Source organism: Mustelus asterias, chromosome 5 (genome assembly GCF_964213995.1).
Source record: "Mustelus asterias chromosome 5, sMusAst1.hap1.1, whole genome shotgun sequence".
In the NCBI taxonomy this organism is placed as follows: Eukaryota; Metazoa; Chordata; class Chondrichthyes; order Carcharhiniformes; family Triakidae; genus Mustelus; species Mustelus asterias.
Genome location: NC_135805.1, coordinates 140143896 through 140372902, shown reverse-complemented (window position 1 = coordinate 140372902; position 229007 = coordinate 140143896). Strand labels below are relative to the sequence as shown.

At 43.8% G+C, this 229007-nt stretch overlaps 3 protein-coding genes across 4 annotated transcripts; 2 read left to right on the top strand and 1 right to left on the bottom strand.

Annotated features, from left to right (window-relative positions):
- Positions 1-4216: 4216 nt before the first annotated feature.
- Positions 4217-64520, top strand: egln1a (egl-9 family hypoxia-inducible factor 1a). 2 transcript variants are annotated; one of them, XM_078213416.1, is made up of 4 exons: positions 4217-4514; positions 15752-15888; positions 52033-52100; positions 62158-64520. In XM_078213416.1, exons 1-4 carry the CDS (start codon positions 4494-4496, stop codon positions 62217-62219), a joined length of 288 nt encoding a protein of 95 aa, XP_078069542.1. In that variant the 5' UTR covers positions 4217-4493; the 3' UTR covers positions 62220-64520. The 2 variants fall into 2 exon arrangements, 1 of the variants encoding a protein (XP_078069542.1); XR_013497799.1 differs by lacking the exon at positions 4217-4514 and adding an exon at positions 14551-14577 and having other exon boundaries at positions 62158-64519.
- Positions 64521-77904: 13384 nt separating this feature from the next.
- Positions 77905-162769, top strand: ero1b (endoplasmic reticulum oxidoreductase 1 beta). Its single transcript, XM_078213414.1, has 16 exons — positions 77905-78217; positions 114915-115034; positions 117662-117745; positions 118436-118477; positions 118905-118987; positions 121249-121322; positions 128238-128358; positions 129490-129536; positions 131694-131705; positions 134339-134365; positions 135706-135798; positions 139701-139947; positions 146265-146334; positions 148617-148703; positions 154579-154712; positions 159954-162769. Exons 1-16 carry the CDS (start codon positions 78062-78064, stop codon positions 160012-160014), a joined length of 1458 nt encoding a protein of 485 aa, XP_078069540.1. The 5' UTR covers positions 77905-78061; the 3' UTR covers positions 160015-162769.
- Positions 162770-166442: 3673 nt separating this feature from the next.
- On the bottom strand, positions 166443-200895 carry gpr137ba (G protein-coupled receptor 137Ba). Its single transcript, XM_078213775.1, has 7 exons — positions 200458-200895; positions 184342-184391; positions 181997-182219; positions 177671-177820; positions 172464-172592; positions 171911-172035; positions 166443-166649 (listed from the first exon to the last, which is right to left on the bottom strand). Exons 1-7 carry the CDS (start codon positions 200803-200805, stop codon positions 166502-166504), a joined length of 1173 nt encoding a protein of 390 aa, XP_078069901.1. The 5' UTR covers positions 200806-200895; the 3' UTR covers positions 166443-166501.
- Between the last annotated feature and the right edge of the window lie 28112 nt (positions 200896-229007).

The window sequence follows — 229007 nt, the reverse complement described above, 5'->3', positions numbered from 1 at the left end:
CTCTCTCCCTCTCGCGCTCTCTCCCTCTCGCGCTCTCTCCCTCTCGCGCTCTCTCCCTCTCGCGCTCTCTCCCTCTCGCGCTCTCTCCCTCTCGCGCTCTCTCCCTCTCGCGCTCTCTCCCTCTCGCGCTCTCTCCCTCTCGCGCTCTCTCCCTCTCGCGCTCTCTCCCTCTCGCGCTCTCTCCCTCTCGCGCTCTCTCCCTCTCGCGCTCTCTCCCTCTCGCGCTCTCTCCCTCTCGCGCTCTCTCCCTCTCGCGCTCTCTCCCTCTCGCGCTCTCTCCCTCTCGCGCTCTCTCCCTCTCGCGCTCTCTCCCTCTCGCGCTCTCTCCCTCTCGCGCTCTCTCCCTCTCGCGCTCTCTCCCTCTCGCGCTCTCTCCCTCTCGCGCTCTCTCCCTCTCGCGCTCTCTCCCTCTCGCGCTCTCTCCCTCTCGCGCTCTCTCCCTCTCGCGCTCTCTCCCTCTCGCGCTCTCTCCCACTCGCGCTCTCTCCCACTCGCGCTCTCTCCCTCTCGCGCTCTCTCCCTCTCGCGCTCTCTCCCTCTCGCGCTCTCTCCCTCTCGCGCTCTCTCCCTCTCGCGCTCTCTCCGCCTCGCTCGCGCTCTCTCCGCCTCGCTCGCGCTCTCTCCGCCTCGCTCGCGCTCTCTCCGCCTCGCTCGCTCGCTCTCCGCCTCGCTCGCTCGCTCTCCGCCTCGCTCGCTCGCTCTCCGCCTCGCTCGCTCGCTCTCCGCCTCGCTCGCTCGCTCTCCGCCTCGCTCGCTCGCTCTCCGCCTCGCTCGCTCGCTCTCCGCCTCGCTCGCTCGCTCTCCGTCTCGCTCGCTCGCTCGCTCTCCGCCTCGCTCGCTCGCTCTCCGTCTCGCTCGCTCGCTCTCCGCCTCGCTCGCTCGCTCTCCGCCTCGCTCGCTCGCTCTCCGCCTCGCTCGCTCGCTCTCCGCCTCGCTCGCTCGCTCTCCGCCTCGCTCGCTCGCTCTCCGCCTCGCTCGCTCGCTCTCCGCCTCGCTCGCTCGCTCTCCGCCTCGCTCGCTCGCTCTCCGCCTCGCTCGCTCGCGCTCCGCCTCGCTCGCTCGCGCTCCGCCTCGCTCGCTCGCGCTCCGCCTCGCTCGCTCGCTCTCCGCCTCGCCCGCTCGCTCTCCGCCTCGCCCGCTCGCGCTCCGCCTCGCCCGCTCGCTCTCCGCCTCGCCCGCTCGCTCTCCGTCTCGCTCGCTCTCCGTCTCGCTCGCTCGCTCTCCGTCTCGCTCGCTCGCTCTCCGTCTCGCTCGCTCGCTCTCCGTCTCGCTCGCTCGCTCTCCGTCTCGCTCGCTCGCTCTCCGTCTCGCTCGCTCGCTCTCCGTCTCGCTCGCTCGCTCTCCGTCTCGCTCGCTCGCTCTCCGTCTCGCTCGCTCGCTCTCCGTCTCGCTCGCTCGCTCTCCGTCTCGCTCGCTCTCCGTCTCGCTCGCTCGCTCTCCCGTCTCGCTCGCTCGCTCTCCGTCTCGCTCGCTCGCTCTCCGTCTCGCTCGCTCGCTCTCCGTCTCGCTCGCTCGCTCTCCGTCTCGCTCGCTCGCTCTCCGTCTCGCTCGCTCGCTCGCTCTCCGTCTCGCTCGCTCGCTCTCCGTCTCGCTCGCTCGCTCTCCGTCTCGCTCGCTCGCTCTCTGTCTCGCTCGCTCGCTCTCTGTCTCGCTCGTTCGCTCTCTGTCTCGCTCGCTCGCTCTCTGTCTCGCTCGCTCGCTCTCTGTCTCGCTCGCTCGCTTTCTGTCTCGCTCGCTCGCTCTCTGTCTCGCTCGCTCGCTCGCTCTCTGTCTCGCTCGCTCGCTCGCTCTCTGTCTCGCTCGCTCTCTGTCTCGCTCGCTCGCTCGCTCTCTGTCTCGCTCGCTCGCTCTCTGCCTCGCTCGCTCGCTCTCTGCCTCGCTCGCTCGCTCTCTGCCTCGCTCGCTCGCTCTCTGCCTCGCTCGCTCTCTGTCTCGCTCGCTCGCTCTCTGTCTCGCTCGCTCGCTCGCTCTCTGTCTCGCTCGCTCGCTCGCTCTCTGTCTCGCTCGCTCGCTCTCTGTCTCGCTCGCTCGCTCGCTCTCTGTCTCGCTCGCTCGCTCTCTGTCTCGCTCGCTCGCTCTCTGTCTCGCTCGCTCGCTCTCTGTCTCGCTCGCTCGCTCTCTGTCTCGCTCGCTCGCTCTCTGTCTCGCTCGCTCGCTCTCTGTCTCGCTCGCTCGCTCTCTGTCTCGCTCGCTCGCTCTCTGTCTCGCTCGCTCGCTCTCTGTCTCGCTCGCTCGCTCTCTGTCTCGCTCGCTCGCTCTCTGTCTCGCTCGCTCGCTCTCTGTCTCGCTCGCTCGCTCTCTGTCTCGCTCGCTCGCTCTCTGTCTCGCTCGCTCGCTCTCTGTCTCGCTCGCTCGCTCTCTGTCTCGCTCGCTCGTTCTCTGTCTCGCTCGCTCGCTCTCTGTCTCGCTCGCTCGCTCTCTGTCTCGCTCGCTCGCTCTCTGTCTCGCTCGCTCGCTCTCTGTCTCGCTCGCTCGCTCTCTGTCTCGCTCGCTCGCTCTCTGTCTCGCTCGCTCGCTCTCTGTCTCGCTCGCTCGCTCTCTGTCTCGCTCGCTCGCTCTCTGTCTCGCTCGCTCGCTCTCTGTCTCGCTCGCTCGCTCTCTGTCTCGCTCGCCCGCTCTCTGTCTCGCTCGCTCGCTCTCTGTCTCGCTCGCTCGCTCTCTGTCTCGCTCGCTCGCTCTCTGTCTCGCTCGCTCGCTCTCTGTCTCGCTCGCTCGCTCTCTGTCTCGCTCGCTCGCTCTCTGTCTCGCTCGCTCTCTGTCTCGCTCGCTCGCTCTCTGTCTCGCTCGCTCGCTCGCTCTCTGTCTCGCTCGCTCGCTCGCTCGCTCTCTGTCTCGCTCGCTCTCTGTCTCGCTCGCTCTCTGTCTCGCTCGCTCTCTGTCTCGCTCGCTCTCTGTCTCGCTCGCTCTCTGTCTCGCTCGCTCTCTGTCTCGCTCGCTCTCTGTCTCGCTCGCTCGCTCACTCTCTTAACAATTAATGTTAAGTCTGTACCCACTGGTTTCTTCCCCTATTTACCCTTTCAAAATCCTTTATAAATTTCTACATCTGTTCATCTCTCCTCAATCTTCTCTGCTCGAAGGAGAACTGTTCCCACTTCTCTTGTTACTCTACAGAACCAAAATTATTTTAATCACCTGCGGGGCAATCTCCAATTGTATACCTATCGTAAGGTTTAATTACTTCAAGAAAGACAATGCTTTCAAATTTATGGCAACAGCTCTGAGAATCGGATAGCAACAAAAATGTACTCAAATAAATTGGAGATGTACTTGGGTGACTGTATGAAATTTATACATTCTTCCCATGTCGGACTGGGTTTCTATCTGGTGCTCTGATCTCCTCCCACAGTAGCATTTGTCGTTCCTTAATTGTCCTTGAGATGGTAGGGGTGAGCCAGTTAGGGGCTTGCTAGGTGATTTCAGGGTGCCTTATGTCTTGCTGGGAATCTGGAGTCACCGCAGATAAGGATTGCGGATTTCCTTCCTTAAAGGCCTTCTTTTCCAAAGCAGTGGGAAGTGTAGACAGTGTCAATGGGTGGGAGGCTGGTTTGAGTGATGGACTGGGCTTCGTTCACGACCCTTTGTAGTTTCTTGCGGTCTTGGATAGAGCAGGAACAATACCAAGCTGTGACATAACCAGAAAGAATGCTTTCTATGGTGCATCTGTAAAGTTGGTGCGGGTCATAGTGGACATGAAGTTAGTGACTATCTCCTTTGTTTTGTTGACATTGAGGGAGAGATTATTATCGTCACACCAGTTTACCAGATTCTCTATCTCTTTCCTGTACACTGTCTCGTCATTGTTTGAAATCCGACTCATGACGGTGATGTCATCTTCAAACTTGAAAATCAAGTTGATGGGGAATTTGGCCACAGTCATAGGTGTATAAGGTGTATAGTCAGGGGCTGAGGACGCAGCCTGTGGGGCACCAGTGTTGAGGATGATCGTGGAGGAGGTGTTGTTACCTATCCTGACTGATTGCGGCCTGTGGGTTAGCAAGTTCAGGATCCAGTCGCAGAGGGAGGAGCCGTGCCCTGGGCCACGGAGTTTGGAGATGGGTTTTGTAGGAATAATGGTGTTGAAGGCTGAGTGATAGTCGATACATAGGTGTCTTTGTTATCTAGGTGTTCCAGGGTTGAGTGCAGGGCCAGGGAGATGGTGTCCGCTGTGGACATATTGTGGCAGTAGGCGAACTGTCGTGGATCCAGGCAATCTGGGAGGCCAGAATTGATTCGTGCCATGACTAACCTTTCAAAGCACTTCATATTGATGGATGTTAGAGCCACTGGACGATAGTCTTTTAGGCACGCTGCTTGGATTTTCTTTGGTACCGGGATGATGGTCATCTTCTTGAAGCAGATAGGGACCTCAGATTGTTGTGAAGAAAGGTTGAAGATGTCTGCGAATACCCCTGCCAGCTGATCCACACTGGCTCTGAGTGCTCGTCCGGGTACTCCATCCAGGCCAGTCGCTTTCCATGGATTGACCTTCAAGGATGCTGCTCCTGGGAGCCTTAGTAAGTGTGTAGAAGACTGTGTGACTTCTGTAATGGTGACCTCGGATACAGGTTCGTCCGAAGCTTCCGAGTTGGAGGGTGTGCTCTTGCTGTGCTCTTGCTGACCTCTTGCTCAAAATGGGCATAGAGTGCATTGAGCTCGTCAGGGAAGGGTGCGTTGGTGCTGCTGATTTTACATGCTTTCATCTTGTAGCCTTTATGTCCTGCAGAGCTTGCCATAGTCGGCTGCGGTCTGTGTGACTAGCCTGGGACTCTAGCTTGGTCCGATACTGTCTTTTGGCATCTTTGATGGATCTCCTTAAAGTATATCTGACTTTCTTGTATCGGGTCACCTGACTTGAATGCCTCAGACCTCGACTTCAGCCTGTTCACCAATGGTTTCCAGTTGGGAAATACACGGATTTAATTCTTTGGTACACAGTCTTCTACATACGTACTAATGAAGTCAGTTACTGTCATGGCATACTCATTCAGACTGGTTGCATAGATTTTAAATACTGACCAGTCTACTGACTAAACAGTCCAGTAAGAGATCATCCAATTCCTCAGATTAACATTGGCCGACTTTCTTTGATGGATTCTCCCGTTTCAGTTTTCGCTTGTAAGCTGAGAGTAGGAGCACAGCCTTGTGGTCTGATTTTGCCAAAGTGTGAGCGAGCGATAGAGCAGTAGGCATGTTTGATATTTGTGTAGCAGTGGTCTAGGATGTTTGGGCGTCTGGTGGAACAGGAGACGTGTTGGTGGTATCTTGGTAGGATGCTCGAGTTTGGCCTGATTGAAGTCCCCGGTCACGATGAACAAGGCCTCGGGATCTTTTGTCTCAAGGCTAATTGTAGTGGTGTATATTTTGTCCAGTGCAGTCTTCACGTCTGCATGGGGTGGAATGTAAACAGCTGTCAGGATAACAGAGGTGAATTTCCATGGAAGGTAGTAGTAGGAGCAGCATTTTCGCGTCAGATATTCTGGATCTGGCGAGCAGAAACTTACCAGTGTTGCTACGTCTAGGAACCATGAGGTGTCGCTTAGGAGGCAGGCCGCACCTCCCCTAGCCTTGCCTGAGACCACTGTGTGGTTCATTCGTGGATTGAGAAGTCTTCTGGTTGTAGGGCACAGTCCGGTGAAGCAAGAGTGAGCTATGTCTCTGTGAAACAGAGCACACAGCAGTCCCTCAGTTCTCTTGGACAAGTGAGTCTGGCTTTAAGTTCATCTAGCTTGTTTTCCAGAGTTTGGAGATTTGCAAGAAGTAAGCTGGCGAGGGACGTCTTGGGACCACGTTATTTCACTCTCTCCTGCTGTCCTGCACGTTTACCACACTTCCTGGAGCGACTGCTTCTTTTCGTACCTGGGAGACAGTGAGAGTAGTATGCGGTGTTAAGTGTATAGGTGCGTCCAATGATGTTCTTCGTTCTGGTCGGTGTGTGGATGGAGAACTTGTTGCCTTGTTTGAGGTTCCTGCGTAGGTGGATGGGCCTGCGTGGTTGTGCGTTCCGGGTCGCTGTCGGGCTGCGGTTTGGCTTCAGAGATCGTTGGATGTCCAGACCACGCTCCGGCATGTACAGGTGCCTGCAAGTGTCGCGGAAGCAGACTTTCAAAAGAGAATTGGATGTGTGTATATGAAGTGGAAAAAAGATTGTAGAGTTGTGGGGAAATAGACAGAGGAGTAGTGCAACGAGTTGGCCTGAAATTGTGAAGTAGTAAATTTGCTTAAAATGGACCTTGAGCTACCCAACTGTCTTTGCATTACAGCATTTCTTAAATTAATCTGATCGAGCAAGGGAAAAAGACTAAGTCAAAAACTTGCAATTTAATTAGTGTTACTTGAGTAATGATCAAACTTCTTGAGTTTTAATTTGAAATTAGTCATCAATCAGTCATAGGCTGGACAGAAATAGTAGGCACGAATCTGTAATGAGCAGAAAGCATTTGATAAGGTTCCACATCAAAGGCGATTGTGGAAAATGAAAGCTTGTGTAGAGGTGACACTTGAGCATGGATAGAAGATTGGCCAGGAGCAGGAAACAGCATGCATAGAAGAGTTATTTTCTGGTTAGCAAATCATAGGGATCACTGCTGGGTCCTCAACTTTTTACAATTTAATAACTGATTTGAATGAATGAATTGATTGGATGGTTGCTAAATGACACAATAGGAAAGTAAGTCACAAAAAAAAGATTACAAAGGGATGTAGAGAGATTAGGTGAGTGGCAAAGATCTGGCAAATGGGCAAGCATGAAATTGTCTATTTTCAGGAAGAATATAAAAGAAATACGTTAACTAAATGGTGAGAGATTGCAGAGCTCTGAGATACGGAGGGATTTGGGTACATGAATCACAAGAGGTTAGTATGCAGGTACAACAAGTAATTCAGAAAGATAATACAATGTTAGCATTTATTGCAAGGGAATTAAAGTAGGAAGGTTCAGTTTTACAGAGCATTGATGAGACTACACTGGAGTATTGTATACAGTATTGGTCTCCTTATTTAAGGAAGGTTGTAAATGCATTAGAAGCAGTTCAGAGAAGGTTTACTGAACTAATAACTGGAATGATGGGTTGTCTTATGAGGAAAGATTGGCTTATATCTGCTGTAGTTTAGAAGAGTAAAACACTTAAAACATGTAAAGTCCTGAGGGGACTTGACAGGGTCAATGTAGAAAGGATGGTTCCCCTTGTGGGAGAATCTAGAACTGGGGAGGTCACTAAGAGATTGCCCACTTGAAACAGATGAGAAGAAATATTTTCTCTGAAGGTCATGAGTCTTTTGAACTCCCTTCCTTAATGGTGGAAGAGGCTCCAAAGGGCTGAATGGCATACTCCTGCTCCTAGTTCATATGTTGTTTGTGTGCAAGTCTGGAAAGCTCTAACCCATTAGAGAGAGAAAGTATTCACGTGGGTCACAGAATCAAAGGGTTGCTTGAAGTTTAAAGGATGGTTGATTTACACATCAATTGTAAATATTCCAAGTATGCTATGTTGCAATGGCGATGAGCTGTGGGGGTTAAGATGTTCCTTTGCTCACAGGAAACAAGCAGTTCTGCTTATATTCAGGCATTGAGAGAGAATGAGTCTGCCAGGAGCTGTAAAACAGCTGTAGGACCAATGGTCTGCCAAGAGCTGTGAAGCAGTGCAAACAACAGCAAAGGACCATCAGAACAAAAGGAGTGTTTCTGTTTAAAAGTCTATAAGTGTAAATACAGTCCAAGCTTGAGCTGAGAGGTCTGTAGTCATGAGGTTTTTGAAGAAAAGTTGTAAGGTTGTTTAGCCAAAAGCTAAGTGGAGGATCCCTGTGAAATTTCGAACCTCAGAAAATAGCTGGAGCATTGAGGAGAAATCAAACTGAATGTCAGAGAGATGTGAAATGCATGGTTTGATTCTAGAAAGAGAAGTGAGTGAACCAGCAAAATCTTGAATGGTGTAAGGCAGGGGTCTCCAAACTATGGCCCGCGGGCCACATCCGGCCCGCAGCGGGCTACATCCGGCCCGCAGCCAGTGCGGTGGGACAGGATTCCCGCTGCCGAAAATACTCCCGCGTCCGGAACCCCTCTGCTGATCAGGATCCGGACGCGGGGACGGAAGCCACAGGCCAGACATTTACTGCCGCTCTGCATGGTGTCTGATGGACCCATTAGAATCCCCACCCTCTTTACCGGCCTATTGTCCAATCAGAGCTGCCGTCCTGTGACTGACAGTTCATTAAACGAATCAGCAATTGAGACATCTGTTATCCAATTGCCACTCTGCATTGACTGAGTGACAGCTGCTTTATCCAATCCGTAAGCTCCATCTGTCTGAAATGAGCGAGAATAATGACAATGATGGCGGCAATTCAGTTATGGAAGGAAAAAAGAAAAGTGGACAGTGAGTGCCGCCTGTTTAATGAAGAATGGGGTGTAAAGTACTTCTTTGTACAAGCAGGTGATAAAGCCTTGTGTGTCATATGCAATGAAACTGTTGCAGTTTTGAAGGAGTACAATGTACGTCGGCCTCTGAGACCAAACATGAACCAAGTTATTCCCAATTCACAGGAACACAGCGTTTGGAAAAATTTGAATCAATGCAACGCAGGTTGCTTTCCCAACAAGCTTTATTTACGCAGAAGATAACTGAAAATGAAGCTTTAACCAGGGCCAGTTACAATCTAGCTTATGTGTTTGCTAAAAGAGGAAAGCCATTCACTGATGGAGATCTCATCAAAGAATGTATAATGGAAGCAGTGGAAGAGTTATGCCCAGAAAAAGCAAATCTGTTCAAAATCATCAGTGTTGCGCCAAATACTGTTGCTCGTAGAATTGAGGATATAGGAAGCAATATATTTCATCAAATTGCAGACAAAGCAAGAAATTTTCAGTTGTATTCTCTCTCACTTGATGAATCGACTGATGTGTGTGATACATCACAACTCCTAGTATTCATCCGTGGTGTCGACAGTGAATTTAATGTGACACAAGAATTAGCATCAGTCCATAGCATGCACAGCACAGTAACTGGAGAAGACATCTTCAAAGAATTGCAAAAAACTGTGTTAGAATATAACCTGGAGTGGAATAAACTGCAATGCGTGACAATTGACGGAGGAAAGAACATGTCTGGGGTGAAGAAAGGTTTGGTTGGACAAATCACAAAAGCTTGTATAATGTATACAATGTATATAATGTATAGCTTGTATAATGCCGCTTGGGCGGCATGGTAGCACAGTGGTTAGCACTGCTGCTTCACAGCTCCAGGGACCTGGGTTCGATTCCCGGCTTGGGTCACTGTCTGTGTGGAGTTTGCACATTCGCTTCGTGTCTGCTTGGGTTTCCTCCGGGTGCTCCGGTTTCCTCCCACAGTCCAAAGATGTGCGGGTTAGGTTGATTGGTCATGCTAAAAATTGCCCCTTAGAGTCCTGAGATGTGTAGGTTTGAGGGATTAGCGGGTAAATATGTAGGAATATGGGGGTAGGGTCTGGGTGGGATTGTGGTTGGTGCAGACTCGATGGGCTGAATGGCCGCCTCCTGCACTGTAGGGTTTCTATGATTCTTGTGAGGTTGGTGGATTCTCAAAGCCCATGTTTCTGCATTGCATTATCCATCAACAAGCATTGTGCGGAAAATATGTGGATATGTCTTGCGTTCTGAAACCTGTTGTTTCAACAGTGAATTTCATTCGATCTCACGGGCTTAATCATCGCCAGTTTCGTGATTTTCTGAAAGAAACTGATTCTGAGTTCGGTGACTTGCCTTATTATACAGCAGTTCGATGGCTTAGTTGTGGAAAAGTTCTATCACGGTTCTTTCAGCTCAGAGAGGAAATTGATTCCTTTCTCACAGAGAAGAATCAACCTGAACCACTTTTATCAAACACTGACTGGCTTTGGAAATTGGCATTTTTTGCAGACGTGACAGGCCATATGAATCAATTGAATCTGAAGTTGCAAGGTGAAACAAATTTGATTTGTGATCTATTCGCACATGTCAAGGCACGGCACGGTAGCACAGTGGTTGGGCGGCACGGTAGCACAGTGGTTAGCACTGCTGCTTCACAGCTCCAGGGACCTGGGTTCGATTCCCGACTTGGGTCACTGTCTGTGGAGTTTGCACATTCTCCTCGTGTCTGCGTGGGTTTCCTCCGGGCGCTCCGGTTTCCTCCCATAGTCCAAAGATGTGCGGGTTAGGTTGATTGGCCATGCTAAAAATTGTGTCCTGAGATGCGTAGGTTAGAGGGATTAGTGGGTAAATATGTAGGGATATGGGCGTAGGGCCTGTGTGGGATTGTGGTCGGTGCAGACTCGATGGGTCGAATGGCCTCTTTCTGTACTGTACGGTTTCTATGATTCTATGATTCAGGGCAAAACTGATGCTATTTCAAGGACAGCTGAAAGTTCATAACTTGGTTCATTTTCCATGTTGTGAAAAATTTCATGAAGAAAGTGAAGCAGAATTTCCTTCTTCATTTGCAACAGAAATCATTAAGGATTTGCAAAAACAATTTCAGGAACGATTTTCTGATCTTGATGGAAACACAGATGAAATAAAGCTGTTTCAAAATCCATTTGGCTGCAATGTTGAAACACTCCCTAGTCAGTTTTAAATGGAAATTATTGATCTCCAATCAGATGACATGCTGAAAGAGAAGTATAAAGAAGAAAATCTGATCCAATTTTATAAATCTTTGCAGCCTGAGCAGTTTCCAAATTTGAAGCGATTTGCTTGTGGATTTGTATCAGTTTTTGGTACAACGTATGTCTGTGAACAAACATTTTCAAAAATGAAGTATGTCAAGTCCAAGTATCGAGCAAATGTATCTGATGAGCATTTGAAATCCATTCTAATAATTGGCTCCTCAAGCTTGAAACCTCAGTTCAGCAATATTTTGAAATTAAAAAAGCAGTTCCATCATTCCCATTAATCTTGTGCAAAACTTCATGATTTGTTGGTTACGATTGAAAACTCCAATTGCCAGAATTGTGTAGAAAGGTGCAGACTGAATTTATTTTTGTTTGACCTTCATTAATGGTTCAAGTTTATTCTGAATTTCTTTGCTTTGTTTTACTGAAGTTCTTTCTTGGGGCGTGTTTATTTTTCTTATTGTGTGCCACAAAATTGGGCAAATTCTCATTTCAAGGAAACATTTGTAAAATTTCAGTAAATAAAATTAATTAAAAAATAAATACTCTGCTTTTCTCATCTGCAGTTAAGTAATTGATTATTTTGTCAGAGCATTTGCTAATGTTTGACATTTTTACTCATTATATATCATTTCTCAGTGTAAGCATGGCATTGTTTTTTTGTAATTGTCACATTTCTCTTTTGTTCTGAATCATATCATGCTGATTACAAAGATGATCCAAATAAAACTTATTCATTCATTTAAATTTTATTCATTCATTTGTAAAACTAATTTTTTTTTCTTTGGCCCCCGAAAATGTAAAATATACGATGTGGCCCTCGTACTGAAAAGTTTGGAGACCCGCGGTATAAGAGAACTCTTTGGTGAAATTAGGAAATAAAAGGGGAACTAGATTTATATCCAAGTCTTAGTATGCTATAGTGTTAAGTTGGTAGTGCTTGTTTGGTTTAATTTTGCTGTACACAGTAAAGTATGTTTTTATTTAAAAGTGTGAAATCTTGTGATATGATTCTTTCAGTTAAGCACTGCATTTGAATTTCCATTTAAATTTTAATGCTCTCTACAGGGATCATAATCTATTTTACTTTACACTGGATTATCATTCTAACTTGCACTTCCTTGCTCACCGTGTCATGTTAATTTCACGTGCCTTCCATCTGGTCAACAATGTACATAGTTGCTTGGCCCTGTTCACTCAGGTTCCATAGAGGTTGGCACAGTTTCCATCTTGGATTTCTGCCAATTTGTTGGGCAAATATCATTGGGATTGATGATCAAAGGCTGATCTAATCAATTGTATATGCTGTTTGTCAGCCTACCGTAGTAATGTGTGGACATTAGACTGAGTGTCAACTCATATTTCACTTAAACAAAACCTTTCTCTTAATTTAACACTTTAGGTACCAATATTCAATATAAGTCTACATTCGTTGAAACACTTACTTTAACTTTCTCAATTTAATTCATTTAACTTCAGCCTTGACTTTAACTTATTTAACTTTAAATTTTTTAACTCTAGTTTAACTTTATCTCATTTAACTTTAAGTTTTGACCAAAAAGAAAACTACTCCAGGTGAACTGGCCAGGTTTGCCCCATCGATATGAATCTTCCTCTTGATCCTTCGTCCTTCTCTGAAGCTGTCTTCAGGGCACATGATGCAGATCTGATTCTCAACTTCCACTGAGGCCAAAGATGCAAAAGTACCTCTCTTATCCTAAACTTTGCACAATCTTCCAGAAAGTTTTCTGGCACTCAGCTAATGATACCACTGGAAACTGATCACAAGTATTTGATTATGGCCAGTGGACTGACTCGTAAAGAACTCCCAAATGTTTATCCCAATTTTCATGTAAGTTACGGAGCTTCACCATTGTATGGAATCAATGGCTCCTAGATATCTGGCACCAGTCCAAACAACCATCCTTATTTGGTCAACACAGGAAGTGTCAGGTCACATCTCCCAGGACAGGTCATGACTTGCTGAAGTCTTCTGTGACATGCATCTATATTTAATACAACTTGGCTAAAACTCCCAGCATGCATGATTGTAGCTCTTAACTATTCTCATTGTCACAGTTGCCGTCGCCTTTGGCCATCCGGCCACAAGTTTATAAAAACACATACTTGACTTGAGACGCATTTTGCAAAGCCACCATAAGTCTTAAATTATTTTTTTTTGTAAAGCTATGGAAATATGATTCCTGATGTAATATGAACAGTGAATGTGTGGCTGTGCTTGGAGATGCCTGGCTTTCAGATATTGGTGCCAAATTCATTTCCAAGTGCACATACTGCATTCAAAACTCAAGATCTGTAGGATACATTGAAATCTTTTCTCAAATGTTGCTGCCTTTAAATTCAGAGTAGGTGCAGCTGCTTGGTCTTTAATGATTATAATTCCTTAAATAAATTGATGTTCTGAAATACCACCTGAAACTGTAAAAAGGAACCAGAAAGTGAAAGGGTACAAACTTTAAATGGCTATCAAAATTTTGATTCTATTTCACAAAAAGCAAGCCAGCTGGTGTGTATAAAAGCCAATTATTTTACATTATCTAAATAAATTGACAAAGTTCAGTAGAAGTTATCTATGCTTAAGGAAAAGCAATCTTTGAGCAATGAATCATGCTGCAGATTTACTTCTGCACTTGCACTTCTGCTTCAGCCTAAATGGCAGCGACGATCAGAGCAGCATTGTGCCACAGATTGATTTTATAAGTGGGATGGAGTGATGAAAATTGAATGATCAGTTATTTGGCCAGTGATTGCAAAGTGTCCCAGGAAACTTTGGCACAGACCAGTTAGGGCAGCACAGTGCCAGGGACCGATGTTCGATTCCCGGCTTGGATCACTGTCTGTGTGGAGTTTGCACATTCTCCCCGTGTCTGCGTAGGTTTCCTCTGGGTGCTCTGGTTTCCTCCCACATTCTGGAAGATGTGCCGGTTAGGTGCATTGACCTGAACTGGCGCCGGACTGTGGCAACTAGGGGAATTTCACAGTAATTTCATTGCAGTGTTCATGTAAGCCTTACCTGTGGCTAATAAATAAACTTTAACTTTAATGGCCTGCATCACTTCCACAATAATTTGCTGGAAAATTTATGCCACTGTAATGGCATACACTGTAGATGCAGCATTACTGCAGCATAAATTCTCAGCAAATTCTTTGCCGTGAAGAATGGCAATCAGTTGGGGCACACTCTCTAAGTAAAGTGAATTTTTAAAGAATGTTAACAGTTTTTTTGGATTGATCGAATGACTTTTCTCTCTTCCTTATATGTAGTCCATGGTCTTGAAATGTATCTTTCAGAATAAGATACATTTACAATATATGAATTTTCCAATGCCCACAGAAACTGATGCTTTCTTGCTCAGAACTGGCCACTAACAGCAAGGAACTAAGTATTTGTTTTGTTATAATGTATTTTTCTTTGAAACAGTTAAGCAAACAAAAAGTTTAAGTACCCATAGTGACATTATTACCAGCTAAAATAGCTGATTAATTTAAGAACTGACAATTCTATTTTAATTCAATGGAATACTGCATTATTAACTGTTACAATCAGGGAAGGAGATGTGGAATGACTCCCCACTTTCCCTCTTCAGCCTTTTCAGTGATTGTTTAACCTTTACATGCTGTGACTGTAAAAGGCACAAATAGCTTTCCTTGAGTTTATTTGAAAAGGAAGAGTATCATGATTATTATACTTAAGAAAAATAATAAAGCTCCAACCTTCATTCACTTAAACACACACATACAGGTTCTCGCATACAAAAATAGATTACCAAGTGGGAGGATAGATTAAGTGATATTTTAAAGTCTAATAAAGATTAAAGTGAAATGCTTCTTATAGTTTGATAGCTTGGGTGGGTCCAAGCTGACCTTGATGGTCCTTCTAGTTTCGGCATGAATAAAGATATAGATGGATGTTCTTCTGGAGACAGCAGCTGCCAAGTTGAGTCCTTAAAAAACATATCTCCCTGCAGCATGTGAATCGTCAAAAAAAAAGCAGACGTGTAAAAATAGATGGAGAGAAACCTACACGGGTCTTCTGTGATATATGTTTCCAGATTGGCCTGTTTCTCTCTGGTTCTTGGAATAATTAAGATTTGATACCTGAAGTCATGTTTCGGTTATATGACACCAATACTTCCATTGTTCACATAAATGATTCACAGTTAGAAGCCTTTGGGGGAATGGATGGTGGCAGTTCACTCTTAATGATGAACAGGTTCCTCTTTTAGTCTCTAAGAGTCACTCAGACATGGAGTAGGATTTTCTGTCACTTCCCCCACCACCATGCTAGGATCTACCAGGCTTACCAAAAGTCAGTGGACTTTTGACTGGCCCGCCACATCCCAAAATGACAGGGCCAGAAAATCCTGGCCACGGAGTCTGAATTTTTGAGTTTCAGCTAAGTGCAGCACAGACATTCAGGGGAGGGCACCCCTCCCGGGGTAATTCAGTTAAGAACTTTCTGGAGACGTGAGGTCATTCTGAGTCTGTGCAAAGGTTACCAAAGTCATCTGACTCCTGGAGGCCATCTTAAGAGCTTGTTGTTTTAGTACTTTTAAAACGTAATGATTTCCAACCAATGATAACAATCATTTTTATATAGCATGACTTTGTAACATTAGCAGTCTAAATATATTGCACCACCATAAAAACAATTTATCTCTACTAATTCCTGATCGAAAGAGATTTCCACTTCTCCCTTGTATTTTGTATGGAGTAAAAAGAATAGACTCCATAGCTACGTAAAATTGCAAAGTTTAAATATGGAAATTTTGATTTTTGTTGGACTGCAAGTGGAGGCAAAAGCTTGAATTAATCCAAGAAACAATTAATGGATGAGGGATTTTCGGTTCTTTGTGAATGCGTAAGTTTAGACTTTTCCCATTCTTATTGTTAAGATCTCATGATGAATGGACATAAACAATTGTAATTTTGAAGTAACCAACTGAAATTTGCGACACTGGAAAAGTCATCTGTCCTTAGTAAATGCAATGCACCAAAATTATACAAACTTCAAATATTAAGAAATGTTTAGTGATGATTTGCTTTGCATCCAGGAGTTCATAGTGCACTAATGAGTTCTAGTACCTAAAGTTTTCTTTTGCTTTGATAGGTGAATGGAGGTCTTCTTCGAATTTTTCCAGAAGGCAAATTGCAGTTTGCTGATATTGAACCAAAGTTTGACAGACTGCTATTTTTTTGGTCTGATCGACGCAATCCTCATGAAGTACAACCTGCTTATGCCACAAGGTCAGTTCCATGAAGTCCATTTATTGGGAAGAAGGCAGAAGTTGATAATCACATTCACAGTTGTCATTTTATTCCAGGAGTAAGCACAGCAGGGTATGTTTGTCAGAAGAAGATGGTGCCTATCTAAGATGTTACTTTTCATTCTTCCCATGGCAGCCTCAGTGTAGTTAGTATTAGCTCACTTGATGATGAAATTGCCATCGCCAGCTGGGGCATATTGGAATAGTCAGCAACCAAAATTATGAAGAAAAATCTGTATATGACAACAATCATCCTGGGTCAACTTGATATGCTACTTAACACCACTTGCCGCACTGTGTTTATCAACTGTCTGCAGATTAGCAAGTCATTCTGTAATGAAATCAGAACACAAAGCTTCCTGCCTTGAGCATCTACAGACAAGGAATGTCCCTGATACAGATGCCGTCAAATCAAACCTGCAGAGCTAATTGGGAATGAATGTGCTTAGAAATAGTTTTTGTTCAAATTTTTTTTTCTCTCCACTTACTGCCATCAGATTTGTTAGCTAACTGAGAGCTACCATTTCTGCTCAAATGTAGGGTTGGGCCATGTTCCAAAAATGATTGCAAACATTCATTGGGGCTAGAACTTTGAAGCCACTGAACTCGTAACATAAAGTTTTTGAGACCAGTTCCAGATTCCAAATACTCTAATTTCCAGAATGCTCAGAATTAAAATCTTAACACAAATCTTTATTTATTTCACACACACACACACACACACACAGACATAGATGTAAAAAAAATACAGATTATGGGTGTCTCAATTTAAAGTTTAATAAACCAATTACTTCAATGACAAGAGGATTTAAGGATAGGTAAGCTGTAATAACTCCACAGATGCGAAAGTCCCGTCACCAAGTTACTTTATTTACACCATACATCTGTACACAACCAACTCTCCAGTTGCTCGCTGCTGAATGCAGGCTGGGAGTCTGACACACCTGCTTTAAATAGGGAGCACGAGGCTCCCTGATTTAATCATCAATTAGGACTCATCGGTATTTCAGATACCAACCAAATAAACTAAATCAAATTAACTGAGGGACAAAATAAAAGGGACAGCTCCCTAAAAGGAGGGGGGCCCATTCGAACAAAAAACAAAGTCAAAAGGAAACTTAAAACATCAAATTATGCACCCCAGTCCCCTCTCCAGGGATACCTGGCCGCGAATGTAGCCGCGGTAGAGGGGCAGACAGTCAGGATGGATGACCCCGTCGATCGCGTGCTGCCTGGACCTATTGATGGCGTGTCTTGCAAGGCCCAGGAGCAGGTTCACGAGGAGGTCGCCCTCCCGACCCGCCCCTCTCCGCACCAGGTGCCCGTAGATCAGGAGCATGGGACTGAAGTACAATCAAAACATTTTGAGGACTCATTAGGTATCTCTTTTAGGTACCAACATAATAAACTAACTCAAATTAACTAAGGGACAAATTAAAAGGGGCAGCTCCCCAAAAGAAGGGGGAACAACCCGAACAAAAAACAAAGTCGAAAGGGCACTTAAAACATTTAATCAAAAGGTGATTATCAGAGTCGATAATACACCCCAGTCCCTGCGGTGCCCAGCGGGCGCGGAAGATGTCAACTGCACCCGTGGACACTGCATGCTACCTCTCCAGGGACACCTGGCCGCGAATGTAGCCGCGGTAGAGGGGCGGACAGTCAGGATGGACGACCCCGTCAATCGCCTGCTGTCTGGACCTGTTGATGGCGCGCCTCGCCAGGCCCAGGAGCAGGTTCATGATGTGGTCGTCCTCTTGACCCGCCCCTCTCCGCACCAGGTGCCCGTAGATCAGGAGCGTGGGACTGAAGTTCAAACAAAACATTTCGAGGACTCATCAGATTGTTCGTACTCTAGCAAGCCAACCTCATTAGCCTGGCTGAAGTCATCACATAAGCAGACAGTGGGGGCTTAAAGGGTAGAATTAAGGAATAGAAAAGGATTTAAGATTGCAGTAGGTGTTGTGTATAGGCCATCTAGTGGAAGCTATGGATTGTGGAATATATAAATGCTGAGATTAGACAAGCGTACGTATCAAAGTCAGTGTGTTTTAATCAATTTTAGCTTTATATAGATTAGAATAACTATACTAGCACATGTCAGAAGGTTAATCAACTTCTGCGTGTTCAGAATAGTTTTCTACAACAACATGTCCTCAACCCATCAGCTGGACATGGCATATTATATTGAGTAATAATCCACTGTTACTTAACAGCCTAACAGTGAATATTTACCTATCAGCAATCATAATGTGATCAAGTTCAATATGATATTTGTAAGGGAGAAATAGATTCTAGACTTGAGCAAGGCTTCAATGCAGTTTGACTAAAACTGTGTACAGAAAACTGAGCAGATCAAAAATAGGTGAAAGGACTGAAGATCCGTGCGAGATGTTAAAAAAAGCAATCACACGTAATAAACAGCGCAGAAATGGATCATTCAGCCCAACCAGACCATTCCGGCAAATGTGATATTCAATCAACTTAGGGGCTGGAGCTCTACATGTTAAAAAGGAAACAACCATGGATCACTGAAGAGGTAAACATAGAACATTACAGCGCAGTACAGGCCCTTCGGCCCTCGATGCTGCGCCGACCAGTGGAACCAATCTAAAGCCCCTCTAATCTACACTATTCCAATATCATCCATATGTTTATCCAATAACCATTTGAATGCTCTTAATGTTGACGAGTCCACGACTGCTGCAGGCAGCGCATTCCACGCCCTTACTACTCTCTGAGTAAAGAACCTACCTCTAACATCTGTCCTATATCTCTCACCCCTCAATTTAAAGCTATGTGCCCTCGTGTTAGCCATCACCATCCGAGGCAAAAGGCTCTCACTATCCACCCTATCTAATCCTCTGATCATCTTGTATGCCTCTATTAAGTCACCTCTTAACCTTCTTCTCTCTAACGAAAACAACCTCAAGCCCCTCGGCCTTTCCTCATACGATCTTCCCACCATACCAGGCAACATCCTGGTAAATCTCCTCTGCACCCTTTCCAGCGCTTCCACATCTTTCCTATAATACGGCGACCAGAACTGTACACAATACTCCAAATGCGGCCGCACCAGAGTTTTGTACAGTTGCAGCATGACCTCCTGGCTCCAAAACTCAATCCCTCTACCAATAAAAGCTAACGCACTGTACGCCTTCTTAACAACCCTATCAACCTGGGTGCCAACTTTCAGGGATCTATGCACATGGACACCCAGATCTCTCTGTTCATCCACACTACCAAGTATCTTACCATTAGCCCAGTACTCTGTATTCCTGTTACTCCTTCCAAAGTGAATCACCTCACACTTTTCAGCATTAAACTCCATTTGCCACTTCTCAGCCCAGCTCTTCAGCCTATCTATGCCCCTCTGTAACCTGCCACTTCCCTCCGCACTGTCTACAACTCCACCGAGTTTAGTGTCATCTGCAAATTTACTAATCCATCCTTCCACGCCCTCATCCAGGTCATTAATAAAAATGACAAACAGCAGTGGCCCTAAAACAGATCCTTGTGGTACACCACTAGTAACTGGACTCTAGGATGAATATTTCCCATCAACCACCACCCTCTGTTTTCTTACAGCTAGCCAATTCCTGATCCAAACCACTAAATCACCCTCAATCCCATGTGTCCGCATTTTCTGCAAAAGCTTACCATGGGGAACCTTATCAAACGCTTTGCTGAAATCCATATACACCACATCAACCGCTTTACCCTCATCCACCTCTTTGGTCACCTTCTCAAAGAACTCAATAAGGTTTGTGAGGCACGACCTGCCCTTCACAAAACCGTGCTGACTATCCCTAATCAAATTATTCCTTTCTAGGTGATTATAAATCCTATCTCTTATAATCCTTTCCAATACTTTGTCCACAACAGAAGTAAGGCTCACCGGTCTATAATTACCAGGGTTGTCCCTACCCCCCTTCTTGAACCAGGGGACAACATTTGCTATCCTCCAGTCTTCTGGCACTGTTCCTGTAGACAATGACGACCCAAAGATCAAAGCCAAAGGCTCTGCAATCTCCTCTCAAGCCTCCCAGAGAATCCTAGGATAAATCCCATCCGGCCCAGGGGACTTATCTATTTTCACACTTTCCAGAATTGCTAACACCTGCTCCTTATGCACATCAATCCCATCCAGTCCAACAGCCTGCATCTCAGTACTCTCCTCGACAACACTGTCCCTCAAGAACATAAAGACAACATAAAACTGAAACAAAAAATAAAATGACAAAAAGTAGATTCTTGGATGAAAGGGACGTAAAGAAAAACAAAGGGAAGCTACAAAGAGGGGATATAAAAATAATCTTGTACGGGATATCCAAATAAACACAAAATGCTCTGAGGAAGTCATACGGACTCAAAATGTTCACGCTTGTTTGTCTCTCCACAAATGCTGCCAGACCTTCTGAGCTTTTCCAGCATTTTCTGTCTTTATTTCAGATTTCCAACATCTGTAGTATTTTGCTTTTAGTGGGAGGAGCAGGAAAGTCTATAGACAAGTCTAAAAATTGGCTGATGTCCAAGATGAGGAACAAGAGGTGAGGGCTATGGATTGGCTGCAGGGAGTACAAGAGAGGAGAGTAAGAAATTGTGGCTCGAGTTCATGTACTGATTCAGGAGATAAGTTTAGGAGAAGGAAAAGATCATGTACAGTAAAAAGGTTCTCTTGTAAGCATTCCGATTCCCAGGAAAGTCTGAACAAGAGAAAAGTTGCTGCAGTCTGACACAGTAGAGAGTAGCATGGGAAACTGGAAAGCCTTCATGGATAAACGTCAGAAATCCCTGTGATCGAGAGGTGCTTGTTAGTACTAACAGATTAGAAGATGGAATGATAAAAGAGGCTAAACTAAGAGAGTTGCAAAGCTGGAAAGAGATCTGGGTATATTCAGAGAGGTGCAGTGCGATAAATAGACCATGCACAGCAAATGAAATTAGCAGGAAAATTGATGATTAGTTTACACCACTTCACTTAATTGGGTATCTCTTTCTGAACAATCGATGTTTAGCAATTTTCTATAGTAACTTACAGCTTTGTCCTTTATTAATCACTTCTGCTGAGCAAAGCAGCTTATGGAGTTGTTTGTTAACCTCCACCTGTGCCATGAGAGTAAACTGGAAAAATGCTTTGAAGGTACCCCAATGTGTTAGAATATGGTTGTCCAAACTTCTTGTGTAAGGAGCCACGTTTCAATTTTTTTCTCGCTCAAGGAACCAGTGAGCAAATTTTGGAAGATAAGGTTTGGAGTGTGTCGCATGCGAGAGTATTTTGTGTTGTAAACATGAAATTCAAAAAAAAGGTGCGAAGAAAAGAAACAACTTGCTGAGAAAAAAACAATGTCAAAGTAATAACTTGATCATTTTAAATAGGATTAATTAAGCAGGCACAAGTTATCACAAAGAAATATGATCTAGTGCCAATGGCAGAGACCTGTTTCTAAGAAGGGAGAATTGGGAACTTAATATTCCAGGCTTCAAGGTATTCAGGCAAGTTAGGATTGAAAAAATGGAGGAGGGTTGAATGGAATGGAGTGACACAAGAATAAAACAAACTATTAAAGCATGGAGAGGAGTCAAAGGCATGATCTATGTGGATTGAATTGGGAATTATAGAGAGCTATTACACTATTAGGTGAATACTTATTAGCCACAAAGGAGTGGGAAGGAGACAGGAAAGCAAATTTGTAGGAAAATTACCGAAATTTACAACAATTATAGCGTAGTGATAATTGGAAGAATTCAATTATCCAAGTTTAGACTGCGACACTAACAATATAAAGGGGGAAGAATTCCTGAGGTGTATTCAAGAGAACTTTCTTGATCAGTGTCGAGCCCAAGGAGTAAGTCAAGCTGTGTCAGATTTGTTTTGGGAAACAAAGTGAGCCAATGGGGTATGTTTCAGCAGGATAGAATTTGGGAACTGATCTGGAAAAGGGAAGGTGCAGTCAAGTGCACCTTGTAAAACACTCACTAGCAGTGAGTTGAAAATTGGACTGAGGAAGTTGGCAGTCAAAGCAATAGATGAAAAATGGGAAGCCTTTAAAGAATGGTGATTGCCATTTTTCCATCAAGAGGAAAGGGCATCTACAGCTCAAGCTTCATGAATGACTAAAGATGCAGAGGTTAATATGAGGCAAAAAAAATAAGGCTTGTGACAATTGTAAATTCATAGCACAGCGGAGAATCAAAACTGTGAGTATAGAAAGTATGGAAAAATCTTGAATTGGAGGTGAAGTGGGGATTTTTCGAATGGTCGGATTCCTTAAAAAAAATCTGAGTATTTTGAAAATTAAATCTCGCAAAGGCAAAATCCTTTACTTTAAAAGCTTACCAAGATTTATTAAAAACATATTTTTAAAAACTTACATAGACATAAAACAACAGCTGATGGGAGATCCTCAGTTTGCCAAGCAGTACAGAGTACCACAAGCTTCTAAAGATCTCAACTTTGTGCCAAAATTCATTACTATTATACCCTTTTTTAATCTAAGTTTTCGTAATTAGCTTAAATCAATTCTATTGCATATTAAATTGTCAGTCTTCATCATGTCAAATGTCTCAATCAATTGCAATACACTACCCGATATAATGACATCTTTATTGGTTTGTTCTAATTCCAAATTAAACCTCTTTTGGCATTCTTATTTCTTAAATTTCATGTTTGCTTTATCATCAGCAAGTTGTTAAAATTTAGATCGTATCAGATTTCTGGGTCTGGAAATCTGATACTTTTCCACGCTTCTGTCAGCATTTTCTTTATTTGATATAATTTGTTTCTTCTATGTTTTTGATTTGAAACCTTGTATTTTGTTGAGCTTTTGAATCCATTGGGGGCGATTTTACTGTTGCGTTGCACCCGTTTTCGGTGGTAAAATGGGCCATAATGCACTGAGCACAATCGGTGCCTGTTTACGAGCGCTGGATATCCGGCACGGTCAGCCCCTAGCCGGAAATGGGCAAGACGCAGGTTAATATATTTGAATCTATTAAAATGAGCATTTGCATCTGCTTACTGAGCCCGGCGCTCAGTTGTACAAGCTCAGCCCTCCCTTTGAGCTCTCCAGGAAAGGTTTGCGCTGACGAGGAATAGACATGCTCCCCATGAACAAGGAGCAGTCGACTTGACCTCACTGGTGGAATTTGAGGCCCCCCCCCGGGGAGGCCGAAGGCAAGTGGCAGTGCCAGCCAGACTGGCAGTGTCACCCTGGCACCTGGGCAGTGCCCACCTGGCAGTGCCAGGCAGGGCTAATGGGGGGGAAGGGGCACGCTGCCACTCTGCGGTCTGCGATTGGTGGGGGGGAGGAAGGAAGAGGGCCCACTGCCACTCTGTAGCCATCGGTGGGGGGAGGCGGTGGGTCCACAATCGGTAAGGGTGGGGTAGTCTGCGATCGATCTGGGCAGCGGGGGCTGTATCCAGGGCCGCGGGCCCCCGTGACTGTAGGGGGAGGAGCTGCAGTAGCAGGGGCCTGACAATCCCCTCTTTTCTGTCAGACCTCTGTTACTGCTAATGCACATGTGCAGCATCAGAGGCCTGTACATGTGCAGTACCTCCCTCTGTAGGCTTTCGGGCGTGTTAAGCCCAGCCCACCAGCTTCTGCAGTGTGAATCTGACGTGCTCAAAATTTTACAGGCAGAGTGCTTATGGGGAGAACTAAAAACGGGCCTAAAAGTCACATCTGAAACTCTCCCAGTTTCAAGTCTGCCCAGCACTTAGAATGCAAATGGTAAAATCGCCCCCATTATTACTAACATCTTGCCACATTCACATTTTGACTGAAATACAAACTTTAGGGAAGTTGCTGGAGAGGATTCTTAGAGATAGGATGTATGCGCATTTAGTAAGGAATAAACTCATTAACGATAGTCAGCATGGTTTTGTGAGAGGGAGGTCATGCCTCACTAACCTGGTGGAGTTTTTTGAAGAAGTGACTAGAATGGTTGACGAGGGAAGGGCCATGGATGTCGTCTATATGGACTTTAGTAAGGCGTTTGATAAAGTCCCTCATGGTAGGTTGGTGCAAAAGGTTGGATCTCATGGGATAAAGGGGGAGGTGGCTAGATGGGTGGAGAACTGGATTGGTCACAGAAGACAGAGAGTGGTAGTGGAAGGGTCTTTTTCCGGCTGGATGCCTGTGACTAGTGGTGTTCCGCAGGGCTCTGTATTGGGACCTCTGCTGTTTGTGATTTATATAAATGATCTGGAAGAAGGTGTAACTGGGGTGATCAGTAAGTTTGCGGATGACACGAAAATGGCTGGACTTGCAGATAGTGAGGAACATTGTCAGAGGCTACAGAAGGATATAGATAGGCTGGAAATTTGGGCAAAGAAATGGCAGATGGAGTTCAATCTGGATAAATGCGAAGTGATGCATTTTGGTAGAACTAACTACGGAGGAGCTATATGATAAATGGCAGAACCATAAAGGGTGTAGATACGCAGAGGAACCTGGGTGTGCAAGTCCACAGATCCTTGAAGGTGATGTCACAGGTGGAGACGGTAGTGAATAAGGCATATGGCATGCTTGCCTTTATAGGACGGGGCATAGAGTATAAAAGTTGGGGTCTGATGTTGCGGTTGTATAGAACGTTGGTTCGGCCGCATTTGGAATACTGCGCCCAGTTCTGGTCGCCACACTACCGGAAGGACGTGGAGGCTTTAGAGAGAGTGCAGAGGAGGTTTACCAGGATGTTGCCTGGTATGGAAGGGCTTAGTTATGAGGAGAGATTGGGTAAACTGGGGTTGTTCTCACTGGAAAGACGGAGAATGAGGGGTGACCTAATAGAGGCGTATAAAATTATGAAAGGCATAGATAGGGTGAACGGTGGGAAGCTTTTTCCCAGGTCGGTGGTGACGAGGGGGTCATAGGTTCAAGGTGAGGTGGGGGAGGTTTAACACGGATATCAGAAAGACGTATTTTACGCAGAGCGTGGTGGGGGCCTGGAATGCGCTGCCGGGCAAGGTGGTGGAGGCGGACACACTGGGAACGTTTAAGACTTATCTAGATAGCCACATGAACGGAGTGGGAATTGAGGGATACAAAAGAATGGTCTAGTTTGGACCAGGGAGCGGCGCGGGCTTGGAGGGCCGAAGGGCCTGTTCCTGTGCTGTATTGTTCTTTGTTCTTCTTTGTTCTTAAGATATATATCATTATTAAGTTCCTTTTTACTTAAATGTAAAATCTTCCACATTTAAAAGCATGATTCATTTAAAAATATTTAGGTATGTTATTATATTTCATGAAACTTTTCATTATCAGTTAATAGTATCCACATATGATGTTGAGTAAAAATCATTTTAACTCTTTCCCCCCCCTCCCCCATATGTTATTGAAACTAACCCTATGTTATCCTCTTTGCTAACTTAGAATTCCCCTTCTACAGGGGGCAAAGAAGAATATGAAAATAGATCAGCAGCTAAAAGGAAAATAAAATTTTATATATACCTAACTAGTAAAAAGGCAGTTAAAGAAAGATAGGGCCTGCAAAAAGGAGATATTGCAGAGGCAATGAGTATCGCTGAGCTACTGAACCAGCAATTTTGTACCTGTCTTCACTAGAGAATGCAATTCTGCCAATGTAACATTAAAGGAAGGGGCAATATTAGTATTGGGTCGGATAAAAATAAAGAACAAGTATTTAAAAGGTCATTGGTCTACAAATTAGGAAAGTCACTAAGTCCAAATGGATACATCATAGATGACTGGAGGAAATAAAGTTGAAATTGTGGAGGTTGTGCCATTGTTATGAACCACATGGATGTTATCTGTGAAGGCGTATCAACTTGAAATACAGGTTCATGGTTGTGTTTAGTTTTTTTTGGAATGGTGTGAGGAGTCACATGAAATCACAGTGAGAATAACCAGCCCAGTTAACATGTAACAGCTAATAAAAACTATTTATTAAATGAAAGGAAAAACAAATACAAATAGGACTAATATATGAATTAGTAAACACACGCAGTTTATATGGAAATTATCCCTTTCCAAAAATATATATATATATATATATCTGTGATCCCTTGAATTCTGGATTGCGAAGCGATGCGATCCCAGGCTCATGAGCTAAGACAAAAGAGGGAGGAGTTGTGAGCCAAGGATGAGGCCAGTGAGATCAGGTTAGTTGATACCATATTCAGCAAGCTAAATGAGACTGAGACAGACAGACACAGAGAATGAGACCGATGTGTTCAATTCAAAGAGATTGATTGAACTAAAAATTAAAACAACTCTACCAAACAACGTACTCAGTACTGGAAGCGCAATGTATTCCCGAGTGTTACTTTGTACAGGAGAACATATTAATGAGAAAATGGCAACCACCATGTTAGCGCAGAGAACAAATGGGCAGAAGTACACCAAATTGTATTACTTTCCAAGTATAGGAAAGAGATTTTGAGGATAGCTCGGAAGATTGCGTTAGGGGGACATCTTGGAATAAAGAAAACCGAAGCCAAATCCAAAGACAGTTTTATTGGCCGAAACTGCACAAGGATGTAGTCACCTTATGGCGAAGCAGTCAGGTAATAGGGAAACCGCAAGTGGTAGTCAAGCCCTGAAGCTTTGCGGGCTTTTGAGCATTTGAAGAACATTTTAGCAAGGTACTAATCGACTGCATAGGTTGATGAGGTGCAGGACAGGCGTGTCCTTGCAAAAATGAAGGATAGAAATGGCAGGATTCAGGAACCATGGATTCGGGAACCAAGGGAAATTGTAAGCTTAGTCAAAAGGAAAAGGAAGCATATGATAGGTCTAGGCATCTAAAAACTGATGAAGCCCTTGAGGGTTACAATGAAAGTAGGAAGGAACTTACACGTGGAATTAGGAGGGCGAAAAGGGGCATGTAATGTCTTTAGCAAACAGGGTCAAAGAGAATCCCAAGGCCTTTTATGCATATATTAGGAGCAAGAGAAAGAGTAGGCCCACTCAAGGATAATTGAGAGAAGTCATGCGTGGAACCACAGGAAGTGGGTGAAATTCTTAATGAGTACTTTGTATCGGTATTCACCAAGGCAAAGGACATGACAGATGTTGAGGTCAGGGATAGGTGCGTGAACGCTCTCGAGAACGTCATTATATCAAAGGAGGAAGTGTTGAGTATCCTGGCGGGAAGGTTTGCTAAGGCTACTGGGGAGAGTTTAAACTAGAATGGTTGGGGGGTGGGAATCAAATTGAAGTGACTGGGAGAGAAGAGGTTAGCTCACAAATAGAGAAAGCTTGTCGACAGTGTGAGAGGGAGGATAGGCAGTTGATAGAGAAGGGGAGCGCTCAGATCGAAGGTTTGAGATGTGTCTATTTTAACGCAACGAGTGTTGTGAACAAAGTGGATGAGTTTAGAGCGTGGATCACTACTTGGAAATATGATGTGGTGGCCATTACAGAGACTTGGATGACTCAGGGACAGGACTGGATACTTCAAGTGCCGGGTTTCAGATGTTTCCGAAGGGACAGGGAGGGAGACAAAAGAGGTGGGGGAGTGGCACTGTTGATCAGAGATGGTGTCATGGCTGCAGAAAAGATGGACACTATGGAGGGATTGTCTACAGAGTCTCTGTGGGTGGAGGTTCGGAACAGGAAGGGATCAATAACTTTACTGGGTGTTTTCTATAGGCCGCCCATAGTAACAGGGATGTTGAGGAGCAGATAGGGAAACAGATCCTGGAAAGGTGTACTAATAACAGAGTTGTCGTGATGGGAGGCATGGGTTGGTAAGTTTGCTGATGACACAAATATTGATTGGAATCTCCCTAGAGTAAGGGGTGTAGATGGGGAGGAGTTTGTTAGGTGTGTTCAGGAGGGTTTCTTGACACAGTATGTAGATAAGCCTACAAGAGGAGAGGCTGTACTTGATTTGTTATTGGGAAATGAACCTGGGCAGGTGTCAGATCTCTCAGTGGGAGAGCATTTTGGAGATAGTGATCATAATTCTATCTCCTTTACAATAGCATTGGAGAGAGATAGGATCAGACAAGTTAGAAAAGTGTTTAATTGGAGTAAGGGGAATTATGAGGCTATCAGGCAGGAAATTGGAGGCTTAAATTGGAAAGAGGTTTTCTCAGGGAAATGTACGGAAGAAATGTGGCAAATTTTCAGGGAATATTTGTCTGGAGTTCTGCATAGCAATGTTCCAATGAAACAGGGAAGTTATGGTAGGTTACAGGAACCGTGGTGTACAAAGGCTGTAATGAATCTAGTCAAGAAGAAAAGAAAAGCTTACAAGAGGTTCAGAGAGCTAGGTAATGTTAGAGACCTAGAAGAGTATGTGGCTAATAGGAAGGATCTTGAGAAGGAAATTAGGAGAGCCAGAAGGGGTCATGAGAAGGCCTTGGCAGGCAGGATAAAGGAAAATCCCAAGGCATTCTACAAGTATGTGAAGAGCAAGAGGATAAGACATGGAAGAATAGGACCTATCAAGTGCAATGGTGGGAAAGTTTGTATGGAACCAGAAGAAATAGCAGAGGTACTTAATGAATACTTCACTTCAGTATTCACTATGGAAAAGGATCTTGGTGGTTGTAGTGTAGACTTGCAGTGGACTGAAAAGCTTGAGCATGTAGATATTAAGAAAGAGGATGTGTTGGAGCTTTTGAAAAGCATCAAGTTCGACAAGTCGCTGAGACCGGATGAGATGTACCCCAGGCTACTGTGGGAGGCGAGGGAGGAGATTGCTGAGCCTCTGGCGATGATCTTTGCATCATCAATGGAGACGGGAGAGGTTCCGGAGGATTGGAGGATTGTGGATGTTGTTCCTTTATTCAAGAAAGGGAGTAGAGATAGCCCTGGAAATTATAGACCAGTGAGTCTAACCTCAGTGGTTGGTAAGTTGATGGAGGAGATCCTGAGAGGCAGGATTTATCAACATTTGGAGAGGTATAATATGATTAAGTATAGTCAGCATGGCTTTGTCAAAGGCAGATCATGCCTTACAAGCCTGATTGAATTTTTTGAGGATGTGACTGTTAGCGCGAGTGAACAGATACCACACCACTCGCACCCAGAGCCAAGATCGATAGCAGCACAGTTTATTATAGTGTTTTACGTCGACGGAGGTACAATCAGGACACAGACAAGACAGTCCCGTAAAGTACTCTGCTTGCCTGCCAAAACGGAGTACAGTTATAGTAACGATCTGTTTTGATATGTAAATGGTTTGTGAGTGGTTTCCTGATATAATCATCCTGTTTCAATAGGTTTGTGGGTGTGGAGTTTGATGTGTAAATGGTTTTCTTTTATAGTTATCCCGTTAATGGGTTTTCTGGTCTAGAGTTTTAATATGTAAAGTTTGGTTTAAGAGTGTGATAATTGCTTTATGTCTCTGAATTCCTTTGGACAATGGGTGTTTGATGGGATGTCAGGAAGTTTTCCAGGTCTCAAGATATTTTCTGAATAGCATATTGATGCGAGTTCCTGAGTCTTTGTCAACCTGGTTTCTGTGTTTAAAAGATGTCTGCTTGCCTTACTCACACCTTTCTGGCTGAGTGCTGTCCTGTTTTGCTTCATTTATCGAGTTATAGTTTAAGAAATATTCTAATCCTAATACCCACAAAATTTATGCCCGCCTACAGTCCCCCCTGTCGGTCAAAAGTGAATTTTTGTTGTTTATTTCCTTTTCACTTTTCTAACCGATCTTTCTCCCCTTTATTATATTTTGTGTCCGGTGCTTCCTGCCTCCGTACGCTGCAGTCGTACAGTTTAGGGGAGTCCCGGAGTTTGTCAAATCATGTGTAGGCGGGAGTAATCATCCCGCTTGGCTACCTGCCCCATCATACCAATTGTTCTAACTAAGTTCTTATGTGCTTTCATTCTCTTCCGCTGGCGGTAGGTATAACATGTAGCCAATCCCCAGGAAAGGGCTAAGATGAGTTGGATGACCACCAGTGTGTGCGATGTAATTCGGACCCAGGGGTGGATGTTTACATTTAGACCCCAGTCCCACACCTTCTGTACCCATGTTTGACTTCGTAACGCCGTCTCGGTATCTTGTTCCAAGGTTTTGATGTGTGACTGTAACCGGTGGTATAATCGGACGGAGTGTCCTACTTTAAGTCGGAGCTCCCTTAGGACTTCGGTCAGGTGTGGGATGGGGGCTTGCTCGGGTTCTTGGTAGTCTCTTAGGTTGTCTTTTAGGGGGTCTGTGGCATTAAAGGCTATGGTCTGCCTATTTCGGATATTGGTGATGTGAGCTTGACCTATAGTGACTGGCTTGCGAGGGGTAAAACAGAAGTTAGGGTCGGGGATTGGGCATGTTAATCCGTTATATGTGAATGATGTACGTGTGGTGGCTACACAGTATCTACCCCGCCCCCCGTATCCTGCCCGGGCGAAATGTGGGTCTACGGGTATAATCTCTAAGGTGCAGTCCTGTGTTCGGTTAAACCCACATTCTGCTGCCTCTCCTTGTCTCAGTGGGTGAGGACAGATGGTGACCTCTCCCCTCTGCTTGCACCCTGCGAGAGAAACACTGGACATTATGTCATGTTTGGAGATGGCCATGTTTTCGGTTATGTGGTAGCGGAGGGAAGCATTGCCCCTAACAACACCAATATTTTCAATTCGGAAGATGGGGAATGGTCCAGCGTCCTGTGTGACCGTTGGAATTAGCAGAACCATTCCTATCCCGGTGCCCTCACTAACCTCGCAGTCGGGGATTACTGGATATACTCGTGTCATCCCCTTCAGGGTCCGGTCATCCAGCACCCCCTTCTGATCTGCGAGTTGCGCTAGTTGGGCGCTGTCGATCCAATCGGGCACTTCCCCCCTGTGTACCTGGTCCAAATTGTGTCGTATTTGTGCCACCATCCACTGACCATATGCATGGCATAACTGTCCCTGTTGTACCCGGGCAGTGTCTTCCCTTTCCCTGTCTATGAGGCGATTGATAGTTCGGGCATGTGCTTCTAACACTGCAATCCCACCTAGTTGGATATGGGCGCCCGCTTCCCCTAAGAATGCTTGTTCCGCCTGCTGGTCTAATGACCGCTGTAATATGTTTTTCATTACCCCTTTCAGCTGTTCAATTTTACTGTTGAGGCCCTGGATGTCAATGGAGTTAATCATTGTGTCTCCTGTATTCAGCCCTGTGAGCATATCATTGATAATACCCCGTTTGCTTCGGTATGTGTTGGTGTTTATGTTTCCCCTGTAGTGTGTGGCCCCCATTGCGTCAATGGCCCGTTTTATGGTCTCTCTCTCTAACATCTGATACAAGTTCTGTACCTGTTCTGAGCAATGCCTGGGTACCTGGATTCCTGAAATGTCGATCAGGACAGGTACCACCTCATGTTTTACGTTGTCGTACACAATTTCCCCCTCGTTCCACAACACCAGTCCTCCCTCCGGTCCCCTGCTTTGCAAGGGACAGGGTAAGATTTCGGGCCTTGTGGTCGTGGGGGCCCGCGTTGGAAGCGGTGCAAAACATACATACAATGAGACTGCGGGAGCCTCAACAAGTCCGTAATAGCCGCAAATGTCCATGTTTGAATTCAAAGTGTCCTGTGGTCGGGCCTCTTGTGGGTTGTCGGGGAGGGCGCAGAGAGTCCCAAAAACACACTGGTCTCTGTTCTGGAGGTCCCGCTGTTGAATGCATGTTCGGAGTCCTTCTAAAGTGCAAGTGAAGCAGATCTCGTTGATACCCGGGTAAACTTGTAGCCATGCGTTAAGATAAGTTCTACTGTTCATAGGGTCCGGTCCAGCTGGCACACATAGTGCCTCGGATGTGTTGAAGGCTACCCCGTGGAATCGCGGGTAGATGGGGTGTTCTTCGGGTGCCACACTCGTCAGGAAGGTCGCCGCGAGGATCATCCTCCAAGTGGTCCACATGGTTCTGGAGAGGGGTTGGGGGAGGATATATAAAACCTGGTGGCCGCCAGTCGTTAGGTTCATATTAGGTGATGAACTTGTCTTACTTATCTTATTCTTATTTCTATCTACATATATACATTCATGCCTCGGTTGGCATATAGTTCCTTTAGTGTTGGAAAATAAAGGTTGTTATTTCGATTTCCGCTGTAAGGACAAAGATGGTTAAGGGCCAATACGTGGAGTGGACGGAGCATCCTCTGTCCTTTCAGTCAGTCTGCTCTGTCCTCTTTCCCCGTGGTGATAGGATTTTAATTGCGACCAATGTTTCCATCGGCCTTTTCCTTTCACATCGACACACGCACATGTATCGCTGGTAAGGATAACCTCGTGGGGTCCCATCCATTTCGGTGCAAACCCGGGTCGGTCTGGGGCAATCCGAATCAAAACCCTATCCCCTACTCGAGGGAGGGTGGGGGTATGACTGACATTTTCCTTTTTAGCCTGGTCTCTAATGGCTTGCTGGTCCCTGGCTGTGTGGTGCAGGTCTCGGAGTTGTGAATCTAAGTGTTGCACATATCGTTTGAGCTTGTCCCGGAGGGGTGTCATTTCTTCCCCTCCCACGGCGATGTTTTCGGGGAGTCGCATTGCTCTCCCGGTCATTAGTTCGAACGGGGTGAGCCCTATGGTTCGACCTGGGGTGGCCCGTAGGCGCATCAGGATACAGGGAAGGACATCTACCCACCCCTGACCTGTTTCTGCGATAGTTTTTGCTATCGTGTTCTTGAGGGTGCGATTCATTCTCTCTACCATTCCAGCACTCTGGGGGTGGTATGGTATATGGAACCGCTGTCGGATCCCTAAGGTTTTACATGCGTGTTTCATTACCTTGCCTGTGAAGTGTGTCCCCTGGTCGGAGTCCAGTTGTAACGGGACTCCCCATCTGGGTATTATCTCATATGCTAAGATGTGGGCTACAGTGGTTGCCCCGCAATCCCGGGTTGGGAAGGCTTCTACCCATCGGGTGAACTGGTCAATGAGGACCAGGCAGTACTTCTTCCCACGACTGGTGGGTAGAGGGCCGATGAAGTCAATTTGGAGGTTTTCCCAAGGTCCCTTTGGTCTGGGTTGGTTTGCTAGTTTAACCTTCAGGGGCCGGCCAGGGTTATGCTGTGTGCATATGATGCATCTTTGGCAGTGCTTAGCTACATCCCGCCCCATCCCTGGCCACCACCAATCTCCTGATAAACGAGCTAGGGTCCCATCCCGTCCGGAGTGGTTTGGTTCGTGGTGGAGTCGAAGTAGTTCCGCCTGTATGAATGAGGGGGCGACTACTTGATGTCCTCTCCTCCATATACCATCTTCGTCTAAGGACGCCCCGGCCTGTTTCCACCGCGCCACCTCGTCTGGGTCAGCGCTACCCTGTAGTTTATGAACATCCATCTCTTCCATGGGGGAAGAGATGATGGCAGCTATCTGTGGGAGGGCTTCCCCTGCTGCAGCTTTAGCAGCGGCATCTGCTAGTTGGTTCCCCTTCTGCTCTACAGTCCTTGTCTTTTGATGGGCTTTTATTTTAATTACGGCTGCTTCTGAGGGTAGTCTGGATGCTGTGGCCAGGTCTCGAATTATATTTTCATGTTTTATGTGTCCCCCCGCTGCGGTAATGAATCCGCGCCTATTCCATGCTATCATATAGTCGTGAACCACCCCGAACGCATATTGACTGTCCGTGTATATGTTTACCCTTTTGTCCCTTCCTGCGCTAAGGGCCTTTGTTAATGCTATAAGCTCGGCCACTTGAGCAGAGGTCTCCCCCCCCATGGTGCCCTTTGCTATTAGTGTTCCTTCCTGATCTACCACTGCCCATCCTGTGCGGTACTGTCCCTCCACCTGCCTTCGGGACCCGTCTACGTATAGTATTATATCGGGGTTCTCCAGTGGCTGATCACTAATCCCATCCTCTGTATCCATGTCTGGGTTAATCGGACAGTGATGTGGACTGCCGTCTGGAAGGAACCCCTCTGCTGGGTTTCTTCCGGTATCTCGTACGATTTTAATAGATTGGTCCTGAGGAAGGAGCACTGCCTCCCAAGTTGCCCTTCGAGCATCTGAAACAGTTCGGAGTCGACCTGTGTTTAATAATTCTACTATTGTATGTTTTGTGTGCAGGATGATCTGTCCTAACATAGTAATGGGTTCGCACACCCTGACTGCCCATGCGGCACAGTCCAGGGCTGCCACACATTTGTGTAGTCCTTTGGCTATCGGGGACTGCCGCACCGAATAATATGCTACAGGTCTCATGGTGCCCCCACTTTCTTGAGTCACAACGGAGCTATAGAATCCGTCCTCCGCATTATAAAAAAGATGGAACGGTTTCGCTATGTTGGGCAGGCATAAGGCTGGGGCCGCTAATAATTCTGATTTCAGGTGGGAGTATGCTGTTTCTTGTTCGGGTCCCCATTCAATGATTTCTGCCCCCGGCCTCCCCCCTTTTACCAATCGCTGGATAGGTTCTGCTATGGATGCAAACTGATCGATGAAATTCCGACAGTAATTAAAGAGTCCCATTACCCTACGCACCCCCCTAACTGTGTTCGGACGGGTCATGTTGGCAATTGCTGTTTTTCGGTCCGTGGGAAGGGTTTTCTTTCCCTGACTTATGTAATGCCCCAGATATCGGACCTCTGGTTTTGCGAGTTGTGCTTTGGTTGGGTTAACCTTAAATCCTGCTGTTTGTAAGCCCCGCAGGATTACTGACAGGGCTCCCAAATGCCCCGTCGGGTTAGTGGAGGCGATCAAGATGTCATCCACATATTGGAGAAAAGCGCTCTCATAGGGGGATAAGTTACAATTTTCGAGGGCTTTGCTCATAACCCGGTGGAATATGTTGGGGCTATTGTGGAATCCCTGGGGGAGACGGGTCCAGGTGTACTGTCTACCTCCACAGGTGAAGGCAAACTTCTCCTGGGAGTCTGGGTGGAGTGGAATTGACCAGAATCCGTTTGCTATGTCTAGCACGGAGAAGATACAATATTCAGGTCGCAGTCCGTTAAATATAGTGGCCGGGCTCGCAACGATAGGGTGTTCCTTTGGGGTGACCTTATTCAGGGCGGTATAGTCGATGGTTAGTCGGTAGTTCCCGTCTGGCTTACGGACGGGCCACATCGGGGAATTTGTGTGGGACACGGTGGGTCTCAGGATGCCCCGTTTAACCAAAGCCTGGACGATTGTTTCGGTTGCCTGTAACGCCTCGGGTTTTATGGGATATTGTTTATGAGGGGCATGGGCTGGTCCTTGTATTTGTAAAGGAAGGATTGTGACGAGACCGCAGTCTTGCTTGCCTGTAGCCCAGACCCGGGGTAGTGCTTGACATAAGAGTCCCACTAGTCCCTCCTTCTTCCAGTCTCGGGCCGTCGGAGCCGGAGCCCCCATGCCTATGGCTGCTACGTTCTTATTAGGGACCCAGTATCCTTGGATCCCGCTCTTGTGTTCTTTCCTTGCCGTCCACAGCAGGCGCTTATTGAAAGCGTCCACCACTGCTCCTAACTCTCCCAGGAGGTCTATTCCCAAAATTGTCCCTTCTTCATTTGGGCCCACCCAGAAGTGTACGGGGAGTATGATCCCCTCTACCTCAAGTAACACTGCTTCGCTCTGATATGCTATAGTCCTATCCCCCCCTATTCCTACTACTACTATGGAATGGTGGGTGGTGGGTAGTGCCATGTTGGTGAGGGATATCGAAGCCCCCGTATCTATTAATATTTTGCATCGCCGGCCCCCTAACGATGCATTCACCCAGATACGGGGGTCCGTTCCCGGGGCGGGGGCCGATGCCACTCATGCAGATTTTTGTGCCGCCAAGGTTTGTATAATGTCCAGCAGCTGCTGGTGGCTGAGGTGCGCTGGGTCCGAAACCACCTCGTTCTCCCTTATATCTGGGGCGCTTGCCGGGGTTTTCTCCAGTCTCTTCGGGGGCGCTCCCTTTCTCCTTGGGATCCTTCTGTCTTTGCAGGTAGATTCGGTGTGTCCGATTCTGCCGCACTTATTACATGTATTAGGAGGGTGCGGGATTATAGCTCGGCATTCCCTTTTGAAATGGCCTAATTCCCCGCACCTGTAGCAATGTCCTCCTTCAGTTCCTACCGCTGATATCCCTGCTCTGGTGCCCTGTGTTTTCCTTTGCTGGTTGTCTACAGTGACAGCCCAGTTTTCTAATTCATCGAAGGTGTTAAAGTTTACCAATCCTGTCTTTAGGATAGCTTGGTGTGCTGGGCTCAGCCCATCCCTATATAACTGGAGGAATGCCGGGTTCTGTCTATCTGCATCTGGCATTCCTCCGTGGGCTACAAAGGCATCGAATTTTCGTCGCCCGTATTCCTGAGCCCCTTCCTCCTTTTTCTGCGTTACTCCTACTATTACACTCCAACTCACGGGGACCTCCCCCATGGTCAGGATAATATCGTTTTTAAAGCCTGTCAGAGCCTGTTCCTGCTCCCGGCGGCTCCCGTCTAGGTCTGCACACCAAGTCCCGTTCTGGTGTTCTGCCCGGAGCCGAGCCCAGTGATTCTCGGGCATCTTGGCTCTTACTAACCCTGCTATATCTCGGTTGTGTAAGTTGTGGCACAGTTGCATCTCTTTCATCTTTTGCCAAAAAATTGCGTTACTGTGCCTGGGCTGCAGGGTTGGGAGCTTTTCTAGTAATTTCATAGTGTCCCCTGGCGAGAGTGACACATAAGTCATTTTAATTTGGGCCTGCCTTCCTCGCCCGTCTCTCCCTTGTCCCCCTGGGATACATTCGATCTTAAGAGGTGCTGCTTTGGCGTTTGGGGGATCGGTGGTTACCGGGGGACTCCCCCCTGTTGGGCACCGAGGACTTGTCTCGTCTATTAAGCACTCCCAATCGGGACATTCCTCGTATGGGGCTTCACGGGAGAAGTCGGTCAGTGCCGGCAACACGGGGTTAATAGCCATCACAGCAGCATGCTTTTTCTGTTCAGCCTTTTCTTGTTTATCCTGAACGTATTTATGGACTCGCCCTGCTAGGGTGAGGTGTGCCTTTAGTATGAGGATCCAAGCCTTATCATCCTTGTTCCTCTTTTCCGTTGCCCACCATTCCCGTTGGCTCTCAAGGGGGTCTTGGGGTTTCCACCCTGTTTTAATCATGCTTTTAATTAGGTTCTTGTTTTTATCTGCTAGATAGCGGGTGAGGGACCCTTCCGGCCCCCATTCAAAAATGGTCTCAATGCTATCCATGTCGAATCTCTTAGCTAAGATCAGTGGTGTACTAATCCTGGTTTGGTGCTTCCCACAGATACTTGTGTAGGTATCCCTGGGGTTCCTGGTTTGGTGTTTCCACTGTCAGTACCTTTAAACCTTCAGCAGTAACACGCAGAGCCCGTCCTGCATGTAACGGGGAGATCACCGCTCACAGAAACAGGGGGGGGGCTCTGACCACGACTACAGGGGCCGGGGGCCACTCTTTCCTGACCAAATCCTACCGCTAAATCAATCCACAGAGGCTCGCCGTTTCCCTATCTCCCCGGGAATCACCCTGACCTGGGTGCGGACAAGCGTGGGATTGACCGCAGGTAGGAGTTCCCCCGGCGTGTAGCCGTTCTTTCGCGCTACCAGAGGTCTCCTGCTTGTAGTGCCCGAAGCACTCACAGAGGCTCCAGACTTAGTAGCGCCCGGACATGTAGCAGACTCCTCGCGGATCTGTTTCCAGTGGCCCAGACTTTCGCGCCTGCAGAGGTCCTACCCGACTTGCAGCGCCCGGACTTAAACCGAACTTCGTGAGTCCGCGTTCATTGGCCCTAACCCTGGACGTCCTCCCGGCCTCTTAACCCTTGTCTTCCTTAGGTACCTTTTGGGTCAGCTAATGTCTGGTCGGGTCCGCTGTCAGGGATACACGGAATGCAACAGTACACAATCAATTACAATTCGCGACCCCGCTCACCCGCCCAAAGAAGAACCTACCCCGCTGTGCAGCTCTCGATCGGGCTCTGTTCACAAGTTCAGATCACGGCAGCCGTGGAACACCGCTGGCACTGGGAATTCCCGCGGACTTTAAATGAGTAAAGATACTCACCCAGTGTTTGAGAGGCGATGTTCCAGCGGCGGTCACGATCCCGGACGAGCCCCCAATTGTTAGCGCGAGTGAACAGATACCACACCACTCGCACCCAGAGCCAAGATCGATAGCAGCACAGTTTATTATAGTGTTTTACGTCGACGGAGGTACAATCAGGACACAGACAAGACAGTCCCGTAAAGTACTCTGCTTGCCTGCCAAAACGGAGTACAGTTATAGTAACGATCTGTTTTGATATGTAAATGGTTTGTGAGTGGTTTCCTGATATAATCATCCTGTTTCAATAGGTTTGTGGGTGTGGAGTTTGATGTGTAAATGGTTTTCTTTTATAGTTATCCCGTTAATGGGTTTTCTGGTCTAGAGTTTTAATATGTAAAGTTTGGTTTAAGAGTGTGATAATTGCTTTATGTCTCTGAATTCCTTTGGACAATGGGTGTTTGATGGGATGTCAGGAAGTTTTCCAGGTCTCAAGATATTTTCTGAATAGCATATTGATGCGAGTTCCTGAGTCTTTGTCAACCTGGTTTCTGTGTTTAAAAGATGTCTGCTTGCCTTACTCACACCTTTCTGGCTGAGTGCTGTCCTGTTTTGCTTCATTTATCGAGTTATAGTTTAAGAAATATTCTAATCCTAATACCCACAAAATTTATGCCCGCCTACATGACTAAACACATTGATGAAGGAAGAGCGGTAGATGTAGTATATATGGACTTCAGCAAGGCATTTGATAAGGTGCCCCATGCAAGGCTTATTGAGAAAGTGAGGGGGCATGGGATCCAAGGGGACATTGCTTTGTGGATCCAGAACTGGCTTGCCCACAGAAGGCAAAGAGTGGTTATAGATGGGTCATATTCTGCATGGAGGTCGGTCACCAGTGGAGTGCCCCAGGGATCTGTTCTGGGACCCTTACTCTTTGTGATTTTTATAAATGACCTGGATGAGGAAGTGGAGGCATGGGTTGGTAAGTTTGCTGATGACACAAAGGTTGGAGGTGTTGTGCATAGTGTGGAGGGATGTCAGAAGTTGCAGCGAGACTTTGATAGGATGCAAGACTGGGCGGAGAAGTGGCAGATGGGGTTCAACCCAGATAAATGTGAGGTGGTTCATTTTGGCAGGTCAAATAGGATGGCGGAATATAATATTAATGGTAGGACTCTTGGCAGAGTGGACGATCAGAAAGATCTTGGGGTCCGAGTTCATAGGACGCTCAAAGCAGCTGTGCAGGTTGAGGCTGTGGTTAAGAAGGCGTATGGTGTACTGGCCTTCATCAATCGAGGAATTGAATTTAGGAGTCGTGAGATAATGTTGCAGCTATATAAGACCCTGATCAGACCCCACTTAGAGTACTGTGCTCAGTTCTGGTTGCCTCATTACAGAAAGGATGTGGAAGCCATAGAAAGGGTGCAGAGGAGATTTACAAGGATGTTGCCTGGGTTGGGGAGCATGTCTTATGAGGATAGGTTGAGTGAGCTCGGCCTTTTCTCCTTGGAGAGATGAAGGATGAGGGGTGACCTGATAGAGGTGTATAAGATGTTGAGAGGTATTGATCGAGTGGACAGTCAGAGGCTTTTTCCGAGGGCTGAAATGGTTGCCACAAGAGGACACAGGTTTAAGGTGCTGGGGAGTAGGTACAGAGGAGATGTCAGGGGTAAGTTTTTCACTCAGAGGGTGGTGGGTGCGTGGAATGGGCTGCCAGCAACGGTGGTGGAGGCGGATTCAATAGGGTCTTTTAAGAGACTTTTGAATAAGTACATGGAACTTAGTAAAATAGAGGGTTATAGGTAAGCCTAGTAATCGCTAAGGTGGGGACATGTTCGGCACAACGTTGTGGGCTGAAGGGCCTGTATTATGCTATAGTTTTTCTATGTTTCTATGTTTCTAAATTGCATTCAGCTAGATAAGTCTCCGGGGCCAGGTGGGATCTATCCCAGGTTACTGCGGGAGGCAAGGGAAGAAATCGTTGGGGCCTTAACAGATATGTTCACATCCTCTTTGACCACAGCTGAGGTTCCAGAGGACTGGAGAATAGCCAATGTTGTTCCCTTGTTTAAGAAAGGAAGCAGGGATAATCCAGCAAATTATAGGCCAGTGAGCCTGACATCAGTGGTGGGGAAGCTTTTGGAGAAGATACTGAGGGACAGGATATATGCATATTTGGAGGAAAATGGACTAGTTAGTGACCGGCAGCATGGTTTTGAACGGGGAAGGTAATGTCTCACCAACTTGATTGAGTTTTTTGAAGAGGTGACAAAGCAAATTAATGAGGGAAGGGCTGTCGATATAGTTTAGTAAGGCATTTGACAAGGTCCTACATGGCAGACTGGTACAAAAACTAAAATCACATGGGATTTGGGGTGGGCTGGCTAGGTGGATACAGAACTGGCTTGGTTATAGAGAGTAGCAGTGGAAGGGTGTTTTTCAGAATGAGATCTGTAGCTAGTGGTTTTCTGCAGTGATCAGTGCTGGGACCTCAGTTGTTATAAATGATCTGGAGGAAAATGTGGGTAGTTGATTAGTAAGTTTGCAGATGACACGAAGATTGGTGAAATTGCTGATTGTGCCAGGGATTGCCAGAGGATATAGATAGATTGAAGACTTGGGCACAGAAAATGGCAGATGGAGTTTAATCTGGACAAATGCGAGGTGATGCATTTTGGAGGGTCAAATTTAGGTATGAATTATACTTTAAGTGGCAGAACCCTTAGGAACATTAATATACAGAGGGATCTGGGCGTGCAGATCCACAGTTCCCTAAAAGTGGTAACACAGGTGGCCAAGGTGATTAAGAAGGCATATGGCATGCTTGCCTTCATCAGCCGTGGCATTGAATACAGGAGTTGGGAAATTATGTTGCAGCTATATAAAACCTTGGTTAGGCCGCATTTGGAGTATTGTGTGCAGTTCTGGTCACCACACTATCAGAAGGACGTGGAAGCTTTGGAGCGAGTGCAAAAAAGGTTCACCAGGATGTTGCCTGGTCTCAAGGGTGTTGGCTATGAGGAGAGGTTGAATAAACTAGGATTGTTTTCACTGGAAAGATGGAGGCTGAGGGGAGACCTGCAAGAGATCCACAGAATTATGAGAGGCATAAACAAGGTGGATAGTCAGAGGCTTTTTCCAAGGGCAGAAGTGGCAATTACAAGGGGGCACAGGTTCAAGGTGAGAGGGGGAAAGTTTAAGGTAGATATGCAGCGGATGTTTTTCACGCAGAGAGTGGTGGGTGCCTGGAACATGCTGCCAGAGGATCGGGTGGAAGCAGGCGCATTAGCAACATTTAAGAGGCATCTGGATGGGTGCATGAATAGAGAGGAAATAGATGGATACGGGCTGAGAAAGGGCAAAAGGTTTTTTTTAAAGTTAGGGCCTGTTTCTGTGCTATACTTTCCTTTGTTCTTTGTTTTAGATGACTAAGAGATCAGTGGAGGTATATAGATGTTAATTTTGAGAGTCACGGAATGTGAGATGCAGGCGACCCATATACACAAAGGGGAAAATCAAAGTAAGAAGTCTCACAACACCAGATTAAAGTCCAACAGGTTTACTTGGAGTCACGAGCTTTCGGAGGTGAATCCTGATGAAGGAGCAGTGCTCTGAAAGCTTGTGATTCCAAATAAACCTGTTGGACTTTATTCTGGTGTTTTGAGACTTCTTACTGTGCCCACCCCAGTCCAATGCCGGCATCTCCACATCATGGGAAAATCAAAGAGAAACCAGGGTATAATTGTCAGCACATGCAGAAGCAAGCAGGCCAGTTTAATATCTAACTGCAGTTGATCTGAACCTTTTCCTTCAATATCCCTCTGGACAACAAATATCTTGACCCACAACATTAGGAATCGACTTGCGCCAGTATCTTAATATTTTTCTCATTCTATCCTGTCCACATGGAAATACTTTACCATTGCACACAAAGGTTTTAAACACATCTACCACCTGCTGGTCACTCTGTCCTTGTACAAGTAATGCGCACATTTTCACCTCTAGTGGATGGTCTTTCTCTTTGTGTACCAATCCGACTGACTTTTCTTGCTCTCCTGTGTCTAAATTCATTTTACTGTTTTAGATTGATAACCCAACTGGTGCACCATTTAATTTCCATCATAGTGATTTTTTAATCTCCAGCGTAGTGATCTTGTGTGAACCCAGTTTATTGCAGTGAAAACATCTAACCTTTTTCATGTAACTCACCCGCCCCAAGAAGACTTTTATTTTGTGATGTTTATTTCCTCGGAGTGTCTGACCACTCCTCTTGCTGGCCTGCCATCTCTTGCACCTTCACAATTTCTAACTTCATCTGACTTAAAAGTTGGTGTAAAGAAAGATTTTGGTCTAGAAACCAGCTCATGGCTGTCTGCAAGCTCTGCGGCTTGTCTGGCAGTTCTAGCTTTCTGTTCCTCAACCTGAGTTCTAATAATTGTAGACAACAAATTTTTAAGTTCCTCCAATAGAACTAACTCTCCAAGGGTGTCATATGTTTCTCCTATCTTTTAACACTCATACCCACCTATCAAAATTACTTTGTAACCGTTACAAATTCAATGCAAGTCTACAGCTCAAACCTTTTGCTTGTAAACCTCCGGTACCAGCTCATAAGCACCCAAAATAGCTTTCTTCACTGTCTCATAGTCCCCAGACCTTTCCTCTGTCAAAGGTGCATAGACTTCACTCACCCAACTACCAGTTTAGTCTGTAAGAGTATGGTCCAAATGTCTTACAGCTGTTTAGCTATTTTCTCAGCAAAATGTCTCTGCATCCATTCATCGAATTTGGGAAGAGCTTGTATGTATCTGAACATCTCCCCACTAGTTTACCATCTAGAACCACCTTCCTCCGCCATCTGCTCTAACCTTTGGATTCTGCTACCTGTGTGCAACATTAAAAATCTCTCTCTCTCTCTCTTTGTCTCTTCCCTTGTAGCTTGCTCCATTTCCCTGTTAAATTCGGTTTCTCTTTCCTCCTGTGGGAAAGTTCTCTCTCTTTCATGCATCTCTAACTTGTTAATTTTTATGTTTCTTTGTAACGGAAGCCGAGCTAATTCAATTTCTTCACTGCTTGAAATAGTAGGTCTGGCTAACCCCTCTTGTATATTTAAATGCATTGTTTCAATTTCAATTATCTCCGCCTTCTTAGCCCCTGCAGCTAAGACTACTAATTTATCTGCCAGTTCTATCAATTTGGTTTTACGCACACCTTTCAAAATTGCTATGGTTGTATTGGCTACTTCTGGGTAAGATCGCGCTAGATCAAGAGCAGTTTTGCAGCTGCCTTGCTTTAAAAAACATGTTTTCACTTGTTCCACGGGGTCCTCAGTCACATTATGTTCAAAAAGTATAAAATTCCATACACTTAAGGAATTAAGCTTTTTTAAGATCCCAGTCGAGAGCCTCCATTTTCTATGATGAATCACATGGATATTATCTGCATAGAACAGTACAGCACAGAACAGGCCCTTCGGCCCACGATGTTGTGCCGAGCTTTATCTGAAACCAAGATCAAGCTATCCCACTCCCTATCATCCTGGTGTGCTCCATGTGCCTATCCAATAACCGCTTAAATGTTCCTAAAGTGTCTGACTCCACTATCACTGCAGGCAGTCCATTCCACACCCCAACCACTCTCTGCGTAAAGAACCTACCTCTGATATCCTTCCTGTATCTCCCACCAAGAACCCTATAGTTATGCCCCCTTGTAATAGCTCCATCCACCCGAGGAAATAGTCTTTGAATGTTCACTCTATCTATCCCCTTCATCATTTTATAAACTCTATTAAGTCTCCCCTCAATCTCCTCCGCTCCAGAGAGAACAGCCCGAGCTCCCTCAACCTTTCCTCATCAGACCTACCCTCCAAACCAGGCAGCATCCTGGTAAATCTCCTCTGCACTCTTTCCAGCGCTTCCACATCCTTCTTATAGTGAGGTGACCAGAACTGCACACAATATTCCAAATGTGGTCTCACCAAGGTCCTGTACAGTTGCAGCATAACCCCACGGCTCTTAAACTCCAACCCCCTGTTAATAAAAGCTAACACACTATAGGCCTTCTTCACAGCTCTATCCACTTGACTGGCAACCTTTAGAGATCTGTGGATATGGACCCCAAGATCTCTCTGTTCCTCCACAGTCTTCAGAACCCTACCTTTGACCCTGTAATCCACATTTAAATTAGTCCTACCAAAATGAATCACCTCACATTTATCAGGGTTAGAACATAGAACATAGAACATTACAGCGCAGAACAGGCCCTTCGGCCCACGATGTTGCACCGACCAGTTAAAAAAAAAAACTGTGACCCTCCAACCTAAACCAATTTCTTTTCGTCCATGGTTAAACTCCATTTGCCATTTTTCAGCCCAGCTTTGCATCCTCTCTTTGCAGCCTACAACAGCCCTCCACCTCATCCACTACTCCACCAATCTTGGTGTCATCAGCAAATTTACTGATCCACCCTTCAGCCCCCTCCTCTAAGTCATTAATAAAAATCACAAAGAGTAGAGGACCAAGCACTGATCCCTGCGGCACTCCGCTAGCAACCTGCCTCCAATCCGAAAATTTTCCATCCACCACCACCCTCTGTCTTCGATCAGACAGCCAGTTACCTATCCAATCGGCCAACTTTCCCTCTATCCCACACCTCCTCACTTTCATCATAAGCCGACCATGGGGGACCTTATCAAACGCCTTACTAAAATCCATGTATATGACATCAACTGCTCTACCTTCATCAACACACTTAGTTACCTCCTCAAAAAATTCTATCAAATTTGTGAGGCACGACTTGCCCTTCACGAATCCGTGCTGACTATCCCGGATTAATCCGCATCTTTCTAAATGGTCGTAAATCCCATCTCTAAGGATCTTTTCCATCAATTTACCAACCACCGAAGTAAGACTAACCGGTCTATAATTACCAGGGTCATTTCTATTCCCTTTCTTAAACAGAGGAACAACATTCGCCATTCTCCAGTCCTCTGGCACCATCCCCGTGGACAGCGAGGACCCAAAGATCAAAGCCAAATGCTCTGCAATCTCATCCCTTGCCTCCCAAAGAATCCTAGGATACATTTCATCAGGCCCAGGGGACTTATCGACCTTCAGTTTATTCAAAACTCCCAATACATCCTCCCTCCGAACATCTATTTCCTCCAGCCTATTAGCCTGTAACACCTTCTCTTCCTCAAAAACATGGCCCCTCTCCTTGGTGAACACTGAAGAAAAGTATTCATTCACCACCTCGCCTATCTCTACTGACTCCATACACAAGTTCCCACTACTGTCCTTGACCGGCCCTAACCTCACCCTGGTCATTCTTTTATTCCTCACATAAGAGTAAAAAGCCTTGGGGTTTTCCTTGATCCGACCCGCCAAGGACTTCTCATGTCCCCTCCTAACTCTCCTAAGTCCCTTTTTCAGCTCATTCCTTGCTAACTTGTAAGCCTCAATCGAGCCATCTGAACCTTGTTTCCTCATCCCTACATAAGCTTCCCTCTTCCTTTTCACAAGACATTCCACCTCTTTCGTGAACCATGGTTCCCTCACTCGGCCATTTCCTCCCTGCCTGACAGGGACATACCTATCAAGGACACCCAGTATTTGTTCCTTGAAAAAGTTCCACTTTTCATTAGTTCCTTTCTCTGACAGTTTCTGTTCCCAACTTATGCCCCCTAATTCTTGCCTAATCGCATCATAATTACCTCTCCCCCAATTGTAGACCTTGCCCTGCCGTACGGCCCTATCCCTCTCCATTGCAATAACAAAAGACACCGAATTGTGGTCACTATCTCCAAAGTGCTCTCCCACAACCAAATCTAACACTTGGCCGGTTCATTTCCCAGTACCAAATCCAACGTGGCCTCACCTCTTGTCGGCCTATCCACATATTGTGTCAGGAAACCCTCCTGCACACACTGCACAAAAACTGCCCCATCCGAACTATTTGACCTACAAAGGTTCCAATCAATATTTGGAAAGTTAAAGTCCCCCATGACAACTACCCTGTGACCCCCACACATATCCATAATCTGCTTAGCAATTTCTTCCTCCACATCTCTATTACTATTTGGGGGCCTATAGTAAACTCCTAACAACGTGACCGCTCCTTTCCTATTTCTAACCTCAGCCCATATTACCTCAGTGTTCAGATCCCCCTCGAAGTGCCTTTCCGCAGCCGTTAAACTATCCTTGATTAACAATGCCACTCCTCCACCTCTTTTACCAGCTTCCCTACACTTAGTGAAACATCTATACCCCGGAACGTCCAACAACCATTCCTGTCCTTGTTCTACCCACGTCTCCGTAATGGCCACAACATCGTAGTCCCAAGTACCAATCCACGCCCCAAGTTCATCGACCTTGTTCCGGATGCTCCTTGCATTGAAGTAGACACACTTCAACCCACCTTCCTGTCTACCGGTACCCACCCTTGACCCTGATACCTTCCCCAATACCTCACCACCCTCACTGACTTCTGGACTACAACTCCTTTTCCCACTCCCCTGACAAATTAGTTTAAACCCCCCTGAAGAGCCGTAACAAATTTCCCTCCTAGGATATTGGTGCCCCTCTGGTTCAGGTGCACCCCGTCCTGTTTGTACAGGTCCCACCTTCCCCAGAATGTGTTCCAATTATCCACGTATCTGAAACCCTCCCTCCTACACCATCCCTGCAACCACATGTTTAACTGCACTCTCTCCCTGTTCCTCAACTCGCTATCACGTGGCACCGGCAACATACCAGAGATGACCACATGTTTCGTCTTGGCTCTCAGCTTCCAGCCCAGCTCCAGAAATTCCTGCTTTAAATCCCTGTCCCTTCTCTTACCTATGTCATTGGTACCAATGTGTACCACGATTTGTGACTGTTTCCCCTCCCCCTTCAGAATCCGGAAAACACGGTCTGAGACGTCACAGACCTTGGCATCCGGTAGGCAACATACCATCCGTGAGTCTCTTTTGCTGCCACAGAACCTCCTATCTATCCCTCTAACTAACGAGTCCCCAATAACTATTGCCCTCCCGCTCTGCCCCTTACCCTCCCAAGCCACAGAGACGGACATAGTGCTGGAGATCCTCTCACTGCGGCTCACCACTGGTATGTCATCCCCCTCAACTGTATCCAAAGCAGATTTCATCACCAATTTGTGGTCATGTATAGTTTTGATTTTGGAATGGTGTGAGGAGTCGCGTGAAACCTCAGTCGCCATGTAACAGTTACTAAAGACTACTTATTAAATTAAAGACAAATACACACGAATGGGACGATAACACTGTGTGACAAATATATAAATTACTAAGCACATGCAGTTTATATATAAATTACTTCTTGTTCCAAAATATATATATACATATATCTGTAATCCCTGTACTCAAGACTTTACTGCTCCCAAACAACATCCAAATTAAATAAATTTGGGCCGGCACGGTGGCACAGTGGTTAGCACTGCTGCCTCACAGCGCCAGGGACCCGAGTTCAATTCCCAGCTTGGGTCACTGTCTGTGTGGAGTCTGTACGTCCTCCCCATGTCTGCATGGGTTTCCTCCCACAGCCCAAAGATGTGCATGTTAGGTGGATTGGCTATGCTAAATTCTTCCTCAGTGTACCCGAATAGGTGCCAAAGTGTGGCAACTAGGGGATTTTTTCACAGTGGTTTCATTGCAGTGCTGGTGTAAGCCTACTTGTGATGAATAAATAAATAAAACTGCAAGTCAAATCCAGTTTATAGTTACCACATAATACAGGGTGGATGGTCAAGTCTGCAAAACATCTTTTCTTGGCCCAGCGAAGATACTTAAAACTGTTTTTACGAAATCTCAAAATCCAAGATGGTGCCGGAGCGAGGCGACTTCTTGCAAGCTGTGTCTAGCATACCTTTTAATTCTATCTCTTACACTCGTTCTATGCTTCTAAAACTGAATTCTTTCTGTACACCTAGCTGCACTCTCGTTTCTTCTCTATGCATGGTATGTTTTGTCTGTATAGCACGCAAGAAACAATACTTTTCATTGTATGTTAATACATGTGACAATAATAAATCAAATCAAATCTCCTGCACTACCCTGGCTCTAAGATTTTTTAGATGTTAGAAATGGCCACTCAGACTTGCATGTTAAACTGGCCTGTTGGCTCGTGGATGTTACAATGCCTTCTTGGCTTCTAGAAGTTAAGCTGGCCTTTTGGTTCTTAGATATTACAATACTTTCTCGGCCATTAGATGTTAGACTGGACGTCTGCTTCTTCAGGTATTGGTAATTATACCCTGGCCCCTCTTTGATTTTCTCCTTTGTGTATTATGGGCTGCCTTCATCTCTCGCATTCCGTGACTCTCGAAATTAGCATTTGTATACCTACACTGATCTTTAGCCATCTACGTAAGCTTTTTTCTGATGATAGCTATTTACACCTTGTCTGGATTATGTCTGGATGTCTTGTCACTGGAAAGGTTGCATCAGATCATCCCCTTTGAATGCTGGCTGCTGTTGTCGCTAGGCAGATCCATGACATCGCAATCTTCAAATCCCCCTAGGATCGGATAGATGACCGAAGGGTTGCAAATGTTACATTCTTTTTTTTAAAAAAAAGGACGAACACAGCAATTAGAGGCCTGTCAGCTGAACATCAGTGGCGGGCGTGGGGAAACTATTAGAGGTCATCATCTTGGACCAAACGAATTGACATTTTGAAAGCATGGGCTGAAGATGGAAGTCAGCATAGATTTGTTAAAGACAAATTGTGTTTGTAAAACTTCATAGAGATCAGAGAAAAATAGAAATTTATAGCATAGTAATAGACTATTCAGCCCACTGTGTCTGTATTGTCTGACAAATCACTATCTGGCCTAATCCCACCTTCCATCTTTGGCCCGTAACCTTAAGGTTGTAACACTTCCAAGAGCATATTCAAGTACTTCTTGTGTGTTATAAGGGTTTCTACCTCCACCATCCTTTTTCAGACAGTGTTTCCCGATCCCCACCACCCTCCGGGTGAAAAAGCTTCACCTCTCGACTGATTACTTAAATCTATGCCTCCTCATTATGGATCCCTCAACCAAGAGGAATATTTCTCCGGGTGCTCCGGTTTCCTCCCACAGTCTGAAAGATGTGCTGGTTAGGTGCATTGGCTATGCTAAATTCTCCCTCAGTGTACCCGAAAAGGCGCTGGAATGTGGCGACTCTTCATTGCTGCGTTAATGTAAGCCTACTTGTGATAATAATAAATAAACTTAAAACTTTAAACGTCCTCTTATATCTCCTCCACACGTTTTTGAGTGCAGTTACATCGTTCCTAAACTGCGGTGACCAGAATTGCAGGCAACACTTCAGTTGTAGAATGTTTTATACCATTCCAGCATAACCTCCCAGATCTCCTATGATATGGGGGCATCCTGTCAAAAAAATCCTAAATCCCGAACGAGTGGGAAAACAGGAGAGTTTCAGATCCATTTTTCGGCATGGCCGCAAGTCCAGTCTTACGTCACTTTGTTCAAAAAATAATGCTAAATCTGTTTCTTGCCAGTAGGGGAGGGGTGGGGCTTAAGCTTGCCGGAAAGCTGGCAGCTAAATTGCAGAGTGCACAGCGTTGTCCAAATCTCACCAATATCCAGGCCCAGTAAGGTCACCTATCTTGTGATGCTACCGCTCCCCCCTCCCCGAATCGACTGGTGGGATGAGAAGGTAAGACCCCTCTCCCCGATTCAGCTGTTCCATGTGTATTCTTGACTACCTTATCTACCTGTCTAGCCACTTTAAGGGATCTCTGGACATGCACTCCAAGGTCCCCCTTTGTTCCTGTACATTTCACAGTATCCTGCCATTTCATGTGGCATTGTTAACTTTGTATTGTTAACTTTCTCCAAATGCATTACCTCGCATGTCTTTGGTTAGAACTCAATTTTTCACTGTTCCACCCTTCTGACTAGTATTTTCCCACAGTTTTCTTCATTATCAACCACATAGCCAATTTTTGTATTGGCTGCAAACTTTTTAATCATATGCTTGCATTTATGTCCAAATGATTGAAATATACTGCAAAAAGAAATTGAACTTGTACTGAGCCCTGTGGAACGCCTTTTGGAAACAGCCTTTCAGTCTGAAAAATACTCATCAACCATTTCCCTCTACTTCCTCCCTCTGAACTAATTTTAGACCCAACTTGTCACTTGTCTTGAAACCCATCACTTTTACTTTTGCCAAGTCTGCCAAGTGGGACCTTATCAAAAGCTTTGCCAAAATCAATATATACCCTTGTTGTTATTTCTTCGAAAAAGATCAACCCTGTTAGTCAGACACTAATCAGGTTTGATCGAGTTCTTTGAAATAGAGGAAAGATTTCATAAGGATAGTGGGATTAATGTGAATACGGATTTTCAAAAAAATGTTTTAGGTTGATGAGTGTTTTATCAAAGACAGTTATGTGGTACTTTGTCAAATCCCATGAGATTGTGGTTCCTTTTGATGTGTCTTAATAACCTAGACTTGACTTTGATGAACGCTGTATATGCAAAAAGCTTAGTTTTGAAACATCTAGCCAAAGTGAAACTAAGGTAATTTTGGAAAGGATGGATGTGTACGGGCAATAATTGGATTTCCTGGCTGTGATGTCATTTCTCAGAAATGACCTGGTGATTTAAGGTTGCTGTGGAAATGAAAGCTAGATAACCGAAAAAGACAAATAGAAGCCAATTAGTGGTATCGTCGTTCAGCCTGTTCTGGAGAACTCGCACAGAACTGCTGGTGTTCGGGAGGAGTGAGTAGAGCTCTCTACAAAAAAAGTCAGCTTTTCTGTTTCAGCAGAGGCACAGTTTAAAAAACTTTGAGACTGCATATGTTCTGAGAGTGATGCTAAGACATTTGTGAGAGTTATATTTGTTGTATTGACTATTCAAAATGAAATAACAAAGAACACTTTTACCTGCTAATATATGCTTCATTTTATGTTGATTTTGGGTTTGATTGGTGCAATACATTTTTAAAGTGAAATCTTATCCATCAGTTCATTCCATTGAGGTCATTTGGGGATTCGTCTCTTTTTAAGATTATTATTGTGACCAGAACCACAATTTTATAGTAAGGAATTTATCTTACAATGATCTGCTCTAGAACTGGGGACAGGAGTACAAATTTGCGAGAGTAGTTTTGATTTAACTGACTTTAAAAGAAGGTGGTGAATAAGTGCAACTTTGGCTGCAAAGGTAATATTGCAGATTGTTCAGTATCCACGAACAGTTTTGATTACTAATAGCCATTTCAGATTGTCAAAGCACATTATCCTGGGTCGCAAGATAACGTTTTTCACTGTGACACTAGGTAAATATTTTGAATAATGCTGAGTTCAGTTTCCAATCAGAAGGTGCTTGAAGTTGGCTGTTTTTAGAGCGTTAAAGGTTCCTCCATCCCCTGTATTCAGCACTCCTCCCTCAATGGAACCATAATTCAAATGTCTTTTAAAGAAGTGTTTCCTGGAAGAAATTCAGTTTCTCTGTAAAATATTGAAAGGTGGCCTGGTGGAATTTCTTTTGTACCAACATTAATTGCACTTGCAAAATTATCAGCAGGCGCAAGCGGCAAAAGTTGTGTAATTGAGGTCCTGTAACACTTCAGTAACGCAGCTGACAGATTTCAAGTGATTGTGTTGCAATAATTAATATCTATGTTAAAAGAAAAAAAAGACTTGGATTTATTAAATGGTTTTCATGATCTCCGGTGGTCACAAAACTTGATTATAACCAATTAAGTAGGATTGAAATGTTGTCACTCTTGCAATGTACAGTGGCATGCAAAATAAACAAGCATATGCTCTCTGAATCATGTATTTTTTATAAGACTGAAGGTGGAGGTAAATTTTCAGAGAAATGTGACAAGTGCATGTCTTGCATGTGAATTTTAATATTCAGATATATTTAGTTTAGGGCCAGATTTTTTTTGTTTAAAACACACTTGAACGTTAAATCGTGACACCAAATATTATGGTCAACTGTGAGAAATGTCCTGTCCAGTTGTCTAGTCATATTTACCAATTTTTTCTCTTCCAGAGTTAAAAGTAGCTACGGTTTGCTATATAGTCCTTCATGATACAGAGCACTGCATTTTATGTTCAGACTTTACAGGTTTGCGATATGTTATTCAGCTATTGTGATGGTGTATGTGATGAATGTTAAAGATGTATGTCTAGAGCCCACTTTACTGTGAATAATGTCAATTGGGGGAAACATTGACCAGTTTTATATTAAATTTTAGGTACGCCATAACAGTCTGGTATTTTGATGCAGATGAACGAACACGGGCTAAAGACAAATATTCAACAGGTAAAGTGGCCTCATTAGAGTGCTTACGTTTTTAAACAATTTCTGGCTGGTATTACAGTTAAATAGTCAACTCTTGGAACCATAAATACTTTACCAGCCACAGCATAAATTGTAGTAAGTATTGCTCACTGAAGATGGTACTAGGATTCCTCTCTCAAATAATTTATTTAATAGTTACTTTTAATAACACAGACAAGTCACTATTTTAAATCGCTAACTCTTATGATGATAGACATGGGCTTCATTGTTGTCAAGCTCAGATATTGAAAACCTGTAGATTGTAGAAGGAAAGGGAGATGGTGTGAGGTTAAGAGTTCTGAGGTTTCAAGAATTGAAACCTGACACAAGAAAGTCTGTAACAAAACAATAGGTAACCTTTAAGGAAAAGATACAGACTAGGTACAATTCAATAAAGTCATAAGGGAGCCAAAAACTGGGCTCCTTGGATGATGAGGTAGATGGTGGTGATGATGAATAAAGGAGGGGTGTATCATGTCAGGTGAATTCTTCAAGTGAGAACCAGGTCAGCTATAATAGTTTGAGAGGAGAGGTGAAGAGGAAAATAACAATGGCAAAGAGAAAGTATAGGATAGAATGGCAGTCAACATAATAGGAAACCCAAAAATCATCTCTAGATATGTGGAAGGTGCCAGAGAATTGGAGAATGGCAAATGTGTGACACCCTTACTCAAGAAGGGTGCAAGGAAAATGCTAACAAGTCCACGTCAATCAGTTTAACATCAGTGTTGGGTACGGTTTTGTAATCCATAATTGGGGGAAAAAGGTCATTTGTAAAAGACAGATTGTGCTTGACTGATTGAAGTTTTTGATGAAGTAACAGAGAAAGTTGATGAGGTGGATGTTATCTGTATAGATTTTTTTAAAACAGCACATAAAAGCCCAATGTAAAAAAAATAAGCTTATGGAATAGGAGGGTCAGCATTTAATTGGATAAAAAGTTGGTTTGAGGACATGATACTCATGGACTGGAAGGGGTGGGGAGTGAGGTTCTCCAAGGGAAATGACTTGGACTTTGGAATATGGAATAAAATTTCAAAATTTTCACATGATATCAGCATAGAGTGCTTCCCAAAGGGGAGGCAATGTCCTAGTGATATCGCTAGACTATTAATCCAGAAACTCAGCTAATGTTCTGGGGACCCGGATTCGAATCCCACCACGGCACATGGTGGAATTTAAATTCAATAAAAAATATCTGGAATTAAGAATCTACTGATGATCATGAAACCATTGTCGATTGTCAGAAAAACCCACCTGATTCACTCATGTCCTTTAGGGGAGGAAATCTGCCATCCTTACCTGGTCTGGTCTACATGTAACTCCAGAGCCACAGCAATGTGGTTGACTCGCAACTGCCCTCAGGCAACAAGGGATGGGCAATAAATTGAATGATGAGGTGGATGTTGTCTATACAGATTTTTAAAAAAACATAGCACATAAAAGCCCAATATAAAAAATTAAGCTCATGGAATAGAAGGGTCAGCATTCAATTGGATAAAAAGTTGGTTTGAGCTCAGAAACTAACAGGTCATAACTGGTCTTAATGGCCAGCCAGCAACATCCATGTCCCACAAATGAATTTAAAAAAACATTGAGGATTATATGAATTGCCTGCAACATTACATAGGTTAGCAGAAAGAGCAGATGGATTTTAATACAGGAAAGTGTGAGGTGTGAGGTGGAATGGACTGCCTGCAGTGATAGTGGAGTCAGACACTTTAGGAACATTTAAGCGGTTATTGGATAGGCACATGGAGCACACCAGGATGGTAGGGAGTGGGATAGCTTGATCTTGGGTTTCAGATGAAGGTCGGCACAACATCGTGGGCCGAAGGGCCTGTTCTGTGCTGTAATGTTCTATGTTCTATGTGATACAATTTGGCAGAAGGTATAGGGAGAGGCAAAATTCTAAAGACTGTGCAGGGACCTTGTCAATGGACCTTTGTCAATGGACCTTTGAAAATGGCAAGACGTATAGAGGGAATGGTAGCAAAGTGCAGGAGATCTTGGGCTTCATTATACAGACATTGAGTACAAAGCAGGGTGGTTATGTTGGACCTGTAAAAGCTCTGGTTAAGCCACCATGAGAGTATTGTGTCTGGTTCTGGTCACTGCACTTTAGGAAAGATGTGAGAGGGTGTAGAGGAGATTCACCAGTTTTGTTCTAGGATTGGAGGGTTTTAGTTACCAAGTGATTGGAAAGGATGGGGTTGTTGTCCTTGAAGCAAAGGAGATTTGATAGGGATATACAAAGTTATGACAGGCTTAGAGAAGATAGGCAAGGAAAAGGTCTTCCCAATAGTTGCTGATAGAAGAAGTAAGGGACATGGATTTTGGGAAAGAGGTACAGTGAGAATATGAGGAAGAACTTATTTACAGAATGAGTGGTAATGACCTGGAGCTCGCTGCCCACGAGAGAGGTGGAAGCAGAAACAGTTAATGTTTTCAAAAGGAAATTGTACGGACATTTGAAGGAAGTATACTTGCAAATCTACAGGGACCAAGTGTGGGAAATGGGATGAACTGGATTGCCCCAAAAAGAACCAGCAGGGACTTGGGCTGATTGGCCTTCATCTGTGCTGTAAATTAGTTAATGAGAGACAATGTGATTTTAAACCATGGGAAGACTGTATGTTATGCTGAGACTATAAAGAGACAGATGAGGTTGTGATGATGGTGAAGGAAGGATGGAATAACCTGCTTAGTAAGATTCACTCCAAATTTATGATGCTGAGATACTCTAAACAAAATGTTTTCTCCGAGACTGCCTCTTGGTTAGTTTTCAAGCATGAAGCTCAAAATGGGAGCATCACAGGTTTACAGGCATCTCTGTATATTTTATGGTAATTAAGGCTAACTGCTTGCTTTGCAGAATAGATTCAGAATACACTTCAGTTTTTTCACATGAAATTCTGATTTCTAACAGATGGATACAGAATATAAATTCTGCAAAAATGTTGACAGGAGTGTTGGAATAAGTACATGAGGGGAAAGGAATTGAAGGGTATGTTGATGAGGAGGAGGAGGCACATATGGAGCACAAACACCTGTATATCTCAGTTGGGCCAAAGGGCCTGTTTTTCTTGCTGATTGTTCTGTATATTGCAGTTTCATCTTCTCTTCTTGAGAGAATCTTTAAACACACTCTAGCAGATATCCTTCATAAAAGCTATAGGTCTGTGAATGAAAACATAAAATGTTGGTAATGCACACCAGGTCAGTCAGCTTCTGTTAAGAAAAAGGCATATACTGACATTTCATGATTAACTGAAGACTGAAAGACAAGCATTTCAATAAGGTTGCACAATTTGCGAGAAAAAATAGCAATTGGAGGAGAGAATAGTTCAATGGCATGTAAGTGAGAGTCATGATGTGGAGATGCCGGCGTTGGACTGGGGTGAACACAGTAAGAAGTCTCACAACACCAGGTTAAAGTCCAACAGGTTTATTTGGTAGCAAATACCATAAGCTTTTGGAGCACTGCTCCTTCGTCAGATGGAGTGGAAATGTGCTCTCAAACAGTGCAAAGAGACAGAATCAAGTTGCAGAATACTGATTAGAATGCGAATCCTACAGCCAGCCAGGTCTTAAATGTACAGACAATGTGGGTGGAGGGAACATTAAACACAGGTTAAAGAGATGTGTATTGTCTCCAGACAGAACAGCTAGTGAATTTCTGCAAGTCCAGGAGGCAAGCTGTGGGGGTTACTGATAATGTGACATAAACCCAACATCCCGGTTTAGGCCGTCCTCATGTGTGCGGAACTTGGCTATCAGTTTCTGCTCAGCGACTCTGCGCTGTCGTGTGTTGTGAAGGCCGCCTTGGAGAACGCTTACCTGAAGATCCAAGGCTGAATGCCCATGACTGCTGAAGTGCTCCCCCACAGGAAGAGAACAGTCTTGCCTGGTGATTGTCGAGCGGTGTTCATTCATCCGTTGTCGTAGCGTCGGCATGGTTTCCCCAATGTACCATGCCTCGGGACATCCTTTCCTGCAGCGTATCAGGTAGACAACGTTGGCCGAGTTGCAAGAGTAGGTACCGTGTACCTGGTAGATGGTGTTCTCACGTGAGATGATGGCATCCGTGTCAATGATCTGGCACGTCTTGCAGAGGTTGCTGTGGCAGGGTTGTGTGGTGTCGTGGTCACTGTTCTCCTGAAGGCTGGGTAGTTTGCTGCGGACAATGGTCTGTTTGATACGCTGCAGGAAAGGATGTCCCGAGGCATGGTACATTGGGGAAACCATGCAGACGCTAAGACAACAGATGAATGAACACCGCTCGACAGTCACCAGGCAAGACTGTTCTCTTCCTGTGGGGGAGCACTTCAGCAGTCACGGGCATTCAGCCTTGGATCTTCAGGTAAGCGTTCTCCAAGGCGGCCTTCACAACACACGACAGCGCAGAGTCGCTGAGCAGAAACTGATAGCCAAGTTCCGCACACATGAGGACGGCCTAAACCGGGATGTTGGATTTATGTCACATTATCAGTAACCCCCACAGCTTGCCTCCTGGACTTGCAGAAATTCACTAGCTGTTCTGTCTGGAGACAATACACATCTCTTTAACCTGTGTTTAATGTTCCCTCCACCCACATTGTCTGTACATTTAAGACCTGGCTGGCTGTAGGATTCGCATTCTAATCAGTATTCTGCAACTTGATTCTGTCTCTTTGCACTGTTTGAGAGCACATTTCCACTCCATCTGACGAAGGAGCAGTGCTCCAAAAGCTTATGGTATTTGCTACCAAATAAACCTGTTGGACTTTAACCTGGTGTTGTGAGACTTCTTACTATGTAAGTGAGATGCAGGTTTGCATATGAGGTGGAGCTTACGCCAGTGAGTTAACTGCTAGCCTGTAGTGAGAGTCTGTACCTTTTTCTCTTCGCAGGATAGGTGCATTTCCCATGTTTTGCTTAAATTCTCTGTTTTACTTTCATATCTGCTGAATTCTCAGCTCGTTGGCTTATCATGTTGTTTTCCTTATCTTTCACATTTTACTTTGCGTGGATCTCTACTATGTCTTTAAATCCATTGTAATCATATCCACTATCTGCACTCCTCTGTTTTATAAAGAAATACTTTGATTTATATGACACTATTCACAACCACCAGATGTCTCAAAGTGCTTTTACAGTTAATGAAGTACTTTTTGAAGTGTAGTTACTGTTGTAAAGAGGAAGTACAGCAAGCATCCACACACATCAATGTCTTGATGACTAGATAATCTGTTCGTGATTTTGATTGAGGGATAAATATCAGCTGAAACACCAAGGATTAATCCCTTGCTCTTCTTCAATATAGTACCATGGGTTCTTTGACATCAACCCATGCAGGCAGATGGGACCTCAGTTTAATGTCACATCTGAAAGATGGCATCTCAGCCTTGATTTTTGTGCTCAAGTCTTGAAGGCAGACTTGAACGCTGAACCTCGTGACTCAGAGATGAACGTGCTGCCAACTGAGTCACAGCTGATGGCCTATATTACTCTTTATTTATGTTTATTAAGTCACTGATGTTTCATATTATCTCACTATTTTCCTTTAAGCAATTTGCTGCTCAATTAATCCACTTCCCCTCTCTGATTGCCATAACTGTTGCTTCTTTCTCTTCCATCTCACTTTTTAAAAACAGCTAAAATAGCTGCTAATCTCTGTCTCGATGTAACTTGTCTTTTTCTTTTTAAAGATAGTATCTGGCGTCCTGTTTACATCAAACATTTTTAGTTCTCGTATTCAGTTTCTAGCATTGCAATTTCTGTCACTGCTTTTTAAAAGTCAAAGATTATTTCAAACCACAAAGTAAGTTTGTTAGTCATTTGAAGTTATTGCATGATGCTCCAAATGTTTTATGTTATTAATTTAGCACAAAAATCAGTTCCAACAAATTTGCCAATTTCAATCCGTGTTTTTGAGCTAGTAAAATGGATGAGGAGGTTTCATATAATTCACTAATGGCATAAGAAATAGGTAGTCATGATGTGGAGATGCTGGCGTTGGACTGCGGTGAACACAGTAAGAGTTTTAACAACAGGCTAAAGTCCAACAGGTTTATTTGGTAGCAAATGCCATTTGCTTTCGGAGCGCTGCTCCTTCGTCAGATGGAGTGGAAATGTCCACTCCATTTCCATTTCCACTCCATCTGACGAAGGAGCAGCGCTCCGAAAGCTAATGGTATTTGCTACCAAATAAACCTGTTGGACTTTAACCTGGTGTTGTTAAAACTCTTACTGTAATAAGAAATAGGAGCAGGAATAAGCCATTTGATCCCTCACCTCTCTTCAATGTACAGAAATAACTGAATTAAAAATAAATTCTTGACAACATAATTTTATTCCAAGTTTATTTTTCTTCTCCAGTTATCCCCTCCCTCCTGGAGAAAGTGGCTGTTACTGGTGCACAGCCTTGTGTGACCTTACAGGTCTGTCTTGTGTGAACCGATTGGCAACTTTAGCAAGACCTGTCAATACTGAACAGTAATGGGTTGTTCACTCAAGATTATGCTAAGGGGAGAGAGGAGTTGGATCCATGAGCAGCAGCACTCAGGAGAGGGATTGTGCTGTAGGGAGTGGTGAAGTACGACACCGATGGGGAGTGAGAAAGTATAGGACAGTAGATGGTAATATAGAGAAAAATGGGAATGAGTGTTATCAATAATTTAGAGTGGGGCAGAAACTCAGATGTGCACTGGGGGAGAAATACTTGGGTTTGGGGAAGTGATAGCATCCACTAAGAAGGGAGAAAGGTGGATTTCTTGTCCGATGCTAATTCCTGTCAACCCTGATCCTGGGATGAAGACTGCCATCTTCTGGTTGGAGCAAGAATACCACTTGATTGGCTGTTCAGGACAATTGAAAGAAGAGACTCATTGTGGCATTGGATGGAGTACATTGTCTGGAAGAGGCAGATGCATTTTGGAACTAGAATGAAGTAATTCATATTGAGCTAATTTTTGTACCTTTAACAATCTTTATTCTTCCTTCCCCATATCTTGAGGCAATGATTTGTACAGTACCACTGGCATTGGCAGCACTTTGATATCTCCCCTTAGTTGATGTTGCTCTTTAATGAGCTGATGTTGTCAGCAAGGCACCAACTGATTATATTCTCCCTGACCTCCGCAATTTTCCGCATGGGTCACTACATGAGGAACAAGAACCTTTGATCAGGACAGTGTAATTTCTGACATCCTAGTGAGTTGGCAGTTCAGGAGAAGGTTTGCTCTTATTCCTCCACCCTGCATTATTATTATTATTATTCCTGTTCCTTCAACTTGTATCTCCAATTAATCTGCAGTATTTCTTCCCCAGCTAATGCTGTTCCATCAGTGTCCAGTTTCAGTATCTTTAACAGCACACATTGCGTCCATTTCAGCAATAAGTGGGCTAGCTCCATGTTCTTGTGTTTTGAACCCTGGTGGAGATTTTTTTACTTGTTGGACTGTGTCAATAGTATTATATTTTGTATTTTTTATGTTATGAAATGGGGGGTTGATCCCCTCTCTGAGAACTAACACCTAACCACTCAAAGAGAAGTACCTCGCCTAGTGAGTGAGAAATAGTACGATCTGCTCTTCAGCAACTTTGTGGTTAAATCAAAATAACTCCCTGAGACCCTCTGTAAAAGCAACAAGTAACATTTTATTTATCTAACTAACAGTGAACAGGTTAACTAAACTATTAAACCCAACAAAACACGATTCTAATAGAATGCTGTTTAAATAAATGCAATTCCCACTTATTAACAAAAAAATATCATTTTTTGTCACACTCAAAATGCAACCAGGTTTTGTCTTCCAGAATCTTCTGTCTGGGATCTCTGGCTTCTTTTTGATATCTTTTCAATTCAGATGAGGCTTTGAGCTAAAAGCTATTAGTTGTGGCAGAGATAGTTGCTGGCAGTCTCTCTCTCTTTCTCTGAAGCAGAGGCAATTGCTGGCCAGCCCTCTGGAGCTGGGAGCTGGCTGTTATACCCCTCATGACATAGCAACATCCCCACAATAGGATTGGTTTACAGGTTACCAAAACGTCAAATTCAAATCTGATAGGCTGCTGTTATTCCAATGGCTATTTTAAATTGATTGGTTAAACTTCAAAAACAGCTTGTTGTCTTGGCAACACTACTGCCTAGCCTCTCAAAACAATATTTCAGTCTGTGTACTATATGCACCTACATCTCTTTTAACTTTCTAAGCACAGCAAAAAAAACTACCTTTTTTAACAGACCATGCAATTTTACAATTCTTAGCATTTTACAAACACTAGCTTCACAACATTAAGCTCTGGATTTCCACTTTTCAGACTACTCTCCTGGGTGAATCCAAGTTCCCAAGAGTGTTTTTACTTTGCTATATTTTGAGATAAATGTATATTATACCTGGAAAATGAACAGAGAACTTCAGTTTATATCAGCCACTGGCTTTATCCTGTGCTTTTTCTTGTGTTTGGAAGATGGCAGAATCACGTTACACTTGACTTTGATTTAGAATCACCTGGTGGTGAGTTTATTCACCAGTAGGGGAGTCCATCCCCTTACAATTTAATATATTGTATCCAATGGAAGTTGCAAAATTTGGTAAACTTAATATTTTAGCGCAGCTCTCAATAATGGAGATTCCAGCTGATTCGATCTTTTAAGTGAACTTCCTTTTCATCCAACAGTAGCATCAATCTTTTTAAGGTCCTTGCTAATTATTTGTTCGTGGAAATTTACATCACGATAAAAATGAGTGATTCACTAAAAATGTCCTTTTTCAATTACAATACATTATTTATTTATGGGCAACACGGTGACACAATGGTTAGCACTGCTGCCTGAATGCCAGGGACCCAGGTTCAATTCTGTACGATCTCCCCGTGTCTGCATGGGTTTCCTCCAGGTGCTCCGGTTTCCTCCCAGAATCTGAAAGATGTGCTGGTTAGGTGCATTGGCCATGATAAATTGTCCCTCAGTGTACCCGAACAGGCACCAGAGTGTGGCGACTAGGGGATTTTCACAGTAACTTCATTGCAGTGTTAATTATATAAGCCTACTTGTGACACAATAAATAAAATTAAACTTACTTTTGAAATCAAACAAAAGAACGGAATGACAAACATTAATTTGTGCTTAAAATATTTGTTTTGTGTTTAGTGCACAAGTGGTTTACTGCTGGAGGTAATTTTATGATGAGGATCATCATGCTCAATAACCTGGATTTATCTCTGGACTTAATTACATGCAAGAAATTATTAAAAATTATGTTCTGTTCTTTGCCAGAGTGATTAAATCTATGCCTGGAATACTCCATGTCCGTTTTAATTGTATGACTACTTCGGTTTTACTTCCCTCGTGTTTTATAGACAAAAACATAATAGGATAAGTTCTCTGAGGCAAGACTTACAGTGCAGTGGGAGTGCACCGAAACAAAAAACAAATGGGATGGTTAGCGTTCCTGATTCATGGCAATCCTGATTTTCTAGTCATTAAATAACCAGTGCAAGCTCTCTGAACTCAGCACCCAGTTTTCAGACATGTGTTCCTGTAATGCAATGCTATGTGAGAGTCTTACCTCTGAAAATCTGCCCTCATAGGTAAAAAAGCAAGATTTTCAAACTCCCAAGTAGAAATTAAGTTTTGGTGATATGAATCTTGTGCATAATGTTCCTTCCGGGAAGTCAAGATTAAAAAAGCTGGGCAAAATGTTATGCTTGTTACAATTACAGTCTTAATTAATTAATTAAATGATATTGTTTTGGATGGGTTACTTGTCGGAACAATTTGTAAGTTAAAATCTGGATACGTGTGTCTGTCGAGAAAAGACCTTATGGACTTGCATCTTGTTCCAGCTTATCACAAAGCAGTTCTACAATACCAAGGCCCTCATCTGCTTCTGCGTGAATGCAGAAGTGGTGTTGTGGGCACCAGTAGACCCAAGTACAATGAGAAAATAGATCAATTTACTTAAATCATGCATACATACCACTTGTGTACTTTTGCAATATGCTGCTGTGGTACAAATATTTGTTTTATTTTACTTTTGTTTTATTTTTATTTCAGGTGAAAAGGGAGTAAAAATTGAATTAAATAAACCTTCAGAACACAGTTTGAAAGAAGCTTGACACTTCTCCTTTTCCATTGAGTTAGGAGATTTATTTCATGAATGTCACCCAGTGAGTGGATGAAGAATACAACATCTGCTACTCGTGATTGAAGATGGGAATTCAGCAACAAAATTTCTTTTGAAACTGGACCTTGAATTCTGAGGCTTTGCACTGTAACTCGGATGTGCTTGTTTCAAGTGATGGATGCCATGGTTGAAGCAGTAATGGAAATTTTCAAGCTGGAATGAAGTTGTGGCATAGAGGTGCATGGACTTGTTCAAATACTCTTAATTTGTCAATTATATTTCATCTGCTAGTCATAGACTGCGGTTTTGTCTTTGTTTGATAATTGGAATTTGGAATAATTCGATGAATAAAATTCATGTTGAGGTTAGAACAAGAAAACTGCAATATTGATATTCATGAGGAAAGTATTGATTTTTCTACCTGATTTTACCAGTATAGCAATTTAATTTACTGGAGAGAAAACACAAACATTTTAGATTTAACTGCAATGTATCTAGTATTCTTAATGATCATTCCTCCAGTTGTGAGCAGCAGAAACAATTGCTCTATTTGACCTCTCTGTTTTTCCCTGGTCTTATTCTATTCCATGATCATCTTCCATATAGTTGTGTATTTTTTTTAAAGCTCGTTGTAATTTTGCGATTTAAAAAAAAACACATCAGTAGTGCCTCCAGTGCTTGTTGCAGTGAATTTCCTGCAACTATAGCATATCTGCCTCTGGAAAGTTTTACTACTGAACTATTGTTGGGTTTCTGGTGAGACACCGAGTACTGGAGGGAGAGACTGATTAAGATTTTATTCCTGAACTTAAAGTGACAGGTTGAGGCATTTGGGGATAAACAATTTGCAATATAGAGATTATTCTAAAAACAATAATCTAAAAATAATTGTCAAACATTTTTGGACGTGTTCGCCAGTGTCCAGATACATAATCATAAACCAAGATGTCAAACACTTGAATTGGTTTGAATGCTAATCTGTTCTTATCTTGTATACTTCTTTAAACTAAGGTTTTGAAGCAGTGCTCCATTACATCAGTGACAATAGCCTCCTTGTTTTCTCCAATCATTCTAAGGTTTCTTATTTGAATGAAAAGTTAATCAGTGAACCAATTTTATATACAGTTGTATTTTTGATTCCGGTTATTCCTCCCTGACAGTGTTCAGTTTGGGTACTTTTCTCTTTGAAGCTGCATCTACATAATGTTATGTCACATGTATTCAGCATTTGGAGACACATCACTACCATGGTGCTTTGATACCTTTTCCATGTGGTAAGCGCCTGTCTGATTTTTTTCTCTGACAATATATTTTGTAAAATGCCCAGTGACATGAGAGTTGCATAGCAAAGAGCATGCACATAAGATAGAGTTACTATTTACTATTGTTTGGACATTATAAAATAACAGTATTAATTCTGAAATAAACTGACAGCATGTACAAGTTGCAAAAATTAAATCCTTTGTTTCCTGAAACAAGTGTGATTTCCTTGACTACAGTATTTTTTGAAATACAATTGATATGTATTGAGATAGTCAGATAATATGACTAACTTGCAAATGAAAATTCAAAATGACATTTCTGGTAAGAATTACTGCCTATTGAACATTGGAAAGTGGTTAGTGAGACAAACTTATTTCACTAGTAATATATGGCCTGAAAGTACCAATAGAAGTCTGACTATTTTTTTGCTGACTTTCTCACAAATGGAATGCCAAAGACCTTGAGTTTTTTATTCATTCACAAGATGGGGACATCACTGACAAGGCCAGCTTTTATGGTCCATTTCTTCTTTTGCACCTTGCATCCTATAGGCAGTACACACAGCAACCTCAGTACATGAGTGGTGGAGGGAGTGAAAGATAACCTGGTGACAATGGGTTGCTTGGTGTGAATGTTTTGATGAGACCTAAAACAAACAGGACTTTAATCTATTGGTTACACCTGAAGCAAGTTATTTACTCTGCTTCAAAAATTGGATCTTTGTATTCAATATATTTTTGTAAAATATTTTGAGTCATTGTAAAATCTAAATGCATAGTTTTTTCTACTAGCATATATTTAAAATATATTTGTAGCAAGAATTGATATCCTTCATTAGTATTTATTCTACAGTGATTTGAGCATCTGATACACATTTAGAACATAAGAACATAAGAAATAGGAGCAGGAGTAGGCCATCTAGCCCCTCGAGCCTGCCCCGCCATTCAATAAGATCATGGCTGATCTGACGTGGATCAGTACCACTTACCCGCCTGATCCCCATAACCCTTAATTCCCTTACCGCTCAGGAATCCGTCCATCCGCGCTTTAAACATATTCAGCGAGGTAGCCTCCACCACCTCAGTGGGCAGAGAATTCCAGAGATTCACCACCCTCTGGGAGAAGAAGTTCCTCCTCAACTCTGTCTTAAACCGACCCCCCTTTACTTTGAGGCTGTGTCCTCTAGTTTTAACTTCCTTACTAAGTGGAAAGAATCTCTCCGCCTCCACCCTATCCAGCCCCCGCATTATCTTATAAGTCTCCATAAGATCCCCCCTCATCCTTCTAAACTCCAACGAGTACAAACCCAATCTCCTCAGCCTCTCCTCATAATCCAAACCCCTCATCTCCGGTATCAACCTGGTGAACCTTCTCTGCACTCCCTCCAATGCCAATATATCCTTCCTCACATAAGGGGACCAATACTGCACACAGTATTCCAGCTGCGGCCTCACCAATGCCCTGTACAGGTGCATCAAGACATCCCTGCTTTTATATTCTATCCCCTTCGCAATATAGGCCAACATCCCATTTGCCTTCTTGATCACCTGTTGTACCTGCAGACTGGGCTTTTGCGTCTCATGCACAAGGACCCCCAGGTCCCTTTGCACGGTAGCATGTTTTAATTTGTTTCCATTGAGATAGTAATCCCATTTGTTATTATTTCCTCCAAAGTGTAAAGTCAAATTTCTAAAACACCATGTTTTGTTGGATAAGATTTGTTTACTCTTGAATAATAGTGTGAATATTATCCTAAAATGAAAAATTGAATAAAATTGAACAATTGCAAGAATGGATCTGGTGTAATTTCTACTCCAATAATGTGTAGATTTCAAAAGTTAAATAATTTCTTAGAAACTGTTTTTAGTATGATTAGAGAAGTTAGTATACATTGCCGAAATAATGAGCCACACAAGCAGGAATCTGCTGTTGAACCTTTTATGTAGGAAGAATTGACGTGAAAAGAAAGACTGAATTGGGATTAAATCTGAAGTTTACATATGATGTCTTTGGCTTGATACGGTGTTCTGCAGAGAAATGGAATATGGACTAGATATAACATGATCTCAGGTGGGATCGCAGTGGTGTTTTACTGGGATCATTACTGGGCCGTGACTTTTTGCTACATACATTAATGACTTGTATGAAGGAATTTAGAATTCCATATCCAAGTTTCCAGATAAAACAAAGTTGGGCGACATGGACAGTAGCTGGGAATAGGAAGTTACAAGGGTATGTGAGACTAAATAAGTTGGCAAAACAATTACAAATGGAGCTCAGTGCACCAAAGTGTGTTTATTCTGCAACTCTGGATCCAGTGGAATCAATATTTTCTTAATGGTGACATATTGGGAGCAATTTAGGAATTAATCCTGTTGCTATGACTCCCTTGAAAAACATTTTCACAGCCAGTCCTGTGAATAATTTCTCCCATCCCACTTGGAGAAAACAAAAGACGTGATACAAAACTTGATGTACTACCAACAGATGTCTTATCACATCTATAACAAAATTATTACCATTATTACAGTTTGATCATCAACCATAGTAAAAATTATTAACATTTTGTACAGTCAACAGAACCTGAATTATACAATGGGCCATTGTATAATGAGTATGGAAATTGTATGCTGCACAAGCGTGTCAAGACGATATGGAAGTTCCGATCCATGGACCATCATGCTGAAAGTGCATCAAGTTTAAACCTCTGGTTGGGTTTTCTGTGGCTGTCAGGAATGAAGCGCTGCACTGAAGTCCCTCGAAGAAAAGTGACAGGATGGCGCTAACTTTGCTTACTTGCCCCAATGATAGGTGAGATTTTATGCCTATTTATTTTCACATTTTATGCTCTAACACCGAGTAGAAGCAGGAGATGTATTTCAGTGGGTTAGTTTTTAAAAATATTTAAAATATCTGTAATGCACAATGAAAGAAATGTATTTTTACAGCTTTGTCATGACACTGTTAATTCCATTATAAAATACTTTCATATGTAACAAAGTGGATTTGAAGTGTCTGTAATAAGTTTCAACTGAAGTTCATTTAGGTTTTGCTATGTATTAAATGGATTAAACAGAAAGGAAGAGCTTATGATAGTCACAAAAAACTCAACAATGCAGATAGCTGAGAAGAGTACAGAAAGTACAGAGATCAAGTTTTTTAAAAAGTAAATCAGAGGGGGCATGAAAAAATATTAGCAAGCAAGATCAAGAAACCCAAAGATGTTTTACCAGTATATAAAGAGCAAAACAATAACTATGGAAAAAGTGGGACCTATCGGAGATGAAGAAGGGAACTTGTGTGAAGATGCAGAGGATATGGGAAGAGTTTGAAATGAATTTTTTATCTCTGTATTCACAAAGGAAAGGGATGATGTGGATATAGTGATCCAAGAGGAGCAGTGTGAAACGTTGAATAAAATAATCATAACAAGACAGGAAGTGTTAGAGGCGTTGGAATCCTAAAACGTGGAAAAACCGCCATGACAGGATGGATTGTTCCCTCGGATGTTGAAGGAGGTCAGGGAGGAAATAGCAGATGCTCTGAGGATTATTTTCCAATATGCACTAGACACAGCTGAGGTGCTGGAGAAGTGGAGGAATGCAAATGTCCTGGTTTTTAAAAAGGGAGCAAAGGAATTGCCAAACAATTATAGGCCAGTTAGTCTTTCTTCAGTGGTGGGGAAATTGTTAGAACCAATCCTGAGAGATTGGATAAACTGTCAGTTAGAAAGACATGAACGAGTTGGATAGTCAGCATGGCTTTGTTAAAGGAAGGTCATGCCTTACAAATTTGATTGAATTCTTTGAGGAAGTAACAAGCATGATCAATGAGGGTAGTGCAGTGGTTGTTGTCAGCATGGATTTTAGTCAGCCATTTGACAATGTCCCATGTAGCAGACTGGTCAAAAAAGTAAAAGCCCATGGAATACAGGATAATGTGATGAATTGGATCCAAAGTTGGCTTATTAACAGGAAACAAAGGGCAATGATCAATGACTGCCCTTGCGAATGGAAAGCTGTTTCAAGTGGTGTTCCGCAGGTCTTGGCATTGGGACCCCTGCTCTTTTGTTTTATATATTAACAATTTGGACTTGAACGTGGGGAGCACAATTGGGAAATTTGTAGACGACGCAAAAATTGGCTTTGTAGAGGATAGAGGTCAGCTCCAAAATGATAGATAAGTTGGTGGCAGGAAAATGGCAGATGGAGTTCAACTCTGATAAGTGTTGAGGTAATGCATTTAGGGAAGTCAAACAGTAAAAGGGAATACACAATAAATGGGAATATACTGAGGGGTAAATGAAGTGAGGGATCTTGGCATGTAAGTCACAGGTCAATAAAGGTAGCAGTACAAGTAGATAAGGTTGTAAAGAAGGCATATGGAATGTGCTCCTTCATTGGCAGAGATATAGAATACAAAAGTAGGGATATGATGATGAAACTGTATAAGATATTGGTGAGGCTACAACTGGAGTATTGTGTGCAGCTCAGGTCACCACATTACAGGAAGGACATGATTATACTGGAGAGAGCGCATAGAAGATTTACTCGAATGTTGCCAGGACTGGAGAATTGTCACTATGAAGAGAGATTGGAAAGGTTGGGCTTGTTTTCCTTCGACCGGAGACGGTTGAGGAGTACAAAATAGAGAGGGGTAGGGAGAAAGTATACGGGAGAAACCTGTTTCGCTTGGAAGAGTGTTCAAAAACCAGGATCATAGATTGAAGCTAAGTGGCAGAAGGATAAGAGTGGACATGGGCAAAACTTCACGCAGAGTGGTGGAATTGCTGCTCGAGTTGGTGGTAGAGCCAGAGACCCTAAACTCGTTTAAGAAGTGCCTCAATCTGCACTTTTAAGTGCTGTAAGCTGCAGGGCTATGGGCCATGTGCAGGGAGATGAGATTAGAAAGGGCACCTGGGTGTCCTTGGGCTGGCATGGACAAGATGGGCCAAATGGCCCCTTATTTGCTATATCATTTCTAAGATATCTTAAGCAAGGTTGTATATCCCCAATTTTAAGAAACCCCTGATGCAATGTTGATCCTTAGAAACCTCTTTATAGGGTGAAATGAGTTCTACATTTCAATCTATGACCCTGGTTTTTGAACACATTTCCAAGGGAAACAGGTTTCTTCCGTCTACTTTCTCCCTACTCCTCTCTATGTTTACAGTGAGAGGTATGCAACTTGGTTATTCCAAATGCTTTAGGAAAGTGTAATCCTTAAGATGACTTTTGCAAGCCTCCTGTAATCTGATGTGAACTACCTGTTTGATAGATATTGCAGAATCCAATGCAGATTGAAAATCTGGGGCCATGTTCCACTGCTGGTACATCACACTTATAGCTTGGATTCTTAAAATCACTGAAGTTCTTTTGAGGCTTTGATGTAGGCACAGAGATCATTAGAGAAGAGTCAGGCTACATGTAAAATGTCCAACTAATATGTCCAAACGGTCCCTTCCCCCCCTTTCCTTTCCCCCTCTCCCCCCTTTCTTTCCCCTCCCCGCATCCATCCCTCCATCCCTCTTTGTTTACAGAAAGACAACAGAACCGTTCTGTTAAAGTGAAAAAATATATTTTGCAAGAAATTTGGAAAAAATGAGGCAATTAAACGAAATGTTATACTGCAGGTGCTAAACTTAAATGTTTAGTTAAATGTTAACATTTAACATTTCAATATCAAAGTTTTGTATTTATAACATTTTTGTTAATAAATGTTTTCCATTAAGGGCAGCATGGTGGCACAGTGATTAGCTCTGCTGTCTCACAGCGCCAGGGACCCACGTTCAATTCTAGCCTTGGGTGACTGTCTGTGTGGCGTTTACATATTTTCCTGTGTCTGCATGGGTTTCCTCCGGGTGTTCGGGTTTCTTTCCACACACCAAAAATGTGTGGGTTAGGTTGATTGGCAATGCTAAATTGTCCTCAGTGTCAGGGGGACTAGCAGAGTAAATACATGGGTTACGGGGAGAGGGCCTGGGTGGGATTGTTGTCGGAGAAGGCTCAATGGGCCAAATAGAATCACTGCAGTGCAGAAGAGACCATGATTAAACTTCACAAAACTCTACAAATGCTTTATTTAAACACCAAATCACAACATTTAAATATGAGATAATTATAAATGAATAACATAATTGAAGTAAACAAGGCAGAATGATACAAATTAATGATAAACACACAGTCCAAAATGTGAACTCTCCTTTGCTTAACCTGCAATAAGGGATCCAAATCATGATCAGAGAAGTTTTGATCTCTTCTTCCTAATTACATTTTCAGTATCCATACTCTAAATTAAAACATACAAACACTTTTAAGCATGCCGCGCATAAAGTTATATAATAATATAATGCAGATTTAAAAAGTAGTTTCACAGATTTAAAACAAAACCTATGTTAATTTATATATATTAAGTAATACTCATCTTCAATCATAAAAATAAAATTAAAACTTACACATTAAATGAGCCAATAACAATTGGATTAACTACTTAAAAGAAATAGCAAAAAAACAAAGAAAAATTCAACCTACATTAATAATAGCAGGGAATTCTTTTGCTCTCTGTCTTCAATACAAAACTGCTGTTTAAAAGCTTGACCTCAATGGGCATTCCCAATCTGGCCCTGTCATAAGGGGTGTTGCTAGAGTCCTGCGCCACACTGGGGCCTCTGTGGAGTTTGTCCTGCTGCAGGCCAAAGGCTGTTGCTCCCATTGGAAGTTAGATAGCAATTTTCCAATGCAGGTAAGCACTCAAGAAGTTCACCTATTGTTGGCGGCCAATGGATGACTGTGTGGCATTTACATGTTCTACTGTGTCTGCATGGGTTTCCTCCAGGTGCTCCAGTTTCTTTCCACACTCCAAAAATGTGTGGGTTAGGTTGATTGGCCATGCTAAATTGCCCCGCTAGGCAGGAGTTATGGGCCAATATCTTGGCATAAGTTGGATTGAACTAAACAAACATTTTCCAGTTGATTAGTCTTCTTATCTAGCAGAATTCAAAGTGTAAAATAGCCTAAATGTACTTTCAGGTTAAGTCTGAAATTGTTTTTTAATTGTAAAATATACAGGAGAATTAAGATTAAAATGTGGCTTTGTATGGAAATAAGATCAAAATGAAGGAGTGTTGGAGTGCAATGTCCTATTCTGCAATACATTAGCCCCGTATTGGAAGGAGTGATATTCCTGCTGGCAGACTATTACCGATGTGGTCATCTTACTAATGTATTCAAAAAGCCATATTACCTGTTTATCGACCTTTGCATTAAATTATTGGGAGAGGAGCAGTCTGCCCCATGCTTCTTAGTTTCTTGGTTCCTAATGTGACCTAAACTGCAACCCTTAAAGAGACTGCCGCCAAGTGATATATAAATCTCTCCATATTTATTTTTATGCTAGCTTGTGCTATGCCCCTACTGTCTGAACACCATCACCCTCTCCCTCCCACCCCAGGATTTACCTTGGGATCACTGCTGGAGATCTGATGGCAACTGGCGAGCCATCCCTGGAATGGCTCTTTTATTTGAGCCATTTCTGGAGCTTGCTGTAATTCTTAATGTGAGATGGAGGCCCAATTTCAGGTTAGCTTCAAATGTGTTCTTGGAGCATGTCAATCATTTCAGTTCCAGAAATAGACAGAGATCAACTTCTACCCTCTGGCCTTTTTTATAGTGGTAGGTTAGATAGAATGTTGAACAGTTCAATTGTTTCAATGATGTCTTTTCTTGACTTCTTGCTTATCATTCTTCATAAGAACATAAGAAACAGGAGCAGGAGTAGGCCATCTGGCCCTTCGAGCCTGCCCCCCCATTCAACAAGATCATGGCTGATCTGAAGCGAATCAGTTCCACTTACCCGCCTGCTCCCCATATCCCCTAATTCCCTTATCGATCAGAAAACTATCTACCCGTGATTTAAACATATTCAACGAGGAAGCCTCCACCACTTCAATGGGCAGAGAATTCCAGAGATTCACTACCCTCTGAGAGAAGAAGTTCCCCCTCAACTCTGTTCTGAACCGGCCCCCCCTTATTTTGAGGCTGTGCCCTCTAGTTCTGGTTTCCCTTCTAAGTGGAAAGAATCTCTCCACCTCTACCCTATCCAGCCCCTTCATTATCCTATATGTCTCTATAAGATCACCCCTCATCCTTCTAAACTCCAAAGAGTACAGACCCAATCTGTTTAATCTCTCCTCATAAGCGACACCCCTCATCTCCGGTATCAACCTGGTGAACCTTCTCTGCACTCCCTCCAAGGCCAATATATCCTTTCGCAAATAAGGGGACCAAAACTGCACACAGTACTCCAGTTGCGGCCTCACCAGTGCCTTGGACAGTTGCAGCAAGACCTCCCTGCTTTTGTATTCTATCTCCCTCGCGATAAAGGCCAACATTCCATTCGCCTTCTTGATCACCTGCTGCACCTGCAGACTGGGTTTTTGCGATTCGTGCACAAGGACCCCCAGGTCCCTCTGCACAGTCGCACGATGTAATTTTTCTCCATTTAAATAATATTCCAATTTACTATTATTTCTTCCAAAGTGGATAACCTCACATTTGCTAACATTATATTCCATCTGCCAGATCCTCGCCCACTCGCTCAGCCTATCCAAATCTCTCTGCAGACTTTCCGCGTCCTCCACGCAATTCGCTTTCCCACTCACCTTCGTGTCATCAGCAAACTTGAATACCCTAGATTCAGTCCCCTCCTCCAGATCATCTATGTAAATGGTAAACAATTGAGGCCCCAGCACCAATCCCTGCGGCACGCCACTGGTCACCAACTGCCAACCAGAAAAGCACCCATTTATCCCAACTCTCTGCTCCCTGTTAGATATGATGTGGAGATGCCGGCGTTGGACTGGGGTAAACACAGTAAGAAGTTTAACAACACCAGGTTAAAGTCCAACAGGTTTATTTGGTAGCAAAAGCCACACAAGCTTTCGGAGCTCTAAGCCCCTTCTTCAGGTGAGTGGGAATTCTGTTCACAAACAGAGCATATAAAGACACAAACTCAATTTACATGAATAATGGTTGGAATGCGAATACTTACAACTAATCAAGTCTTTAAGAAACAAAACAATGTGAGTGGAGAGAGCATCAAGACAGGCTAAAAAGATATGTATTGTCTCCAGACAAGACAGCCAGTGAAACTCTGCAGGTCTAGGCAACTGTGGGGGTTACAAATAGTGTGACATGACCCCAATATCCCGGTTGAGGCCGTCCTCGTGTGTGCGGAACTTGGCTATCAGTTTCTGCTCAGCGACTCTGCGCTGTCGTGGGAGCGGGAAAAACAATGCCATTCGGCCTCTGATATTCGGGTAAGCGTTCTCCAAGGCGGCCTTCGCGACACACGACAGCGCAGAGTCGCTGAGCAGAAACTGATAGCCAAGTTCCGCACACACGAGGACGGCCTCAACCGGGATATTGGGGTCATGTCACACTATTTGTAACCCCCACAGTTGCCTAGACCTGCAGAGTTTCACTGGCTGTCTTGTCTGGAGACAATACATATCTTTTTAGCCTGTCTTGATGCTCTCTCCACTCACATTGTTTTGTTTCTTAAAGACTTGATTAGTTGTAAGTATTTGCATTCCAACCATTATTCATGTAAATTGAGTTTGTGTCTTTATATGCTCTGTTTGTGAACAGAATTCCCACTCACCTGAAGAAGGGGCTTAGAGCTCCGAAAGCTTGTGTGGCTTTTGCTACCAAATAAACCTGTTGGACTTTAACCTGGTGTTGTTAAACTTCTTATCCTGTTAGATAGCAAATCCCCAATCCACACCAACACCATACCCCTAACTCCGTGTACCCCAATCTTCTGCAGCAACCTTTTGTGAGGCACCTTATCGAACGCCTTCTGGAAATCTAAAAACACCACATCCACCGGTTCCCCTCTGTCAACCGCACTAGTGACATCTTCACAAAAGTCCAGTAGATTCGTCAAACACGACTTTCCCTTCATGAATCCATGCTGCGTCTGCTTGATCGAACCATTCTTATTCATCATCTTCAATCTTTACTCCAAGTTGTCTTAAATTTAATCTCTTCAGGGTTGAATCAGGCACAACAAAAGAATAATTTCAACTGGAGAAAACAGGCCTGTGAAATTAAATATAAATGAATTCCACTCTTGCAAATTAATTTATTTTTCAAGGATTTTACAGAATCAGCTGCAAGACTAAACAGTTTGCATTTCTGTAATGTCTTTGGGGTGGTAACCCATCTCAAAGTGCTCCATAGAATGTTATCAAATAAAATTTGACAAGATTAAATGCATTCACCTTTGAGCTATACAAATGTACCAGCAGCAATAGCTGTTGCACTTCTTTAATCTTGTCCCCTTAGTGTCCTGGGATGCATCGGTTAGAGGGATTAGTGGGGTAAATGCGTAGGGTTGCGGGGATGGGGCCTGGGTGGGATTGTTGTTGGTGCAGACTTGATGGGCCAAATGGCCTCCTTCTGCACTGTAGGGACTCTGGGATTCTAAGTATAATAAGAATAAATCCTTTCTTGTTTGTTCCTTATTAACCTCGACAACTTGCACAGTTATTTTTAGGCTTTACTCTTGATGTTTCTGCATCAGAGATCACACCTGTGAACAAACTCTGGCTTTTCACAAACGAGTGTGATTTTCCACAACAGCGGAGTAGCCTTGCCTAGAGGATGAGCAGAAACTATCATTATGTTGTTTAACTCACTGGGTTGCTAATGGTGCTAAAGTGAAGTTTGTTTTGTATAGGTCTATTCCTACTGAGAATTCAGTGGAGACTGCCTAAACTCTTCTTACATTGGACCCTTTGGGGAAAGATGTGCAGAAGAAAGGAAGAAGACGGTAAATGCGGCAGAGCAACAGGGCGAATAAGAAAAGAAACCAAAACATCCATACGCTGTAAGATGACAATGGGTTTGAGAACACCTTAGACATAGACCATTCAACTGCATAAAATGTCTAGATGTGACAGTTACCAAAAATGTATCCAACTGTTGGGATAAGAAAGGTGATGTGAAATAAGGCCGTGTAAATCTGAAGCTTGATACTTGAGCACAGAGTGACATCAGCCCGCTCAGACAAGATTGCTCCTGAAAATTTAGAAGAAAATCGTTACCCAAAAAATGATGTTCTGAAACCAAGTAATGTCATGCTGAAGGCATGTGGTGGAACTGAGTTTCAACAACTACCAACAACCCAAATTAGAGGGGGATTCAAAGGAAAGCATGTTAACAGTCTGTTCTACATCACTGATGTGGAGACTTACTGTGACATCTTACTGTGTCTACATCACTGAAACAGACAGACCTGCTATTCTGGGGTTGAGGAGTTGTGAAAGACTGCAGCCTACCACAATAAATCATGAGATGAAGGAGGTCTCACTGAGGATTGATGATAGTACACCCATTTAAAAGTACCTTCCCATCAGAAGCAAGGAAGATCCAATATAAATGTAACCAAACTGTTTTGATGAGATAGTTGGATACTTTAAAGATTTTGAATATCACATCACAATAGACCCGGCAAGGAAACCAGTGGTTTTCCCTCCTATAAAGTAACAGTACAGCGAAAAGGAAAACCTGAAAGAGAGCTCCAAGAGATGGAAGAAAAGAAAGTGATTGCCAGAGTCACAGAGCCAACGGATTGGGTAAATTCTATTGTTGTGACAAATGAACAGCCTATAATCCCAAAAATCTTTTAAGCAATAAAAATAAATTGCTACTCTATTCCAACACCGGAAGATATCATGCCAGAACTGGTAGAGGCAGAAGATATCAACAAACTTGATCCCAGAAATGGCTACTGGAGTGTGACACTTGAGAAGAAATCTTTGCTATTAACAACATTCAATATATCCTTTAGTTGGTGCAAATTCCTGCATTTACATTTTGGCCTTAAAGTGTTCCAACTGAAAGTAGATGAGACTTACGGAAGATGTGCCACAGCAGTCGGCATAACTGGTGCTATCCAGATCTACATTGTAGATGAAGATGATCATGACTACCATCTACATGAAGCCCTGGAGAGAACCAGGAAAGCTGGGATAAATCTAAACACAGACAAATAAATTGTGAACGTGACAGAATGCAAGTTCTTCAGAATGGTGTACACACCTGACAAAGTCAAACTGAGCCCAGAAAAAGTCACAGCGATCTCGGACCTGGAAGCTCCGAGAGATAAAGAGCTGAGAAGTTTCCTTGGCTTGAATTCTTTCATATCTCACATATCAGAACACAGCTGATGAAAGGGGATGTTGAATGCCAGTGATCGAAGTCACATGAGTGAAGTTCCAACAAGCTCAAGAAAGTAATAATGAAGGAGACAAGTCAGTAATACTACAATGGAAAGAAACTTGCAGCTCTGGTACAAGATGATATGCCAATAGCATTCTCATTCAAAGCCCAATTAACAGCTGACACCAGATATGCTGACAAGAAAGAGAGCTTTTGGCAGTTCTGTATGGATGTGAGCAATCCCATTTGGGTCTCAATGGGGGAAAGTTAATTATGGAGAGTGATCATGTCCACTGTAACAGATCTACAATAAGAATCTGTGTGGAACACCAGCAAAACTGCAGAGGTTCCTCCAGAGGCTTCAGAGTTACAATTTCACTCTTCAAAAAAAAACTAGCCAGGAAGAGAAATGGTGCTAGCAGACTATCTCACAGGAGAAACACGAGATAAAAGATTTGGGTATAAAGGTGCATCATCTTGTGAATGCACCACCAAAATGGAGTCAAATTAGAGATGAGACCAGCAGAGATGAAGAGCTACACATGCTCTCTCAGCAAGTGATCCAGCACTGGCCTTACAAGATACAACAAACACAGTCAGCAATACAACAGTATTAGTCTTATCAGAGACGATGGTAACGTTCTGTCAGTTGAATCCAGACTAATCGGACCCAAATTTATACAGAAAGAACCTCTCCAGAAAATACATGGTTGAGAGGACAAATTCTACATGTACAAGATTCAATCTTGAAACCCTATGAAAGTTGTTGATGAAACCAAGAATCCTGGGATGTACATAATTGAGACTGATACAGGTGCTAAGTTAGTTCTGTTCTCTCTCCACAGATGCTGTCAGACCCCCTCAGATTTTTCAGCATTTTGTGTTTTAGATTTTTGTTTTTAGCAAGAGTTTTACAATTGTATCAAGGTTTGTGAGTGGAATGTGCTGTGTGGAGACAAGTTGAACTTTATTGCACTCTGTAATTTTCAAGGCAAAATGTTTTTTAATTTGCTTCAACAAATTTTGTGATTAAAACATATCTTGGGGAAAATGTATGCCCAGGCTGCCACAGCCAGTCCCGGAGCAAGCAACAATACATCAGCCAGCAGTGTATAATAAGATCTGTACAATACATTCAATAAACCTCCAGCATTTCATGTCTAAAGGTGTGATTATGACTAACCTCTTGGAGCAACCAGCATAATTAAGGACCCCAGGCACCCCTGACATACACTCTTCCACCTTCTTCCATCAGGAAAAAAATACAAAAGTCTCGTACCAAGCAACTTAAGAACAGGCTTCTTCCCTTCTGCCATCAGACTTTTGAATGGACCTACCTTATATTAAGTTGATCTTTCTCTACACCCTAGCTGTGACTGCAACACTACATTCTGCACCCTCTCCTTTCCTTCTCCCCTCTATACTCTATGAATGGTATATTTTATCTGTATAGTGCACAGGAAACAATACCTTTCACTGTATACTAATACATGTGATCTGTAAACATCAAGGTGGCATAGTGGTTAGCACTACTGCCTCACAGTGCCAGGGACCTGGGATTCCCAGCTTGGGGGCCTGTCTGCGCAGAATCTGCATGTTCTCCCTGTCTCTGTGTGGGTTTCCTCCAGGTGCTCCAGTTTCCTCCCACAGTCCGAAAAACGTGCTGGTTAGGTGAATTGGCCATGCTAAATTCTCCCTCAGTGTACCCGAACAGGTGCCAGAGTGTGGCGATTCGGGGATTTTCACCGTAACTTCATTGCAGTATTAATGTAAGCCTACTTGTGACACTAATAAATAAACTTTAAAACTTATATTAAGCTGGTCTTTGTCTACACCTGAGCTATGATTGTAACACTACATTCTTTCCTCTTCCTGCTGGATCACTTTCACCCTCTTCTTTCCTTCTCCCCATATACTCTATGAACGGTATGTTGTGTCTGTATCGTGCGCAATAAACTATTTTTCACTGTATCCTAATGTGACAAATCAAATCAAAAGTCGCAAGGCATGACAAACTTTTGACACTAATAAATAAATTAAAAAGTGCCCCACAAATTCTTTCTCGTGCCCATCCTCTGAGCTGGCAGGAGGTGGAAGGCAGCCAGGTGTAAGTGGGAATGAGAAAGTGAGCCCACAAGGGCAGAGAGGCTCCTCCACAACGCTGGGCTCGGTTCATTAATATAATTACAGTGTGGGGGCTGCCGTTGGGTCCTGGAGCTCACTGGCAATTGCTGCGTGTCAGCTCGGATTTCCTCTTCCGGGCTGGCGGCCTGTTATCAGCGGCAGAGATTGGCTTTGGCTGCAGCAGAGAAGGAGCTGCGAGTGTGATGAGCTGAAGCCCGGGGCCATGCGGAGTTGCGCTGCTCTGAATCTCCAGCTGCTCCTTGTGGCTGCGGTGGCGGGCGGAGGCGCCTGCTTCAACAACCCGGGGTTCCCGGCCGCCAGCCGCCCTCGGCCCCCGCCACCTCACACGGCCCCGGAGGCCGACGACTGCTTCTGCGACGTGAGTCCATTTCTATTTATTGAGGCTCAGCCTATCCTCTTTTCAGTGGGATCCCACTCCTTGTGAAAGTACTTTTTGTAATGTCTTTACCCGAACACAGTTTAGTGTAGAGAAACAAGGCAGCTAGATTGAGCACAGAAAGACCTGTCTTTTTGCTGGTGTTGGTTGATGAGTTAAGTATTGGCGAGCATTCCAGCGAGAACACCTTTCTCTCCTTTTAATAGTGTCATGGGATATATGGCATTCACCTGAGAGAGCAGATATGTCTTATTCGAAAGACTGGGAATATCTGAATTATGTGATCTATTCTCCATCTAAGTGAATTCATAGAATTAATCATAGATTCATCGAATCCAAGTGCAGAAGGAGGCCATTTGGCCTATCCAGCCTGCACTGACAACAATCCCACCCAGGCCCCATCCCTAACCTAGACATCTTTGGAGTGTGTGAGAAAACCGGAGCACCCAGAGGAAACCCATGCAGACACGGGGAGAACATGCAAACTCCACCCGAGGCCAGAATTTAATCTGGGTCCCTTGTGCTGTGATGCAGCAGAGTTAATTGCTGTGCCACCCTAATTCCTACACAGGATTCCTTGCCATGTTATGCACAACTATTCACAGCCAGAGAATTGGGAAAGAAGAAGATATTCTGGATGTCAAAGCTAAAGGGTTACATAGGAATGGGTTGATGAAGGAAGATCACAGTCCAACTTTTTTTGTAACCATCCTGGTAATCACATGATGCAATGATAATGCATTCTCTCTGTTAGTCAACAACATCTAGTTGTGAGAAAATCCCTGGGGATCAATGACCATAATGTGATAAAATTCTTTATTAAGGTGAATAGTGACATAGTTGATTCTGAGACCAGGTTCCTGAATCTGAATCTCAATAAAGGTAACTATGATGGAAGAGGCACGAGTTGGCTGATGATGGAAACATTACTGAAAGGAAGGACAGTGGACAGGCAGTCAAGGAATAAATAGGTGAACTCCAAAAGTTGTTTATTCTAATTTGGTGCAAGAGTGGAAAGGGAACTGTGGTCAAACAAGGGTAATTAGAGATAGTATTAGATTCATAGAAGAAGCATACAAATTGACAATAAAGAGTAATATACCTAAGGATTGGCAGCAGTTTAAAATTCAGCAAAGGAGGACCAAGGGATTGATTAAGAAGGGGAAAAATGGAGTATGAAAGTAACCTAGTGGGGGACATAAAACTGACTCTAAAAGTTTCTATAGGTATGTAAAGAGAAAAAGGTTGACAAAAACAAAAGTAGGCCCCTTACCTTTGCACTGTAAGGATTCTATAGTATGATTCTTACAGTCAGAAACGGGAGAGTTCAGAACAGGAAACAAAGAAATGGCTGAGGAACTAAATTCATATTTTGTTTCTGTCTTCACAAAATAAGATGAATAATGTACCAGAAGTTCTGAATAATGCAAGTTTTAGTGAGGAACTGATGGAAATCAGTATTACCAGAGAAATGGTTTTGGAGAAATTAATGGGATTGAAGATGGATAAATCTCTAGGACCTGATAATCCTCATCCAGAGTATAAGGAAGCAGCCCTAGAGATAGTAGATCATTGGTGGTTATTTTCCAAAATTCTTTGGACTCTGGAATGGTTCCTACAGATTGGAGGGTAGCTAACATAAGCCCGCGATTCAAAAAGGTAGGTAGAGAGAAAACAGGGAACTATAGACCAGTGAGCCTAACGTCAGTACTGGGGAAGTTGCGAGAGTCCATTACCAATTCATAGCACAGCATTTGGAAAGCAGTGGTATAATCAGACAAAGTCAACATGTATTTACAAAGGGAAAATCATGCTTGGTGAATGTACTGGAATTATTTGTAGATGCAATTAGTAACAAGGAATACCGGTGGATGTGGTCTATTTAGACTTTTTCAGAAGGCTTTCGACAAGGTCTCACATTGCAGACTACTGTATAAAGTTAAAGCACATGGGAATGCATGTAATATCTTGAGATGGATAGAAAGCTGGTTAACAGACAGAAGCAAAGAGTTGGAATAAACAGGTCTTTTTCTGATTGGCAGGTAGTGACTAGTGGGGTACTGCAGGAATCTGTGCTAGGAATGGGCTCGAAGGGCCAAATGGCCTACTCCTGCTTCTATTTTCTATGGATGTTTCTACATAACAGACTTGGATATGGCACAAGGAAAACCTCAGCAGTGAAGTGTCTTGTAACTCAAGTCCAAAGCCACTCTTGCTGCACTAACCACATCATCTCCCTTGTGTACTCATCATATCCCAATTATTGAATTAAACATTTTAACCGAATTATAAACCATGTGGGATTAACCGCTTCACTAATCAGAAGAATTGTGTTTTTATTGGAGGGACAAAAAAATCACCAAGTTCTCTTTGGGCCAGTTGCTTGCTACAGACTTCCATGTAGTAACTCGATCACTCAAGACAGAAACAATCAAGTAAAAGTTACAAATAACCAGAAAGACAAGCAAGAGAGAATGTATAAATGTAAGTCCACAGCAGAAGGAAAAATGGAAAAGGAAGAGAGAAATGAGTGACATAAAATCAGAGGCAAAGGAACGTTTGGTGGTGATTGTGTCTCATGTACTTCTTGTACTTTATTTTTAATTACTTGTCTTTGTTAAACTTCATTCTAGTCTTTTGACCTTACAATTTAACTATGACATTGTAACAAGAGGGGAAGAACTTGTAGGAATATTGTGCAGTACTCCCATGCCTGTCCATTCAGTTACAAGCTCAAGGCACCCTGTTGATGGCTGCTCGGAACAGGGGTTGTGTCCTTGCAACAGATGCACAGTTTCTGTGATCCATTGCTAAAATGATACAAATCCCATCCACTGCCAACATGCAGAAAGTCTAAGTTTCTCAAACGTCAGTGGACTTAAAGATGAAGCATCTTAAGTCTAGTATTTAATAACCACTTACTTCAAGGAGTTGGAGAGCTGATGTACTGCAATAAATTATTTTTTTGCATATTCAAAGGAGAAAAATGACTTGCCTGGCTTGAGTGGGAGAAGTTCCTTCAGGCAAAATAGAGGATTTTGGACCTGTCTAATTGAAAGATTGCACCTCCAACACTGATACTCTCTCAGTACTGCACTGCAGTGTCAGTCTGGATTATGTGTTCAAGCCTCTGGAGTGACTCAGCCAAGAGTTCTATCATTGGGTTACAGGTGATGCCTTCTTGGACCTGTGCCTATTTTGAGTTTGGAGAACATAAGGAATAGGAGCAGGGGTCCATGTTGCCCCTCGAGCCTGCTCCACCATTCATGATCACGGCTGATCTTGTGCCGCAACTCTACTCTCATGACCCCCCCTCATATCCCTTGATTCCAAAAGACCAAACATCCAACTAACTCGGACTTAAATATACTTGACGATGGAGTTCCTTACAAACCCTCTGGGGCAGAGAATTACAAAGATTCACAATCCCCTGATTGAAGAATATTTCCTCATCTCAGTTCTAAATGATCAACTCTTATCTTGGGTCTATGCCCCCATCTTCTAGATTCTTTCTTGTTTCAATTAGATAACCTCTCATTCTTCTAAATTTCTGAGTGGATACGCCCAATTAACTCAGTTTCTCATCCTAGGAACCAGTGTGGTCTACCTTTCTGTCTTGTTTTCAATGCAAGTGTATCCTTCCTTCAGTATGGAGACCAAAACTCTGTACAGCACAGTGTTATATTGCACAGGTGTGGTCCCCTTGCTTCTTGGGCTGATCGGATCTTTTGTTGTTTTCTAGACTGCTTGATGATCCTTTAAATGTTCTGTTGATATTCATGAGGGGACAATTTGTGAAATGCTTTTTGCTAGAGATTTGTGTAAACTTTGTTTAAATGCAGAATGGCAGAACCTGTTAATAAATTGGTCTTTTGAACAGTTGGGAGTGTTTAATCCAACTTTCTTCAAAGTGCAGGCATGTATAGGCCAGTAAAGACGTGGTTCCATGCCAGCTTAAACCATTGTTTTTAGGCATGGCTGATTTTTGGACATCCACTTTGGAGTGGTGTTGATGGCAGTGAACACCAAAGGTCAGATCTTCCTGGTTTTGACTGCTGAACATGGAGGCCACCTTGTGCCAGCTGGACTTACCTGGCTGCACACAATTATTCTGAATGTTGGCAGCTAATAGCTTGCTCGGAGCTAACTGCAGACAATAAGTTGGATCAATTAAAACCCAGACTGAGCTGCTGCTGAATTGTTGCCACGGTTATTATTGGGGAAATGTTGGCACTGAAGCTTTTAGCTCAGTTGTAATATATTTTTCAATGAAAACATTCGAAGAAAGCTGAAATTGTTCATTTAACAGTGACAGCACTTGTGTTATAGTACACTAAAAGCTTGCTGCATTCGGGCTGAACTAAATGGATGCCCATCAATAATAAATTGCCAGTCGATTCGGTTTTAATCAGTTCTGATATAATTAAATGTTTTCTCTCAAAAATGTTGATTTTTGCTGAATTGGCAAGGTTGGATCTCCCCAGCACACAGGAATTAGGTCAACCTTTCAGGTGGACTTTGTGTTGGAAGAGCAAAAGAGTTGGTGTTATTAATTCTAGGTCCTCATGACTCGAGGTTTTGTCATTTATCTTTTTATTTGCTCTCAGAATATGAACAACAATAGCAAGGCAATAAAACACACAACATTCCCAGTTGCCCAACGGTGGGGTGGTGGCCTTCTCTTTGAACCAGTGCAGCTCCTGGCTCCCAAGATTGCATGAGGCATGGAATTCCAGGATATTAATCCAGCGATGACGAGGGAATGGCAAAAATAATTTAAAATCAGGATTTCTGGGAGGGGATCTTGAGGTGGTTGTTACAGCTACAACATCTCCTAAGTGTTGAGAATCATAATGGTGGGTGGTAGTGAGTTGTTTGACTGTAGATTGTGCAGACTGCAGCGATGCTGTACCAGCATGGTGGGCATGGATATTGAGCCCAGTAGCATAAGAACATAAGAAATAGGAGTAGGAGTAGGCCATCTAGCCCCTCATGGGCGGCACAGTAGCACAGTGGTTAGCACTGCTGCTTCACAGCTCCAGGGACCTGGGTTCCAATCCCGGCTCGGGTCGCTGTCTGTGTGGAGTTTGCACATTCTCCGTGTGTCTGCGTGGGTTTCCTCCGGGTGCTCCGGTTTCCTCCCACAGTCCAAAGATGTGCGGGCTAGGTTGATTGGCCATTCTAAATTGCCCCTTAGTGTCCCGGGATGCATAGGCTAGAGGGGTTAGTGGGTAAAATATGTAGGGATATGTGGATAGGGCCTGAGTGGGACTGCGGTTGGTGCAGACTCGAAGGGCCGAATGGCCTCTTTCTGCACTGTAGGATTCTATGATCAAGCCTGCCCCGCCATTTAATAAGATCATGGCTGATCTGAAGTGGATCAGTTCCACTTACCCGCCTGATCCCCATAACCCCTAATTCCCTTACCGATCAGGAATCCATCCATTCGTGATTTAAACATATTCAACGAGGTAGCCTCCACCACTTCAGTGGGCAGAGAATTCCAGAGATTCACCACCCTCTGAGAGAAGAAGTTCCTCCTCAACTCTGTCCTAAACTGACCCCCCTTTATTTTGAGGCTGTGCCCTCTAGTTCTAGCTTCCTTTCTAAGTGGAAAGAACCTCTCCACCTCTACCCTATCCAGCCCCTTCATTATCTTATAGGTCTCTATAAGATCCCCCCATAGCCTTCTAAACTCCGAGTACAAACCCAATCTGCTCAGTCTCTCCTCATAATCAACACCCCTCATCTCTGGTATCAACCTGGTGAACCTTCTCTGCACTCCCTCAAGGCCAATATATCCTTCCGCAGATCACTGGTCAAATGAACTGCTCTCTTATGTGGTGCTAACTTTTTTAATGTTGTTCAATGCTGTACCCAGGCAAATGGCCTAAGGTTTTAAGGGTCAGGAGGTGACCCACTCCTGACAGAATGGCCAGCTTCTGCCCTGCTTCTTGTAGGCAAAGTATTGATGTGGCTGGTCCAGCCAATCATCTGTCTGTGTTGACCTTTAAGATATTAATGGTGGCCCTATTGAAGATCAAGAGAAGGTGGCTGGGCCTTCTCTTGTTCAGAATAGTCATTATTTGTCATTTAAATGTCTCAGCTGTTACTTGCCTCTTATCGGCTCAGTCTAGGTATTATCCAGGTCCAGCTGTGGATTGGCAGGCAGCTTCGTTATCTGGGTTTGTGCAATCAACGGCACCCTATAATCATCAATGGGCATCCCCACCCTTATGATGGAGGGAAGGTCATTAATGAAGCAGTGATGCAGTCCTAATGAATTCCAGCAACAATGTCATGGGGCTCTGATGAATTGATCTCAAACGAAGCACACCATCTTCCTTTGTGACGGAAGTGACCACAACCACTGGATGGCTTTGTGTTTGATCCTGATTGGCCTCAGTTTTGCTCGGCCTTCTAAAGTGGCAGCTGGGCTAGGAGCCCAAGTAAATCTCGCGCATAGTTCCTCAGCAGAATAGCCGAGACACCAGCAAGGCCCATAGCCTTTGCTGTGTCCAACTTACTTGGGTACTACTTAATATCACACAACATGAACCAAATTGTCTTGACATGGCCAATTGTGATGGACCACAGGTTGAGCCAGTTGTTGGAGGGTGGCGATGGATAGAATCTAGTCTTCATTCAAGGAAGGTGTGGAGAGCCATCCTGGTGGGGATGTAGGTGGAGGAAATTTGGATGCCTATGGTGAAGAGGTGGTTTTTAGGGCTCGGAAATTGGAAACTATAGAAATGACAGCAGGCATCAGAAGAGTCACAGATCTTAGGTAGGGAGAGACTGGACAAGGAGAGAAAAAAAGTCAAGATCGGGGGGGGAAAAAATCAGTCCAGTGGGGAGGAACAGGCTGAATTGAAAGGTCAACCAGGGCAATCCTTTTCTGGATCTTAGGAAGGAGGTAGAAGCAGGCTTGTGGAAGGGTCTTTTTCCGGCTGGAGGCCTGTGACTAGTGGTGTTCATGATGTGGAGATGCCGGCGTTGGACTGGGGTAAACACAGTAAGAAGTTTAACAACACCAGGTTAAAGTCCAACAGGTTTATTTGGTAGCAAAAGCCACACCTTCGGCCCTCCAAGCCCGCGCGCGCCGCTCCCTGGTCCAAACTAGACCATTCTTTTGTATCCCTCCATTCCCACTCCGTTCATATGGCTGTCTAGATAAGTCTTAAATGTTCCCAGTGTGTCCGCCTCCACCACCTTGCCTGGCAGCGCATTCCAGGCCCCCACCACCCTCTGTGTAAAATATGTCCGTCTGATATCTGTGTTAAACCTCTCCCCCCTTCACCTTGAACCTATGACCCCTCGTGAACGTCACCACCGACCTGGGGAAAAGCTTCCCACCGTTCACCCTATCTATGCCTTTCATAATTTTATACACCTCTATTAAGTCTCCCCTCATTCTCCGTCTTTCCAGGGAGAACAACCCCAGTTTACCCAATCTCTCCTCATAACTAAGCCCCTCCATACCAGGTAACATCCTGGTAAACCTCCTCTGTACTCTCTCCAAAGCCTCCACGTCCTTCTGGTAGTGTGGCGACCTTGCCTGGCTTTTGCTACCAAATAAACCTGTTGGACTTTAACCTGGTGTTGTTAAACTTCTTACAAGTGGTGTTCCGCAGGGCTCTGTATTGGGACCTCTGCTGTTTGTGATTTATATAAATGATCTGGAAGAAGGTGTAACTGGGGTGATCAGTAAGTTTGCAGACGACACAAAATTGGCAGGACTTGCAGATAGTGAGGAGCATTGTCAGAAGCTACAGAAGGATATAGATAGTCTGGAAATTTGGGCAAAGAAATGGCAGATGGAGTTCAATCCTGATAAATGCGAAGTGATGCATTTTGGTAGAAATAATGTAGGGAGGAGCTATATGATAAATGGCAGAACCATAAAGGGTGTAGATACGCAGAGGGACCTGGGTGTGCAAGTCCACAGATCCTTGAAAGTGACGTCACAGGTGGAGAAGGTGGTGAAGAAGGCATATGGCATGCTTGCCTTTATAGGACGGGGCATAGAGTATAAAAGTTGGGGTCTGATGTTGCAGATGTATAGAACGTTGGTTCGGCCGCATCTGGAATACTGTGTCCAGTTCTGGTCGCCACACTACCAGAAGGACGTGGAGGCTTTGGAGAGAGTACAGAGGAGGTTTACCAGGATGTTACCTGGTATGGAGGGGCTTAGTTATGAGGAGAGATTGGGTAAACTGGGGTTGTTCTCCCTGGAAAGATGGAGGATGAGGGCAGACTTAATAGAGGTGTATAAAATTATGAAAGGCATAGATAGGGTGAACGGTGGGAAGCTTTTCCCCAGGTCGGTGGTGACGTTCACGAGGGGTCATAGGTTCAAGGTGAAGGGGGGGGAGGTTTAACACAGATATCAGACGGACATATTTTAAACAGAGGGTGGTGGGGGCCTGGAATGCGCTGCCAGGCAAGGTGGTGGAGGCGAACACACTGGGAACATTTAAGACTTATCTAGACAGCCATATGAACGGAGTGGGAATGGAGGGATACAAAAGAATGGTCTAGTTTGGACCAGGGAGCGGCGTGGGCTTGGAGGGCCGAAGGGCCTGTTCCTGTGCTGTATTGTTCTTTGTTCAATGTTTTTTTAGCTGGATATTTGCATACACTTCAACCTTGTCTCCTGCATTTGTGTGCTAAGTTCCTCTATATTTGAGGATGACATTGGAGCTGCCACATTGTTAATTGTCTGGTTGTACACTACACTTTTTGAATTAATGTGGGACTGAGCTTTGCCTATAGCCTCCTCCAGTTCTGATCATTGTTCTGTTAGATTGATATGGGGGTCTATGTCTGAGGACACGGTTCTGATTTTGTTTTGCTGTTATTGCAGTGATCTGGTGAAAGTGGTGGCTGGCTGAGGTCCGTTTTAATCAACTTTCCTTTTTTATAGTTCACAACACCCCCTAACTTTGTTGATTTGACATCCCTGCATATCATAGAATCCTACAGTGCAGAAGGAGGCCATTCGACCCATCGAGTCTGCACCAACCACAATCCCACCCAGGCCCTATCCACATATCCCTACATATTTACCGACTAACCCCTCCAACCTATGCATCCCGGGACACTAAGGGGCAATTTAGAATGGCCAATCAACCTAGCCCGCACATCTTTGGACTGTGGGAAGAAACCGGAGCACCCGGAGGAAACCCATGCAGACACAGGGAGAAAGTGCAAACTCCACACAGACAGCGACCCGAGCCGGGATTGGAACCCAGGTCCCTGGAGCTGTGAAGCAGCAGTGCTAACCACTGTGCTACCGTGCCGCCATATATTTTGAATTTGAGTCCAAAAGCAAAATACTGCAGATGTTGGAAATCTGAAATTAAAACAGAAAATGCAGGAGCCACTCAAGAAGTCAGGCAGCATCTGTGGAGCGAGAAACAGAATTAACATTTCAGGTTGTGCCTTTGATGAGAACGGAACTGTTGGACATGTAAATCGGTGCAGACTTAGTGGGCCGAATGGCCTCCTTTTGCACTGTAGGGATTCTGTGTATGTAAAAGTTGTAGTTGTAGTGAATGAAGTGGGGGCGGGTGGAAAAAGAACAAGAGAACTGATGGGGTGAAAGGTGGGAGACATTAAATGGCAAGAGTTGGTGATGATGTGGAGATGCCGGCGTTGGACTGGGGTGAACACAGTAAGAGTTGTAACAACACCAGGTTAAAGTCCAACAGGTTTATTTCAGCGCTCCGAAAGCTAATGGTATTTGCTACCAAATAAAAGAGTTGGTGAGGCAGTGGCAGAGAGTGTGTGGGTCAAGTAAAGAAACAAAAGGCCCTCTTGACCTTTTCATTGAGGACTGCAAACGTGACAATAGCTGTCTCAATTTATCTGCTCACTCGAACCTGTCTCCCTCTTAACCTGTTACACTCAGTTCTCTCACGTCCAACGTGAACATTGTTATCAGCTGCTGACGAGTGGTGCAGTTGTTGCCTGGTGTGCTGATCTCTACTTAGGGAAGGCTAATCCGCCAACTCTGAACACTACTTCCTACCTCCCCGTGGACCGTGGCCCCACCTCGAACATCAGGCCACTGTTTCCAGGATTATCACTGACTTCATCTCCTCCTAAAGATCTTCCTTCCACACTTTCCCACTGCATAATCCCCCAACCCTGAATAGCCTGCTTCTACCTCCTTCCCAAGATACAGAAAAGGATTGCCCTGGTTGACCTTTCAATTCAGCCTGTTCCTCCCCACTGGACTGGTTTTTCTTTTCCGATCTTGACTTTTTTTCTCTCCTTGTCCAGTCTCTCCCTACCTAAGATCTGTGACTCTTCTGATGCCTGCTGTCATTTCTATAGTTTCCAATTTCCGAGCCCTAAAAACCACCTCTTCACCATAGGCATCCAAATTTCCTCCACCTACATCCCCACCAGGATGGCTCTCCACACCTTCCTTGAATGAAGACTAGATTCTATCCATCGCCACCCTCCAACAACTGGCTCAACCTGTTCTAATGAAGCAACTTCTCTTTTAACTCATCTAATTTTCTCCAAATGAAAGGGTTGCTCTGGATACCCACATGGGTCCTAATTTTACCTTTTGGAGGAGTATGTGGAATATTTCTTCCAATCCTATTCAGGCTCCCTCAACTATTTTTTCCTGGTACATTGGTGACTGTATCAGTGCTTTTTCCTGCTTTCACCCTGAATTCAAAAATTCTTCAGCTTTGCTTCCCATTTTCATATAGTCCATCTCCACTCTTCCCTTCTCTTTCTTGACTTCTCGATCTTCATTTCTGGGGAAACAAAATCAACAAATATTCATTAGAAATGCACTGACTCCCACAGCTACTCTGGACTATACTTTCTCACACCCTGCATTCTGTAAGGGTTCTGTTCCATTCTCTCGGTTTTTCCATCGCATCCGTAATGATGATGCAATCTCCGATAGCATCACTTCTGATATGTCTTCATTTTTCCTCAACCAAAGATTCCCCGTCCACCCCACCCAACCATGTTTCACCGTGTCTGACCCATTTACTTCAATTCTGTTCCCATCCTTTTCCCTCCCTCTCATAGGGTTTCTGGAGTCCTCATTTTTCACCCTAACAGCCGCCACACTCAATCGATGTCATTTCTGACACCTCCAGCGTGGTGCCACCGCCAAACACATCTTCCATCCTTTCAGCATTCTGAAAGGGCAGTTCTCTCTGGCATCCTGGTCCACTCCTCGATCACCTATAACATTTTGTCCCCTTCCTGTGACACCTCTCTATGCAAGCAAGGAACAACATCTCATCTTTCAATTGGGAACTTTACAAATTTCTGGATCAACATTTGAGTTCAGCAATTTCAGACCATAATCTCCATTTCCTCTATTTTGTTTCCCTTTTCTTTGCATGCGTGAGTCTTAATCTATTTTACTCTTATTTTGCTTTCAAATTAGTTGCCCCACCAACTATTTTGTCATTTGATGTCTCCCATATCCCACCCTCTCACGGACCTTCTGTTTTGTTTTCTATTTCCGTCCTCCCCCATTTCACCAACTTAAAAACTATTACTTTTCTAACTTTTCCTGTTCCGGTCGTGAGTTGAAATGTTAACTCTGCTTCTATCAATGCCGATGCTGCTTCTTGTTAAATATTTCCAGAATTTTCTGTTTTTACTTTGGTTTGTATTGTTGGGGAGTGAATGGTATTGTAGTGATGCATTTTGTCCGTACCTGTCATACACTGCTCAAGGTTTGCCATTGAACTTGTTTATTGCACGGTATGCGCTTAAGCTGTTCTGGGAATATATCATATTGGCTTTAATTATAGTCTGCAAGCATAATGCTTTTAACCTTCAAAATCGCAGAATAGACCTCACCATGTTTCCTTTATTAAGAACATAAACAGGAGCTTGTTGTGGCTTATTACACCATTAATTATTTTTATTCATTCTTATTTAATATGATTCATAGTGGATTTGGTATTTTATGTATTCCTCGATAGATTGGATGATCAATTCTTTGTCGTAGTTAAAAGTATTTACAGCACAGAGGCAGATCATTGCCACTATTTATTTTCCATCTAAGCCTCCAACCACCTGACATGCTGTCACCTCGTCAGCTAACCTTCTATGGCTTTATTTAGCTTCTCCTTTAAATGCATCTTAAATGCTAGTTTTCTCAACTACTTGTTGTAGTGAGTTCCACATTCTCACTACTCTATGTAAAGAATGTTCTCCTGTGACGATCTTGTATTTATGTCTGCCTCAGAAACCTTCCAAAATTCCCAATTATCTATGTACTTAGTAAATGCCTTTCTCTTCAGTTTCAATGTTATCATTATTTCTTTATGCATTTATGCAGTGACATTCCTGGCTAGCTTATTTCTCCTCGATTCTGTTGATCACCATTTGAAATACTACCCTCTGCAATTCTGTCAGTAATTCTTTCCTGAGTTTCATTCTCATTCCCTTAAATTACCTTTTTTCCAAATTATTTTGGTCTTTGTTTTACTTAAGTACTTTTCAATCTGTATCATAGAATCATAGAAACCCTACAGTGCAGAAAGAGGCCATCTGGCCCATCGAGTTTGCATCGACCACAATCCCACCCAGGCCCTACCCCCATATCCCTACACATTTACCCGCTAATCCCCCTTAGCTACGCATCTCAGGACACTAAAGGGCAATTTTAGCATAGCCAATCAACCTAACCTGCACATCTTTGGACTGTGGGAGGAAACCCACGCAGACACGAAGAGAATGTGCAAACTCCACACAGACAGTGACCCAAGCTGGGAATCGAACCCAGGTCCCTGGAGCTGTGAAGCAGCAGTGCTAACCACTGTGCTACCGTGCCATATCTTTCAGTTAATTCAAGAACATTGGTATCCCTTCTTGCAGAAGATCTAGGCAAATGAGAAACTTCATGCATTCCCCATTTCACCGAGGTATAAGGTCTCACAGCGACACCTTGATATTTGAAGTTTGCATCCTTAAGTTTAAGGGGGTGGCACAGCAGTTAGCACTGCTGCCTCACAGCGCCAGGGACCCGGGTTCGATTCACGGCTTGGGTCACTATTTGTGCGGAATTTGCATGTTCTCCCCGTGTCTGCGTGGGTTTCCTCCAGGTGGTCCGGTTTCCTCCCACAGTCCAAAAGACGTGCTGGTTAGGTGCATTGGCCATGCTAAATTCTCCCTCAGTGTACCCAAACAGGCCTCGGAGTGTGACAACTAGGGGATTTTCACAGTAACTTCATTGTAGTGTGAATGTAAGCCTACTTGTGACTAATAAATAAACTTTTTTAAAAAACTATATCTCTCTGCAGCGAATCCCCTTTTTATCCCTGTAGCCAACAACCCTCTAAGGTCTTTGCATTCTTTGAACTCCCTGATCATGTATATATCCCACTCCCTTCACTCCGTCACTGACAAATGTGCCTTTAACTGGCTGGACCCTACTCACTGGCATTCACTAAACTACTTTGCACCTCTCCAGATATTGCTCCTTAAAACTTACAATCTGTCCTGATTTGTGCTCCTTTAGCTCAGTGCCAATTTTTGTCTGAAAATGCTCCTGTGAAACACTTTGGCACATTAAAGGTAACTTCAAGTTGTCATTGGAGCATGTTCTTATGAGTGCTGATCCTTGTTGAAGTGTGACGATGTGATCTTTTAGTAAATTTAAATAACTACACTGCACAAGCCAGCAGTAAGTAGTCTTACCCAGAATATACAAAATAAAAGAATAATCCATTGAGAATAAAAGCAATATTATGAATTTTAGTTGTTCAAAGTATCTTTTCATAGTATTGTGATTTGTGAAAATATTGAAATTCAGTGTCCGTAACTTCTCATATCCAAGATTATTTGTTTCAAATCCAAAACCTGCAATATATACGCCTTTACTGTAGAAAACAGCCCCAGGATTGCTTCACAGAAGCGTTACCTGACAACAATTTGATTTGATTTATTATTGTCACATGTATTGGGATTCAGTGAAAAGTATTGTTTCTTGTGCACTATACAAACGAAGCATACCATTCATAGAGAAGGAAAGGAGAGAGTGCAGAATGTAGTGTTACAGTCATAGCTAGGGTATAGAGAAAGATCAGCTTAATGCGAGGTAGGTCCATTCAAAAGTCTGAGCAGCAGGGAAGAAGCTGTTCTTGAGTCGGTTGGTACGTGACCTCAGACTTTTGTATCTTTTTCCGAGGTATGTGGGGGCAACAGCAAATGTAGACAGTGTCAATGGATTGAAGGCTGGTTTGCGTGATGGATTGGGCTACATTCATGACCTTTTGTAGTTTCTTGCAGTCTTGGGCCGAACAGGAGCCATACCAAGCTGTGATACAACCTGAAAGAATGCTTTCTATGGTGCATCTGTAAAAGTTGGAGAGTCATAACTGACATGCCAAATTTCCTTAGTCCTCTGAGGAAGTAGAGGTGTTGGTGGGCTTTCTTAACTATAGTGTCGGCATGGAGGAACCAGGACAGGTTGTTGGTGATCTGGACACCTTTAAAATCTTGAAGTTTTTGACCATTTCTACTTTGCCCCTGTTGATGTAGACGGGGGCATGTTCTCCACAACACTTCCTGAAGTCGATGACAATCTCCTTCGTTTTGTTGACATTGAGGGAGAGATTAGTGTCATCACACCAGTTGACAGTTGACACTGAGTCATGTAAGATATTATCTCTTCTTAGGCAGTTCCTTGGGATTGAGAATGATTTTCTTCCACTCCAGGGTTTTGGGTCCTGGGGTGACTATAAATACCACGCTGGATCCGTGCACACTGCCATAGGTGGGGCAGGTTTGGGTGCAATGCTCGGATTTTGGTACGGTACTTAACACTGCGCTATTTATATCAGTTATTCAAAGCATGTGGGCCACAATGGAAAATTTAGGACAACCTTTGCATACACTTCATTGTTTTCCTGATTTGCCCATCAGGAGTTTTTTCCTAACTGTGTGCCAGTGTCTCGCGCTTTACTATTTGCATTACAAATCACAGATTACGTCGAGGTAACAGTAGCCTTGATGGATGAAGATTTCAGCTCCGAGCTCAGCCAAAGTACCTGCTTTGTGGCAAAGTTCTATAACTTCAGACAACAAAGCTTTTGGGTTACTAACTCCAATCTTCAGTTGATCCAGCCTCTGGGAGCATTGGCGAATGATGGTGCCCTGTGGCAGTGTTTCTAACAAAAACTTGTTTCATGTGGCAAAGGCTTGGTATAGCCTGTTCCTGTGAAGTATAAAAATGCACAGTAGCAGCTCTTTCCTCTACCATGAAAGCTTGCATTCATATAGCACCTTTAATATATTAAAAGCAAATTACTGTGGATGCTGAAATCTGAAACCAAAAGAGAAAATGCTGGAAAATCTCAGCAGGTCAGGCAGCATCTATAAGGAGAGAAAAGAGCTGACGTTTCAAGTCCAAATGACCCTTTGCCAAAGCTAAAAGACATAGAAAGTGGGAGATATTTATACTGTAAGGTGAGGGAATGAAAGATGAGTCATAGCCTCAGATACTGCCAGACCTTAATATATTCTACACCCTGTTTATAACTTCATTGCTTACATAGGTTTATTTTTGTATGCATCATCTCTATAGCTCAATATAGTTAGTATTTAACTTTAGATTCTTAAATAATTAGTTTTTATTAGAAATTTCAGTCTTAGCATCATTTGATATCTTGGTCCACACCGCCTAATTTTTAAAAATTCATTCAAGGAGCTTTGCTGGCTCGGCCAGCATTTATTGCCCATCCCTAATTGCCCTTGAGAAAGTGATGGTGAGCTTCCTTCTTGAACTGCTGCAGTCCCTGAGGTGTAGGGACACCCACAGTGCTGTTAGGGAGGGAGTTCCAGAACTCTGACCCAGCGACATTGATGGAATGACGATATATATCCCCCCTCCCCTCGCCCCAAGATGAAGTCTTGGAACATTGTAGGCTTGCAATTCCTTTTTTTTAAAAGTTTATTTATTAGTATCACAAGTAGGCTTACATTAACACTGCAATGAAGTTACTGTGAAAATACCCTAGTCGCCACACTCAGGCACCTATTCGGGTACACTGTGGGAGAATTTAACATGGCCAATGCACCTAACCAGCACGTCTTTTGGACTGGGAAGGAAACTGGAGCACCCGGAGGAAACCCATGCAGACATGGGGAGAATGTGCAGTCTCCACACAGACAGTGACCCAAGTCGGGAATTGAACCCAGGTCCCTGAGGCAGCAGTGCTAACCACTGTGCCACCATGCTGCCCCACTTGGTCCACTGAATAGAGTCTGGAGGTTTAGGAAGATTAATTCACTGTGGACTATTGCTTGTGGAAGCAGACTTCTCTTGTTCCACTCTGATCGAGACACAATCAAAGCCCTATAGTGAGACCCTGGTTCAGTTCCTCAAATAGAGAGACAGAGGCCAACCCAATTTCTCTGCCTCTCTCTTTGCTGCTTAGTCAAAGCCATGCTCCTTCAGTAGTCTCGATCAATTTCCTTTGCTGCTCCAAAAATGTGCCTTATGAACCTTTCTACCAAAAACCTAGTTTCTGCCATTGATCCGTGTTTTTGTTCATTGCCTTCACAAATAGTTTGTGATGACTAAGCCATTGTCTGACAGTTGTGTCCAAGTTTCACGCATTTGTTTATCATCATCATAGAATAGGATTATTTCAGTCTGAATTCATGCCCAAAGTCTGCAAGCAGTATTATGAAAACAGTTTCTTTAATTATTTGGAGAAGGGCCACTTGTCAAAGATGCAACTCACAAATTTGTTTGTATTTTAATGACTTCTTGGAATCATCTCATACCATCATCATCATAGAATCCCTACAGTGCAGGAGGCCATTTAGCTCATCGAGCCTGCACCGACAACATTCCCACACAGACCCTACCCTGTAACCCTGCTAATCCCCTTGACACTAATGGTCAATTTAGTATGGTCAATCTACCTAATCTGCACATCGTTGGAATGTGGGAGAAAATCGGAGCACCCAGAGGAAACCCACGCAGACACGGAGAGAACATGCAAACTCCACACAGCCACCTGAGGCTGGAATCGAACCCGAGTGCCTGGCGTGGTGAGGCAGCAGTGCTAACCACTGTGCCACCATGCTGCTCACTTGTCCAGACATGAAGATTAGCCCAGGAGTCTTTTGTATTTCTGGACAGTATTAAAATATCACCTGACCTCAACTCCATTATAAATTTATATTCCATAAGTTCATATAGCATGAACATGACATTAGACTGTATGTATTCCATGTATTTGCCATTGTTCCATAGTTCTTGATACCCTCACCATATAAAAATCTATTGATTTTAGTATTGAAAATTTCAGTTGAAGCCTGGCATCCATAGTCAGTACGAACCAAGAAAAGTTCTCTCTCCCCACCTTCTGCCAAACTAGGTTCAGTTGTTTTGTTGACCTTTTGTGGCCTCCTTCAATGTTTATACCTCCATTCTGGGAGATTGGCGTCGAGGTCCCTCTAAGAAAGGAGCAGGGACATCACGTTGATGGGCTTCAACAGAAATGCCTTAAGTCATTGTGCCTCTCACGACTTTCCCCAGAGAACAAACCACACACGGCTCACTCCAGTAACATGCGAATTATGCAGTCTATCCCAGAATGACAGCCTTATTGGTAGGGAGGTCATTTATTTTTAATTGATGGATGAAAGTGGTGCAGGAATTGTTTTATATGTGAACTATCAAAGGAATTTGATAAAATTGAATAATAGATTTATCTGGAAAATAGAACACATGATTAAAGGGACAGTGTTAACTTGGGTACATAATTGGCCAAAGGATAGAAAGCAGAGAGGTAAACAGATACTTTTCTGACAGGAGAGGAGTATGCAGTGGTCTCCAGAGATTGTTCTTTGGATCATTGCGTTTCTTGTACATCAGTGACCTGGATTTGGCTATAGGATATATTTAAGTTCAGAGTTTGTGGAAGATGCATAACTTGGTAACATTAGAAAGAGTTAGCAGGATCAGAGCCTAGTTCAGGGGGACCTTAGCAGACTATTGAAATGAGCAGACCCATGGCAGGTACAGCTGAATGTAGATGTGTGAAGTGATCTCTTTGGGAGAAGCAACATAGAGGGGCAGTACAATCCAAATCTTGAGTGAGCTGCAAGAGCAGAGACACCTGCTGATGCACAATTCAGAAATCTTTGAAGGTGCAAGTTGTTAAGGTATTTGAGAGAGTGCATGTTTTTTTCTAGCCCTGCCCAGATCAACTCACATTCGGACCTGTATTGTACAAATTTTATTTCTCTTTCAGTTAAATAAGATGTTTCTTTCGATTAATTTTAAAGATAATAATGGAATATTTTGTAACAAATTCAACGACTGGATCTCTTTTACAGTTGCTTCAGAATTCATTGCCCTCAAGTTCCATATTTTGTGGCACGAATGCAGCAAATTCATGTTGTAGACTATTGTTTGAGCACCTGACCATAATAATGGTCAAGGTTGCAAACTAAATAAGAAAATATTGAAAATATTCATGACTTCAGTATGTCCCAAAGCATCTTACATTGAATAAGAACAGAAAGTGCTGGAAAATCTCAGCAGGTCTAACAATATTTGTGGAGAGAGAAACAGAATTATTTGTATGATTCTTCTTCAGACCTGAAGAGAGGTAGAAATATGTTGGATTTTATACTGTTAATGAGAGGGGGTGAAACAAAATAGATCAGGGTTAAGTGGAAGCTCAGAAGAGATTTGACAAAGAGGCAATGGACACAAGACAAAGGGAATGTACAAGATTGAGGAAGGGACTAATTGTGGCAAAAAGGTCAAATGGCAGAATGTGTGTATAGCAAAACAAGGGTCAGCACTCTGAAAGCAAAACATAACAAGTTACAAAATGGCCCTGTGGGCGGGGGGGGGAGGGAGGCGGTTGGAGAAAAAATTGTAGATCAAAATGGAGGATAGAGTTCATGATCTGAAGTAACTGAACTCAATGTGAAGTCCATAAGGCTGCAAAGTGCCTAATTGAAAGATGAGGTGCTTCGCTGGAATTTGTAGCAAGCCAAGGACAGAAATGAGGGCAAGATGATGAATTGAAATGGCAGGCAACACGCTCCATGGTTGTGGACTGAGCGACAGTGTTTTACAAAGCAGTTGCATTGTCTATCTTTTGTCTCCCCAGTGTAGAGGAGACCACATTGTGAGCAGCAAGTACAGTAGACTAAATTGAAAGAAGTACTAGTGAATTTGTTGCTTCATCTGAAAGGAGTGTTTGAGGCTTCGGACGGTGCGGAGGGAGGAGGTAAAGGGGCAGGTGTTACACTTGTGCGATTGCATGGGAAGGAGATGAAGTGTTAGGGTTGATGGAGGAGTGGAACATGGTGTGATAGAGGAGTGGACCAGGGTGTCATAGAAGGAACAGTTCCTATGGAATACTTTTTTTATTAAGGCATCAGATGAGGCAAACAACGAAATGGAATTGGGGACAAGGACAGCTTTGAGATAGGGTGAGTCAATGCTGCTGGAGCGAGAGGTCTTTATGTGAACATATGGTGAGTGTGGACCTCAAGATGAGGTGAGAACAGCAGTCCAAAAAATGTTGTACATCCTGAGGACATCTGTAACCCTGAGTGGATTTTTAGCCTGAAGGATGAAACTTAAGTTGGAATCCACGTGGGCTGAGTCGGAGATGGAAAATATGGCTGTGAAAGTGAGCTTTGCTAAAGACCTTATCAAACTCCAGGAGGGATTTGGAAAGCAAGAAGGCAAACCTTGTGAAAGAAACAAACATAAGTCCTATTGGAGAGAAGAGCAAAACTTCAAGGTAGGTGTAGGTATGCCTGGAACAAAATCAGCACCTCACTGTACCGCAAGCCCACGGATAACCTCACGATGCTCCACTTCTCCAGCTTCCACCCTAAACACGTTAAAGAAGCCATCCCCTACGGACAAGCACTACGTATACAGGATCTGCTCAGATGAGGAGGATCGCAACAGACACCTCCAGACGCTGATAGATGCCCTCATAAGAACAGGACATGGCGCTCGACTCATCAATCGACAGTTCCGACGCGCCACAGCGAAAAACCGCACCAACCTCCTCAGAAGACAAACATGGGACACGGTGGACAAGAGTACCCTTCATCGTCCAGTACGTCCCCGGAGCGGAGAAGCTACGGCATGATGGGTCTTTTTCTGAATGGTGTGCTCCAGGGATCTGTTCTGGGACCCTTGCTGTTTGTCATTTTCATAAATGACCTGGATGAGGAAGTGGAGGGATGGGTTGGTAAGTTTGCCGACGACACGAAGGTTGGTGGTGTTGTGGATAGGTTGGAAAGATGTCTGAAGCTGCAGCGTGACATAGATAGGATGCAAGACTGGGCGGAGAAGTGGCAGATGGACTTCAACCCGGATAAATGTGTAGTGGTCCATTTTGGCAGGTCAAATGGGATGAAGGAGTATAATATCAAGGGTAAGACTCTTAGCAGTGTAGAGGATCAGAAGGACCTTGGGGTCCGGGTCCATAGGACTCTTAAATCGGCCTCGCAGGTAGAGGAGGTGGTTAAGAAGGTGTATGGTGTGCTAGCCTTCATCAATCGAGGGGTTGAGTTTAGGAGTCAGGAGATAAAGATGCAGCTTATAAGACCCTCGTCAGACCCCACTTGGAGTACTGTGCTCAGTTCTGGTCGCCTCATTACAGGAGGGATGTGGAAATGATTGAAAGGGTGCAGAGGAGATTTACAAGGATGTTGCCTGGATTGGTTGGCATGCCTTATGAGAATAGGCTGAGGGAGTTTGGTCTTTTCTCCTTGGAGAGACGAAGGATGAGAGGTGACCTGAATGAGGTGTACAAGATGTTGAGAGGTATAGATCGGGTGGATTCTCGGAGGCTTTTTCCCAGGGCTGAAATGGCTGCTACGAGAGGACACAGGTTTAAGGTGCTGGGGAGTAGGTACAGAGGAGATGTCAGGGGTAAGTTTTTCACTCAGAGGGTGGTGGGTGAGTGGAATCGGCTGCCGTCAGTGGTGGTCGAGGCAAACTCGATGGGGTCTTTTGAGAGACTTCTGGATGAGTACATGGGACTTAATAGGATTGAGGGTTATAGGTAAGCCTATAAATAAGTCTAGGTAGGTAGGAACATGACCGGCACAATTTGTGGGCCGAAGGGCCTGTTTGTGCTGTATTTTTTCTATGTTCTATGACATCTTCTCCGGAGCCTTCAACATGGTGGCACGGTAGCACAGTGGTTAGCACTGCTGCTTCACAGCTCCAGGGACCTGGGTTCGATTCCCGGCTTGGGTCACTGTCTGTGTGGAGTTTGCACATTCTCCTCGTGTCTGCGTGGGTTTCCTCCGGGCGCTCCGGTTTCCTCCCACAGTCCAAAGATGTGCAGGTTAGGTTGATTGGCCATGCTAAAAATTACCCCTTAGTGTCCTGAGATGTATAGGTTAGAGGGATTAGCGGGTAAATATGTAGGGATATGGGGGTAGGGCCTGGGTGGGATTGTGGTTGGTGCAGACTTGATGGGCCGAATGGCCTCCTTCCGTACTGTAGGGTTTCTATGATTCTATGATGATGTCATTGAAGACGAACATCTCGCCAAGGCCATCCCCACACCCCCACTTCTTGCCTTCAAACAACCGCACAACCTCAAACAGACCATTGTCCGCAGCAAACTATCCAGCCTTCAGGAGAACAGTGACCACTTCACCACACAACCCTGCCACAGCAACCTCTGCAAGACGTGCCGGATCATCTCACGTGAGAACACCATCCACCAGGTACATGGTACATACTCTTGCAACTCGGCCAACATTGTCTAGCTGATACGCTGCAGGAAAGGATGTCCTGAAACATGGTACATTGGGGAGACCATGCAGATGCTACGACAACAGATGAATGAACACCGCTCGACAATCACCAGGCAAGACTGTTCTCTTCCTGTTGGGGAGCACTTCAGTGGTCACGGGCATTCGGCCTCTGATCTTCGGGTAAGCGTTCTCCAATGCGGCTTTCATGACACATGACAACGCAGAGTTGCTCAGCAGAGACTGATGGCCAAGTTCTGCACATGAGAACAGCCTCAACCGGGATCTTGGGTTCATGCCACAGTATCTGTAACCCCCACGACTTGCCTGGGCTTGCAAAATCTCACTAACTGTCCTGGCTGGAGACAATACATATCTCTTTAACCTGTGCTTAACCCTCTCTCCACTCACATTGTCTGTACCTTTAAGACTTGATTACCTGTAAAGACTCGCATTCCAACCATTATTTTGTAAATTGAGTTTGTGTCGTTATATGCCCTGTTTGTGAACAGAACTCCTACTTACCTGACGAAGGGGCAGCACTCCGAAAGCTAGTGGCTTTTGCTACCAAATAAACCTGTTGGACTTTAACCTGGTGTTGTGAGACTTCTTACTGGAACAAAATAGGCAGTGCATTGAAACATAGAAACCCTACAGTGCAGAAGGAGGCCATTCGGCCCATCGAGTCTGCACCGACCACAATCCCACCCAGGCCCTACCCCCACATATTTACCCGCTAATCCCTCTAACTACACATCTCAGGGACAATTTTTAACCTGGCCAATCAACCTAACCCGCACATCTTTGGACTGTGGGAGGAAACCGGAGCACCCGGAGGAAACCCACGCAGACACGAGGAGAATGTGCAAACTCCACACAGACAGTGACCCGAGCCAGGAATCGAACCCGGGACCCTGGAGCTGTGAAGCAGCAGTGCTAACCACTGTGCTACCGTGCCGCCCAAATCAAAAATAATACCACAGATGCTGAAAATCAGAGAATAAAACAAAATGCTGGAAAAACTCAGCAGGTTAATTTTGATTTGATTGATCATTGTCACGTATTAGTATACAATGAAAAGTATTGTTTCTTGCATGCTATACAAAGCATACCATGCAAAGAGAAGGAAAGGAGGGTGCAGAATGTAGTGTTACAGTCATAGCGAGGGTGTAGAGAAAGATCAACTTAATATAAGGTAGGTCCATTCAAAAGTCTGATGGCAGCAGGGAAGAAGCTGGTAGAAGCATGGTCCTGTCGGCTCTCTGTGGCCTCACTTTACTGCTCTTACCCCATCAGTCTGCATTTGTCGAGTTTCCCGTTTCAATTTGAGCTTTGCATCTCTTTGCCGCAAGTCAGTGCCTTGTTTCTATTGTGTTTTGCACGGTACACAATGGGATGCAGGCTCAGACTCCAGCACAGCTCCCGCAGTGTGTGGAGACAGAGGGGCGGTCGTCGCGCGTGCCACATGGGCCGCGGGAAGGCCCGTCCAATGGGTGGGGGGGGGGGGGGGCTGCCGCGCGAGGGACGCCGGGAACTGTAGTTCTTTGTCGAGTCGGCGCTCTGTCGGGGACGGGGGGGGGGGGGGAGGAGCGGCGACTCCAATTCCGTCAGGCGGAGCGTGCGACGTTTGCACCTGCGCAGTGCGGGCCGGCTGCCGCCGACTCCCGGGGGGGCGGGGAGAGTTGAGTGCTGAAATAGGCGAGATGCCGGAGTGTGCGCACTGACGCCGGAGCATCGCGTGGGTGGGTGTGAGAAGGTGCTGGAACAGCCTCTCTCCTCGGCAGGTGGAGGAGGAGGAGGAAGGTGTGCACTGGGACAGCAGACGGTCCCATCCATCGCCCACTGGTCTCTCGCCTTTGAATCCCAACGGCGCCGCGAGCTCGGGCTCAGAGTAACGGCGGCGATGCGAGCCGCCCGCGCGGCACTGGCCGCCCTCCTCAGCTTGTCTTCGCTCTGGGATGCCGGCAGCAGCAGCATCAGCAGCCAGGTAGAGTGGCTCTCACTGGGACCCCGGCTCACCCTGCCTGCCCCCTGTCACTGATCTCAGGCTGCCCATCTCCCTGCAGAGGATTTTTAGAAACGTACAGACAGCCTGTCAATTTTTTTTAAAAATCATTCATCTAAATTGGTCTTTTCCACGTCGTTTAATTAATTCTTAAAGTAAACCTCTTGTGAATGTTTCTCATGTATTGCACCCAGTTTCATCAAGTCAAAACCATCCAGCATTACCAGTCACAGGAGAACTTGTTTTTTAAAAAACCCAGAATAACTACAGTAACAGTTGAAACAAAAATAAATCTAAGATTTATGAGATGATCTCCCTGTAGCCTGGTCAAAAATGCTTTGTATTTTGTAAACAGAATCGTAAACAAGAAGCATCTTGTTAGATGAGGGGGAATTTATTCGGAAGCAAATTTTACAAATGTTCAGTTTGTTCATTTATGCATGTTGACGGTTTTGAATTGGATGTGTTTTAATTATTGATGCGGGATCGCTCAAGCGTTAATGTGAATTCCCTCTAGCGTATTAATCGAAAATTTACGGAGCACTGTGTAGAGACCAGAATGTTAAATAGCCGGGTGTTTAGCGATCTAGAGCAACCCTATACCGATGTCTCATTAATATTTCGAAGTCTAGGAGCAGAAAAAAAACGTGTATTGTACCAAGTCAACGTATCTGTTACATAGTTGTTGGGCTAAGAACTATATTGTAGCATGTTGGGAAGTAGATCTGTTTTCGGAATAGGTATTCCACAAAGAACAATGATGCTCTGCTCAATTTTCAACTTGGGTTTGAGAAGTCCTTTTCTGTTGTCCACGTCGAGTAGCCTTTAAAGTTGAACCCTGTGAATTTGACAAATCTTAAGACGCACAGAATTTTGCATTAACAGTACTTTTTCAACTAAACCAATCATTTGTAAAGATTTTTCTATTTGAAATTCTCAATCTCCTCCTGTTTAAAGCTTTGACTTCGAGCTCTCATTTCCCTGTACCTGTCAACAAGAGTTACCCTTCCCCACTCAATCATCACAAAGTGTCTCTCCCCGTTATCACATCGTTGGAAGCGGTCTCAGCCCCTAACTCTGGAATTGCTTCTCAACTTTTCCTTTCTCCATTGTCTCTTATTTTAAGACCCTCATTAAATCCCACCTCTGAGCAAACATTTGATTACCCATCCTAATATCTATCATTTGACGTGTCTATTTTAGTTAGTGCACCTCCTGAGAACAATTTTCTCGGCTAAAGGCACTTTCAAATTATATATTTATGATGCTGCTCTTTTTCCCTTAACCCAGAGAAAATTGGATGATCAAGGAGTGATAAGACAATCTTTTGAACATTCAAGTGACAAAGCACTCTACAGGTCACAACAATTTTGTTCAGTCCTGTGACCATGCTTTAATCCCAATGCCACATTTATGATCTCAAAGAAAGTTTCACAGAAATGTGAATAATTTTATACTTGCAACATTTTGGGTTTATAGCGCACTTTGGGAAATTGTCCCACAGCATTTCACAAAATTGTAAACAGGCAGGCGTAGTCAAGCCAAAGCACATTAGCTTGGTGAAAGAGGAATCAGTAAACTCTTAGAGGAGGGTGGAGGGAATTCGAGAACAGGGACTTATATGAATGAAGCCATGGCTGCTAAAGGGATGGTCTAAATGGAGGGAGGCATAGAAGCTGGAGTCAGGAATGGACTCTGCAATAATTGGGTAATTTTTTGCAAGTGCAGTCCTATAGGTGAGTAAAACAGCAAATTCCCATACAGAAGAACCATCAACAACCAAAGGGCTAGATATTCTCTTTATGGATGCTGATGGTTGGGTATATGTTGGACACTTGGAGAATTCCCCTACCCTTGTTTGAATATTGCCATCGGATTGATTTCATCTGCCAGGGAAGGCAGGTAGTATCTTGGATTAAAGTTTGATTGAAAGGTGGTACATTTAACTGTGCAGTAATCCCTCTGTATTGCACTGAAGTCTCAGCTGAGGTTGCTAAAAGTCCATTGTGGACTTCTAACCCATGACCTTCTGCTTTAGGCAATGGTACGTAGTTGATATGCTGCGAACTGATCAATGAAATTTGGTTGGTGGGGGGGCGGGGAGCAGGGATGTGAAGAGAAATATTTTCTCCATTTAAATCTTATAATAGAATTTGGAACGACAATGTATCTCTATTTAAGTGTGCTTTGATGCAAAGTGGAGTATCCAAACTTTATTTCCTTCTCAGGCAGGTCATTTCAAATAATTGCAAACTCTGGTTGCTTTATAAAAGGATTATTTTACTTTGGAAGATTGCATTCCTGCTTGATTTGGGTTGTTTGTTCCCAGCAATGTTTAGATAGAGCTGGTTTCCTAACTAGGTTAGTGGGTCAAAGATGGGGCTGCTGCACTGAGCTATTTTAAAATTGGGCATGGGTATTTTCTTCCAAGTATCCCTTCTCTCCTGTAGTTGTTAACTCTTACTTGGAATATGTTTATTGGCTGCTGGGCATCCTTGAGTACCTTACTGAATTGGCCTTTCATTCTGTGAGCCTACGTGTCAATACGCTATTTGACGGTGTTGCAATCTACAATCAAAACCAACATACCGGTTTACCCAATGTCCATATATGTACTTAAGAGTTGGACTAGACGCTGATCAGGTGAAGGAATGACCAGAATCCAAATCTGAGACTTTCTGGCTTTTGTGGTTTAGAACCACACTGTATACTGTCTTTACTTGAGCTCTGTTATTAATGGCTTGAGCTTCAGGCTAGGATAGCAAGCCCTTCCTTATGTCAGGACTTCCCAAAGTGGAGGTAGCTGCCATGGAGCTCTGCCTAAGCTTTGATTTGATTTATTGTTATCACATGTATTAGAATACAGTGAAAAGTATTGTTTCTTGAGTGCTATACAGACAAAGCATACCGTTCATCGAGAAGGAGAGGGTGCAGAATGTTATGTTACAGTCATAGCTAGGGTGTAGAGAAAGATCAACTTAATGCAAGGCAGGTCCATTCAAAAGTCTGACAGCAGGGAAGAAGCTGTTCTTGAGTTGGTTGGTACGTGTCCTCAGACTTTTATATCTTTTTCCTGGTGGAAGAGAGAATGTCCAGGGTGCGTGGGGTCTTTGATTATGTTGGCTGTTTTTCCGAGGCAGCAGGAAGTGTAGAAGGGAGGCTGGTTTGAGTGATGGACTGGGCCTCGTTCACAACCCTTTGTAGTTCCTTTATAGCTCCTGCTCTGTCCAAGACCACACCAAGCTGTGATACAATGAGAAAGGATGCTTTCTATGGTGCATCTGTAAAAGTTGGTGAAAGTCATAGCGGACGTGCCAAATTTCCTTAGTCTTTTGAGAAAGTAGAAGTGTAGGTGAGCTTTCTTAACTATAGTGTCGGCATGGAGGGACCAGGACTGGTTGCTGGTGATCTGGACACCTAAAACTTGAAGCTCTCGACCATTTCTACATTGTCCCCGTTGATGTTGACGGGCATGTTCTCCACTACGCTTCCTGAAGTTGATGAGTATCTCCTTTGTTTTGTTGACATTGAGGGAGAGATTATTGTCGTTGCACAAGTTCACCAGATTCTCCATCTTTCCTGTACTCTGTCTTGTCATTGTTTGAGATCTGACCCACTATGGTGGTGTCATCAGCAAACTTGAAAATCAAGTTGGACGGGAATTTGGCCACACAGTCAAAAGGAGTATAGTAAGGGGCTGAGAACACAGCCTTGTGGGGCACCGGTGTTGAGGATGATCGTGGAGGAAGTGTTGTTGCCTATCCTTATTGCAGTCTGTGGGTTAGGAAGTTCACGATCCAGTCACAGATGGAGGAGCTGAGCTCCAGGCCACGGAGTTTGGAGATGAGTTTTGTAAGAATAATGGTGTTGAAGGCTGAGCTGTAGTCGACAAATAGGAGTCTGACATAGGTGTCTCTGTTATCTAGGTGTTCCAGGGTTGAGTGCAGGGCCAGAAAGATGGCGTCTGTTTTGGACCTGTGAGGGCAGTAGGTGACCTAAGTGGATCCAGGCAATCTGGGGGGGCCGGAATTGATTCGTGCCATGACTAACCATTCGAAGCACTTCATAATGATGGATGTCAGAGCCACCGGACAATAGTCATTAAGGCGCGCTGCCTAACCTTTCTTTGGTACCGGGGTGATGACCATCTCCTTGAAGCAGATAGGGACCTCAGATTGTTGCAAAGAGAGGCTGAAGATGTCTGCGAATACCCCTGCCAGCCAGTCTGTGCCAGGATCTGAGTGCTGATCTGGGTACCCCATCTGGGCCAGTCGCGTTCTGTGGGTTGACCTTCGAGAAAACTGCTCTGACATCTGCAATGGTGACTTCAGATACAGGTTCATATGAGGCTTCCGGGATGGAGGGCGTGCTTTCGATGACCTCTTGCTCAAAATGGGTACAGAATGCATTGAGCTCATCAGGGAGGGGTGCGTTGGTGCCTGTGATTTTTGCATGCCTTTTTGTAGCCTGTTATGTCCTGCAGACCTTTCCATAGTCGGCGGGCGTCGGTGTGGCTAGCCTGGGACTCTAGCTTGGTCCGGTAGTGTCTTTTGGCATCTTTGGATCTCCTTGGATCATATTTGGCTTTCTTGTATAGGTCAGGGTCACCTGACTTGAACGCCTCAGACCTGGACTTGAGCAAGCAGTGAATATCCCTGTTCATCCATGGTTTCTCATTGGAAAACACACGGATTTGCTTCTTTGGCACAGTCTTCTACACACTTACTCACGATGTCAGTTACTGTCATGGCATCCTCATTCAGGCTGGTCTCGGAGTTTTTAAATATTGACCAATCTACTGACTCTAAGCAGTCCCATAGGAGATCATCCGATTCCACAGATCAACATTGCACGACTTTCTTTGAAGGATTCTCCCATTTCAGTTTTCGCTCGTGAGCAGGAGCACAGCCTTGTGGTCTGATTTACCAAAGGGTGGGCGGACGATAGAGCAGTAGACATGTTTGATATTGTGTAGCAGTGGCCTAGGATGTTTGGGCTTCTGGTGGAGCAGGAGACATGTTGGTATTTTGGTAGGACGCTCTTGAGCTTGGCAAGATTGAAGTCCCTGATGAACAAGGCCTCAGGATGTTTTGTCTCAAAGCTATTTGAATGGTGTATATTTTGTCCAGCGCGGTCTTCACATCCGCGTGGGGTGGGATGTAAACTGCTGTCAGGATAACAGAGGTGAACTCTCACAGAAGGTAGTAGGAGTGGCATTTTAGTGTCAGGTATTCTAGGTCCGGGGAACAGAAACTCGCCAGTATTGCTACATCTAGGCACCACAAGGTGTTGATTAGGAGACAGACTCTATCTCCCCTAGCCTTGCCTGAGGCCGCTGTGCGGTTCATTCATGGATTGAGAAGCCCTCTGGTTGACGGGCTGCAAGGGCCCTTGAAATCCTTGGTTTTTTTTTAAATGATGGGCACGGCCAATCTGACCAATCTTTTGCGGCCTGATTTCTATTGCAGAAAAGATAGGCACTTGTTATTTTAAAACCCTATAATTCAAACAGCTCTTCAGCTTTGCAACTCACCCCCTGCTTTCCCCGTCTCTGATCCCTCATTGGCTCACTCTGGGGTCACAGCAATTTGCAAGCCTCAGAATGGGAAAAGTTTGGGAAGCACTGCCATATATTGATAAGTTGCTTTTTCACCAGGTGAAGGGGGACTAAGTCACCTTTCAAGATGGGCTAAGACATCCCTAGACAATGCTGCAAGTTTGTTTCTTCGCTCGTACAGCTAACTAACTGCCACTCCTCACAGCAGAAAGCAATGGAGAAACGCACTTGGCTGCATACACTGGGGAGTTAAGATAATTCCCAAGCCTTCAACCATCAGTTGTTGATGAAAGCTTGTTGTGTCCCATGATGTGGTATTGCATTGGGACTCTTGCTGGAAACTTGAGCACAAATGGCAGTTAGTAAATAGGTGTATTCTTAAGCAAGGCTTTGGGATTTTTATCCCAGTGAGTAATGAAGTGGATCATTTTGTCGTTACTGAAGCGTTAAAGGAAAAAGTGATTGAAGTATACATTTCAGCAATCCCCTTAAAGAATACAGCATTTTTGTCAATAGTTTCCATGAAGAGAGATTATAAGATTGAACGCAAAAGTGCAAGATTATGATTGCTGCAAACTTGAAATAAAAACAGAAAATGTTGGAAATATACATCTTGTCTTCCCACTGCCAATTCTGACTGGAGCTCTTCAAATTGTAATGTAATTCTATATTCTGGGATAATCCTGGAGAGAATGACATTCCTCTTCCAGTCTGTTTCCAACCTCAAAACATGAGAAGTTTATCAACTTTTGTGTCCAGAATAAGGGCTATCTTTTCAGATGTAGGATACCTGTTACTCCCATCTCTAGTTCAGTGTCAACCTTCTTTCTACCTCGTAAGGTACTCAAAGATATTTCTCTGTAGACGTTTCTCATGTAGAAATGGTAATTCATAACTCTTTCTCCTGTCCATATGGTGCATTTTTAGTACTTGTTGTCATTAGCATTATAATACATAAATGAAGTTCTACCAAATTAGGAAAGTGGCTATTTCTTCACTTATTGCTTGAGTTTTTGTTCTCAAGTTTTAATAAACTTGTTTTGTTCTGGTGAATCCATTTTCCAACAAAAAGTCTAGATTTTCTAAATTGTATTGCTTTAACACCAGCTTCAGTCCACTTAGCATATTCGTATTAATCACTTTAGATTTTATCATTGTTTTTTTTAAACTTAACTGTTAAAACACAATCTAATCTTTTGAAGCTGACTGAGAAATTCCTTTCAAACGTTTGCTTTTTTGAAAAACTAAGCTCTACATAGTGTGCAGCTTAACACAACTCTGTTTAATGGTAAACTGTTCTTGTTAGGGGCATACTCTTAAATATTTTCAAGATGCATCTATCTAAAGTTGTTTTTTACCATAGCTTTTGAAAAACAACCAAAATTTATTGTACCTTAATCTGATAGTGTATGCAAAGCCCATAGTCTTTTTGAGAAAGTGCGATTAAAATGTCTGCAAATTATTTGGAGTAAAAACAATATTGCTACTGTGACTTTCCAGTTTAAACCGGTAAGCATATTTCATAATAATGATTAACTTGCAACATCAGTAGCCAGATCCACATGGCCCAGCCATTGAGTGGGTCACTCTTTTAAACAATCTATGCCTACCAGTTATTTAAAAACGAGGTCATTGACCCAAAATGTGTAATGACTTTAACAAGGCCCACGGTATGGATCTTTTGCAACACAAGCTCCCAGATTAAGGCAGCAATATTCATAGTAATGTCCATAGTGTCAGGGTTACTGGCACTTAAGGTTTAGACTCTGTACGAGGAAGTACCTGTCTGAGTATTGCTTCCTATGTAAATAAATTTAAATTTGGTGAAGGGACACCTACCTTATTTCAATGGTGACGAGGTAAAGCACAATCCTGAAGGAACTCGCTTGCAACAGTTGGCCTAAGTTGGGGTAGGCCATTCTTATGCACCATGCCTTTGTTTGGAAGATTAGACTAGTTCAACCCTGCCATCGAGGGCTGGGCCCAAACGTGGAGCGCATGTCTTACTTTTTTCGGACAAATGGCGTTATGGCAGGTGAAAAGCGAAGGACACTTTTCCTGACTGCCTGTGGTGCTGCAGCATTTGGTGTCATTCGGAGTTCAACTTTCCCTGAGACAAATACTAAAACCTCAGACATTGTAGTTTTTACTCTGCAATTCAAGAGCCAGGGGAATCTGTTGTGGGTTTCCTAACAAGGTTAAGACAGTTGGTAGAAGCAGCATGTGAATTTGGTTTAACCCTTGACGAGATGCTTAGAGACCGGCTGGTATGCGGGATTAATAACTATTCAAAAACACCCATTAGCTAAAGTTCAACCGAACTTCAAACAGGTGATCTTATCACTGAAAAATTGCAAGATATCCCAATGGAAGTGGACACCTATGCCAGTTTGACTGAGTTCGGGAACCATCATTTGAGCACTTAGACTCACTCAAAGTATCCAGCTACATGTAACTCCAGGTCTGCCCACAGCACTGTCCCAAAGCAAAGCCAAACTTCAACCAAACAGTTACAAGTCCCTTCAGAATCCTGCCTGGTAATTGATGCATTGTAATTGTTGCCAGTATGTGGAGTCGAAACAGTAACGGAGTCTTACAAGATCTAGGTTTAGAAAGACAACTCGTAGGCCGCTATGCAGGAAAGGTCCACCTAGAACAATTTAACTTGCGTATCGATGTCCATTTGGACCCGATCAAGATAAATATACTAATGGAGGTCGATACTGTTGCAGCCATATCAGTGGTCACAGAATCAGTTCCATAAAATTCACTCTGGACTCTAGCCCTTAAGCCTATACCAGGGGCACCTTTGACAATTCTGGGTACAGCCTATGTTGCTGTCTCCTATGAAAGAAAGCTGGTTCGGTTACCAATGATTGTAGTGGAAGGCTTAGGCCAAGCCTAATGGAGCAAAATTGGCTGCAAGACATCCACCTAGATTGGCTCAACACCTTTCCGGTAGTTAATTGGTGCCTGAGTGAAGTCCTGCTTAAATACCCTGAAGTTTTCCAGGAAGGTTTGATGACTATCAAAGGAGTCAAGGTGACCTTATATGTTGACCAGTTAGAGATTCCGTGATTTTTTGCAAGGTCTGCCCAGCACCATTTGCCTTCTGGGGAAAAGGTTGAAACAGAAATCTGAAAACTGGGAACGAAGGGATCATCAAACCAGTCCAATTGGTGGAACAGACAGCACCGATCATACCAATTTTGAAACTGGGTGGATCAGTCTGCCTTTGCGGGGATATTAAACAAGTGGTAAACTGTTTCTTCCCCCAATCAAGGATTTATCCATGAACTTGGCAGGAGGAGTCTTCTGTTCGAAACTTGATATGCTTGAGTTACTTTTACAGCTAGCTAGATGAGAATTCCCAGAGAAATTCAACTCTCACTCATAAGGGCCTTTTTCGTCAGCCTGCTCAATCTTCCACTGAACAATGGAGAACATTTTACAAGGTCTACCTTGGGTTGCTATTTATCTTGATGATGTCCTTTTATAACAGGAAAAACAAATGAGGACCGCCTAGAGAATCTTAAAGTTCCAAGTCAATTTTTCAAGGCAGGCATAAACCTAAGAAGGGAAAAGTTCCAGGTTTCCCAAGTGACCTTTCTAGGCTACGGAGTAAGCAAGTCTGGTCTACACCCTTTTGGAGGACAAGGTGTGGGCAATCAGGTTCCCATGTCCTTCTAGGAGTTAAGATCATTTCTGGGGTTGGTAACCTACTACGGGAAATTTATACTCAACCTTGCCTCCATCCTGGCTCCAATACACCAACTACTAAACTAAAGATTAGCCTTGGGAGTGGTCTTCCAGTCGATCCTTGGCTTTCATTAAAGTAAAGCAACAGCCTTCCTCCTCCAATGTTCTGGCACAATAAGATTCGAGGAAAGAATTATTACTGACCTGTGATGCATCCCCGTATGGCATCAAGGCAATATTGGCACATAGGTGAACAAACAGAAAGGAACAACCAATTGGATACACTTCCAGGACCTTGGCTATCACTGAACGCAAATATGCTCACTTCAAAAAAGAAGGGTTGGGGCTGATATTTGGTGTTTTAAAAAAAAAAAATTCTACCAGTAGCTGTATGGGCGGAAAATCATTATCATCGACCACAAGCCACCACTGGGACTGCTAAGGAAGGACAAGGTGCTGCCGCCCATAGCACCGGCCCAAACCCAGCAGTGGGCTTCATTACTCACCTAATTGGAAGCCGAGTAACTAACTAGCCTTAAGTCGGCTACCATTAGCAGACACCCCATCAGTGGTACCCCAAATGGAAGAGACTGGAATGACAAAGAATTTTTTTGTAAATTCTCCCAGTGGCTGCAAATAATATTTGACTGTGGACTCAAAAGACCCAGTTCTCGCTAAATTGAAACAGCTACTGTTGACGGGAAAACATAAACTCAAATTCCCCACTCTTGGAGTCCAGAGAGAGCAACTGACCATAGCCAATGGCATACTCTTATGGGAATCAAGAGTTGTCCTGAGCCAGGGCCACTGACCCATCCAACTGTGAGAGACACTTAAAGGCGGGTGAAAAAGTATTGTTAAAGAATCATGGGAATGGCCCCGCGTGGTTACAAGGCACGGTGGGCTCGGACAGGACCGGTTTCATACAAAGTCCACATAGTGGATATCATCCGGGATCATATCTCAGGCCTTTCAGCAACAAACAATGCCCAGCACGTTGGGAGCCTTGGAAAGACTTCTGGGAACCGCCGGCTCCTGCTCACTGTCTCCATCTATGGTGGACGTAGTCAAGTTTACTCCCTCTCTACCCGAAGAAGAGAGTGAACTCGTGCCTCGGTGCTCTAGACGAAAGAGATGCACCAGTTCGCCACACCCTGCCTACATCAGATGCAGAGGAACTGGACCCGGCACTTAAATGCCCCAAGACGAACAAACTGCCGAGGTTCCTTCGACCTAGAGGGGGAGGGATGTAATGACTTTAACGAGGTCCACGATGTGGACTACTTAGAATACAAGGTCCCAGATTAAGGCAATAATAACTTGTCCAATCAGGGCAGCCCTGCTTGTGTACATAATGTGGAGTGTCAGGGTTATTGGCACTCCAGATTTAGACTCTGTACGAGGAAGTACCATCTGTGTGTTGCTTACTATGCAAATAAATCTAAATTTGGTGAAGGGACACCTGCCTTGGAAGAGTTGTATCAAAATGTTCACTGTCCACTTGTGCTGCCTATTTATGGCATTTTCTGTTCTATCAAATCCCCGATCATTTTAAATGCCTCCGTTCAATCACCCGATAACCATCTAAACTCAACGCGATATGCGGAGTCTTCAGAACCTGTCCTCAACGTAACCCTTTAAGCCCTGGTATCGTTGTGGTGACTGCACTGTTGCCATTCCAGTGGCAGTATATTTTTCCTGAGGGTCAGTTCCCAAACCTGAGTGCAGCATTCCACATGGAACCTGGCCATGACTGTATAAAACTGAAGCATTGCTTCTTGACGTCTGAATGCCAACCTCCATGATTCAAAAAACATTCCATTATGCTTTTCGATACTTTTTATATTTTGGATCATCAAAGGTGCTGGGGAATAAAATCATCTACATTGATGGGGGGAGATTAAGGTACAGTGGTAATGTAATCCAGAGGCCCAGGCTATTCTTCTGGGGTCACGGGTTCAAATCTGACCAGGGCAGCTGGTCAAATTTAAATTCAATTGATAAAATCGGGAATTGAAAGCTCGTTTCAAAATAGTGACCATGAAAAGATCGTCAATTGTCATGAACATTCATCTGGTTCATTAATGTCCTTTAGAGAAGGAAATCTGCCATTCTTACCTGGACAGATATGGCTCCAGACCACAACAATGTGGTTGACTCTTAGCTACTCTTTGTATTGGACTAGCAAGCCATGCAGTTCAATAGCATTAGGGATGGGCAACACATGCTGCCATCCCATGAAAGAATGAGGTTATAAAAACACTGAACATTTGCAGCCTGAAGGCATTTGATAAATGTAGTTCAATTGACATCAAAGGTATGGGTAGGGTTGAATGGTGTAGACAACAGTAGGAGAGAGAGAACAGGGAGGTGCTTTTGTTATCCATTAATCACCTGAGGGAAAGGTGGATTCTGACTATCCTACTGATTCTTGGAAGTGAGTGGAAGAGGAAGAGAATTCATATCTATATTAGCAGAGTGCAATTTGAGTGACTCGCAAGGCATGAATGGGAGGCATTATGTTAAACCACATTTTGATGCACAGTGTCAGGCTGTATAGTTGATCCAAGCAATGACCAATTCAAGAGTGCAGTTCCAGAGCTGCTCAAAAGAACTTAATGAAGGAGCCATGTTGAATCTAGTAGTGGTGATTAGGTCTCCAAGATACATTTGAAAGCTCTCTGCAGTGCCTGTAACTTTGGAAAAGTGCAAACATAAATTGATAATGTTGTAGTGGTAAAAGGGAGCAACATCCTTCTTGGGGATAGGATAACCAAAATAAATTTCAAGGGTTTGGAAACTTGGTACTGCTGACTTCAGTTGCTTTTTAGGATGGGTCTGTATGTGCATTTTATCAATCTTTTGCAATTTTAGTACAGTGAAAAATTTACCTGTGTTTCACTAACTGGAGACTTTGCTAAATTTTATTTGCCTTTGCCTTGAATTAGTTTTGCAAATTGAAGTAATTGAAAGCGCAGGATCTGTCTTAATATAAATGTTTGGTGTTGAGCTGGTGAAGTTGCATTATCATGTTTGGGTTGTTGCATCATCAGGTGTAACCGGGTTTCCTCTGGGTGCTCCGGTTTCCTCTCGTAGTCTGAAAGATGTGTTGGCAATGTTAAATTCTCCCTCCATGTACCCAAATAGGCGTCAGAATGTAGCGATTATGGGATACAGTAATTTCATCGCAGTGTTAATGTAAACCTACTTGTGACACTAATAAAAAATAAACTATGCACTAATTATTTGCCATTTCTTTCTAATGTCTTTTCATAATCAAATTGAGGCCACACCTTGTATACTGTCCAGCACTCCCTCAGCCTCTTTCAACAAAGGTAGTTGATGGATGTAAAGTGCTCACTGAGTTGCCGTATGTGTAACTTCAGTCAGGTTGTGTAGTAAAGCCAATAAAAATGTTTATAGTAGCTTATTTGATTCTAATTTGTCTTTGCTCTTCCCCATTTCATTTTGGTTGGCCGATTTTTCAGGTTGTTTCAAAGTCTGAACCTGGAATGTTGCCTTTTTGAGATACTGACCAACCTGCTGTATCTCCAGCACTTTCCGTTTTATTCATAGATCAATCATATAATTGATTGAAAGCACTCCAGATGATTGTTTATTTACACTTGAGAATAAAATGTAATCTTTTTTAGATGACGGGTGTCTTGGATGACTGTTTCTGTGACATTGAGAGCATTGATGACTTCAACAGCTACAAGGTCTTCCCTAAACTACAAAAATTGCTCGAAAGGGATTACTTCAGATATTATAAGGTAAGATGCTCAACATATTTTAAGTTTTTCCAATAATGTTTCTCATAAGGTTCATTAAAATACATGTTGGTTTTGTATGTTATTTTGTAATAAGGACCAAAGTTTAATCATGACAGAACTGATCCAAGGTGAATGTATTTTTTCCGAGTCTGTGGTGAGGAGTAAGGAGGGTTCGTGGGGGAGGGATGTGTTAACTCACCACTGAGGGCAAATCTAACTACTGGGTCGTCATCCTGATGTATAGACTTGATAAAATAATGATACTTTCACATTAAGACTTGTTTCATGTAGGATTTGAAGCAGCATTGTATTCATTCTGTAAGTTAACATAAGTGCATTGAAAGGAATGATTTAGGAACATAAAAATTTATGTGTAGGAGACCAATCTCATCTATGCCGGCTGAAAAGTTGCTCTCGGTCTAATCCCACCCGCCTCCCAGTTCTTGGTTCATAGCCCTAATACCTCTGACACATATTCAAGTATTTTTAAATGTGATGAGCATTTCTGCCTCTCCCATCCTTTTCAGGTGGTGAGTTCCATATGTTCACTACCTCAACTCCCATCTAATCCTTCTACCAATTACTTTCAAAAAATGCCTGTTATTAACTTCTCAGGTAATGGAAATGGGTTCTTTAAATCCACTCCATCTAGATTCCTTATCACCCGAGTTCAATCTTCCCTCGGTCTTATCTAGGTTATAAAGGAAAAAGATCCTGTATCTCTAATCTTTCTTCATAGCTAAACTTCTCCAGTCCTGACAACATCCGTGTGAATCTCCTTTTTCCACTTTATACGATGATCACATTCTCCCTCTTATACAGTGACCAAAACTGTATGTAATACTCCAACGTCAGATTGCTCTACAGACAAACGGTCTGGACTTGACGGCCCAAGTGGTCTCATTCTATGCTGTAAATGACTCTGAAACAGAAGGAGGTTATAGAGTTACATAGAATACACAACATGCCATTTGGCCCAACTTTGCTGGTCTTTTTACTCCACACCAGTCTCCACCCATTTGCCTCCTCTCAGCTTTGCAGCATATCTTTCTCTAATGTACTCATCTGGTTTTCTTTTCAGTGCATCTCTTAGACAGTTCCTCAGGATGTTGATGAATTTCTTGCAATCTGGGTTTGTGGATCCTGTGATGACTAAAATGTCCATTGCTGGATCCACACTGCCACAGGTGGGACAAGTAGTGTTTAATGAAATGGGTGACTGAGAAGCTGAGTTTGGTACACTTGGCCTCCACTTGGGTCTGTCAAAGACACTCAATAATTGGCACCTTCGCAGATGCTGCTTCTCTAATTTGGGTGGTCTCGAGTAAGGGATTCCCACTGATCAGTGGGGATGTTGCATTTTTTTCAGGGAGGCTTTATGGACATCCCTGAAACATTTCCTCCCTCCTCCTGGTAACTGCTTATTTGATGAAGCTGAGTAGAGACATTGTTTAGGAATCTTGCATTAGGCATATGGATGAACTTGCAGGATTTTGAGGAAGCATCTATGCTGCCAGTCATATTAGTTTTTAGCTGTCAATTGGCCTTTCAACCTCATGCTGGGCTGGGATTGTGCTGAGGTGGTAGTGGATAGTGTGCTTTGGAATGTGGTCGAGGGTATTCATGTTAAGGACTGAGTCACTGTTAAGGAGATTCTTGAAGTGCTCCTTTTAATGAGCGTTGACTGCCTCTCTCTACTTGAAGCATCACACTGTTCGTAGTTCTCCGTGGAATAGGTGCTTGGGCTGTAAATGGTCTCGAGTGCACTGAAGAATCCACATGTGTCATGGCTGTCAGTGTCCAATGCATCTAAGCTCTTTGGCTCAGCCACTTATGATAGCGATTTCCACATTCTGCACAGAGTAAAGAAGTTTCTCCTCATTTCCCTACTGAATTTATTAGTCATCATCTTGGATTTATTTTAAATTCTCCCACAAGTAGAAATATCCTGCTTACATCAACTGTGCCCCACCCATTCATTATTTAAAAAAACAAAAGACCAACAGGCTTGTATTTTTGTAGCACCTTTCATGACCACAGGGTATCCCAAAATACTTATAGCCAATGAAGTACTTTTAAAGTGTAATCACTGTTGTCATGTAGGAAACACAGGAGCCATTTTGCAGACCGCGAGCTGCCACAAATAGCAATGAGGCAATGACTCGATATATTTTTGTGATGTTGTTTGAGAAGGAAATACTAGTCTGGACAACTGGGATAATGCCCCTGCTGCTCTTCCTAAAAATAATGCCATGGAATCTTTTATATCCACCTCAGTTTAACTTCTATTCCAAAAAATACACAATCAGAGCTGCTGTCACTCCCTCAGGACTGATGGGGTGTTGGCCTAGATTTTGTTTGTGCTATGGTCTACAGAGTATAACTTAAACCTACAGTCTTCTGAGACGCAGGTATTACCCACACAGCCACAGCTGACCATTCAGGCCAAATTATTACTTTGGGATGGCCTTAAAGATTGTTATAGCCATTCTGCTCTTTGAAAGATCTATCCAATTAATCTCTCGCTTCTTCTGTTCTTTCCACATAGCCTTGTAAATGTTCCTACATATTTAAATATAAATGTTTAGACATATGCTGATTATATTAGCGTATACTTTGTTTAATAGGTTAATTTGAAGAGGCCTTGTCCTTTCTGGTTAGACGATGGACACTGCTCGATTAAGGACTGCCATGTAAAGCCTTGCTCTGAGGTAAGTGTCTGGAGATGTTATACAGAAATTGTTTGATCAGGGTGTCAATATTTTTATATTAAATAGAAATTGTTGTGCAGGATTTTGCAAAGGAAGCACTTGGATCGCAAATCTTGAACCATATATATATAGTAGCAGCACTCAAAACATAGTTGTAAGTACAGGCAATTTAGCTCCTCGATCTTGTTCTGCCATTCAGTGAGATTTGCATGTGAATGTACAAACATTTCCCAAATGTTGCATGATAGCCCCTTCCTCAAAGCTTAGAAATCTGATTGTTATGTCTTACTCGCAGTCTGGGTACCCAAGAAACATGGAAGCAAGCAGAAGATTTGAAATAGCGACGTAGTCAGATAGCATATTAATGAAACAGAGCTCTCAAGTTGAGCAAAGGGAGCAAGAGTGGGCAGCAAAAGTAAAGGGACCTGAAGGGGCTGACCAGCGGGCTTTGGTGAGCAGGTAAGCTGGAGAAGAGGTTGTAGCACAACAGCCAGCATAATCCTCAGTTAAATTAAATCAAATAAATTGTTTAAATATAATTGCCCTAATCTGAAGTAGAGTAAACGAGAAGTAACAAGTTAAGTTAAGCAATTGGTCCAATAGTTTCCTTGGCATGTCATGGGGACCTTCATGAAGAGCTAATTTCAGTTTTAGCAGTTATCTATTTTAACACATTGTTTTCATTTTTAGAGTGAGATTCCAATTGGAATTAAAGCAGCTAATTACAACAAGGTAAGCTGATATCTAGTAAAAATAATTCATGTAAATATATTTGAGTTGACCTTTATGCCTGACCATTTGTACAAAGGGCTCGGCATGATAGTTAAGCGCATGGCAATGTAAGGATAAATGATTAAAGTTTTTAAAATAACAAATGATCTCTATACATATGCAAACTTTTGCACAAGTGCCAAAATAACATAGAATAAACAAATCCCTGTATTTGTACTTCAAATGCTTTTAATATGTATGTGAAAATGCCCATCATTTTTACTATTTTCTGATTTTAAAAAACAATCTGAAATGAAAAATGTGTTTTTATCCTGAAACTTTTACATATTAAACTGATTACAGAATTATATTTTCAGTTTTTGCAGTAAGTGTAGTCAATTTAGATTTTGTTCCAGACGCTTGGTTAATTTGCTGATTTTTGTTTTAGTATTCTGTGGAAGCAAATACAGTCGAAGATTTGCAAGACTGTGAGAAAGCAAATAAGCTTGGAGCTGTCAACAGCACATTGAGGTGAGGTTATTAATTCAGTGGTTTAGCCTGCTGTAGTTTTATTTGTGCTAACCTTAATGAGATTAGCTGTGGTTCTGATTTTAGCAGAATCCTGTTGATTCCCACCACCCAACTCCCATTGCCCACTATTTGCTATAAAAAGATGCAGCAGTTTTTATATTTGTTCAGGGAGAGTGGGCATGCGGGCTAGGCCAGCATTTATTGCCCATGTCTAATTGCCCTTGAGAAGGTGGTGGTGAAATGCCTTCTGAAACCATTGCAGTCCATGTGGTAGAGGTGCGCCACAGTGCTGTTAGAGAGGGCGAAACAGGACTTTGACCCAGCGACCATGTCGGAATGACAATACATTTCCAAATCAGGATGTGTGTCACTTGGAGGGGAACTTCCAAATGTAGTTTTCCTATGCATCTGCTACCTTTGTTTTTCTAGATGGTAGAGGATGTGGGTTTGGAAGGTGCTGTCTAAGGAGCCTTGGTGAATTGCTGCAGTGCATCTTGTAGATGCTACACACTGCTGCCACTGTGTCAGTGGTGGAGGGAGTGAATGCATGTGGATTGGGGTCCCAGTCAAGCGGGCTGCTTTCTCTCGATGGCATTGAGCTTTGAGTTGGACCTGCGCTCATCCAGGCAAGTGGAGAGTATTCCATCATGCTCTTGATTTGTGCCTTGTAGATGGTGCACAGGCTTTGGGAAGTCAGGAGGAGAGTTACTTGCCACGCAATTCCTAGCCTCTGACCTGCTATTGTAGTGCCACATACTTGTATGGCAAGTCTAATTTAGTTTCTGGTCAATGGCTACTTTTGCATAAAGATGTCAATAGTTTGTACACTTTGAGTGTGCAGATTTTTAAAAAAAATTTTGAAATCAATTATTTTTGTTTAGTCTCTCAAACAAAGGTTAAAAAGTACACAGCTTAAAACATTTTTGCAGTAAATGTAAAGCGAGGTGCTGACAAAGAGGCTTCTGATCCAACTTCTGTACTATTTTTACTGCTGAACAGACCCGAAGTATTACCGGCATTTAGAAACCTTGAAAGCTTTTGACATATGAAATTGAAATGAATAGCCCTGCAAACTTCACTTTCAGTTCCACATTGCGATATTAAAAACGTCCTTATTTCAGCACAAATGTGCCAACAGAAACCAAGGTGCTATTGGCCGGGATTTTATGACCCCGCTTGGGCAAGACTTGTAAAATCCTGCCCAAGGCCAACAGAGAATTCCATTCTACGAGCCGAATCGGGGCAGGTGTGCTGGTAAAATTCTGGCCATTGTGTATATTTAATGCTTTTAAAATTACACAACATTTCATTTATCTTCAAGATTTAAAAAGTCTTAAAAATCTGTCTGAGTACAGGAATAGCGTTTCTTGAAACAACATTTTCCACATGTCACTGGAGAAAGGGAGCCCAGGGAAACACGAGCTCTGGTCACTGCCCATCATGACTTGGCGTTGGTATCCGATATTAAATAACTTTGAAAATCTGGAAAGTGGACTGAGCGTTCAGGAAAATGCAGCCACTGCAGAACGTATTCGTACTTATTTGTTAAATACAAAAGCATCAGTTGTGCTCTCTGCATGCTCTCCCATTCCCATATCGAGTGAATGAAAAGGAGTATGTACTGCTGTTTAACATCATCTTGTTTGTTATTTATTTAACTTTACATTGGGATTTTACTGCATTTATTCACTCCTGCATTAGCATCCTTTGCTTCTAACGTTGTCTTTATACCTCTAATGCTCTTGTGTCTTAAATTACTGGAAAATCTCAGGTCTGGCAGCACCTCTGGAGAGAGAAGCAGAGATAACAACATTTGTTTCTCTCTCCACAGATGCCTGAAGTTTTTCCAGTATTTTCTTGGATACAGATCTCCAGCATCTGCCGTATTTGTTTTTGTTTTATTATAACCTCTTGCATATGATGCACGTTTCCTGTCAACAAACCATACTCCATTGAGGTTTTTGGTCATTCTTGTGTGTCAATATTTCCTATTAAATTTCTCTGTCCACTATCGCGGGGTGGTCGCATGCTTTGGCCATTTTAAATAGTCCTATGAAGTGAGGTTCTAACACTTACAAGGCAGCAACACAGTTGGAAAAGTATATTCTAAAAATAAAACTTGTATTCATCAATTTGATTCTGCAACATCAGAGGCAATTAACTAGACTTATGATGTGTTGTATGTGTAAGTGGTATTATAATGTAGTGCTTGGTTGACATGTTTATATTCCTGTACAAAATCACTCTTCTTTTGTCCTTAGTAACCAAACAAAAGAAGCTTTCATTGATTGGGCAAGATACGATGATGCACAAGACCATTTTTGTGAACTTGATGGTAAGGATCTTGTGACATTCTGGTGTTGCATTTATGTTTAAGAATTCCAGACTATATTATGTAAATATATTTAATAATTAAATGAAGTTTAAACAAAAGCACTGCAAATGCTCAATAATAATCAGTGGTTAAAAGAACTGACTCTAATTGATCCCTGTATTTGGCTAGTTTCCAGACACTGTTGATCACCAGCACCACTGGCAGCATGGTCTGATTCCAGCCTGAGACATTTACATGTGCAATTTCCATTCTTAATGTGTGATTTTAAATTGAGAACTGAATTTCATTTGCATGCCCGAGTCCAATTACCCCTCGCTGTCTGAGCACACTTGTCTGAAGATTACACAATGCTTTGATTCCCAGTGAACAGTGCTATGAGATACTGCAATTTTAAATATGGGTTTTGTTTTTCCATTTGTATTCTCTATTATGAACAAATCTTTCTATCAGCAATCACAGTGGTGTACAGTTAAGAGGGAATTGCCCTGGGAGTCCTCAGCATTAACTCTGGGCCCCAAGGCATCTCATGGCATAAGGTCAAGATGGGCAAGGAAACCTCCTGCTGATATACCACCTCCTATCTGCCCTTCATGTTCAACACCACTTGGAGGAAGCACTGATGGTAGCAACACACAGAATGTACTCAATTGGGAGCTACAGTAGAAGAGTGACTCAGTAACACCACTGCTGACCAAGTCCTGAAAGTCATATATGCCATACTCTGGTCTGTAGCAGGTAGTGAGGGATCAACAAAAGGAAAAGATCAGTTGACCTTATCCTCAACAAACTGCCTGTCGCAGATGCATTTATCCATCACTGCATTGGTAAGAATGGTCACCAGATAGTCTTTGTTGAGATGAAGTCCCGTCTTCTATTGGACATATAGGACACCCTCTATTGTGTTGTGTGGCACTATCAAAATATTAAATGATTCAGAACAGATCTAGTAGTTCAAATTTGGGTATATATGAGGCATTGTGAGCCATCAGCAGCAATGGAATTGTATTTGCAATCTAATGTCATGGCCCGGTATATCCTTCACTCTGCCATTGTCATCAAGGCAGAAGATCAACCTTGATTAAATGAGGAGTGTAATAGAGCATGCCAGAAACAGCACCAGGTATACCTAAAAATGAGGTGGCTACCTGTTAAAGGTGCAATGCAGGACTATATACATGCTAAGTAGCAAAAGCAGCATGTGATCAGCAATCCCACAGCCAACTCCTCAGATTTTATTTATTTTTATTAGTCATAAGTAAGGCTTACATTAACACTGCAATGAAGTTACTGTGAAATTCTCCTAGTCGCCACACTCTGACACCAATTCGGGTCAATGCAACTAAACAGCACGTCTTTGAACTGTGGGAGGAAACCGGAGCACCCAGAAGAAACCCATGCTGACACGGGGAGAACGTGCAACTCCACGCACGCAGTGACTCGAGGCTGGAATTGAACCCGGATCCCCGGCACTGTGAGGCAGCAGTGCTAGCCACTGTGCCGCCCCCAGATTAAAGCTCTGCAGTCCTGTCACATCAGTCCTGAATGCTGGTAGACAATTGAACAAGTAACAGGATGAGGGTTCCACATATCTCCATTTTCCATGTTAGTGGGGCGCAGTTTATCAGTGCAAAAGACAAGACTGCCATGTTTGCAATCGTCTTCAGCCAGAAGTGCCGAATGGATGATGCATCTCAGTCTCTTCCTCCGATCCCCAGAATTGTAGATCTAGTCTTCAGCCAACTTGATTCACTCCATGTGGTATCAGGAAACTGCTGATGCACTGGCTGCAATAAAATCTGTGGGCCTTGACAACATTCCAGCTATACAGCAGACCTAGCTACACTCCTAGCCAACTTTTTCCAGAACAGCAACAACACTGGCATCAATCCGGCAATTGGAAAATTGCTGAATTATGTCATCTCCAAAAAAAAGCAGGACAAATCTAAGCTGGCCAATTTGCACCCCATCAGATAACGTCATCATTGGTATTGTGATGGAAGGTTTCGCTGAGTGCTATCAAATGGCACTTGCACAGCAGTGACCTGCTTATCAGATTAGGATTCTGCCAGGGTCATTTAACTCTTGGCCATATAACTACATTGGTCCAACATTGTCAAAAGAGCAGAACTCCAGAGGTTGGCGACTGCCATTGTCATCAAGGCAGAATTTGACTGAATGTAGCATTTTAGAACTCTGATGGGATCTGCAGTGGGGAACTCTGCACAGGCTGGGGTCACAACTAACACAGTGCAAGATGTTTGTGGTGGTTGGAGGCCAAGCAGCCCAGGCCCAGAGCATTACTCTAGGAGCTCCTCCGGGTAGTGTTCTAGGCCCAACAATCTTCAGATGCTCCATCATAAAGTCAGTCAGAAGTGGGGATAGAAACATAGAGAAACATAGAAAAACTACAGCACAAACAGGCCCTTCGGCCCACAAGTTGCGCCGAACACATCCCTACCTTCTAGACCTACCTATAACTCTCCATCCTATTAAGCTCCATGTACTCATCCAGGAGTCCCTTAAAATACCCTATTAAGTTCGCCTCCACCACCACTGACGGCAGCCGATTCCACTCGCCCACCACCCTCTGTGTGAAAAATTTACCCCTAACATCTCCCCTGTACCTACCCCCCAGCACCTTAAACCTGTGTCCTCTCGTAACAGACATTTCCATAGTATGATTCCATAGTATTCAATACCACTTTCAACACCTCAAATAATGAAGCAGTCTAGCATGCAGCAAGACCTGGACAACATTCGGGCTTGGGAAGTGGCAAGTAACGTTTGTGTCTTGCACACAAGTTGCCAGGCAATGACCATTTGCAGCAAGAGAATCTAATCATCATCTTTGACATTCAAAAGCATTAAAATTACTGAGTTCCCATTGTCACCATTCTGATGGTCACCATTGTCCAGAAGCTAAACTGGACCAACCATATAAATACTGTGACCACGAGAGCAGGTCAGATAGTGGGAATTCTGAAGTGAGTAACTTGCCTCCTGACTTTCCAAAACATGTACCGTCATCTACCAGGCATGTCAGGAATATGATGGAATACTGTGCACTTGCGTGGATGAGTGTGACTCCAACAACACTCAAAGATCGACACTATCCAGGGCAAAGCAGCCTGCTTAACTGGGACACCATTCACTCCTTCCATCACTGGTACAGTGGCAGTAGTGTGTAGCATTTATAACATGCACTGCATCAACTCACTAAACCTCTTCCACAGCATCTTCCAAACCTGCAATCTCTACCACCTACAACAACAAGGGCAGCAGACATATGGGAGTGCCACCATCTGCCGTTCCTATCCAAGCCATACACAATCCTAACTTGAAACTATATTGCTGTTCCTCCATTGGGTCAAAATCCTGAAACTCCTCACTAAAAGTCTCAGTGGCTGTACCTACAACAGATGGACTGCAGCACTCTGGATAGGGCTCTCCACCATATTTTCAATGATAATTAGGAATGGACAAGAAATGCTGACCTTGTCCATGGCACACTCATCCCATGGATTGTTTTGTCAATAGGACTGACTAAATTGTTAGAAGGGACAGATATGGTGTTAGCATCTACATCTGAAGATAGTTGAAGTAAAATCAGTCAAGATTTACATTAATCCAGGGACTTTGTTTCAACAGTATAAAAGTTAAAGTCAATTCTCCCTCAAGCTTAATGACAGCAACTTCCTGGCTCCTCAGCCAGGATTTGGGGGACACCCCAAAGATACACTGCGGAATCCTTTGCTGAAGTTCCCAAGTAAGGCATTGCGTGACAAATGTCCATAAGTGCTAACTTCCCTTGGCGATTGCAGTGTGCTGGGGACCATCCGACAAAGCGATTTAAATAGCTAACTTCGGATGGTTCTGCCAGTTTTATGCCAATAGTTACTCTGAAAGAGTTGGAACGAATAAAAAAGATAACTATTGTAAAACCCAGACTGAGCCCTACACGAGGCACCTCCTCATCCCTCCGACTAATCAACCTCTAGTGTATACCTAACCCCGTACCCCCACAGGATTCTTCCAACTGCACAGACCTCCCAAATTCCATGCACTTGCCTTTTCCCTGGCCCATCAGTTTCACCAGGCCCAAATCTACCTGCTTCCCAGCACAGTGTGGTTAAAAAAGGGGAGTGTAGCCTCTGGGTTAACATAGTACAGCACAGAACAGGCCCTTCGGCCCACGATGTTGTGCCGAGCTTTATCTGAAATAGTAGGGTTAGTAGGAGTTGCATTGTGCTGTGGCCTTTGGGGATTTTATTATTGCAGGCTACAAGCAGCTCCAACCAGCGAAGGATTCATCGAAGAGTGATAAAGTGTGCTTTACGCTGTTGTAATCCAGGCCATCGCTTTATGCCACTGGGTGGAGGTTATGCCCATTCATTACCCAATCCAGATCTCTTGTCATTACTACCTTGATTTCTGTTTTTAAAGAGAACTCTTGATGAGGTTCTGCCCTTGATTTTCATTTTTTTGCAAAGCAAATTCATAGAGGCCACACACTTAAAGAAATTTCTTACACGCTCGAAACAAAATCAGAGAAATTGTTGAATATCAGCCACCTTCGTAAACTACCACAGTATGTATGTTGAATATATTCCCACAGTGCTGTTAATTTGAGAGTTCCAGGCTTTTTCCAGCAAAGACCAAGGAAAGGCATTATATTTCCAAGTTTGGAGCTTCCATGTGCCTGCTGCCATTGCCCATATTATAGGCAGTAGAAGACACTAGTTTGGTTGATGAATCCTTGGTGAATTGTTGCAGTGCCTCTTGTAGATGGCACACTCTCCGAAGCCACGTTATGCTCTTGGTAAAGGGAGTAAGTGCATAAGATGACGGATGTTTTGTCCTGGCTGGCACCAAACTTCTTAAATGTCATGGAATTGCACTCATCTAGGCAAGTGGAGAATGTTTCTTTACAGTTCTGATTTGTCTTGTAGATGGTGGAAAGGCTTTGGGGAGTCAGTTGATCAATCATTCACCACCTGATCTCTTGTAGCCGTTGCATTTATGTCGCTGCCCCTGAGAGTTTCTTGTCATTACCGCATTTAACTATGGGAATGTTGTTGAAGGCCAAGGGCAAGTTGTCAGACTCTTGCCTTGTTGGAGTTAGGTGGCAAGCACCAGGCAAAGCCCATCAGCCCAATCCTAAATATTGTGCAAGTCTTGAAACAGTCCGTGCCTGCATGCAGCATTATCTGAGGAGTTGCAACATGAACTGAACACTGGAGAGTAATCTGTAAAGTACATAAAGTGATAAAAATAAATTGTACCCGGGTCAATATCTGGAAGAATACATCTCATTGTAAACTCTGAAAGAATTTGTTTTGGTTGGAGGTGAGCTGCTATACTCTCTTTACTATTCTACAGTGGGAAAGCAAACCAATTAATTAGGTGACCTTGTTAGTTGGTCTGCAAAACCCTGACCTCCATGTGACTTGTTATTTTAATTCCTCATCTAATCTGTCTTCGCTTCCAATGTTGTATCCGGTGAATTCAGCACACGTTCTGGAAGGAGGGGCAAGTGGAGGCAGGGATCATTTGTCAGAGTACAGTGCAATCTTCTCAAAAAATTTCTAAGTGTCATAAAGGTTTGAAAACGGAAGTGTGCCCACACCTGGGTTTTTTTAGGCGAGTTTGGCACTGCAATTTTCCTACACTCTTGTCTGTTTTTCTGACAGCAGAAAGATTTGCACTGGGGGGGGTGGGGGTCGCATAGCCTAAGCACGTCAGTGAAGCTAGCTTCAGAGCGCTCGGGCCATTGCACACGGTGCCCTGATCTCCCGGTGAACTGGGAGGCCTTCTCCCAAACCACCAACCCACCCCCAATCATGCACGGCATGCATGCACGCATCAGCTCCCGGGGGATCAAGACCTTCCCGATGGATCCCTTTCACAGAGGCCAGGAGCTTCAATAGCCTCCGATTTCCCTCCCCTCGTGCAAATAAGAGTTTGCGCCCTTTCTGCAGGCAAGGCCAATCTCGCTGTCAAAACATCCTTGTGTGCAAGGATGCGAACTGGGGTTTTAGGCCTTGCACGCAATCTTACCAGTTCACCCTGCCAATCAACCAATTTAGTGAGCCAGTAAGTTTGTGCCTGAGGTCTGGGTCTGTGGTGTGAACATTTTTTTGCAGGCCTGACAGACCCGTTGTGTTTTCTCAACTTCGTTTGTTTAAATGCAACTTTTGCATTTTCAATTTTTCTTCTTCATCTCTTCTTTGCCCACCATCCCCACATTTTTTTATCCTTGTCTTTTTTTTGTGCTTTTGATTGATTTGCACATTCTTGTGTCTATTTTCTTTGGGTGGCACAAGTTAGCACTGCTGCCTCACAGTGCCAGGAACCTGGGTTCAGTTCCAGCCTTGGGTAACTGTCTCTGTGGAGTTTGCACGTTCTCCCCATGTCTGCATGGGTTTACTCGGGTTTCCTCCTACACTCCAAAGGTGTGCAGATTAGGTTGATTGGTCATGCTAAATTGCTCCTTAAATGTCCCAAGATGTGTAGGTTAGGGGAATTAGCAAGGTAAATACATGGGATTATAGGGATAAGGCCTGGATAAGATGCTCTGTCAGAGTCGGTGCAAGCTTGATGGGCTGAATGGCCTCCTTCTGCACTGTAGGGATTCTATGATTTTGCATTTCTTCACTTGCCTTTTATAAGCAGTTCCTGGGTTACTCAATATATTTAACCTCCTTGCTACAATTGACGTTTGTTAATTAGTTTCCTCTCTTTCTAAACTTAGCAAGTTGTCTTTGTTCCGATGAAGGGTACACACACCACTCCCAGCAGAAATGTCAAAAATTTGTCTTTCTCATTCATAAATGCTGACTCGCCTCATGTGTTTCTTCTTATCTGTAAATAAACTAAGCATTATTTCCTGAAAGTGAAAATAATGTCTCTCTACAGATGAGTTATCGCCTGATGCTGAATATATGGATCTTCTCCTGAATCCAGAGCGTTACACAGGATATAGGGGATCATCAGCTTGGAGAGTGTGGAACAGCATCTATGAAGAGAACTGCTTTAAGTACTTCCTTTCAATTTAATCTAAATTAGACATTTGAAGTAACTTTCTGATTCCTTTTGCTTGGGGTGGGTGGTGGTGATGTTTGGGTTAGAATTGCAACTGATAATGTATATGTTTTTTAAAAAGTTTTAAAAATATATTTAAGGGCTCCTGTCATTTATGTTTTTACTTTAATTTGTGATCAGTGGACACTAAGGGTTTGTGTATCTGTCCAGCTGTGAAGCTTTATATTGCTCTTACTAAAGGTTCTCAGTTTTGGGGTTGATGGCGACTATCACTTTTCAAATCCTCAAGTTAACTATAAATTCCCCCATCATATTGTATGTGTTTTTTTTTGTGCATAATCTTTTACGGTGCACTAATATTTTTAAATAGGATTGTCGTGGAAATTTCTGAACTCTGTCTATTTGAGACTTGAACCCTTTGGATCTGTTCAGCCCAAGTTAAATATAGTCCCTTTGCTCAGCAAAGAGGTTTTAAGATACGATGTTTGGTTCTTTGTTGATTTGGAATATTTAGTAGCTGGCTCAGATGCCAATTTATCCAACTACACTTTCCGTACTAATGCTTGTCCCATCGTGTTGAGTTATTCAAGTCTGGTTTGCTTTCAGGACACAAGCTCAACAGTTCCACGACTGAAGGAGAACACAAAGTTCTAGATTAAAGCTTCCATCGTTGAAGATCTCTAATATGGCCCCTGAATCCCATTCTGCATAACTACGACTTTTGTTCTTATCTGCACAGAGTTAGCGACTGTCATGCTTTAGTAATTGATGCATTTTATTTTGGAACAATTCCCTAATTGAGGCTGAACGTTGCTGAGCATGATGTCGCTGACTGCATCTGCACATGTGCAGAAAGTGTTCCTGTAGTGTTGTGAGGTTAATAAATGCAGCCTTTTTTGGTATTTTGAAGGAACAATGTTAGGTTGAGAAATCTTATCTCCTGCTCTTAATGTCTTGACATCCACCTGTACCTGTAGAAAGGAGTTCAGTTTAGATTAGGGCAAAATGTTACTCAAGGTTCTATCTGTGACTGAAGCATGTCTTGCCACTCATCCTGCGTGTTACAAAATGTTACAGCATTGTTGAAACCTATGCTTACAAGCAACTGACTGAATATCTTTTGCAGGCCTCGTTCTGTATATCGTCCTCTGAATCCACTAGCACCCAGCAGAGGTGAGTTTATGTACAAATTCTGTTTTAACTCTGGTGAACATGTAGAAATTACAAGTGATTTGTTTCAGACAGAGCAAACATTTGTTTTTAAATATTTCTTGACAAGGTTATATTTATTGCTCATCGCTAATTGTCCCAGGAAGTTGTTGATGGTCCTTTTTTAGACAGACCAGTTGACTTGTTAGAAATTCAGTGACAAACGCACGCAATTGTCTGCCTTTGATAAATGGAAAACTACAAACAATTCACTTATAGTTCTCCAATAATTGAATTCTCAATATTTTCTATGTACTGGCAGTGGAATCATTGAGAAAAGGCAATATATACTTTGAGTTAAAATGGTAAACTCTGACAATTGTGGAACTTTAGGATATTTAAAGCTGGTTTATAAATGTTGTCATTACCACAGGCATTTTAAAATGCTTCCTAAAATTCAGCTCAAAGTTGGCACTAACAGGAGTTTGACCTGCCTATGATCTTGTCATTCACTCATTTGGGGACACGCAAAAAGACAAAGTGGTAACTATGTATTCAAATAATGCAGTGCAAGGAAATCTGTTTCCAGTTTGCTTCTGTGCCTCTCTTCGGGCAGAGGCTAGGTTGAAGTGCTACAAATCATAGCTCCATGCAGCTGAGATTCAAAGTAGCTGGTGGCACAGTGGCTAGCACAACTGCCTCAGTGCCAGGGACCCGGGCTCGATTCCCAGCATGGGTCACTGTCTGTACGGAGTTTGCACATTCTCCCGTGCCTGCGTGGGTTTCCTCCGGGTGCTCCAGTTTTCTCCCACAGTCCAAAGACATGCAGGTTAGGTGGATTGGCCATGCTAAATTGCCTATTAGTGTCAGGGGGACTAGCTAGGACAAATACATGGGGTTATGGGGATAGGGTCTGGGTGGGGTTGTGGTCCATGCAGACTTGATGGGCTGAATGGCCGCCTCCTGCATTGTAGCATTCTACAAAGCCCTTGGGGAGTTGGGTGTCAGAGAAGCCCAGGAGCAGCTGATAGCTCTGTAAAACTGAAGTAAGGCTGCCAGCTCTGTAAGGCTGGTAGTTGGGGCAAAGAGAAGTGGTGAGCAGTGGATATCTGCTCAGTACAGCTAGGTAGCTGGAATTGTGCAGATAGTTAGATGCTGGGATGCTGTCTGGCCAATCAGTCGAAAGTAGCCTTGAATGAAATGATTGAGCAACAGGGAGGGGAGTAGTCATTGGGGCAATTTGGCATGAACTCTTGATGCCTGACAACGATTGCAGGAAAAAGCAACAAGAGGGCTTCCAAGCTAACTTGGAGCAGATGTATTCCTCATGAGGAAGACAGATGAAAGATGTGATTGTGAATACTGACATCTTGGTGGGTCACTGAGAAAATTTGTGAAATCTGTCTTGGTTGTGTCTGCCATTTCATGTGCAGTTTGTGTGTTTGACCACAGTTTGCATTAATTCATGTTACCCCATGTTAATTTTAGATGTTGGAGTATCACAGATAGTATTAACTGCTGGCTTTGACTCTTCTGTTTGTTTAAAAGCATGGTATTTTGTGGTTTTATTCTCTTGGTAAACACCTGGGATTTTAAATTTCGTCAACAAGTTACCGATCCTTAACTGGATTGTATCAGTAGGCAGAAGAAAATAATAAAATTGTATTGACATAAAGTATCTCAATTGTCTCAAAGTATTTCACATACGCTGGCTTACTTGGAAGCACACTGGTTGCTGAATCATAAGTTATTTTGCATGTAGCAAAATCCCATAAATGGCAACAAGATGAATGATCAGCCAATCTATTTTCAGTTATCTTGAGGGGAAAAATGTTGGCCACAACACTGTGAACTCGGTGTTCTCCATATAGTAGCATGGGACTTTTATTGTCCCTGAAATCACCTGCGGCTGCTAGACAAGCTTTTGTTTAATGATTCCTGTAACATTGCATTGCACATTCAGTGCTGTACTTGAATGCCAACCTAGGTTGTAGCCTGAAGTCAGAGTGAATCTGAAGCCCACAGCCTTCTAATCAGAGGTAACCAAGTACCAACTAAGCCGGTCGGATGCCATACATCTACACAAGCTAATGTTTTATTTTTATATGTTGATTTTACTTTTAGTAAATATTAAAAATGATTTTAATTACCTGAAATTTATTCTTTATTTTCTCTCTCCAGGAAATGATGATGGTAAGAACAAATGAAATGGCAACAAATATGTGAACTTGTTGATGCAGTTTCTGCAATTTGGTTTGTAATGGAAACCACTTTTTTTAAAAAGAGAAGCATATACCCTATCATAGTGGGTAAAATGATTTGCCCTAAATTCCACCGGTCTTCACGGTGGAAGACACAAATAGTTGACCGAATATTAGAGATAGAGAGTTGGTGGGAGGTGAGGTCCTTAATACAATTATTGTTACTAAGGAGGTAGTGCTTGGTAGACTAATGGGACTGAAGGTAGACAAGTCCCCGGGCCCGGATGGAATGCATCCCAGGGTACTGAAAGAAATGGCTGAGGTAATAGCAGATGCGTTAGTAGTTATTTATCAAAATTCGATGGACTCTGGGGTAGTGCCAGCTGATTGGAAAACAGCTACTGTTACGCCGCTGTTTAAAAAAGGAAGTAGACAAAAGGCGGGTAACTACAGGCCGGTTAGCTTAACGTCCGTAGTTGGGAAGATGCTGGAGTCCATCATTAAAGAAGAAATAGCAGAGCACCTGGATAAGAATGGTTCGATCAAGCAGACGCAGCATGGATTCATGAAGGGAAAGTCGTGTTTGATGAAGTTACTGGATTTTTATGAAGATGTGACTAGTGCGGTTGACAGAGGGGAACCAGTGGATGTGGTGTTTTTAGATTTCCAGAAGGCATTCGATAAGGTGCCTCACAAAAGGTTGCTGCAGAAGATTGGGGTACACGGAGTTGGGGGTAAGGTGTTGGCGTGGATTGGGGATTAGCTATCTAACAGGAAGCAGAGAGTTGGAATAAATGGGTGCTTTTCTGGTTGGCAGTTGGTGACTAGAGGCGTGCCGCAGGGATTGGTGCTGGGGCCTCAACTGTTTACAATTTACATTGATGATCTGGAGGAGGGGACTGAGTGTAGGGTATCAAAGTTTGCTGATGACACGAAGATGAGTGGGAAAGCGAATTGCGTGGAGGACGCGGAAAGTCTGCAGAGAGATTTGGATAGGTTGAGCGAGTGGGTGAGGATCTGGCAGATGGAATATAACGTTGGCAAATGTGAGGTTATCCACTTTGGAAGGAATAATAGTAAATTGGAATATTATTTAAATGGAGAAAAATTGCATCATGCTGCTGTGCAGAGGGACCTGGGGGTCCTTGTGCACGAATCGCAAAAACTCAGTCTGCAGGTGCAGCAGATGATCAAGAAGACGCATGGAATGTTGGCCTTTATCGCGAGGGGGATAGAATATAAAAGCAGGGAGGTCTTGCTGCAACTATACAAGGCACTGATGAGGCCGCAACTGGAGTACTGTGTGCAGTTTTGGTCCCCTTATTTGCAAAAGGATAAATTGGCCTTGGAGGGAGTGCAGAGAAGGTTCACCAGGTTGATACCGGAGATGAGGGGTGTAGCTTATGAGGAGAGATTGAACAGATTGGGTCTGTACTCGTTGGAGTTTAGAAGGCTGAGGGGTGATCTTATAGAGACATATAAGGTAATGAAGGAGCTGGATAGAGTAGAGGTAGAGAGATTCTTTCCACTTAGAAGGGAAACCAGAACTAGAGGGCACAGCCTCAAAATAAGTGGGGGCCGGTTCAGAACAGAGTTGAGGGAGAACTTCTTCTCAGAGGGTGGTGAATCTCTGGAATTCTCTGCCCATTGAAGTAGTGGAGGCTACCTCGTTGAATATGTTTAAATCACGGGTAGATAGATTTCTGATCGCTAAGGGAATTAAGGGATATGGGGAGTAGGAGGGTAAGTGGAACTGATTCGCTTCAGATCAGCCATGATCTTGTTGAATGGCTCGAGGGGCTAGATGGCCTACTCCTGCTCCTATTTCTTATGTTCTTAAATTAGTTTTAATCAAAAATTATACAGAATTCAATTTTCACAATGCATTGAAATGAAGCATTTGTTAACTCATAAATGTAACTTCTCCTCTAGCCATTTAAAATTCATACCTTTTGATCAAAGTTGCCTTTAACTGAAGTAAAAATAAATTCTGCACTAGAACGAGGCATTTATTCAAGCTGGTTATCTTCATTTGTATATAATGACTCTGGTTGTACACCACTGCAATATTGATGAAACAAATGTGCTTACTTTTCACCCTTTCAAAGGAATAGTATAAATTTGTTTTACAAGATAAATGCCCCACTCGTCTAATTGGTGTTATAAAGAAGCTGTACAGACCAGAAAATTGCTGGTTCAATCATTGATTAGTCCTAAATTAGCTAATCTCAGCTTGGGTGGCAGAGGTGATATTATTACTGATCTCAAGTGTCTCTGATTTAGGGAGTGGAAAATTAAGGTTCCTACTATTGGTTGGTGTTCAGTGCCCTTTGCTGGAAGATACACGTGTACATTCAGTGAGAACAGCTTTAAACTCGGCTGTGATGTCCCACATCATCTGATAATCTACCAGCTCTTTCTGGCTTGGTTTACACTCACTGACCTTTTGGTAAGCTTCCAAGGATCTGCTGATGCAAGTGATAAAAACTCCAGTATGAGTTTGTGCCTTAAGGACAGGAGAACAAAAATTGGTGGAACAATTCTGTTATACTTTGCTTATGTTGAGTATGGGTAGCATGTTTCGTATCTTTTGCCATAAATAGCAATTTATTTTTATATCCACAGGTGAATCTTTCTACAAGTGGTTGGAAGGTAATAACTGAATACGTGTATGAAATGCTTGAAAAATCCATTAAGTTAAAGCTATCTGGAACGGCCTTATTGAACTGTTTGACCAGCCAGATGGAAATGTAAATAAAGAAATGCAGCCAACATTTTTGAGTGGTTTCCTAATTCACCCATATCTAGCACTGAGCGTCCATGGTTTAGTTAGGTGCTCAAGTGTGACAGCAACCATATCTTTAATCATGATTTCTTAATGCAATGGAACAGGTGACGGCAAAAACAAAGTACATTCTGTTAATTATTACAAGTTCAAAGGCTTTGTTGTTAGATTCAGTTCAAAATAGATTTCATGCAGCTCAGTGCCACTAGTCCATATCCCTAGGACGTTTACAATTGATTAGTTGTAGCAAGGCTGCAAGGAATCCTTGTAAGGGCTTTATAATTTGTGCAAGACCCTCCTATTTTCTGAAGACTCTTTAAATAGTCACTGTCTTAAAATCAATATCCTGAAGTGATGCAAAGCTTTTAAAACTCTACTCAAAACCCTATGAAACATTGAAAGCTTGCCATCATTATGTAATATTTTACCTTATGTGAACATCGCCATCATCTATCCTTTTTAAATATCGTTCGTATTTATCATGTAAAACAGAATTCTTCATGTAAAGTTTTCTATTAATGAGATTAACCATAAACATAATGTTTCAACATCAGCTTTTGGTAACCTGCAAGAGTGAGACAACATCTCATTAGTTAAGACACCCACGCCTCCATTGAAGAGCCCAAGCACCTAATTTATGATTCAATTAGACAAAAGGCTGTAAAAATTACGTGCAAACTTTCTAAGGTAAACTGTTCTGTGGTGCATCTTAATAGGGAATAAGTGGGTTAAGGAATCTTAAGTGGGTTATGTGGAGAGGCGTTTTTTATTTTTCTAAAAACAAAATTGGTTGAAGATACTGGAGTTAATTAAAAGGCTGACTTACGATACGCACAATTCTGAACTGCAACTTGAATTTTGTTAAACTTTCCTAGTTTCTGAAGAAATATCAGAAGTCTTACAGTTTAATCCATAGAATCCCGACAGTGCAGAAAGAGGCCATTCGGCCCAACGAATCTGCACCGACCACAATCCCACCCATCCCTACCCCCATATCCCCACGTATTTACCCTGCTCGTCCCCCTGACAGTAAGGGGCAATTTACCATGGCCAATCAGCCTAGTCCACACATCTTTGGAAGATATGTGAATGTATGTATGTGAAGGTAGATTTATATATTCTGTAAATAAAATACTATATTTTTATGCTGTGAAATAAATTAACTGCACTCTGCTTCTACTTACGATGCAATTTTTTGTATCTATAGGTCTATGCCTTGAAAAGAGAGTATTTTACAGGCTTATTTCAGGGCTCCATGCTAGTATCAATCTACACCTCAGTGCAAAGTATCTCCTTGATGGTATGTATGAATAATTTCCTCATTAAAGTTTGAAATATTTCGTTCAGACCAGAGAGCTATTTACTGGTGAATGTGCAGTGTGCTTCGCTATGTGAGCTGGAGTATTAGGATGTACATTTTGTCAAATTTTACCTTGGGTAGGACATGGGTGCGAGGCATTTTCATATACTGATACAAGGAAAATTGAAATCTGCAGCTCCTCCTAATTATTTCAAGAGAAACAGCTTGGAAGCAGTTTGCCCATGTAACTTCAAATTGAGAATGATGAGAAGTGCAGAGGAGAAAAAAATGTAAAATGTTGATATTTAGATAATTACATTGCTTTGGAAATGCGAGGGTGTGAATAACTCAGCCATGTTATTCAGTGTGTAGCATAGCAGAGCCATATCAATCCATAAGGACTTTGTTTAAAATCCTTCTTAGTTGATTTCAACTGGTATGGCGGAGTGGGCACAGACCTCAGCACCAAGGATTAGGGAAAGAGGAATGAACCATGGTGCTTGTTTGATCTACGCTGTCTTAGCAATCCATACAAGAGGTATAGTTATTGAGTGAGAGGACACAAGTGTGCGAATCAGCAAGAGCAGCAGTGGGGGGTTAAAAGCTTGGAGACGGAGCGGGAGTCACAGAGCAGTAGCAGGGTTTAAACATAACAGTAGCCAATCAACCAAAGAAACAATTGAGATGTGATATCACCAGAAGCAAGTAGGTAGGAAATATTCACCAGCCTATCTAAAATAAGGATTAAAACTGGTGTTTTTTCAAAGTAAAACTTTGTATTATTGGGATTTATATATAGTAGTAAGATTTACTGGAAAACAGTAAATTGGTTGGTGTGTAACTGCTTTTGGAATATGTTGGTAAAGAGTTGGAATTTAGAAAAACTTTAAAAATAACTCTTAAGTGGCTTACAACCATAATTGAGTATAAAATGCTAGCAGAAGGGAAGTCAGAATCTAGCAAATCTATTATTTTGAGTGGGAGGGTTTATTGGATTTCAGTTGGTACGGTAAGTGCTGCTGAGAAGAGGCATTAATTTCAAATTAAAATAGTTCATTAGTTACATAAAACAAAGATGATTGGGAGGTGATGTGTTGCAACTGCGGAATGGGATCTCCTGGACGCCTGTGTGATCAAGGGCAAACATGTCTGCTGTAAGTGTCAAAAACCTGAAGCTTCAGCTCAGATTCATTGAACTGGAGGCAGAGCTGCAGACATTGCAACATATCCAGGAGGGAGGGGAATGTTGCCTGAACGCTTTGTTCCAGGAGGTAGTCACATCCCTTTGGTAAGGGTCTTATAACTTGGTCAATCATCAGGGATGGGAGGATATGACTACGAGTAAGGCAGGCAAGGGAGTTACGGTAGAAATGGAGGAACCTTGGCCTTTGCAATTGTCCGTTGGTTTTGAGGTTCTTGCAGACTGATTGGATGAAGGTGAGAGCTGTGGCTATGGCGCTGTGGTGCAGGAAACCATTCAAGTGGGGGGAAATGTTGTGGTAGTAGGGAACCTTATATTGTTCTCTGCAGCCGAGAGTAAAAGGTTGTGTCGCCTGCCCGGTGCCAGATCTTGATATCTGCTCTGGCTGGAGAAGGGAATAGAATTTGCAGTGGATCCAGTAGCTGCGGGTCATCTAAGTACCAGTGATGTAGGTAGAACCAAGAAAGGGGTTCTACTGAGGGGAGTATAAGCAGCTAGGAGCTGCTTATGAGAAAACAGAAAATAAGGGTATCTGAGCCATTGGCAAAGGGTAAAGCAGATTAGAGTTAAAGACATAGCTCAAAGGTTGATGTGGAAGAAATGAGTTTTGATTCCTCTGGCACCAGCACCAGCAAAGTGGGAGCTGTACCGTCAGTACAGTCTTCACCTGAACCATGCTGGGGTCAGTGCTCTGCCAGGTTGTATAACTAGACCAGTAGAGTGGCATGAGGAATTAAATTAGAGAGGAGAAGGCAAGAGTGAAACATAGCAATAAGAAATGGTGGTTATAGCATGACAGGAAGAAACAGCATACAAGCTTAAAAATGTACCAACAGGTAAGGCTAGAGCGCAAAGAGGGCCCCCTCCTTAATCAATCCCTTTGTCCTCCTTTTCTGAGTTCTAAACAGCTCCCAATCCTAGAGTCTGCTGTTTCTTGCCAATTTGTATACCTCTCCCTTGTATCTAATATTACCTTTTAATTTCCCTTGCAAGCTATTGGTTAGCCACTTTTCCCATTCTATTTTTGCTCCAGATAGGAGTGAATAATTGTTGCAGATCACCCATGCACTCTTTGAATGCTTGCTATTGCCTGTCCACTGTCATCCCTTTAAGTAATGTTCCCCAATTCGTCATGGCCAACTTGTGCCTCATAACCATCATAGTTTCATTCTAGGTTCAGGACCCTAATATCAAAATCCACTACACTCAAACTGAAAGCAACAACTATATAAAGCCTTGGAGAGACCACTCCTGATGTATTGTGTACAGATTTTGTTTCCTTACCTAAGGAAGGACATGTATGCTATACAACAAGTGCAATGAAGGATCAGAGGTGACCTGATAGAGGTGTATAAGATGTTGAGAGGTATTGATAGAGTGGATTCTCAGAGGCTTTTACCCAGGGCTGAAATGGTTGTCACGAGAGGCCACAGGTTTAGGGTGCTGGGGAGTAGGTATAGAGGAGATGTTAGGGGTAAGTCTTTCACTCAGGGTGGTGGGTGCGTGGAATCGGCTGCCAGTAGTGGTGGTGGAAGCAGATTCGATTGAGTCTTTTAAGAGACTTTTGGATAGGTTCATGGAGGTTAGTAAGATAGAGGGTTATAGATGAGCCTAGAAGGTCAGGAAATTGTTCAGCGCAACTTGTAGGCCGAAGGGCCTGTTTGTGCTGTAGCTTTTCTATGTTCTACTTTTTGCATGTGAATTTAGCAATTAAAAAAGCAAAGTTTATTTATTAATCACAACTAAGGCTTACATTAACACTCCAATGAAGTCACTGTGAAATTTCCCTAGTCGCCACACTCCGGTGCATGTTCGGTTCAATGCACCTAACCAGCACGTCTTTCAGACTGTGGGAGGAAACCGGAGCACCTGGAGGAAACCCACGCAGACACGGGGAGAACGTGCAAACTCCACACAGACAGTGACCCAAGTCAGGAATTGAACCAGGGACCCTGGCGCTGTGAAGCAGCAATGCTAACCACTGTGCCACCATGCCACCCCAAAGTACCATTATAACTTCGAATCATTAATCATTTATTTTGGCAAAGGAATACATGTTCGCAAGTACCCACCATAACACTGGGTAACTGTTAAGCTTCACCACAGAAGAGCAATAACTATTATTGATGCAAACTGTGCCTTTTAGTTGAGCATAGGCTGCTGGATTGGATATGGATATGGGGCGGCACGGTAGCACAGTGGTTAGCACTGCTGCTTCACAGCTCCGGGGTCCTGGGTTCGATTCCTGGCTCGGGTCACTGTCTGTGTGGAGTTTGCACATTCTCCTCGTGTCTGCGTGGGTTTCCTCCGGGTGCTCCGGTTTCCTCCCACAGTCCAAAGATGTGCGGGTTAGGTTGATTGGCCAGGTTAAAAAATTGCCCCTTAGAGTCCTGGGATGGGTAGGTTAGAGGGATTAGCAGGTAAAATATGTGGGGATAGGGCCTGGGTGGGATAGTGGTCGGTGCAGACTCGATGGGCCGAATGGCCTCCCGCACTGTAGGGTTTCTATGATTCTATGGTATGCTGTGCTATAAATGCATGTTGTACCTTACCAGATGGCTACTGTATTCACACACTGCAAACCTGTGAATTATTTGACCTGTAACAATCACTTTTTACCTAGGTATTACAAATTCTCTCGTTTTAACAGAATAGATCATTGACTGTGTCAATTTACCTATTATCTGACCACTTGTTTCAGATGGATGGGGAAGAACTAGATGGGGACCAAATGTGGAAGAATTCCAATCTCGGTTTCATCCGGCTGAAACAAAAGGAGAAGGTCCAAGGAGGTTGAAAAACCTTTATTTTTTGTATTTAATTCAATTGAGAGCTTTGTCCAAAGTAGCTCTATATTTTGAACGTTCAATCGTGGACTTGTACACTGGAAATGCAACAGAAGATGCAATTAGCAAAAGGCAACTGCTGGAGGTTCTCCAGGAAACCAAGTAAGAAAAATACTTATAATGGGTGTGACCAGAGAATGATTGATTGATTGTGCAATGTTATTTAATTAAGTTTCACTAAGTATGGAAATAGAAGAAGCTGCAGGGTTTGTTTATCTTAATGTTGCCGTCCCACAGCAAATAGCTGGTGGGAGTGGAATTGATGGCTTATAGTTATCCTGTCTTCAGTTACCAAATTCACTTCAGTTGGTACTTGATGAATTATACAATTTAGTTGTGTAATTGCGCACACATTCTTTGCAAGTTGTGAGCACCAGCTTAGTATTATGGGTGAAGTACTGCTGAGACCTAGAAATGTCATGCAGCAATCCCAACTAATGAGACTTGAATTGTATTGTTCCTGAGATTAAGTTGATCTTCTATTATGAGAAGCAGAAACACTAGCATAAACCTGTTGGGCTGAATGTCTTGTTTTGTGCTGCAAAATTCTATGTAACATCTATAAGTGGAGGGGGAGGATGGGGGAGAATATGTTCAGGGTGAAACTTAAGATTTGCTGCCCTGTGAATTAACCAGTCAATAAGAACAACAATTTGCATTTATAGAGGCTGCAATTTTCCCAAAGTTGCACAGTGTTGGATAGGCAAGAAAACCTGTGTGAACACCCCCCCCCCCCTCCCCCTTCCAAATCTCTCTCACAAGGGAATTCCCCAACCAACCATCAATGAAGGAGAGTAACAATCCTGTATACTGCCCCCTCCTTTGCCTCCTGGCAACCCCAGGGGACATATGCTCAGCCTTGTCCCTCAACCCCAGGACCTACGGGCATCTCTGATATGGTCATCACAATTGGTTTTCACTTTTGAAAACCGCTAGTGTTTCACACGGGCATGACATCATACTGCAGGGGGGAGGATACAACATCAGTGGATGCTAAGGCATCAAGTCCAGTAAGTACATTTAAATTTATTAAAATACATGGAAATATGGGCGTGAACCTGATTATGTCGGTGGAGGGGGATGAAGAAGAACTCAAACTGAGATTTTACAGGCTCAAATCACATTTCTGATGATTTAGCGGCCATTATGGGATTGCACCACAGCTAACGAGGCCTCTAGATCATGGCCATAGAGTCTTAGTCACAGTAAAATGTCCCAAGCTTTTTCATAGCAACCAGACAAAAATTGACACCAGACCACAACCTCAATCTTGCTATTCTGCATCACCATCTAAAAATGTGTGCTTGTTTCGAAATAAGGTTTATCCACAATCTAGATCAATCCATCAGACTCTGGGGCCTTATTAAAAATTGGTGTTGGTTGTGTGGCTCTGATCACCAAGTCCTATTTGGCCTGTCACCTTACTCCTCTACTACCTTGTTTTTATCATCTCTGCCTCATTCCTTCAAAATCATTTCACCACTCACCACCTCACAACTTCCCAGCTTTAATTACCTACGCTGCTTCTTTCTCAGCCTCTGTTCTAAGTAGCTGTTAATCCGCAGTCATTTCATGTTTCACCCAAATTCCCCTTTTGCACTAACTGAACCTCACCCTTGACATAAACTTCCCTAATCATTTGCTGTCCGCTCACCCAAGTGGCCATAGCACTTCAGAGCTGTACCTTTTGCAAATGTATTTCTGATCGGTCTTTTTTCCCCTTAACATCTGTGTGCTGTCCCATTCAAACACCTCGGCTCACCCTCTTTCCTGTGTTTTTTGGGAAGAAAAGCTATCCCTTTCAACAAGCTGCTAACTTCCTATCTTCTGGTTTGAATCCACCAAGAGCCTTTTTTTTTTCAGTCATTCCCTTGTTCCTACCTGCCTCAAAAGGCTTTCCCAACCCTTCCAGGATCCTTGCATCTTCCGTCCCTGTGATAAAATTCTTCTTTCTATCTTCTAAAAGCAATGTGTATATTGTTTGTGGCAAATAAATTGTGTACAGTGGCTAATTGTTCAGTCTTTGTAAACAACATTTTACCACCCTCCCCTTGTTCAAAGGGTATGGACAGTAACAACCCACATAAGGAGATGGTGGGGCAAATGACTGAAAGCATAGTCCTGGAGGTAGGTTTTAAGGATGATCTTAAAGGGGGAACACGAGGTCGAGAGTTGGAGAAGTTTAGTGGGGGAATTCTGAGACCCAGACAGTTGATGGCGTGGCCACCAGTGGTGGTGCAGTTAAAATCAGGATGCTCAGGAGGCCAGAATTAGAGGAGCGCAGATATATTGGACACTGTGGGCTGGAAGAGGTTACAGGAATGGGTGGAATGAGGCCATGCAGTTACTTGGATGAAATATATAAAAATAGAAGCTTTACTTAGCTGGGAGCTTGTGTGGAGCCGCAAGCATTAAGGGTGATGGGTGAGGTTAACTGCAGCAGGTGAGTGAAGATGGGGTGGAGTGAAGTGAAGTGACAGGTGGAAATGAGGCATCTTAGTGATGTCCCAGATAAGTGGTCTGCTCATCTCAGTCAAATATGGTACCATGGTGGCAGGCTGGTTATGCCCCAGACACTTGCCTGGAGAAGGCTGGAGTCAGTTATTAGAAAATGGAGTTTATCATTGGATTAAAAGACAATGGTTTTGGTCTTCCAATATTTACTTGGGTGAAATTTCTGCTCATCCAAAACTGGTTGTTTGATCGGCAGTGTGATAACTCCGAGCCAATTTAGAGAGGTGGTGGTGAGATAGAGCTGGGAGTTGAGAGAACATGTGGAAACTGAAACTGTTGTCACCCAGGGGCACCCTATAGATGAGAAATAGGAGGTCAAGAATGAATCTTTCAACACCAGAAATAATGGTGTGAGAACAGGAAGAGAAGATATTGCAGGCAGTTCTCTGCCTATTATTAGATTCTTCTGGTGGCTGACCACCTGAATTTACCAAACTGAGAGTCGTCAATATCTTTGGACTGTTCGCCAGAAATGTGCCAGTGTTTCTGATTCCATCATTCTCCTTCTCCTTCACCATCTTAAATTGTACTTAGTTGAGCCTTACTCACCAAACTGCTCACCACCAAGATCGCCTTCTTCCACCTCAACCACGCGGCTGTTTACTTCCAGTGTATGCACATGCATCCCTGTTGTACATCCTTTGCCTGAACACTGATGTCACTATATGTTCTTAACATAGTAAATGTCTTATTTCTGTTTTTTTAATACATATATAGCTAGGTTGATTCAATGATGCAACTAGAGCACAACAACTAAGCAATGCAGACCAATCTCTATTGTGAGAGCAATTAGTATGGGTGCTACATTGGTCTCTATATTCCTCTGGGATAGGAAGGGGAAAGTGAAGAAGCCAGGATTCCTACTCTAAATTGCTCTTTTTTTTTCTTTTTAAATTATTTTAATGTGAATGTTTTGTATATTATTTTGGATAAGGTCATTTATTCATAGAATAAAATCATAGAATTCCTACAGTGCAGACTATTTGGCCCATCAAGTCCATGAGATATAGGAGCAGAATTAGGCCCATCGAGTCTGCTCCGCCATTCAATCATGGCTGATACTTTTCTCATCCCCATTCTCCTGCCTTTTCCCCATAACCCCTGATCCCCTTATTAATCAAGAACCTATCTATCTCTGTCTTAAAGACACTCGATGACCTGGCCTCCACAGCATTCTGCGGCAAAGAGTTCCACAGATTCACCATTCTCTGGCTGAAGAAATTCCTCCTCATCTCTGTTTTAAAGGATCGTCCCTTTAGCCTGAGGTTGTGCCCTGTGGTTCTAGTTTTTTCTACTATTGGAAACATCCTCTCCATGTCCACTCTATCCAGGTCTCGCAGTATCCTGTAAGTTTCAATAAGATCCCCCCCTCATCCTTCTAAACTCCAACGAGTACAGACCCAGAGTCCTCAACCGTTTCTCATACGACGAGCTCTTCATTCCAGGGATCATTCTTTTGAACTACCTCTGGACCCTTTCCAAGGCCAGCACGTCCTTCCTTAAATACGGGGCCCAAAACTGCTCACAATACTCCAAATGGGGTCTGACCAGAGCTTTATGCAGCCCCCTCAGAAGTACATCCCTGCTCTTGTATTCTAGCCCTCTCGACATGAGTGCTAACATTGCATTTGCCTTCCTAACTGCTGACTGAACCTGCATATTAACCCTAAGAGAATCTTGAACAAGGACTTCCAAGTCCCTTTGTGTTTCTGATTTCCTAAGCATTTCCCATTTAGAAAATAGTCTATGTGCCTCCATTCCTTCTTCCAATGTGCATAACCTCATACTTTTCCACATTGTATTCCATCTGCCAGTTCTTTGTCCACTCTCCTAACCTGTCCAAATCCTTCTGCAGCCACCCTGCTTCCTCAATACTACGAGTCCCTCTACGTATTTTTGTATCATCTGCAAACTTATCAACAGTGCCTTCAGTTCCTTCTCCCAAATTGTTAATGTATATTGTGAAAAGTTGTGGTCCCAGCACTGACCCCTAAGGCACACCACTAGTCACTGGCTGCCATCCTGAGAAAGACCCCTTTATCCCCACACTCTGCCTTCTGCCAGTCAGGCAATTCTCTATCCATGCCAGGACCTTACCCTTAACACCATGGGCGCTTAACTTATTTAACAGTCTCCTGTGCGGCACCTTGTCAAAGGCCTTTTGGAAATCTAAATAAATCACGTCCACTGGTTTTCCTTTATCTAACGTTCTTGTTACCTCCTCAAAGAACTCTAACAGATTTGTCAGACATGACCTCCCCTTGAAGAAGCTGTGCTGACTCAGTCCTATCTTATCATGCATTGCCAAATACTCCACAATCTCATCTTTAATAATGGACTCTAAAATCTTGCCAATGACCAAAGTCAGGCTAAACAGGCCTATAATTTCCCGTATGCTGCCTCCCTTCCTCCTTAAACAGCGGTGTTGCATTAGCTACTTTCCAGTCCTCTGGGACCCTCCCTGCCACTATCTCTTTTAGAACCTGGGGTGTAGTCCATCCAGTCCAGGTGATTTATCCACCTTCAGATCTTTCAGTTTCTTCAGGATCTTCTCCTTAGTGATGGCCACTACACTCACCTGTGCTCCCTCTCCTGGAGCTCTGGCATCACACTGGTGTCTTCCACCCTGAAGACTGATGCAAAGTAACTATTCAGTTCCTCTGCCATTTCTTTGTTTCCTAATATTACTACTTCAACCTCATTTTCCAGCGATCCAATGTCTATTTTTTCACAAATTCCTTTTCTTGGGATCCACAACCTACCTGATTTTTCCCACTCCACCTGCATATTGAAGTCCCCCATGATTATTGTAATATTGCCTTTTTTATGACTTTTCTATCTCCTGGTTTATTTTCTGCCCCACATCCTGACGAGTGCGAAGGGGGCCTGTACATAACTCCCATCAGGGTCTTTTTATCTTTGCGATTCCTCAACTCTACCCACAGAGATTCTATGCCTTCTGATCCTATATCGCTTCCTGCTATCGATTTAAACTTCATTCCTTACTAACAATACAACCCCAATCTGCCTGTCCTTTCGATAGGACACATATCCTTGGATATTTAGATCCCAGCCCTGATCCCCTTGTGATGCCCACAACATCGTACCGGCCAATTTCAATGTGCGCAACAAGCTCATTTACCTTGTTCCGTATACTGCGCACATTTAGGTACCACACCCTCAGTCCTGCATTGACCACCTCTAGTCTGCACAGACTATCTGAGAGTATCTTGACCAAGCCCTCTCCTCCTTTAACCCCTGTAAACCTGTGCATTTACTATGGCTAATCCATCTAACCTACATCTTAGGACACTTAAAGGGCAAATTTTTAGCATGGCCAATCCACCTAAACTGCACATATTTGGAGTGTGGGAGGAAACTGGAGCACCCGAAGGAAACCCATGCAGACACAGGGAGAACATGCAAACTCCACGCACACAGTCGTCCAAGGCTGGAATTGAACCTGTGTACCTGGAGCTGAGAGGCAGCAGTGCTAACCACTAAGTTGCCCCCACATTATTGTAATATGTTTGGCAATAAATGGTGTTTGAGTTCTTAAATTCAAGATTCACAAACCAAATCCATCCCTCCCCTTTTGATATAGTGATGCATTAAATGCAATGTTTTGGGAATTTGTTTCTATAATGTGTTTATATTTTGACTCTTTAAAAGTTTTCTATTTAACATATCTGTGTATTGCATAAAACTAAATGAAATATTGTATTTTTTAAATTCCAGCATATAAACGGTATTGATTTTTTTGCACATTTGAAAAGTTGGTAGATTAAAGCAGATGTTCCAGTATTTGGTTGACCCTGCATGGTCAAAATTTGGGAAGAAATTTGAATTCAAGTTAGTATCTTGTATTTATTCTGAATCCTGTAAACGGTTTTCCTTTGTAATAGGTCATTTCCTATGCATTTTGATGAGAAGTCCATGTTTGCAGGCAACAAGAAAGAGGCTAAAACACTCAAGGTAAAGTGTTGGCTTAGTATTTTGTTGAAGATTAATTCTACCAAATGAATCATTTCTCTTACAAATGATGTTTTGTGTGATTGATCGAAAGTTCAACCATCCATCTTTTTCCCAATTGTTGAATATATTCAGTAAAGAACTGGAATGATTTTTGGGTACCGTGGGATATACACTGCGTGCTGGGAGGTGAAATTGAGTTAGATCAGTCATGATCTTGTGATGGCACGGCAAGCTCCAAAGGCCAAATTACCTACTTCAGCCCTATTATTATTTTCAGCGTTTCCCTCTTGGTGTATTCTTGCGTTTTGTGTCCGTAGAAATGTTAACATAATTAAGCTGTTCTTATATGATTGTACAGGGATATTTTTCTCTCTCCCTCTCCTCACCAAAATACACTGTCAATTTCTTACCCAGTTCTTTATGCCTGTTCTGCTGCCACCATCTCAGGCTTGCATTCCCTCTTGCTTTTATGCCCCTCTCCCTGTCTGACTATTGCTTCCACCACCTGCCCAAGTCAAACCATTGTGGTGCCATGTCACCAAACCTCGGGTTGAACTTTCCCCTTGCTACTCTGCTTCTTCAAGCACCTCATCTTGTTCCACCCATCTGATCTTTTTCTTTAAAATATTCATTGACGACCCACTCCCACTCAATGTTCCTCTTTGACATAACCTCTCTCTGTCTCTACACTGAGAAACTCTTCATCCTCTGAGGATACAGTTTCCATCTCTGCTCCCCTCACCCTCCCTTTCTGAATTCACTGCCCATTCTTAAACTTGCTGTCCATATAAACTCTTATCGCTAGTCACAGCCACCCTCTCTGTCATCTTGCCTTGTCTCCCTACTCCCATCATCAACTTCAGCCACTTCCATATATCCTTCAGAACCTGCATTATTATTCTTCCCTTTTCCAACCCCATTTTAGCCCTTCAGTCACTTCTGTATTTTTATATTGGTTGACTTTTCTCAACCACTCTACATCCCATCTTCATCTTAACCAGTTTGGACCCTAAGCTCTGGTCCCCCTCCTTTAAACTTCTCCACCTGTCCACTTTTCTTTCCTCCTCTAGCATCCAGATCTTTGGCCACACTTTACTCACACCTCATCATCTCCTCCTTTGGCTTGACGACAAATTTTATCTGATTACTCTTTTTTTGAAGCTCCTTGGGACTGTTATCAGGTTTAAGGTGCCATTTAAATGCTGTTTCCAATTGCTCTATCTTTAGTTTCTGTCATCGCAAACCATCCATGTAGCAGGGATTCATTTCCAGAACCTTTAGAAAGCAATCAAAGCTGAGGCATTGTTGTTTAATTGGAGACAAGACGTTAAATGGAAGAGGATCTCATTGTGCATTCTGCTGTGCATGATGCAGATACAATGCTAGCAGAGTGCCTAACTGAAATTGCAGAAAAATAAAAAGGTTCCAAGGTAGCATACAACAGAAATCAAATGGTGACTGAAGATGCGACTGACATATATGCATCTCCCACCTTGCAATGAGCAAGAGATTGGAAATCGAAGGATATACATCCTACGTGATGTGTTTCGCATTGCCTGCTCAACCTGTGGTAACTGTAATTAAACCAAAAGAGAAAATGCTGGAAAATCTCAACAGGTCTGGCAGCATCTGTGAGGAGAGAAAAGAGCTGACGTTTCGAGTCTAGATGACCCTTTGTCAAAGCTAAAAGGCATAGAAAGTGGGAGATATTTATACTGCAGGGGAAAGGGAATGAAAGATGAGTCATAGCCTCAAAAACAAGGGGAAAGGCTGCTAATGGCAGTCCATAGAGAGAATAGAAGGTGTGAATGGCCAAATGGGAGAGAAGCTGAAATTGGAGGGTAAGCTGTGACAGACGAAGATGTGGGAGGAGATGGATGGGAGAAAGATAAAGTAGAGAAAAAGATGGGGGGGGAGAAGAGGTAAGAAAAGGGGGGATAAAATAGGGGGAAAGAGTGGGGGGGGAAAAGAAAAATGAAGACAAAGAAATAAAAGGTAGAGAACAGTTAAAAATTAAATAAAATGAAAACTAAGGGGTAGAGCTAATCATCTGAAGCTGTTGAATTTGATGTTGAGACTGGAAGGCTGTAATGTGCCGAGCTGGAAGATGAGATGCTGTTCCTCCAGTTTACGTTGAGTTTCACTGGAACATTGCAGCAGGCCTTCCCCCACTATCCACCTATACTGCTTTCTCTTTCCCACCATAACTGAAGTTAATCTTGGCTGACTGTGCAAAGTTAATGCAAGTGATGAATTATGATTTTATATCTTTTTTTTTATAGGAGGAATTCAGGCTCCATTTTAAAAATATCTCTCTTATAATGGATTGTGTTGGATGTGACAAGTGCAGATTATGGGGTAAACTCCAGGTTTGTTTTGCATAATATTCCCAAGTAATGCAAGCAACTTGGAGAACAATCAATGCTGATTAAAATCATTGCATGTGCGAGTGAAATTTTTTGCATTGTGACAAAGTAATGGTTCACAGGGTACTGGGTGACACAGGTTAGAAATGAAACGGGTCAAAACCCTCTGCACATTAGCGGCAACTTACTCAATTTGCAGTACGCAGTCCAAGACCTAGCTGTTTAAACAGTGGTGGAATATTTTGTTTTGTTCCCTTATGCTATTCCCTAATTTCACATGTGACTGATAAAGGTGTCACACGTTGAACAATTAGTTCTTTTTCTACCAAATATTAACAAATTTAAACTGACCCACCACTCGAGCACTCACCAACTTCTGGCAGGTAAATGCTCTTTAATAACCTAAACTGTTGATTCTGTCGCCTTAATGCATGGCAAAAACCTTCACACGAAAAGCAATGCTCAAATATGGATATTTTTAAAAATTACATTCCATTTATTGAAGAAATTAGTCTGTTATATAGAATTAGATAAAATACACAGAATGGGAATATTTTCTTCTGGCTCATATGCTTTTCTTAGTTTTTTTTATTCATTCAAGCGATATGGGTGTCGCTGACTAGGCCAGTATTTATTGCCCATCCCTATTGGCCCTTGGAAAGATAGTGGTGAGCTCCCTTCTTGAACCACTGCAGTCTATATCATGTAGGTACAGTGCTGTTAGGGAAGAAGTCCCAGAATTTTGACCTGACAGCGGTGAAAGAACAATGGTAAATTTCCAACTCCTGATGCTGTGTGGTTTGGAGGGGAATTTTCAGGTAGCGGCATTCCCACATATGTTGCCCTTGTCCTAGACGGCTATGGGTTTGAAATGTGTAGCCTAAGGAGCCTTGGTAAATTTCTGCACTGCATCTTGTAAATGGTACATACACCTGCTACTGTGCATTAGTGATGGATGTGAATAGGGTGCCAATCAAGCAGGCTTCTTTGTCCTGGATGGTGTCAGGTTTGTTGAGTTTTGTTGGAGCTGCACCGATCTCAGCAAGGGAAAAGTATTCCATCACACTCCTGATTTGTGTCTTGATATTGTGGACAAGTTTTGGGGACTCGTGACATGAGCTGCTTGCCACAGGATTACTAGCCCCTTACTTGCCCTTTTTGCCAAAGTATTTATTTGACTATTCCAGTTCGTTTTCTAGCCAATGTTAAACCCCTAGGATATTGATCGTGGGGTGTCTGTGATGGTAATGCCATTGAATGTCAAAGGGGGGGCTGGTTCTATTCTCTTGTCAGAGATGGTCATTGCCTGACAATTGTGTGGCACAATGTTAATTGCCACTTGTCAGCCCAAGCCTGACTATTGTCCATGTATTTCAGACTGTTTACGTACACCTCAGCTACTCCCTGTAGTACCGAACAACATTCCTCTTTTTGTCCATGACTTGTTCATTTAAATGTGCTGAAAGTTGAAATAATTTTGCATAGCCAAGTGCATGTATTATCTTAAATGAGGCATGAGCTTGGCATGTGCAGCAGCTTCCAGTTTGTTGTGTGACTGTGCATCCTCGAGGGAATATTGATAGTGAATTCTACATCAAAAACATGGGCAAGTAAATTTTCTGAATTCCCGATCTGATTTCTTTGTGATCATTATGCTTTCCCACAATAGAAGCAGGCACTCGGTGTCCACCGTTCAAAAGATTTCATAGTTTTAAAGATTTGTATTCAGTCATCCCTCAACCTCTTTGAAGTTAAACGAAACTAAGCCTGTTCATCTTTACTGTACAGCTGTGATCTCGCACTTCTGGTTTTGCCTTGCAAATCTTTCTTCCACTTCCTCCAGTGCCTTTATATCTATTTTATAATTTGGGAGTTAGAATTGTGGTTTAACCAAGGTTTGAAACAAATTCTCTACTTTTCAAATATATCTCTATAGGAATAAATCTTAGTGGTTGATTTGCTCTTTTTATTACTTTATTCACCTGCGTGGCTATGTTTTTAGTGATTTGTGTATTTATACGCCTAGATCCATTGCTCCCCTATCCCATTTAAATTCTTCTTTCCCAACCGATAGATGACTTTCTAATTTTTTCCTACCAACACAAATACCTCATTTTGTAGCAAGGTTGACATTTATTTGTCCATTTATATGCCCATGCTGCAGGTTTATTAATGTTGCCTTGTCATTTTTTTGCAGTCCTCCTCAGAGTTGACACCATCCCTCTGCAGTCCCCTCACCCAAAAATTGGTATCAACCATTATTTTAGGAATTTGCTTTGGTTCCAAAGTTTAAATTGTTAATACAAATGGCAGGTAGTAAATTTAATATTTTAATTTTGGATCAGGGTGTTCTTGACAGAATTGAATGTCCAATTTTAGCATTGTAGAATAAAAAGATTGCTTTTGATTTCAAACTTTTAACTTTTTTTTTCTGCTTGAACTGATTGCAATTGTTTAAAGATTTTTTGGAATGGCAGCATTCTCCCTCAGGTGTGAACCATGGCTCAGTGGTAGCACTCCCACCATTTCCATTTCCAGACTTAGGCACATAATCAGATGCTGACACTTCGGTACTTGGCGTGCTGCAGTGTTGTTGGTAGCATTTTTCAGATGTTAAACTGAGGTTCCATCTGCCCTCCCAGATGGATGTAAAAGATTCCATGACACCATTCAGTTCCGGCCCAGAATTTATCCCACTTCTTTGGCAGCCTTCCATCTTGTGAGATGGTGGTTTGCGCCTTGGTGGTCAAATGCGTTAAATCGTTCCTGGTGTGACTCAGGAGCCACTCTCTAGCATGACAGTCTCTGCAGCATTTGCTGCAGATGAAAAGTGGACTGAGAAGGTGCAAGATTTGTTGGCTCTGTTTTCTCTTCGACCTCTCCTCAACCAGCTGAGCTATGTCTCTCACCTCTCCCAGTGTCCCTCCAACCAGTGAGCCTCCTGAGGTCACGGCCATCAGTGACTGTCTGCCTGTTGTCTGTGCTGATATCACTATCTTCATATCTTGCTTGAAGGTGGCCATGTAGTGGAGGTATGGCTATCCAGTAGGTCATGGCCCAGTGCACAGTTCACCGTACAGAATGTCTTTGGGTATATGGCCATTATCCATCTGATGAGCATGCTGAACCAGCTCACATGTCATTGGCTTTCCAATGAGTATACACTAATGGGATTAGCATACATCACGACCTCTTGAGTTGGTCATCTTATCCTCTGAACTGTCAAGAGATGCTATTAAAAATTCTGAGACCGCCATTTTTCTTACCTAGCATATGTTACCCAGGTCTCATGATCGTAGAGGAGGATGCAGACCTAGTAGACACTGATGTTCTCAGTCAGTTGGTTCTTTCATGTTCTTGCAGCTTGGAAATAACAGCTATAGCTTTTGCGATGTGCGTCTTGATTTCAGAATCAAGTGACAGATCGCTAGTGATTGAGGAGTGTTGATAGGTGAAGTTGTCAACAACCTCCAGCTGTGTCAATACTGATTGATATGGCAACATCTGTCACCTTGATGCTAATGATCAAACCAAGCTTTTTGTAGACATGAGAGACTCTCTCCATTTGCTGTTGCAGATATTCTTCAGTGTGGAATGCTAGCATGCCATCATTGGTATAGAGTCATTCTCTGACGAGGACTTAGCGCACTTGTCTAGGATCTCAGAAAGCTCTAGTATGTTAGAACTACCGTTTGTAGATGATTTGAAGGCATATGACAGCAACAAGGAGAAGAACACGACAGTGTTGGTGTCAGAATGCAAGTTGTTTGACTTTACTATGGCTCTCCAAGCTTTCCGAAGTTACCATGCATATCTTGCACATTACGCTGAGCAGCTTCTGCAGACAGCCAGTTTTCTTCAGCTTAAACAGACCACCTCTGCTCACATGGTTGAATACCTTGACGAGATCCATGAAAACCATATATAGTGGTCCCCTATGTTTGTGGGACTTCTCTTTCAGTTGCTGAACTGAGAAGATCATGTCGATTGTGGATCTTCCAGCTCTGAAACTACACTGGGATTCAGGATAGATGCTTTCAGCCAGGATCTGCAGTCTGACAAAGACAACTGCTTTATCCACTCTGCTTACCAAATGGGCAATACAGTGGTTAGCACGGCTGCCACACAGCACCAGGGACCCGTTTGATTCCTAGCTTGGGTCACAGTCTATGCGGAATTTGCACATTCTCCCTGTGTCTGCATGGGTTTCCTCCAAGTGCTCCGGTTTCCTTCCACAGTCCAAAAGATGTGCTGGTTAGGAGCATTGGCCATGCTAAATTCTCCCTCAGTGTTACCCGAACAGGCACCAGAGTGTGGTGACTAGGGGATTTTCACAGTAACTTCATTGCAGTGTTAATGTAAGCCGACTTGTGACACTAATAATAATAAACTTAAAGGAGGTGCTTTGGTGCTTGTTTCCAGCCCTCCAGTTACCCGAGTGCAGGTTTTTCCCCCCCGATCTCAAGCCTTGCAATGTTTCGCGTCTTTCTGGTTTCTCGCATGATTAGTTGTTCTAGTTATTGTTATTGCTCACAGGAAATCATTCTTCTCACCAAAGGATAAAGGAAACTACTCTGGAAAGTTTTGTTCTGTCATTTAGAGATCCTGATGTCATCCCCATTATGGCAACTGCTTGTTTCTTAAAGGATTCCGGAGTTTTTGCTTCCACTCCTCCATCTGAGAGGTGTCTTGTGGTACAGTCGGTAGCATCCCTGCCCCTGAGCTAGAAGTTTAAGTCACACCCTAGGATTGGCAGGACAATGTACGTGTGTCCATAATCCGGCCAATCGTGGTTGATATGTAACCACAAATCCTTCCAACACATGCCAGTGGCAGGAAATAAGAGTGGGAGAGATTCCTGGTCAGCCATGTGATGGAAAGAATACTGGAAGCTCTACCATCATTGTCCATAGGTCCAGAAGACATACATGTGAAAAGTGAATGTTGCCATTGAAACTCTGATTTCCTGAGGAATGCACCAACCTATCTAGGAGTCAATTTCAGACTTTGATCACTCTGTGATGAAGAATTGCTCAATATCTTTCCTTCTCCAGTGTTCCACTGCCATGGTTTAATTTAGTAATAAGAACAAAAATGCAGAAGATCTCATCAGGTCCGGTAGTGTATGTGGAGAGAAACCGTTAACATTTCAGGTTGACCTCTCATCAGTTCTCTGCACCACAATACTCACTCTTAGTCCTAGCTGCAGTATTGGAAGGTTTTTTTTTTGAACCAGTTACAAAATACTGCTTAAACCTGTAACTATTGTACTTCAAAATGGATTTTTTAAATTTAATTTATTATTGTCACATATATTAACATACAGTGAAAAGCATTGTTTCTTGCCCGCTATACAGACAAAGCATACCATTCCTAGAGAAGGAATCAAGACAGTGCAGAATGTATTGTTACAGTCATAGCTAGGGTGTAGAGAAAGATCAACTTAATATAAAGTAGGTCCATTCAAAAGTCTGATGGCAGCAGGGAAGAAGTACTTCTTGAGTCAGTTGATACGTCACCTCAGACTTTTGTATCTTTTTCCCGACGGAAGAAGGTGGAAGAGAGAATGTCCGGGGTGCTTGGGGTCTTTAATTATGCTGGCTGCTTTGCCGAGGCAGCAGGAAGTGCAGACAGAGGCAATGGATGGGAGGCTGGTTTGTGTGATGGATAAAAGGAAAACATGATAGAAATGTCCAGCAGGTCAGGCAACATTGGTGGGGGGGTGAAAACATCAGGTTGATGACTTTTGTCAAAATTTAACCTTAAGGTGGAGCAACTGAAAAACCCAAAATCAAACTGATTAAAATATTCCCAATGCACAACCTTTCCTAGAAAAGGCAGCAGAACACTTACTTTCATCTTCTGGTCTCCTCTCCAGACTCAGGGTTTGGGTACTGCTCTGAAGATTTTATTTTCTGAACGAGAGATCAAGAATCTTCCCGAGCGAGGTCCTTCGTCAGGCTTTCAGCTCACTAGACAGGAGGTTGTTGCTCTTCTGAATGCATTTGGCAGGTAAGAACTGCTTTCTAAATGTGCTGTATTTTAATGTATTATCAAAGGAAGAGGGCTCATCTAATTTTTTGCGGTGGTTCTCTTTACTGGCCCAATGAGTTGCTATCTAGGTTGTGTAGAACACTGGTTACTGTGGGTTAGCTGATCTCTTTCAGGGCTGTTGTGAAGGTGTTTTAAACGTTGCCTCTAATCCTCTGGGTTAGATTGGGCACCAGTAGTTTTTAGTGACTACCACTGAAAGCAGATGTGTGTGGCATCCAATGAAGGCCTGATCTGTCTTGGCTGTATTGCTGTACAGTTGATTGGCATGTGGTATTCATTGTCATGCACATGTGAATAATAGCCACTTAGAAGTACTGGAGACCTACTGTAAACCAGGAATCCCAACAATGAGCCCATTGTTCCTAGGAAGGGTGGGAAGTGAAGTTTATATCTGGCACCTCCTCAATATAAAGTGAATTAATATAGTTAGTTCCACTGACTGAGTACTTGTTCTATTGAGTCTTGCTCTGATGTACGGAATGTATGACCAGAACCATGTGTACTGCCAATCAGTGATAACACAAACATGTGAGAGTTATGCAGTTCTACTCGGGTAATATTGCCATGGACTTTGAAATATTTAAATTTCCCCCATTGTATTCCATCATATTTAATATAGTAGGCCCCGTGAACACAATTTTTGAGACTTCTTTGTTTATTTAGTCAGTGCATTTACAAAGCAGGAGCACGCGGCTTTAAACTCAATACGGCTTTCGCATTCCATACCACGATGTGCGGGTCATAGAATCATAGGATATCATAGAAACCCTACAGTACAGAAAGAGGCCATTCGGCCCATCGAGTCTGCACCGACCACAATCCCACCCAGGCACTACCCCCATATCCCTACATATTTTACCCACTAATCCCTCTAATCCACGCATCCCAGGACACTAAGGGCAATTTTAGCATGGCCAATCAACCTAACCCGCACATCTTTGGACTGTGGGAGGAAACCGGAGCACCCGGAGGAAACCAACACAGACACGAGAAGAATGTGCAAACTCCACACAGACAGTGACCCAAGCCGGGAATCGAACCCAGGTCCCTGGCGCTGTGAAGCAGCAGTGCTAACCACTGTGCTACCATGCCGCCCATATGTGAACACGAAGCAAAAGAAGCGCAGGAAGAGCAGCAGGGAAAGTTTGAACTGTTGGAAAAGACTTACTGGAATTTCCCCATAGCAGCAAATTAAAAATCAAAAAATATGTCCCCAATCCATTATTTGCACACCTGTATGATCATGGGATTCAAACCAGGGTAGAAATGTAATGAATTATATAGTTGTGGAGGATGTGAGGCAGAATATAGATATAGGTTAGAGCAGAGGAGAGATTGATAAAGGTGTCATTGAGATAAGACAAAGTGGTGTGTTAATGGATTGTGTTACAAGGAGAATGAAGATTAATGCTCAGTGGAAGCAAAATTAAACATCAAGGGACGGGTGGCCATGCGGGGGAAGGGTGGGGTGGGGTTGTGAATAAATAGCGGGAGAAGGGTGGCAGAGAGTCAAGATGGAGAGCAAAGTTCGCTGTCTGAAGTTGTTCAAATCTGTATCAAGTCCTGAAGCTGTAACATGCCTAAGCAGAAGATGCACTGTGCATCCTATTTGAATTGGGTATCACCTCACTCTGACTCCAAAATCCATCCCTTATGTTTTGAATCCACCCAAGATTAGTATCTTAAGTTTCTGGAGCTTGCATTCCTTAACACCAGAAAGAAAGAGAATCAGGGTTGGACGACTATGAGGTTGGAAGCGATGGTGGGAAGATCCCCACAGGCCAAGATTACAGATATCTCCGGGCCATTCAAAGCTCTCCAGACTGCTGTTCTCGTCACATTTTGCGATCCACACACATGTACACACTGGACCTCTCCAGCAGCACTGACGCCCTCTCAAAACTGTCCTTATCCCCAGTTCCATTTCGTTCTTTGAATCACCTGACACCTTAACAAAACGCTCATTCTCTTTCTTTCTGGTGTTAAGGAATGCAAGCTCCAGAAACTTAAGATACTAATGCCCTTTCAGAACCCTCCACACACTTCCGTCCCTCCTGACCCCATTCCTTCTTCCAATCCCAGCCCTTACTGTGTATGCACCATACCGTCTGACCTTCCACTCCCTGATGCTGAACGTTCTGTACTCGGCAAAGGACTCAACTTCATCCCCTTACATCCTCACCTCAATGAATTTCAGGCTTGGCACGATGCTGAGCTCTTCAGAACTCGCCTTCACCTCTGTGCTCACTTCTTTGGGCAGGATTCCTCCCCCGCCCTGTTCAGTAGACCCTTTCACCTCCCTCCAGTATTCTCCCCCAACCCGGACTCCTCCCTCTGGCCTTCTACCTGCTATTGATATTTTTATTGAGAGCTGTTGGTATGGCCTCAGCCACCTCAATTTCTCTGTCCCTATTACCCACTCTAATCTATCGTCTGATCTTGCTGCCATTCTCTTGGGTCCAACCTTGACCTTATTATCAAACTGCCAGCAATGGTGGTGGTGTTGTTTTTTGGTGTACTAGCATCTACTTCCCAGAGGTTGAATGCCAACTGTCAGGCACTTCCTCCTACCTCCCTCTGGACCATGATCCCACCATCAAAAGTCAAGCCATTGTTTCCAGAACTCTCTCTGACCTTATTGCCTGTGGGGATCTTCCCACCATAGCTTCCAACCTCATAGTCGTCCAACCCTGCACAACCTGCTTCTACTTGTTTGCTAAAATCCACAAATGAGACTGCCCAGGTAGATCCAGTGCATCAGCCTGTTCCTGCCCCATTAAACTGATTTCTTCCCATCTTGACTCTGTTCTCACTCCCCTTGTCTAGTTCCTTCCCAGCTACGTTCGTGATTCCTCCAATACTCTACATCACATCAGCAGTTTCCAGCCCTAACCAGCTCCTTTCTCTTTGGATGTCCAATCCCTCTACACCTCCATTCCCCCACCAGGAGATCTCTGGGCTTTCCACTTCTTCCTCGAGCAGAGGCCCAAACATACTCCTCCACCTGGCTGAACTTGTTCTGTCACTAAATAATTTCTCCTTTAACTTGTCGCACTTACTGCAAATAAAAGGTGTGGTTATGGATACCCACATGGGCCCCAGTTATTCCTGTCTTGTTGGGTATGTGGAATATTCCTTGTTCCAGTCTTACTCGGGCCTTTTCCCAAATAATGACTATCGGTGCCCCTTAATGCTCTCATCTGGACCTGGAACAATACATCAATTTTTTGCTTTCAATTTTAACCCCTGTCTCGCCTTCTATCTGGTCTATCTCTGACACTTCCCTTCCTTGACTTCTCTGTCTCCATTTCTGACAATAGACTGACCACCAATACTTCTTACAAATCAATGACTTCCATAGCTTTGACTACAGCACCTCACACCCTGCCCCCTGTAAAGACTCCATATTGTTCTCTCAGTCCCATGGCATGCCCCAACACAATCCCACCCCTCTGCACATGTCCATCTGTCCCTTGTTCAGTTTGCTCCCACTCTTCTCCTATTAGCTCATTCTGTTATCTTCAGTGGAGGGGAAGGGGGGCATCTGCTGCCGCTCTGCCTGAGATCAGTGGAGGGAAAGTCGGGGTGGGTGGGGGAGCGTCTGCCTGAGATCAGTGGGGGGGAAAGTCGGGGTGGGTGGGGGGGGCGTGTCTGAGATCAGTGGAGGGAAAGGGGGCAGGGTTCGCTGCCACTTTGCTTGAAGTCAGTGGAGGGGAAGGGGCGGGGGGGGTGTCTGCTGCCACTCTGCCTGAGATCAGTGGGGGGATAAGGGGGGTCAGTAATGTTGGGGCGTGGGACAATGTCTGTGGGGGCCAGGGGGAGGCATTAAGTGGCCCAGGAGCAATGTGGCAGGGGAGCAGCATCCTTTTTTTTGTCTGCGCATGGGTCAATCGGAGCTGCAGGGTTTCAGGCGGGTTAAGCCCCGCCCACAGGCTTCTACAGCGCAATTTGGAATTGCTGATATTTTTGCAGGCAGTTTGCTTATGGGGGCACCTGAGAATGGGTCTAAAAGTCGGATCTGAAACATTCCCAGTTTCAAGTCCGCCCAGCACTTAGAATCAAAATGGTAACATAGGGCCCATTAGCTCTGTTTCTCTCCATGGATGTTGTCGAACCTGCTGAGTTTATCCAGCATTTTTTGTTTTTATTTGTTATATGGGGACACTGGAATTGTTTTCCTTTGAACAGAAGGTTAAGGAGAGCTTTAATTGGACAAAAGAATCAGGCGAGATATGTTTACCATCCATGTATGTCCTTACCTCTGCTGTAAGTGGCTGTTATCACAGTCCATGATGGGCAATACCTGATCATTAACTTGAGATGCAAGTATGTGTGGTTTAATGTGTTGTCTTAATGCATTTTGCTGATGACACATACCAATTGCAGCACCATCATCTCATTTCTAACATTAAGGTTTAAGTTAATTTTACCTGGTTATTAAGTTGAGACTGTGGATCATTTCAGAGGAACCCTGAATGTTGAATATCAGCCACACTGATAATGTTGTGTCAAACAGATTTCTGGCTATAACAAATTGGTCATATATGATATTTCCTGACACTTGCATAGCCACGTGGAGGCTACTTAGGGCAAGTGCAAGAAACATTTGAATTATTTCTTCCAGGGATCCATTTTACTTAAGAAATGTGCACCCTTATCCCATAATACTTGTTAAATTATTTAAAATTGTGTGCTTATTAACTTCCGAGAAGACAATTAAAAGTTTATTTATTAGTGTCACAAGTAGGCTTACATTAACACTGCAGTGAAGTTATTGTGAAAATCCCATAGTCGCCACACTTTGTGTACACTGAGGGAGAATTTAGCACGGCCAGTGCACCTAACCAACACGTCTTTTGGACCGTGCAAGGAAACCGGAGCACCTGGAGGAAACCAGTGCAGGTTCCACACAGACCGTGACCCAACCGGGAATCAAACCCTGGTCTCTGGTGCTGTGAGACAGCAGTGCTAACCACTGTGCCACTGTGCTGCCCCTAAAATGCTCTTTAAGGAAGCAGCACAGTTCCATAATGTGCATAGGTTCCTCCCTGAAGTGGGGAGCTTCTGGCTAGTGTTCTAGTTGTCTTCCCTTTCTTCATTCCAGTCTGTAACCTTTGGGTTTATGCACTATAGCTATTAAAATAGCTGACTCCAATGGTCTTGAGGCTATTGTATAACTTTGCTGCTTTGTTCTTTCAGGCTTTCAACAAGTATACAAGAGTTACAGAATTTCAAAATACTATTGAAGGGCAAGAGGTAACAAATGCTGTGGAAACAAAGATGGGTGCTGGGTAGAGACTTTGTAACATTGTCCCAGCCTCTGGCACTCAACAAAACTTCAGACTCTTCAGGGATCCAGTAGCTGTTGCACATTTTACAGTATTGCGTTGGCATTTGAGTGAGTGAAAGGTAAAGAGATGAACTTGGTTTAGTAATAGTGAACAACAACTTCATTTCATTTCATTTAATAGCATTTCCTTGTGAGCCTAATAGAATTAAATGTTTTGAAGGTTCTTAATTATTCCCAAACCTACAGTGTTCATGGTCTGTAAGTTTCTTTTCTTGTTAACTGACCACATATTTGGATTTCTTTGATTTCAAAAACTACCAGGCCTTATCCATTTAAGAAAGTTATAAATCTGAACAGTTCTAGATTTGTCTGCACTAAACTTTTAAAATGCAAATGTAGTTATTTTTAATCCCCAATGATTTGAGAGGACTTTCTGGAACCTAACGTGTCAGTATTGTTTTTGGGCAGTTCATCCTAAATCTTTGATCATTGGCATAAAGTTCGAATGAACTGTAAAATGATCAGGCTCCCTTAAAATAATTCCTGTCACTCTGGGTGTCAGATTGTGTCATTTGTATATTAAGTGAGGATGCAAGACTTTTGTAATTTAAAAAATAAAAACAACAGTTGGAAAAATGTTAATTTCAACTGCTGTACAATGAGCTAAGTGGGCTTTTTAGCAATGTTTAAGTGTTTAATCAAATCCTGTGGAGAAATGGAAGCAGTTTCTAAATGTTGGTAATCTAAAGTAATGGAGGGTTTTAAGACCATTTTAAAAAAAAAGTATATTGTGATTGTCATAAGGATCTATAGATTTGATCAAATGCGAGGATTCTCTTTCACAATTTGATAACCCTGTACTTCTAAATGTTAACCATGTGATGGAAGGAAATTGGAGCCTCCACCATCACTATCCATAGCTCCAGGCTGCAACATGCATGTAAGAGTGTATGTTGCCACAGCACTTGGACTCCTGGGGAGAGGGGGGGAAGACAGCTGATGTGGATCAGATTGGTGCCAACAGCACAGGGTTCAATCCCTCTTCTAGCTGGGGTGGATACCAGGTCTGTCTCCTTGCCCTATCTGTGGTAGACAATGTGGTGCTGTGGGTTGGACTTGCCTTCAGGAAGAGAACCCAAGAAGAAGTACTTTAGATGACAAGGGTTTTCAAAATCAAAAAGCAATAATATTTGTTTAAAATTTGCTTTCCACTTAAAATAGATGTCAGCACCATGATGTAGCTTGTTCCCAGTGACTGCTTTTATTTTAGATTTTAGTATCCTGTATTAAGCAGGTCACTCTGAATTGACCAAATATAGCTGCCTAACCTGCTGACGTACTTGATGGAGAGCAACCTTTTGGAAGCGCGGATCAAAGCAATGTGACTCTTTAAAATCTACTTGTGGGCTTAAAGCAAGTTATTGTTGGAACATCTGCAGCAAGGATATCATTATATATGTATATAGCACAAATAATAGTGACTATATTTTGTTATGTAAACTGTACTTCCTGCCTTTGTTCGTGTCTTAATCTCTTGGTTGTTGCTGATACTTGTTCAGCCCCTGTATAGTGGGTATGAAATTTCTGCCTGGTTCACATAGATGCACGGTTCAAAATATTAAAATATAAAAGTTCAGAAAAGATTATGCCATTAGTAAGTTACTGTTTGTATATCTGCACCTTTGCTAAAGGTTTGCAGATTGAAGTCATTAGATCTTGCTGCCTGCAAGCTTGTACTTCTAAATTTACACCTTGTGTGTCAGTTAGTTGGATGAAGCATTCTTAGATCCAGTTGGGTTCTTGGTTGGAGATGGTGTTAAGTAGAGGTTGGTCAGTGCACCCACTGGGAGAGTAAATTTGATGTATACTACTCTGGGCTACTTGCAAACTTATTAGCTTAGAGTTCCATGGTGTATGCAACATAGAAATGAACCATTTGCCCCATCTGGTCCATGCTGGTTTTCATGCTACACATGGGTCTCCATTTTCCTTTCTTCATCGAACCCGATTACTGCTTATAGCAGGTGCATTAGTGCAAATAACATTACCTGTTATCATGCTATTCACTTTGGTGGGGAAGAGAGGGTGGTCACTAAGAAGCATCTTGATCCAGAGAGTGGTGCGATTGAGAAATCTTCTACACAGAAATTGAGGTGATAGTATAAATACATTTAAGGGAATCCTAGATAAATACATTAGGAAGAAAGGAATAGAAGGTTATACTGATTACGTGAGATGAAGGGTGGGAGTGATGTAGAAATTCAGACATGATCTTATTTAATGGTAGAGTAGGCTCAAATGTTCCTAACCTTCTATTCCTTTCTCCCTCAGGTACTCGTCTACCTACCTCTTAAATGTATTTATGGTATTCACCTCAACTAGTCCATGTGATAGCAAGTTCCACTTGCTGGATAAAGAAGTTGCTCAAATTCCTTATTGGATTTATTAGCAACTGTTTTTTATTTATGGCCTGTAGTTTTAACCTCCCTCACAAGTGGAAACATCTGTGTCAAGGGAATGCATAAGCATATTGACTGGCTGGGAAACCTCCATCAGAGAATGAAGCATTGGGGTGTAGTTTTTTAAAAAACACAATTTCTACAGCAAGAAAGAAAGACCAAAGAAAAAATCTCCAGTTTTCAATTGAATTCCAATATTTGTCCAGCAGCAAATTAATGCTCCTTTATATTCTTAAGCGACCTTAATTGCTTTTTTACAATGAATATTTTATCTGTAATATATCATTTATTTTAACACACTATCTGTTTAAAACAAGCTGTTTAAACCAGGAATTTCTTCTTTGGCTTTTGGTGTTCTAGATGTAGAGAATGCATGTGGGTTCAAGCTATAACTGGAAATATCAATTTTCTCCATTCTACTTGTGATCATTTACTATAGATCAGAACTAATCACAAAAAAATAGCACCTAAGTAATAGCTATGGTTTTAAATATGAAAAGTATATCTGAGTACAACAAAACAAAAGCTGCTGAAGTCATGTGGGCCTAACAAATGTGGCATTGTACTGACAAGCATTTAAACAATTTATCTCTATGCACTCTGTTTCAACATGTTAAGTTAAATGAGCAGAGGCAATGAATGTCTTTTTAATTTGCCTAATAAGCTATGATTTCAGGGAAGAAACCAGATACTGAGCCACCTTTTATTTTCTGTGTAGTCCTTTTGCATCACTCAGTTTCAGCAGAAAGTAGCAATGAAGAGCCATTGTTTCTACAGTGTGCAATTTTATCTACTTGTAATTCCTTGCCGGAGAAGAGCAGATATCCAAATAACAAAATGACACACACTTGCTCTAAATTTTTAAAAATGCTAATCAGTAATTTGTTTTGAACGCACATTTGTAAATGTTGACTGGAATAACCCATGTTCTGTGAACCAAGCATTTGTTTCCTTTGTGTAACTACTACTTCAACTACAACTCTGAAAGCAAATACAAAAATCTATCACCTTTAGCTGCAGATACTGCACTTTGTTACTATAACACTTTCCTAACTTTCATTTGCATGATCACTAATATTTTGGTGCATCTGTATCCTGCCTTAAGCAACAGGAGTGCTTGCTTGGTCAATGTGACAAAACTGATTGTAAAAATGCTTTCTAAAAAAATCTTTGATCACAAGTCGCCTGTGTTCCAAACCTTGCCGAGTTGATTTTTTTTCTGGTTTTGATGTACTGTATGTCTGTTCAGCATAAAGAGAGCAAAATTTTTGAAAATATTGAATTGCACCTCTTGTGTTTACTGCACTTGTCAGATGTATTTATTTAAAAGAAAAATAAATTTTCCTAGCTATCCATTTTGAAAACTGACACCTTGTTTTAAGAACAGCCTGTTGAAGGATCCATATTGCAAGTGATGTTATGACATTTCATCATGCATTTAGAGATGAATATTACCTTTGTGCATTCATGTAGCTGTGGCTATTGTTCCTTTGCAGTAATAAACTGGGAAATTGGTTGTGTGAGAGCATGTGTATATTAATCAAGTCTGAAACTACCTTGAACTTCTGGCACCCCAATCAGCTATTTTAATTATATAACTTTTTTTTTAAAAAGATAAATGCAACCAAGCTAACAATGTCGCTCTTCCTGTGCCATTGTTATTATTGGTGCTGGGAAAGTTGCTGCAGCCAATTGGGCTAATTTCCTTTTAACGTCTTCAGGATTAAGTCAAAATGTCAGTTCACCAAATACATTAACTGGTCGAAGAAGGACTTCTCCTTGGATCAAGCATCCTTGAATAAGGAGAAAGAAGCTGACAACTGTGTGAATGAAAGTATTGTGCAATGAGTCTTATCTGTGCTTTTACTAAAACATACTCTTTAAGGTTCTGACAGTCTTTTGTAAAGTATATATGTTGCTTCAATTACATCTTAAGCATTTATTGCTGTTTAATTGGTTAGATCAGCTGAAATGCATAGAAGAGGGAGCTGGGCCAGTTCTTGGCTAGGGTAGCAATTGCACCAGATAGCAAGTATCTTTATAGATAAAACTTGGACGGTGTGATCTCTTGAGCAGGTTCACATTGCCTGAGGCATAAAACATAGAAGATAGAAGCAGGAGGAGGCCATTTGGCCCTATGAGCCTGCTCCGCCATTCATTACAATCATGGCTGATCACCCAACTCAATAGTCTAATCCTGCTTTCTTTCCATCACCTTTGAGCCCTCCCAGGAATCCGCCTGGTAAACCTTTGCTGCACTCCCTCGAGAGCAAAAACATCCTTCCTTAGAAAAGTAGACCAATAACTGCACACAGTCCACACTTTGGGGTGTCATGACAATTTGTTCTTTCTGAAGGACACTGGTGGGCTTTTTGTAATCCAACCACTTTCAAGGTTCTCTTGGCGCTGAACAACACATTACAATGATATTTTAATCTCAAATCTCTGGATCACTCATCCAGTACCATACTTCTAGGCAATCAAAGGACTTTTGCCAAATATTTCTTCTCTTTTTGGTCCAGGACAGGAAAGTGTTTAATCATGTAGGGCCGGTTTGATGAACTAGCTGATCTTTTCATGCCTGTCAATTTTGTGCTCAGAAATTATCTCTTAAGAACAGTGTAAAAAATTAAAGATCATTTTCGTCCACCTATATGTCAACTGCTAGGATAAGCTAACAGGTTGATTGAGAAATGATCAGGTCAATGTTTCTGAAGGCGCCAGGAATGAAATTCCTGGAAGATTTTAATGGCAGGGCAGAAGCTGAGGGAGGTGAACTTAAGAATGTAAAAGAGTATTAATTTCAGAATATGAATTATTTACTGGATCCAGAAAGATAGGGGTTCTTTGATAAACATATTTGTCATACAGTATCACTGGCACTTATGAAAATTGAAATTCGCCAACAAACCAATCTTCTGAACTGTGGCGATGGACTCTGGAACAACTATAGCCCTTTTGTGAGCCAACCATATTCCCCAAGTACATGTTTCAGGCATGCCAACTGCTCAATAAACTGCAACCCAGCAACTCAGACTTTTTTACTACGCTGTCAATGTAATAATCTGGTCTCAGTGTCCCAAAGTTGTGGGTTCCACTTGAAGGATTTCAGCAGAAAACCTGCGTTGACACTCCGCTGCAGTACCAAGTAAGCAGTGCTGCACTTTTGGAGCTGCAGGTTTTCACATGAGATGTTAAATCAAGACCCTGTCCATCCTCTTGGGTGGTGTAAAAGATACCTTGGCTGAATTGAAAGCAGGAAAGCTCTTCCATTGTTCCAAGCAATGCTTTTCTCTCTCCAGTGCTATCTTTTTTTAAAAAATCTAGTTATTACCACTTTTCTGTTTGAGGTCCTTTGCTGTTTGCAAACTGACCGTAAACTACCTTTGGGATGTCATACCAATTTATGTTCTTAATGAAGGACACTGGTGGGCTTTTACAATCCAACAACTTTCAAGGTTCTCCAGGTGCTGGTTAAGACATTACAATGCTATTTTAATCTCCATCTCTGGATCACTCATTCAGTACCATAACTTCGAGGGTACCCAAGTGGGTTTGTTTTTTAAATGGAATTTATTTCTGGCTTGGTGCCCAACCATAAACAAAATGGAGCAGGCACAGAGACAGGTGAGGATAGTGTTCTCTCCAATAGAAAATAAATAGTATCCGGAGACCAGAAAGATACTGTTAAAATTGGCTAAAATTTATTGTGATTCATTGCATCGTAGGCTCTGAAGTGGTAACTGTACAATATTTACATAAACTGAAATAATTCTAATAATCTTGACATAAGGTTATATTAATGTCAGATAAATGAAAAAAACAGTTTTTAAAAGAAAATATTTTCAAAGTTAGCATTGTCAGTAAAACAATATTCAGTACAAACCTTTCAAGTGTACACATGATCCAAGCCAACTGTCCTAGTTATCCATTTTTTAAAAACTGTGTTTGTTCCTGAACTAATTAATGGTAATCAGCTTATTGAAAGAATACCCCTTTCAGATCATGACTGACGGGGAGTTTTGCGGATGGATCTCTGCATGTATTGACACCTGGGCATCTGAAGCGAATGAAGCAAATTCCTCGTAATTATAGCTTTGGTTCTTGGTTCCATAGTAGTCCGTAATTTGGGATATACTTGACGAGCTACAAAGAAAGATCACAGTGAATTCAGGGGCTGTGATTATGTGCCTCATGCCGGACTATTGTGAAATGATAGTTTCCTAAGGTCAGCTGTAGCTCAAGAAACTGCACTACACAGACTGGGAAAGCCGCACATTTGATATGGTTTTTGTTGTAATATCTGATCTCAACTACACAACAGCCATCACATGATCCATTTGGGACACACTACTAGCATTCTCATTGCCAATCACTCTGCAGGGATTCCTTCCCACATCCCTGCTCAAAATGAAATTGTGACACTAGAATATGCATATGTTGACATTGGATGAAAGACTAGATGTGGCAGTGAAGGAATGATGATAAAGTTCCAAACCATGAATGTGTGAGGCCTTGCAAGTGGTGGTAGAGGTCACAGGTTTGGGAACTGCTATTGAATGAACCCTGATGAGTTGCTGAAGTGCATCTGTAGATAGTACACACTGCTGCTACTGTGCACCAGTGGTGGAGGGAGTAAATATTTCAGATGATGGGTGGGGTTGCTTTATCCTGAATTAGACAAGCTTCCTGGGTATTACTGAAGTTGCACCCATTCAAGCAAATGGAGAGTATTCCATCACACTCCTGGACAGGCTTTGTGGAGTCAGGAGGTGAGTTAAGGCACAGAGTTCTCAGTCTGTGACCTGCTCTTGTAGCTGCAGTATTTATAGGACGGGTCCAATTCAGTTTCCGGTCAACGGCGACTGTCCTCAATTGATGATGGGGAAATTCAGCGATAATAATACCATTGAATGTCACAGGAGCTTATTGGACTCTTGTTGGAGATGGTCATTGCCTCGCACTTATTGGCACAAATGTTACTTGCCAGCCTTGGCCTAAATGTTGTCCAGGTCTTGCCACATATGAACGCAGAATCCTTCAGTATCTGAAGAGTTGTGAATGGTACTAAACAATGTGAAATCATCAGTGAATATTGTCACTTCTAGCCTTATGTTTGAGGGTTAAGCAATTGAAAGTGATTGGGCCTTGCACACTATCACCAGTTATTGGCCTGTAATAACCACAACCACCTTCTCTTGTGCATAGTATGACTAACTAGTGGAGATTGATTCCCATTTACTTCGATTTTGCTCGGGCTCCTTAATGCCACATTTAGTTGAATGCTGCCTTGAGCAGCACGGTGGCACAGTGGTTAGCACAGCCTCACAAAGCCAGGGACCCGGGTTCAATTCCGGCCTTGAATGTGGAGTTTGCACATTCTCCCCATGTCTGCATGGGTTTCCGCCGGGTGCCCAGGTTTCCTCCCACAGTCCAAAGATGTGCGGGTTAGGTTGATTGGCCATGTTAAATTGACCCTAGTGTCTGGGGATTAGCAGAGTAAATATGTGGGGTTATGGGGACAGGGCCTGGGTGGGATTGTGGTCGGTGTAGACTCGATGGGCCGAATGGCCTTCTGCACTGTAGAGATTCTATGACATTGAGGAGATATTCTCACCTTTTGTTCAGGTATTTTGTCCATGTTTGGACCAAGGCTGTAGTGAGGTCTGGAGCCAAGTGGCCCAGGCAGAACCCAAACTATGCATTGCTGGGCAGATTGTTGTTATGAAATGGAGATGCTGGTGTTGGACTGGGGTAAGCACAGTAAGAAGTCTCACAACACCCAGGTTAAAGTCCAACAGGTTTATTTGATAGTACAAGCTTTCAGAGCATTGCTCCTTCTTCAGGTGAGTGAAGAGTTTTGTTCACAAACAGGGCATACATAGACACAGACTCAATTTACAAGATAATGGTTGGAATGCGAGTCTTTACAGGTAATCAAGTTTTAAAGGTAAAGACAATGTGAGTGGAGAGAGGGTTAAGCACTGGTTAAAGACATGTGAATTGTCTCGAGCATCGGAACTGTTGATCGATGAGTCGAGCGCCATATCCTGTTCTTATGAGGATATGGCGCTTGACTCATCGATTGACAGTTCCGACGCACCACAGTGAAAAACCACACCAACCTCCTCAGAAGACTAACACGGGACACGGCGGACAGAGCATCCTTCGTTGTCCAGTACTTCCCCGGAGCGGAGAAGCTACGACATCTTCTCCGGAGCCTTCAACATGTCATCAATGAAGACGAACATCTCGCCAAGGCCACCCCCACTTCTTGCCTTCAAACAACCGCACAACTTCAAACAGACCATTGTGCACAGCAAACTACCCCGCCTTCAGGAGAACGGTGACCATGACACCACACAACCCTGCCACAGCAACCTCTGCAAGACATGCCGGATCATCGACACAGGTGCCATCACCTCATGTGAGAACACCATCCACCAGGTACACGGTGCATACTCTTGCGACTCAGCCAACGTTGTCTACCTGATATGCTGCAGGAAAGGTCCCGAGGTATGGTACATTGGGGAGACCATGCAGACGCTACGACAATGGATGAATGAACACCGCTCGACAGTCACCAGGCAGGAGTGTTCCCTTCCTGTTAGGGAACACTTCAGCAGTCAAGGGTATTCAGCCTCTGATCTTTGGGTAAGCGTTCTCCAAGGCAGCCTTCATGACACACGACAACACAGAATCGCTGAGCAGAAACTGATAGCCAAGTTCTGCACACATGAGGACGGCCTCAACCAGGATCTTGGGTTCATGTCACACTATCTGTAATCCCCACGACTTGCCTGGGCTTGCAAAATCTTACTAACTATCCTGGCTTGAGACAATACACATCTCTTTTAACCTGTGCTTAACCCTCTCTCCACTCACATCTGTAAAGACTTGATTACCTGTAAAGACTCGCATTCCAACCATTATCTTGTAAATTGAGTGTGTGTCTATGTACGCCCTGTTTGTGAACACAACTCTTCACTCACCTGAAGAAGGAGCAACACCTCCGAAAGCTTCTGCTACCAAATAAACCTGTTGGACTTTAACCTGGTGTTGTCAGATTGTTGTTGTCAACACCTTTCATCACTTTGCTGATGATTGAGTGTACACAGGCGGTAATTAGCTGGATTAGATTTGTCCTTTTTGTGAACAAGACATACCTGGGCACCGGTGAAATATACACTCCCCCAATAAGGAATCCATATGTTTGGGAGAGATTGAATAGGGAAAGATTGGTGAGAAATAACAGAGAATTGAGATTTTCATCCACTAGGTCTCAACTGGATTTTCCAATTCTGGGCACCTATGGATGAGGGATTTCAGGCAAGTGGAGATACTAATGAAGCTACAGTTTTCCTTAGAACAGAAAAGGTTGAGGCAATTTAAGAGTTGTTTAAGCTATGAAAGGTTTTGACGAGTAAATAAGAAGAAACCGTTTTTGCTTGCAGAGCAGATAACAAGGATGCCTATGTCAGACTCCTATTTATTGACTACCGCTCAGCCTTCAACACCATTATTCCCCCAAAACTCATCTCCAAACTCCGTGGCCTTGGCCTCGGCATCTCCCTCTGCGATTGGATCCTGAACTTCCTAACTCTCAGATCACGATCAGTAAGGATAGGCACCAACACTCCTCCACAATCATCCTCAACACTGATGCCCCACAAGGCTGTGTTCTCAGCCCCCAACTCTACTCCTTATACACCTATGACTGTGTGGCCAAATTCTCCTCCAATTCAATTTTTAAGTTTGCTGACGACACCACCGTAGTGGTTGGATCTCAAACAATGACGAGACAGAGTACAGGAACTACACAAGGTTGTGAATGTAGCCCAATCCGTCTCGCAAACCAGCCTCCCATCCACGACTATCTACACTTCCAAAGCAAAGCAGCCGGCATAATTAACGACCCCACGCACCCCGGACATTTTCTCTTCCACCTTTGTCCGTCAGGAAAAAGATACAAAAGTCTGAGGTCACGTACCAACCGACTCGAGAACAGCTTCTTCCCTGCTGCTGTCAGACTTTTGAATGGATTTACCTTGCATTAAGTTGATTTTTCTCTACCCTAGCTATGATTGTAACACTAAATTCTGCACTCTCTCGTTTCCTTCTCTATGAACAGTATGCTTTGTATAGTGCGCAAGAAACAATACTTTTCACTATGTTAATACATGTGACCATAATAAATCAAATCAAATCACTTGGTGACTCGAGGTGAAGATTTAAGATAATTGGCAAGCGAACCAGAGGAGATATTTTTTTTAAAATGTGGAGTGTTGTGATTTGATATGCGTTGCTTGAAAGGAGGTAGTAATAGATTCAACCACTACTTCCAAGTGAGTAGAATTACATAAAAGGCCATTCAGTCATCGTGTTCATGTCAGCTCTCTGCAAGAACAACTCACATTTGACCACTCTTGCTTTTCCCCCAGTGATGAGACTAACATATGTATTTGAAAAGGAGACACTGGGCATAGTTGAAGTGCAGCTGGAGATATTGCTGAGAAAAAAAGACGTTGAAGCTTTTTGTCCTGCACTTAACAGGACATTTGCAAGAATATTAAATGTATAGGGAACAACAATTTATACTTCATGAGAAGTGAGTACTGATTGGCTGGCAAGTGGATTCTGGTAGAGGCGTTGCCATAGAGAATGCACAATGGCACAGTAGTTCGATTCCCGGCTTGGGTCACTAAGTGTTAATGTAAGCCTACTTGTGACACTAATAAATAAACTTAAACTTATCAATTTTATCAAAGTATAAATTGTTCCCTTTATCTTTGGAGTTCTTGTCAATGTTCTGATGAGTGCAAGATTAAATGTTTTGACATGTCTTTTTTTTTCAGCAATACTCAAAAGTGACCAATTGGATAGTTCTAGCAAAGACCTGATGAAGGCACAACAGGTCACATGGCCTCCTGTGCTGTACAATGTATGGGGAGGCAGTGGCGTAGTGGTATTGTCGCTGGACTAGTAATCCAGAGACACAGGTTAATACACTGGGGACCGGGGTTCAAATCCCACCATGGCAGATATGATATTTGAATTCAATGGAAATCTGGAATTAAAAGTCTGATGTATAGGAAAGTGAATTCAACTTGACTGTTCCACCTCTGAGTCTGGTCATCTGGTGATGACCATAAAACCATTGTCGATTGTCGTTAAATCCCTATTTGGTTCCCTAATGTCCTTTGGAGAAGGAAATCTGCTTCCTTACTTGGTCTGGCCTACATGTGACTCCAGATCCACAGCAATGTAGTTGACTCTTAAATGCCCTCAGGGATGGGCAATAAATGCTGGCCCAGCCAGTGACGCCCACGTCCCATGGATGGAAAAAAAAACAATTCCATGATTTTCTTGAGCTGCAGTGGAGTCAGAAATGAGTTTCTAATAATTACCTGCTGAGTGCACTGTGACAGGTGACATTCCAGGCCAAGTCATCATCACTGTCGTACCGTCGAGGATTGTCAAAGAAAAAGGCCCTGGAAGTGAACCCATGACTGCACGACATTCCGGTCCCTGTCTGCAACAGCACAAGTAATCGTGAGCAGTGACAACCACAATAGCAAGTTCAAACTCACCTATCTGTACCGGCAAACACCAAATGCCCTCGTTGAATTTATTATTTCACATTTCTAAGTATGGTTCTAAGAGTTCAACCAATGACTGTTGAGAAGGGTGAATGTACTGCAAAATTAATTATGCAAATTATTCTGTGTAACAAGTGCAACTGTCATTCTCTCTATGACTCTCCTGTGACTGTGTGACCTTGTTATTCCCTCTGTGTGAACCCTCCTTGGATGTGTCGGAATGAATGTTTGAAAATTCCTACACCTCCCACACTTGAATACCTGAGATATCATTCTGTTCCTGGAAATTCTGCAATCTAAAATAATGCCCAGTATGCTTCAAGAGGTGCTGAGAACATTGACCAAGTTTGAACGTACTTACCAGACTTTGGACTGGACTCCTTACACGAAAGAAGAGGACAACTAAAGTTGTTGGCAGCAGTTCCCAGATGAATAGAATCACTCCAAACACTAAATATCCTTTATCACCCAACTGGATCTGTAGATCTGCCTGTGTGAGACAAGCAACATGTCAGCACCTCAACAACAACTTACATTTACACAGCTCCTTTAATGAAATGTCTTTCACTGGACAGTAATCAGGTAAGAATTTGACACCAAACCAAAGACATTTTCTTTTACTAAAGAGACTTGCCAAAAAGACGGTGGGCAGAAATTTACAAGATTGATTCTAAGTGTCTAACTAGTGTGAGTTTTCACACTTACTCTTATGCACCTAGTTACTGAAAAAATGATCTAGACTGTTTCTAGCTGCTGCAGGCAGTGGGCTGGGCTTAATTCACCAGCCAGCCTGTAGAGGGAGCTACTGCGCATGTGCAGTCTTCTGATTCTGCACATGCTCAAAAGCAACTGCAGGAGTCTGACAGAGAGAGATAGCGAGCTGTTCAGGCTGCTGCTACTGCAGGCAGCCTCAACCAACATCTGCCCCCCCCCCACCCCCCTGCAATCACGGGGGCAGCATGGTAGATAGGATGACGAAGAAGGCAACTGGAATGCTTGCCTTCATTAGCCGAGGCGTGGAATATAAGAGCAGGGAGGACTTGGTACAACTTTATAAAACATCGGTTAGGCCACAAATTAAATATTGTGTGCAGTTCTGAGCGTCATCCTATCAGAAAGACAAGATTGCACTGGAGAGGGTGCAGAGGCGATTCACCAGGATGTTGCCTGGGATGGAAAGCTTCAGCTATAAGGAGAGACTGGATAGGCTGGGTTTATTTTCTCTGGTGCAGAGGAGGCTGAGGGGAGTGGAGGGGGGGGGCGTGATAGAGGTACACAAAATTATGAGAGGCATAGATAGGGTAGATCGTTAAGAATCTTTTCCCATGACAGAGGCACCTAAGACGACAGGCATAGGTTTAAGGTGATGAGTAAGTGGTTTAGAGTTGATCTGAGGAAAAGATTTTTCATCCAGAGGGTGGTGGAACCTCACATGGAACCTGCTGCCTGAGAGGGTGATTGAGGCAGCTACTCTCATCTGGACGATCACTTAAATCACCAAGGCACACTAGGCAATAGACCAAGTGCTGGTAAATGGGAATAGTATAGATTGTACTTGATGGTCGGTATGGGCATGGTGGGCTGAAGGGCCTGTTTCTGTACTATATGACTATGACAACAAGTGCAGTAATTCAGAACAACTCTGGTACTTGAAAGGGGTGTGGAGGAACAGAGACACCTGGAGTTCATATACACTAATCTTTGAAGGTGGCAGGCAAGTTGAGAAGGCTATTTGTTGGAGCTGCACCCATCCAGGCAAGTGGGGAGCATTCCATCACAGTCCTGACTTGTCTTGTAGATGGTAGACAGGCTTTGGGGAGTCAGGAAGTGAGTTACTCGCTGCAGTATTTCCAGCCTCTGACCTCCTCTTGTAGCCACTCTATTTATGTGGCAAGTCCAGTTGAGTTTCTGGTCAATGATAACCCCAAGGATGTTGACAATGGGGGATTCAGTGAATGTCAAGGGGCAGTGGTTAAAGTGTCTCTTCAGAAGTTCATAAGATATGAGCAGAATTAGGCCATTGAGTCCGCTCCGCCATTCGATCATGGCTCATATGCTCCTCATCCCCATTTTCCTGCCTTCTCCCCATAATCCTTTACCCCATTGCCAATTTAAAAATCTGTCTGACTCCTCCTTAAATTTACTCACTGTCCCAGCATCCACCGCGCTTTGGGGTAGCGAATTCCACAGATTCACAACCCTTTGGGAGAAGTAGTTTCTCCTCAACTCTGTTTTAAATTTGTTACCCCTTATCCTAAGACTATGACCTCCCATCCTAGAATGCCCCACAAAAGGAAGCAGCTGCTCCACGTCTACTTTATCCATGCCTTTTATCATCTTATATACCTCAATTTGATCTCTCCTCATTTTTCTAAATTCCAGAAAGTATGGGCCTTAACGGTTCAATCTCTCTTCATACGACAAACCCCTCATCTCTAGAATCAATCTAGTGAACCTCCTCTGAACTGCCTCCAATGCCACTATATCTTTCCTCAAATACGGGGACCAAAACTGTGCACAATACTCCAGGTGCGGTCTCACCAATGCCTTGTATTGTTGCAACAATACTTCCTTACCTTTATATTCTATTCCTTTAGCTATAAATGCCAACATTCTATTCACTTTCTTTATTATCTGCTGTATCTGAATGCTAGTTTTCTGTGACTCGTGAACAAGGACACCCAGATCCCTCTGCACCGGAGCACCCCGAAGTCTCTCCTCATTTAGATACTAAGTTGCCTTCCCATTTTTCTGTCCAAAATGCATGACCTCACATTTATCCACTTTAAACTCCATCTGTCACATTTTGGCCCACTCTCCTAACCTATCTATATCCATTTGTAAGGTTCTTATTTCCTCATTGCAACTTACTGTCCCGCCTATTTTTGTGTCGTCTGCAAATTTGGCTGTAGATCCTTCTATCCCTGTATCCAAGTCATTAATATAAATTGTAAATAGCTGGGGCCCAAGGACTGAACCTTGTGACACCCCACTAGTTACTTCTTGCCATCCAGAAAAAAAAAATTATCCCGACTCTCTGTCTTCTGTCCATCAGCCAGTCACCTAACCAAGCTAATTAATCCCATGTGATCTAACCTTGTGAATTAACCATTTGTGGGGCACCTTATCAAACACCTTCCGAAAGTCTAGATATACTACATCTACAGGATCCCCATTATCCACTTTGATTGTTACATCCTCGAAGAACTCTGGCAAATTAGTCAAACGTGATTTGCTCTTCATAAAACCATGCTGTCTCTGATGGATAGCGTTTTGACTTTCCAAATGTCCTGATATTGCTTCCTTGATAATTGATTCTAACACTTTCTCAACAACAGATGTTAAACTAACTGGTCTGTAATTTTTCACATTTTGCCTCCTTTCCTTTTTGAATAAGGGCGTTATTATATTATATTATATATTAGCATTATTCCAATTCACTGGAACCTTTCCCATGTCCAGGGAATTTTGGAATATTATAACCAATAGATCCACTATCTCTGCCATCACTTCCATTAATATCCTAGGATGTAGACCATCAGACCTGGGGGACTTGTTTGCCCTCAATCCCAATAGTTTGTAGAGTACCTTTTCCCTTGTCGATGTTGATTGTTCTAAGTTCTACACTTTCTATTACCTCTGATTTGCCCATTCCTATCGGAATAGTACTAGTGTCCTCCACCATGAACACTGAGGCAAAGTATTGATTTAATATCTCTGCCATTTCAGTGTTCCCCACTATTAACTCTCCAGTTTCATCTTCCAAGGGACCAACATTCACCTTAGCCACTCTCTTCCCTTTTATACTTCTAGAAGCTTTTGCTATCCTTTTTGACATTTTTCTTTTGTAATTTACCTTAGCTCTTTTTATTACTTTTTTATTACTTTTTTAGTATCCCTTTGTTTATGTTTGAAAGTTTCCCAATCTTCCAGCCTGCCACTGGCCTTTGCAATATGGTATACCTTAGTTTTTGTCTTTATATTGTCCTTGACCTCCTTGTTTAGCCATGCATGTTTTTTACGCCCCTAACCATCTTTCTTCCTCACTGGGATATATTTTAGTTGTGAGGACTTGAGTACTTCCTTAAACAACTGCCGCTGCTCATCCGCTGTCCTACCTTTCAGCCTTCCTGCCCACTCTATTTGGGCCAAATCTGTCCTCATGCCTATGTAATATCCTTTGTTTAATTTGAGAACACTAGTGTGGGACTCTATTTCTCACCCCCAAACTGAATTTTGAATTCTATCATGCTATGGTTGCTACTCCCTAGAGGATCCTTAACAATGAGGTCATTAATTAATCCCTCCTCATTACACAATACCAAATCCAGAGCATCCTGCTCCCTGGTTGGTTCCACAACATACTGTTTCAAGAAACAATCTCTGATACATTCAATGACCCTTGCCAATTTAATTCTTCCAATCTATGTGCATATTAAAATCACTCTTATTGGTGATGATCATTGCCTGACATTTGTGTGGCGTGAATGTTACTTGCCACTTGTCAGCCCAAGCCTGGATATTGTCCAGATCTTGTTGCATTTGGACATGAACTGCTTCAGTATTTGAGGAGTTGTGAATGGTGCTGATCATTGTGCAATCATCGGCGAACATCCCCATTTCTGACCTTATGATGGAGAGAAGGTCATTGAGGAAGCAGCTGAAGATGGTTGGGCCAAGAACACTACCCTGAGGGACTCCTGCAGAGATGTCCTGGAGCTGAGATGACTGACCCTCCACAACCACAACCATCTTCCTATGTACCAGGTATGACTCCAGCCAATGGAGAGTTTGCCCCCTGATACCCATTTATTCCAATTTCGCTAGGGCTCCTTGATGCCACACTCGGTCAAATGCGCCCTTGATGTCAAGGGCTGTCACTCTCATCTCACCTCTGGAATTCAGCTCTTTCGTCCATGTTTGAACCAAGGCTGTAATGAGGTCAGGAACTGAGCCCTGGCAAAACCCAAACTAGGCGTCACTGAGCAGGTTATTGCTGAGCAGGTGCTGCTTGATAGCGTTGTTGATGTCTCCTTCCATCACTTTATTGATAATTGAGAGTAGACTGGGCGGTAATGGCTAGGTTGGATTTGTCCTTTTTGTGTATAGGACATACCTGGGCAATTTTCCACGTTGTTGGGTATCTACTATCTGCAACATGCCATGCAGCAATTCACAAAAAAATCCAAACACTCAACCACTTTCATCTAGAAGGACAAGGGCAGCAGATAAATGGGGAACACTATCACCTGCAAGTTCCCCTCCAAGCCACTCACCATTCTGATTTGGAAATATATCACCGTTCCTTCACAGTCGCTGGGTCAAAATCCTGGAATTCCCTCCCCATTGTGGATCAACCCAGCACATGGACTGCAGCGATTCAAGAGGGCAGCTCACCACCACCTTCTCAAGGGCAACTAGGGATGGGCAATAAATGCTGGCCAGCCAGCGACGCCCATGTCCCACAATTGAATAAAAAAAGTGGCTTCCTTTAGTGCAGTATAATTCTATTAAACCAGATAGAAAACCGTGGAAGTTCCAGGCTTACCTGATTCAATAAGTACTGACCTGATCAGATACGTTGTACCAGTCATAATCAAAAGTGTTAATGTGGTTATAGGAGGTGAGTGCGATAGCGACCAAGTTGTAGCAGGCCCTTGATGTATACAATAATATAATTACCACTCCCACCACCACAATCTGACAGAGAGATGTGCCCTGAAAATACAAACACAATGGAGATTCTTTAATGCCAACACCTTGCTTTTTGACTGCCATTAAATTGTACAAATAGCAATATTTAATACCCAATGACATTCAGGAAACATTGTGAAGTATCATGGACTAAATGGCGCAGTGGGTCTGCACACATTTCTGACATCTCTGGGATCTGTACATCCAGCTTAAAACGATAATCTACCTCTTTTTAGGTGAAATGAATCATAGAATCCCCACAGTGCAGAAGGAAGCTATTCGGCCCATTGAGTCTGCACCGACCACAATCCCACCTACTTATTCACCCTACTAACCCCCTGACACTAAGGGGCAATTTAGCATAGCCAATCATCCTAACCCACACACCTTTGGAGTGTGGGAGGAAACCAGAGCACCCGGAGGAAACCCACGCAGGCACAGGGAGAATGTGCAAACTCCACACAGACAGTGACCCAAATTGGAAATTGAACTCGGGTCCCTGGCGCTGTGAGGCAGCAGTGCTAACCACTGTGCCACCATGCTGCGTTGTTCAGCATAGCCTAGTAGTTCCCTCCAAGGGGTCATAAGAATGGTTTGGCATGGAGTGTTATGTGTGTGTGATTGACAGTTGGGGCAGTAAGGGATCATAGATGTTTACAGCACATTCTGTCCATTTTGTTAGTGCTGGCCCTTTATTGGAATAACCCAAACCTTAGCCTACTGTCTCATAATCTCCCCAGATTCCTGAAACACTTTCTACTTCAGATATGAATCCACTGCTCTTTTAAAATTGGAATGGTCTCTGCCTCATCCAGTAGGAGATTCCATGATTCACTAAATTTCTTATGTAAAGAAATTTTTCCCAACCTCTCCTTACTTCTTGTGCAGAGTACAAGATCATCATTTAACAGGAGAGGCGGTGGTGTAGTGATAGTAGTGATATTGTTGCTGGACTAGTAATCCAGAGACCCAGGGTAATGCTCTGGAGATCCAGGTTCAAATCCCACCATGGCAGATAGTGAAATTTGAATTCCATATAAAAAGACTCTGGAATTAAAAATCTAATGATGACCACAAAACCATTGTCAACTGTCATAAAAACCTATCTGGTTCACTAATGTTCTTTAGAGGAGGAAATCCGTTGTCTTTACCGGGTCTGGCCTACATGTGACTCCAGAGCCACAGCAGTGTGGTTGACTCTCAATCATCTTCAGGAATGGGCAATAAATGTTGGCCCAGCCAGCGACGCCCACATCCCATCAATGAATTTAAAAAAACCCTCAATGCTAACTCATCCTTGGCCTGTCCACCACATCTGCTGATGGACAATTGAGATGTCAAGTCAATGGGTTATCATTTCTCGCAGCACCTGGGATGTCTCCCTGCATTAGAAAAATGTTTGGATCTTCCAGATGCTGATGGTTGTGGTGTTGAGTGTTGGACTCGTTGAGAATTGGACTTGCTTCCAGCTTTCAGCCAATCCCATCATACTTGCATCCGAGGATGTGCTGTCTTTTCTTTGCCAGGATTTACCGGTGTGGCTTGTTGTTTCTGTGGCAGCAATGGCTTTTTAACAGGGCGAGGGTGTTAGCCCCATGCCCAACCTTCCTTTTCGATCCAGCCTTGGGACTGACTTTTGGTTACGGGAGGTGATACAGGCTATGGCTGAAACCTTGTTAGGTTCAGTTCTTTCCTTTGATCACAATTCAATCATAATTGCATCTTCCTGTCCCTTCCTCTTTCAGCATTCCAAAGGGACCATTCCATTCGTGATAGTTTGATCCACTCCTCCGGCACCTCCACATTCCCACAGCACCTTTTCATGCAAGCACAAGCAATGTGACATCTGTTCCTTTATCTTCTCCCTTCTCACTGTCAGAGGCTTCAACCATTCCTTTCAGTGAAACAGCTAAGGCAGCTCAGTGGCACAGTGGTTAGCACAGCTGCCTCACAGCGCCAGGGATCCAGGTTCAATCCCAGCCTCGGGCACTGTCTGTGTGGAGTTTGTACGATCTCCTTGTGTCTGTATGGGTTTCCTCCGGGTGCTCCGGTTTCCTCCCTACACTCCAAAGATATGCGGGTTAGGTTGATTAGCCATGTGAAATTGTCCCTTAGTGTCAGGGGGATTAGCAGAGTAAATGTGTGGGGTTACGGGGATAGGATCTGGGTGGGATTGCGGTCAGTGCAGACTCGATGGGGCGAATGGCCTCTTTCTGCACTGTAGGGATTCTATGATTTTCCATCTAACATACTGTGTTAGCTGCTCAGAAGACGCTCTCCTCAAGACTGGGGAGACAAACAGAGATTGAGTGATTGCTTTACTGCAAACCACCATTCAGTCACCTGAAGCTTCCTGTCACCTTTAAATTTAATTCTCCACTTTGATGTCCTTGGCTTGTTGCAGTGTTCAAATGAGGCCCCACACAAGCTCAAGGAACTGCACCGCTTTCTTTTATTCATTTGTGGGACATGGGCATCGTTGGCTGGGCCAGCATTTATTGCCCATCCCTAGTTGCCTGAGGGCAGTTGACAGTCAACTACATTGCTGTGGCTCTGGAGTCACATGTAGGTCAGATTTCCTTCTCTAAAGGACATTAGTGAACCAGATGGGTTTTTCCGATAATGGTCAGCAATTGATTTTTAATTTCACCATCTGCCGTGGCGGGATTCGAACCCAGGTCCCCAGAACATTAGCTGAGTTTCTGGATTAATAGTCTCACGATAATACCACTAGGCCATTGCCTCACCTTAATCAGACATCTTACAACCTCTGGACTCAATATTGGGTTCAACAATTTTAGTTTATAAACTCTGGTCCCACATTGTTTCCTTTTTCTTTTCTGGTTTTGTTTTTCTCTCTTGTTTCTTTTGTCTTTTTCTTTATTTGCTTTCTGAAGGCAGTTATTCTGAATTCTGCCATTCATACCTGCTCGAGACACATGAGGCAGGATATTCTGATGGCTCTCGCCGCAAGACCGGAAAATTCTGCCCGAGGTAAACGGACCTTTGATTGATCCGTGTCCCGCCCGCTCCGATTCCCTTGGCAGGCAAGACAGGAAAATTCCGCCCATCTTTTGTTTCTTGTCACATTTTCATTCTGTTTGGCCTTCCACCAAGAACCCATTTTGCCCTTTTTGTCATTTAATCTCTCCTGGATTCCACCCTATCATAGACCTTAACTTTGTATCTTTGTTCCTCCCTTCCGCCACCTTTAATTGCTTTAAAACTTGGAACATCTCTAACTTTACCCAGTTCTGTGGCAATGGCACTGAGTTGAAATATTAACTCTGATTCGCTCTCTGCAGATACTGCCAGACCTGCTGGGTATTTCCAGCATTTGACTTCAATCACAATCATGCCTGACTCACTGCTGAAACATAGCTCGAAAATAAGGGTTTAATATTCCCAGGTTTAGATACAATGAGAGACCAGACCATTTTACAGCTGCAAGCCAATGGTTGTTGAGATCTGAGGAGATGGTATTGGACACCTATTGAGAAGCTCTAACACACAGCGAGGTATAGAATATCTATTCAGTATTAATCCCAATAGGTTGATTTTGAAACAAATATTCACACAGTCTGCTTCAGTTCATTCTGGTTAAATATCCTACTGCACGGTGGCACAGTGGTTAGCACTGCTGCCTCACACCGCCAGGGACCCGGGTTTGATTCCCAGCTTGGGTCACTGTCTGTGCAGAGTCTGCACCTTCTCCCCGTGTCTGTGTGGGTTTCCTCCGGGTGCTCCGGTTTCCTCCCACAGTCTGAAAGACGTGCTGGTTAGGTGCATTGGCCATGCTAAATTCTCCCTCAGTGTACCCGAACAGGCACCAGAGTGTGGTGACTAGGGGATTTTCACAGTAACTTCATTGCAGTGTTAATGTAAGCCTAATTGTGACACTCATAAATAAACTTAAACTTTAAACTTTACTGTGGTAACTGTAAAATTGCAAAATTGAAATCAGAAGCATTTCAGTGAGATCTTACATTGGACCAGTGTCCGTGACTCTCCAGTGCAACTCCCCACCATACAGGAAGTCAGCACTGTCATCAATTGATTTATTTCTGCTGAAACACCATGTCTTGAGGTCAGCATTTTGTAGATAATTTATTTTCGCGGAGATAGAAAATGATCAGGAGGCAACACTTAACAGAAACATTTGGTCATATCTAACCCACGATTTTATGTAGGAAAACAAACCTTAGATTCTAAATATATATTGGCCAGGGACATTTTAGCAATCTTGTAGAGGCTCACAGACAGTGAGATTGCACACAGCACAAAGAGGGTGTCATTGATCGCTACACGGACAAACACAATGGTCTTTGTTTCAGGGTGTGTGATCTTCACAAGCAATGCACACGTTAAGTTTACCACAAGGAATAGGAGACTGGCGAAGAAGAAAATCAGCTGAAGGGGCAGCCTAGAATAAAAAAGAAACATTCATTCAACATGACTTCAACATGGAACCAGTCTCGTCCAACTGCTGCTAAAATCCTCATCCATAAGAGCATAAGACATAGGAGCAGAATTAGGCCACTCGGCCCATCGAATCTACTCCACCATTCAATCATGGCTGACATTTTTCTCATCCTCATTCTCCTGCCTTCTCCCCATAACCCCTGATCCCCTTATTAATCAAGATCCTATCTATCTCTGTCTTAAAGACACTCAATGATCTGGCCTCCACAGCCTTCTGCAGCAAAGAGTTCCACAGGTTCACCACCCTCTGGCTGAAGAAATTCCTCCTCATCTCTGTTTTAAAGGATCGCCCCTTTAGTCTGAGGTTGTGCCCTCTGGTTCTAGTTTTTCTTACTAGTGGAAACATCCTCGCCACATCCACTCTATCCAGGCCTCGCAGTATCCTGCAAGTTTCAATAAGATCCCCCCCTCATCCTTCTAAATTCCAATGAGTGCAGACCCAGAGTCCTCAACTGTCCAAACTTTTATCACCCTCACCCCCTTATCCTATATCCTCCATAAAGTTAGACTCATCCTGAACTCTGCCTCCCATATTTTTAATTGCACCAAGTCCCATCAACTCATGACCACTCTTGTTTCTTGAACTAAGTTGGCCCCATGGCTCGGTAACACTTTGAATTTAAGATTCTCATCCTATTCTCAAATCCTTCCATGACCTCACCCCTCCCTACCTCTCTGACCTTCTCCACCCCTACAACCCTCCAAAATCTCTACACTTCTCCAATTCCAGCCACGTGCACATCCTCAGTTTTCTCAGTCACTCCATGACTGGTGGCTGCAGCTCCCACAGCCTGGGCCCTGAGTTCTGAAATTCTCTCCCTCAATTTCTCTGCCTCTCCACTTTATAATCTGAGCAATATTTGATCACCTGCCCTGCATGGCTATGTGAGATCTGGTGCCAGATCTTGTTTGCTCATCTGGAGAGCCTCGAGATGTTTTGCCATTTTACTAACGCGATATAATTGTTAGAGTTATCAACAAGCAGTATTAATAAAGCATATTCATTCTAATAGCCCCCATAACACTATCACTTGAATACTTAATACCTTCTGAAGTTGCCTAGAAGGTTTGTTATTTGTGCTAACATTCACTGAGTGGCTGATGAAGACCTAACACTCAAAGCAGCCAGAAACGGACAATAAATGCAGGTAATGATCATGGGACTAGCTGGGAGGGCACCATGGTCGACATGGACCGGTTGGGCCGAAGGGCCTGTTTCCATGCTTTATTGCTCTATGACTCTATTTCCATCAGAATATGATCTTCACAATGGCATTAAATTAAAAGATTCCTTTCAGCATAAATAAAAGCTTGCCTGTTAGCTAATTTCACTATAACTGTACTATACTACGGTAAGATTGTAACTACTACAGACTTGCTATACTGTAATGTTAATTATAGACTGTGACCAAACTGTGTGGAGTTTGCATGTTCTCCCCGTGTCTGCGTGGGTTTCTTCCAGATGCTCCGGTTTCCTCCCACAGTCCAAAGCCGTGCTGGTTAAGTTGATTGGCCATGCTAAATTAACCCTAGTTTCGGGGGGTTTACAGGGATAGGGTGGGATTGCTGTCAGTACAGGCTTGATGGGCCGAATGGCTTCCTTCCGTACTGTAGGGATTCTATGGATTCTGTGGACCACTATACAATGGTAATATGGACTGACGATTATATCATGATATCAGTCCAAAAGATGTGCGGGTTAGGTTGATTGGCCAGGTTAAAAATTGCCCCTTAGAGTCCTGAGATGCGTAGGTTAGAGGGATTAGTGGGTAAATATGTGGGGGTAGGGCCTGGGTGGGATTGTGGTCGGTGCAGACTCGATGGGCCGAATGGCCTCCTTCTGCACTGTAGGGTTTCTATGATTTCTATGATAATAGAATGCAGATTGTGACGACTAGGTAACAGTAATAGATTCTATACTCCAATTGTACAATACAATGGCAATAAAATGTAAATTATAATTGTTCTAATAGTAACAGGTTATGGACTGATTACTATATAATGGTGTGAGTGTAGGTTAGGGCTACTACATAATGATAATAAAGCACAGACTGGGATTTTACCTGTATTTTTGAAGCTCTGGGTAGTACTTGGATTTTGCTTTGAAAATCACCTAGAATATAAAATCTACTGTTTAAATATTCAAACTTTGCAATATTTAGAATTTATTTCACTTGAATACAGTTATTAAGATTGACCCAAATGGATGGAAATATGTCTGAGAATTACACAATGCACTGAAGCAGTCACAGGCCAAATGTTCCAACACTGTTGATGGATTAAGTTGCTGATATATATTACAAGCAGTTTCACTAGTTTTATCACTAGTTTACAAAGCTAATCCAAGCTCTTTGATCATTTGAATTAGATTTGATTTGATTTATTACTGTCACATGTATTGAGATACAGTGAAAAGTATTGTTTCTTGCACACTATATAGACAATGCATACTGTTCATAGAGAAGGAAAGGAGAGAGTGTAGGATGTAGTGTTAGAGTCATAGCTAGGGTGTGGAGAAAGATCAACTTAATATAAGGTAAGTCCATTCAAAAGTACGACGGCAGCAGGGAAGAAGCTGTTCTTCAGTCGGTTGGTACGTGATCTCAGATTTTTGTATCTTTTTCTTGATGGAAGAAGGTAAAAGAGAGTGTGTCCGGGGTGTGTGGGGTCCTTGATTATGCTGGCTGCTTTTCCAAGGCAGCGGGAAGTGTAGACGGAGTCAATGGACTGGTTTGCATGATGGACTGGGCTACATTCACAACTCTTTGTAGTTTCTTGCAGGCTTGGTCGGAGCAGGAGCCATACCAAGCTGTGATACATCCAGAAAGAATGCTTTCTATGGTGCATCTGTAAAGGTTAGTGAGAGTCATAGCGGACATGCCAAATTTCCTTAGCCTCCTGAGAAAGCACAGGCATTGGTGAACTTTCTTAACTATAGTGCGGCGTAGAGGGACCAGGACAGCTTGTTGGTGATCTGGACACTTAGAAACTTGAAGCTCTCGACCATTTCCACTTTATCCCCATTGATGTAGACAAGGCCATGTTCTCTGCCACACTTCCTGAAGACATGCGTTTATTGGAGAACTGACAGCCATGACAAGTAAGCTTTTGTTACTGATAGGCGAATTGCTTTTTTCATAATTAAATTATTGGTTACAAAAAGAGATCTTGAAAAGCACATCTACACACAAAGCAGGGTAGATGTTAGAACTCTCTTTCACAAACAGCAGTTGATGCTCGATCAGTTGCTATCTTTAAATCTGAGATAGATACATTTTGTTAAGCAAAGGTATTCAGGGATATGGGCCAAAGGCAGGTAATGGAGTTAGACCACAGATCAGCCGTGATCACATTGAATGGAAGAACAGGCTTGATGGGCTGAATTACTTACTCCTGTTCCTATGGTTGTATAAAAACTGTGTCAAATCCTGCAGCGATATAAATTTACAAGACTTTAAATAAAACTTCTTTACTGGTCCACCCTACCCCAGGCTAACAGTGCGGCCATTTTGGCGCAGAGGTAGAGCCTTAACCTGGAGCCACTCTTTGTTACAAACACCTTGTTCAGGAGTTTCTCCAGAGAGATTGGACTTTTCAAACTGAGCCATAAATAACATGACACTGTCAAACTGAAAGAAACAACTTACTATGGTTCATCATTAATATTTGCCTGAGATTGTTAATTGAAATAACATAAGCTAAAATAGACTAAGATTCAAAATGCTTTCTTGGATCAAGTTGCTTTTCTCAAACTCATAGTTATCTACAAAATGTATTTAGTTTCCCAATTCCCTCCCCTTTTCTGAAGACACTAAAGGAAGAGGAGACCAGAAAGCCCATAAGACCATAAGATATAGGAGCAGAATTAGGCCACTCGGCCCATCGAATCTGCTCTGCCATTCAATCATGGCTGATATGATTCTCAACCCTATTCTCTCGCCTTTTCCCTGTAACCTTTGACCCCCCCACTAATCAAGAACCTATCTATCTCTGTCTTAAATACACTCACTGCCCTGGCCTCCACAGCCTTCTGTGGCAATGAATTCCACAGATTCACCAGCCTCTGGCTGAAGAAATTCCCCCTCATTCCCTTGAGCGTATTCACTTATTCAGTTATATTATGGCTGATTTACATCTCAATCCCATTTACCTGCCTTAGTTTCATATCCCTTGGTATCCTGACCTAATAAAGTTCCATCAATCTTAATCGAAAATTTCAAAATTAAGGGGAGCCTCACCAGCGTTTTGGGGGAGAGGTTTCTAGGTTTCCACTAACTGTTGTGGGATGGGTGCTTGCTGCCGTCACTACCTCTAAGGTTATGCCCCTTTGTCTTTGACTCCCCACTGGAGCAAATGGTTTCTCTCTCAATTTGCACTGTCAACTCCTTTAATCATCTAAGAATGTCAGTTAGATTTCTTTTTCTAAAAATATACTTCATTCGTAAAATTTGTAATTCCAAAACATTTCGAATTGAGCATTACAGAAAGTGCAATAAAATTCAACTTTTCTCCATACTGCATATCTCACTCTCAGGGGAGGCAATGGCCTAGTGATCTTATCGCTAGACTATTAATCCAGAAAGTCAGCTAATGCTCTGGGGACCTGGGTTCGAATCTCACCATGACAGATGGTGGAATTTGAATTCAATAAAAAAAAAACTGCAATTAATAATCTACTGATGACCATGAAACCATTGTCGATTGTTGGAAAAAATCTCATCTGGTTTACTAATGTCCTTTTGAAAAGGAAATCCTTGCCTGGGCTGGCCTACATGTGACTCCAGAGCCACAGCAATGTGGTTGACTCTCAACTGCCCTCAGGCAACTAGGGATGGGCAATAAATGCTGGCCAGCCAGCGACACCCACGTCCCATGAATGAATAAATAAAAGGTGCTTCAATATTCTTGATATTTACAATGTAAATTCCGTGTCAGGCATGGAGTGGCTGCCCCACACTTTAGTGCATCCCTCAGCATGTAATCCTGGACCTTGGGATGCGTCAGTCCACAACACTCGGTCATGCACTGGAAGATCAGCAAGTTTCGGGCAGGCGAAAAAGTGTCGTTTGCCGAGTTGGTGGTCCTACAGCTACAACTGATGTTTATCTCGGTGTGCATCCCTGGGAACAGCCCACAGAGCACAGAGTCCTGTGTCACAGAGCTTGGTATGAACCTCAACAAAAAACATCCATTGCATCTCTTTCCAGACCTTCTTTGCATAGACACATTCCAGTAGGATAAAAGCAAATTACTGCGGATGCTGGAATCTGAAACCAAAAGAGAAAATGCTGGAAAATCTCAGCAGCCCTGGCAACATCTGTAGGGAGAGAAAAGAGCTGACATTTCGAGTCCAGACGACTCTTTGTCAAAGCTAAAAGGCATAGAAAATGGGAGATATTTATACTGCAAAGTGAGGCAGTGAAAGATGAGTCATAGCCACAGAAACCAAGGAAACCAGCTAATGACTGTCCACAGAGAGAATAAAGGGTGTGAATGGCCAAATAGCAGTGAAGCTAAAATGAAGATGTTGGGGGGTGGGGGGTGGGGGGCGGGGGATGGGGGGTAGGAAAATGGATGGAACAGAGATAAGATTTAGAAAAGGAGAAGCAAAGGGGAAGAAAAGGGAAGGGAAGGGGCGTAAAGTAGGAGGGGGAAGAAAAATGAAGAAAGACAATAAAGAAATAAAAAGTAGAGAACAGTAAAAAATTAAATAAAATAGAATGAAAGCAAAGCGGTTCGAAGTGGGGTAGAGCAAATCACATAGAAAGTGGGAGATATTTATACTGTTGGGCATAGAAACTGGGAGACATGAAGGTCAGGGGACACGGTAGCACAATGGTTAGCACTGCTGCTTCACAGCTCCAGGGTCCCGGGTTCGATTCCCAGCTTGGGTCACTGTCTGTGTGGAGTTTGCACATTCTCCCCATGTCTGCGTGGGTTTCCTCTGGGTGCTCCGGTTTCCTCCCACAGTCCAAAGATGTGTGGGTTAGGTTGATTGGCCATGCTAAAAAATTGCCCTTAGTGTCCTGAGATGCGTAGATTAGTGGGTAAATATGTAGGGGTATGGAGGTAGGGCCTGGGTGGGATTGTGGTCGGTGCAGACTCGATGGGCCGAATGGCCTCTTTCTGTACTGTAGGGTTTCTATGATGGGCTCTCCCGCGCACATGTGCAGTTTCCCCTACATTCCAGTAGGAGGTGGACAAGAGTCACTTTTCCACCACAGCCCATCTTGAAGGCAATGTGTGAAGGAGGTGTGACTCCCATCATGCAGGAAGGATCTGATGGGGAGAGCCTTTCTCACCACCTGACAAGCAACATCTTGGTGCTTGTTTGAAAGTTCTGGTGATGATGCAATCTGCCATGTGACTGACAGTCTGCTCAGGGAACCATGGGACAGGATCCATTATTTTCCTTTCCCATGGGTCCTCATTTGGGCCACTGCCTTGTTTAGACTCTTTGACCACTTTTTCATGAGGAATGGCTGGGTTGGCACAGTCCAATTGAATGGAGTCTTCCATGGCAATGTGAGCAGACCCATCCTTACAGGGGCAGGAAAAGCCTCTGCATGTAGTGACATTTGGTTTGCATACCAAGGGACTATACAGTTTGATGCAGATATACACAAAGTGACCACAAGGATGACATTGGGTATTGAACATGGTCCATTTTCAGCCTCTTGATAAAAGAGAAGGTGGCTTGGATAACCATCACAGCGCAGAGTGAGGATTGGGCCAGACCTGGGCCATGTACAGCAACACCAAGAGCACCTCACACTTAATCACCAGGCTCTTACCCACAATGAAGAGAGAGCGTCACTCGTACATGGCCAGTTTTTGATTCATCATAATTACTTGCTCTTTCCAGTTTTTTAGCACGTGCCCTGGCCCCTCTGATCCATATCCTCAGCACCTTCAGGTAGTCTGATTGATAGCAAAGGGGAGAAGGATCAGTCAGCCCAGTTCCCCAAGAACATGGCCTTACCCTGGTCATGATTTACCTTGGCTCCCGAACTGGTCGCAATTGATCAGCAGTCTGTGCACCAAGAGAGGATTGGTGGACAAAGACAGTTAAAATGTCAGTTAGGTAACATTTTAACACTCTGTCCTTGAGAGACTGCAAGCCAAATTTGTACAACCGTCTTCATCATTTAGCTCTTGCTGGATAAGGTCCAACATGTGTTATCTGCCTCCATGTCCAAGATTTAAAGTTTATTTAATAGCGTCACAAGTAGGCTTACATTAACACTGCAATGAAATTACTGTGAAAATCCCGTAGTTGCCACACTCCGGCATCTGTTCGGGTACACTGAGGGAGAATTTAGCCCAGCCAATGCACCTGACCAGCACGTCTTTCAGACTGTGGGAGGAAACCGGAGCACCCGGAGGAAACCCATGCAGACACGGGGAGAACGTGCAGACTCCGCACAGACAGTGTCCCAAGCCAGGAATTGAACCTGGATCCCTGGCACTGTGAGGCAGCAGTGCTAACCACTGTGCCACCGTGCCGCCCTAGGCTAGCCCTAAATTAGGCTAAATAAGACCTAGAACTTTCAGAATGTAGTTTCCTCTTCTTGTGTTTTACCCTTTTTAAAATAAGAATAAATATATTGCATCCACCGATGGCCTCTAGAGGGAGATTCTGGTCTGCTAATCTACATTACCCACTGGTATAAAATCATTTAAAACATTTAATCTGCCAGGAAGTCTGCGCAATTTTTCAGACAAGTGAGACTGTACAAGTGGCGGACTGGGGTACAAGCAGATAAGAACAACAATTTGCATTTATATAGCACCTTTAACATAGTAGAATATCCTGAGGCACTTCAAACAAAATTTGACAGCAAGCCAAATAAGGAGATGGCGGCACGATGTCACCATGGTTAGTGCTGCTGCCTCACAGCACCAGGGACCTGGTTCAATTCCCATCTTGGGTCACTATCTGTGCGGAGTCTGCACGTTCTCCCCGTGTCTGCGTGGGTTTCCTTCAGGTGCTCTGGTTTCATCCCACAGTCCGAAAGACTTGCTGGTTAGGTGCATTGGCCATGTTAAATTCTCCCTCAGTGTACCCGAACAGGCGCCGGAGTGTGGTGACTAGGGGATTTTCACAGTAACTTCATTGCAGTGTTAATGCCTACTTGTGACACTAATAAATAAACTTAACCTAACGTAGACATTAAGGTAGATGACCAAAAGCATGGTCAAAGAGATAAATTTTAAGGAACGTATTAAAGGAGGAAAGAGATATTGAGATATAATGACATTAATGAGGAAATTCCATTGTGTAGGGCCCAGGCTCCAATTATAGACTGTACCATCTGTACACAGCGGGCATTAAGATGTGGCACCTATCAGGGAAGGAGAACACATTAATTCAGATTTCCATGCTGAGTTCGAGTCATTGAGAACAGGATGAAAACTCCTAGCGAGAACTGAAGGCAGGATGGACATACACTGACTGGGCATGGTAATCCTTTTTATTCATTCCTGGGACATGGCCAGCATTTATTGTCCATCCCTAATTGCCCTTGGAAGGCAATTGAGAGTCAACCACATTGCTGTGGCTCTGGAGTCACATGTAGGTGAGACCCAGATAAGGACAGCAGATTTCCTTCCCAAAAGGATATTGGCGAACCAGGTGGGTTTTTCCGACAATCGACAATGGATTCATGGTCATCAGCAGATTCTTAATTCCAGATTTTTTAAATTGAATTCAAATTCCACCAACTGCCGTGGCAGGATTCGAACCCAGGTCCCCAGAGCATTAGCTGAGTTTCTGGATTAATAGCCCAGCGATAATACCACTAGGCCATGGCTATGGCCTATACCAGTTCTATCTGCAGCATATTTCTGGATGCGTGACCTTAGATGAGCTGGAATTGCTTGATTTATCTATAATTATGTGACGATCTTATGCTTTCCGAGTTGTAGCTTAAACTGAGTTTTTTGAATATTGAATTCTTTAAGACAAAGGGACTATTGATGCAGAAGCTTTAACGTAATTTAGAAGGGAATTGGATAAGCATTTGAATAGAAAGAACATAAAAGGATGTGGAGAAAGGCCAACAAACTAGGATTACAGTAAATAGCTCCAATTAAAGAGTTACCATTGATTATAGGCACGATGCTGAGTTTCTGCCATTCTAATTCAATAAGCTCTCAAGTTTTTTTGAAATTCTGGAGAGAATTTTACTCGCCTACACAAGACGGGATCACAGTGCGGGAGGGGCTGGGAATAATATCGGGGGGAACCTTGTTAATTGTATAAATTAACATTAATATACAGGCCATTGAGTCAATGTTGGTTCTTTGCAAGAACAACTTGGGCCTGTGTCTTCTCTCTTCAGATAATTATCCAACGCCTCCTTTTGAAAACCCAAGTTAAATCTGCCTCCACCAATCCTCGGCATTACATTCCAGATCCTAAGCACAATTTGTAAATCATAGAATCAACAGTGCAGAAGGAGGCCATTCAGCCCACCGAGTCTGCACCAACAACAATCCCACCCAGATCCTATCCCCATAACCCCATGTATTTATCCTGCTAATCCCCTTGACACTAAGGGGCAATTTAGCATGGCCAATTAACCTAACCCGCACATCTTTGGACTGTGGGAGGAAACCAGAGCACCCGGAGGAAACCTACACAGACATGGGGAGAACGTGCAGACTCCACACAGTGACCCGAGGCCGGAATCGAACCTGGGGCCTTTGCGCTGTGAGGGAGCAGTGCTAACCACTGTGCCACCGTGCTGCCCAATTTGGTAAAATCTTTTTCCACAATGACTGAAGCCTCACAGGTGGATGTAAAAGATCCTATGGCACTATCCTGAGGAAAAACATGAGAGTTCTTCTTGGTTTCATGATCCAAAATTATTCTTCACACAACATCACTGGAAAGAAACAAAAAACAGAAAATGCTGTAAAATTTCAGCCGGTCTGACCACATCTGTGGAGAGAGAATAGAGCCAACGTTTCGAGTCTGGGAAGGGTCACCCAGATTGGAAATGTTGGCTCTATTCTCTCTCCACAGATGCTCAGACCTGCTGAGATTTTCCAGCATTTCCTGTTTTTGTTTCCGATTCCAGCATCCGCAATAATTTTGCTTTTATCACTGAAAAGATGATATTTTTATTATCAGATTGCCATTTTTCAGACCTCACTGCTTGCAAAAGGTTCCCTACAATACAACTGTCTCTGTACTTCAGGAGTAGTTTACTGGCTGTAAGGTGACTTGGAACATATGAAAGGTGCTGTAGAAACGCAAGTCTTTCATTTGTTTGGAATCACCCACAATTTCCTGGCCTTTTCCTAATGTACATTCCTGCTCTGGAGATTTTGCACTGGAACTCTTTCGAAAAACTGGTCCTTTTGATTTTTCACCTATGTTTCTCAACCCAACTTTCTTTCCAGAGCTGATTGTCCAGGGGACTGGCAAGGAATCCAGAATTCCCTTTCTAACGATTATCACGAAACAGGTTGGAATGGTTAACTTAGTCACTCGCACAACTTTAATTCATGTTCACTCAGTAAACACTCTCAAACAAGTCCTCAATCTTTAAATCAGGCTGGAAGGAAAGGAATGCGTCATTTAAATAGTGCCTTTTGTGACCTCAGGGCATCCCAAAGCTCTTTGCAACCAATTTCTGAAACGTAGTCAATATTGCAGTGCAGGAGGTGAGGGACTATCTACACCAAGCCCCACAAAGGGTAACTTGGACACATGAACAAACAATCCTTCCTGTGTTCAACTGAGAGGACAGCTGGGCCTTGTTTTAATGCCTTATCTGAAAAATAGTACCCCCTAACATAAGATGTAGGAGAAGAATTTGGCCATTTGACCCATTGAGTCCACTCCGCCATTCGATCATTGCTGACATGCTCCTCATCCCCATTTTTCTGCCTTCTCCCCATAACCCTTCAACCCATTACCGATTAAAAATCTGTCTAACTCCTCCTTAAATTTACTCACTGTCCCAGCATCCACCGCACTTTGGGGTAGCGAATTCCACAGATTCACAACCCTTTGGGAGAAGTAGTTTCTCCGCAACTCTGTTTTAAATTTGTTACCCCTTATCCTAAGACTATGACCTCTCGTCCTAGAATGCCCCACAAGAGGAAGTATCCGCTCCATGTCTATTTTATCCATATCTTTTATCATCTAGTGTACCTCAATTTGATCTCCCCTCATTTTTCTAAATTCCAGAGAGTATGGGCCTAAACGGTTCAATCTCTCTTCACACGTCAAACTCCTCATCTCTGGAATCAATCTAGTGAACCTCCTCTGAACTGCCTCCAATGCCACTGCATCTTTCCTCAAATACAGGGAACAAAACTGTGCACAATACTCCAGGTGCGGCCTCACTAATGCCTTGTATTGTTGCAACAATACTTCCTTACCTATTCCTTTATATTTTATTCCATTCCAACAGTGCAGTATTAGACCATAAGACCACAAGATATAGGAGCAGAATTAGGCCATTTGGCCCATCGAGTCTGCTCCACCATTCGATCATGGCTGTTCTGATTCTCATCCCCATTCTTCTGCCTTCTCCCATAACCCTTGATCCCCTTATTGATCAAGAACCTATTTATTTCTGTCTTAAAGACACTCACTGACCCGGCCTCCACAGCCCTCTGTGGCAATGAGTTCCACAGATTCACCACCCTCTGGCTGAACAAATTCCTCCTCACCTCGGTTTTAAAGGGTCGTCCCTTCACTCTGAGGTTGTGCCCTTGAGTTCTAGTCTCTCCCACTACAGAATATCAGCTTGCATGATGTTCAGAATGGTCCTTGGACCCACAATTTTCCAACAAGGTGGCACAGTGCTGCTTCCTGAACCATGGCTAACAGGTCTTGGGAAACATAGAAGATCGGAGCAGGAGGAGGCCATTCAGCCCTTCGAGCCTGCTCTGCCATTCATCACCATCATGCCCGATCATCCAACTCAATAGCCTAATCCTGCTTGCTCCCCATAAGCTTTGATCCCATTCGCCCCAAGTGCTGTATCCAGCCACCTCTTGAATACATTCAATGTTTTGGCATCAACTAGTTCCTGTGGTGATGAATTCCACAGGCTCACCACTCTCTGGGTGAAGAAATGTCTCCACACCTCCGTCCTAAATGGTGTACCCTGAATCCTCAGACTGTGACCCCTGGTTCTGGACTCCCCCACCATCGGGAACATCCTCCCTGCATCTACCCTGTCTAGTCCTGTTAGAATTTTATAAGTCTCTATGAGATTCCCCGTCATTCGTCTGAACTCCAGTGAAAACAATCCTAACCCAATCAATCTCTCCTCATACATCAGTCCCGCCATCCCTGGAATCAGCCTGGTAAACCTTCGCTGCACTCCCTCGAGAGCAAGAACATCCTTCCTCAGAAAAGGAGACCAACACTGCACACAATACTTTAGGTGTGGCCTCACCAAGATTTGAGAGTTGATTCACTAAATAAATTAGATCGCTATCAGAGTTTGTGTGATTTCAATATCTGTCCCACGGCTTTACTGATAATTCTGTGGTTTACCACCTTACTGACACGCACAAACTCAGCTTAGACTGCTTACACACAGAGACCGTTATTTGCAGCTTCCACTCCAGACTCTGTTCCCCAGTGACAACAGTCTGAGATGAAGCCAGTCTGTTTGTAACCTTGGTGTCATGTTTGATCCCAAAGTGAGCTTCCGACCGCCTCTTCATGCCATCACTAAGACCACTTATTTCCACCTCCATGACATTGCCTTACTTCTCCCCTCTCTCAACTCATCTGCTCATTGATACTTTTCACCCCCAGACTCAACTGTTCCAATGCACTCTTGGCTGGTCTCCCACATTCTACCCATTGAGCTAAAACTCTGCTGTTTGTGCCTTAACTCACAGAGAGTCCCGTTCTCCTGTCACCCCTATGTTCAGTGGCCCACGTTGGCTCCCAAACAAGTAACATCTTAATTTTAAAATTCTCATCCTTTTTTTCAAATCCCTCCATGGCCTCACCCCCTCCCTATCCATATAATCTGCCCCCCCCTTTGAGATATCTGCATGCCTTTAATTCTGCCCTCCTGTACATACCAATTTTAATTGCTCTATCATTGATGGCTGTGCCTTCAGTTCTCCAGGCTCGATCCGATACTGAGGAAAGACATTGGCACAGACAATGTGGAATCTGTATGGGTCGAGTTAAGAAACACCAAGGGTCAAAAAACATTTCTGGGGTGGTGTACAGACCACCAAACTGTAGTGGTAATGTTGGGAAAAGCATTAGATAGGAAATCAGAGACGCATGTGTTAAAGGAACGCCTGTGATTATGGGTGACTTTAATCTGCATACAGATTGGGAGAGTCAAATTAGTCACAGTAGAATAGAGGAGGAATTTCTGGCATAAATATGGGATGGTTTTCTGGACCAATATGTTGAGGAGCCAACAAGGTTACAGGATTAGGTATTGTGCAATGAGAAAGGAATAGTTGACAATCTAGTTGAGAGAGAACCCTTGGGGATGAGTGGCCATAATATGGTAGAATTCTTTATTAAGGTGAATAGTGACGTAGTTGATCCTGAGATCAGGGTCCTGAATCTCAATGAAATAAACTATGAATTGGCTATGATGAACTAGGAAACATTACTGAAAGGAAGGGCGATGGACTGGGAATGGCAAACATTTAAGAAATGAATAGGTGAACTCCAAAAGTTGTTTATTCCATTTGGCACAAGAGTGGAAAGGGAACTGTGGCCAAACCATGGGTTCCAAGGGAAATTAAAGATAGTATTAGATTCACAGAAGAAGCATACAAATTGACAATAAGGATTGAGAGCAGTTTAAAATTCAGCAAAGGAGGACCAAGGAATTGATTAAGAAGGGGAAAATAGAGTATGAAAGTAAGCTTGTGGGGAACATAAAAACTGACCGTAAACGTTAGTTTATAGGGACTTGGGTTCAATTCCCAGCTTGGGTCACTGTCTGTGTGGAGTCTGCACGTTCTCCCCGTGTCTGCGTGGGTTTCCTCCGGGTGCTCCGGTTCCTCCCACAGTGCAAAAGACATGCTGGTTAGGTGCATTGGCCGTGCTAAATTAATCCTAGTGTACCCGAACAGGCACTGGAGTGTGGCGACTAGGGGATTTTCACAGTAACTTCAGTGCAGTGTTAATGTAAGCCTACTTGTGACAGTAATAAATAAACTTAAACTTAAACTTTAAATGCCATTAATTACGAGGACTACTGTTATAAGGTGGTATATATACAAATCACCATTCCTTCACTGTCGCTGGAAATCCCAACCTAACAGCACTGTGGGTGTGCTCACACCACTTGGATTTGCAATGGTTCAAGAAGGTGTCTCACTACCATCTTATCAAGAGATGGGCAATAAATGCTGACCTAGCCAGCAACTCCCACATCCTGTGAATGAATTTTTAAAAAATGAACACGGAATTCCCCAGGAACTTCTGCCAGAAACAACCTGACTTGCTTACTCAGAAACATCCCGGAAGTATTTTGAGTGGAATGGAAGATATTGTGCAGACAGTATGAAATGTGCAGCAAACAACCAGAAGGTGAATGATTGATTCCTTTGTATTTCCCAGGGTTGGTTGAGGAGTATTGTTGGTCAGGTCACCGGGAGAATCCTCTATCACGCTTTAACTGGTGCCGTCGAATGGTTGAGATTCGCCTGAGCCACTGAAAGAGGCAGAGAATTCCAACATCTCATCCCCAGAAAAACAGCTCCAACAGTGCAGCACTTTGTTTGTAAATGGCGGACCTCCACCGGAGTAATTCCTGGAACGTGCAACCATGAGGGGAGGAGGTGACGGTCATTTATTAGCTTACATTAACACTGCAATGAAGTTACTGTGAAAATCCCCTGGTCACCACACTCCGGCGCCTGTTCGGGTACACTGAGGGAGAATTTAGCATGGCCAATCCACCTAACCAGCACGTCTTCCAGACTGTGAGAGGAAACCGGAGCACCCGGAGGAAACCCACACAGACACAGGGAGAACAAGCAGACTCCACACAGACAGTGACCCAAGCCAGGATCGAGCCTGGGTCCCTGGCGCTGTGAGGCAGCAGTGCTAACCATGCAATAAAATTGCCATGCTGCTGCAGGAATTTTCAAAGTGCAGCAGTTAGACAGATCCGCCTCAGATTAATGAAGACACAAAAAGCAGAAGCAGAATTAACGGAAATGAGAGAACTGCCAAGACCTAGTTTTAAACTTCTGCTTTCCTTCCCCTGTGATATTCCAGCAGAATACGTCTACTTTATCTAACCTCCTCCAGCCCAACAAACTTTGGAGAATTCTGCATTCAACTCCAGTCTCTTGTATACCCTCCACCCTCCCCGCCCCCATCCCACACCAATTCTCCTCAAGTTTTTCCTTTCAAAACCTTTCAGAATTTTCAACATCTCTCTTCAATTTTCCCTTAACCTGTTCTGTTCTAATGAGAGTAATTCAGGTTTCTCTTGTAATTTGTAACTAAAGTCCTGCATCCATTGTCGATTGCCGGAAAAACTCATCTGATTCACTAATGTCCTTTAGGGAAGGAAATCTGCCATCCTTACCCGGTCTGGCCTACATGTGATTCCAGAGCCACAGCAAAGTGGTTGACTCTCAACTGCTCTCTGAGGGCAACTAGAGATGGGCAATAAATGCTGGCCAGCCAGTGATGCCCATGTCTCATAAATGAATAAACAAAAAGCTCTAGTTTGCTCCCTCAATCTCGACACCTCTCCTTCATCCTTTAAAACCCACCTTAAAATCTACCTCTTTTTAGCCAAGTGTTTGGTCATCTGTCATATTGGCCCCTCTTTTGGTTTGATGTTAATTTTAGTCTGACTTTGCCCCTGTGAAAATGTCTCAGAATATTTTCCTTCATTAGAAATGCCGCTCAAATGCAAATTATTATTGTAGCCTCTTCCTCACTCTTATCATTTTCACATTTCATCTGCTTGTCTTTATCCTCTTAATTCCCAATTAAAAGAACATCCTGATCTTAATTATTTAATAGAGCAAATAGCTTGCTGCTGGTTACATGCAATCTTTCAAACATCACAAAGTTTCTTGTTACTGTGCATCGCAACATCGGTGGAGAATGGCTTGTAGTCCCTGCAATTTTATAACCTAATGAGAGAGTTTCTGTTCACTCATTCTGTCCTTTGAAAACTAGCGAGATAAGTCTGTCTGATTACTTGTTGGTCACCCTCTACTTTTCATCACAACACTTAGCCCACAGCCAACAAAACTAAAAAACTGGACAGTCAATGCCTAGAAGGGTAATGGTTTTAAGAATGGAGGGATGATACAGGTCCTTGGCTAGTTGAGTCATTGGTCACTATCCTGTTAACTTGGACAGTTTCCAGTTGTACACACCAGGGAGAAAGGTAGACTCAAAGGGAATATGGTGCAATGTTCACATAGCCCGGCACGTGTGTTGGAAAGAAGATTAATAAGGGGACCAGGGGTTATGGGGAAAAGGCAGGAGAATGGTGATGAGAAAAATATCAGCCATGATTGAATGGCGGAGCAGACTCGATGGGCTGAGTGGCCTAATTCTTCTCCAATGTCTTATGGTCTTAGGGAAGCACGGGTGGAGTGCTGGAAGTATTTTTCAATGAAATTTAAACATTGCTTCATATTCAGACTGATCTGGTCAGATCGCTCTCTGAATTTGTCTTCTTTCCAAACTTTCACATCATTACTCTGTCCTTCTGCCCTATAGTCTAGTCAATGTCTTGGAAAGAATTAACTGGTGAAAGGTCATGCAACTCGTGGTATCATTCTGACTTCTGAGTCAGAAAGTGGTTCAAGCCCCACTGCTGAGACTTTTGTGCATAGTCTGGACTCTCATTCCACTCCACGGCACGGTATGGGCGGCACGGTAGCACAGTGGTTAGCACTGCTGCTTCACAGCTCCAGGGTCCCGGGTTCGATTCCCGGCTCGGGTCACTGTCTGTGTGGAGTTTGCACATTCTCCTCGTGTCTGCGTGGGTTTCCTCCGGGTGCTCCGGTTTCCTCCCACAGTCCAAAGATGTGCAGGTTAGGTTGATTGGCTAGGTTAAAAATTGCCCCTTAGAGTCCTGGGATACGTAGGTTAGAGGGATTAGTGGGTAAAATATGTGGGGGTAGGGCCTGGGTGGGATTGTGGTCGGTGCAGACTCGATGGATCGAATGGCCTCCTTCTGCACTGTAGGGTTTCTATGATTCTATGATTTCCAGTACGAGGAAACTTTAAAGGTTAAACAGAGATTTCACCTGCCCTCCCAGGCAAAAGATCCCATGGCACAATATGAAAAAGAGGAGGGTTCTCCCAGTGTCACTCAACAGGATGGGTGGCCCAGTGGTTAGCATTGCTGTCTCACAGCACCAGGGACCCAGGTTCGATTCCCGGCTTGTGTCACTGTCTGTGCGGATTCTGCACGTTCCCCCCGTGTCTACGTGGGTTTCCTCCGGGTGCTCCGGTTTCATAGAATCCCTACAGTGCAGAAGGAGGCCGTTCGGCCCATCGAGTCTGCACCAACCACAATCCCACCCAGGCCTTTTTCCCATAACAAAATCAGAGTGGAGAATGTGGGCAACGATCTCACTACCTCCCACAGTCTGAAAGACGTGCTGGTTAGGTGCATTGGCCGTGCTAAATCCTCCCTCAGTGTACCCGAACAGGCGCCGGAGTGTGGCGACTAGGGGACTTTCACAGTAACTTCATTGCAGTGTTAATGGAAGCCTACTTGTGACACTAATCATAGAATCCCTACAGTACAGAAGGAGGTCATTTGGCCCATCGAGTCTGCACCGAACGCAATCCCACCCAGGCCCTCATATTTACCCTAATCCCCCGACACTAGGGAGAAGTTAGCATGGCCAATCCACCTAACCTGCACATCGTTGGACTGTGGGAGGAAACCGGAGCACCCGGAGGAAACCCACAAATAAACCTAAACTTAAACTTAAAAACCAGGTACCTATCGACTCTTGGCCAGTCACAGATCTGCCCACAAACTGATTCACAGGAACGTGACAGCTTTGGAAATTTTGGAAGTGTGGGGAAAGAAAATATAATTGAAAAACAACTTTAATTTTTTTATCCAGTTTAACAGATTAACTTCAGAAAACGGTCTTAAAAAAAGATACTTCAACACAAGGCATCCTTTCATTGACAAGAACAGGGAAATATCTGTACTCACCTGAGTGAAGTAAAGATTCATCAAGCTTAAAGTGAAGAACTGGAGGCAAACTGGAAAACAATAAAGCAACCAGAAAGCAAAAGGGGCAAGAGAGTTCGCCCGCGCAAAGTCTCTGAAGTAAAAGGAAAAAAGGATGGTCCTCAGAGCAGCCCAGAGCAGGCAGAGGAAGAGAAACACCGTCTGGTAACTGAACCTCTTGTGTCTGTAGTGCAGAATAAGCCAGAGCTGGACGTATACAAACACAAAAAGCAGGGAGTAAAAGATGGTGTAAACTACAGTCAACCCCAGCTTCACAAAGGCAGGTACAGCGGGGGACAGAGTCGGAAGGAGAATTTCCTTGCTCTCCATATCCTTCACTTGGCTCTTAGTTCTCCATCCAGCCAAGGGGTTTGTTTCATTTTATCGGTCGAATTAAAAGCTTCAACTTCCTGCTCCCGCAGCTGGAGACAGCCAGCAGAGGCACATGACCACACCAGAATGATTCATTAAATCTGAGGCTTTGTCAGCATTTGGCAGGAAACTGAAAGCTGCCCATTTCAAGGCAGTCCTAAAACATTGGTGCCTACACTCAGAGTGCACTCACATCTTCGGCAAGGCCACACAGTCCGGCCACAGTGTAAATATGAAACACTATAAGCTGCACTCAATAGGATGTTTCCTCAGCTAACCTCTAAACTGGTTATAATGGAGAACTGAGAACAATTTAGGTTAAATTTTGGAATTGTTTTAAATGGGATTTACACTTTAACTCGTCCATCAAGATATTATGGACGGCACGGTAGCACAGTGGTTAGCACTGCTGCCTCACAGAGCCAGGGACCCAGGTTCAATTCCTGCCTCTGGTCACTGTCTGTGCGGAGTCTGCACGTTCTCCCAGTGTGTGGGTTTCCTCCGGATGCTCCAGTTTCCTTCCACAGTCCAAAGATGTGCGGGTTCGGTGGAATGGCCATGCCAAGTTGCCCCTTAGTGTCAGGGGGATTAGCAGGGTAAATCGAGGGGGAGGGGGTGTTATGGGAATAGGGTCTGGGTGGGATTGTTGTTGGGGCAGGTTCAATGGGCCAAATGGCCTCCTTCTGCACTGTAGGGATTCTGATTATATGATTATTTTGTCAAATATACCAGTTATGGACAGATTGGAAACATACCCTAATTCCATTTGATAATTGTGCATTTGAGTTGAGTTGATTTATTATTGTCACGAGTAGGCTTACATTAACACTGCAATGAGTTACTGTGAAAATCCCCTAGTCGCCACACTCTGGCGCCTGTTCGGGTAGACTGAGGGAGAATTTAGCATGGCCAATGCACCTAACCAGCACGTCTTTCAGACTGTGGGAGGAAACCGGAGCACCCGGAGGAAACAAATGCAAACAGGGGGAGAATGTGCAAACTCCACTCAGACAGTGACCCAAGCCGGGAATTGAACCCGGGTCCCTGGCACTGTGAGGCAACAGTGCTAACCACTGTGCCACCGTGCCATCCCAAAAGATATCAAATCCAAGCACAATCAGTGTTATCTCTCAAATGTGAGATTGTTTTACCATCAACAGTTTCTGGAGAAACAACTTGAATAGATAATTACATCCATCTAACCACAACTGAATGTTTTGCCTATTTTCCCCTTCTCCCTTTAGTACTAATGGGCTATAACTTCCACAGCACCTGAAATCTACCAATAAGTTGCCAAAGTAATCCTCAACCAAAGATTCTGCTAGATCATGTCCATCCTTCTTCCTGTCCCTCTGCTCGCATCCCTCCCCCTGCCTCCCAGAACCGTGATAGGGTTCCCCTTGTCCTCGCCTTCCAACCCACCAACCTCCACATTCAACAGATCATCCTCTGCCATTCCTGTCACTTCCTCTGCCACCATTATCCCCGTGACACCCTGGTCCACAGATCATTCCTACTGAGCATTCCCTACCTTTCCCACAGGACCTTCCCGTGCAAGGAAATGTCTTTTCACCTCCTCCCTTCTCACAGTCTCGAGAGCCAATCGCTCCTTCCAGGTGAAACAGCAATTTACTTGGTTTACTTTTCTATTTAGTTTTCCATTGGCTGTTCTCAATATGATCTCCCCTACATTTTTTAAGATTATTTATTAGTGTCATAAGTAGGCTTACATTAACACTGTGATGCGCTATCAATTAGGCAAAAGACTACTTGTGTGCCAATACAACTGTAGGCTTTTATTCATTACAGAACTAGGAACGCATCCCAACAGACAACCGACCCGAACTGAACAAGGGGGAGGAACCAGCCACCTTTATACTAGGTGACAAGGGGAGGGGCCAGCAGGGGATGTGTCCAGGCATGACAAACACACACAACCGAAGTCCACCACACACTGCAATGAAGTTACTGTGAAAATCTCCCAGTCGCCACACTCAGGCGCCTGTTTGGGTCAATGTACCTAACCAGCACGTCTTTCGGACTGTGGGAGGAAACCGGAGCACCCGGAGGAAACCCACGCAGACACGGGGAGGACATGCAAACTCCGCACAGACAGTGACCCAAACTGGGAATTGAACCCGGGTCCCTGGCGCTGTGAGGCAGCAGTGCTAACCACTGTGCCACCGTGAATGCAGATTGGGTAAACGCTTCGCAGAACAGTTTCATCTAATCCATAGGCCTGACCCCCTCGTCCTGGTCACTTCTCATTTAAATTCAATGCCCCACTCACATTTTATGATTCATTTTAGGTAGGAAATCAAGGTGAGGCAGTGTAAAGTAAAGGGTACAATTCTATAGGGGTACAGGAACAGAGAGACTGGGGGGAGGGGTGGGTATAAGTGCAGAAATCATTGAAGGTGGCAGATAGAGAGAGCAAAGTGTATGGGATCCTGGACTTTCGAAGTAGGAAAAAAGATTACAAATATCTCTTTGTGGGTGAGACTAGGTGAGTTGCCTTTGCAAGAGCCAACATGGACACAGCAGCCCAAATGGCCTCCTCCTGTACTGAATGATTAAAGGATCCTGACCCCTTTCCTACACTGTTCTAGTGAAACTCAAAGTAAGCTCAAGGAACAGCACCTCATCTTTAGATTATTTATTAGTCACAAGTAAGGCTTACATTAACACTGCAATGAAGTTCCTGTGAAATTCCCCTAGTCGCCACATTCCGGCGCCTGTTTGGGTCAATGCACCTAACCTGCACATCTTTGGACTGTGGGAGGAAAGTGGAGCACCCGGAGGAAACCCATGCAGACACGGGGAGAATGTGCAACTCCACACAGACAGTGACCCAAGAAGGGAATCAAACCTGGGTCCATGGCACTGTGAGGCAGCAGCGCTAACCACTTGTCACCACTTTCTAGGTTTTCAGACTCAACATTGGGTTTAACAGTTAGAGAGACTTAGGGCAGGATGTAACGGCCTCGCTCGACCCGAGACCGGAAAATCCCACCAGAGGTCAACGGACATTTCCATTGCCCACCCCTCGCCCGCTCCGATTCTGTGGTGGGCGGGGCAGTAGAATTCCAGCGCAAGTTTTTTTAAAAATGTTTGACTCCATTCTTAAAGTTGTGATGCCATGTGCAGAGTGGACTGGGCAAGCCCATAATCCATCTTCTTGCTTACTCCAAAAACCAAATTCAAGTTAGAGAGAACTATTTCTTCTGGTGTGGGAGTCCAGAACAAGAGGGAATTACCTTCAAATCAGGGGTAATGGAGGAAGGATGTCTTCATAGAAAGGGAAGTGCAAAGCTGTGGTTCTTTCCCCAGAAAGGTTGTTGGGGCTGAGGGTTGGGGTGAGATTGATTGAAAAAATCTCAAAACAAAGATTGCTAGGTTTTCTTTGTTAGGCAAAATCAATAAGCAGTCGAGAACCAAGGTTGGTAAATTGAGTTAAGGTGCAGATCAGGCATAGTCGTATTGAATGGTGGGACAGCAGGCTGAAGAGGTTGAATGGCCTCCAGATGCTATTATGCTGGAACCTCTAACCTAATGCTGTTACATTTGTTTGAAATTTACTCAAAGTGCAGACAGGTTTAAGTTTAAAGTTTATTTATTTGTGTCACAAGTAGGCTTACATTAACACTGCGATGAAGTTATTGTGAAAATCCCCTGGTTGATACACTCCAGCGCCTGTTCGGGTACACTGAGGGAGAATTTAGCATGGTCAATGCACCCTAACCAGCACATCTTTTGGACTGTGGGAGGAAACCAGAGCACTCGGAGGAAACCCATGCAGACACAGGGAGAACGCGCAAACTCTGTGTGGTGAACCACAGATGGTTACCACTATGGGTACTGAACCATAGATGGTTATCACTATGGGTACTTGTACATATGTTACTCTTGTTACTGTTGGGGTTAGGGTTGGGGTGTTCCACCTGTTGGTATTGTTCTGTGGTACACTCCGGTTGGCTCTGCCTACCTATAGGAGTATAAAGGTCACTGCACTGCCTGGTGACCCTTTAGTCTGGGATTGTATTGTTAAGCAGTATGCTCCATTCTTGTTGCTATTAAAAGCCTTTATTTCCCGGGTACGCTCCAGCCTCCCGAGTGAATTAATCGTGCATCACTCTGCATAGACAGTGACCCAAGCTGGGAATCGAACCCGGGTCCCTGGCGCTGTGAGGCAGCGGCACTAACCACTGTGCCACCCCTTCAAAAATCAGAACATTTGAATAGTTTGGGATTCTTTAACACTCTGACATATCAATTTTAGAAATCTCTCTCCCCCCACAAAAATGATCAGGGATCAATTCATAAAAATTATCACCATCAATCTGTGCTAGAAAGGATTTCCAAGTAAAGGCAGCAATTTTTAATACATTAACATCAGCAAATATTTATTTTCCTACAAAAGCAAAACAGTATGAATGCTGGAAATCCAACTGAAGCTTTGGACCAGGATTCTCCGACCTTCCTGTCGCTGGGATTCTTTAGTCCCACAGCTGTGAACAGCGGTTTGACTGAACGCCAAATTCCCCCTTCTCGCTGGCAGCGGGAGTGGGGCCTGCGAGACTGAAGAGTTCCGGCCGTTAACTCTGTTTCTCTCCACACATGCTGCCTGACCTGCTGAGTACTTCCAACAATCTTGTTTTTATTTCCACTTCCCCGCAATTCTCCTGGGAGACATTTTGAAATGATCTGAGACTGTTCAGAAAATATTATGAGAATGATAGGGGACTGGTGCAGCTACTAAACACTTTAAATATCACTCAGTTGGGACAGAACCATTTAAGGAAATGTGCCTTTTGGAACTGATCTTCAGCAACCCAAGGTGCAGTGGAGACGTTTCTATCTCAGCACTGCTGCCTCACAGCGCCAGGGACCCGGGTTCAATTCCCACCTCGGGTCACTGTCTGTGCGGAGTTTGCACATTCTCCCCGTGTCTGCGTGGGTTTCCTCCGGGTGCTCCGGTTTCCTCCCACAGTCCAAAGATGAGCGGGTTAGGTGGATAGGCCATGTTAAATTGCCCCTTAGTGTCAGGGGGACTGGCTAGGGTAAATACATGGGGTTACGGGAATAGGGCCTGGGTGGGATTGTGGTTGGAGCAGATTAGATGGGCCAAATGGTCTCCTTCTGCACTGTAGGATTCTATGATTCTATTACTGGATTAATAATCCAGAGGTTGAGAATTGCAACCCTACCGTGGCAGAATTAAGAATTTGAATTCAGTTTAAAAATCTAGAAATAAAATTAAAAGTGTGAATAAAAGTGAGCAGGAAGCTGAGACATCATTGAAAAATCCTAATTGGCTCACTAATACCCCTTTAGGGAAGGAAACCAGCCATCCATTTCTAGTCTGAACCAAAACATGGCTCCAGCCTCCTACCAACTTTCTTCTTTGCAACAGAGACTACACTTCAAAGTGAGTACTTAATGATTGTTAAACACTTAGGGTCATTCTGAGGTTTTGAAAGGCTCTGTATAAAAGCAAGTCCTTCTTTCAGTGTGAATCCCTCCAGACCGTGCTTTGAAAGTGACTGCTGAATTGGTGTTGAAACGATAATAGTAAAGTCCAAGCAGCAAAGATTTAATGTTTAAAATTTATTTATTTATTAGTGTCACAAGTAGGCTTACAATAACCCCACAATGAAGTGAAAATCCCCTAGTTGCCACACTCCGGCACCTGTTCGGGTACACTGAGGGAGAATTTAGCACGGCCAACGCACCTAACCAGCACGTCTTTCGGACTGTGGGAGGAAACCAGAGCACCCAAAGAAAACCCCCACAGATATGGGGAGAATGTGCAGACTCCGCACAGTGACCCAAGCCGGGAATCGAACCCAGATCCCTGGCGCTGTGAGGCAGCAGTGCTAACCACTGTGCAACCCGTAAAAACATGCTTCAGAATAAAGGCAGCCAGCTGCAGCATCCAAAACCACGCAGGGGTGTAACTGGGAAAGTAAGCAGCCTCTGCTGGGCCAAAGCTGGTAGATGCCTGCCTACAATCCCTGACATGTGCCAGTTGTAGCTGGGCGAGAACCCATTCATTACCAGTTTTATGGGTTCCGGAGCTTTGATACCAGCTACACTGGGTGGCCAAAATCCATGACATGCTGGTATTCCCTGGTACCAGGTTTACTGATTTGTCCCTCTGGGATATTAAATCTAGAGAAGAGCAATAAATGCCCATTTGCAGTGACGCCTCCTCCCTAAGAATTACATTTTAAAATTCTAGACATCTTTTGATTTATTATTGTCACATGTATTGGTATACAATGAAAAGTATTGTTCTTGCATGCTATATAGACAAAGCATACCGTTCCTAGAGTACATAGAGGAGAAGGAAAGGAGAGAGTGTAGAGTGTAGTGTTACAGTCATAGCTAGGGTGTAGAGAAAAATCAGCTTAATGCGAGGCAGGTCCATTCAAAAGTCTGACAGCAGCAGGGAAAAGTTGTTCTTGAGTCGGTTGGTACGTGACCTCAGACTTTTGTATCTTTTTCTCGGTGGAAGAAGGTGGAAGAGAGTATGCGTGGGATCCTTGATTATGCTGGCTGCTTTTCCGAGGCAGCGGGAAATGTAGACAGTGTCAATGGATGGGAGGCTGGTTTGAGTGTTGGACTGGGCTTCGTTCACGATCCTTTGTAGTTCCTTGCGGTCTTTGGCAGAGCAGGAGCCATACCAAGCTGTGATAAAACCAGAAAGGATGCTTTCTATCGTGCATCTGTAAAAGTTGGAGAGAGTCGTAGCTGACATGCCAGATTTCCTTAGTCTTCTGAGAAAGTAGAGGCGTTGGTGGGCTTTCTTAACTATCGTGTCGGCATGGGGGGACCAGGACAGGTTGTTGGTGATCTGAACACCTATGAACTTGATGCTCTCGACCCTTTCTACTTCGTCCCCATTGATGTAGACAGGGGTTTGTTCTCAACTATGATTCCTGAAGTCGATGAAGTCGTTCTGCAACTAGTGATGATCAACCTTCAAAACATTCTAATTATATCATGTGGAAATAACTCAGATCCTCCAACAGACAGCTCAAATATGAGTGAAATGAGTACTTAATGAGGAAGAAACTAAATACTTTCACTGGCAGAGAAGGAAGTGCTCACATTCAGAAACAAACTGTGCACAGTAACAAATGAGGTTGAATAAAGCTTGCAAATGAACTGGTCAGTTTATCAAACTTTGACCAAACAATACAACACGACAATGCCAGCAGCTAAACATCACTGGTCACCTTCCTCCCAGCTGCAGGCATTCCCAGACCCTGGGGTGATCTTAGCCCTCAACCCGTCAGTTCAGGGACGGGGCAAGTCGGTAAGAATGATCAAAAGGTGAAAAATCGGGTTTGTGCCCAATTTCTCCCCTCCCACAATCTAACTGGGCCTGCCTGATTATAATATTGAAATGAACTCTCTCATGTTTTGGCACGGTAGCACAGTGGTTAGCTCTGCTGCCTCACAGCAAGAAGTTTAACAACACCAGGTTAAAGTCCAACAGGTTTATTTGGTAGCAAAAGCCACACAAGCTTTCGGAGCTCTAAGCCCCTTCTTCAGGTGAGTGGGAATTCTGTTCACAAACAGAGCATATAAAGACACAAACTCAATTTACATGAATAATGGTTGGAATGCGAATACTTACAACTAATCAAGTCTTTAAGAAACAAAACAATGTGAGTGGAGAGAGCATCAAGACAGGTTAAAAAGATGTGTATTGTCTCCAGACAAGACAGCCAGTGAAACTCTGCAGGTCTAGGCAACTGTGGGGGTTACAAATAGTGTGACATGAACCCAATATCCCGGTTGAGGCCGTCCTCGTGTGTGCGGAACTTGGCTATCAGTTTCTGCTCAGCGACTCTGCGCTGTCGTGTGTCGCGAAGGCCGCCTTGGAGAACGCTTACCCGAATATCAGAGGCCGAATGCCCGTGACCGCTGAAGTGCTCCCCAACAGGAAGAGAACAGTCTTGCCTGGTGATTGTCGAGCGGTGTTCATTCATCCGTTGTCGCAGCGTGTGCATAGTTCCCCCAATGTACCATGCCTCGGGACATCCTTTCTTGCAGCGTATCAGGTAGACAACGTTGGCCGAATTGCAAGAGTATGTACCGTGTACCTGGTGGATGGTGTTCTCACGTGAGATGATAGCATCTGTGTCGATGATCCGGCACGTCTTGCAGAGGTTGCTGTGGCAGGGTTGTGTGGTGTCGTGGTCACTGTTCTCCTGAAGGCTGGGTAGTTTGCTGCGGACAATGGTCTGTTTGAGGTTGTGCGGTTGTTTGAAGGCAAGAAGTGGGGGTGTGGGGATGGCCTTGGCGAGATGTTCATCTTCATCAATGACATGTTGAAGGCTCCGGAGGAGATGCCGTAGCTTCTCCGCTCCGGGGAAGTACTGGACAACGAAGGGTACTCTGTCCACTGTGTCCCGTGTTTGTCTTCTGAGGAGGTCGGTGCGGTTTTTCGCTGTGGCGCGTTGGAACTGTTGACCAATGAGTCGAGCGCCATATCCTGTTCTTATGAGGGCATCTTTCAGCGTCTGGAGGTGTCTGTTGCGATCCTCCTCATCTGAGCAGATCCTGTGTATATGGAGGGCTTGTCCGTAGGGGATGGCTTCTTTAACGTGTTTAGGGTGGAAGCTGGAGAAGTGGAGCATCGTGAGGTTATCCGTGGGCTTGCGGTACAGTGAGGTGCTGAGGTGACCGTCCTTAATGGAGATGCGTGTGTCCAAGAATGCAACCGATTCCGGAGAGTAGTCTATGATGAGTCTGATGGTGGGATGGAACTTGTTGATGTCATCATATAGTTGTTTCAGTGATTGTTCACCAGCCTCACAGCGCCAGGGACACAGGTTCGATTCCGGCTCGGGTCACTGTCTGTGCGGAGTCTGCACGGGATTCCTCCGGGTGCTACGGTTTCTTCCCACAGTCCAAAAGACACGCTTGTTAGGGTGCATTGGCCGTGCTAAATTCTCCCTCAGTGTACCCGAAAAGGCGCCAGAGTGTGGCCACTAGGGAATTTTTCACAGTAGCTTCATAATGTAAGCCTACTTGTGATACTAATAAATAAATAATAATTAAAATAAATAAAAAGGTTTCCAGGAACTCTGATCAGCAACCTTAAGAATTAAGACCACTCAGAAACGTGGCAGTCGTACTAAGGATCAGCAAATCTTTTTTATGTCAGGATATATGACTTGAAGCCCACAGATAGCATCACCTGCCAGTCTTGTTTGTCCTCATGACACCAAGCAGGACAATCTGGACAAGCTGACAAAGGGTGACAGGTCCGCTGAGGGTAAAACACCCGGGCGCGATGGTGTACCGGCTGAATTTTATTCCACTCTGTGGGACTGGAGCGCCCAGGACCTGCAGGGAGTGCGTGAGAGGCTTCTGGCTGGCAGCATTTCAGAGGCCATGAGGAAAGGCATCATCAGCTCCGTGTACAAACGGAAGGGGAAGAGGAGGGGAATTAGAAATTGGCGACCCATTTCACAGCTAACTGTGGAGTATAAACTCTTGTTCAAACTCAATGCAACTGGGTCACGTCCGCTCTGGATCTGGTGATCCACCACAATAAGGCCTGGACTGTGCCAAACAGGAACAGTTCTGATAGCCTCACACCTGACGAAGGAGCAGCAAGCGCTCCAAAAGCAAGTGGCTTTTGCTACCAAATAAGCCTGTTGGACTTTAACCTGGTGTTGTGAGACTTATTCCAGCGGTAGCACAGTGGTTAGCACTGCTGCTTCACAGCTCCAGGGACCTGGGTTCGATTCCTGGCTCGGGTCACTGTCTGTGTGGAGTTTGCACATTCTCCTCGTGTCTGCGTGGGTTTCCTCCGGGTGCTCCGGTTTCCTCCCACAGTCCAAAGATGTGCACGTTAGGTTGATTGGCCATGCTAAAAAAAAAAATTGCCCTTAGTGTCCTGGTTAGAGGGATTAGTGGGTAAATATGTAGGGATGTGGGGTGGGGCCTGGGTGGGATTGTGGTCGGTGCAGACTCGATGGGCCGAATGGCCTCTTTCTGTGCTGTAGGGTTTCTAAGATTTCTCACAGCCTCACACTCCTCAGAGATACAATTATCTCTAAACAGGACAAGAGAGTGGAGTGAACACCTCCTCAAGGACAATTAAGGATTGCAACAAATTCTGGCTTTTGCCAGCGATGCTCACATGCTACAAAGAGATAAAAATAAATCTGCCTCATTAACTTGTACTGGAGACGGCCTTTGATAGAATATTGCACACCTGTATGATGCAGGTACATTCCAATACGGGGATTGGGAATGGAATCTACATTCAACTACTCTACACAAATGTCAGTAGCGCAATCTTAATAAATTGCAAAGCTTTCTTATGGAATCTAGAGTCTAGCAAGGCTGTCCTCTGTGTACTTGTGTTGTATCGAACATTTTCCTCGAGCCCATCAGGAAGGAAGGTATAAAGAGGGGTGACACCGAGACAGACAGACAGAAGCACTTAGGTCAAAGCCTCCCTGTGCGTGGATAACATTCCCGTCTTCTGCTTCGATCCCTCATTGGGTCATAACCCCATTGAGCGTCTGTGACCAGTTCCAACTGACCTGGGAATTGCAGCAACAGCAAGGCCACGTTCTTTGGGAATTGGGATGGCCCATCCTTTGTCCCCTTCACTGTCACGACTGACTACCTGAAGGTGCTGGGGATATGGTTTAGGAGGGCTGGGGCATGTGCCCAGAACTGGAATGAGTATATAGAACAAAGAACAACAAAGAACAGTACAGCACAGGAACAGGCCCTTCGGCCCTCCAAACCTGCGCCAACACGTGATGCCTGTCTAAACTAAAGAGCTTTTGCCTCTATTGCGGTCCATATCCCTCTATTCCAGGCTAATCATGTATCTGTCTCACAAATGTTGTTGTTGTATCTGCTTCTGTGGTCACGGTCAAAGAACAAATAGGTATGTGGGCGTAACGTTCCCTCTCCATTGCAAAGTAAGAACCTGGCTGTCAGTTGCAAAGTGCTGTGGTGTTGCTGTAAGTGGCGCAGGTCTGGTCCATACCAAATTCCTGCTTGCCCGAGACATCTTCCGCTTCACCTGGAGATCAGGAGTGGACCATGTTTGCCGGGAAACCATGAACAAATCGCCAGATAAAGTGGGGAAAAACATCCTGAACATCACTCACATCTTACAGCAGATGCTGGAAAACTGAAAGGAAAACAGAAAATGCTGGTAATACCTATCAGGCCAGGCAGCAACTGAGAATAGAAATACAAAGTTAATGTTTCACGTTTGTGATCTTTTATTAGGACTGAGGAAACTTAGAAATGTAATAGGCTTTGAGAAGGTGTGGACAGGGTGAGTAGGGAGCAGCTGCTCCCCTTGGTTGAGGGATCAATCACGAGGGGGCATCGTTTTAGGGGAAGGGGATTTGAGGAAAACATTTTTTCACTCGAGAATGGTGGGAATCTGGAATGCACTGCCTGGAAGGAAGTGGAGGCCGGAAACCTTACAACCTTTAAAAAGTATTTGGCTGGGCATTTGAAACATCACAACATCAAGGATATGGGACAAGTGCCGCTTTCAGAAATCTGTGAATACGTACCCCAAGATCCATCTGTTCCTCTGAGTTTCCTAGTGTCCGGCCATTCATTAAATAGCCCAATCCGTCACGCAAACCAGCCTCCCATCCATTGACTCCGTCTACACTTCCCGCTGCCTCGGGAAAAGCAGCCAGCATAATCAAGGACCCCACGCACCCCGGACATTCTCTCTTCCACCTTCTTCCGTCAGGAAAGAGATACAAAAGTCTGAGGTCAGGTACCAACCGACTCAAGAACAGCTTCTTCCCTGCTGCTGTCAGACCTTTGAACAGACCTACTGTAATAACTCCACGGAGGCAAAAGTCCCGTCACCAAGTTACTTTATTTACACCATACATCTGTACACAGCCAGCTCTCCAGTTGCTCGCTGCTGAATGCAGGCTGGGAGTCTGACACACCTGCTTTAAATAGGGAGCACGAGGCTCCCTGATTTAACCATCAAAGAACAAAGAACAGTACAGCACAGGAAACAGGCCCTTCGGCCCTCCAAGCCTGTGCCGCTCCTTGGTCCAACTAGACCAATCGTTTGTATCCCTCCATTCCCAGGCTGCTCATGTGACTATCCAGGTAAGTCTTAAACGATGTCAGCGTGCCTGCCTCCACCACCCTACTTGGCAGCGCATTCCAGGCCCCCACCACCCTCTGTGTAAAAAACGTCCCTCTGATGTCTGAGTTATACTTCGCCCCTCTCAGCTTGAGCCCGTGACCCCTCGTGATCGTCACCTCCGACCTGGGAAAAAGCTTCCCACTGTTCACCCTATCTATACCCTTCATAATCTTGTATACCTCTATTAGATCTCCCCTCATTCTCCGTCTTTCCAAGGAGAACAACCCCTTATGAGTCAATTAGGACTCATCAGTATTTCAGATACCAACCAAATAAAATAAATCAAATTAACTGAGGGACAACTTAAAAAGGACAGCTCCCCAAAAGGAGGGGGAACAGGCTGAATCAAAAAGCAAAGTACAAGGAAACTTAAAACATCAAATTAAAATGTGATTATTGGGGTCTATAATGCACCCCAGTCCCTGCCCAATGGGCACTGAAGGTGTCAACTGTGCCCCCGGACACCGCATGCTCCCTTTCTAGGGACACCTGGCCGCGAATATAGCTGCGGTAGAGGAACAGACAGTCAGGGTGGACGACCCGGTCGATCGCCCATTGCCTGGACCTATTGATGGCTCGCCTCGCTAGGCCCAGATAGGAATCATCAGGTATCTCTTTTGACACCAACCAAGTAAACAAACTCAAATTAACTTAGGGACAAATTAAAAGGGGCGGCTCCCCAAAGGAACGGGGGAACAGCCCGAACCAAAAACAAAGTCGAAAGGAAACTTAAAACATCAAACCAAAAGGTGATTATCAGGGTCGATAATACACCCCAGCCCCTGCGGTGCCCAGCGGTCGCGGAAGGCGTCAACCGCGCCCGTGGTCACCGCATGCTCCCTCTCCAGAGACACCTGGCCGTGAATGTAGCCGCGGTAGAGGGGCAGACAGTCGGGATGGACGGCCTCGTCGATCGCCCGCTGCCTGGACCTATTGATGGCGCGTCTCGCCAGCCCATAGTGGACTCATCAGGTATTTCATACTCTAGCAAGCCAACCTCATTAGCCTGGCTGAAGTCATCACACCTACCTTGCATTAAATTGACCTTTCTCTACACTCTAGCTATGACTGTAACACTACATTCTGCACTCTCTCCTTTCCTTCTCTATGAACAGTATGCTTTGTCTGTATAGCGCGCAAGAAACAATACTTCTCACTGTATACTAATACATGTGAAAATAATAAATCAAATCAGATCAAATCAAATCCCCAATCAAATCAAATCAAATTAAATACTCCTTTGTCTTGTTACTCCTTCCAAAGTCCATCACCTCGCGCTGGTCAGGGTTAAACACCACCTGCCACTGCTCTGCCCATCTGACCAACCCATCTATATCTTCCTATGGTAGGTGAAAGAAAGAACACAAGGGAAGGTCTCTGATAGGGTTTTTTTCACAGGATGTGGGCGTCACTGGTTATCAAGTCATAGAGTCTTACAGTGCTGGAAAGGCCCTTCAGCCCATCGAGTCTGCACCAACAATAACTACCACTAAAGCCGCATTAATGCCATTTTCCAGCACTTGTCCCATATCCTTGATGTTATGATGTTTCAAGTGCTCATCCAAATACTTTTTAAAGGTTGTAAGATTTCTGGCCTCCACCACCTTCCTAGGCAGTGCATTCCAGATTCCCACCACTCTCTGAGTGAAAAAATGTTTTCTCAAATCCCCTCTGAATCTCCTGCCCCTTCCCCTAGAACTATGGCCCCTCGTGATTGATTCCTCAACCAAAGGGAACAGCTGCTCCCTATTCACCCTGTCCATGCCCTTCACAATCTTACACACCTCAATCATGTCCCCCCTCAGCCTTCTCTGCTTTAGAAAAAACAACCCAAGCCAAAACAATCCAGACTCTCCTTATAGCTCAAATGCTCCATCCCCGGCAACATCATGGTGAAATATCATCAATACCTTCCTGTATTCTACAACCTTCTTCACTATTAGCCATCCCACCAATCTTGGTGTCATCTGCAAACTTGCTTCTCATTCTCCCCACATTATCATCTATATTATTTGTGTTTATGACAAACAATAAGAGACCCTGCACTGAACCTTGTGGTACACCACTGGACACTGGCCTCCAGTCACTCAAACCACCACCCTTTGTGTCCTATTACTGAGCCAGTTTCGGATCCATCCCACCAGGTTTCCCTGAATTCCACATGCTTTAACCTTCTCAATCAGTCTCCCACGTGAGACCTTGTCAAAGGCTTTGCTAAAATCCATATAAATTACATCACCTGCACTTTCCTCATCCAAACATTCAATCACATTTCAAAAAATTCTGTCAGATTTGTTAGAAATCATAGAAACCCTACAGTGCAGAAGGAGGCCATTTGGCCCATCGAGTCTGCACCGACCACAATCCCATCCAGGCCCTACCCCCACATATTTACCCGCTAATCCCTCTAACCTACGCATCTCAGGATTCTAGGGGGCAATTTTTTAACCTGGCCAATCAACCTAACCCGCACATCTTTGGACTGTGGGAGGAAACCGGAGCACCCAGAGGAAACCCACGCAGACACGAGGAGAATGTGCAAACTCCACACAGACAGTGACCCGAGCCAGGAATCGAACCCAGGACCCTGGAGCTGTGAAGTAGCAGTGCTAACCACTGCGCTACCATGCCGCCCATGTTAGGCATGACCTCCCTCTAACAAAGTCATGTTGACTATCCCTAATTAACCCATGCCTTTCCAAGTGGAGATTAACTCTCACCTTCAGAATTTTCTTCAACAGTTTTCCTATCACTGACGTGAGATTCACTGGTCTGTAAGAGAGAGCCTATAATGTGGCAAAGAGTAGTGGGAAGTCAGAAGATTGGGAAGGCTATAAAAACAAACAGAGGATAACAAAGAGAGAAATAAGGAAGGAGAGGATCAAATATGAAAGGTAGGCTAGCCAGTAACATTAGGAATGATAGTAAAAGTTTCTTTAAATACATTAAAAACAAACGGGAGGCAAAAGTAGACATTGAGCCGCTCCAAAATGACGCTGGTAATCTAGTGATGGGAGACAAGGAAATAGCTGAGGAACTTAATAAGTACTTTGCGTCAGTCTTCACAGTAGAAGACATGAGTAATATCCCAACAATTCAGGAAAGTCAGGGGGCAGAGTTGAATATGGTTGCCATCACAAAGGAGAAAGTGCTAGAGAAACTAAAAGGTCTGAAAATTGATAAATCTCCAGGTCCAGATGGGCTACATCCTAGAGTTCTAAAGGAGATAGCTGAAGAAATAGTGGAGGCGTTAGTTATGATCTTTCAAAAGTCACTGGAGTCAGGGAAAGTCCCAGAGGATTGGAAAATCGCTGTTGTAGCCCCACTGTTCAAGAAGGGAACAAGAAAAAAGATGGAAAATTATAGGCCAATTAGCCTAACCTCAGTTGTTGGCAAAATTCTAGAATCCATCGTTAAGGATGAGATTTCTAAATTCTTGGAAGTGCAGGGTCGAATTAGGACAAGTCAGCATGGATTTAGTAAGGGGAGGTCGTGCCTGACAAACCTGTTAGAGTTCTTTGAAGAGATAACAAATAGGTTAGACCAAGGAGAGCCAATGGATGTTATCTATCTTGACTTCCAAAAGGCCTTTGACAAGGTGCCTCACGGGAGACTGCTGAGTAAAATAAGGGCCCATGGTATTCGAGGCAAGGTACTAACATGGATTGACGATTGGCTGTCAGACAGAAGGCAGAGAGTTGGGATAAAAGGTTCTTTCTCAGAATGGCAACCGGTGACAAGTGGTGTCCCGCAGGGTTCAGTGTTGGGGCCACAGCTATTCTCTTTATATATTAACGATCTAGATGACGGGACTGGGAGCATTCTGGCCAAGTTTGCCGATGATACAAAGATAGGTGGAGGGGCAGGTAGTATTGAGGAGGTGGGAGGCTGCAGAAAGATTTAGACAGTTTAGGAGAGTGGTCCAAGAAGTGGCTGATGAAATTCAACGTGGGCAAGTGCGAGGTCGTACACTTTGGAAAAAAGAATAGAGGCATGGACTATTTTCTAAACGGTGACAAAATTCATAATGCTAAAGTGCAAAGGGACTTGGGAGTCCTAGTCCAGGATTCTCTAAAGGTAAACTTGCAGGTTGAGTCCGTAATTAAGAAGGCAAATGTAATGTTGTCATTTATCTCAAGAGGCTTGGAATACAAAAGCAGGGATGTACTTCTGAGGCTTTATAAAGCACTGGTTAGGCCCATTTGGAGTACTGTGAGCAATTTTGGGCCCCACACCTCAGGAAGGACATACTGGCACTGGAGCGGGTCCAGCGGAGATTCACATGGATGATCCCAGGAATGGTAGGCCTGACATACGATGAACGTCTGAGGATCGTGGGATTGTATTCGTTGGAGTTTAGGAGGTTGAGGGGAGATCTGATAGAAACTTACAAGATAATGAACGGCTTAGATAGGATGGACGTAGGGAAGTTGTTTCCATTAGCAGGGGAGACTAGGACGCGGGGGCACAGCCTTAGAATAAAAGGGAGTCACTTTAGAACAGAGATGAGGAGAAATTTCTTCAGCCAGAGAGTGGTAGGTCTGTGGAATTCATTGCCACAGAGGGCTGTGGAGGCCGAGACATTGAGCGTCTTCAAGACAGAAATTGATAAATTCTTGATTTCTCGAGGAATTAAGGGCTATGGGGAGAGAGTGGGTAAATGGAGTTGAAATCAACCATGATTGAATGGTGGAGTGGACTCGATGGGCCGAATGGCCTTACTTCCGCTCCTATGTCTTATGGTCTTATGGTAATTTCCTGGTTCATCTCTACCACACTTCTTGAAAAGTGGAACCACATTAGTCATCCTCCAGTCCTCTGGCACTTCACGTGGCCAGAGAGGAATTAAAAATGTCAGAACTCCTGCAATTTCCTGCCTCACCTCCCACAGCACTCCCACCTCTCTCACTCACACTCACATTCCCTCTTCCCTCTCTCTTTCACACTCCCGCCTCTCTTCCACTCCCACCTCCTCCATCTCTCTCTCTCACACATTCCCTACCACCTCTCTCTCTCTCACACACACACACACACACTCCCGCCTCGCTGTCTTTCTCGCTGCCCACCCCAAGGCCTCAGCTCACAGGCCTCAGACTCCTGGTCTTCTGGCCTCTTGGACTGCTGTCCCCTGGTTTGGGGAAAGGTACAAGGAGCCTCTTGTAAAGTGCAGTGATGTCCATATTGAGAATGTTTGAGATGGAATGTAAATTATGAACATGATCTGTAATTGTTAATGTAGTGTGCCACCTCAGAATATAATGGCGTATATTGCAATTTATGTCATGTCTCATGTAAACCACGGCTTTTGCAAATTTTATGAATTAAGTACTTTTTTGTAAACAAATTGCAATAAGTTCATAGTACCTGCACTTCCACAGCAGTCCAATAGAGGCCCTCAACGTTCCATGTGATGGTGCCAGTCATGTTCTGTTACAGGGTCTGTTATAAATATGCGCCAGAAGGTCTAGCTTTATTTAAAGCAACCTTTTTTACTTACGAACGCCAATCTGTGCCTTTTTAAGATGGCAAGGTGGCAGAGTGGTTAGCACTGCTGTCTCACAGCGCAAGGGACATGAGTTCGATTCCAGCTTTGGGTCGCTGTCTGTGTGGAGTCTGCACATTCTCCCCGTGTCTGCGTGGGTTTTCTCCGGGTGCTCCGGTTTCCTCCCACAGTCTGAAAGACGTGCTGGTTAGGTGGATTGGCTGTGCTAAATTGCCCCTTAGTGTCAGGGGGATTAACAGGGTTAATACATGGGGTTACAGGGATAGGGGCCTGGGTGGGATTGTGGTCGGTGCAGGTTCAATGGGCTGAATGGCCTCCTTCTGCATTGTAGGGATTCTATGATTCTAAAAATCATTCAAAAGTGATTTTGGCGTGGGAAAGATGGAAACTTAGCAGAATATGACAGAAAATGGCTCTCGGATTTTCCAATACCAGAGGCCATGGTTGGGGGGTTGGAGAGGAGGAGAGATGGAACTTCTCTATCTACCTCACACATGATGCACTCCATACTTTTCAATGTTAAATTTCAACTGCTATGTATTTGCTTATTTCACCAATCTATATTTGTCGAAATCACGACTACCCTCAGGGCTGCTCCATTTCTAAGTTATGTGTCATCTGCAAACTTTGCAATTCTGCTCTGTATAAAAGACTTTCATTTATTGAGTGTCTTACACAATCCCAAGGATTCCCAAAGCACTTTATGACCAGGAAAGTACCCAGAATGGCCACGATTATAATGTATGAACTGGGGCAACCGATTTGTACATGGCATGATCCCGCAAACAGCAATGTGGTAATGACCCAGATACCTGTTTTAGTCATACTGAATGAAGGGTAAATATTGATCAGCATGTTAAGGATGCCGGTGTCTACCTCAGGGGCCAGACCAGGCCTCAACTTAATGTCTCATCTGAAGGACGGTACCACCAAATGCAGCAGCACTTCCCCGCTGCACTGGAGAATCACATTCCCTTTTTGTGCTCCAGTGACTGTAGTGGGACTTGAACTCGCAACCTTCTGACTCAGGTCATCATTATAAATCAATAGGAACTGTGGTCCTAATGTTGATCTCTAGGGGACATTACTGTACAAATCAGTCTGAAAAACATTCCATGTGCATGGCACATGGATAAATGTGAGGTTATCCACTTCAGTAGCAATAATAGGAAGGCAGATTATTATTTGAATGGGTGTAAATTGAGAGAGTTGGATATTCAGCAAGACCTTGGTGTCTTTGTGCATCAGTTGCTGATAGTAAGTGTGCAGTAAAGAAGGCAAATTGGCCTTTATAGCCAGAGGATTTAAGTATTGGAATAGGGATGTTTTACGGCAATTGTATAGGGTATTGTTGAGGCCACACCTGGAGTATTGTGTGCAGTTTTGGCGTCCTTGTCTGAGGAAGGATGTACTTGCTATTGAGGGACTGCAGCGAAGGTTTACCAGGCTGATTCCTGGGTCTGTCATATGAGGAGAGACTAAGTCAGTTAGGATTATATTCACTAGAGTTTAGAAGAGTGAGAGGGGATCTCATAGAAACTCATAAAATTCTAACAGGGTTAGACAGAGTGGATTCAGAAAGAATGTTCCTGATGGTGGGGGAGTCCAGAACTAGGAGTTATAGTTAGAGGTTAAGTGGTAAATCTTTTAGAACTGAGGTGAGGAGAAATTTCTTTACCCAGAGGACGGTGAGTGTGTGGAATTCACTAACACAGAAAGTAGATGAGGCCAAAACATTGTGTGATTTCAAGAAGAAATTAAATAAAGCTCTAGAGCTAAAGGGATATGGGGGGGGAAAGGTGGATCAGATATTGAATTTGATGATCAGCCATGATCGTAATGAATGGCGGAGCAGGCTCGAGGGGCTGAATGGCCGCCTCCCGCTGCTAGTTTTTATGTATGTTTTTATGTATTTGGAACTCCATATAGATAGCAGGAAATGCACTCCCCTTATCAGCTTGTCCCAGGATGTTATGACTGAAGCATAACCCCAGGATTCATACCCAGGCTAGTCCAACACAATGGTCTCCACACTATTCCTGATGCCAGTCTCCTGGTTTGTGTAGCTGACCCTGTCAATCCTCACCATTGCTGCTGCACAGGTTTCAAACAGAAACCAACTGGAACCCGAACCAGACATAAATGAGGAAAATTATTCATAGAAATCATAGAAACCGTACAGTACAGAAAGAGGCCATTCGGCCCATCGAGTCTGCACTGACCACAATCCCACCCAGGCCCTACCCCCATATCCCTACACATTTACCCACTAATCCCTCTAACCTACACATCTCAGGACACTAAGGGCAATTTTTTAGCATTGCCAATCAACCTAACCCGCACATCTTTGGATGTTTGGATTATTGATATTTTTATTTGTTCTTGAATGTGGACATTGTTAACAAGGTCAACCAATAGTGTCCATCTCCAATTGCTCTTGAGAAAGGTGCGGTGAGCCACTGTTTTAATGGTCTCTGTCTAAGTGTTGAAGGTATTCCCACTTATATAAACAAGACATGATAGTGTGTGTGTGGCCTGGAGGGGAACATTTTAAAAATTTTCATTCAAGGAATGTGAGCTTCACATTTAGCCAGCATTTGTTTCCCATCCCTAATTGCCCTTGGGAAGGTGGTGGTGGGTTGTCTTCTTGAACTGCTGCACTCCCTGTGGTGTAGGCACGCACACTTGTCGTGTTCCTGCTGCCCTTTGTGTGGTGGAGTTCCCAGGTTTGGGACGTGGTGTCCAAGAAGCTTTGGCAAGTTGCTGCAGTGCAATGTAGAGATGGTGTACACAGTGGTGAATAACCTGCGGGCCAGGAGTCATATGTGGCCCATCTGAGTTCTGAGAGCAGCCCACAAGACACTTTGTTGATTGTTGGCCACTCACAAGGTTGCCACATTCCCATTTATTTCCATCCACGTATTTAGCACTGCTGCCTCACAGCACCAGGGACCCGGGTTCGATTCCCGGCTTGGGTCACTGTCTGTGTGGAGTATGCACGTTCTCCCCGTGTCTGCGTGGGTTTCCTCCGGGTGCTCCGGTTTCCTCCCGCAGTCTAAAAGACGTGCTGGTTAGGTGGATTGGCTATGCTAAATTCTCCCTCAGTGTATCCGAACAGGTGCCGGAGCGTGGCGACTAGGGGATTTTCACAGTAACTTCATTACAATGTTAATGTAAGCCTACCTGTGACAAATAAATAAATAAACTTTATAAAACTTTTTCTCCTGAAATGGTACGCCTTTAGAACAAGGGCAGGTGAAATGAGGTGCATGCTGATTCCATGCAACATTAACTGTGCGAACTGTGTGCTCCCCATGTTCCAAAGTATAGATTTATTTCATTTTTACTTTTTGATAGTTCTATTAAAATATAAATATTGAAGCGTTTTCTATAACTCATTATGAAATATGTGGCATGTATTAAATATATTTAATCTTATTCATGGAGTCATGGTTAGTGAACAAGTCTGATTTCAATCTTGTGGCCCATTGAGGTGAAGGAGGTCCACTCACTAGCCTAGCTTGCCCATCACAGGTGTACTCTGTAGCCACAGTGCATAGTGAAAGTGTAGGGACAGTAATTTGTACCAATATTATCTTTGAGTTTTCTATCAGGCATCCAACTGCACTGAGGTTTTACCTCTTATTCTCAACTTCTGGGACAGAATAAACAGATAGATATCCATTATTGGGGCGACACGCTGGCACGGTGGTTAGCTCTGCTTCCTCACAGCGCCAGGGACCCAGGTTTAATTCTGGCCTTGGGTTCTCCCCGTGTCTGCATGGGTTTCCTCCGGGTACTCTGGTTTCCTCCCTCAGTCTAAAGATTGCGGGTTAAATTGATTGGCTATGCTAGATTGCCCCTTAGTGTCCCAAAATGTATAAATTAAATGGATTAGCCATGAGAATAGTGAAGGGTTAGGGGGATATGGCAGGCGGGGGGGAGGGCTTGGGTAAGATACTCTGTTCATAAGTCAGTGCAGACTCGATGGGCCGAATGACCTCTTCTGCATTAAAGGGACTCTATGATTATTGTGTGATTATGCCTGCTGTTTTAATGATCTAATTCTGTTTTGTTTTTGTGGTTTTATGCAGCATATTCTACCTTGGTACGATTGCTCTGCCTGATATGAGCAGTCATTTCGAGTCAACTTTGTAACTATTCAGAAAAACTTTATCAAAGCTTCTCTTGCACTTTCTGTTGTTGTCATATAAACTGGTCAATGTTTAGTCTGTGCTGGTATATCTGAGGCTTCAAAATCAACAAACTATCTTCATATGCAAATAAACTGTCTGAATGCTAGGATGTAACTGTCTGTGAATGATGAGTGTGTGTAGTGATTATACGGAGAACCTTATTAATTAGGGGATGTCGTGGCATAGGGGAATTGTTGCTGGACTGGTAATCCAGAGACCCAGGGTAATGATCTGGGGACCCAGGTTCAAATCCCACCAAGGCAGATGGTGGAATCCGAATTCAATTAAAATGAAACCTGGAATTAAAAGTTTAATGATGACCGTGAAACCATTGTCGTAAAAACCTTTCTGGTTTGCTAATTTCCTTTAGGGAAGGAAATCTGCTGTTCTTATCTGGTCTGGCCTACAGACCCACAGCAAAGTGGTTGACACTTAACTGCTCTTTGAAACAGCCTTTCAAGCCACTCAGTTCAAGGGTAATTAGGAATGAGCAATAAATGCTGCCCTGTGTTTAGGCCAAGTATGAAACTAGTCAAGTACAATTTATTATATAATGTCATTGAGAACCATCATGATAAGAGCATGAAGCAGATTTCGACCAGCAATATCAGAAGAATAATATTGGGTGCTTTGAAGGAAAAGGAATAAGAAATGCAAGAACTGTAACGGAGAGAGCAATAAAAACTTTAAAAGTATATCTATGTTTTATAGATTCAATCTAGACATTCGACAGAGTGAGGCACAAAGAGATGTTTGAAATGCTACAGAACTTGGACATGAAAGGGAAAAGTTTAAGACTGCTTTGAAACTTATATTGTGACCAAACAGCAGTGGTCAGAATAGGCAATGAATACTGTAGATAGCTATAAAAAGAGTGTGACAAACAAGGTAGTGTTCTATCTCCAGATCTTTTCAACCTTTACATTGAAACAATGAGAAGACATCCATCAGACCTCCTAGGTGGACCAAATATAAATCAATGAGTTATGTGGATGACACAGTAATTATGGTAGATACAGCAGCAGGTATGAATTACCATTGAAGGGCAAAGTGATCAGGACATCAGGAAGTTTGTAACACTTGCAAAATAATCCTTCACAAAAACATTTCGGGTTTCCTCCCACAGTCCGAAAGACATGCTGGTTAGATGCATTGACCCAAACACGCGCCGGAGTGTGGCGACTAGGGGAATTTCACAGTAACTTCATTGCAGTGTTAATGTAAGCCTTACTTGTGACACTAATAAATAAACTTTACTTTTACTTCACATTGTATCTCTTTAAAATTAAGAGCGTCTGTGTGTAAAGCAGAATGAGAGTAATAACATGCTACATCTGGTCAGCATTACTATATGGATGCTAAAGTCGGAAAATAAGCAAGACAATGGGAGATAAATTAAAGGCAACAGAAATGTGGTTCCTGAGACATATGATGATGGCTAGTTGGACAATACACAACTAATGAAGAAGTATTCATTGCCTATTCTGACCACTGCTATTTGGTCACAATATAAGTTTCAAAGCAGTCTTAAACTTTTCCCTTTCATGTCCAAGGGCCACAAAAAAGAACTTTCACAGATGTTCACCAAGAGATGACTACAATGCTTTGGGCACGTACTTGGGAGAGAGAAACTACAACATCTGGTAGTGACTGGTAAAGTTGACGGTAGCAGAGCAAGGGGAAGACAAAGGAAGAAATACGCCAACAGATTGAGAAGCAGAATGGGTATAAGATTTGAGAACAACACCAAGATGTTGACTGTTATCAAAGACCGGGAAAGTTGGAGAGCCATGATTGCCAATGTTGTAAAACGCGGCACCTGAAGTAGGATACACTGCATCTCTCAACTTCCTATTATTCCAATGTGTGGCAAATCTTCAACATCTGCCAATAAAAGATCAGGGCTATTTGTATTTCATGCCTACTGAACCCAACATGGAATTTTTGCCTTTTAAAAAATGTTATTCTTGGAATTTGGGATCGCTGGCATTTAGTGTCCATCCCAAATTATCCGTGAGCAATGTCATACCTATTGCTGTGGGTCTGGAGAGGCAAAGAATTCAGATCAGTGAAGGATGCAAGGTTTCCATCTCAAACAATATGAGTGAACCCGATTGTTTTTGTTATAATTAAGTAAAGATACCAACATTAAATTATGTTAAAATGTATTAAATTAACTGCATTTAAATTACCCAGCAGCTGCTGCAATGGGATTTCAATTTATGCTACCAATTAGCCTGGTTTCTGGATTATTAGTTTCATCACATCTGCCACTGCCTTCTTGAGCTTTCTGCTAACAGTTTGATACAATTGAATTGTACCAAATACACTTGAATACAATTGCTGCGTCACTTCAGAAAATGATTCAGAGTTAACCATGTTGGTTGGTGCTGAGTTATGTTATGCAGTGGACCAGGTCAGGATGGCAGCTTTCTTGGTGGAGTGAGGGGATAAAGGGGTAAATAGATTAGGAGATGGGAGGGAGTAAGTGGAAAGTTGGGAGAAAGGAGAAAGGGGAAGGTTTGCAGAGGGGAAGAGGAAGGAGAAGGGAAAAGGGAAGGAATGTGTGAGGAGAAGTGAGTGAGAACTGGTGAGAGAGAAGAGGGGGGAGGACAGCATGGAAGAAAGAGGGAAGAGAGAAGACTGGAGAGGAGGAGAGCCAGGATGGGGATAGAGTTCATAGAAACCCTACAGTACAGAAAGAGGCCATTCGGCCCATCGAGTCTGCACCGACCACAATCCCACCCAGGCCCTACCCCCATATCCCTACATATTTTACCCACTAATCCCTCTAATCTACGCATCCCAGGACACTAAGGCAATTTTAGCATAGCCAATCAACCTAACCCGCACATCTTTGGACTGTGGGAGGAAACCGGAGCACCCGGAGGAAACCCACGCAGACACGAGGAGAATGTGCAAACTCCACACAGACAGTGACCCAAGCCGGGAATCGAACCCAGGTCCCTGGAGCTGTGAGGCAGCAGTGCTAACCACTGTGCTACCGTGTCGCCCTGGGGGATGGGGGATTGGGAGGGGACTGGAGGGCCAGGAGGGAGATGTGGGGCAGGAGGTAGATGATGGGGGGGGGGGGGGGGGGGGGGGGGGGGGGGCAGGAGGGAGATGGAGAGCAGGAGGGAGATGGGGGGGCAAGAGGGAGATGGGGGGGCAGGAGGGGGATGGGGGGGCAGGAGGGAGATGGAGGGGGCAGGAGGGAGATGGGGGGCAGGAGGGAGATGGAGGGGGCAGGAGGGAGATGGAGGGCAGGAGGGAGATGGAGGGGGCAGGAGGGAGATGGGGGGGCAAGAGGGAGATGGAGGGGGCAGGAGGGAGATGGGGGGGCGGGAGGGAGATGGGGGACGGGAGGGAGATGGGGGGGCGGGAGGGAGATGGAGGGGGCAGGAGGGAGATGGGGGGGCAAGAGGGAGATGGAGGGGGCAAGAGGGAGATGGAGGGGCAAGAGGGAGATGGGGGCGCAGGAGGGAGATGGAGGGGCAGGAGGGAGATGGGGGCAGGAGGGAGATGGGGGGGCGGGAGGGAGATGGGGGGGCAGGAGGGAGATGGGGGGGGCGGGAGGGAGATGGAGGGGGCAGGAGGGAGATGGGGGGGGCAGGAGGGAGATGGGGGGGCAGGAGGGAGATGGGGGGGGCAGGAGGGAGATGGGGGGGCAGGAGGGGAATGGAGGGGCAGGAGGGAGATGGGGGGGCGGGAGGGAGATGGGGGGCGGGAGGGAGATGGAGGGCAGGAGGGAGATGGGGGGGCAGGAGGGAGATGGGGGGGGGGCGGGAGGGAGATGGAGGGGGCAGGAGGGAGATGGGGGGGGCAGGAGGGAGATGGGGGGGGAGGGAGATGGGGGGGGCGGGAGGGAGATGGAGGGGGCAGGAGGGAGATGGGGGGGGCAGGAGGGAGATGGAGGGGGCAGGAGGGAGATGGAGGGCAGGAGGGAGATGGAGGGGGCAGGAGGGAGATGGGGGGGCGAGAGGGAGATGGGGGGGGCAGGAGGGAGATGGGGGGGCGGGAGGGAGATGGGGGGCAGGAGGGAGATGGGGGGGCGGGAGGGAGATGGAGGGGGCGGGAGGGAGATGGGGGGGGCAGGAGGGAGATGGAGGGGCAGGAAGGAGATGGGGGGGCGGGAGGGAGATGGGGGGGCGGGAGGGAGATGGGGGGGCGGGAGGGAGATGGGGGGGCGGGAGGGAGATGGGGGGGCGGGAGGGAGATGGGGGGGCGGGAGGGAGATGGGGGGGCATGAGGGAGATGGGGGGGCGGGAGGGAGATGGGGGGCGGGAGGGGAATGGGGGGCGGGAGGGGAATGGGGGGCGGGAGGGGAATGGGGGGCAGGAGGGGATTGGGGGGGTGGGTGAGGAGAAACCACCCATTTAACAGGAGAATCTGGGGGTTGTTGACACAGGGGAATTTAAAGAGCTGGTTTGAATGGATTTATACTCAGAGCTTGAGACGAAATCGTAAAAAACATGAATAACATGAATAAAACAGAAAATACTGGTGAAACCAACAGGTCTGGCAGCGGTGGAGAGAAACAGAGTTAACGTTCTGTGTCCAGTATGACTTCTCCAGAGCTGGTTAAAAACATGTGTGGATAATAATATTCTTCACCTGAATTTCTGTTACCCCACCAAACTAGTAAGCTGTATCAAATATATATTTTTTTGACTTCTAACATTGTTTTAACAGTTTTAAAAGTCAGATTGATATTAAAATGCAACAATTGCCCTTGTGTGTGTGTCTGTCTGCGACTGTGTGTGTTTGAATGAACATGATCCTGAGATCAAAAGAGAAAATGCTGGAAAGTCTCAGCAGGTCTGGCAGCATCTGTAAGGAAAGGAAAGAGCTGACGTTTCGAGTCCAGATGACCCTTTGTCAAAGCTAAAAGACATAGAAAGTGGGAGATATTTATACTGCAGGGGGAGAGAATGAAAGATGAGTCAAAGGCATAGAAACCAGGGGAGAAGACTGTTAATAACTGTCCACAGAGAGAATAAAAGGTGTGAATGGCCAAACGGCAGAGAAGCTGTAAACTGTGACAGATGAAAATGTGGTTGGAGGAGGCGGGGGGGGGGGGGGGGGGGTGGAATGGGAGAGAGGTAGAATGTAGGAAAGGGGAAGCCGGGGGGAGGGGGGGGGAGAAAAGGGAAGGGGGATGAAGTAGGGGGAAAGAGTTGGGGGGGGGATAGAAAAATGAAGAAAGACAATAAAGAAATAAAAGGTAGAGAACGGTAAAAAATTAAATAAAATAGAATTAAAATAAAGGGGGCCGAGGTGGGGTAGAGCTAATCATCTGAAGTTGTTGAATTCGATGTTGAGACCGGAAGGTTGTAAAGTGCCTTGCCAGAAGATGAGATGCTGTTCCTCCAGCTTGCGTTAGGAATCGCTGGAACATTGCAGCAGGCCAAGGACAAACATGTGGGTATGGGAGCAGGATCATGTGTTAAAATGGCAAGCAACCAGAATAAGAGTTTTAACAACACCAGGTTAAAATCCAACAGGTTTATTTGGTAGCAAATGCCATCAACCACAAGCAACTGGAAGGTCAGGGTCCTGATTGCGCACAGACCGAAGGTGCTCAGCAAAGCGATCACCCAGTCTACGCTTGGTCCCTCCGATATAGAGGAGGCCACATTGGGAGCAGCGAATGCAATAGACCAAATTGAATGTGTCTGACTGTGGGTTTGTGAGACTCAGTGAGTCTCAGTGCTATGTGTGTGACTGCTCTTCAGTGTGACTAGAGACAGTCCCTGAGAGTCCGAGGCTTGTGCTGGCTGGGCTGGGCAGACCTATCCTGGACTGGGCTGGATTGTCATTTGGACTGGGCTGTCCTTCAGGCTGGACTGGGTTGGGTTGTCTTTTGGGCTGGGCTGGTGTGCATTAGGCTGGGCTGTTCTTCACGCTGGAGTGAATTAGGCTGGACTGGACTGGGCTGTCCTGCAGGCTGGACTGGACTGAGCTGGGCTGGGCTGTCCTGACCCTCAGGTTGGGCTGGGATGGACCGAGCTGAGCTGGGCTGTCCTGTCCCTCAGGTTGGGCTGGGCTGGGCTGTCCCTCAGACTGGACTGGGCTGGGCTGGGCTGTCCCTCAGGCTGGGCTGTCCCTCAGGCTGGGCTGTCCCTCAGGCTGGTCTGAGCTGTCCTGGGCTGTCCCTCAGGTTGGACTGGGCTGGGCTGTCCCTCAGGCTGGTCTGAGCTGTCCCTCAGGTTGGACTGGGCTGGGCTGTCCTGTCCCTCAGGCTGGGTTGGTCTGGGCTGGGCTGTCCCTCAGGCTGGGC

Excerpts from the sequence above, each read along its gene's own strand:
- egln1a (XM_078213416.1), top strand. The coding sequence starts at position 4,494 with ATGCTGCTCCTGGGAGCCTTA. Across the intron at positions 4,515-15,751 it reads TGCTGCTCCTGGGAGCCTTA|GTGAATGGAGGTCTTCTTCG; the intron begins GTAAGTGTGTAG and ends TTGCTTTGATAG. Across the intron at positions 15,889-52,032 it reads CAACCTGCTTATGCCACAAG|GTACGCCATAACAGTCTGGT; the intron begins GTCAGTTCCATG and ends ATTAAATTTTAG.
- ero1b (XM_078213414.1), top strand. The coding sequence starts at position 78,062 with ATGCGGAGTTGCGCTGCTCTGAATCTCCAGCTGCTCCTTGTGGCTGCG. Across the intron at positions 134,366-135,705 it reads TTTCTACAAGTGGTTGGAAG|GTCTATGCCTTGAAAAGAGA; the intron begins GTAATAACTGAA and ends TTGTATCTATAG. Across the intron at positions 135,799-139,700 it reads TGCAAAGTATCTCCTTGATG|ATGGATGGGGAAGAACTAGA; the intron begins GTATGTATGAAT and ends CACTTGTTTCAG.
- gpr137ba (XM_078213775.1), bottom strand. The coding sequence starts at position 200,805 with ATGGAGAGCAAGGAAATTCTCCTTCCGACTCTGTCCCCCGCTGTACCT. Across the intron at positions 184,392-200,457 it reads TGAATCTTTACTTCACTCAG|GTGATTTTCAAAGCAAAATC; the intron begins GTGAGTACAGAT and ends TTTATATTCTAG. Across the intron at positions 166,650-171,910 it reads TGTCACAGTGCACTCAGCAG|CTCGTCAAGTATATCCCAAA; the intron begins GTAATTATTAGA and ends CTTTCTTTGTAG.